Source organism: Pantherophis guttatus, chromosome 2 (genome assembly GCF_059756535.1).
Source record: "Pantherophis guttatus breed Tessera chromosome 2, ASM5975653v1, whole genome shotgun sequence".
Lineage (NCBI taxonomy): Eukaryota > Metazoa > Chordata > Lepidosauria > Squamata > Colubridae > Pantherophis > Pantherophis guttatus.
The window spans coordinates 196,751,543-197,039,900 of NC_142064.1; the positions used below are offsets into that span (position 1 = coordinate 196,751,543).

Genomic DNA, 288,358 nt, shown 5'->3' on the forward strand with positions numbered 1-288,358 from the left:
TCCAAACTGATCTAGGAAATCCTAATACTCAACTAGAATCTGGTATTCTGTAACTTAAATCCACTACTCCTTGTCAAGTGGTTAATGCCAATCTTACTCAGCAAATTTCCATAGCTGACAGCAGACTGAACTTGGCACTCTGCATCACAGTTAAAAAGATAGGAATACAAACCAACCTAGATCAAATACCTCAAAATTTCTTGCCATTCTATGCCAACAAAACCAGAGACAATATATAGCCTATATTTTTCTAATTCACAAACATCAGATACTCTTACTAATCACTACTGTAGAAGCAAAGGAAGTATTCTATACATTCACTGAGAAAGGAACTATTGCTACTATGTAAAAAGAATAATTTCTATATACAGGTAGTCTTGACGTATGATCATTTGTTTAGCACCCATTGTGGTTACCGCCCGTCTTTGGAATTCTAGCTGTCCCAGCAACTTTGTAGTTACGTTTGTGATCAGAATGCTTGCCAGCTGTTTCACACAACTGGATTGGATTGGAACTGGGTCTTTTTAATATAGTGGTTCTTCTTTCTATTGGCCATGTCCAGAAGATGTTGTTTACCACTGTTCAGCATCTAGATCATGAATATTCCGATTTATTTCCTCAAGTTGTTCAACATTCACATGAAACTATGGAGGCAAGCTCATATTAGGTCATCTGTGGCTTTGGAGTACACTGATCACACCCATCTCTACTATTGCTTACATACAATTCAAGAGAGATAAAGTGAATATTGCCCAAGTTCGAAAATAGGCTGGATGAAGGAGAACAAGCTGAAAATGAATCCAGATAGATAGAGACAAGCAGGATACTGGATTTGGAGATTAAAGTTTGGACTGTTTTGGATGATACTGTTTAAAATATTGGAGCACAGTTTGACCCTCAGCTGTCACTTGGTTTATAGGTGGTGATTTTGGCAAGATACTTACATCAAGCGCCAGCTATGTTTCTGACAGACTTCTCTAACCTAGAAATAAATGAACATTCAGGGCACAAGTCTAGAGTTCTGATCAATAAGACTTATTAAGAAAGAGGTTAGTTATATACAGGGATTCCAGTTGCCTTCAGATATTAAAGGCAATTCAAAACCATAAGCTTGGGGTTTTTTTCATCTACCTTTTCAACAAAGGAAGGAGGAATCATAGGGATGAAGATCTTCCAATCCAAAAGGCTCCTCAGTGCAAGAATCCTCATGTCACCCTGAACAAATCTTTTTTTGAAAAATTTCCTCTAATGGATATCCTGCGACTTCAGGAGGCAGAATGCTCCATGCTTAGTAATTCTCAGGAAATTCCTTGTTTCATTGGATTGCTCACTGTAAAGCTACTATCCGTTGGTTCTTGTCTTAAAATGGGTGTTTTGGAAAATAAATCCACATTCTTCCATGTGATTTCCCTTCATCTTTGGAAGACTACTATCATCTCTTCCCTAGGCTAAATATCTCAAGTACTGTATGCAGCTCTGGAAGATTCACATTAAAACAATGCGTTGTTTAATATACAAATATTTAAAAACACACAGCACCGAAGAATAGTTAACAAACCCCTCAACACAGCCAAGAAACAGGCTCAGTCTCACACCTGAGATCTCGGGGTTGGACTCAGAACCAGGTTTTCAAAACCTTACAAAAGGCCATCAGGGCAGGGGCCAATCTAATCTCAGGAGGGATGATAATTTAAAGGGCAGGCACTGTGGTCCTTTTTCAGGGGCCCACCAACCAACACTTCTTCACTGACAGAACCCACAACATGTATTCCCTGCTGGACCAGACAGATAGAAACAATAGGGAAGAGATGGTCTTGTAAATAAACCTAGCCCTTAGTCATGAAGGGCTTTCAAAGTAACTACCAGCACCTTGAATTGAACACTAAAGGAATGTGGTAATCAATGCAGCTTGTGAAGCTGTGGTGTCACACGTGCTGAAAAACTGGCACCATTAGTTGTCCATGCTGCCACATTCTGCATTAGCTGAAGTTTCCAAATGCTCTTTGGGACCTGACCTGTATAGATCATGTTGCAGTAGTCAAATTTTCATGAGGGCATAAGGGACTGTGATCCCTTACAATTACTTTTATTACTATTCGTAGAATTTAGCTTCCAAATCCATAATCATCTTCATTACTCTTTTGCATTCTTCGCAGTTTCTCAACATTTTTATATCGTGATGACCAAATCTGAACATATTTCCAGGTGTGGTGAGACCACTGCAACATAGAATAGTGTTACCACTTCCAGTGATCTTGACAACATACCTCCATTATTGCAGCCCAATACAGTATTGGCCTATGGCACATTGCTGGCTCAAGCGTAATCTGTGGCCAACCTAGACACCCAAATCATTCTCACAAGTACTATTGGCAAGCCAGGTACTCTCTATCTTGTCTCTCCTTAGAAGGCAAACCAACCCACACTTGGATATTGTTCACACAACAGCTGTTAGATTTAGCATGGAATTCACTGTCCTTGTCCCTTCCTGAGCTTGTGAGATTTGCTGAACACCCACATCTTTGTTATGCCCAATATTGACTACTGCTATATGTGAAAATTTTCTTGAAAAATACTCAGAAATTGCACTTGGTACATCACATAGCAGCTAAACTACAAATTGGTGCAAAGTACAGGGATTCTATGATGCCTGTCTTAAAAGTTCAACTGGGCACAATTTGCTATTGTCGGTGGCTAAGAATTCAATTATCCAAGGGACCCCATTACAAATCACTCTAAACCTGTTAACAACAGCAGCAGAGCTCTGCTTGAAGATGTTATCACTTTGAAAAGCTTGTCTTTCTCACAATGGGAGAGGAAAGGCTCTTGCTTTGTTCCCAGGCTGTAGAACTTACTTGCTTAGAAGCTGCTATTGGCCCTATTCTCTTAGCATTTAGCAAATCCACAAAGGCACATTTCTTGACCATTCTTTAAGATTAAACTTCTTATTTGATATTTTTTTAAACCTGCATTAATAAAACATTCTGTTTCTTTAAATATTGTAACTATCTTGACTGCTCAAGAAAACAAAAAAAATCAAATCAAATAATGATTTTTACTTCATTTAACAGTTTATGATTTTATTCTTTATAATTATGCTACTTCTAAATCAAAAAGTCTTACCTCCCAATCTGTTTTTTCTTTGATGTTAACAGCCATATTCTCATCAACTATTGGTCCTGATTCTTCTTTACACCTAGAGGTAGATCATATTTAACTACTGTATATAACTATACCTTTATATACATATGGAAAAATAAAATCAAGCTGTCAATTCAGGAATAACTAATGTTTAAGTGTACAAACAGGAAAAATGTGCACTGTACATGCAAAATACCTATAATCTTATGTTTTAGTAAGGGAATAAAGGAAATCTATTGATTCTTGTAATGAGAAGTTTCAGTGATATGCATAAATGCTGCCAAGCAAAAGCAAATCTGCACCAAATTACAATGACACTAAACTTACTGCACGCAGAATAACATGTATACAAATAGAGATAACATTTGCATGATTATGTCGTGTGTTATATACCTCATCCCCTAGAACAGGGGTCCCCAACCTCCAGGCTGCAGCCCACTACCGGCCCTTAGCCTATGCGCAACTGGGCTGAGTTTGTGTGCATGTGCACATGCCGGCCCACCACTCAAATGAATCAAGCTGCATATGCTTGCTCGCCCACTACTCACATGGCCCGGTTCCCCTCTTCCTCCCCCAGCCGGACCGCCAAGCTGCAAAAGTTGGGGAACCACTGCCCTAGAACACCTATGACCATAAATATAGAAAAAAGAGCAATCAAAATGTTAATACCGTACCTAAGTTTGCTTACAGGTGTGTGATCCTGTTCTCCTTGCAGCAAGTTTAGTTTCTGTACATGGCGTCTGCAATCAACCCCAGAGCCCTGGCCAAAAACCTAAATAGGGTGAAATCCCATTAAAATACTATTTAATTTTAACTCCCTTTAATTCTTGAACGCTTAACTGAACATTAAAGAATATAATTCTACCTGAGTACAACTGTGCCAAGCATGTTAGGAAGGAAAACAAGTCTTGTACTATATTTTGATACATGCGTATCTATATATTATTAAAAATCTTGTATCTGGTATCTTTAACTGGGTCAAATGGTGCATCATAGAGCAAAGCCTTTCCAACCCAGACACCTCAGACATGCTAACTTACAATGCCATGACTCCTAAGGGAATTAAACGTGGGGAAGTTGTGGTTGCTTTAGTGCTACTGAGTCCTGCTTCTTCAATGCTGTTCCTGCGCAATCATAGTCAACTGTGGGTGTGTCATTTTTCATTTTCAACATTCCCTGACAGCTTCCTGTAAATTCATGGAAAGGCCAGTCCATATATGCTCACACCACACTCCCTCACTCATTCTCCCGCCCAACAGCAGCCACTTACCTGCCTGCTGAGGGGGAGGGAAGAAGAATGGAAGAGATTATTTCCAGCACTTATTACCAGCTTTCCACAAGAAAACCCAGTGGAAAGCCAACAGGAAGTCACTCCTGCTCCCACTGATATATTTTGCCTATCCATAGTCATTCTGTTTCTCTGTTTAGATAAGAAAATATCTCTGAAATGTTGACATTAGAAAGCTTATATTACAAAGTTCACTTCATCATTTCATAGCTGGATAAAATATTAATTAGCCATTTTGCCATATTCACCATGTAATGTAAAAGCTTTGTTATGCTATGCTATGCTGTACTGTGTTGTATTGTATTGTATTATACTACAGCACACATAATTGAATGTATATCTTGCCTTTCTCCTTGAGCAAGTATATCTGTAGTTAACAATAATTAAATTATAAAATATTTAAAATGATGAACCTAGTATAAATCTTTCAGTACACATATCACATGATCTTATATTTGGGCCAGTAGTAACATAGCTGCCATATTTTGCACTCTTCATACTTTTCCATGTATTAATAGTATTCTCTGAAGATATGTGTATAAGAAAGAAAGAAAAGAGAAAGCATTGTTAAACTTTAATGCTCCCATTATATGACAATTTTCATAAAACCTTTTTTGCAAGATGACAAAGTTTTATTTAGTATTAGAAACCTAATACATGTAAAATCAGAAGTAACTTATGTGAACTTCAGTGAGACTTACCCACAGATAACTAGGTACAGAATTGAAGACTGATATTAAAGAAAAGTTCGATTGTCAAAAAGCTATCCCACTAATAGTATTAACTTTAACAAAGAAACATGAGTTGGGTTACATACCCTTAGAATTGACTGCTTTTCATCACATATTTTGCAATTCCATTTTTTGCTTTTTTTAACCTAAGAAAGAATTTTAAGTATATTAATAGTTACTCCAGTTACAGTTCAGATTGGGTTCAGAATTTCCAAAGACAAACTTTCATTGAATTTACATATGGACACAAAAAATGGTCTTTCCCCAAATAGCTCTAAATTTACAATCTAATGACTAAACCCTCAACCTGTAAAATATAATTCTACTGTGCACCATAATCTGTCTAAATTATGCAAATTAAGTATACTTATTTATCTGATATAATTTATCCTAACGTTAAAATTATGCCATGTGCAACAGAAATGTTGATGCAAAGAAAAGTTACATTTTAAGTTTTTGGCTAAAACTGTACCAACTCTGTTACTTTTTCTTACCGGTCATTGTATAATTTTTAATTGTTTTATGTTTTAAATATCTATGATTTCAGAGGGGATTTATTACATGTATTATTATTACTTTAAAAATTTCTCTCAACATACTATTCATATGTTTAACTTTTTCCACACTTTGAGATCCTTTTTAACAGTCAATATGTGTTAGAAATTTCCTAATTTTCTTCTTAGTTTGAAGTGTTCAGTGGAATTACAAAAACAGAATAAATTCAGAAATCTTCTCTATAATTTAAATCTGTTGTAAATATATAATGAAATGGGATCAGCACTCTTCTGTCCATAGTATTGTCACTACACAGCATAACTCAGCAGGCAGTTTCATCTGGTTGACTTTTTTGGAAGGGTCAGATTTAGATAACAATTGGATAAGAGACCACTAGGAAATCTCAGAAGGCACTGGCAAACCATTTCCATATTGTTAGGAAAATTGCATGGACCTGTCTGTGATTTCAATAACTCAGAGATTTCAACTTTTTAATAGGGTGTTATATATGCAATCTGGAAAATATGCTGTTATGAGAAAAGTCATTTTTCAATTAGTATCTCCAAGCGATTCAACCAAAGTTCTTTATATTATAGAAGTGAAAAATTGGTGTGGAGAATGAATTAAGAACATATGTTACATGGCAAATTAACTTGCTGTCTGAGAGACAATCACTAGATAAATCCAAGGTCATCCCTTATTCGTGTTCTGTTAATTGTGGATTAGGGGAATGGATGTTCAAGGCAACTGAAAGACCGCAGATTGGAAAAGGCTCAGTGAAACTAAAGCCTATTTGATTTTATGCATCAGGCTATTGCCAAACAAAAAAAATTCTCTAATTCCAGGTGCTTCTCATTATGAAGATCTGCCCCTTGTTCAAGAGCAGGGGTAAGCAATTATGCCCCCCTCTTCATGACCTGTGGACTTCAACTCCCAGAATTGCTGCCTCCCAGCATGGCTGGCTCAGGAATTCTGGGAGTTGAAGTACACTGATGGTAAAGGGACCATAGTTGCTCTCCCTTGCTCAAAAGCATCACAATCCTGAAAATTGATGCCCTTTCCCCCTACAATTCCTATAACCTCCCCCCACACACACACACACAACCTAGAGTATTATTTTTTCTTTTAGGAAATGAAATATTTCTGCTATTATAATAAACTGGTAGAATTTCATTTCCTTAGTTCGGTTCAAATTAAGCCTTCTATCCAATTCAGAGGTAGCCTTTTCTGTTTAAATTAAAAAAAAAAAAAAAGTATCCCGCGCTACAGCCAGTCCCTCCCGGTTTCTCACCTGCTGCACTTGGAAGATATTACAGGAACAGCACCTCAGCACCTGAAACTGCTGAGCCATCAAAAAAACAAGAGGGATTGTTGGGGGCTTTCGAGCGAAAACAAAACAAAGCCTCCTTCAGAGACCACACACCAGTCTACCAATATTGTGTCGTAAGCCAGCCTCTCCGCTTCCACTCCCGCCCGGACTTGCTTCGCTTCACTTCTCTCAGTGAAGGATTTAGGCGGGAAAAAGCGCGATGCATCACCCGCAGGCTCTTCCGCCTTGCACAAGCCGGCCCTTTTGTATTGGTTTAAACGCGCAGAGAGACTGTTTTGACGCGATCCCATTGGCTGAGAGCAACGGGGGTCTTCAAAGCCCCGATGAAACTCAAAGCGCTGTTGTGTCTGCGGAGGACAGATCCGATTTCTGTTTTTAGACTTAAGTGTTGAAAAGAAGTACCTGTCCGCACGCGTCCTCCGTAAAAGTGAAGCTTTCTTAAAAGTCAGATCTATTTATTTGGAAAAATGCGTGACTGATAAAAGAATATTTGTAGCTTAGGCTTGAAATGAGGAGTGCTTGCTGCTTGGGTCAGTTTCTTTCTTACCCTTCCCAATATGGGCACATCTTTTGACTCAATTCTTTGGGGAATCATCACGTTCTACAATTTGTTACATTCCTCAGCATAGAAATGTTTGCCAAATAGTTGTTAAGCATCTTGACATTAACAATCACACATTTGAGGGGGTCCTTGGTGCTCTCTGAGCTTGTTTTCTTGCAGACATTTCATTACCCAAACTAGGTAACATCAACAGTTATTATTATAAATTATTAGTATTATACAATACTAATTGTATAATATATAGTACAAACTAGTAACATCAGATGTTACTAGTTTGGGTAATGAAATGTCTACAAGAAAATAACCTGGGTCAGAGCACCAAGTACCCCTCAAGTGTGTGATTGCTAATGTCAAGATGTTTTAACAATTGTCCTGTAAACATTTCTATTCTGAAGAATGTAATAAATTGTAGAATGTTATTATCCCCCAAAGAATGAATAAAAGATGTGCTCTTATTGGGGTGTAGGATAAGAAACTGATGTCAGGATATTGCCTGTTGTACTGTATCATGAATAGGTAGTTACAGTTTTTGAGAGAGAATGGCTTGGGCAACCAGGTAACAGATTATGTGGTATTACAATTATTATCTCAGACATAAAGTATAACTATTAAGTAATGCTATTCATAGTGTTGGAATGTGGATTTGGGATGAGAGCAGAGTCACATAGCATCCTTGTTCCAATTCTTTGCAGGCAAAAATGATTGCAGGAGATGGCTATGAAGATCTAAAAGGAGTGACAAATCCGGACAAATCTTCCAAAGAAGTAGCAGCCCAACTCTTTTAATCTTGTGAAATATCAACAAAAAGTTTCTTAAAACATTGATTGATACATGGATGGGTGACATCAGGAGACTAGAATGAGAAGTTGACAAAAGTTTATCCTTATCTCAGATAATAACTGTATAAATGTCTATGCCAATGAATGGAGAAGTGTTAATGGGTCTCTTCCTTCTGAAAGGCACTTCTTTTGCAAATCTCAAAGCTGACCCATGACATTAAATAGAAAGTAAAGAGCTGAGTTGAGCTTTAGCCTAATTAAGTCATTATTTAAGTCTTTTTATTTTAAGTACTTAATAGAGCTTTTGCAATGTATTTGAAAAATGAAATGTGGAACAGAATAGCAGTTATCTTAAACAGATAATATGATAAACTAAAATGAAAACAAATCTATGACTTATTCGATTCATTTATTGAATATATACATGATTGATCAGACAAACGATGTAAAATTACATGTATGTTTCGTGTGTGTAAATATATATATATAATTAAAAGGTAATAAATTATGAAGAATTAGTAAAAGCTAATGTCATTATCTGCTTTCAGATACATGAATATGAAATTTGAGACTTAAATATACAGAATATGCCACAATCAGAATAACACTGGGTATTGCACCTATTGGTGTATTCCATAGATACATATGTTCAAGATTTTTAGACTTTTCTCCTTCTGAACAGCCAATGTGACAACACTAATGGCTGGTTCAGCAATTATCATGCATGGCATTTATACAATTTAAATTTAATTCATGCAACTAGTGTACACAGCATGTATACAAATATAAACAAATAATGCTTCTTGAGAGTGAATGCCTTCCCATAGGGAAGCTATCAATCCAAAATGGAACTCCAATTTTCTTCCAATCCACAAATGATTTTGTAGAGGATGGGTCCTGTATCTGAATATTTATACTACACCATCAGAACACAAGGTGATCTAAACTTCACCTATTAATATACATTACATATACAATTGCAATCTTTCCATTGTACTGCAATTCAAATGATGTACAACATTTGGGTTACCACATAGCAAGTAAGTTATGCATTTACATTTGCATTTCCTATGGAAGTATTTACAAACAAAAAAAATTATTTAGACCTATTTCAGATCACAGACAAAATCATGACTTACACAAGCTTTCTAATTATGCCAGCAATCAAAAGTAACAGACTGTAAGTTATGAGCTCAGGCTATGTACTATCTCAACTTATGAAGAAACAATAAAATGGTCTAAAGTCAAGACAGTTAAGTCTTTTGTATCTTGTGATCCTCAGGACTCCGCTCTATTCTCAATAGCTATTATACTCCTTTCTTTCGGGAAAATTAAAAATGAACATGGCACTGAAGAGTTAAAAAAGGGCTAAAAGATATTAGTAAATATCTGTCTTCAGAATTTTGAAAGTTATATACTGTACTGATTAATATTAATGAATCACTTGGGATAGAAACCAGCTGTCCCAAGACACTGGGGCATTTTGAATTGCAAGATGCCAAGAGTAAGAGAATACAACATATTTACATTTAACAGGTTACTCCACTGCATTTATCAATTTCTAGCAAGATTGATTTAGGCAGGGTGGAAATATCTACAGCATTTTGAATGTCTGTGTTCGGACACAGGGAAGCAGAGAAAAGATAGAAAGCAGGGCTGCACTTCTAAATAATTACCAAGAAACCCAAAGCAAAGGGAGATATAGCAGAGGTGTGCCTGAAATTAAGCTGCATTAAAGAAAGACAGAGGCACACATGCATAATTTACTGTAGTAATTTTAAGCCGAGAGGCTATTCAGTTCTATCCTTTCATGCTTTTAAGAATTTAATGTTACTTCGGCAAGCAAGTTATCCTCCAGGGAAGCTCATATATCAAAGAATCACTATGATAAACTCCTTATTTGGTTTCTTTAATTAATACATAGTTACTGATGTTGATTTAAAAAAAATGGAACCTGTCCATCCATTAGGTTCCTAGACCTCCTGCTTCTTGCCCAACCTTCGTCTTATTCCTCAAGTTCAGCCTGATACTGAGGAGAGTTCATAATCACTGGATGAACTGAATTGTCTTTCAATTTTCCTTTGCTCCTTGATTTTCTGTGTAACATCAGTTTTCTTCTCGAAGAAGTTTACTAAGACTGATTCTGTAAGGATAGAGGCCAAGATCTGTTCAAAGGAGATGGACCAGTCTGTATCAATGGTGCTGCCATTTCGTGCAGCTGAGCTGCCTGCCTCACAACCAACTAGAACTGTATCATCTGCAATATCTTCACACTGTAAGGAGCCTGTGCTAACCATAGAATATGAAGACATGGACATATCATCTTTAGTTTCATCATCTGAAAACAACTGTATGGGTGATCCTGGACCTTCACCTCCTCCATCTACAAAAATCTGATTTTCCTGTTGGTTTTTCTCAATTTGAATGTCCCCAGAAGCCTTGCCTTCTGGAGTAGCCTGAGAATATTGCTCTAGTATTGAACTCTGACTTTGATCAGAAGCTGGAGACTCTTTACTTACAGGGTCCTTTTTAACAGGCTGATTAGAGAACTTTTTGCCAACCTCTCCAATTTGTAGGAGAAGGCTAGCAACAGTGGCAATGGCATGGTATAGTTCTTGCTCCAAAGAATCTTCGCTGAACATGTTATATAGGGTCTTGCACAATTCTATAAACTGTTCCTTAAAAGAAAGAAAGACATGATAGCAGTTAATAAGATGAAAAATCTTCAAAAGGATAATGCAAAGTTAATGTCCACTTCTAATAGATGTTCTCTTAATCCTCCCAAGTTAACCTCCCAGCAATAGCATTGTAAATTCCCATTTGAGATATTCACATTGTAAAAATGTAGACAATTGTTACATAATGATCCAGACCAGAAACACCTAATAGCTGCAATGTATTTATAAGCATTGATACCGTATGACTGGGTCTTTAACTCTAAAATTTGTTGGTCAAATTCATCAACCAATGATAAAATATACAACATTTTCACTTTGTAAGGAAGTCATCTGGTTTAGACAATTAGAATGAAGATAAGTGTACATGTACATCAGAGTATATTATAGTGACTTTTAATTTTAAAATATACTTCCATCTTTAGATTGGGTGAGTTTAAAGCTGTTTTCCATAATCACAAGTTATGTACTTAGCTATCTGATATAATCATGTATAGAGTCTTTGTTTTGAATCTTTTATTTGTAATACTAAAAAACTAAACAAGATGTTAATTCAATTTTCTATTCTCACAGCTCTAGTATCTGGCATCCTTTCAATATATCTCTTCTATCCTTGTTTTGGTGATACTTATGTAAGAGTTAAAATAATCTTTAAATAAAGAAGCTACTTTTTTATTGTTTTGGTCATTTCATAATTTTACAGAATGCAAATGTTGAGTGCAAATCCTTATAAGGGTATGCTTTTTCAGTCCATTTTATAGGGAGGAAAGGAGCACAAGTAAGCAAAAAGAAAAGGAAGAGATTCAAGCTTCAAACTCCCACCACTTCTGTAATAAATTATCCTATAACAAATTATCCTTCAAAGGTAATATTATTCAAATATGGCATAGGTCAAATCACTTCAGTGTCTTCCTTAATCCTGATAACATGACAATTTTCCTTAAAGGGAATAATGACACCTCAAATGCTTACCTACCTACCTACATAACAACTCAATTAAAAAGTAAACTAAAGTAAACTAAACTTTTCAAACTTTCTAACTTAGTCTAACATTCTAAAAATCTCCTTCAAAGACATCATTTTAAATCCATAGATTCTCCAGCAACTTTCTACCTGACTCATTTTAGGGAGATCTTTGATTGTTTCTTTTCTGGCATCTTTCTCCTTGGCCCACATTCGCAAGTGGTATCTGTAATCATGAGGACTTGTGCCCCTCTCTGCAAGGAAGATTAATTCAATATAAATAATGCATATTATGAATTCTGGTAATGTCAGCATTGTCCAGAGATTTCTTTTAGAGCAGGACATCTTTAAGGAAACTACCAACAATAAGAACACTTCATTACCTTGATCTTTGGATTCCCCATCTCTTCCTGATTTATCTTCCTGAATATCTGTTTCTATAAAATCAAGGACATTAAGAATAATCGCTATTTTTATTAGAAGCAGGGCATTACAAACAGTACAAATAAATCTTTATCCTAATACTGCATCTAGACTGAAATAGATGTAATGACGATTCTGGATCAAAGTTAAGGAAAGACTACTATAGTTACTATAGAAAAAAAGTACAATAGGTTAAAAATAGGTGAGGTGTCTAACTCCAGTTCCTTTGCCCTGAATATGGCTTTTCCTTTTAAAAGCTGATTCTGCTTTTTTAAACTACAAAGGGAAAATTAATTTGACTGAATATTTGTCAGCAAAACACTTTCAATTTAGATTTTTTTTTTTAAAAAAAAAGGGGGGGGCAGCATTGCCGAACAAGAGTACTGTATTTTTCAGAGTATAAGACGCACTTACCTTTTTTGGTGAGGAAAAGAAGAAAAAGAAATCTCCCTCTGACTCTGAGCAATTTTGCCAGCTGAGAATCGGGGGGCCGATCCAATCAACTTGTGCTAATTAGCCTATGCTGAAGCTGAAAGGAGCTGTTTTTTCTTGCTGTTTGCTTGCAAAGAGGTAACTGCTGCAAGGCAGAGGCCAAAGGGTGGGGGCCAGTGGGTGGGCGTAGCTACATTCGGTGTATAAGACGTACCTAAATTTTCACCCCCTTTTAGGGGGGAAAAAGATGCCTATGGTAGGTCAAATGGATTACTTAATTTTTTTGTTATTGTTTTTATCATTTCATTTTTCAAATACATTGTGAAAAGAAATCAAACTATAGGAGAAGAAAAGTCAGGGGACTCTCACTTGCAGATACTGTTATTACAAAAACATCAGGTTTCCCCACCCCGAGACCCTTCAGTTCCTTGAATTCCCATACATAAGAATTCTCATACAAAAGAATTCTCTTATAATCCCGATATATCTGAAGCGTATTAAGATGGAGAAGACATCTCTGCATTTAAATACTTTTAATCCTGATATATTGGGGGTATAGGAAGATATGGAGATGAGTAAAAATGTAAGTTAAGTAAAATAAGCAGTAATCAGATATTTTAAAATTCAGATGTACTGGAAGGACAGATTTCAGATAAAATTACTAAAATACAAATAAAGGGTTTATTTAAAAAAAAATCAATGTGGTCACAAACTGATGCCCTATGTTAATGATATGCTTTAAATGGGATCAGGGAAGTCCTTTCTTACAAAGCACCTCTAAATACAATAAAAACAGACTTTAGTGTTATAAGACATTTGATTATCAGACTCAAAGCACAAAGCACAAATCATGATATATGGTATAGTTATCCCAGAAAGCCTGACTCTTTCTTTTTGAAAATGAAAGGTTGTATCAGATGATCCATAAAATATAATCAGTGTTTAATAAAAATATTACCAAGGTCTTCTAGAAGGAGAAACTATATCAGCCACATATTTGACTTGGTAAGGAAAAAAAAAAAAAAGACTGCAACATCACAGTGTGCAATGATCAGCAGGAAAAAAAATGGGAGTAAATCACAAAACCTAGTTTCAAATAAAAGCATCTCCTTCTAGAAAAAAAATCTCAATGCTTTCACTTGGAAGCATATGGAAACACTGCTCCTAATAAAAGGAAATAAAAGGAAGCAGGAGAAGGTCCCCTTCCCTGCGTTGCTCCTGGTCAGCATAAAAGAATCTGAAGTCTCCTCCACAACAGAGTCTTGAGCTTTGTGATGAAAAAAGAGAGTCATGCCCTACAACTCCTTAATTACAACAAATGGAGTCCAAATCTGAGATTAACAAGCAATTGGGGAATTTTCTAAAGTAAATCCGAATGTGTGGAACAAACTACGGAGTGGTTTTCATCGGGGTGTGTATGTGTTTAAAAAGCCTCCAATGGAAAGAAGGTGGGAGTAACAGGATTAGAATCATCATCACTGACATTCCGTGATCAAGCATAATAGAGGGCTCACGTCAGATGATCAGACAGAAATTCCTGTATTTTCAAATGAGATACTTCAACTTTTCTTTCAAGTGATGTTGCAGTTGATTCATGATGTCCCAGCCAAGATTGCAATGACTTGGGCATTAGACATTAAGTGGATTTTCTTTGCAATTTTCATTTATTCCTGCTTCTTTGGGTGTGGGATATTTTTGATTGCTAATGGGAATTTCAATCTCCTTGTAGCTTGCATTTGGTCTTGGAAAAGATCAATATTCCAATCTCTAAACCCAAGAACTCTCTCTGCCAATAACAGGTCCTTCTGACAGCCACAACACAAATGGTCACAGAGGTGCAAAGCCCAGTGGATAGATGGAAGGACACGGTCACATAGTAGATCTACCAGGCCAACTGGAGCTTGGCAGACTGCTGAACTCAAAACACCTCTTTCATGTTCTGTGAATGAATGCCTGGAAGGGAGTCTTCTATCATGATAGCCGGGAAAGGGCACTTTACTGGTCAACTACCTTGGATTCACTTGCCTCAGCAGTGGACTTCAGATGAGATGGAATCTCTGTTGTTGGGACATACATCAAAGAAGAGATGCAGGACCGTCTTTGTGAATAAATACAAGTATATGACATTTTATACTGAAAACATTTTTGTTTGTGCACAGTGGATTAGAAAAGGGAATATGATGACTAAGGAAATGAATGAAACACTATGGCTGATTGTTTAGCTGTAATATCTGTGGCTTGAAGAAATTCTAAAGCAATTTCATTTTATATTGAACAGGTCACTTTAGAACATCAATGGCAGCCCATCTTAGTTGTTCAGACTAACCTTGCAAATCACAACGTAGGAAGAGATCCAGTTCTGAGACAAAAGGAGATACTAGAGAGCAAAGAGAAGAGAGAAATAAAGAAGAAAGGCTTTGAGGACAGGGAGAAATTCAGGAGGAATGAGTGCGAGTCAAAATATAGAATAACAGAGAGAAACCAAGAAAGGAACAGGCTATAAAAGATTTGAGCAAGTACCTTGGGCTGTAAAAGGGGATAATTAGTCTGACCTATGTTTCATCTACAAATAACCACCATCCACCAAAATCCATGACAGAGGTTAAAACAGTTGTGGGATAATATTTTGATGGGAGAGGAAATAAGAAAATTCTGCTTGGCTTCAATATGTTTACATGCCCACTTTCCCTAACAGATAAAATCTCTCATTTTTACCTTCTGTAGCATTATTATCTGTGAAGTAGTTTGTAGCTTCCTGAGCAGACTCTGCTTCCTCTGAACTGAAAGCTATACAAAGAGAAAAAAAGTTAGTGGATGTATACTCTGTTTCCTTAGGAATTACTTAAGATAGCTCTATACACCTATCTCTGATTACAGTACTGGACTTCAGTTGATCACCTATATCCAATGGAATCTTTCCACTCAGAAAAGGCTCTGTGACCCAACAGAAGCTTTCACAAAAAAAAAAAAAAAAAAAAAAAAAAAAAAAAAGGAAGGAGGTGTTCTTAACTGATTCCCCTTTTCTTCTACAACTTTTCTGTCCACCCTTCAAATCTGTTCTGGGGGATTTGGGAGTTCTGAAACAGCACTGGAGAGACAAGTGAGTAGTAGGAAAAAGAGGAAATCTGTAGGAACAAAAGCTGCCTTTTCAGAATGGGAATGCTGTTTTATTTGTTATTTAAGGCAATTTTTTACTACACAAATTAAATAAAAACAAAGCAACCCTAACTAAGATTGACAGTTCTCCAGGGACTGTAATTTTAGGGTAATATAGAGCTGATGTTAGGCTTTACATGTCTTAACTTGGCTACAATGCTCAGACTGGCTGAAATATTTCAGAGACACAACATAGCATAACTCAATTAGAATATTGATTGCAAACTGGAATACAACTACACTGAACAATTGATTGCTTTCTGTACCATGAAGATGCAGCTTCCCTCTTGCATCCATTGTAGCTTCTGGTCTTTCCATATTTCAACTAATTCTTTGCACCTTATTTCCCACAGGGGATGAATTAGCTTTGGGAGTTCCTGTTAGAGTTGTGGAAAGTTTTGCAAGCATAAATGTATTGTTGCATCTGCTGATACTAAATCCCAACACACTGAAGGTGATGCAAAGCCACCAGGAAGTACCCAATATCTTAGAAAAACTGTGTCCTCCATATTCTGGTCAATTGGTATGAGTTGGTGGTGTTACTTCTCCAACAATTTTAATAGTGTGTTTCTCACCTATGTTACAATTGCTATTAGTAGAGCAATTGTAGCTGGAATTGGGGAAATCTAAGTGCCTTATCTCTTCCTCATTACAATAATGAGCTCAAGTGAGTCTTGTATATTCTTCTTTTTAACCCTCAGTTCCAAGTAGAACCCTAGCCACCTTACTTTCAATTAACCAGACTATCTTCAGGAGAAGTCAAGGCTGTAATACCTTAATATACCTACAATGTTTCCCCAAAAATAAGACCCTGACTTATTTTATTTTTTTTTTGAACCCTGAAATAAGCGGTTGGCCTTATTGCCATGCGCTCAAAAGCCTGATTGGGCTTATTATCAGGGGATGTCTTATTTTGGGGAAAACAGGGTAATATAAATGATATATCTATCATCAGTGCACCAATCAGAGAAGCCAGGCTATCCCAAAGAATTATAACTGGAGTAACAGCCTAACAGGGTAAAAGATGATATTACAGAGAATATCTGAGATTTTTAATGACAAAGATGAATCCATTTGCCTGTCAAAGTACACTGCTTCCCTTGAATTTGATGAAGAAAAGAACTCTGATGAATCTCAGTAGCTTTGTATGGGATGTCAGGATTATGTGAAATCATGGCACAAATGCCACCAGGTGAAACATAGATCCACTAATAAGCCCTCTGAAAATAGTCATTCAAGTTTAAGTGAGATCAGTGGGAACCATCCACACCTAATATAGACAAGTCCTTCTTGATGACTATATTGGCCAAAAAACTACTGGAAGGACAAGGAGAATTAACAGGGTCCTTCTTCCAAAAAAAAGAGCCCTGGTTGCACAGCAGACTAAAGCACTGTTATTAACATCAGCTGCCTGCAATTACTGCAAGTTCAAATCTCACCAGGCTCAAGGTTGACTCAGCCTTCCATCCTTTCTAAGGTAGGTAAAATGAGGACCCGGATTGTGGGGGCAATAAGCTGACTTTGTATAAATATACAAAAGTATGAAGGCTATTGCTTAACGCATTGTAAGCCGCCCTGAGTCTCCGGAGAAGGGCAGCATATAAATCAAATTTAAAAAAAAAAACTTTTATAGAAAAAACAAGGCAGTTATTATGTCAAAGCTAAGCATTAATCATGAATTGTACTAGAAAATGGGTTAGTTCAGCTATTACACAGTCAGAACTGAAGAAGCTTCTTGGATGAGAAGCAAAATGTCTTCAAGGAAAAACAAAATCCGGTTGCCTTTTGAAAAAGCACTTTTGAAGCAGTTAGTAAATAAGGATTACTAATACTTCAGCTGAATTTAAAGCAAAATTTCTTCTATTTAAATTTCAATAATCTCAGTCTACTTTTCTTCCCTCAACTCAGATATATACTCAGGAGCTAAATGGAGTCTGTGAAGAGAAGAGCATGTTAGGAAGTGCTCATGTCAACTGCTTGTGTTACCATTGTATTTTACATGGTGATCAGGGCTTCAACACTAGCACTACACTCCAGTCCTCGGAATACTTCCATAATTTTAATAGGTCTACACACCCAAAAGAGAGGCATTGTCTATATTTCAGTAGGAAGTGGTTTGACCCCCATCTTCCTTTCTGTAGAAAAAGATATGACATAAATGGAAACAAACCCAACAGCCAAAGCACTTAATCAAAACGTACAAATTATTCTGCAAAGCTATTAAAATTAGGCAGGGATGAAAAAGCTCACAGAAAATTAAAGCTAGAAAGTCCTATGTCTTATGAATATATTAATGAGCACGTTCACTAATAACCACATCATCAATTAATTCATACAAATTAAGTCAATTAAGATTTACAAGGCAAATATATATAATTAAAAACTGTCTTGGGGCTACATATTCATTAAATTCTGTACATAGAATAATTCTGTCTTCTTCTTTTATGGTAATGGGCCAATCCTAACTAAGATTATTGTGTGAAGAAACAACTCACTTAGGCCCATCTCTTAACAAAGCATATAAAGAAATCATTGCCATTTCTGCCAATGGGCTTTTTCTTCATTAATTTGAGCATGGATAGAGAAATTAAAGCCTCTCTACCTATGTACACCAAATCTCTGCATACGTATACTAAAATTAGTAATATTATTTATACTTGCAAGAAAAAGTATGTGAACCCCTTGGGATTACATGGAGTTTTGCATGAATTGGTCATAAAATGTGCTCTGAACTTCATCTAAGTCACAATAGAAAAACACAGTCTGCTTAAAATAATACTACACAAACATTAGATGTTGCCATGGTTTAATTGAACATAACATGTAAACATTCACAGTGCAGGGAGGAAAAAGTATGTGAACCTTTGGACTTAATAACTGGTTGACCCTCCTTTGGCAGCAATAACCTCAACCAAACGTTTCCTATAGTTGCAGATCAGACCTGCACAACGATCTGGAGTAATTTTGGACCACTCCTCTTCACAAAACTGTTTCAGTGTAGCAATATTCTTGGGATGTCTGGTGTGAATTGCTCTCTTAAGGTCATGCCACAGCATTTCAATCGGGTTGAGGTCAGGACTCTGACTGGGCCACTCCAGAAGGCATATTTTGTGCTGTTGAAGCCATTTTTTTGTTGAATTACTTGTATGCTTTGGGTCATTGTCCTGTTGCATCACCCATCCTCTGCGGAGCTTCAGTTGCCGGACAGATGGTCGTACGTTTTCCTGCAAAATGTCTTGATAAACTCTGGAATTCATTTTCCATCAATGACAACAATCCGTCCAGGCCCTGAGACAGCAAAGCAGCCCCAAACCATGATGCTCCCTCCGCCATGTTTTACAGTGGGGATGAGGTTTTGATGTTGGTGTGCTGTGCCTTTTTTTCTCCACACATAGTGTTGTGTGTTCTTCCCAAACAACTCAATTTTGGTTTTTATCTGTCCACAGTATATTTTGCCAGTAGTGCTGTGGAACATCCAGGTGCTCTTTTGCAAACTTCAAACGTGCTGCAATATTTTTTTTTGGACAGCAATGGCTTCCTCCGTGGTGTCCTCCCATGTACTCCATTCTTGTTTAATGTTTTCCTTATTGTAGATGTGTCAACAAAAATGTTAGCATGTGCCAGAGATTTCTGTCTTTAGCTGACACTCTAGGATTCTTCTTTACCTCATGAAGCATTCTGCGCTGTGCTCTTGCAGTCATTTTACAGGACGACCACGCCTAGGGAGAGTAGCAACAGTGCTAAACTTTCTCCATTTGTAGACAGTCTGTCTTACCATGGACACATTAACATCAAGGCTTTTGGAGATACTTTTGTAACCCTTTCCAGCTTCATGCAAGTCGACAATTCTTGATCGTAGGTCTTCTGAGAGCTCTTTTCTGCGAGGCATGGTTCACATCAGACAGTGCTTCTTGAAACCAGTAAACCCAAAACAGGTGTGTGTTTTTAAAGGGCAGGACAGCTGTCAGCAACACATCCAATATCATCACACTGATTGGAGTCAAGGTTGGCTCACTCCTGGCTCCAATTAGCTCTTGGAGAAGTCATTAGGCTAGAGGCTCACATACTTTTTCCTCCCTGCACTGTGAATGTTTACATGTTATGTTCAATTAAACCATGGCAACATCTAATGCTTGTGTAGTATTATTTTAAGCAGACTGTGTTTTTCTATTGTTGTGACTTAGATGAAGTTCAGAGCACATTTTATGACCAATTCATGCAAAACTCCATGTAATTCCAAGGGATTCACATACTTTTTCTTGCAACTGTATGTTCTTAAGGGTAAATTATTGTAATCACTTATTTGTATTATCAGTCTAGTAAATTTAATAGAACAGCCTTAAGAAATGTGTAATCCTTCCATAATTTTAATAGGTCTACACACCCAAAAGAGAGGCATTGTCTACACTCCCACCAACAAAAGTGTAAAAGAAGTGTATCACCTGGAGGCAAATGTAGTTTGTAAAGGAGTTTCAGCTTCTCAGTCAGATCACCATGATACATTCCACCTGTTGGGATCAGAAAAATACCTAGATTTTAGAAGTATTCATAGATAGCCTTTTTTTCTGATGGACTTTTATGATGTGGAAGTTTAGCTGATAAAGTTTTTCCTATTCCTATGATGAGGTTAAAACTTGTTTTTATTCTTTTTCTCTCAACATGATTGATTTTCATTTATTTATTTACATCGATATATTTATATGCCACCTCTTCTAGCAATTCTAGATGGCTTATAGTCTATGACACAGGTGTCAAACTTGCGGCATCATGTTGCTGTCACATAATGTTTTGTGACGTTTTTCCTTTTGGAGAGCTGGGTGGGCATGGCTTGCACATGATGCATCCTGCCCGTGGGCCACCAGTTTGACACCCCTGGTCTATGAAATTAAAACATCCATAAAATAACCATTAAAAAACCTCACAGTAAATAACATTGCGAGTAGTATTAATAAAAACCATTTGGATACCCAAGAACTGTCTTCGCCATGTTTCCTAGAGAACAAAAGAGCAGAGACCCATCTGATCTCAGGGGGACACACTGCTCTAGAGAGCAATAGTAGGAATGGCATCCTATGGATTCCAACCTGGGTTCTTTTAGATTGATACCCAGACCATTCTCTCTCTGGTAGACCATTTAGAGCAAGCAAATTCTACTTGGAGAAGATGCTTCCATAATATGGACCCAAGCTATATATGGTTTTACAGGTAGTCCTCAACTTTCAGCCACTTGTTTAACAACTGTTTGACGTTACCATGGCTCAGAAGAGATGCTTTATGGTCTGTAAAGCACTTCCAGCCATTATAAAACATTGCCCCCCTTCCCCCCACGGTCATATGTTTGTGACCTGGGTGCTTAGAAATCTGTTCACACTTACAACCTGTTGCCAAGCACCCTGTGAACATGTGATTGCCATTTGCAATCTTCTTTGCTAGTTCCGCAGAAAGTCAGTGGGGAAGTTGACAGGAAAGGTTGCAAGCTGCTGCCACTTGCTAAATGATTTCCTTTCCGTTCCCCACATACATATAAGATTTTAGAACTAACTGTAAAAAAATAAATAGTTCCTCATGGGAAATACTTATTTTGCCCATCTTGGCTGTTGTAAGCCATTAAAAAGATAAGTTACTTCATGACTTTAGAAAGTAGACTACGGGGGACTAAAAATTCTAAGCAGAAGAGGAAAAAATATAACCATATTCTTGATTTCAGTTAACACTGGGAGTCACAAAATGACACAAAACATTATAATATTGGAAACATTAAAGAAGATAGTTGAAGAATGGAGCCAGAAATTAATAAGTACAGTATCAACACTGTTAGTTAATGATGTCTGCTTCTATGGATAAACTATGTCCAAAAGATGTTAATGAAGGAATGACACATCTGACAAGACAGAAAAACTATGCAAAGTGGAACTGCAAATCACTGGCCAATAAAATGATTTTGAAAATGACTCTTTACTGGATGTACAATTGAAACTGGGCAAAACTTTAAAAATTTAAAGGGAAATACAAATGATAAACCAAGAGAATGGTCTAAAAAATGTTTTCTTATTGGAATTACAAAAGAGGCTTGTTAAAGCCTTGAAGAAATCTGTGTGATGGGATCAAGAAGAATTAAAAAGAAATCAAATTCTACAACAATATTGATTGATTAAATATTATGGCTGCTAGAAGCAAAAGAAAAGAATATGAAGTTATTTTATTTGATCAATGGTAAAATAAAACATTTTTTGCTAAGTTCTGACAACTCATTATGGAGTTTTTGCTGATATCAGGATTGAAAAAATAATGTTTAATAGATTTGCTTATAAGTAGTAATCATATTCAATCAATAAGTATTCTAACTATAAACATAAAGGAAATTTGGTTGTGGGATACCAGTTTGTCCAAAGACATTGAGCTTATATTGAATAATGGAATAATTTGAGTTTCGAATCAGACCCTAACCCTCATCCTACTCCTGAGCTACAGATATTTGCCACTATTCCATGCTTCTGTCAATCAAATACAAATATTTTACAAACAACTTAAAGCTGTAAATAGCTTTGGTTGGATTTCTGAGTAGAAGACGAAATGGTCAGGAAGACTATTATTTTTATCCACCCTGTGGGGAAGATGAATCACTCTAATAATAATAATAATATGTTTTGATTCAACTTTCTTCAGAAATTGTCACAGAATTTTGCAGTTTTGTTTGGGGTTGTTTGGGGCTACTGTATTTGAACTAGGTGACCACTGGGTGGCAATAAAGAATAACAGTTGTCTGTATCTCCCTGTATTTTATAAAGGACTACAGCCACTGATAAAGACAGCCTTAGCCTCAGTCCCAGCTCAAAGACCTTTTTCACTTGAAATCCAAATAGCTGCACCACTCTATTGTTGTGTTACTTTTCACCAATGATTTAACATATAAGACTAGATACTTACTCATGCCTGTTGCAAACTCTTTAAAATTAATAAGGGAATCTTTGTTTTCATCCAGAAGTCGAAACATTCTTTCTGCAAGCACCGGTGTGTGCAGTCCACAAGACCAAGGCGTAAGGGAAGCAAACAAATCTTTGAACTGCTCAAGGTTGATGCGGTACTGCTCTAAGTAGGGTAGGCTCTGGTCTCGTTGAGCAGCTGAAGTACGATTTCCCCAGTAACAGCTCATTAAGTGCTTTGCCTATAAACAAAATGAATGATTTATCAGATCTGCAAACTGCCTTTATTTTGTACAGAGTAACATACAGACGCTCCCTCTTCCTATTTGCCTAAAACAAAGCTGTGAGAGAGGCTGGGCTGAGAGAGAGTGAGTGATGCTTTTTTTTTTTTTTAATCTATCAGCCTTGAAGACATAATTTAAAGGATTAGATATGGCTTTTAATCAGTTCTGAAACATGCAAGAAAATGAAAAGGATAATTATAAAGAATCCAATCAATTTGCAAACAGAACAAAGCAAGAAATGTTCAATAATGCAGGACAGTTTGGGAATAAACAGGATTTTCTGGAAGTTCTAAAGCCTTTGAAACAGCACAGTTACCTGAAAAGTTGGTTCTAACACTGTAATGAACACTCTACTATTTTTCTTTGTTTAACTGTGATCATTTTAAAGGCCTTGGTTGAAAGCACAATAGTATTCAACCTCTGTGTTTGGAAAATTAGGAATTCATGTTTGCTAGGTAAGAAAGACTATTAAGGGACATTGCTACTGGTAATTCTAAACAAAACCCAGATAGAATCCAAGGCAAAATATTTTGTTCCCAGCTACTCAGAACTTGCATCTTTGATTGGAGATTGGTTGAAATACTGCTCTTTTTCCCAAAGAAAAACTAAATAAATCTTTTAAGGGATCTTATTTTGTTAGGGTGATTTAGCTTTTTGTTTTGTTTTTGTTTTATTACATTCATTACATTACATCTTGTAATGCTAAACAAATACATAACAAAAAGCTGAATCAGCCTAACAAAATAAGATCCCTTTTAATTTTGTTGGATTTCCCTCTGTTTTCTCAACCAAAAAAATAAAGTCAAAGTGTCTGAACATAAAAGTCTTTTTAATACACCACCAGCTTGGATCTTGGCATCTCTGTAGTTTAAAGGAGTTTTCATAAGCATGCTTTATCTCTACTTGCAGCAATAATAAAAAGGCTAATGTTTTGTCAAGGTCTCCCACCTTAAATACTACATAAAGATCTTCTAATTCTTGCATAGAAAAGCCAATGTCTCCAGATACAGCTCGGACCTGCAAAATCACAGAAGCAAATACATCTTAGTTCTGTCAGCTGGGAATCTGGAAAGGATAGATTTAGTAAAAGGAGGAATTCATATTTTTAAAAGCATGGCAAAGTAACTTTTGAAAAGGAAGTAGCATCTAATGATTTTGAACAGAATGTTGTCGTCTGTATTCGTGAGGGACCGATCTGTAAGATCAGAAGATTCTAAAAACTGAATAACAAATAAAAAGAACAATTCTATTCTCTTGAACTGAGTCAATAAGCACAAAAAGATAGTCAAAAGTATTATATGTACTGAATTTCCTGCACTCAGTGCATTATCATTGGGAGCAGGAACAGGAAATGGGTCGATTTTTTCTTCCACTCAGCTTTTTTCTCAATGTGCTCACTATCAAACTTCTACAAGGGCATTAGAGACAACTGCTTGACATCTGATGCTATCTGGAGGGAAGGAATATCACAAACAACAGACAAAAACAGTAGCAAGAAAATGTGAAAGCCACTCTTCCCTTGAGATTCCCAGATAGAGCAATTTCAGAGAATTGAAAGGTCACTATTTCCAGCTACATTTTCAGTAGGAGAAAACATGACAGAAAATTAGCTAGTATGGGTCTATGGTAAATCTGCCAAGGTATTTTCATAAAGAAAGCTGGAATGTTTTCAAATCAGCCGGTTACGGGATAAAAATTAAAAAAGAAATCACAATGTTGCTTATGAGAAAAACAGCAACTCCCAGTTGGTTGATACAGAAATTACCCTACTAACAAATTATTAAATTGCGAACTTTTGTTGATACAAATAAATCTGTCTGCACTCATAAGTCAGGAGAAGGCAGGAAAGAGTGCGTTTATAGTACATTGGAATGCATATTTGGTATGCTTGAAAACATATGTGGCACACAGGAATAAATATGTGGTGTGCTGGAAACTAATCCTTCTCCTGACTTCCAGAATATTTTAGATTGGAGTTATAGAAGCTGTCAGGTTTTACTGTTATGCTGCCCCTTATCTACGGCAAGAACTGCACTAGCATGTTTTTATTCTTATTGGATTTGAGAACAAAACGGACTTAATGAATAGGCTCTCTGAATGTAACCTATTAGTAAGTAGGGAATTTTCTGGACCAGTATCAGAATCAACTAAAATGCCATACGTATAAAGCTTTCTATTTTTCCAGAACAATTAATTATAGAATTATGCCAAATATTGTGGCTGTGAAATCTTCAGTTTAATACCAGTCTTAAGGGAGACTTCTAATCAATATTCAAATTAGCAACATACCATGACATACCATTATACTACCATACTACACATCTAGCTGTAGAAAATAAAGAATAACATGGCAAATAGTTAGTTTATCGAATTTACTTCTTGGTATTATTTATCTTAACCTAGCCTCAAAACAGGGGTGAAATCCAGCAGGTTCTGGAGAACCGGGCTAACCCCAGAGTGGGGTAGGAATGGAGATTTTGCAGTATCCTTCCCCTGGAGTGGGGTGGGAATGGAGATTTTGCAGTATCCTTTCTCTGCCATGCCCACCAAGCCACACCACACCCACCAAGCCACACCCACAGAACTGGTTGTAAAAATATTTGGATTTCACCACTGCCTCAAAGATTCCAAACAGGAGAAACAAAATCAGTCAACTTAATACAAGTTTATAAAAATATGGATACAACTTACCACACTTCTCTTTGCAGTGTCTTCTAAAGAATGGATTACCTTCAATCTTTGTTTAAAACGCATCTGTTCAATGTCATCCGCTTTCAAATGGCTGAATTTCTGCAGTGGAAATGAAAACTGGGGTTTATAACTAAATCCACAGAAAATACTATATGTTTGGGGAAAAAAAGATCTACACTCATTTTATGGAATACTTTTACTTAGCAGTTATTTAACTGATGATGAAGCAATGCTTGCAGAAGCGATCGTGGCCAATCATAGCTCCATAGCCATGTTTGGAAGTTGGGAAAATTTAGCCCATAGATTTATACTGCAAAAATAAGCCAAGGCACTAGACTAGACAGTTACAAAGAGGCAGAGCTTTCAATATCTCCTTGCTACCCCCTAGTGCTCATCTGGAAGTCAGATTTGGAAGTTCTAATAGAAAGTAAAGAGGGAAAAGATATGGTATGTTAGCCAATGGTAACAGCAGTAAGAACCATCTGAAAACATAGGATTGGTTTTAGGGAACCAAAACCAAAACCAATTAAAAGAAAAATGGGTTAAGAAAGGAATTACTACAGCTAAATGATTTATCCATTGCATTCTTCATAAAACAGTTGACCCCCATACCTTGAATTTGTAAATGCTTATATTAAAGACATATATCTGATTAATAGAAACTACAAGGTCAGTATATAATTCATTTGCAAATATTAAAGTAAAAATATAAGATTTGTGTTATCTTTTGACCTCATAGGCTGTTCTTATAAGTTCAAAAACATCAATTTCCACTGGTGGATCATCTCCACTTGTCAATAAAGCATGGAGGTGAGGAATAGGTGGGAAAATACTCTGCCGATTAACCACATTATCCAAATACCTACAAAAAAACAAACAAACAGAATTTTGGATTAGTGCATAATCTGAAGATTATGGTCAGGAAAGTCTATATAATTTATTTAATAAAATAAATGTCTGAGTCATCTTTCATGAAAAGCTGAATTGATTTTAAAACAAATAATTAAGATGATATTTATGATTCAATATATTTGATTCATTCATATATTATAATTAAATTACATATTAATAATAATGTAATGCTATATTAAGCTACCTTTTTAAGGACATATTTTTTGATCCGGCCCTCTTTCTCAGCCTGTAGCTGAAGCTACCTAATGTTGTATTTATCTGCTCTAACCCATAAAATATTGTTATCATTTTCTCCTGACACAAGCAGAATTGTGCATGATTTGTGACACCTTGGTGGTAATTGCAGTAATGACATAGTGAAGCCTGAAATCAATCTAGTTCCTGTTAGCCACTGTTGGCTCCTGCAGACATGGCACATTCCCCAGTTGGTGGAATTTGGTGGTTGGTGACTTTTTCCTGCTGGCTATTTTGATTTGAGCAGTAGGAGATATTGGGCACAACACATTGTTTATGCATTATGTGGGCTTCTTATTTACATATGTAATGATATTAAAATATTTGCCTGGCAGCCACTTTGCACAATGGAGCGGTGCTGTCTAATAAAGGGTATAATTTTAAGATGGAAAGTCTGCTCCCCCCCCCACTTAATTCTGAAACTAAAAACAAAGCTACCTGCCCAAGACAGTCATGGCTTCACCTTCGTCACAGCAATTTAACAGCTTGTCCATGTTGGCATCCAGGATGGACAGGGATACCTGCAAGATGACCTTTATGCCTTCGTAGAAGAAACAGTCAACAATGACCACTGCACTTTCAAAAGGCATGACACTAAGGAAAAGTGTGAGGAACCAAGATAGTGATATGCTGGAAATGACTCCTAAATCTTGCATCTTCTCAGACAGCTGAGGAAGGCAATCTCTTGTTAGTTCTTCAAAGATGCCTTGGTCTACTAGTGCACCTGAAGAGGCAACAGAGACAGAAGTGTTATCTGTGATATAATGAGAGTAAGAGTGTGAAACAAGGTTCTATTACAAATACTGATCTGTCCAAACCAAATAAATAAAATCTGGGGTACTTTATAATGAGCGCATATATGCACAGTCAGTACTTGGATTTGCAAACTGGGTTTACTATATATTACTTATCTTCAAGGAAGTGATTAACATCAGGTACAAAATCCTACTGCGAAGTTTGAATTGCAGCAGTTTTTTCGCTAAGTGAAAACTATCTCGTGCAATAGAATCACAGAGAGATAATGTAAAGATCTCATCTGACTGCTTCAGATTCTTTTGTGCCAATTAATCTCAGCTTTCAAAGTGACTTACCAACCACTCTAGTGTTGTAGTAATCTGGCAGCATTCTCTCACACAGGGCTACAAGGAGCCAGAAAGCTTCTTCTTCATTACAATACAGAAGCAGTACTGATGTCACTATGTTCATGGCCTGACAAATATGAAGACAAACATGCACATACATAACCATTAATATTGGATAGAGAGCATATTTAAAAAGCATATTTATTTGCTTTCCGATTTGTCAGGTCCCTCAGAAATAAATTATAAATGAAGAGGGCATTGTATAGCTCAGAATCATATCCTTGGCTCTATACAACTACTTTAAGAAAGTAGGTACGTCTGGAAACCTTAGTGTTAAATATTAAGCACAAGATAGAAACCTTTGTTATATAATAAATATTTTAATGTATTTTGCAGTTTATAAATGCCACACCCAGTTTTAGATGTAAAATCTAAAGCAACCTTATTTCAACCATAACAGTTTAGAAATTAATCATTACTAATGCAAGCTTTTTTATCTTAAAAGTTTAAGTTATGTAACATCAATCTGTTAATAATCTTGTCAAGATTGTATAAACACCACTGTGCCCAAATATTATGTAAAATTTTATAATAAAGAAACAAGAGATAATAAAACATCCTCCTGAAATTTCCCTGGGGAAATGAAAGAGGAATAGAGAGATTCTTATACGCCCTTATATAATCTCACTTATCCTTTCTCTTCCTCTTTCTTTTCCTCCAGAACCTTTTCAGGGTAGACTCCCTTTTTCTCAAGAAGCACATGAAGATGGAAGGAGTCTACAAAACAGAAGCTGGGGAATCACACAGCCCAGAGTTTGCTCAACCATGCCCAAATAGTGGTCTCGGAAAGCAATAATATATTCCTACCCATGAAAGAAGGGAGAGGCTGAGCTTCATATCAAACTATGGTCAAGATGTGAGAAGGAGTGCCATCAAACTACTAGGTAATCTAAAAATATCGCTCCCTTACCTGGCAGTATCCAATTGTAGGATTCCGAAAAGCATATGCTGTTAGTACCCTTCTAAGTGCAGCAATTCCTAGTTCATTCTGAAAGGCAGGGTGCTCCGGCATTGAACGATGCAGGTCTCTTTCAATTTCTTCAGTGGCAAGGCTATACTTTCCCATAGATTGTTTCACCAAATCACTGTAATATCCAGGGTGAGTGGCCATCTCATTCCAGGCCCCTGTATTGACACACAAACATTATTTTCCTTTCCTACTGCACTCAAGATGTGGTTCAGGCTGAGGCTTCTACAAAGAAAACATTCCTGCAGGTTATCAAGTCTTTTACAGCTAGTTTACACTGAGGACTAAATGCATGATGTTAATAAGAATGATATATTTAGAAAAGATATTTTAAAGAATAGTACTTTTTTTGCATTCCATTTTAGCAAACTTAAAGAAAAATATTTTGAGGGGAAAAAAAGCCTCACAATTGTCTGAAGCAACTAGCTTAGAACTAAGAAATGCTAGCTCTGGGAACATTAATTGCTGACTTTTCAGGTCACCTGCAGTTTGGGGAGCAATTTCATTTTAACAGCAGTAGTATTATGCAACTGTGTAGCAGGGGAAAATATTTTCTCCTTAAGTCAGGAATCTATTGTGCACATTTAGCAAGAATGTCACCTGAAAACAGAAGCCACAGTTCTCCACGAAGACTCTCTGGAATTCCTTTCTGCACCAGCTCACGAGTCTTGGCTGTCCGGTACATACACATGCCCCTCCCATATTCAAAAAAATGAATGTTCCAAGATTCTTCTTTCATTGTCTCCTTTGCCTGAAGAGGAAAGGATAGAGGGGAACAGACCATTGTTATGGATGTTGAGGAGAGGTATGATAATTTGGGTGTGATGGTCATTATGAAATGCTGTGACTTAACAAATATATATTTGCATCACAAATATATAATCACAAGGTCGTCAGAATTTTATAACGGTGCAAATACATAATGGTGGCATATGCACGACAGCGCATTCTGACATCATTATGATTTGCTGCAGACACCGCAAGCCGCTGGAAACTTCTGTAGCGCCAAGTATTTTTCTTCTTCCCTTCCAGTGCAGCATTTTCACTCTATCAGTAATTTATAAACATTGATCTCTAATAGTAACTTACAAAAATACTGAAACAGAAATACATGAAATGTGATATCAAAAAGTTTTCCTCTGAATTGATTAAAAAGGAATTAGAGTGCAAAATAGTAGCATGGTTCTTGAACTGTATTATCTAGATTGGCATACTGTAAAATGAATTTGATCTCAATCTATAACTGTGTCAGAACATAGATTAACACTCTATTCCATCTCAGAGGTTAACTTTCGTAGATGTTTAAAATATGGTTGCAAACGTGTCTTAATGAACACATTACTAACAGCTAGTTTGTTTAAGATCCTGGATTAGAAACTAAGAGAGCATGAGTTCTAATCTTCCCTTAGCTATAGAAGACGGCTGAGTGACCTTGGGGAGTCACGCTCTCTCAGCCCAATTCACCTCACAGGCTTGGGGAAAATATGAGAAAGGAGCTGCTACCTTTAGGTGTACAAAAAAGAAGCAGCTTATAAATCTAATGAATTCTTTAATACAAAGTAGCATAATTAACTGAATTTAATTCATCTGTAATACAAAACAATACATCATATCCTAGATTAAAAATAAACATAGTTTTCAAAGGAAAACAAACACCAAGAATCAACTGTTCCTTGTAGCTTTTACACTATTCGATGGACTGGTTTTAAACAAAAATCCCTTAAAAGATATTTTTATATGAACAGTTAGTGTTAATAGATTTGGTCTTGTACAAACTTTCTTTAGGGTTCAAATGCATAGCCATGTTTCTTCTTACTGATATCTGTATTTGTATTTGTATTTGTCAAATTTGTATAGCCGCCATCTCACACAAAATGGCATACAATAAAACCCACTATTAAAACTTTCTGCAAAACCAATTAAAACAGTAAACATAGATTAAAAACAAAACCACAAGCAGAAGAATATCACTATCACGCAAGGTCCCTAACACCAAGGAATCCACAGGCCTAGTGAAAAAAACACTTCTTTTAAGGGCTTTCCAGAAGGGACCAAGGGTTGGGGCTAACCTCCTCTCACAAGGAATGGTGTTCCAAAGGGTAGGTGCAATGGCAGAAAAGGCTTGTCTTCTAGGTCCCATTGCATGTGATTCTTTCACAGATGGGATCCACAGCAGGCCTCTCCTGCCAGACGTAATATGACAGGCAGATCACAAAGGGACAATTCCTCAAATTGGCCCCACACTGTATCAAGTAGGGGTGCAAAAGTCCAAACTGGCAACATGAATTGGATTTGAAAGCAATCTGGCAATCAATGTAGAGATATAAAATGTGACCTCTTTAGGGCGTACAGAACGGCCTGTTCCACATTTTACACTGGTTGAAGCTTCCAGATACTCTTAGAGCAGCTCCATGTGGAATGCATTAGAACAGTCCATAAGAGAAGTGACTAAGACATGAGTAACTGTGAGCAGGAGCATCAGGATCCATGAATGAGTGTAACTGGTACAGAACCCAAAGTTGTGCAAACCCCCTCCTAGAAATGACTATCTTCTCCTTGACCCTCAGTTTGCAAGTCGGGTATATCTGGGGCAGTGCCACTCAATCTAGTATCCAAGATGGTAAAGTTTAGGGAGGCCCTAAAAAACAAAGCCACTCAGTCTTGCCAGGATTCATTTAAAGCCTGTTGCTCCCCATTCAGACCTCACAGCCTTCAAGCATTGGGACAGGACATCTACAGCATTGCCTAATTCATCAGGAGTGGAAAGATATAATTGAATATCAGCACGCTGATGAATTTCAGTCCCTGATGATGGATGATCTCCCATAACAGTCACATGTAGATGACAGAAGCAGAGAGAGCACTGAACCTGGCAGTATTGTACATAGTACAGGATCTCTCACTTTGGATCAATACTGACTGGTATTGGCCCGAGGAAGGAAGAAAACCAACACAATACTGTGCCACCCATTCCCAATCCCCAGAGCTGATTCAGAAGGATACCATGCTTGATGGTATTGAAAGCCAATAAGAGATCAAATATAGCCAAGATCGATGCACTACCCTCATCCTGCACCCGCCACAGATCATCCAAAAGAGCAGCCAATGCCATTTCTGTTATATCCAGAATTGAAGCCTAACTGAAAAGGATTCAGATAATCCATTTCATCTACAGTCCACTGAAGCTGCTGTATGACCATCTTCTCCATAATCTTACCTCAAAAAGGAAGGTTTGGACATTGGACAAAAATTGTCCGGTATGGTGGGATCCAACAACGGTTTCTTGAGAAAGGGGCAAAGCAACACCTCCCTTAGAGAAGGAACCACCCCATCTCCCAAGGATGAATTAATCACCACCAGTGCCATAGGGGCTCAATAACTTCTTCCTCACATGATCTATCAACACTGGCCTCTCCCACCAACCCCTCTAAATTGGCCGAGTGTAATCCCCATTTCATACATCCCAATTCCCTTCCTAGGTCTCACTAAGGGAGGGCAACTCATCTAGCCATGTAGCATCACCATCAAACAATATCACAAAACTGCGACTAGGCAACATGACAAACCCCTATTGGGCACCTTCAGTGCTGGTATAAAAAGCAAGCTTATTGCCAGGGCCCACACCAGACTAACCAACAGCTGGGTTGCCCTCCATAGAGGACAGATTTGTGGTAAGCACTTTCCAGCAAGCTTCCTTCCAAATAGCTCCAGCAAGCTCCCTTTAGAAATGCCAGACAGTGGGAGCCAGGGAAACGTATTATTCCATCTTTTCAAAGCCAATAACACAAGGAGGAAGACATTTTCAAGATACATACTGTATTTCTTGGAGTATAAGACGCACCGGAGTATAAGACAGACCTACCTTTTTTGGTGAGGAAAAGAAGAAAAAGAAATCTCCCTCTGTCTCTGAGCAATTTTGCCTCATTGCAGCAAACAGCCTGCTTTACTTTCATTTTCGTTTTCAGCATAGCTCGATTAGCACAAAGAAAAAAAAAATCTGCTCCAGCAATTTACTTGTTTGCAGCAAGCAGCAGAGCCCTGCGCAAAACAGCTGAGAGCAAATCAGCTGAGAGTCGGGAGGCCGATCTAATCAACTTGTGCTAATTAGGCTGTGCTGAACCTGAAAGGAGCTGTTTTTTCTTGCTGTTTGCTTGCAAGGAGGTAACTGCTGCAAGGCAGAGGCCAAAGGGTGGGGGCAGTGGGTGGGCGGGGCTACATTTGATATATAAGACGTACCTAAATTTCACCCGCTTTTAGGGGGAAAAAAGTGCATCTTATACTCCGAAAAATACGATATATGGTTTTAGAAAATTAAGTTGAAGTTGCATTAACTCATTTATGTTTTTCACATTTAGATGAATACGTTTGAAATATTTTCCCATCTAAAAATATACCACTTAATACCGTAAGAATTTAATTTTATGAGTTGTTATAATTAAAAGGGTTTTAATTATACTATACACACTGCATTTTCTGAATTGATAAAAAAAAAAAATCCTTAGTATACCCATTTTATTCCAGAGGATTCCTCTGAATTGGTCCCAAACAATTTCAACAGTCCTTGAGATGCTGTGGGTACCTCATCTGTGCAAAAGTTCACAGGCTGATTGTTGAGAGGAGAAGCAGGACTGTCTGCAGGAGGACTGTTAGGAGACATTTCCTAAAAAAGAAATGTACAACTCAAAACCTGTGGAAATACAAGCAAGTTCAACAGCAGTCTGAAAGCTACTTGGACTTCTAGTGCAATCAATAATGTTCTAGGAAGACATCCATTATGGCTACAATACATTATTGATGCATTTCCATTAATGCCTTCGCCCTCATTTAAATCATCTAAGATATTCATAGATTATGGAATAAGATCATCATGTATATTACAGAGCAACAATTCTTTATTCATGATATATGTACCCATTAGGAAGCCATGGTTAACCCTGGAACTCCTACAAAATATAGTAACATAAAGCTCATATTTGCAATGTGTTTGTAATTACATGTGTACCTGACAAATGCAAGGTTTAAATCAACATCTAACAACCAGTGGGGGAAAAATAATTGATAGGCTTATTAATTCCCTGTCACTGTCATTCTAACGTAGAATAACAATTAATTATCAATCCAGTATTTTACATGGAAAATAATTATTTAAGAAACTGCTATCAGTAGGAAATTAATCTAAAATTTCAGCTAGCTTTTCTACTGCTAGCAAAAGTCTGCTGCTGTAGATGACCAGGCTGAGCCCGAGGGAGGGGACAAACGCATCATCAGTCATGAGTCCCTTTGCGCCCACAAGAGATTTAAGTCCAGCCCATTTTTATTTTCTTTCTATTCTTAACTCTCGCTAATTTCTCTTGACTGTTAGTAGTTCAGGTTCTTACAAAGAGCTTAAGCTTACAATAAAGCTTTATACATATTTGAACTGCCTGGATCTTCTGATTTTCCTGGTGCTGATAGCTGCTTTGCTTTCTTTCATAATTAATAAACAGCAACACTTCTGAGATATTGGATAGTAAGGGACGCTTCACTAACATATGGCTACCTTGCTTCCTCTCAAGACTCGTCACAGCTATTAGTTATCTGCACATGTAAGTATATATGCATGGGTAATACTTCTGATAAAGCAAAGTGATCATTCCTTTGAATGTTTTGTAGAATGCACTGAACAGGCTCAGGGCAAGTAATGTGTGATTCTGGATAAATAAAAGTGAGCTGAGAGTAGCAACCTCCTGCTTAAATAGCAGCAATGTATAAGTAACATATTCCTCCCATAGGCAGGTTATCCTATATGAGACCATATTATGTGCAAATAGATTAATGTGTTCATCCAAGCAATCCAATATTGTTAAGATATTAAAATTTAGTAGCTGGAGCAGTGGAGTTGTGCAGTGAGACAGAACATACAGTTGTGGTTAATTGGTTGGAGAATGATGGCTGCATGAGGCAATCTGTGCTGTGATTGGTTACTGTGGGTGTGGAGAGTTTCCCTTTTTTTTTTCTGTGTGCTCTGTAATTTACCTTATGATGCTGTTTGCCTGACTATCTAGTTTGTTGTATATATTGATATAAAATGTATTTATCTGTATAAAACTATAAATTCATGTCAGCATCTCTGATTTCATTTGTACACCGGCTGCACAATTCCCTGACAAATATTATTTATTCTGTCAGGTATCATTGAGGTCTCAAACTGATAGATCCCAGTTGCACCCTCACTCTTTTAATGAGAGATACTAGCACTAAACTAGAGTCCCTCTGCTCTGGTTTATGTGGCCACCCAAGCAGTTAAATAAGTACCCTATCCACCTTTCATTGATGTTTCTTTTTATTCAAGGTTTATTTATTAAGCATTATTGGCTTTTCAATGTTAAAAAAATAATTTCAGATTGGTACCACAACATTGGAAGCTCACTAATGATCAAAAACTTGGCTGCAGAAGGATGAACAGAATGGCCAAAGCAAGCTGGGAAAAACGAAATGGTAAATGAATGAAATTTTTTTGCAAGGCAGCCACTTGAGACAGCAGAAGAAATCCAGATATGAAGGCGTCCTTGACTTCGGATCATGACAAACAGATCTAAACAGGATTAGAAATCCTTTCTCTAAATAGCCAGTCAGTGCCTTAGTGACAGTCAAACCTGATCCACTGTTCACAAATTCACACATAAAATTAAGGCAATTCTAAATACAACATCAAGGGAGCAATGGAATGGAATGTCAATCAGAATGAAATGACTACATATGCTCTAATCTCGAGCTACTTCCCTCCCCCAGCTACTTTAGATAGAGATCTCAGTGGTTTTCCTTCTTGTTCTGGGAACTCAAGTCAATGCTATCTAATCAGTTCGAAGGCCTTGTCAAGAATAGAAATAACAGTCAACTGCCAGAATTTTATAAATATTTATAGAAGATCGTTTCAAGGCTCATTGCTGGCACTGTACCTCAGAGGCATGGTCACCAATACTCTTCTTTTGTCCTATGTCACTGCATGTTTGCTTTGAAGGAGTCCTCTGTAGGAAGTCAGAAATTCTCTGTACCAGGAAGTCTCGGTCCTTCAGGTTGGCAAAGAGGAAGGTCATTTTGCTTCGAGTGCTGATAGAAAGTGGGCTAGGCAAAATGCTGGAGCTGTCAGCTTTCTCAACAATTGTAACCTACATAGAGGGATAAATGGGGTATATCAAGGTATGGATCTTGTTTCTGTCACCCCAGAGAATTACTTATTTAACCAATGGACTAATATACTGAAGTTCAAAACCAAAATCCTACTATCTTCAAGGAAATCCTTCAAAATTATACCAGTAACTAATTATCAAAAACAACTTCTCACCTCCCTAAGTGGTATTATGAGATGACATGCCTCTTCTGCCTTGCTAGCAAAACAGATATAGTTATTGGACACAAACATCTGACCGAGAATGTGGATTTTATTGAATGGGGTCCACAAAGTGCAGTCTGTGTGCCCATCAAGCCGTTCATCCTTGGGCAATCGAAAAGTAGCACGGTACCATTCATTTTTGGCTCTGGCATCCAGATCCCTAAAGAAAATGAAATATATATGTACACATGCCGATGGGGTAATTACTGAGAAATCCATTAGAATTGTCTTTTTCTAACATGTCCTGTTCAGATGTGTTGGACTTTACCTTCAATCATGCGCAATCCTTTTTCAATATAGTTTCAAATTAAGAACAGAGGTATTGTCATATTGGACCAATGATTGCCAAAAATCCCTAGTACAGATCCAGGTAGTCCTCAACTTACAACTGGTTGTATAATGACCACTTGCAGTTACAATGGCCTCAGAACAGGTGCTTTTTGGCCATCGTAAAATGTCATGTCAGACTCCCCCCGTCACAGGACATTTCAGATGCTTGGTAACCAGTTTGCATTTATGACTAGATGCCAAATGCCCTGCGACCATGTGATCACTATTTGCAATCTTCACTCCCTGCCCCACCATGCCTGGGAGCCTTCTCCATGGTGTTCTATTTAATGACCCATGTAGTTGCTTAATGACCGGAACTGGGAGAGCCAGAATTGCAATCATTGAGAGAAATGGTCGTGTGGCATCTCACTTAACAACCACTTCACTCAATGACCAAGATTTTCAGGCATTATTGTAATCGTAAATGTAGGACTACCTGTACATGCTTTTCAGTATAAGTATGGAACTATAATAAAAAATATCCTTTAAAGAAAGAACAATAGCACTGTGAAGATAATATGTCAATTGAAAGATCTGGCTAATATTATAGGACATTTGGTCAGAGAAAGAAAAAGGGCACTGCTTAGGGCAACATAAATATTTAGATGCGATAAAAAAAGAAATAAGAATAGTTCAATATATAGGGTATAAGTGGGCCTAATAACAGAAGTCACTACATTCTGGGAGAGTAGTCATCTGGAAGGACAACCATTTTTGTTTTCCACAGAATTTGTCTTTATAAATTCAAGAGCATATAGCCTGTTCTGTCAATTTTTCCTTTTAGGTTGAATTGTCTTTCTTTGGAGTAAATGCATTAGCTGCAGCATGATTAGACACAGCTACTTTTTCCAGGACTCAACTCAGAGAAAACTAGTTTTGCAAGTTGGCAACAAGAAGCTGTATGTAATACTGCCTAAATAAACGAAAGATTAATCTTTCTCTGGCCCCAGAAAATCTCAAGTAGAAAAACAAATTAAAAATTATCCAAAAAAACTGTAATTATCTTGGCATGTATATATGAGAGTCAGACTCTTAAAAGTTGTGAAGTCCTAGCTTTTCTCTCAGGCATTAGTGCCAGATTATTAATGGATCCTGAAATGTGCGTTTTAGTATTGTGACCTATTTCTGTGGTGACTTGATTATTATTATTATTATTATTATTATTATTATTATTATTATTATGGTTATGGTTATGGTTATGGTTATGGTTATTGTAATTATTTTTGTTTAATTTAGATTAGCTTTATAACATTAGTCTGTTGCATTATCTGTTTGCTGGCCAGTTACTTGTTTAAGATGGTCAGCTATGTAAATTATCTAAATAAAGAGAACTGGAAAAAAACCCAGTGGCTTAATTATGGAGGTTCCATATGGGGATTTCCACCCATGACTCCATAGTTAGAAATATAAGAAAATTTAGTTGGAACAACAGAAAGAGCAATCCTATTTTCTAGAAATCAATTCCATATCTACAACAAAATCGAAGATTTTATTCAAATTCACCAGGATGGTGAAAGGCATTCTCTCTGTACAAAGGAAATAATTGGTTTCTTTCTTTTGGGAAAACAGTTTGTTTTTGTTCTTAGTTATGGAAACATTTGAGGCTGTTTCTATTTGGACTGAAGCCAATCAGAGTGGCCTACACCTTGTCTAAAGGTGTCCTAAAATCTTTGAAGACAAACAAACATACATGCTTACCTCTTGAGTGCTGAGATATTCTTGAGTGGCTTGCTGGGTTTGGGAAGCAGCATGTCCTCCGTGAAACTTTTATTATCAAATAGTTGACGCATGGCAATGTTAGCCAACTGTTCCATTAATTTGAAGGTTTCATTGATGTTGAGGAACATAGAAAAGTAGAGTTCACTGTCTCTGGTACTCACTTTGATGCACTCAGGAAACAGAAGGGTAGCATTCTTCTCTAGCTGTGTTATATCTACCCACTGCACTATAAGGGTCACTGCGGAAACAAATAAACCCAATTCATCAATTACTCTCACAGAGAATTACATGGGAAATATTTTAAAATTATTTATAGATGTTTTAGCAATATTAATGTGAAATAGCCAACTGCCCATTGCTGAACTCTAATAAAGCAATAAGATCAAAAAGATGCATATTTCAGATCCACTCCACTCTATTGGAGAGATATGGGAATTGTGCAATTTACTGTTAGAGCAGTGTGAGTGTTAGTTGCAGTCCCCTAATCAAAAAGCAGGTTGAAAGAGGCAATGCTATCAGATTTAACAAATGTTTGAAACATTAAACAATAAGAGACACCTCATTGACAGGTTACCTTCTTTGCCCAAAAGGAAGGAATAGAAGCAAAGGTGATTAACAGTGAGATACAGCCAGCCCTGTCTTGGGACGCGCCCTTTCCAATAACTGCAAGAGTAGTAATTGACAAGTTTCTCTACTTCAGGCATTCCAAACTGCTTCCGCATCTTCAGTTCTGCTTCCTTAAATTTGCCAGGATCTTCTTCCCCCTGTGGCTGTCGATTCTTATTCTCTTCAGCAATAATTCCCTGAAGGAAAAAGTGACAAGTAAAAATGGATGCTTTTTCATTTGTTGCACTAATTAACCGTTAAACACAAATATTCCTCTGGAAATTGCACTTCTATTGTGCATGCACAATTTCCCAATGGTCAAAACTCCATATTCAATGCGCCAAAAACTATGTTAGCATATTGATGATTGTTAATAACATTATTGTGGCTTCAGACTGTTTATCCACCTGCCTGAATCATATATGAATTACATATATTTCTGTTATATGTCCCATAGATTGTACAGAAACATCTCAAATGCTTCCCTAACTATAAAGAAAGCAGTGCAGGAAGTAAGGGAGCACAAAAGAAGATAACATTTACTGTTATAACATTTACTTTTTTCCGTGAACACACTGGCACACATTAAAAAATGAAATTCTGTTGCCTGCTCTCAAAAGAATCTATCTATCTATCTATCTATCTATCTATCTATCTATCTATCTATCTATCTACCTACCTACCTACCTACCTACCTACCTGTCCGTCCGTCCATCCATCCATCCATCCATCCATCCATCCATCCATCCATCCATCCATCCATCCATCCACCCACCCACCCACCCACCCAGACATATACAGTTGTGCTCATAAGTTTACATACCCTGGCAGAATTTATGATTTCTTGGCCATTTTTCAGAGAATATGAATGATAACATGCAAATTTTTCTGTTACTCATGGTTAGTGTTTGGCTGAAGCCATTTATTATCAAACAAATATGTTTACTCATTTTCAATCATAATACAACAGAAACTACCCAAATGACCCTGATTACAAGTTTATATACCCCAGTTCTTAATACCGTGTATTGCCCCCTTTAACATCAATAACAGCTTGAAGACTTTTGTGGTATGTGTGGATGAGGCTCTTTATCTTCTCAGTTGGTAAAGCTGCCCATTCTTCCTGGCAAAAAGCCTCCAGGTCCTGTAAATTCTTGGGCTGTCTTGCATGAACTGCACGTTTGAGATCTCCCCAGAGTGGCTAAATGATATTGAGGTCAGGAGACTGAGATGGCCACTCCAGAATCTTCACTTTATTCTGCTGTAGCCAATGACAGTTCAACTTGGCCTTATGTTTAGGATCATTGCCATGTTGGAATGTCCAAGTACGTCCCATGTGCAGCTTCCAGGCTGATGAATGCAAATTGTCCTCCAGTATCTTTTGATAACATACTGCATTCATTTCTGACCAAATTTCCTGTGCCTTTGTAGCTCACACATTCCCAAAACCTCAGCGATCCACCTCCGTGTTTTACAGTAGGAATGGTGTACTTTTCATCATAGGCCTTGTTGATTCCTCTCCAAATGTAGCTTTTATGATTGTGGCCAAAAAGTTCAATTTTGGTCTCATCACTCCAAATGACTTTGTGCCAGAAGGTTTGAGGCTTGTCTCTGTGCTATTTGGTGTATTGCAAGTGGGATACTTTGTGGCATTTGCATAGTAATAGCTTTCTTCTGGCGACTTGACCATGCAGCCCATCTTTCTTCAAGTGCTTCCCTATTGTACATCTTGCAACAGCCACACCACATGTTTTTAGAGAATCCTGTATTTCACCTGAAGTTATTTGTGGGTTTTTCTTTGCATCCCGAACAATTTTCCAGCAGTTGTGGCTGAAAGTTTAGTTGGTCTACCTGACCGTGGTTTGGTTTCAACAGAACCACTCATTTTCCACTTCTTGATTAGAGTTTGAACACTGCTGATTGGCATTCTCAATTCCTTGGATATCTTTATATCCCTTTCCTGTTTTATACAGTTCAACTACCTTTTCCCACAGATCCTTTGACAATTATTTTGCTTTCCCCATAACTCAGAATCCAGAAATGTCAGTGCAGCACTGGATGAAGGTTGCAATGGTCTGTCAGAAGGCCAGAAACTCATTGACCTTTTCTATACGCACACTAATTACATGCAAACAGATCACAGATGAGGATGGTTACCTTTAATAGCCATTCACACATCTTTGTGTCAACCTGTGTGCATGTTATCAGGCCACAATCACCAGGGTATGTAAATTTTTGATCAGGGTCATTTGGGTAGTTTCTGTTGTCATTATAATTGAAAAAGAATAAACACAGTTGATTGATAATAAATGGCTTCAGCCAAACACTAACCATGAGTGAAAGGAAGGTTTTTGTGTTATCATTCATATTCTCTGAAAAATGGCCAGGAAATCATAAATTCTGCCAGGCTATGTAAACTTATGAGCACAACTGTATATACACATATACATACATACATACATATTTATATAACAGAACGATTTGCTCCATTCCCAAGTACCCCATAGGCGACCAAACACTTTTCGCCTGGACAGAGAAATGACAGAGACTCAAAGCTTCGTGTGCTTGCAAAGGGAACTGTTTGAAATGGAGCGATTAGCTGTTTCAAAGCGCCCCCTTTGCAAGCAGACAAAGCTTCATCTCTCTCTGGGCGAAAAGTGTTTGGGCAGCTACCACCAGGTCCACCCTCTTTGTCCCACTGTCTGACTGACTGCAGCCTCAATCGGGGCAAAGGTCTCGGCGTGCCCCAGCCTCCACCCGCCCTGCCAGGAGGGCGAAGTGCCCCCGTGAAGCCAGCAACAGCATGGGCAGTCGTTTGGTGGCCAGCATGGTGTCCGCTGCAGCTGAGAAGTGTCCCTGCAGCAGCTGGGCCAACAGGCAGGGTGGGTGGAGGCGGGGGCATGCTGAGAGCTTGATCCGTTGCAGCCATGGGCAAGCAGACAGTGGAATGGAGAGGGCGGGGCCAGCGGTAGGTCCTCTCCCACTCCTGTCAGGCCCACACTTGCTGCCTCCTGCACTTAAAAAAGACCTGCCTGAAAATAAACCCAAATGCTTATTTTCAAACTCAAAAGAAAATAACATTGGGTCTTATTTTCGGAGAAACATGGTAGTGGAAAAAAAAGAAATGGAAAAGAGTAAGAATACAGGCAGAAGGAAGAAATCAACAAAACTCTCAAAGATTTTTCTCTCCTAATGAGGGTCGACATACGCTATAGCACTTTAATTACACAGTGAAATATTAAAGCAGTTAACTAGAAGCTTCAGGCAAAGTGATACAGTAATAAGCAAGGTGATCCTTGAAAAATCCCTATTCAATATGTACTATACTATGAATATCTGTCCCACTGAGTTTTACATGGAGGTTTAAAATCTATAGCTCTCTATAGTTTGTCTTTCATTTATTAAGGAATGTGACAAGAACAGCTCTTACATGTATTTTACCCTTGACAAAGGTAGTGATATCTTCTTCACTGTCAAAGATTGCAAGAGTCTGAAGCAAATTATTCTCTAGCCATTCCCAATGGCTTGTAATTTCCTGACGGTTTGAGCCTAGACAGAGAGTAAGAACAACCAGAGAAGATATAAACAAAGCTTTCCTATAATAAAAGTGACACATATATAAAAGGATGAAAATGTTTATATTAAACAGTCATTTGTCAAGTCATCTTCTTTTAAATTTCTATTCGGATCAGGAGTTATTGTCCCTCGTTTAATTAAAGAGTCCTAAATTAAAGGACTGAGTTTCCATGCCAAACACCCCTAATATATGAGTGGTTGAAACTAGGCAAAACAGGAAATATTCATCAGTTTGTGTATAAAAACTCTTTGCTTGCCTGGTTAGGTATCAGAACTTACCACAAGCCACTGCCCAATATATCTGAGAATCCTGTGTTTGATGCAAGATCCTATAAGGAGCAACTCTAGCACTGGAGTCCAAAACTACATCCAAAGTTCCCACGAGCAGTCCTAACACAATGAAAATGCAGAAAAGAATATTATGGACATTATCTAACTAAAAGAAAATGCAATGTAATCATTTATATTGAACATAAAATTTTAAAAGACAGTAAATTATAAATTTGAAAATATGTTGACCCAACTCTAATTGGATGTTCCAATGATGAGAAAAAAACCAGCCTGAAACAGTTACTGTTGGCAATTTACATCTTTCATTTTTAAATGAAATAATATCAGTGGGGATGGATAGATTTCCCCTTGTTGCGATTGTGGTTCTGATATGCAAACTGTTAAACATATTGTGCAAGATTGCCCTGACGTGAGTGTTTGGTTCCCTAGAAGATTTGCATGAAGCAAAGCCAGAGGAAATCGCCTACATAGCTGAATTGAACATCCAGTTATGAGCCCACTGCTGTACCCCTGTAGAAGTTTTTTAAAAAATTATGTGGGTTATGTGTATATGTTTACTTCTCTTCTATCATGTTCTCATCATATGCTAAATAAATAAAGGAAATTATTTGCTTTCGTCTAGCATGACCATGAGAGATGGTGCAATCCACTTCCTTTGATATGTTCAAGCTGAAACTAGACCAGTGTTTTTCAAACTTGGCAACTGTAAGATGCATGGACTTAAACTTTCAGAATTGGAAGTGCAGCAGAGGTGGGTTTCAGCAGGTTCTGACCATTTTAAAGCTTGAAAAACACTGGTCTAGACAATCATCTGCCAAGGTCTTTTTAACTTTGGAATCCTGCATTGAGCAAGATATTGGGCTCAATAGCTTAAATGGCCTTTCCAATATTTTGACTCTATGCTATTAGGAAAAAAAATTGAGGGTACACTGAGTTTTAAAGAATAATTATTCAAAATTCTGAGAAAATGTTCACATAGCTGACAATAAATTTTGCTCTGCTATGAAGACAATTTTCTAGCAGGTAATATTTGTACGTTACTAAAACCTGATGGAAGAAACTCCCAAAGCAGGGATGGGGAGCTTCTGGATCATGAGCCAAACACAGCTTATAAGAACTCCTCTGTAACTGAACTCTATTTACTACAGCAATTTGATTTTTAGAAAATATTCAACCAGAACCTTTCTAAAACTTATAAACCAAATGGGGAACAACGTTCAAATGCAGCAGTACAGCTTCCTCGCTACCCCATATGTTGACTGGAGTTGTGATTTATAATTCAGTTCAATGATTGCCATAAAATAATGTCAGTCTTACCAGATAGGAAACACAAGATAAACTAATTGTAAAACTACTTTAAGAGAATCTTGCATATCTTAAAAGTAAAATGCTCCTGCCATCATCTTTACAACTTGACAACTTAGGGAGGCTCCTTCTGAGCTTCTTGCTCCATCCATTATGGGCTCTGCTGTCTCTTATCTGACCTTTTTTAAATAAGGAATTATTTGCCTCTCTCCCAAGGTCTTTCTCACATACGATTATAGACAATGATTTCCACTAATCTACAGTGACAAGAGATATACAAGTCACTAATAAACAAGAATAATCAAGGATTATTTGGAGATTAGAAGACATTGATTGCATAGATAATACCAAATGATATGTTAAATGTATGTTAATAAAGCTCCATCTCCAATTTGAATTCAAACAAACTCTTTTGTATTTGCCACATGCAATTTCTACACTCAATTGCTGATGACCAATTAAATGTATGCTTAATTCAACTCATCAACCGAAGTTTAGTATAATGTATGACCCATTCAGAGAGGATTTTCAGTGATCCCAAAAGAAAATGGATGTTTTTTTCATTTTCAAATACATTAAATCCACAGCTGAGCATCTTCCAGAAGGTCCCTATTTAGGTGACCTAGTGGTGAAGACGCTTGCCTCCGACTCAAAAGGTTAAGAGTTGAATCCTAGGTAGCAGCACATGTTTCTCTCCTAGGGTGCAAAGAAAAAATATCTGCTGCAAATTCCAAACTCGCCACAAGCATTAGGAAGGACAGTTCATGTCTCTGAGATTAGAATAGAGAAAAGGGAATTTCCAGTAACTGCTGAAAACATTTATTCAATGGTAGGGTCATTTACTAATGAAGCAAATAAAGTAGTAAACTATTTACAAAATGGTAAAACAAAGCAGTTGTGAAACAAATAAAACATCTGTAAACAAGTCGTACATGTAATCTATTCAATTACTGTGCTGTATTCATCTGGAGTTTTTCAAATGAAATTGAGATTTAATAAATTAATCACTAAAAACTGTAAGATATCCTGAAAATAACCTCTTATGGCACAATAAAATTAACATACATTATCATCACGTAAGTTTTTTTGGATAACTAATGGCATCAACATGATTACATTACAAAACCAGTATTTGCTGCCTTGGCTTCTATTTCCAGTGTTACTGTATTTTTTGCTCCATAAGACACACTCCCCCCCCCCCAAATGGTGGACGGTGCCAGTCCTTTGGTGAATAGCAGCTGGGGTCTTTTTACAGTGCTGAACCCCACCTCTTCTGTCTTTGTCATTGCCTGCCTCTTCTGTCTCTGTGGTCCTCTCAGGCTCCACCCGATTTTTTCCCCCTTTGTTTTCCTCCGGTAAACCTAGGTGCGTCTTATGGTCAGGTGCGTCTTATAGAGCGAAAAATATGGTATTTTTTGAAAAAGAGCTTATGTGAAGAGACTTGTAACCACAATACTTATTGCTTCATAACAGAAAACTTAAATATTCAGTGGATTGTTTTCTCTACCCAAATGGATTCAATTAAGTACACATAGAAGAACTGTTTTACTACAGCACTATTATCGGTATGAGTATGATTCAGTATATCTTGATACAAGTTTTTAGAGATACTTTTTGTATACACTGCATAACAGTACATCCTAGGGACAGAATATTTCCATGACACTTTCCAATGGTATATTAAACCAGATTAGTCAAAGATTTGTCTAAATTTTAGTTGCCCTAGGATAATTTAACAAATGGCAATATTCCAATATACACCTCTAAATGGCTGTCATGGTAGCATGTTAGTCATTTTGAAAGAAATTTAATAGCAAGAGTGCTTTTACAGCCCTCTCTAAGCGGTTTACAGAGTCAGCATATTGCCCCCAACAATCTGGGTCCTCATTTTACTCACCTCAGAAGGATGGAAGGCTGAGTCAACGATGAGCCTGATGAGATTTGATCTGCCAAATTGCAGGCAGCCAGCAGCCAGCAGGCAGCAGAAGTAGCCTGCAGTACTGCATTCTAACCACTGTGCCATGGTTTGCATGGGTTTGGATGTTTGTATGTGTGCCTTTGAATCAGTGTGGGCTCAACTACCTGGTCAAGTCACTGCAGTTTTCTTGCAAAATTTCCCAAAAGTGGTTTGCCATTGCCTCCTTCCTAGGGCTGAAAGAGTCACCCAAGATTATACAGCTGACTTTGTGCCAAAGCCAGGACTAGAACTCCTGGGTTTCTAGCCTGGTGTTTTAACCACTGTATCAAACTGGCTGACATTTTAGTATCAGATAAGTGACATACCAATTCTCCTTTTATGTGTTGGTTCTTTTTTTAAACTACCTTGGAAATTTATTCAAGACAATAAAACTTGCAAGACTACTCCTGGTCTCTGAACAATATCCTCCCCCCACCCCCAGGGCTGCACTGTTCTGACCTTGTTTGCCTTCAAGGAATTTACCGTGAAGTAGGGCCTCTAGGCACCTACATTACTAATACAGTTAAATATTGTGAAATTATTTGCCCCCACCTGATCCATAGGCTACTGGAATTTTGTTTTAATTCTTATACAGTTTTAACCCTTATTAGCACTTAAGAACTGTAGATGAGTCAAGTAACGGCTGTCATTATAAAAATCAAAATTAAAATTACAAAATACAAAATTACAAGCTCTCTCTATTAGACTTATTAGTTCATTGCTGCAAATATTTTTTGCAACATATTTACAAAAATATGAAATCTAAACTTAAAATGTAGACATATTTATTTTATTAACATCCCACATCTTCTACACAAGTTTAAGCTGGCATGTATAGTTTTCCTCATCCTATTTCTCTCCACAACAACCCTGTGAGTTAGGTTGAGTTAAGAAAGAGTGATCAGCAAAGTCACCCACAGAATTCCCATGTTGAGGGTGGACTAAATTTCTGAAGGAAAAAAAAACTATCTTGTTTAAAGTTATCTACATTGTATCTGTGACTTTCTAGTTTTATATATTGTTACAGAAATATAGAAAACTGATGGCAGGAAAAGACCTGGTGATCGGAGTTGGCTTTTTGAATTTTTGGTTTATATGTTTGTTATGTAGTTTGTTTGTTTTGTCTGTCCGTCCGTCCGTCCATCCATCCCTGATTATCTATATCATATTTGTGAATTTCTAGTGCCAAGGAATTCATTTTAGCTATAGACAGTGTGTGCTATTCAGAAATTTCCTGTTTTTTTTACTGCTTCTTCTTTTTCGCCCACAACCACGCATCTCTCAAACAAAATGCATTTGAAAAGTTAGACTGAAGTAAAAAAAAACAAAACACACTGGATAAGTATTGTTGATTAGCGGTGGTAGGAATTATCAATATGGAAGCCCTTTGAGCTAATGAAAATAGAATCTTTTGAAATGGGTATCTATAACAAATCTAAATAACACTTCTGCAATTCAAGGTTTCTGTTTTAAAAAGAAAACCGTAACTTTTAGATTGAATATGACCTTATTATCTCTGAAAATAAGATCTTCAGCAACCCCAGATATTCCAATTTCTAAGTGACATACAACATCCTTTTTTCCATGAACTGCTGAAGCCTGAAAGATAAGGCCACCAGAACAGCTCCCCTATATATTTTCGGGTAGATGCCTGGTACAGCATAACCTAAGGAACCCAACAGAATAGAATATCAGCCTTTGAAAGAAAGGCCTGATGGACATTCTGAAAAGAAGAGGATGCCAATCACTATAAAGACTTGATGGCACATAATTAATCCTTCAAGCCTGTCAAAGGAGACTGGACTATGGACTATGGACTATGGACTATGGACTAGGACTAGACTAGAATTCTTTATTGGCCAAGTGTGAATGGACACACAAGGAATTTGTCTTGGTGCGTATGCTCTTGGAGTACATAAAAGATACTTCATCAAGAATCATAAGGTACAACACTTAATGACAGTCATAGGGTACGAATAAGCAATCAAATCATATTAGGAAACAGTCAATCAATAGATCGTAAGGATACCAGCAACAAGATTACAGTCATAAGTGGAAGGAGATGGGTGGTTTGCGGGTTAACACATTTTTTTCTCCAGCCAGAAGCATCTCCAGAAAACCGACTGGAGGGTGGGAGAGATCTTGCCAATCAAAGGCCTCTCTGGAACCGCTGGAGGCTGCTGCTCCGAGTTAGGCTTAAACCATTTATGTGCAGATGGGGGGAGGGAGGGCGAGACCACCTACTCAGAGGATGCCAAGGCCCCCTTGCTCAAGGCGTTTTCCCTGAACCTAGGCCCCGGCCCTTCCGCACGTCGCCTCCTACGCTCAGGGCCACGGCCATACGGGCAGCGGTGGCAGCCGCGGCCACTCCCTCCCTCCCTCCCTGCAGGCCGACTCCACTCACCCGTCAGGCCGCCCCCCTTGCCGTGGCCCCGCCGCCGCTGCTGGAGGAAGAAAGGGTTGGCCCGCTCGGTGATCCAGAGCGCGTTAGCCAGCAGCACCTCCTCGGGGCTGAGCCACATGGTGATGGCGTTGCTGCTGCTACGGCCGCGCTGGCCCAGCCACCGCCACCGCCCGGCCTGGCTCCCCTCTCGGAACCTGCGCTCGGGCCAGCGCTCACAGGTGGTCACGGGGCCGTTTACGCTGCCGTCAGGACGAGCAAGTTCGGCGGCGTCTGTCGGCGGCACCCCCTAGCGGTGCGGCTGGCACAGGGCAGCCCAGGAGGCCGGCCATTCGCTCTCCCACCCACCACCCAGCCCCCCCTCCCCTTCGCTCGGGTTAGTTTATTGCGGCCAAACAAACGCCAACATTGGGGGCCGTATTTATCAGACGGTTATTTTTCTTTCTTTTCTTTTTTTTTGAAAAATATTTTTATTGTTTACATATATATGGGCGGTATAGAAATAAAATTATTATTATTGTTGTTGTTGTTGTTGTTGTTGTTGTTATTATTATTATTATTATTATTATCATCATCATCATTATCATTATTATTTGAACATATATATGAAATAACCGTTATCACACGGTTATTTTTCTTGAGAGCGACCCGGATCTTTGCGTTTGCTTAGCACTAGAACCGAACTAAAACGAAAATCAGGCTGGCTTTTGTTGAGGGGAAGGTGGGCTATGATGTCTGAGGTTGTTACATAACGCGCTGTATATAATATTTTATACTCTCTCCCTCCCCCCTCCCTCCCTCCCTCCCTCTCTCTCTCTCTCTCTCTCTCTCTCTCTATATATATATATATATATATATATATAATCTATATCTAATCTCTATCTATCTATAATCTATATCTCTCTATATCTAATCTATATCTCTCTATCTATCTATCTCTCTATCTATAATCTCTATCTCTCTATATCTAATCTATATCTCTCTATCTCTCTATCTATCTATCAACTATATTATATAGTTATATAAGATCATATAATGTGCTAATCTGTGGGTTTCCTGTCCATGGTTACCTGATTAAGCCACTGCTGTTTAGGTTCTAGGGCTGTGCAATGGTCGCAAATTGCACAGGAGAATTCTTCAGGACTTTACTCCTTGCTCTTCATAAAGCAGCCCTAACCATTTCAAGCTTCTGGATAAACCTAGTAAAGAAAGTTTGTGTTTAAAGAGTTGCACTCTGGAGTCAATAATGGTGCTAGATAACTTCCCAACCATGGCTGATATATTTAATTGGTTGCACCCCTGCCTGGTGAACAGCCCTCTGATTTCAGTGATACTTCAGTGACACTCACGGTTTGCCAGTTGCTTTCCGCACCTTTCCCAAAGTAATCTGGATTCTTTTAGTCTGGTTTCAGACTGAGGCACAGAACTGTGAGAGCATTAGTGGCACTTACTGATGATCTCTGGTGGGCTCAGGATCAGTGCAACCATTCTGGCCTTCCTTAATCTTTCAGCAGCCTTCAATTCTATCAGACAGTGAGTAATAGGTCACCTCAAGAAATGCCACTTGTCACTGAGTCACTGCTTTCTGAACTAGTCACAATTTTCAAATCATCTTCAAAGGCCACCCAATGCATGCTGCAGGAATCCAGTTGCCAGGTCCCCAGGGTACGTATCACTGAAATCAGATGGTATTCTTCTGGACTGTCTTAGGATGTTGGGGGAAGCATGGTGCTTTGGTGGCTCACTTCTTTGATCCAGGGCCAGTTCCAGTAGGTGTTAGTGGAAGACAAAGAGTAAACTCCTACATGAGGTCTTTCATTGGTACGGGGTGCAGCATAAATCATCCATTGATGATAATTAGGTATACATATTTGTCCCCAACCAAGTGATGATGTCAAAATTGTATCCCAACAGATAGAGGTTATATGAGTCTAGATGGGTTTATTTAACCATACCAAGATTAAGTTGTTGTTAGTTTTGTATCTTCCAGTTCTTGGGATAGGAGATTTTCCATCCGTAGATCTTGGAAAAGATAACTTCCTTTGTAGTTTGCCTTCTTGATTTTTACTAAAACATATTAATTGCCACAGATCACTTATATCCATTTGGCATTTTTATGCTCAGTGTTCTGTGTAGATAGAAGCCATAAATCTTAAGCTTGGGCTCTAGCAACATTCTTTTTTTCCCCCTTTTCTCCCATCTAACTCTTTTCCCTCAAGAAATTTAATATGGTTTCCCCAGAAGATAATGAAAGGCAGAATACTGTGCAACATAAAATTAATATGAATAGAATGCAGTGTTAGAGCACCGCTCTCTGATTTTTCTAGAATTGGTTCCTTGGAGACATAAAATTACCATCCTTATTTCCTAAACTAGTCTCCTCCTTTTTTGATGCCTTAATCTTGGAGTGTGTCTGTCATTTTGAATTTCCAAGTGGGATAAGGTGGGGAGAAGAGGGAAAAGACATAAACATATGACCAGCCAGCTTGCAACTCACAGACATGCTGGGTCCTGTATCCAAAAATAATCCTACAGGTTATGCATTGGGATTTAGCAAGCAATGCAGTTCTCCCAAACACAGCTTCCATTGAACAAGACTGTCTTTAAACAGCTTTTTATTGAAATGTATTACATTAGCAAACTCTAACATAAAGGTATACACCATTAATGGTTCAGCATATACCACACAGCTACAATACAGTAATCTACTGACATCAAAATATGCAGACTATGATTTTTTTGTGGCTGCCAGGCTACAGTTTATCACACAAGTCTGAAATTTTCGATTGTCAAGAGGGTGGCACACTGCTTGCACATGCCAAGGTTAAACTCAAGGCAAATAGTCCTTTTCACTTTGCCAGCCTCTAGTAGCTTTCTGGATCGTTCAACTTCTTCACTGTTCTCATCAATATAACTCACAATATGGCAATAAATTATTCAATTACATAAGCCCTGTCATTGTATTTTACACACTCAGCATTTGGTATTTTAATAACTTTCACTTGTCAAATCCACTTGCTCCAATATCCTTCTCAACATTCTTTTTTACTTTTTTTGTTTTGTGCATAGTTAATGTTGACCTGTATTTGGAAATCCTGAGCAGACATAACACCGTTAAGTACATAGCTATCTGCAGAATCTTATTTGGGAAAAGAGCTAGGACTTAAGATGTTACATACGCTCGAATCATGGTTCAGCGCAATCACTGAAATGGGTCTGACATTTTAAACCAATCCTTTGTATATTTGTAACAGAATGCCCGTTTCTTATTTAAAGCCACAAATCTTAAAAGCATTTGAATGCATAGCCCTTAAATGGCACAGAAAGGGCATCTTCCTGATAAACCATTTCTTTTGCTGCAAGCTGCTCAATAACTGAGATACTTCTAGCTTTTGTGCACTTCTGAAAGATGTTTTTTCCCTGACATAAGGCTTAGTGTGAAACTTTAATCATTTCAGTGACAAATGTGCAGATGTAGAGGAAACAGGAGTGCAGTGAAACAAAGGCTTCATTCTGATGGCTGCGCATCACAAAATAAAAAATAAAAATAAAAATCCCACAAGTGCTGATTTTCCACAACCACAGAGAAATTGCCTATTTATCCTCCATGTTTTCCTGGCAAATCTCAGTGTGGTTTCAGTTATTAACAGCAGGGAAGAATTCAATTTTTGCAGCTCTCTTTCATCACCACAGATATACACCAGGACAAAGGGTACCAATTGAACTACAAGGCCTAGGTGAAACTAATAAAGGCACAGAAGCCGATGGATACAAAAGCTGGCAAACCTTCTTCTATAGTGCCTGGGTAATACCAGATTGAGGTTAATTCTTCCTGGAACAAATAACATTATACTAACCACCACTACTACCATCATAACTATAGCAAAATCGTTTTTCCCCCCAGTCCTTGGCTGTAACTAAGACAAGAAGTTTATTTGGAAAGGGAAATAGGACAATCAAAGCCATTCAAATTGCAATTTGCTTCACTGCTGGAAAAATGGCCACTCGTTTCACCAAGCTACAGAGCTACATAAGTGACAGCTATTGTATATGTGCTTTTAGTTGATGCAGATCAGCCTCGCTAACTTATTAGCAAATGTGATAGCTGGGCGTTTTAAGGTTTTTTTTTCACCCTCTCCCTGGAGCCACCAGCAGTGCTCAAATTACAGTGGGGGAAGTGAGGACTGTATTTTATCTGCTGTTTTGGGAAGAGCTGCAAAGAAAACCCCTGATTCCATAAAATTGGTGAAGTCAAAAGCTGGGGTTTTAGATTTCATGCAGACCCTTGTCCTCTCCCTCTATAATTTAAGCACTGATTTTCAATGCAATTAAAACATGCAGTTTTAGAAATCTATTTATTTGAAAGATCACATATTTATTAGTTAGCCATTGCTAAAATTCAATTATGGATAACACCAGCAATTCCAAGGAGATAAATCATTCAACTCTTAAAACTAATGTAGGCATCCGGGAAACATTAGGACTACATCAATTAAGTGCATTAAGAACATCCTCTTGAAATTATATTCCCTTCGATTCTATCACTTGGATGCACAAAAGTCGAGAGCTACAAGCAGACTAATCAAGCATAAGTGAACAAACACAGAAAGAATCAAGAGAAAGGAAGACAATTCAAGTAAATATACAAAAAGGTATTTTCACAAAGCTTTCATTAATATGATTCAGCACCTCAGAATGCCTGACGTCTATAAGGGAAAAAAAGGGGCAATCAGAACATGAGCAAACAAGCCAACATCTTCAAAACGGTCACACATACAAGCGTTTACATAGCACCATTCATGCAAAAAGCTTGCCAGTCTTCATAAATATGAATGAAGTCTCACACAATTCTTGTGAGGTAGGTATTATAACTATATTACATATGAGTAAATAAAAGCACTGAATATAAATTTAGAACAACTGATGGAATAAAGTATTTTCTGTTTAGATCCAACCCAGGGCATGTAAGTCACACCTTAGGGTTTATTTCCTCATATTCTGGACAGTGGGAAAAGTGAACCAGAACTCCTCTTCCAGCAAATCCATTAATATGTCTAGAACAGCTCATGAGAGGATTTTGCTAATTTTCAGCCCATATCTGGACTTACACACTACTGGCTTATTGCCGATAAGCTTTGAGTTCCTCTGCAATTGAAGATGAAATATAAACGAACCTATCTAGTACTATCTTTTTAAGTGAAGAAATATAATTTTCTCCAATAATTGCATCTGGATAAACTTATTACATTGAACTTATTAATACATTGAACTAAAATAACCAAGCAGCATGATTGAGGTTGCAGTCTGTGGGCATGAGTCTTCTAAAATTGAGGATAATGCAAACATACGTGGGGATAGACCTCAGAGCAGCAAGTCCTCCTGAACTATGTGGATATGTAAACTTACGGATCAATGCATATCTGCTCCCTTGTCTTTCCCACTGTTATCTTGGTTTCCTGCCTAGCCCCAGATATAATAGCCCTCATAAGTGAATACAGTTCTCTCTGAGACTCGTTTTGCTCACTTTAACTTCATGTGCAAGTCTGCAGCAGCAATTTCTGCAGCTAAGTTGCTTCTGTACAACTACAATGCACATTTAAGACTATACGCATCAAGTATAAAAAGAATTGAAAGAATGCACAAAATCCTTTCCACTCATCCCTGGAAATAGCAGGACAGTAGACATACATTGCTAATGTTTCATTGCAACTGTTCAGCTTCTGAATGGACACCAAAACACGCCGTTGCCTTGTCAACGTAAGGTTTTGTATCAATATCTGTAGCCATTTCACTTAGCATAATAGTCCCTAATAAAAATATCTTCAAGGCCATGGATAATATGGATTGATGTAGTGAAAGAACAAGGGGAAAAGTTAATAAGCAAGAAGGCAAAATAAAGACAAAGCTATAGTTCAATTGACAAAGAGTAGCATTGCACTGTCAAGATACACTCTTTCTATTGAGATGTTATAAACCTGATTTGCTTTTTAATTAAATCATATATAAGAATAAATGAACAGCTGTTAAAAGTATTACTATTCCCCATCCACACCAACTTCCAGTTGGATTAGTTTGAGACGCTGTAGATTCTAATGCCACTCTCTGTACATTGTCTGGTTGGGGAAACCTGTGTTAAACCACTGGGAAATAATTGGGACACAGCAGATTTGACCTGTCCTTCCCTACTAGAGATCACTGTAAACAACTGACAATAATGGAACATCATGATGCTTCTTCAGGCCTTTGTCTAGCTCCAGAAATTCAAATGAATGCAGTGTTGACTGCTTCCCAAGACACTAATTACAACACAGTTAACTTGATCACAGCGTAGACACTGTAACTACTCCCATTTATTGCTCTCTGACAAGTGCAGTTGCAGCCCTTTTCCCCCTCTTAAGCTTCCTTCCAACGCATTTTCTCCCACCCTTCCTATAACAGAAATCCTGCTTTATGCTTCTCATGCTTACAATAAGATGGAAGTTGTATTGACTCTTTCAACATGCCAGCCCTGGGAAACTCTACTTCCTACACTTTCTCCCACTCTCACAAATTCTATATCGTTTGGATAGAAACTGAATGATAAATAACAGCTGTGAGGAACAGTATTAATACAGGTGTATGCAAGGCAAGGGAGAATAGTATAAATTGGAACATGTATCGAGAGACAAGGAAAAATTAAGTAGCAGGTTTAATTAGAAAAATCCGTAAACGGAACACATTGTAACGTGACTAATCGAAAATGAGCTCATGGAAATTTAGTAAAGATTTCAATTAAAACAGTTCAGGTGGCTAGATATATGCATGAAGATTGTACATTTTTAACATTCACTGAATTATATAATGAATCATCTTTGTTAGACTGTACCACCATTCTCTTTTTGATATAAAGCTAACTAGGTTGATGACTAGGAAAGCAATAGAGATTGCTAATTAAATCCTTAGCATTTTCTGCACAGTATGTCAGAATACTTTTGGGGAAAGCATGACAATAAAATAACATAAGCAGATATTCTGTAGTGTGGATATAGCCATAGTTTGCTATGCCACTTGGCTTGAAACTTTTAAGCTTTCATTTTACTATATAAAAACACATGGCTGTGGAACAACTGGTTTACTGAACAACATTTTCCTTTGCTTTTGGGGCCAACAATCTATTTCTAAATAGAGAAAAATTGATTCCTCTACATTTTTGAACATTTTAATTAGGAGCAATTTATGAAGGCCATGCTATATCGCATTTATTCAATATGAATTAATCATGTAGTAATCTTACTTTATTTCAATTTTCTACCATATACTTAGGAGGGACACATGGAGAATTCCAGCAAAGTAAGCTAGACAGATTGATGCCCCTCCAGATGGTTCAGCTTTGACGTCCATCAGTACCAGGGCAAATAAGAAGATGTCATGGGAATTGCAGTTTCAAATATCTAGTACTCAGAATGTATTTTTATTCTATATAAATATTTGGGATGTGCAGTTAATATTTTTTTTTACATTCCTCAGAAGCTGTCATCATTTTATATTGATGATATTCTCTTCAGGTTATTAAATTACAATGATTTGAATCACCCTTCTGGAAATTAACATATGAAATGAGCTTTCTTACTAAAAGTCCCTTTCTGATACTGTAAAAAAGCTATGTGGAAGGCCTGAAATACCCACAAGAAAAGGCATATACCCTTCTTCTTGGCCATCCATATAAAATGGAAAAGGACCGTCAGAGAGATGCCCAGGAAAATCACGAGACACAGGATGGGTATCATTGGGCCTAAAGGCATGGTCCTTCAGAATAAGCATTCCATTTTGGGAATGCCCTCTGAGCAACATCTATTGAGTGTCCAGCTCAGGGGTGGGTTCTACTTACCTTTACTACTGGTTCGCAATGGAAGCGTGCACGCTTCTGTGCATGCACAGAAGCTTCTGCGCATGCGCAGATCGTCCATTATGATGTCCAGGAGGGTGGGTGGAGCCTCCCACCACTTTTACTACCAGTTCGCAAGAACTGGACAGAACCGGGAGCAACCCACCATTGGTCCAGCTGGAGGAGGAGGGGTGGTGTTAACATTGCCAGGGAAAGCACATGGATGGTGGAGAGCAGAGGAGTAGGCCTCAGGCAATGGGTATTCTTGGGGCTGCCAATTGTGTAGTTTGGGAACATTGTGAAATTCAGACTATTATATTAGTATAACTAAGTGTTACATTTACTGCAATATTTTCTGAAAGAGCCCACGTAGTTATCACAACAGCATAATGTCTAACAGTTAACCAATCTTTTTGAATCCCTTTCTTCAATTTCTAATAGCATAACCTAGGGGTAAAAAGTAGTTATGCCCAAATGTCCATAAAATGCTTTCCCAAAATTTGAAGCTGGGCTAAGGACTCTTGTTCACTTGATTAGACAAGTGTATTGCACTGCCTGTAAAACAAAACACATAACAGCTTTTTTGTTACAGTGATAAAATTCCTTCAGGAAACAACACTTTATGTGTCACATATAATAGATCCCCCCCCCCTTCATCCTACTCTCTCCCACACCATCTTTTAGCTAAGGCTACATATTGTATTTTGCATTTCTGTGTTATTGTAGCATTTTATTTATATAGTTTTATCAATTTAATACTGTATGCCAACCAGAGTTACCCTGTGATAAGATGGCCAATAAATTTAATAAATAAATAAATACATCAAATCTCAGGATATGAAAACATCTGTATTATAAATCTTGACCAAAATGAGTTGACAGGCAACTAGAATTATTAACGATTTCATGTCTTAATCTTAGAACTTTCAGTTCCAGATAATGCTGCTTTTAATGACTTGGGCAACAATCAAAGTATTAGTGATTGGAAAACTAGCTACAACTCATAGTTATAGCTTACCTATCTGCAAAAGAAACCAGGCAGAATTAGAGTTTAGTGGTAAAGCAAAGGTCTTTGCATGAAAATTCTGTCCCTAGTATTTCCAGTTTCAGAAGATCTAAGGACTCTTATGCTCCAAGATCCCAGCATGCCATTGCCAATGAAAATAGAGATGAGATTGTGTTTTGGTATTATCCGGTATACGTCAGGTAAAAGTTCGATTTATGGAGTAAAGTGCACACATACACAACTGGGGATCAGGAGATTAGATGGTAGCCCAAACCATAATTGCCCTAATTATCCATATAGAATGATTCCAGCACAAAAGTTAAATCCTATATCCTACATGGGATATAGAAAACTTCCATATCTGTTAAAACACATTTTTTGAATTTACAATTCATATAGTGAAATGACCTCCCCCTCTTTAAAAAATTCTGCCTTGTCCCAATCAAAAATATATTAGTTATACCTAAATCTCCTTAATGGTTGAGTTTAATGGAATTGAAATGGGAAAAATTCTGGATTCCTCTTTTCTTAAAGTTCCTTATATGTGTTTGTTTCCAAAGATATATATGTATTTTCAGGGATGAGTCAACTGTGTGGAGCTATTCCAATACGAGACATTTTAATTAGCCCACCAATCTTATTAAAGTTTCAATGACTATTAAAGATTTTAATGTTCTCAGTATCATAATAATTCAGGTCAGGTCTCCACTTGGTCAACATTGGGTTAAAAATAAATTTAGCTAGATTATGTTTAAAACATAAGGTATGCCAATGATGTTGGTAATCAATAATTGTAGATTTATAATTAATATGAAAGGTACTGAATTTTTTTTAGAATTATCACAACTGCAGCTATGCACTACACACTTTTCCAAAAGAGAGCACTTCACATAAGATAACACTGTCTCTTATTGATAGATAAATATAACTACAGGATACTGGCAGTCTGAAAAGAAAAAAAATGCAGGGTTTTTCTGTCTTGTCTATTCAAGTAATATCACAATGGTCTTACACCTGTCCTCAATACTATTAACCCCCACCCTAACCATTTAAATTTTAATTCATAATATGTCAAAACTGTGCTTCTAAAAGAATTTTGTTGCGAGGGTTTTTTTTTTTTTTTATGGCTAATGGAGTATATTGAAACTTATCTGGCACATACATGTACATATACGTCCACACTGCCAGTGCTAAATCCTTAAAATTCTATATATCAACCAGTCAAGAATGATCAGCTCTATAGAATGACCCTCCTAACAACACTGGCTAAGCATTCCACCTAGCAAAGAGTCCAGAGCTAATTTCACATTTTTTGCATTGAAGTTTCAGCATGACTACATTCCAGGGCAGAAGTGATTATTTTCAAAGCCCAACCCTTGTAGGAAAAAAACCCCAATAATGTCTCTTCATTTACAGCTTCAGCTGTCTAAGCGACAAGTCACGCACATAACATACCTTACCTTTCAATTAGTTTCAGGTTTTTTTTTCATCAATCAAGCTTCATATAGAATCAAGCTTGTTTTCACATAATGTATCATTTTTATATCTATAGAGCTCAAATTTGCAATGGGGAAAAATGACATTTGTCACTTATTTTACAGAGCTTCCTTAGCAGGAAAAACTAACTAAGGAACCCCATAACATAGTTCAGATCTGGTTTTTGTTTTTTTGCTGAAGCAGCATTTTGGCTGCTTTAAAAACATGATTGTTTTTGTCCTTTTACCTGTCCGTTTTTGCATCAGAATACTTTTTTTTTTACCGTGTCTCACCATTCTAATCAAAACTGATTTCCTCCAGCATTTAATGCCCCAGCTGCCTGTCTTCCTCACGTGCTTCATAATAGTGATCTCCTCAGGAACAGAATTAGCTTCAGAAAAGTGTTGCTTTGCGAATACAGTTACCTCAAGTAAAAACATGTAGGAAGGAAGCTTCCAGATTTTTTTTTTTTTAGTATATAACACCAATATTGTTGGCTTCTTAAAAATCTGAGTGAAAAAAGAACACGTATCTTAAAAATCAAGCAATAATATATATTTTTGATTCCTGGATTCTTCTTAAGAAGTCTTAATCATGTCGCGCTCAAAGATTGGGTTTATAAATCTCAACGGAATCTTTGAAAGTCAGTAAAAGGCTGTAAAAATGTCACTTTCTGTGTCTGTTGTTCCGTTCTCACCAAGCAACATCTGACCATATTTAGCCACAATAGGATGTGAAAAAAAATCCTCCAAATCCAGGAAAATGTCATAGGTTGCTATGCTGCTGTTGTGATATCTTGTTTTGTTAAACCGCAACATCAACTACTAATATATATGTATATATATATATATATATTGTAGATCCCTTTGGAATGGAAGTATTCAATGTGAGATTAAGGACAAAATTAAAAGTAACTGGAGTACTTTGGGCAGTTAGCCTATCAGCTCCTGCATCAGGCAAGTAAGCTGGCAAACACGGTAATTTATTGGTTTGGAAAATAAGAGAACTATCACGTGCCTACTCAAGAGACAGGACTGTTGTACAAAATTAAAACGGAGTAGGGCAAAATCTCTAGCATACTGACACCATCACGTTGGCACTGCTAATGGCAATTTGTCAACTCGGCAACCTCCAACAGCCGACCTTGTGCACATACTTCATCTGTTCAGAGACGTCATCCTCAGATATTGCCTCAGCTGAGCTTCACCTTTGCAGCCTGGCAGCCAGGCACAAGTTCTGGAAAAAGGCAGCTCTTCTTCAGACAAAGGACATCCATGGAAGGAGTACACAACAATAGGAATGAGAAACGGAAAAGGGAAAGGGAAAGAGAGCAAAGCAAGAAGAATGCAGATTCCCTTTCAGGTCTTGTTCTCATCGTAGATGTCCAAGACAGGCTCGATCGAAGAGAAATCATTCTCGTAGACGAGGCTCCGAGGGGAGAGAGAATTACGGTGGAAAAAATGGCCACCTACAAAAGAAGCAACAATAAAAACGGTCAGAAACAAGGAGAGAAATAAAAAGGAATGTGATTAACAATGTGTTGCCAATGTTTTGTTTTTATTCCATGTAAATTCATCCTGGAATTATGCTGTATTTAATATTATTCGATACAAGAACTGGCGGAAAATCAGAAAAACATTCAAACTACATTTGGATATATTCACTGGGAAACACTGGAAAATAAAGCTTATAAGAAGTCTTAAAATATTCTCAGTTAAATATAACTTTAAAAACAAATATGTTTATCACATCATATGAAACCGTTTTGGATTGATCAAAGTGAATAAGAAATTTCTTAGATCACAACAAACATTAGTGTTAGATAGAAATATTTGTTTCATGTCAATTTTTCAAGAAATAATTAAAATAATTAAAATGGTATATAAAGGAATCATACAATCCAAAATACCATTTTAGTTACAAAATTTATTCCCCAGATACTTCCTTTTTTCTTCTATTCTACAAGTAGCGACTTAATTCTTCTTGAGGCCTGGGATAAACACTTCTGTAGCTCATTCAGAGCACTTCTAAGCAATATCTGTTACATCCTGCTAATAAATTATTCCCTTCCCAATTGGCTTCCAAATTAAAGAGAAAACCCCAAAGTAAAGTTCAGTTGAAAAGCAACAACATTCCAGGCAAAGATTTAATTTTACCAGAGTTTCTGCTCTAAAATCTGCTTGGTGAGGGTCTCTGCGTTAACATCTTTTTTCACTGCTATAAATAATTCCTTATGTTTCAAAAGGCTGGCTTAATTTTACCACCCTCACAGTATATACAAATGTGATCCTGCTAATGGTCAACCAATTAATATTTTATATCTAATTAGCAAATAATATTTTGGATTAATATCAAATAAAATATTGAATTGGATGCTATCAGAGAATATTTTGGCCACCGAGCAACTTAGATTCAGCTCTATTCCCAGCAATAGACAAACACACAATTTTACATCACTTAGCTAAGACTATACTCCACCCAAGAACATCTTTTATGTTAACTTTATAACTTTATAAAGTTACCACCACATGACAGTCTCTGGGAGAAACACAACACTTGCTGCCAAATGACAAAAGGTTTTTAATTGGAAGGATCAAATTTATTTTCTTCCTTACGAATGAGAAAAAAAAATCTTGCTTTATATACCAATTGTCTGGTATTGATCTGGTTTTATTAATCTAAGTAAGGACGGCAGCCAGAAAAGGAGCCACCAGTCAGCATTAGCTTTAATTAATTTGGGCAGACTTGAAGACTTTCCAGGATTCAGTTGCTATGCAAGCTCTTAGTTTCCGGAATTGAACTGGGGACCTATTCTGAGAAAGGAAGGATGGTGCCCTCTTCTGGTTTTGATAAAAAGACTTTTTTATATTATCAAAGCGCTTTTAAAAAGTACAAACGTATTAGATTGCAGTGATTGGGTGACATAGAAACCAGTTACCATGAATATTTTCTCATGCTTAAGCTAAAAAATTCAGTCTTTGATTTTCCTTCAGTATTATGCTTCCTACAGGCATAATATTATGCTTAAAGGCTTATGTTTTTAACTGAAAAAATGAATCTATGAAAAGCGGATGGATGGATGGATTTATATTGTCTGTATAGAATTAGAAATCAGATTCCGCAATCTTGGGGGAAATGAATAAAAGAATGAATGAATTTATTTACTTATTTATCCTGTCTATATAGAACTAAAATAATTTGCTCCAAAATCATTTGTGCAATCTTCATTACAGATCAAGCTACTCTTTTGATATTAAAAATAAAGATTTACAATGCCATACTTCAGTTCTAATTTGAAGTGAATTGTTAAATTTAACATGAGTTTGGACCAGTGGTGGGTTTCAATTTTTTTTACTACCAGTTCGGTGGGTGTGGCATGGCTTAGTGGGTGTGGCATGGCTTGGTGGGCGTGGCAGGGGAAGAATACTGTAAAATCTCCATTCCCTCCCCAATCCAGGGGAAGGTTACTGCAAAATCCCCATTTCCTCCTGATCAGCTGGGACTTGGGAGGCAGAGAATAGATGGGGGCGGGGCCAGTCAGAATTTTTACTACCGGTTCTCCAAACTACTCAAAATTTCTGTTACCGGTTCTCCAGAACTGGTCAGAACCTGCTGAAACCCACCTCTGGTTTGGACGTACTATACAACTGATGTTGGTTCTGTTCACTTGGTCAAATGACACATCAACTACTTTTCTGCAAAAATTCTCTCGTTCTCTTGCACTGGCAGAATATAGTTTGCTAATGTTATAGATAAACCAAACAGCCATTTACCCTGTTGACTTCTGTAATGAAAGCTGAGAATTTTTAATTCCTGATTTTTCCTCCCTTGAACTTTGAAAAATCATGGAGGATAAATGAAAGAAATTTGAAGTCTTATTCTTCCAAAATCTGAGGAAGACGATAGTACTTAACATTTTTAAAATACTGTCACAAGAAATTATTCAATGCCTACTCTCTGTCATCTGATAGGGCATGACACAAAATAATAGGTGGCAGATTCCATTTGAACAATTCAACAATCTAACTAGAGATTGTTATTGTTACTGGATGCGTTGACTGGGGAGCCATCTATCAGCAATGTTTTAATTGGATTCCTACAGTGATCTTTCAATTTGCTTTCTATGCCATGCATTTCTCAATTTCATTTATTCGTTTCCCCTGTATACTATTTAAATAAACCATGACTTGTGACCCCTTAGTCTTTAGGTCATTGTACCTGCACCTTGGTGTAGCACTAGTCCTTTAAAATATTTCCCCATATTCTCAGTATTTTACTGTGGTCCTAAAAAAGCTTTTTATTTAATTATAGGCAAAGCTGGAGAAAACAAATTTCTACTGCAATCAACTCTCAGATCGCCTGAACTGATTTCAGGGGATCATTTTTCACTGCCAAGAAAGCACCATTATGGGCAAAATTGCATCCTAGCCAAAGCTGTATCCTGGTATTATGATGGATTATAATCCTATTTATGTAGAGCAGCATGAAAAATGTTTTCATTAAATCTTATAGGAACGCCTTTATAACTTTGCTGCTATAAATACGCTTATTATGTTTTAAACTATCACCCTTATCTGGGAATTGCTCTCTTCACAGCAACTTCAATTAACAAAATATACTAAATAGCTTAGTAAGGGAAAAATTGTTTACATATTCTTTAACACAATGATGTAACATAAGACCATCACATGAGACACTCATGAGGCTTAATCATTTTGCCTGTTTCTTTAAAATGTTCTTAGCTTATTTATTGGACATCGCAGCCTCACTTAATAGTTTAAAATGTATAAAGAATGAGATGGCTACTATTTCCAAGCAGCTGTTCTGAGATATTTATATATAAGCAGTATGCAATTTGAACCTTCGTCAAATTCTTTTTATGATCCAAGTGCCAAAATATATCACATTACATTGCAAAACACTATTTACTTTTTTCTACAAAATCTATCAACCATTAACTTCCATAAAGTTTTATTTTTGCATCTTAGACATTCTATACCAGATCATTTGAATACCAATAGCCGATTTCTTGAGATTAGATATCCAACTCTATCAGAGGGCAGTAACAGTGACCAATTGATTTACATCATCTGCATTTAATATGCCCGTTTGCCATTTTTGGAGGAGAGGGATCTTGTCAATCACACTAAATCAAGAGTTTCAAATGGTGTGTTATGATTAATTTTGGAAGGTTCCCTTTGGAGGATTTGCAGATAAAGGTGGAGCTGGATACCATGTTCTTACTCTACCTGAACAAGGTAGTCATGTGTTTTATTCACATATTGATTGTGAATCAATATAATTATTGTAGGCCCTGTATTTTCAGGAAATATTAAGCCTGCTACTGTCTATTTCACTCACTTCAACCACCTTTTCTTCCCCCACTTCCCTTTTTTACCCTCTCCCCATTATAGGCTCTGACAGTGTTACCCAGTCAGGTTGCTTTTACTTTTTCCTACCCTTGTTTTTCCTCCATTGGCTTAAACTGCAGGATTCAAGTTCTGAAAGTGATTATGGTAATAGAAAGAGAAAAGAACTAAGATGGAAGTTCAGGACTTTGGGATTTTATTCTATTGTGTCAGTGCCACAAGACTGTGGTCAAGGGCCACAGATACAGTAATCTAGAACTCTTGGTTGCTTCTTGCTTGTTGTGGGAGAGAAGAAATGAGATAGAAGGTGGCAATGGGCAGAATGGGTAATAATGGCAGTGGTTGGCAGATTTCAGAAATCTGGAATGTGCACTCTAGACAGATGCTGCTGTAGCTAGGCCTTGTTTACTGACTACCTCGTTCAATGATTGTTCAAAGTTACAATGGTGTTGAAAAAAATGACTTTATGACCAATGCCTACATTTATGACTTTTAGTATCCTGCAATGACATGATTGCCATTATGGTTACATGTTGTCCTGTGCCTGCTCTGTTGTTTTTCTCTCCCCACTGCCAAAGCCATTTGAAATGCAGAGAGACTGGAGAGGAAGGGATTATGAAAGAATTAGCAGGCATACAATGGGGAATACAGTAGGCCAGGAGTGTCAAACTCAAGGCCCGGGGGCCAGATCTGGTCTACGAGGTGCTTAGATCTGGCCTGTTTTCATCCTGGAAACAGCGAAGGACTGGCCCGCGGGCAGTCCTCATGAGCTCCATTTTCACTGGCAGAGGGTTGCAGGAGGCTGTCCCAGCTGAAAATGGAGCTTGGGAGCCTGTTTTCACTGGCAGAGCACTTGAGCCACCACAGACGCCCCTGACATAAGTGACACTGAGCTGGCTATGCCCACCCTAGTCACGCCCCCTGGCCCCCCAAAGTCAAACACAACCCTGATGCGGCTCTCAATGGAATCAAGTTTGACACCCCTGCACTAGGCTGTTTGGGTAGCAACTCAGGGCTGCCACACCAGAGCATTGTACCCATTATTTCTTACTCTTGAAATACTTTTCTTTCCAACAAATGTAAATACAACCATTACTTCCCTTCTTGCTAATTATCCCAGAGCTAGGATGAGCTTCCAAAGAGGGGGAGGAGGAGTTGGGGAATGAAAGCACTGTTGCAGTCACATGATTTCCCAATTAGCAACCACTTCACTTAATGACAAAACCGCAGGTCCCAATGAGGACTACTGTATTGTGAATAAACAAAATGATGAGCTATAAAATAGAATAGTCAGGCAGAACAGGAGCAAGTTCTGACAGGGCTTCAGTTTTGCATCTGTGCAGCTCTGATAGCTTGCACACAGAACTGCCTTGTGTAAAAATTTAATACACCTGAACAGAGTTTAATTCTTCAAGTAGCTATTGATATATTACATTATTATGATCAATATTATCAATATTCTGAAGGGGTCTGACTAATTTATTATTTTAGAAATTCATGGCATCATGAAAATTAAATTATGCAAATATGTCTATTTGAGTATTATCACAAGGCTCTTTGGAAGCATAACAGTACATTGAGATAAGCATTTGAATTCTGAATGAGCTAATGCATTGAATAAGATAATAAAAAATGATACGGTAGTATGAAATGTGGGACTTTCCCCTCTCTTCGAATTCTGAGTGTTTGCTATCACAGCTTCTATAGAACTCTTAGCAGTGTTAAGACCAAACTTAGTGCTTTCTTAATCATACCCATCAGAACAGAAGAATGAAGCAGTATGTTCTGTATCACTTAAACATTAACAGCCTTAATGAAGATGATGCAATTGCTATCAATAAGGCAGTACCACAAATGCATGGCATGGACCAATTAACATTGGTTGTAGTCACATATATTACTAACAGCCATAACATACCTTGTGCCTTAAACACTTCAAACTAGGTGTGTATTTAAAGGTCTATTATAACATGCTCAGAGAAGTTAAGCAGATATCTTGGCGATTTTCAACATAAGCTTTCTCTATAAATCATTGAGCGATCTTAAATTATATTTAACATGACTAATATTACATTTAATATTAAATTTAGTAAGACTAACCTTCCTAACATACTTGTTGCAAGAAATCTAGGAAACGTGAAAATTATAGCCACATTAAGAATAGCTATATAAATGTTTTTCTATTATAAATTTTTATATAGAATTCTTTCTAAATTTCCCCTATATAAATTTTTCAACTTTTCAAAACCAAAATCCCTTCTTCCCTCTTTGATATTTTTCTCAATAATTTGCAAGGACTATTTGAAATATTTGTATTAGTTAAATTTCAAGACACTTTATTGTTAATTATAAAGGTTTCCCTTACCTGAATGCTTTTTGACAACTGATAATATTTTTTAACATATGCTTTGGCTGCTTTTCGAAGTTGAAGAAGTATCTTAATGTCTCATCTAATCTTTCTTGGAAAATAATTAAATCCTATTATTAATTAGTTTTTTAAAAAGAAAAATGCACAGTAATGTTTCAATAAATGAAATAAAGTGCTATATTTGAAGAATTGCATAAATTATTATGAATCTTCCAATTCATGCCTTGGTGTCTGCCTAGTTCATTGGTCACTGATCTTGGATTTTGGCTGGAGATCAGTGCTCTACAACTGTACATTAATGAGGATGCTACACTGGTGAATCAATTGAAGGTCTGAAGAAGCAACTACTGGTACTTGTTCCTGTGCTGAATGACCGAGAACTGTCTACATTTCAGAAATTTAGTATCTTGGATACAGACTTCCAACATTAGTTAAAAGACAATAACTGGAGAGGTTCTCTTATGAAATTAGATTTCACACTATATTTGGAGAGTCCAAATGCTAGAAAGATTCAATATAAGCTATTTAGAGAAGCATTCAATATATAGAAATTTCAGAGAAGGAACAATTATATGGTATATATCAAAGCATAAAGACCAAATAGCACTAAATGAGACCACTGTAAGAAAGCACATAAGAGGCAACTAAAGATAAATAGCTTGTTGAAATGGGTGGCTACAAAATTTTGAAAAGATGTCATTTTGGAGTTTAGTAATATAGTATTTAAGGGCACATTTGTACTAGACCACCAGCCCCCCCCCCCCCGTTTTCTATGGTAGAGGAGTTATATATGTTATATATGTTTTTTGTTTGCAACAGTTTTTAAACGGATTTACATTTAAATGGATTTACATAGAGCTAGTGCTGTATTATGTAATTTCTAGTAGCATGTTCTTAGAAAAATGTGTGCATGGTTCACTTTAGTAGAATCAGCCCAAAAGATTTCCAAGGTAAGAAAACAGACATCTTTCACTGCAATGTGGTTAAATAATAAACAAAAGTCAATTTTGGGCTAATTTTTTCAAAAAATTTATTGATCTTTTTCTTAGTACAAAGCTTTAGCATTAGTAAATTATGCAAACAAAATGTACCAACAGATTCTTGTTACATTATCAAAAAATGATAATAGAAATAAGTGCTTTCTTCCTGGCAGCAGCTGATTAGATTGTATCTTCAATACCATTCAGCTCTGTAAGAAAGTAAGAACAAACATATAATATTAGTAATAATAATGTACTGTTAGAAAACTGTAAAAATTTCAAAAAGAGTTACAGAATACAGAGTACAGAGTATTCTGAGGCAACAAACAGTACTTTCAAGTCAATGGGAAGGAAGACAAACCTATTCTATTCTGTAAAGATAAACCTACAGACATTAGGAATTAGAAATAAAAAGCAGCTTCAGAAGATAATAATACAAAATGAATTTTATTTATCACTTTTTTTATTCGACATATTGGTAATTTCCCCCAAAGTATGAATTATGTTAATCAAACCATCCTAGGAAGAGTGAACGTAGGGTAGATGGTTCCCCCATTTCTATGTTGTGTCATCATATCAAAATACAGTTTCCTATGTCTATGAAATTGAAGATGGCGATATAAAAATCATCTATACCCTATTTTGAATATGTCATTGTAAGATCATAAAATCTTGGTGAAATTAAATATTATTTTGCAACTTTTTATTGGTTACAAGGAAGTATTATGTGAAACTGATACACTTCTAACTGGGTAAGATCAAATGATGTATTCGTATTAGTGGAAATGTTTTAATCAAGGAAAATGATACGAGAGATACAATTGTTTCTTTAGCAAAACTGAAAGGTATATGGGAAGTTGCATTATTCATTTCTAATTTAATGTAAGTTAATACTTATTGCCATACAATTAATATTGAAGTTGTTTATTATAAAAACAAAAATATAATGATAAAACTACTATAAATAGAATTCATCGCAATTGTAGACAGAAAGTCATCCATGATATTTGCTAAGGTAAAACCTATGACAGACAGCCTCACATAAATTGGGAAGGAGTTATTCTAGAGAGCAGGTGCTACTACAGAAAAGACTGTTTAAAGTTACTAAAGTAACTTTAGACTGAAAAACCCAGAGAAGACCTTTTTAAAGGATTTTAGTGGTCATCCAACTATAATGATAGAGGCAATTTGCAAGATAACATTGCCAAATACCGTTGGTTTTTAAATAATAATAGAAAACCAGTAAACCTGGTTCAGTAATTTGCAAAGAGATATAGTAGTACTTGTCAAAATAATTATATTGCATGATCACCAAATTTAGTAATTAGTGGCTGAAACTTAAAAGTAAAAATGTACTGGCCTAGATAAATCGATTCCGATTTCTTACCAGAAATTTTACTGGACTATTTCTAAGACTACCTAATGAAAAAGTTCTCACTATTTAAAAAGTGATGGTTTGTAAAGGAAAACTTGAGAAAAAACATTTCTCATTCTCTGTTCATGTATTTTATAAATACAGAGATGCTCTGTGAACAAGCCTTTGATTAATTGGAAACTAGACTTCTGTAAGTAGATTGTGAACAGTATCAGGGGAAAGATATACCTGTTGGTGTATGTCCCATTGGAATAAAAGTGCTGAATAAAATGTTGTCCTTGCTGTTTTTTCATATTTTCTATAGATTTTCTGATAGATTATTTCTTTTGTTAGTATAATGATAAATAAAACTGTTATCTTCCCATGGAGCAAAAGAGGCACTCATATGTTTTCTCTCTCCCAGACTGTTGTATTTACAACTTATCCTTGATGCTAAACAGGATAATACTGAACAGTTTGCTCTGAACGAAAACTGAAGCATATTTGTATACCCAGCTTAAATGGTAGGAAAATACTATTTGGCTTAATATGCCAATTTACCTACATCTTCTACTTGATGCTTCTTTGCAAATCTGCCATGCACATAAATGCAACAATTTGTACAATTACTTACTCATTAGCATTTAAGCTTGCAGTGGCTTTGATGATCATGTAGCAGAGTGTCAAGGCACTTAGGAGGCCAAAGCTGGCAATAATAAACCATTCTTCTGTTGACAAAGGAAAGGGAGGAAATCACTCGTGGAAGGCATATGTCGATGAAAACACAGCCCTCAAAGATCAGAAGCAGAAGATAAACATTCTAGTCATGAAGCACCGGGAAGTGAAGCTCCAGAGGAAAGCAGAAGTTTAGCAATGGAAGATACTGGGTGGAGAAGGGCAGCCAAAAAGTTATGGGGAAAAGTGAAAAAAGTAGGCAGTATACTTGTAGACTGGTTAGCAGACCCAAACAATTAGTTATAAATGACTTGCTTAAATCAAATGCAAAGTTGAGAAAGCAGAAGCAAAAGTTTTACTGCAATTAAAGATTGACAAAATTGATAATTTCCAAATAAGTATTTAGGAGCATACACACATGATATGGAACCTGTAACTGTTGTCTTTTTACTTTTTAAAGGCGCAATTTCATGTAGAAGCAATAATAATGCACAAAATAAACCATAATTTTAGTCTAATGAATGCAACTTTAAGAAATACTATCTGTATAACATTTTTAACCGGGTGGTAACATGGTTGGCTGACCATTAAAAAGCAAAACCTGAAAGCTTTCAGATAGAAATAAAATGCTTCATGTTTTTAATTATTGTCATCTCTATGTCTGCTTGGCCAGGGGAGCAAACAATACTGAAACAGGTTACTATGGTTGCTTTTAAACATGTGTTTTGATGAACTGCTTTTGACCACTGAAATTTGACCTACATTTTAAAATACAAATTTATTCCATTTCTACATATATATTTTTTAAAAATCAGAAAATGGTGCATTATTTTCTAAGCATAATATAAACATGCAAAATATTTTTAAAAATGGACATAACTTGACTCTTCAATCTGAACTTAGCCCTGTCTATGATTATAGAACTGAAACTGTAGGAAGAATAAGTCTGAACTTTCAAGCTAGATATTGACTTTGCAAAAATGAAATGAAAAGACAAAAATTATAACGCCATAAGTAAAGCTTTCCAGCACCACATACTGTATCATATTTTTACAGAAATCTTCTATGACAAAGATTTTTGTAACCAGTTTTGCAGGAAATATGGAAACATAAGTAGAAGCAATACTTCCCTTCTCAAATTACTTAGTTTCAACAAGTGAAATACATCCAATTAATAAAATACTACAGCTGTTAAATTTGTATATAATTTGAGCAGGTCTCCAGGTTGATATGACTTTTTGAATCAGACTGAATTGGAGACTTTAATCAAAACTGATCTCTACACTTGTGTAAAATATGTCAAAACTCACAAAGTTGTCTAGCAAGAACTACAAGGATCTTTAATGTATACTACATTTTCCTTGAAAACTACACTATTAATCGGTAAAATGAAACAGAAACCATGTGTTACTGCTAAGCTCATAAGGCTCATAAAATATTTTGAACTTTCAGAATGGATGATCTTACTAAATAGTTGCCATAAAGGAAAAGGCTTAGGGGGAAAAAGCATCAATTTTTCAGATGGCAAAATATTACTTCTATTATCATTAATTTATTAACCTGTTGAGCATAAAAAAGTAACTTAGAGAAAAAATTATGTACAGGGGATAAATGGGTCCTGAGTATGAAATCACCCTACCATGCAAAACACTTTTTTGCAAAAAGCAAACTAGCAATGCTTTGAAAACATCAGCTCACATCAAGTTAGTACAAATTCAAAGAAAGAACTCAGAGCCTATAGCAAGGGTGAAATGTAAAATTTGTTACTACCGGTTCTGTGGGCGTGGCTTGGTGGTGGTGGTGTAATGTGACTGGGTGGGCGTGGCCAACTTTTTTTTTTTAACTTTTCAAAGCATTTTTTCTGCAAATGCAAAAAAATGCCTTGAAAAGCCTCTGCTGATCAGACAACACAGCTGGGATCGTCAGAGCCTTTTCAAAGCATTTTTTAAAAAGCCTCTCTGACGATCCCAGCTGAGTTGTCTGATCGTCAGATATTTTTTTAAAAGCCTATCTGACAATTAGGCAACTCAGCTGGGATCGTCAGAGAGGCCTTTAAAGCATTTTTTCTGCAACCTCTTCAGCGGAAGAGGTGGTTTAAAAAATGCTTTGAAAAGGCTCTGACGATCCCAGCTGAACCGCGCAATCAGCAGAGGCTTTTTAAAAAACTTTTAAAAGCATTTTTTCGGCGGAAAAAGTTGTAGAAAAAATGCTTTTAAAAGTAAAAAAAAGCCTCTGATGATTGTGTGGCTCAGCTGGGCATGGGGGGCACAGGGATTTTTGCTACCAGTTCTCCGAACCACCCGCTGCCATCGCTACCAGATTGGGCGATCCGGTCCGAACCAGGAACATTTAACCCCTGGCCTATAGATAATATTTTGTCAATTCTGTTGTTTATTTTTCCTTATAGATCTCAAGGATGTCAACAGATCACATGGAATATTCAATCCTTATCCCTTTCAGATATTTAAATAGTCCAAAATGTGACTGATCTCAAGTTACGGTATACAATAAATGCCTTTTTGTAGGAATGATATGTTCCCCCATCTTATTCAATTCCCCAAGTCATACTTTCCACCGGATGTGATTATTTCAGGGCTTGTGAGTTGGCCACAGTATGGTCCAAAAGTGTACAACTGTTTTCCCCTAACAAAATCCGAAGTAGATTTTGACAATATGCCTCTTGTCCCAGTCACTGGTCAATGATTTAGTAGAGTACACACACTCGATCTATTAATTTGAATATGTAGGCAATTAGGACTTTCAAATGACTCATTCCTTTGCTGCCATTTTCTCCATTCTAACATCTGCTGGGCTTATTGCAGTAACATTGGGCCTGGTGGCTCAGCAGACTAAAAGCATTGTAATTAACACCAGCTGTCTGCAATTACTGTAAGTTCGAATCTCACCAGGCTCAAGGTTGACTCAGCCTTCCATCCTTCTAAGGTAGGTAAAATGAGGACCCAGTTTGTGGGGGCAATAAGCTGACTTTGTATAAATATACAAAAGTATGAAGGCTATTGCTTAACGCATTGTAAGCTGCCCTGAGTCTCTGGAGAAGGGCGGCATATAAATCAAATTAAAAAAAAAACATAAAATGTATTGGATTTAAAGGGCTTCAAAGAGTTTGTAATAATTTAGCACCTGTTGTTCAATAACTAATCACATTTTGTTGAATAAGTGGCTTTTCAGTGTATAATCAACACTGAACTGACAAAGCCAAGACAGGGCATCTAATGATTGTCTAGCTTTAACAGTGTAACAAGGAGGTTTATTTAGATTAAAGATAATGATACAAATATTAGAAAAACTGACTACCTGGCAGTTAAATTAAAACACAGGTAAAGCTTAGGTCACTCTTTTCCATTTGCAGAATCAAAATACAGATCAGAAATTAAATCTTAAGTAGAATGATTGAATCACTATCTAAACCTAGTAAAGAATGACCTCAGATCATCAAAAAGAAATGGATAAAGGAGGTCAGTGCCTTCTTTATCAGCGCCACTGGGAGTTTGGGAATAATGGAGCTCAAGGCATTGACTAATTGGACTGCCAGCATAACAGGTAGTCAGTTTTTCTAATTACTTGTATCACTGCCTTTAAATAAACCTTGTTACATTGTTAAAGCTACACAATCATCAAAGATAAATCTTTTTCTATTTGAATGTATTAATTGATCATTCACTTCAACATTAAAGAGGAATGGTGCCAGCACCTTTTCTTCTGATCAGCCATTCTACTAAATTTATGGATGGTTGGTTGTATTTGCCTCCAAGCTCTATACTAAAATGGCAGTTATGACTACATTTTTGGATGTTTTATATTAGTTCAAAATGCTCTGTCAAACTGTACAACTTTCAAAGTAACATGTGATGATTAACAGGCAAGATATGCTGCCAAGAGATCAAAAACTGTATGCATGATTTGGCATAGGAGTGAGATTGGCTAAAAGCTCTTTGGACCTGAAGAGCCTTTGCCCAGTTTCAACAATGTTGCAACACTGATGTCTCCATGTCTTGCATATTTGTTTCAGATGCTTCTGAAACATTCTGGCAACTATTTTATGATGCCCAATCTAAGATATTTGCTCAATTTGCAGATAATTAAGGCCAGAAAAGTTCGTGGAATTTGCTACTTCTATCACTTAAAATGCTCATTTGATTCATAATTCTTGCCATTTTTCTGTATTCTATTTGGAGAGTTGCCATTTAGGGGCAAGTGGTGGTGTGTCAATTCATTTGGCTGTTATGCTATGATGTTGTTCCATCTTTTGGGGGTGTTTGTTCATCTTTCTAATTGTACCCCAAACTTTCTTCTTGTTGGTTATATCCATATTCTCAATTCCCATCAAATGCTAAATCATTTTTAATCAGCATGGCTGTAAGTTATCTCCTAGAGAAGTACTATCTTCTGGTATCATATACTTTGAAATCATTATCATCTATAATGGGGTGAGCATAATGTAAGATCATGAGAATAACGGTGCTGCAGCCTCCTGAGAGCTAAAGTTTAATATTTTTCTGGGCCAGATCTTAGATCTATTATTGCTATGTCAAGACCAGTGGTGAAATATTTTCAGTTCTTTTTGAAACTAAACTGATATTGAGAAGTTCAAAAACTTTCGAGTCTTTATTGGATGAATCTAAACAGCAATAAAAATTCATATTGAGAATGGGGAACTGGGTCTAAAACACGTTACTGTTAACTGATGAAATATTACTGCTGACAAATTCAGATCATAGTGTTATCATACTGCTGACACAGATACCTCTGCAATAGTGGCGAATATCTGTAGCTTGTGTGTAGGATGAGGGTAAAGGTTTGTTCTCTGAGCTTGTGGGTTGGTTTCCGAATGTTTTGTTACCAGACTAGATAACATCTTCAGCAGAGTTTAGGGTATGTCAGTGTCAATATTCTGTTTATAAGGGCTTCAGGTGTGGCTGTATCAAGTGAGGGTCTTGTGACAAGACACACTGATGACTCATAGCTGACCCATCACAAGACTGTCACAACACCTCACTTGACACACCCACACCTGAAGTCCTTATAAACAGAACACTGACACTGACATCCCCTAAACTCCACTGAAGATGTTAGTTAGCTGGTAACGAAATGTTCAGAAACCAACCCACAAGCTGGGAGAACGAACCTTTATCCTCACAGATACATCCGCTATGTGAGTAATTCTTGATTCTCAACTGTTGCTCAATTTACAAGTGGCAACTGTAGTGAGGAGAATTTTCCCTCAATTATGCCTGTTATGCAATAGCGTCCCTTTCTGTCTGTGACAGATATCACATTTGGCTTCATTTTATCTTGACTATTGCAATCCACTGTATATAGGCATACCCTTGAAAATGGTCTTAAAGTTGCAATTAGTACAAAATGTGGTAACTAAATTGCTAATTGGTACAAGATACAGAGATCATATACTGAAAGGTCATTTGCTTCCTGAGCACCTTCTAAGAAGCTGATATTGACTTCTATTAATAACCTATTGGTCAGTAACATCGAGGCCAGGTCCTTCTGAAGAAGCCCTGCAGCCAGAGGCTTGAATTTCTAAAACAGGGGCAAAGATTTTTCTTTTTTTGCATTGTTCTCAATCTACATTCTATTGGGATACCTGGATACCAGTTTCTTGGCACTTAGGAATTCTGTAAATATGAACCTCTTCTGCCATACTTCTATATAATTGATTTAACTATACTTTTAATGCTAATTTTAACTTATTTTCATAAATTTTTATGTTCTGCTTTTTACTTTTAAAATTTTGGTAGCCAATTTGACCTTTTACCAGTAGAGAAAGTTGAGGTAAAACTATGTAATAAATAATATGCTTTATCTCCGTTTGCTTTGATTATTCCCCAAGGTCACTTCCCTCAGTTTATCTTTCTCTTCCCCCCCACCCCACCCCATGTTGTTCAGCATTCATCAAATAAACTTTATATCATCTGGTGCTCATGTGGATCCTAGACCTATAAATAAGTATGGGGCTTGAACTTGAATTTTCCAGTACACTAATCTCCCATTTTTAACTCTAAAACATTAAAAGATATGGTGCAGAAAGCCTGGAAAGCACCACCATTTGCATCAAAGTTATCTTCACAAATTGTTTAGTCTTTCAAAGCCCAAGGTAGCAAAACAAGACATGCCAGATAAAATTGAACTTCAGATTCCATCAGGCCTAGCAAATAAGGCCAACGGTGGGGCATGATTCACTCCAACATCATTTTGAAAGTGACACCCTGCTTTCTCTTGATTTAAGCAATATGTCCTCCTTAATAGTATGCAACAATTGTTGATTATTATATTTTGTCAGAAATATTTTTAAATTCAACATTTTGAGGTTGGTCTTCTTCAGATTTACTGTAACTTTGATCACAATAAAATTTCGTATTTTCCTTAATTTGGTAAACTCTATAAAATTATGTGTATTATGTTGAAGAGAAACAAGTCTAAAGCAATATATGATCAGTGATTCTAATATTAAAGGCAAATTTTACTTACTAGTTACAGCAATGTTGATCTCGCCTGTCCTTGGAGTCAGCTCTCCATCCTGCGGAAATTGTGATACACCAGAAGTACGTAGGGGCTCAAGTGTGAGCGAGCTGTCACTGTTAAGGTCACCAAGAACTGATCCCCTGTTACCTAGCTGGCCTCTGGTTAGTCTTTCCATGTCAAAGGCCATATTGTCAGCACATGGTACATTTGTCTGAAAATAAGTATTGCCATATTAATGTATACCATTTTTATACTGTTAGCAAAATTATACATTCATGAGATAGCATCATGACATTTGAAACATAAATACCAACACCAAAGCAAATCCAAGCAAATCCCATCCATTAAGAACTTGGTTCAAAATATTATCAAATTGAGCACCTCCCCCCAATGTTTTATTCCCAGCTATGTGCATGTGTTTCTTCATTATATAATCTATTAATTAAACTATTTTATAGCTCACAAACCCGGTAGTATATAAACAAAATAACCAATGAAGTAGGTGGCATTGCATTCCCTTCAAGTTTATTCAGAATCTCCCACTCCCCAAAAAGAGATAGACATCTTCCAAGTGGAGTTATGCTTTAATTTGGTGATGTCATAAAGTTACAAAGGAAAGAAATTCAGCCCATATTTTTTAATCAGCCTAATATAAATATTTTTCATGGGTGCATTAATGAAGGTTGCCTTGATTTCTACCACCAACAAACCCAGAAATAATAAATAGATCTTTAAACTTAGTAAGGAAATTGGATTAAAATCTGCTTTTTAATGGATTAATCTAGTTAAAATATCTTTTAATAGGACAAATTTGCTTTGTGAAATAGGTATGTCACAGAAGACAGCAATTACTTATGGGTTACTTTATGTCAAGATAATCAAGTTTTATTTTGACTTTTTCATGACTAAGGGTTTTGGCAGAAAATGTCAAGCTGTAACTAATAAAAACAATCCTGAATAATGAAAGGTTTTTTTGAGTTATTAGTTTCAAATGAACTGTTGGGATAGCATGGTTGTCTCATGCAATCAACTAACGCATCTTGGAACTTGTCTCTTGTTAGATGAATTTGTGATTTGAGGTATTTTAGAATGCATACTTCAACAGTATTAACTGTTTCTGTAAAGCTTCAACTCACCACAATTCCCAAGGCCTTCAAAATATTCAGTTTACACATAGGACAGGTACAGTGCTCACTTAGCCATGGGTCTACACAGGTTTTATGAAAAACATGCCTAAAAATAAATGGGAATAATTGTAAACCATCAATATATGGCAGAGGTTTTAATATTATTGATTAGCATCCTGAATAATTTGCCTGGGAGTTTTAATAAACTGACATTTGTACTTTTAACTATATTACCATTTCCTTAGTATATACATTATAATTGAAACTTATGCATTGCATATTTCAAATATATTTTTTGCTTCTATTGTTATTTTTCCTGAAAGAAAAAAGTAAACATGAAGAAAGAAATGAGCTAATATCTGGCTGTATAAGGCTTATTAATGAAAAATATCTCACAGCTGTATATACAAGTTGCTCCTATTATACTGCCCAGAGTATGTATGGTAATATATAAAAATTCATTTGGCTCTTATATTTTTTCTGCCTTATCTTTAGGCAATAATCCCATTATTAGATTGCCTCATTCAATTTCTTTCTTTCTTACTCTCTCACTCAAACTTAGCAGTGAGGAACCACGTGACATAAATTTAGAAAAAGTACAAGATGCTTTTTCCTGGAGCTTTATCTACAATAATTCTGTAGATATCTATTTGCATTATTTTTGGAAATGATTTTAAGATTGTTATTAAGCAATTGGCAACACTGAAGTGCAGTATTTTAATCATTTAAATGCCATCTCACAATGGCAATTGTGATCCAATCAGAAGGTACCATGGAGTTTCACTTAAAGAAAAACTGTGTATCTATGGCACACCAGTTGTTGAAGACATTGCATATATCCTTTGGGATTGCAAACTATATTCTGCAGAAAGGACCGTTTACTTAGATTCTTATTTAAAAACTAAAAAAAAAAAAAAGCCTGGGGCACCCACAAGAAATGGTCTTACATTTTGCAGGAAACGAACCTGTATATCATTAGAAAGAATTCTTTAATTTAACGAAAATAAAGCCAAAGGCCAAGAAAAGAAACTAGTGCAAACGGATTTAAAATATCCTGTTCGCATTTAATCTATTAGCAGTTAAAAGTCAGCCATCTAAACGCAAGACTGTATTAGTAAAGTATATTTGCTATTGTAAACTATTGCAGCTTTTGGGGTACACAGGACTATTTTTGCATGACTTATATGGGAAAATTAGCTCCTTTTACTCTTTATTATTTTATTATTATTTATTTAAATGTATTGGCTGCCTAACTCTAGTGGACTGTGGGTGGTGTACCAAAGTAGAACCCCCCCCATAAAAATAACTACTCTAAATATTAATAAATATTAATATTAATATAAGATAGAAGGAAGAACTACCTAAGAATGAAAAAGAAATGTAAAAAACAAATTATTATTATTATCTGGATAATAATAATAATTTTATTATCTGGATAAAATAGTAAATCTTTTACTAAATGTTTTGCATGTTTTGACAAGTCCCTATAAAGTTGAAAGCTCAAGCCTAACAGTAAATTGAGACTGGAATAACAATGGAAGGAATGATATATGAAAGATGACCTCAAACTTGAACAGGATATATATAAAGAGCTGTACTAATAAAGGAGAGTATTTGTAGCTCAGGTTTGAAATGGGGGGGGGGATCCTTGGTGTTCTCTGAGTTTGCTTGTTTTCTTGCAGAAGTTTCATTACCCAAACTAGGTAACATCATCAGTGCACTGATGAAAATAGTCATGCTCATCAGAAAGAAAATCATAATTAAGGCCCCCTAAGCCCAGGATTTCTAATGACAGGAGTTGCAAAACAATTTTAAAATGCAATTAATTTATTTTGAAGAATAAACCAAACATCAAGAGACACTATTGGCTTACTTGCATGGTAGAATGCGTACAACATCGTTTTGCTTATAGCTTTCAATACAAACAGCGCAGTGATCAAAGTCTGGATCTGTTTCCTAAAATGAACAGAGTGAAAATTCCAGTAAGATCTATCTACAGCAGAATACTTTTAGCAAGCAGCCAAAGGGCTAGAATAGTTTTAGCCCTATGTTTATTTACTTACAAGATTTCTATCCCACCTTTCTTCCAGAAGCTCAAGGGAGCTTATTTTAGAATCTCTCATTTTTATCCCTGTGTCAGATTTTGCCAGGCATAATTACAAAGTGTTTAGAAACCCAGTTTCACATACAGTAGCAGAAGAAGTTTCATAGCCTTTAACATGGCTAGGTTAGAGTCTTTACTGCAAGTATGAAAAAAGTCTTACACATGCAGAAAATCTGTTTAAGGGAGAACATAGCATCAAGCTCTGTATGCATAAATCAGCCTCAAGGTTTAAATCTGAGACCTTTTTCTTCCTCCTTTTTGAAACCTGAGCATCAGCAACTACACATTTCAGGTTTACATATCAGTTTTGTTTTGCCTGAAATTGCTGAGTCCTGCCTACTTCAGTTTTTCCATCCTGAGAGCCAGAATACAACATGCAGAGATCATAAAAATAAATCATACAATGATGAATTTATTTAATGCAACCTGAATTAACTGTCATCTTAATATTAAAAGGAAGTATTTCTCACACAAAACTGAAACATTAGTTGCAGACCCCTTATGAAAGTTCCAGTGATGCAACTACTGCAGTGGTAAAAAGGAACACATGTCCTTAAAAGCTGGGTTGTTCAAATAAATATCTTCCTGTTGCCCAATTCTGTATAACCTTAAATGTCTTTTCTGAGTTGCAAAATTTATCAGTAGGACTGTACAAATATTAGGACTCAAGAAAGGGTTTCCCATTTAACATATAAACAAACTGCTTGGTTTATATGTTAAATGGGAAACTCTTTCTTTGACAAACTAACAGCTATGTACTGCCCACATCAATCTGGCAATCATGTTTCTAAACCATGATCATTTTATGATTTTAGAACCTTTATTTTAGTTTATAATCTTCAATTGTGGCATACATAATGTGTATACTTTTTCCACTTAATATAAGAACAAAGCTCCTTTGTTCTTATATTATATTAAATACTATAAAATTAGCAATCTCAGTGTTGCAAATAGACAACAACGATTTCATACTCTGAATCTTGGTTGTTAATACTGATGAATGGCAGATACATTCTATCTACCAACAATAAGCATATCTGCTGCTGCATTATAATCTTGATGTCTTTTTATCGTGGATTTACCTCTCTGTTAAGAGAATTCTAAAACATGCATTAGCACATTTTTGCTATTAAATTTTCTCTTTATAAAGGGGCTATAGGACAATAAAGTTTGTGACAATTCAACAACAAAATCTAGAACTGATTTGCATACACAGAGAAGCCTTTTTTATTTATTTTTCCAGAAAAATCGCATTGGATCAAAACCTGATTGGTATATTTCCTGATAATCTCTTGGCAATCTTGTACATGATACATAAAGCATTGAGGCATTATAAAAGGCAATCAGTAAATAAAAATAATGAATGTTAATAAAGTATAAAACAGTAAGTCAATATCAATTACATAAAAATTATTTCAAAATTAGTTTAATCATGTATGATTTTTGTGCCCCCTTTCCTTCAGGAATGCAAGGGGTTATACAAGGCACTTGGTGAACTTCCATGGCTGAGGATAAACTTGAACCTGACTCTCTCAAATGCCAGGCTAATGCCTTAATCACTATACAACTTTGCTCCCACAAATCAGCAAGAGCAAATGGGGTTATGAAAACTAAAAATAATCTTTCTGGCTGTAAAGGACGCAACTAAGGCAATAGGCTAGGAAAAATATACATATGTATATTTATATACATAAATATACATATACATAGAGGAGATGTACTGACAATAGCCCTGTGAATAATTACTGAAAACAAAAAACGGACCAATCACTGTAGTGAGGTAAATAAATTGGAAAGAAAAAGACATAGCCAAAGGCTAATGACAGATTTTCTAATAAAGTAACAGAGTGATACCTTATCACCTTTCTTTACAGTTCTTGCTGTTAGTTTACCAACAGCTTTTTTGGCAGCATCTCCAAGACGACGCTTTGAAAAAAAGAGAAACAACAGAGTGATTAAGTATTACAAAAATTGCACTTCTTACATTTGCTTTGATGCTTAGTCTAGATGGTACTTTACAATATTTCACTTATTCTACCTATCCATCCACATGCAGAGACACAATCTGGGGGATCTGGGAATAGTATATGCACAAGGATATTTTGGTAATTAAAATCTGTTTAACCAAAAACATGAATCTCCTATTTTATGTAATCCAAATTATAAGAAATGTAGACTGCGGTCTGCAACATAGTCCCCAATATGCTATTTAAATACTAGTCCAAGGGAAAGTCCAGTTAGTCTACTACTATAGATAATGAAGAATCATGTAATATACTTGAAACAAAAAAGTTGAAAAAGTTGGGAGGAGAATGAGCATTTGTTGTTATTTAGCTTGTGATATAAACAGTTCCTTGCTTCATTTAGGTCTAATCTTTCTGTGAAGAACTTTTCAACCTGTCAAATCTTTCTCTAAAATCTTTCCCTTAAAAAAAATTAAACCCTTTTATCCCAGTTTTACTAATATTTAAATTTTAGTATTTGCACTGTTGTATCTAGCTTATTACTGGGATTTTTTTTTATGCCATGTCAATCTGGTCCTAGTTAGTTATGGTTTACATGTATTCCATATAAGTAGTATTTTTAAATCTGTGAACCTCAGCTGAAGGAATTATTTTGTGTGACCATTACATGCATTGTGTTTGTGTGCATCAGCTACATGCAACCAGAGCAGTAACAACTGTTTTCTCCTTTAAAACAGCTAAACATTTTCAACTGTTCTTTAGCTGTTGCTATTTCTTCATGAAAGTTTAATAAGACAAGCTTTTTAAACCACATAAAATTTTCATTAAGTTTCTTCAACCTTCATAAAATACTGGAGAAAGAAAAGGTCTTAAGTTTTTAACCTACAGAATAGCTATTTGATATGGATATCTCAAATGCAGAATGCTGTCTATATGGGATCACTGCATTCCAAGTGCTTACATGCTACATTTTTCAAATGGCAAAGAGATGAGAATGGGCGTTGGTTCTTACCTGATACGCCTTTTCTCTGACTGTCGGGCACGGCAGTCAGGATGGGTGGAGACCTGGTTGAGTCGCTATTGGACCGGGTCTGCTGAAAAAACCAGGAAGTCCCTCCTCCTGACTGTGGCTGTCAGTTTGAGACGAGGGAGTATAAGCAGGAAGACGTGTCTAGGGAAAGAGAACAAACAGAGTTAGGAGAACCCGCCCCCTCCCAAATAAGCTCGTGCCGGGACCGGCCTCCACAATAAGGGTGGGGCTGACTGCCGTGCCCGACAGTCAGAGAAGAGGCATATCAGGTAAGAACCAACACCCATTCTCCTCCAGTCGGGCACGGCAGTCAGGATGGGACATACCAGAGCCAGGTGTCCGGACGGGAGGGAGGAGGCCGATCCCGAGATTAGGAGGCTGCGTGGACCCCTTGAAGGACTCTCTGGCCAAAGGCTGCATCCGTCAATGCAAACTTGTCCAAGCGATAGTAGCGGACAAAGGGAGAAGGCGATGTCCAGGCTGCCGCCCGACAAATCTCTTCGATGGAGGCTCTGGTGGACCACGCCGCCGAAGTGGCTGCGCTCTTCGTCGAATGGGCTGTTATATTGCGAGGTACCAGAAGATCAGAGGCTTCATACGCCGCCGAAATGCACGCTCGGATCCATCGCCCCAAGGTGGTAGAAGAAACTTTCAATCCCAGAGAAGCTGGTAAAAAGGATATGAAAAGGGCGTCCCAGCGTCGGAAGGTCGCCGTGCGGGAAATATAGATCTTCACAGCGCGGCGGATGTCAAGGGTATGCCATCGCCTTTCAAGGGGATGACGAGGATCAGGACAGAAGTTAGGGAACACCACTTCTTGGGCTCGGTGGAAAATCGTATTTACTTTCGGGATGAAAGAGGGGTCCAATCTTAGGACCACCTGATCCTGGTGGAAGATACAGAGCTCCTTATGAATGGACAGCGCCGCCATTTCAGAAATCCGGCGTGCGGAGGTAACCGCCACGAGGAAGGCCACTTTGAAAGAGAGGTATTTCAAGGAAACGTCCCTTAAGGGCTCAAAGGGCAGGTCAGTAAGAGCCCGGAGAACCTTAGGCAAATCCCAAGAAGGGTAGCGATGGACTGCAGGCGGACGGATATTGGTAGCGCCGCGCAGAAACTGGCGAATCAGTGGGTTCCGAGACATTGGGTCCGTAGAGGAGCTGGACAAGACTGTGGACAGGGCGGCCACCTGGCGCCGAAGCGTGTTAGGCGAAAGGCCGGAGACAAACCCATCCTGCAGGAACTCAATGACCAGAAGAACTGAGGCTGATGTAGGAGAGATAAGCCGTCGTTTACACCAAAGAGAGAAGGCTCGCCAGGTAGCGTCATAAATTCGTGTGGTCGACGCCCGCCCTGAGGCCTGGATAGTCGAAATGGCGCCTGCCGAAAGGGGAAGCCTGCTCATAAACTCCCGCTCAATCGCCACGCGGTGAAATGGTACCAGTGCGGATCCGGATGCTCCAGTTGTCCCTGGATGAGGACCATCTGATCGTCCGGTATCCGCCAGGGGGGCATCACCGACAGAGATCTGAGATCTGTGAACCAAGGGTGCCGGTTCCAAGATGGGGCAATGAGAATCATCTCCGCTCGCTCCTGCAGTAGTTTCCGTACCACTCTGGGTACCAGGTTGACCAGTGGGAAGGCATATAGAAGCTGATTGGTCGGCCAAGGACTCCGTAGGGCATCCACCGCCTCTGCCCCGGGACAAGGGAACCTGGTGAAGAACCGTGGCAGCTGGTGATTGGTAGCACTGGCGAATAGGTCCACTGTTGGACTCCCGAAGTGGCGGACTACCTCCTGAAACAGAAATGGACCATTCTGCGTCGTCGATCGGAGACCGACTGAGAGAGTCGGCTGTGCGATTTAGAACTCTGGAGATGTGAGCTGCTTGAATTGATGCCAAGTGATTCTCTGCCCAGAGGCCCAAACGCCTCGCTTCTCATCAGGGACCTGGAACGAGTCCCCCCGAGACGGTTCACATGCGCTTTGGCCGTTACATTGTCGGTTAGAATTAAGACATCTCGATGCACTACCTGAGGCTCGAAGGCCTTTAGAGCGAAGAAGATGGCCCGCAGTTCTAGCACATTGATGTTCATCCGCTGCTCGTGTGCTGTCCATTGGCCCTGAGCTAGGAGAGGACCCAGATGAGCACCCCAGCCCGACAAGCTGGCATCTGTTGTCAGTTGTAGACGGTACGGTTCTCGAAACTTGGTCCCCTTTAGCAGAGCATCTGATGTCCACCAGGACAGAGACCGGATCACCGAAGGGGGAAGGACCAGTCTCGTGGATGAGGTGTCCCTGTGTGAGCGTTGAAAGGGTAGCAGTAGCCATTGTAAGTCCCTGCTGTGTAAACGGGCCCAAGGGACTATCCCAAAGGTAGAAACCATCTTGCCAAGAAGGCGAGACAAGGCCAGCAAGGAAGAAGACCCTTGGTTCTGTACCCGGCCAGCAAACTCTCTGAGGCTGTCAATTCGGTCAGGAGATAAAAACACCTCCGATGACAAGGTATCAATTACTGCCCCCAGGTGAAGAATCCGGGTAGAAGGGGTTAAATGGCTCTTAGCCAAATTGACCGAGAACCCATGATTCTGGAGAATCTGAAGGGTCCTAGTTAGGTCAGACTGTGCTTGGTGCAAAGATCTTGATAAGATCAAAACATCATCTAGATAAAAGGACACTCTAATTGGAAGTGTGGCTACATAACCCATAAGGGCCGCCATTATTTTGGTAAAGGTCCTTGGGGCCGAGGATAAACCAAAGGGAAGGGCACAATACTGGTAATGTTTGTTGTTATAACAAAATCTGAGGAATTTACGGTGTTCGGGAAGGATGGGAACGTGGAGGTAGGCCTCAGTTAAGTCCACGGAAGATAAAAAATCCCCTTCCCGAATTGAAAGCAAAATGGTTTGTAGGGAATGCATCTTGAACCGGCGGTAGGTTCAAGGACTTCAAATCAAGGATAGGACGCCAGTCCCCTGAAGACTTTTGTACTAAAAAGAGCCTAGAGTAAAACCCTAGGCCAAATTCGGTGGGGGACACTGGTTCGACGGCTCTTATAGCTAACAAGTGATGGATAGCCGTCTCCACTTGGGACCTCTTGGTGGCATTAAGGGAAACTGGACAACGAATAAACCTATTAGGGGGAACTAGATAAAAATTCCAGGGAAAGGCCGAATTTAATGGTATTCTTTACCCACTCATCAGAGACAGTATCCTCCCAAGCCTGGGAGAAAAGGGTTAGACGACCCCCAAGCTGTTTGGGTGAAGAACTGCTAGCGAGACCGTCGAAAGGGACGGCCCCTACCACCCCTCTGGCCTCTTCTGGGGGGATATCGAGGGCCTTGTCTGACCTGATTATCGTGATGGAAGTTCCCACGCTGTTGGAAGGGACGCTGGGAACTCTGCTGGAAATAGCCGGAGTCAGATCCTCGAAAGGATTGCATCTGAAAGGAGCCCGACGAACGACCATCTGACCTGCGGGAAATGGCTGGCAATATCTTCCGGTGATCTCTGGTCTCAATTAAGAGGGGCTCCAGAGCAGGCCCAAAAAGCTTGTCACTCGAATATGGCGATGAAGCCAGGCGCCACTTACTACGAACATCGGCTTGCCAATAGTTCAACCAAAGGAGACGCCGAGAAGTGACTGCGGAGCCAATGGCCTTGGCAGAAAATCTGGCTGCAGACAGAGTGGCGTCCGCAGAGTACTCCACCGCTGCCAATATTTTGTTAATATTTTGGTGTGTTCTCACCTCAGCTGAAGGGATACGTCCCTGTAACTGCTTCAACCAGAGGATCGACGCCCGGTTAAAAAACGATGCAGCAGAGGGAGCCTGTACTGACCAGGCTGCGGCCTGGTGGCCTTTGATGAGGGTACGTTCCGCCTTTCTCTCCTCTGGGCGCAGGGACTCCTCTGCGGGACCCGAAGTAGGTGAAGGTGAAGATAATGCCGCCACCGGTGCGTCCACTGAGGGAATCTGCAAAAGAGAAGCATACTCCGCCGCCAAATTATATAAGCGCCTATCCAGGCTATTAGGGATTGGCCCTGTACTAGGATTCTTCCATTGCCTCTGCAAGACGTCCGCAAACAATTTAGGGGCTGGAACTATCTCGGTTTGAACCGTAGGCACGTCAAATAAGGAAGAAGAAGATGCAGAAGTCCCCGGTTGAGGTTGGTCTGAGGCTGCTGGAATGCCAAGCCCCGTGGTGATCTGAGCTTTATGTAACAAGGAGCGGAACATTTGAGGGCGGAACAACCCTACAAACGAGGGCTGATCAGGCTCTAAGCCCTCATCATCAGACAAATTCTGGTCAATGATGGCCTGTTCTTCCTCGCCCGACAGGGAGCCTTGGCTGTCCCTGGAAGGAGAAATTGCCCAGGGAGGGGCCTGAGAAGAGGCTTGCAAGGGCTGAGAATTAACCGAAGGAGCCTGGCGACTCAAATACTCCGAAACTTTTGAGGATGCCCTCTCCTGTAACCCCTGGGCAATACCTTGTCTAATGGAGTCAGCTATCAACTGAGCTAAGGCCGGGGTAATATCCAGCTTTTGGCTTTGAGAGGGCTAGATTTCAGGCTCCCCTGAACCTCTGGAAACCGGTTCAGGGTGGTGAACTGCCTGAGAAGGATTGACCACCGGAATGTCAGCAGGAAAGACGGTAGCTGTATCAAGGACCCAAGATTCATCCGTGACCGAAATATCTGGAGAGAGAGGAGGTACTGGAGAGGCTTGGGATAAGGCCTCATTCCTGGCAGGAGCAGGTGGAGGCTCCGGAATTGAGGAGGCCTCCGGAAGACCTTTGGAGGAGGAAGCAGCCTTATTGCATGCTTTTTCAATAGCCTTATGTCTTCTTTGCTCATCTTTAGACATAGGAACCTCTTGGGAGCTATGAGTTTTAGGCTTCTTAGCCTGAGAGGTAGAAGCATGCCCTCCCTCAGAATCTAGCTGGTGCTGAGGGCGTTTACCCTTTTTTCCCTTGCCAGAACTGATGGCGTCCGCCATCTTAGGTGGTTCTATAAAATGGCCACCGGAACAAACAGTTAAATAGGCCTGAGGATCTCCCACACAATGGTGGCTGAAACTGAGTCCAATAGGCCCATGGGTCTCCAAGGAGAAGTACTCACTGCACAGGCACCACGAAGCTGAAAAAACTGGGAAATATACTTGCAAAGTGCTAGCCAGCCGGTCGAAGCACTTTGAAATAGTGCGGGATCACCAACGCACTAAAAATAGTCAGCCGCTATCTCAATGAGCCGTCGCTCCGCTCTCCAGAGGCTCCTCCGCTGTTGGTGGCTTTCTTTTTTCTTTTCTTTTCTTTTCTTTTTTTTTAAATTAAAGTGCAAGCCAGCCGGCAAGACACTAGAAATGGCGCGGAAAGACGTCACGCTAACAACAAAGCAGCCGGGCACTCTAAAGCCGATCCTCGTGCTCCCGTCGGTTGCAAGGCAGGTTGAGGCCGACGCAACGGAGCGAACTCATGCGCGTGGGCTGAGGAATCACCAGCCGGTGATATCAACTCAGATCGATCCTCAGCGGAGCTAGGCAGCTACCACGCTGGAAACAGGAAGCAAGCCTCGCTACGGCTGTCTGCTTAGTAATTCTCTGCCTTTAGTTGTTTTTTTTAAATTGCCTGACAAAGCTGACAGACTCTCCCTAGACACGACTGGTCCTGATTCGACCGAGTCGAAAAACTGACAGCCACAGTCAGGAGGAGGGACTTCCTGGTTTTTTCAGCAGACCCGGTCCAATAGCGACTCAACCAGGTCTCCACCCATCCTGACTGCCGTGCCCGACTGGAAGAGAAAATCATGATAAAAAGTTTGAAAATAGAAATAATTAAACACTATGAACATAGTTATTTTAAAGTCAGACAAATTGACTTTATCCCTATTGGAATGTGTAATATAAATAAGATGAAAAACAGTATAATACCTGACTTTCCATACTTTCCCATTAACATTATCAAAGCATGAACATTTGAATACACCGGCAAAATCTACTACTGTAATGCTCTCTACATGGGGCTCCCCTTGAAAAGCACCCGGAGGCTGGTCCAGAACGTAGCCACGCAGGTGATTATGGGCGCAGCTCGTTACGCCCATGTAACACCTTTCCCACGCGAGCTGCACTGGCTCCCGGTGGTCTTCCGGGTGCGATTCAAGGTGTTAGTTATCACCTTTAAAGTGCTCCATGGCTTAGGACCTGGGTACCTATGAGACCGTCTTTTGCCACCAATAGCCTTCCACCGACCAGTTCGTTCTCACAGGGAGGGACTACTCAGGGTACCGTCAGTCAAATTATGTCGACTGGCGACTCCCAGGGGGAGGGCCTTCTCTGTGAGGGCTCCAATCCTTTGGAATGAACTGCCCCCAGAGATACGGAATATCCCTGATCTCCGTGCTTTCCGCCGTGCCCTCAAGACCCTGATGTTCCAACAGGCGGGACTAAACATATGAACATGTGAATCATTTTTAAATGTTATCTAATTCTGGGTTTTTATTTAATTGACCAAACTAAGTAATAATTTTAATTAGCAATTTTATGATGTTTGTGTGTCTATATTTTTCTTGACTGTACACCGCTTTGAGTCCTACGGGAGAAAGGCGGTATAGAAATATAATAAATAAATAAATAAATAAAATCTACAGAGTATTTTGTATCATACAATGACCAGAATTTTTTTTTTAAAATGTCTTTCTAAAGCATTCTATTTTTAAAATCTCTGCATACAAATATACATATTTGTAACAATACTATTTAAAAGGGGTTGGAACAATATTCAAGTTTTAGCCTGAAGAAGCAGTACAGTATTATTTGATACTTCCTTTCAGAAGTATTTCCATAATTTATTGCTATCATGGGATAGCAATAAATCAGTTAAACTGTATTTATTGAAACTTTGTATCACTGCTATTGTTATTAGCAGATGTAAATTTAACATATTGTGCACCCTTGCTTAGAGGTGTAATTCTTGTTAATTTAACTATATTCTCTTTTTAAACACCCTTTCCCATTTCAATAAAACTTTTCTGAAAATATTACCAGTTTGTTTCTTTAATATTCCCTTTTAAGGATACACTTCTTGTAGCTAACCCATCAAGCCAGTAAATCCTGTCAGAAAAGTGATTATTTTAAGATAGTGATTATTTTTAGGTAATTACACACTCAAATTACACACATGTTGTAATTGGAGAGGAGATACCAAAGACATAAGCTGTGAAGTTCATGATATATGAAACTCATATACTACCGGTTTCCCCATTTGCTTTAATTAATATCTGAAGGATTTCTAACTTCATGAATTCTGATGTAGGAAGTTAGGTGTTATTTATTTGTTTAATTTATTTATTTATTCGCTACCTGTTATGGGGCTACTCTAGACGTCTTATAAAAATAAAAAGGAGGAAATGAAAAGTGTGACCAAAAGTAAGATAATAGAATAATAAAATAAATGAAAAATAACGAGAAATATAATTATATGATTATAGGCTGCTTTGTATACAAAACAAGGGAACTTCAATAACCAATATTCAAACTACAAATCCATCTTAGTTTCTGATGGAGACAATGAGAATTACAAAGGATTTTCTAATATTATTAGTGTAGCAGGATTTTTGAACATGGACAAAGTCTACTGCTTTTCCACAGGGGATACTTTTGCTGATAATTGACCGAACAAACAGTATTTTATTTCACAAGAGAGCCTGGGTCTTCCGCATGGGAGCCCTAAAATTCTCTTATCTAATGTGAAAGCCAGGAAGATATCCAGTTCAAGGACATAGAATGAAGCAGAAGAGAGAATATATCTGCAATGATTGCTAGGAAATAAGAGAAGGTAGGTAAAACTTATTTTGGTGCTAATTACTGGCAGAACCTCTGGATTAGACAAGTAACACCAAAGGAGACTTTCTCCACATAACGGAGAGATGCTCTATAGCCTATATTCATTGTGGTATGACTGCCAGCTAGAAAGTATCTTCCCCAACTTCCCTCCTGTGAAGGGAACCAGGGGGGCAAATTGCAGTCCCCAGAATCCCCTATTCCTTCAGGACTGCAGAATTTCTTATCTTGGCTTAAAATTCCCCTCCTGCCACAGCAGTTAATTGTTATAAAGAATGCTTCAATATTTATATTTAGGCAACTAATAATGATATTGTATCCCACAAACAGTTTAAATGATAAAGCACTTTTTCTCAACCAATAGCCTGAATTAAAAAAAAAAATTCTCCAGAACTCTAAAGAATAAGTGTAGTTCACATAGAGCAGTGTTTCCCAAACTTGACCCTTTGAAGATGTATGGACTTCAACTCCCAGAATTCCTCAACCAGGCATACTGGTTGGGGAATTCTGAGAATTGAAGTCCATGCATCTTAAAATAGCCAAGTTTGGGAAACACTGACATAGAGTAAACCAATTATATATCACTATTGTTTCTTTCTTTCCCTGCTTCTTTCTTTCCAATCTGCTAATCAATTTCCCATTATTCTCAGCTACCAAAGCCTACAGAGAGTCCTCAACTTATTACCATAATTGGGACCAGAATTTCCATTGCTAAACAAGGTGTGAGTCACATCTGATTTTATGACCTTTTTTTTGCCAAGGTTGTTAAGCAAATCACTGCAATTGTTAAGTGAATCATGTGGTTGTTAAGCGCATCTGACTTCCCCATTGACTTTGCTTGTTGGAAACAGGCTGGGAAGGTTGCCAATGGGGATTACATTATCCTGGGATGCTGTTGTATAAATAGATGCTGATTGCCAAGTGCCCAAATTTTGATCACGTGACCATGAGGATGCTGTGACTGTTGTAAGTGTGAGGACTGGCCATAAGTCACTTTTTTTCAATGCCATTGTAACTTTGAACAGTCGCTAAATGATTGCTTGTAAATTGAGGATTACCTGTATACTAGATTAAATATTAATGGCAAACAAGGGAAACATATCCATTGTGTATGGAGGGAATTGGCTAAGAGACCAAAAACATATATTTTGTGGAAAAATGAAATACCCATTTGGCCTATGCTAATGTAAACAGTTAATGTGTATTAATGTGTACTCAGTATAACATGAATACTAATTATTGAAAAAAAATCAACTTTTGTGTTTTGTTTGTGTGTGTAGAGAGAGAGAGATCATGAATATATATTTATGTGCACATATGAAAAGTAGTAATTACATTCTAGAATGGAGCTTTCAGAACTAAAAGAGTTAGCTCACTCCTCTTCCTACCCATTTCAACATACTCATACTCTTAGTCCAATATGTTTGTGCAGTGTATTTTTAGTTCTATCAGTCATTTTATCTGAAATGCCTCAAAGTTGTAGCTGACACTGTAGAAATTTAATAGAGAAAAGCTGCATATACAATGGCAGATCAGTGCTTGTATATAAACATGTTTTATTATCTCTTGCAAAACTGAATGGGTGCAGCTAACTATTTTTCTTAGAATTCCAAGTTTAGACCTAGCTAATATTTGGAGACCACAAGGAAATCTTTTCAGCTGGAGTGAGAAGTAAAAAACCAAAAGAAGACCTGAGGAAACCTATGAAAACCACTTTTATATTGTTATGAAGAAAACTGCAGGGATAGTTTTATATCACAGAATTTGTTTGATGTTTGACTTGAGTTTTTAAAGTTCGACTCTAACTAAAGCAGCCATTCTAGATTCTCAGGTATCAGTGATCAAGCTCGTTTCAATCGGAGATATTCACATTCAAATTAATTACAAGTACTTTAACATAGAACTGTTCTGTATTTAATAACGATTCTCTGTTTGTCCTTATCCCTTAAAAACATCAGCTTAAAGTCCCGCTCAAACTTCCTTACAATTTAATGGGCAAATATAGGAACTTCCACTTTGAAAGTAGACTAGATGCTTTTCATAAAGAATATTTTATTGTTTTATATGCAGGATGGAGAGATACTTTTCATGAGTATGGTAATGCTATTCTTTTAAAAACCCTTTAAAAGTAGCCCATTCAGAGTGAAAGTTTTTTTTGCTGAACAACAATAATATTTAGTTACTGTGACTGAGTGCGCATCTTATATAATATTCTTACATTAACTTAATTGCAACTCCCAGGATTAATTTCATTCTTTTTACCAGAAACTAAGTTTTTTTTATGACATTAAAAACAGAATGGAAAAAATAGCTCATCTAAGCAGGAGACCTTTTAAACTTAATACATTTCCTACCACAAAAGTATTATTTTTGTTTTATAAATTAAAAAAAACTAAACATTCAGCAAAGCTCCTTTTGCATTCTTAGTATACATTTTTTTATCAAGGCATTAACATAATTCTTTATGATTAAAATGATTACCTGGTTTCGATCACGTGCACTGGTATATCTGATCTTCTGAATGAAATAAAATATTAGCCATGCTGAAGAAATTATCATCAAAACTATAAATGATACGGATACAAAGACAAGGGAACTTCGATTAACATTTTTGCTTGGATGGCGTGTTCCCACGGCTATTGCAATTAGGACCGACATATTTTTTTCTAAGTAATTCAAGATTTCTTTAACTTTCATTTCAGTGATCATGACCGTAACAATGTCTCCAGTTCCTACAATAAACAAATAAATATACAGGAGAAACCATTTGAGTGATATGTTAATATACATTATGAATTTTTCCAACTATACATAATGCTATTAGAAACAAGAACTCTTATTAAATTTAGGATCTTTAAAACATCTATAATTAGTAACATAAGAAACTAGGAAATAACCAAAATATTCTAAATAATATTCATATATGTCACAAGTATCTCCTTACTATAATTTGATTTCATAATGATATACGGTATATCTTAACTGCTAATTATAATACCAGGAAAAGATGAAAATTAAAAAAAAATTCATCTTCTCAGTTCTAAATTCACCATTCTTTAATCCCAGCATCTTCAGGAAATAAAAATGATTAATGTCTTCCATTTCTTTCTCCAAAACATGGAGTTTACTCCAATGTAAGGCAGCACCAAAAAGAACAAATTAAATTAAAATTTGAAAATGCAAGAATTTCAAAATATTGGCTTTATGAATTTTTATGTGAATGAGACTCAGAAATTCAGGAAAACTATAAAACTGGGACAGTTAGCAGAAAAGAACTTTCATTATAGATCAAACTCTTCTTTACTGAAAAGGCTCAATGAAATAATACTTATAAATTATATACATTTATTGTAATTTATTAGTTTGTGAAGAGCCATAACAAAAATTCTCTTAAAAGCCAGAATTCAAGGTCATCTGATAGTACTGACTGGAAAAAGGTTGAAGGCCAACAATAGCAGTAATTATTAACTAAGATATTTAATTATTACAAAATAAACTGACAATATAACCACAGTTAAACTTTCACTTCAAATCTACTCCATCAAGGTAAAACTGGGAGGAATGGGGACCAGGGCTACCTTGGGCATTACTTGGCTCAGAATGACAGCCAGTAACATTTATTTATATAATTAATCACAACCTGTAGTTTTAATTAAATAAACCTTTTTAAAAGCTCCAAATAATAGATGAAATGGCCTGAGCTGAAAAGAAGGTCTGATATCTTAGCTCTTACCTTGATGAGTCATGGTAACAGGCTCATTGCCAGATACATTGTTGTAAATTACCACAGCTGAAGCATTATGTGAAGCTGCTCGCAGAATTTTTTGTTTAAATGTACAATTTCCTCGCTGTAATAGAGCAATCCACTGCTTTGTATTTGGAGGAACTTGAAACCGTGTTCGTGGATCACATCCTAAACGATCTGGAACTAAAAATATAGAATCCTGGTTTTAATTTAATTATACAATTTAAACAAAAGTCCTATAAATATACATTGATCAAGATATTTTCTAATTAACAAACCACATCAATTAGCATAATTTACAAAAGTCAAGGAGAACGGGAGCCTGCCTTACCTCTGGGGGAGAATGTTCGAAAGGGTAGAGGCAGCAGCAGAGAAGGCTCTCTTGCTGGACCCCATCAGTTAAAATTCTTTAACTGGCAGTGGCAACAACATACCCTCCTCCCTGCCTGACCGGATGGGTCAGGCTGATGTAAAAATGGTTCCACATGTAACCTGGGCCCATACCATCTAGAGCTTTAAGGTCATAATCAATACCTTGAATTCGATCTGGCAACAAACTGGCATCCAATGCAGGCCTTAAAGCAGAGGTATTACATACACTATCTCTGGGTGTCCTAGTGGTTGTGTGGTTGCATTCTCATGTGCAACAGTCCAAATGGAAGATGTCCAGGGTGTGAGTGATAAAAAGAAGAGCTCCCTATCCAGGAAAGGGTATAACTGGTGCACAATACAAAGTTGAGCAAAGATCTTTGTATTCATGATTGACACCTGCACTCGGAGCAAGAGCTGTGAGTCTATGGCTTAACTGGGTAAGTCCGTTCCCTGAGCATCTCCACAGGGCTTGCGTCAAGCTTGGCATCCAACTGGGAATGGATCTGGGCGATTTATCTTCCAGATGCAAAGAAAATTCCTTCCTTGAATACAAACGCATCCAGAGACAGTTGGAAAAATCTTCCAAAACAACCACAGAAGCTTGGGAAAGGGCCACGATTGCTTTAATGATTAAAAAGAGGTTCTTTCTACAATAGTATTGGATTGGATGAAAGTTCATGAGAAAATCATGGCTAAATTGAAAAATTGGGGAAAAAAATACCAGAAGGCAATGACATGAAAGTCAACTTTCTGCATAGATATCTCTGTGTAATCCACAGGAAAGCAAATTTAACCTGAAAGCAGATATACAGTACATACATCATAGTATTTTAACTAGTTCATAAAAATGGCAGAATTATTGCAATCTTCTACAACCTTCCAACTTCAGCTGAACCTTTATGTAAAACATTCCATATCATTAAATCTCTGATCTTGAGTTTGATTTGAATACTAATGAAAGATTGCATTAGCTCTTATTGAATGCAACACTGTTGTTTTTCATGTTAAGACCAATTTTCCAAGTTTAAGATTTTCCTAATTAATGGGTTTCATTGAATGTATTATTATAAGGGTTCTTGTTTGTGTTCTTTATTGTGACACCGTTTTAATATCATATTTATAGTGCAATGTTTCGGCCACTTGCTTATTATTATATTAAATCAGCAACAGAGTTTGTTGGTCTACAATTTAAAGAAACACAAGCTAATATTTTCTTGAAAATATATTTTGTATTCTGAAGTTAGTAATAAAGGAAATGGAAAAGCGAAAAAGAAGGAAAAATGCACTTATCATAATGATTTCAAGGTTGTAAACTAGTTTATTAAATTCAAAAAGACAAGATGAAGGACAGATTGAATGCCAAAAAACTAATGCAACATCAAACCCGCAGCATCTGATATTATACCGTGGTATACTCTTGGGATATAAACTGCATGATTTTATTCATTTATACTATTTGAACTTCTGTTATTTGTGGCCTTAACTGATAAACTATCTTTAGGTTTTCTAGTCTGCAATAATCCTTTTCCTCTACCATCTTACATTTGAAATCCTCAATACTGGAGTTAGCATTCATCTATTCACTGAATAAAAGGAAATCAGAAAGAAAAAGTTAATAGTGACAAAAGAAATCATAATATTCCATTATGTGAGGGCTTGGAGGAGAGTGAGCATTGCAATGGTCCAGTTCTGTTTTATTGTTAGGTTGGATTTTTTATCCCCCGATTTGAAGTTTGCTACTTTTGATTGCATGAAATCTATTAATGACTTTCACTGTAATGACACAAACAGAGGGAGCTCCAGAGTTTGGGAATAGATATCATCATGGAGAGGCAAATGATCTGTGCCTAATATCTCTTATCTTCTACCAGCAGAACTTTAGCCTAATATACATTTTATGAATCTTGGGACTACCAGGTCAGGTTTCATGCTAGAATAAAAGTCAGGATAATTACCATGTCATCTTCTTCTACTCATCTTTTTATTAGACATGCAACAAACATTAAGAAAAACAAAGCATAAATTGAGGTATGTTACTTAACTCTTAAATACTTAAAAATTACCCCAACATCAAATTACAGGTATTCTTTGACTTACGACCACAATTGAGCCCATCATTTTTGTTGCTAAACAAGGCAGTTGTTAAGCAAGTTTTGCCCCATTTTATAATCTGTTTTGCCACAATTGTTAAGTGATTCATGTGGTTGTTAAGTGATTCTGGTTTCCCCCATTGACTTTGCTTGTAAAAAGCCAGCTGGGAAAGATACAAATGGTGATTGCACGACTATGGGACAGTGCAGCTGTCACAAATACAGGCCAGTTGCTAAGCACCTAAATTTTGATCATGTGACCATGGGTATGTTGCAACAGTTGTTAAGTGCCTTGGTGGCGCAGCAGACTAAAGTGCTGTTAAGTAGCACCAGCTGCCTGCATTTACTGCAAGTTCGAATCTCACCAGGCTCAAGGTTGACTCAGCCTTCCATCCTTTCGAGGTAGGTAAAATGAGGATCCGGATTGTGGGGGCAATAAGCTGACTTTGTATTAAAAAAAACACTGCTTTTGGGGGGGGGGGCAAAGCCCTACTAAGCAGGTATATACAAAAGTATGAAGGCTATTGCTTAACGCATTGTAAGCCACCCTGAGTCTCGGGAGAAGGGCGGCATATAAATCAAACCAATAAATAAATAAATAAATAAACAAACAAACAAACAAACAAACAAACTTGTACAATCCCATAACAATTATTTAAGCAATCACTAGGGTATCCAAAGCATATTTCAATAGTTACTGGAAATAAGGAATACTACTATACACCTAAAGTGCCTGATTTATCAATCAGCATTTTAAGGGACATAGACAACTATGTCAGCAAATTTAATTATCAATAGTTTTCCATTACCATCTGTCATCTACGATCAGTTATTCAGAATCCATTTGTAACATATATTTTTCCCAAGCTAGAGATTCTGGATATCCAAGTTGGAAAGTCTCCATGGTATAATGAAAAGCAATTTAAGAGTAATTTCAAACTTCTACAAATCACCTATTTAAAAAGATATAATCTGATGTCATTTATATCATTTTACAGAAAAGCTCAATATATACTTTTTTTTTTGTTTTCCCATCAGATGCTGATTCTGTCACTTGGCCTATTTACTTCCTAAGTCTTTCTGCACAGCTATTCCTCTTAAGACCCTTAACTTTTGGAAAGATCACTCTTCTACTATCTTTCTACATGTAATCCTTGATTTATGATAGCCGTTTTAACAATCATCCAAAGTTATGATGGACTGTGCTTTATTGCCCATAAAGTCCTTCCAGCTGTCATAAAATGTTGCATCATCCATCCCCCCCCCGCAGTTACATGATTGCAATATGGGTGCTTGGCAACCAGTTCTCACAACCAGTTACAAAGTGCCCCATAATTGTACAATCTCTGCTAGCTTCCTCAGAAAGTCAGTGGGGAAGCCGGGAGGAAAGGTTGGTGCTGCCTATCAAGAGGATTCCCTCTTATCTCTGGGGACTAATTGAAAGACCTGCCTGCTGAGTGGAGCTGAACAATTTTGGCACTGTGCAGAAACAGAGCACAGATTCTGAAGATCTGACCTCTATTCCCACAGTCCACCTGAGCGGTAAATGCTGGAGAGTCGTAAGTGAAGGACTGGTCATAAGTCACTTTTTTTCAGTGCTATCGTAAATTGGAATGGTCACCAAACGACTGGACGCAATTTGGGCTACCTGTGATATATCTTTCCTTGAAGCTGTACCTACTATCTCTTGCAGTGACAAAGACATTTCATGAAAACAAATATCAGAATTTTTTTTAAAATGAACTTTCCAGTGATACGTATGGCTATGAAAGTTGGGAAAAAGCAAGAGAAATGTGATACTTTATTAAGAACTTTTTAAATTATGGATTTAGAGCTGATTATTAAGAGTGTTATGCCAGACATGCAGACAATGTATTGTAATAGGAAACAGCAAGGGACTATATGTCCCTTTAGAAAGGGAAAGCATAGTCAGACAACAGGACTCCTGGAGTAGAGTTTGCAATCAAAACTGCTTTGCTGAAGAGGATCTCTATTCCATTCACTTGAATGTATTATGAACTTTCTGCTTTCCTCTCAGCAAATCCACCTCATCAACATTGTCACTGTCTATAAACCAACTCTCATGAGAGCAAACAAGAATAAGGAATGTTTCTATGAACCATGAATCCGGACCAGATTATTCAAACTCAATGGCTATGACAATTCTGCAACTGTCATCATTCTCAGTGACTTCAATACCAGGGTACAAACAAACAGCCACAACTGGGATAGAGTCCTTGGGCGGCATGGGGTGGGGAAACTAAACAGTAATAGTCTGCTGTTTCTAAGCACGTATGCTGAGCACAACCTGTGCATCATTAACACAATATTCAGATTTGCAAACAAATGCACACTTAGCTGGATGTATCTGAGTCCTACCCACTGGCACTTATATCATAATACATCAACATATTAAAGACACCTCACTTCAGTCATGCTAAGCACTGAGTGCAGGACAGATCAGAGGCTGGTCCAGTGAGTCCTCAACCTGCACACAACCTTTATGCTATATGCAATCAAGGATTGTAAGAACACCATTCAACACTGGCAGACAGCAAGGATAAGTCCAATGTTTTCAAGATATACTTAATGAAAGACCCTCCAGCAATTTACCTTTTGAAGGAACCTGTTCTGAAAAGTGGATGTAGTTTAAGGATGTCATCACACAGACTGCAACAACTGTTCTTAGACTGAAAACAGAGAGCACCAAGACTGGCTTGATGAAAATCACCATTTCAATAGCCCTCCAGACCAAGAACAAGGCCTATACAGACTGACAAATTGATCCATTATTAGTCTGTAAGACAGGTAAATTTGAAGTGCTATTCACGGTAAAGGCAGAACTATGAGAAATGCAGGATGAGTAGTGACAAATAAAGGCTAAGTAAATGGAACACTATAGCAAACATACATGTCACTAGAGAGTTCTTCAACGTCATAAAGATTCCCCCTTGCAGTTTGATGGGTGAAGCCTGCTCAAATACCAGGAAGGACTAAGGAACTAGAAGGAGTACAAAACTGTCAGACTGAGCACTTTTCCAATCTATAGGCAGACTTTTCCAATCTATAGGTAGCCCACAAGATTACAATTGGGACTGGAATCTGAGTAAAACAATCATCAAGTGAGACAGATGTCATATGACTTCTTTCTTCAATGACCGTAATCCTGGCAATTCTGGTTGCAATCATTAAGTGGATGACATCCCGGTTAAGAAGTGTAGGGGAGACCCTGGGAGGTTTGCTCTGGCGCTGAAAATCTTCCCTACAAATAGAGAGACACTCATGTGTGGTTTATATTGAACCTCCCGCAACTGCCTTAGGCAGCCCATCAGCTATCAATAAATGAAAATGACATTAAGACTGTTAATAAATTGCAAAAATAAAGATTTTAATATATGAATTCAAAATTAGAAGTTATAAACAAAAGAATTATTTTAAATTCTTTAAAAAAAACAACCTTTGGGATACAACTACTGATACAGAGATTTTTTTAAAAAAAATACTACCATACTCTTTGCTTGCTTGCTTGATTTTAAAAAAATCATATCGTAACATGGTCTGCTACATATATATGAACATTACATAAACTAAAACAATCATGAGCAACAGACTATGATAGGAAAGTACTTACTGTCCCAGTTCCCTCCAAGCTGAGACATTTCCTAAATATTGTACAATTATCAATGGAATTAGGTTATTACTAATTTTTAAAGTACTAAAATATATGTATTTCCCCCTGGGGTTGATCAGAATAGTGGTCTGTTTGGGGCAGAACAGCACACACCTATTACATTTTCTCCCATGGAAAAATAGCAGCCATAAGAAGATTCATTATTAAATCATACATCACGCTGAGCTATGGTTTGCTTTAACTATTAGTTTACTAAACAGAGTTATTACTAATAATGAGTCACGTGTATATGTTGCATTTGTAAGTTTATGATTGATTCTCCACCACTTTATGGTTGCTTCTGCTTTAAGATGAGAAATCTGCTGGATCATTTCAATGATTTATCTAGCATTCTAGATATCATTGACCAACTAAATTTTATTTAGTAAGTTCATATAAAAAGAAAGGTGGAAGCCTTTTTCATTTCGCTCTTTAGCAGTTGGTAGTTATTATTGTGATTCAGAAAAAGTAAACCTCCAAGACTCCTGGCCACCATCACTCTAAACCTCTATGAAATAATCCTGTTCCCTTTTAAATCCTCAATTAATTGACAATGCAATCAAACATTTACCTTTGTAAAGAATTTAAGATCTGTCTGTCCCTACATTTAAATAGATGACTTAAATTCTAAGACTGAGAGGGACAAAAAAGTAATATTTGTCATATTTTTTCATACCATGTATGACTTAATATGACTCATCAGAGATTTATATAAGGACTATATTGGTAGCTTTATGTTCACTTCCCTACCCATTAATTCAAAGCATGACATTTATCTTTTTAAAATACCAACTATATACTGAGTTGACATTTTCACTGAATTTCCCATTGTGACTCTATGATTAGTCCTGATCAGTGAGACTGATCAGTCATTATCAGCACACTTCCCATTAACGTATATGGAACCTCTAGGGTTTCTGCTGCCAATGTGCATCATTTGGCATGTGCTTATATTAAATTGCATTTGCCATTTTTAAACCCATTCACTTTAAGCCTTTATGGAATTGTCAGAGGCCTAGATAAAGAACAAAAACAAAGCAGAAATAATTGAGGAACCCACAAACAAAACATTATTTCATCTCATGAAGCCAACAAGCCATAGTTTCAAATTACAGTTTACTGCCCTAGAATAAATTCTCACTTATTCACAGGCCCCATTAGCACATTATCCTGCCAAAATCCCATGCCACTTTATGGTATAAACAACTAAGGATGCTATCCATTCTACAGTAGCAAATATACCAGCAACAAAACAGTCAATTTGTCGTCCCCCCCACTCCACAGACTTCCCATTCCCTCCTCACACAACTCTTTTCTGGAGACTTGAAAGGTTCTCTAGAGCAGATTTAGCACACAGAATATAGAACCATAGGGCTGGATGGGACTCAGAAGTCTTTTAATCCAATCCCCTGCTCAAGGCAACAGACCTTATACCATCCCGGTCAAATGGTTGTCCATTCTATTTTTTTAAAACCTTCAGTGATGGATCACTCACAACTCCAGGAGACAAGCTTTTTGTTCTCATCAGAAAATTTCTCCTTACTTCAAGGTCTCTTTTAACAAATGCCCACCCATTTACTTCTTATCCTGCTCTCTGGTGCTTTGAAGAATAGGTCAATCCTCACTTCTCTGAGGCAGCCCCTCTAGTACTGGAAGAGAGTTATCATCCCCTTCCCCCAACCTTTCTTTGGTTGGCTAGACATTCTCTCAATCTTTAATCACACAATTTAGCCTCCAGATCCTTTATCATCTTTGTTCCTCTTTTCTGCACTCTTTCTAGGGTCTCAGACCTCAGTACAAGAGAGAAGCTGGCTGCTTTGTACAAGGGGATGTTTGCTTATGTGCAGTGAGTGTCACAAGAGAGTGTAAAGACTTTGCCATCATGACCTACTTCAGAAGAGACTGCACTGAAGCATAATTCCAGTTCTCTTTCCTGTTACACTGGATTGGAGAAAGACTACTGATTTTGTCACAACTCCATTAACTGAAAATTCTCTGTTCCCCTTCCTGCCCCCCCCCCATTTGATGTCTCTTGATAATTATCATATTCCAAATGGTCTAGATTTACCATATCATAGAAATCTTCTGAAGATCATGGCAAATAAAATTTAAGAATACACAACAGCATTTCTTTGCACCATACATTAGCATTTCAAAACATTCTCTAGCTATTTCAGTTTTGACACATGAAAACTTTACTTTTCTTTGCAATTAACAGAAAAAGTATTGTGTACAGCTGTTTTATGAAGCAATAATTGATTTACATGATATGGTATTTTAAGACACTTTGAATACTGAATCCAAAAGTGCCCCAAATGCATATTTCCAGCCAATTTAAAATACAAAAAATAATATACCTAATATTGAAAAAAAAAACCCAAAGACTCAAAAGAATAGGAAATGAAACTGAAGTTCAAGGCAATTAAGATTTTGCTACCTATATCAAATGTGTGTATATTTATGTTTGTGTGTAAATAAAATCACCAGGCTAGAAAGGTAAGCCAGTTTTGTCTAGTGGTTGTGGCACCAGGCTAGAAAACGAAAGTCCATGAGTTCTAGTCTTGCCATAGCCATGAAAACCAGCTGGGTGACCTTGGGTGAGACATTCTCTTTCAGCCAACTCATCTCACAGGATACTGTTGTGAGGAAAATAGGAGGACAAAGGTATATCGGATATGTTCATCATATTAAGTTATTTGTAAAAATAATAAGGAGCCTGGATAGCTCAACAGACAGAGCTCTGTAATTTAACACCAGCTGTCTGCAATTAAAGTAAGATCGAATCCTGCCAGGCTCAAGGTTGACTCAGCCTTCCATCCTTTCTAAGGTAGGTAAATTGAGGACCCAGTTTGTGGAGGCAATAAGCTGACTTATTGTATAAATATACAAAAGGATGAAGGCTATTGCTTAACGCATTGTAAGCTGCCCTGAGTCTCCGGAGAAGGGCGGCATATAAATCAAATAAAAAAAATAAAAAAAATAAAGACAGGATACAAATAAATAAATGTAAATATAAACTTATTTTTCAAATTAGCTCTGAAACAACACACAGTAGAACTTTATGGCACTTTCTCATCCTTCAAGGAAAAAAATTACCAATACACGCAAATACTTACACTTTCAAAACATAGATTCTACAATACATTTTTACTTTGGTTTCTCACATTTTCCTTCAACTCATATTAGAAGAAAGAATAAACAACTTCTAAATAAATATGTCAACTTATATTTTTTTCTTGTGTATAAGGATTCTTAAGCATTTTTACAAGCAAGCTAAATAAAATTCCAGGATAATTGAAAGTAATTTAATCATTACTATTTCTAGAGGCAGTCAAGAAATATATGGATGTGTTGAATACTATACAAAGTTTGTGTTATTGAAAACATTATTTTTACGTATTTGATTTATATCCTACTCTTCTTTTCAAACAAGTTGGCCCAATTGTATTGTCAAAAATGACAATACAAGTTTGAAATTCTAAATACAGTTGATATTTTATTTAGATCAACTGATGAAAGATTCTATGCACACCACTCATCCCTACATACATTTTAATGCTATGCTCTTCAAAATCATGACATTCAGCAGCAACTTTTTTCAACAGCCAATTTGATTCTATGGTTTTATTTTTTTAAAAGAAGCTTACCTAAAAATGCTCTTCAATGACCTTGAATACTCACTAAAATTCATTCCATACTTTCTATGAAAACAAATCAAGATTTTTCTAAGAAGCAATTTAATAGGAAGCTATTATTTATTCCTTTGGTTGATAACATTACCAATAAAATGCACCATTGTAAGCCTTCATTGTTTATTTATTGACTTTTATCCCGCCCTTTATTACTTTATAAGTAACTCTAGGCAGCAAACATACCTAATACTCCTTCCTCCTCCTATTTTCTCCACAGTAACACTGTGAGGTAGATTGGACTGAGTGAGTGACTGGTCGAAAGTCACCCAACCAGCTTTCATGCCTAAAATGTGACTAGAACTCACAGTCTCCTGATTTCTAGGCCAGCACCTTAACCATTACACCAAACTGGCTCTCAAGAATCATGATTTTCATGATTCATGCTTTTATGATCCCAACACAACTATGGTATAGGGGGTTGGACTAGAAGATCTCCAAGGTCCCTTCCAACTCCTGTCCTGTCCTGTCCAGATCTATTCTTATGATACACTATTCCTTGTATTTATTAAACATTTATATGGTCGCTGAATTCACACACAGGTGACTCTGGTGGCTTACAGCATTAAACACCACAACATATAAACTATAAATGTGGCTTTATATGTACATTTCTATTAATTTTATACATAATGTACACATAGATATTATCCAAATTTACCTTAGTCAGATTCAAAATACTTCAGCTTCATTATAGTAGATTACTTAAATAAGGATATGTAAAAATGCATCCTGAACTCTTGGATTCTGGAATGAAAAGAGACTTCTGCACATACTTTTAATCAAAAGGAACTGCTCTGAACTGCAGCACATAGTAACATAGCACATAGAAGGAAAAGCTACAAAAAAGACTTACCTCCATTGATTGGCAAAGGTGCCAGAAGTAGGCCTTTGACACCTATTTTGGGGGAAGTTTGTCCATAGCGTGCACGTTCAAGTGTTATTGAAGCAGATGTTGAACGATCGGGATTCAACACAGTGACATTTATGAGAGCTGTATAATATATTAGATTGGTATTATCTGCACTAGCTCGGAGAGGGTAACAGTTAAACAGGACCAAAATGGGCACAGAGAACAAGTAGCTCCAGTAAGGCAAAATCCACTTCAGAATCATTTTCAGCTCTTAAAAAAAATCGCTATTTTATTGTTAAAAATCCTTCTGGACGAGATGCTCGTGTTTATTACAGGCACCTAGTCATATCAATCTGCTCCACAATCAAAAGAAGCCAAAAAGTAATCTCGTATATCTCTCCATCCAGTCACCCCACTTCAATACTGTTCGAAAAGACTTAAAATGGTGGGAGAGTGAAGGAAAAAAAAAATTTGCCACGGTTAGAAAAAAAAAAAAGAGGAAACAAATCACATCCAATAAACCCGGAGCTGTTCTAATCTAAGCGATACGCCTGAGGCTATGCAGCCAGTTTATTCACGGGCAGAGAGGAGAAATATTCGTATCCCGCCGTTTGGAGCCAAGGCCAAGCAGTCTTTCCCTTTGGGTGGCCCAAAAGAGCTCCCCCCCCCCACCTCCGGCCTGCCTGGGCGCCTCTCTTGGGGCTTCCCCAGAATCGCAGTCCCGTCAAGCCCGGGGCAAAGAAGCGCAGCCGATGGCAACAGCTCCTCGGACAGAGCTTTGTTTTTTTCTGGGAAGGGGAAAACGGGCGGCGGGAGAGAGAAGCAGGAGAAGAACACGGAGGGAAGGACGGGGGCCACTAGGCTTTAGCGACGCCGTTCTGCTCGAAGAACGACGGTCGTCGATGAGGCCGCCGCCGCCGCCGCCGCCACCTCCTCCAGGTTGCTGCAATCACCGAGCGGGAGGCCGTTGAACGTCGCTTTCTCGATCGCCCCGGAGGCTTCGCAGCCGCCGGTCAACCTCAGGCTTCTGACTGGGTCCCGAGGCGGAGCCCTTCCACGCACGTAGCCTCCACAGACCTTTCCCAACGGCAGGCGAGCGTCCGCAACGGAGGAAGGAGCGGGACTTCCATGAAGCCCTCAGCCCCACTGCTCCGGACCCGGCCCTTTGTTCGTCCCGGGCGCCCCGAAGCTACAGGCAGCTTATTAGCGCGCGCGGCCCCACCCACCCACCAACCAAAGCAACCGTCGGCCTCTCCTTTCCCTCTCAAACCGACAGCGCTCCTCCGCGCTCGCCAACACACTTTCTTACGGCCGAACCGCCAGCCGCTGACTGTTTGGTTGGGGTGTCGCGCCCGCTGCGCAGGCGCACTGCGCCAACCCGACTCTTCACCTCCCCCTTCGATGAGGAAGTGGGATTGAAGTCACGCCCCCTCCCCCCACCACCCCGAAGGGGAGAGAGGCGGGGGAGGGAGAGACCCCGAAGGGTTCAGGAGGAGGAGGAGGAGGAAGAGTTGGGAGATGCTGCGCGGGAGCTTCTGTAAGAAAGCGAGGTAGCGTAGCCTACCGATGTAGACAGGTTATTACTTTTGGTGACCCCTGTAATGTTGGTGATGACTGCGGCCGGATGGAGGATGCAGTCCAAGAATGTATGGAAGTATACATTGCCCTTCTCTCTTTCTCTCTCTCCCTCCCTCCCTCCCTCCCTCTCTCTCTGTCCCCCCCCCCTCACCGCAGCTAATTCTCCTGGCTGAAGTGCAGGTACTCCTCGACTTATGACTACAATAGAGACCAAAATTTCTGTTGTTAAGTGAGACATTTGTTAAGAGAACTTTGCCCCATTGTACCACCTTTCTTGCCTCGGAATGGAATGGAACAGAATTCTTTATTGGCCAGGTGTGATTGGACACCCAAGGAATTTATCTTTGGTGGTATGCTCTCTGTACCTAAAAAGACAAGATACACTCGTCAAGAATCACAAGGCACAACACCCAGTGACAATCATATGGTACAATATTCAATCGAATCATACTAGGAAATAATCAATATTTCCTAGTATGATTCAGTAATCAATATGATTCAATAATCAATAAGTGAATCACAGCAGTTGATAAGTTAGTAAGTGTCTATGGAGATTCTCAGTCTTCCCGGTCATGGTTGTCCCAAAGGTGGTTTTTCAAGAGGCAACTGGACTTTCTGGATTTTCTTTGAAGATGTTTCACTTCTCATCCAAGAACCTTCTTCAACTCTAGGAATCTAAGAATCAGAGCTGAAGAAGCTTCTTGGATGATAAGTGAAACGTCTTCAAAGAAAAACCAGAAAGTCCAGTTACCTCCTGAAAAACCACCTTTGGGACCGGTTGTTAAGTGGATCTGGCTTCCCCATTGACTTTGCTCATCAGAAAATCCCCAAAATTGATCTCATGACTCTGGGACACCAACCATCATAAATATGAGTCAGTTGCCAAGCATCTGAATTTTGATCATATGATTATGGGGATGCTGCAAAGGTTGTAACTCTGAAAAATGGTCATAAGTCACTTTTTTCAGTGCCATTGTAACTTTGAACTGTCACTAAATGAACTGTTGTAAATCGAGGACTACCTGTAATTCCTTGCCTTAGATGAGTCCTTGACACAATGCAGTTTTAAACCAAGCAGACAGCAACAATAACTTTTTTAGGATTTGTAGGCATCACAACTTTCCCCTTGTGATTAATGACCATTTCTATAAACTGTTGGTAAAAAAGATTATTCTTTAGGTATGTATTTTTTGATTCTGACTGAGGAGGTGAGGGCTCTCATGGTAGCAAATACTGCTTCAACCCTAGGTATTAATGTCTTTTTTGGCTCTTACATTTTTAGTCCTTGAGAAAGGCAGAATAAATGCTGGGAGGAGTGGGGGAAGCAGTAAATATATAACTTTTTGCACATTGTATGGCTCATTGAGCAAATCATGGCTGTTTCTTACATATATTCTATTGTGGTGTTGGTATGTACAGTATTCATATTGTATGAATGGACGACACTTGAAGTACTGTATACCTGTTTTCAGCGTTCTTTGAAGAACATAAATATTTCCTGAGTCCTGGTGGCAAGCGGAAGGCTCCAACATTATAAGCGATGATTAATCTTCAGTAGCTTGCTTAAATCTTCCTTTCAGAGAGTTGTTGCAATTGTGATACACTTTATTGCTAGTGTGAGGCAGCTAAACGAAAATCATATTGTATTGATTTAATTTTCCCTTAATGAAGGCCACATTTCTCTTCCCTGTGAAGCTTTACAGTGTGACATTTCATAGTAGATATTGACCCTGCACAGCCCACTAAAAATAGGCAGTTTGTGGCTGCATAAATTCTCAGAAATGATGTTCATGTAAAACACTGTAGAAATATCAGTAAAATTCAGGAACTATTTCTGAGCCAGTAGTCAAACATTCTGCTTTCACAGCATATCCTTCTCACAACTTGGGACATACTGGGTGACAACTCAATAATTCCACTTTCTAAGCATTTTTTGAAACTTGTCATAATTCCTTTCACTAAAAAAGGGGCAGCACAATGACATATGTTTCCAAGGAATGTAACTGTTTCGCCATAACTAGATTGTAGACAGTTGCTTCATTTTATGGGGACTTTGTCTGATGCTTTTTAAGACAAATGTGGAGTGCTAGGAATGTTCGCTGGCTTGAGTTGACTAAATATATAAAAAAGGCAAGATAAAAATACAAATAATAATTCATCATGGCTATTAAAGTCTGTTCATACCTGCATTTCTGGATTCTTTTTTTGTGGGAATCTCAAGTTTGCATTTTTATATGAAAATTAAAACAGACTTGTTAATTTACAAATAAACCTCTCCACTTACATGAACTTCCCTGACCATATCTGAACTCAATATTGGTTTGTAAAATAAAATGTTTTTTATTTTATTTTATTTTAATTTAATTTAATTTTTATTTAAGAGCCATAGCACTTCATAGTGCCTGAACTATACAACATTTTCCACCAGTTTTAAATAAGCCACATAACCCAATGCACAAATCCAGTAATTTTCACACTCATTTCAGAAGAAGTAAGCTTTAAGACACCTCTTTCTTGCTGCTATACTGGACAGAATATTCCATTAAAATTGAAATTAAAAAGCCGGGCAAAAGAACATTGAAAGGATACAGTCTAGTTTTTGTTCATAACTGGAAGTTTTTAAATTTAAAATTAATTTAAGTATGTAAGAACTATTTATCACAGTATTGTTTTCAGGGTGCATTCTTTTTAGAATATGTAGGAAACTCTTTTTGTTTCAAAGACCAGATTGGCTCTGGATTAATGTGTTAGTAGCCACATAACATCACCAGGTGGGCAGATATGTAACCCTTGATGTTCTTGTCTAGACAACAACACAGATATTCTCCTGAAAATACTCTGTCACCAACATCTATGGAAGTGATTTTAAAGCCTAATTTTAGAAAAAAATTGGGGTCCTCTTGATTCAAAGCCTCCACTATCTACCAATCATAGTTTTTAAGTACCTTCATTGACATCAATATATGATATTTTGAAGCAAGAGGCAAATGCTTTAAGAGATGTTGCAGTGTTAAAGAGGAGACAATTAGTTCTTCTAAGAGCGTTTCTCTTCTCTAATCTCTGGGGAATGACTGGGCCAAAGGCCTTGAGAGATGTTCTCCCCCAACAAAGGAGATGCAGATAGTATGACTGAGCAGATCCAGATTCTTGAATTTGCTCTACTCAGTAGAAGGAATTGCCTTGAAAATGTGTAATCAAGCTTTAAATCCCCTATACTGTCATCACACGGAGTATATTTTTTAAAATTTTATAGAGTTGGAGAAAAGCTCTTGTCTTTGAAATGTTTATTGTTCCCAGACCTGCAAAGGGAAATCCTTGCAATGAATCATGTGGGGTGAATGGAGATCTCCATAGTCTTAAATTTCCATGCCGGCCTGAAATAATGATAATCTGTCATCATGAAAAATGGACATTTAAAGCAATTGAAATATTTATGGATTTATGAAAAATAATTTTCCCTTTAGCATGCCAACATCTTTCACTGCTTTCTCTGGTCCCATTCCTTGACAATTGAATTTGCTCTTAGAAGGAATGGTTAGTTAGTTTGTGATTGGAACTGGGAGGAATGTGTCACCTTATTTTATTATTAATTTTTGCCATATAAAAATTTGCAAGATGCCCTAGATGTGGATGAAAGTATATGTATGCATAATTACTATCATAATTATATTTCCTTCCAAAAGAATCAAAACCTCAGATTAGTCTGCCAAGCCATCCTTTAGCAAGTTCTGATGAGCAGTTACAGAATGTCAAGCTGCATTTGTACAAAGTAAAGCATTTCCTTTTGATTAACTTTGGTTATTCAAAGATAAATGCTCGTGTAGAAAAACAAAAAAAAGCTATCATGAGGTCGGGGCGCCCATGTTTAAAACCTCAGTTATAAAACCTACTGTGTATCTTATGTTATTTCTCAATTCAACTTCACAAATAGAAATAAGTGTTATCGTTTGTCATGGAACCACCCCCAGACCCTTCTTCGAATGCAAGTTCAGAGGAGGAGGGTGAGTTTCAGTCTGTAGAGGAAGCACAAAACCAAATATTGATCAGGAATGGGGCTCAGAGAGTGGCCAGGAGGTTTTCATTGAGACTTCAGATCACCCGCAATCAGTGCGGAAATTCAAATTTTTTTACTAACGGTTCTGTGGGCGTGTCAGGGGAAGGATACTGCAAAATCCCCATTCCCTCCCCACTCCTGGGGGAAGGATATTGCAAAATCTCCATTCCCACCCCACTCTGGGACCAGCCAGAGGTGGTATTTGCCAGTTCTCCAAACTACTCAAAATTTCCGCTACTGGTTCTCCAGAACCTGCTGGATTTCATCCCTGCCCGCAATTGAACACAGAACCCCACTTTACTGTCTTGGAGCAGGCGAAACAACACTTATCAAAACTTAATACTCACTAAAACCTAGTCCTCAAGGAGCTTTTTTTTGGAAGACCAAGAGGGTAAGAACATGCAGGTCTTGGAGAAGGGTAGGGGCCACTATCTACAAGGAATACTATTTAGGTCACGCTATATCCAGCATTTAAGGAAAGTGACCTGAAGCCAGTGGTGGGTTTCAAATTTTTTTACTACCGGTTCTGTGGGTGTGGCTTGGTGGGCGTGGCATGGTGGGCATGGCAGGGGAAGGATACTATAAAATCTCCATTCTACAAAAATCCCCATTTCCTCTTGATCAGCTGGGACTTGGGAGGCAGAAAATAGATGGGGGTGGAGCCAGTCAGAATTTTTACTACTGGTTGTCCGAACTACTCAAAATTTCCGCTACTGGTTCTCCAGAACTGGTCAGAACCTGTTGAAACCTACCTCTGCCTGAAGCTGGATTCTGGAGCAGTTGTAGCTTCCAGGTAGTTTTCAAGAGCTATACCATCTTCAATACCTTCTTGTAATTCAACCGTGACCATGACATGAATGATTGTGCAAGGCCTCCTGATCCAGGAATGGTCATAACTGGTGTAGAAGATAAAATTGTGCAGCGTCCCTCTTCAACACAATTGCCATCTATTACAAACGGGGAGTGTGACCTATCCAGAACTAACAGTGATATATTTCTTACTTTAGATAGTCTACAAAACAAAATCAGTCAGTCATGCTGAGGCTTTAAGGCAATTTATCCCTTCCAGATCTTAGCAGCTCCAGGCCATGGGACAACATCTTCTCTATCTTAACCATGTACAGATCAAAATGTAGAACTGAGCATTATCAGCATATTAATAAATCCTGATCTTTGTCAATAAGTGATGTCCCTCGGTGGCTCCAGAAGCTTTATAACATTTTTATAACAGAGGACCCTAGGAGTCAACCAATCAACTACCTACTAGAACTGTTCTGACAGGAATTAGCAGAACCATTCTAAACAGTATTTCTCACTCTAAAATTCCAGAGATCCTAGAGGACACCATAACTGATGGTATCAAAGGCAGCTGAATGGCCAAGAAGGATGAAGAGGATTGCACTTCCTCTATCCTGGTCCAGCCACAAGTCATCAACATGAGGGATCAGTGTGATCTTGATACTGTATCCAGGCATGAAACTTCTCTCAGAAAGATGGTTTCTATGTCGAGTGATGCCTTCATGAATAAAGGATGCACAACTGCCTCTTTGAAGGTTAGTGATACCATTTGCCACAGCTATAAGCCATGTTTCTATCACCTCCTTGGAGGTATTCACCAACCAAAAAAATAAAACATTCTGGAGGTAAGGTCAGGCCTAGAATATATGATACTTGGAGCAGGTTTTTTTTTTTTTAAAGAGTAGAGATGTACTGGTTAAGGCATTAGGCTGGAAACAAGGAGACTGTGAGTTATAATCCTGCCTGAGACACAAAGCCAGTCTCTTCTTTCAACCTTAGGAAGGAGGAACTGGCAAGCTACTTTTGAAAAATGCTGCCAAGAAAGCTGCAGGGGACAGGTGCCAGGAGTCAAAACTGGCTTGACAGAACAATTCTTTTCCTCTGTCGCTGCTGCATTGATGCCAACCACCAATCAGCTGATTGGCACACATGCAGCAGCAACTCAAGTCCATACCCACTACTAACTGCTTCGTTATTCAGCAGCACTGCCCTTATTGCTTGTACCTGGAGCAGACTGCCCTCCTGCCGCCACTTAGTGCATCACTGGGCGGAGTTGATGTCTTCAGGGCTAAGATTCAAACCATCCTAGATAATCTCATAGGATGAGTCTTTCTTCACCTCAGTTTGAGCTACACAGTTAGTGTCTAACCTTGAATGGACCTAAGCAATATTTATTGGTTCGATTTATATGCTGCCCTTTTCCGGAGACTCAGGGAGGCTTACAATGCGTTAAGCAATAGCCTTCATACTGTTGTATATACCTGCTTAGTAGGGCTTTCGCCCCCCCCCCCCAAGCGGTGTTTTTTTTTATACAAAGTCAGTTTATTGCCCCCACAAACCGGGTCCTCAAAACTCTTTACAGCCATTCAGGAGACATCCTGGTGCATCCTTTCACCAAATGTTCAAGGTTACTTGAAAGAGAGATGCCAAATAGCATCTGAAAGTGTAAAAAGAGTAGAGAAGTATCGACATTTCACTGCTCTTACCTCCACAGAGCACTTGAATCGCCACTTGAATCTGAGCTCTTACAGTACTCTTGTTTCGTAAATTTATTTCACTGTCTTCTGCCATTGTCACGCTAGGTGTTCCTTTGCAGCATCTACCAGAACTTATCAGCAAACCAAGGAGCTCCTTTGAATCAGTGAACCAGAAGAAGCTACACAGGTGCATTCCTCTCCAAGGCTGTTGCTACCTCCTCATTCCAGCAAGTGTGCAAAGATTCAGCATAACTGCCTACCAAATTCTTGAGAAATTCACCAAGTATCTCTGGAAACCTAGAGCAACCACAGAGCATCTGAAAAGATTCTTTTCAGCTCCAGGACAGGCAGAGAAAGATTTAATCCTAACAAAAATGAATATTAATGTCTCCAAATTCAGGTCATGTTGCCTGTACTCCTGAGGGAAAAAGCAAATCTATGCTGCAAGTCTTATGAATTATTGGTGCTGGGAGTGATTGATTTATACAGTTGAGAGGCACTCAACTCCAAAATGACCCTGGCGTACACTTAAAAAAAAGGAAAAATTAAAAAAGCAGAGAAATTATAAGGATACAGAAGGCACATAATTTCTAACAACAAAAAAATCCTGTAGGAACTCAACCACCACTTTGCCCCGAGGCTTGGGAGACAGCCAAGTTTTCAGTCATTTTCTGAATGTCATCAGGATAGGAGCTGTCTAAGTCTCTCTGGGGAAATGCTATTCCAGATGCAGGTACCACAACAAAGAAGCACGTTTCCTAAGTCCTGATAAAGATTAAACAATTCAGTCAAAGGTACCTGAAGCACACCCACTTCTGCATGTACACATTTTTCTTTTTGGAAAATCTGAAGGCTAACATCCCATCAATTAGAAGGTATATATTTTGTACTGAGAAACATTCAGAAAGTATTCTTACTTTGTAATAGCAGCGAATATCTGTAGCTCGGGTATAGTATGAGGGTGAAGGTTCGTTTGCTTGTCGATTGGTTTCTGAACATTTAGTTACCAGGCTAGATAACATCTTCAGCAGAGTTTAGGTGAGTGTCAGCATCAGGGTTTGTGGGCTATTGTTATTCCTAGGGGTTAGAGAATTCTAGCTGTGATTTCTGACACCCCTTTTGTGTATGGTAAGGTTAGTTTTTGCGTGGTGGTTGGCTGTGAGGTGTGTTGTGGTTTGAGTGCTGTGTGTCGGAATATGACGTTTTTTGGATAGCCGTTACAGAGAAAGATGTTGAGCAGCCATTTCTCTTCCACTGTTCTTAGTGTCATGCCCCCATCAGAGCCTGAATCTGGGAGGATGAGCCGGAGCTGGAGCTGACGGAGATCAAGAGGGCAACTTCGTTGGCTTCGGAGGAATGTGGGGAGGATCAGGCCGAGGCAGCCCAGGGCCCCTCAGGCTTGGGACGGCTCGTTAGTAGGGAGGAACGGGGGCAGGATAACGAAGAAAGGGCAAGCAATGGACATGAGCAACGGAGCTCAGGCGATGAGCAAGGACCGCCCCCTCCTGATCCCTGAACACAGAGAGAAGGCGGGAACAGTGCAGGCTGACCCGACAACTCAGGAGGAGAGCGCCCCACCCCTCTTCACAAGGCACACCTGGGGACTGAGATTTAAGGAGATGCTTTGGGGAGGGGCATTTGTCGGTAACAAATGCTGAATTGGTAGAGTTTGGTGTGCCAGTACAGACATTTGGAATTTGCAGGACTGCTTGCTTCTTCCTTACTTGTAGACTCAGTGCCTTCTTCCTGTCTTTGTGGACTCAGTACCTTGCTCCTGACTTTGTGGACCCACTGTTTGTTCCTTGTTTTGTGGACTCATTTCCCTGTTCCTTTGTTTTGCTGGACTGGGCACAGCCAGAGTCTGCTGTGTGTGCGTGTGTGTGCACTTTGCTTGGGACAAGAACGTGGGAAGATTTGAGGGGAAATTTGGAACATTAAAGGGGGGTTTGAACTCTCAGCTGACAGTGTGTCCTTTGTGCCTTGTCCTGGGTCATCACACTTAGTGTTATGGTGCTGCAGTGTGACACTGGCCACACTATCACCCGCCATGCTCGTGAGTTCATCGAAGCCTGGCATTCCACAAGCAATTTCATCAACAGGAACATTGACCTACAACCAGCCTATAAACCCTTCAGAATCCAAATCAACCACACAGCCAACCAGAGAGAGCACCAACCCTCAACCAACCCACGTAACCCCTCCCACTATCAGTTCACTTCCCAATGACCCTGACCTGATGTAATCTCCTTCTCACAAGACCCATCGCAAGACCCATCACAAGGTTCACTGATTACTCACAATTGATCCATCACAATACTTGACACACCCACACCTGAAGCCCTTATAAACAGAAGAACAGTGACATCCCTAAACTTCACTGAAGATGTTACCTAGTCTGGTAATGAAACGTTCAGAAACCAACCCACAAGCTTGGAGAACAAACCTTCACCCTCAATATTCTTACTCTTTATTTACTCTTTATTGGGAAAATGTGACAATCCTAGACCAGGCCAAATCCAAAAATGCCAGGGAATTTCTAGAAGCTTGGCACTCTGACAAATCAGCCATCAGTAGACAAAGAGCCTTGGTAGTACAGTGGTCTAAAGCACCCTGTTATTAAGACCAGCTGCCTGCAATTACTGCAGGTTCGAATCTCGCCAGGCTCAAGGTTGACTCAGCCTTCCATCCTTTCTAAGGTAGGTAGATTGAGGACCCAGTTGTGGGGGCAATAAGCTGACTTTGTATAAATATACAAAAGGATGAAGGCTATTGCTTAGCACATTGTAAGCCGCCCTGAGTCTCCGGAGAAGGGCGGCATATAAATCAAATTTTAAAAAAAAATAGACATTAACAACATAGCTAGACTATGCAAAAGAGACAATCAACCAGCCCAAAAGACAAAAAGAACAAAAAGACTCCAGCACCTCTCCACCAGTAATCAGGACTCAGATCAGCATAGATTAACTCCAAGGTCAACTTCAGACCCACAGTCAAGTAAGCAATACCTCAATCAAGGAACTGCCAAAGAACTATTAGTAAATAGCTCAAGACAATCCCCAAGACAGGCCCCACCTGCACAAGCAGGCAAGACACCAGAATATAAACTGACAGCAAACAGCACTCTTTATTAGCATTGATAATGTTACCTAGTTTGGGTAATGAAACGTCTGCAAGAAAACAAGCAAGCTCAGAGAATACCAAGGATCCCTCATTTCAATCCTGACCTACAAATATTCTCCTTTATTGGTTCGCTTTATTCCAAATAAGGAAGATAAATGCCATTTTCTTGGATCCAGTTTCTTCTGTGAATCCTTGTTGAAACTGCTGCTTCTCTCCTGCTTATCCTGATTTTATATGGTATATATTTAAAATGTGCTATCCAAGCATTTGCCTTCAAGATCTTTTTTGGGACTCACATAAGGGCACATTCTCTGTGCCTCATGTTTAGGACTGTTTTCATTCATGAAACATGAATGCATCAAAATTTCTGATGTTGCAATGTTGGGATATTTGGTAGATATAAAAATGGTTTTCACCATGATTTGCTCAATACAACTGCGGCTGAATGGTCATAAACTATGGCTCATAATCACATTGGGCTTACAGTAGGTGATTGAACAAACTAGGCCACTAAATTAGGCTGTACTTGCCTAAATGCAGAAACATTTTTAAAAATGAGTTTCAGTCCTTGCCTAATTATGAATTATGCGTAGCTCATTTTAACCAGGTGGTTCATCACTGTAGACAATCTCATTCATAGTGAAGCCATATTGACTCAGTGAAGTTTACTTACAAATATGTAATTTATTTATTTATTATTTATTAATTCAATTTGTATGCCGCCCCTCTCCAAAGACTCAGGACGGCATTTATTATTGTAATCTGAAGCAATCTTGTGGTACATACAAGCTCACTTATGAAGTCTCTTAATGACATGGGCCTACAAGCCTGCAGCTTGATATTTGAAACAGCTAACTGGCTATAAATATGCTTCAAAAAACAGAATGCGTCCTTTCAGGCCTTAAACCATGTGGGTTATAAGGCTCCAGAAATTTTCCTTCTTTACCTCTACCCGAGCTGCACTTCTCCATTTGGAATTGGTGCACAATTTGGGAATCCTGCTTAAAGACAAGGTGGCCCCTATGACTAGGGAAGTCTTTGCACAGGTTCATCTTATATACATGTGGACCTCGAGTTACAACAGTTCATTTAGTGACCGTTCAAAGTTACAACAGCACTGAAAAATGACTATTTTTCAGTTATGATCTTTGCAGCTTCCCTATGACCATGTGATCAAAATTGAGATGCTTGGCCACTGATTTATATTTATGACCGCTGCTGTGTCCCAGGATCATGTGATCTTTTCAGAAGAAAAGTCACATTCACTTAGGGCCTCGGGAAGGCCAGATTCGCTTAGTAACCAGGTTACTAACTTATCCACTGCTGTGGTTCACTTAACAACTGTGGCAAGGAAGGTCGTAAAATGGGGCAAAACTCACTTAACAACAGAAATGTTGGGCTCAATTGTGGTCGTAAGTCAAGGACTACCTATAATTGTTTCTGTTTTGGATTAAAAGGCTTTGTTTACAGTGTGTCGGTAAGAATCTGGAATCCACAGCTACTGTAGTCCAGAATGCAGGAGCAAGGGCAATTTCTGTGAGATGCAGTGGATCACAGTAGGCTCCCGGGTGTGATTAAAGTTGCTGGTTATCACCTATACTGTAAATCCTACATATGGGGATTAATATTGGACCAACCCATTTGCAGAACCATCTGTCCTCCATTGTCTCTGCCCAATCCATCAAGTCTAGCAGGGAGTTTCAGATCCCTTCCATTAAACTACCCTAAATCATCTCTCATGTCCTGTGGAACTGTATCTCCATAAAGATCCAGATAGCCAGATAGTTTTTGTAATGCTTTAAAAAGCTGGCAAGCTTTTACTAGTGATTTGTTCTTTTTGATGTTTTTTTTAAACATTAGACTCCACTTTATATTTTGTGATTTTAATCTTTGTGCATGTCCAGTCACTATTGTTAAATAATAGAAATAATTTAAATAAATAATACATAAAATTATTACTCTTCGGTTGGCTTCCCACATTGGGTTAAGTCAGTTTTTAAACCGTGGTTTAAATCAAAAGTGAAATCAAAATCAAGCTAATTTGTGGTTTATTAAAATGTAAAGCCAGTTTTTAATTACACTTACCCCGCTAGCAATACAGCGAGCAAATTAAAATGTGTTTAGAACAGGCTATAGCTGATGTCTAGACAGGTTTCAAAACAGAACAAATATATATATAGTAAGAAGTAAGACAATTACAAAAGTTATTTCTCAGCTTGGTTTGTTCAGGCTCCTTAGAAATAGAATAACAGAGTTGGAAGGGACCTTGGAGGTCTTCTAGTCCAACCCCCTGCCCAGGCAGGAAACCCTACACCACTTCAGACAAATGGTTATCCAACATCTTCTTAAAAATTTCCAGTGTTGGAGCATTCACAACTTCTGCAGGCAAGTTGTTCCACTTATTAATTGTTCTAACTGTCAGGAAATTTCTCCTTAGTTCTAAGTTGCTTCTCTCCTTGATTAGTTTCCATCCATTGCTTCTTGTTCTACCTCAGACGCTTTGAAGAATAGTTTGACTCCCTCTTCTTTGTGGCAACCCTACAAAGGGGTTGCCACAAATACCTGTTTCAGGTATTTGAAATTATTTGTGCAAACCCCCCCCTTTGCTTTTCTTTCACATCCTCAAGTAACAACTAATTTCCTTCTCTCCCAATACAAAAAACCTACATTTCATGATGTCCTCTAATTTTTAACCCAGTTAAAACACAAATGGGTTTGCTTTCCTTGATACTTATCCATGCACCGGCAGCTTTCTAATTCATATATAAAAGGGAAATATTGGTACTTCTAGTTGATTTTGGGTGAAATCCTGTAAATGAAGACTTTATTTTTTATTAATAATTTGGATTGCCTAGTGAAAACATACTTAGGCAAAGCTGGCTTGCTGCATCTCTGGGGGAAAGTGTAGATTGAGTTGAATATGTGCTTCAGAATGCATAAATAGATGTCAGAATTCTGGCCAAGGGAAGCTAAAAGTATAGGATACATCAGCTTTCTGGAAGTAGCTTTGCAAGATTGCCCATAAGGACATCATGGCACTACATCTCTAAAATCATTCTATTGTTGCAGAGTTCTTGTTATAACTCTGAAGAATTATTGTTGAGAAAAACACATATGGAAGTAAATACAGAACATTCTTAAGCTGGTCTTTGTGTTCTATTAAAATAAAAGTTTTAGATTCTGGATTGGCGTTTCATAAGAAAAAAGTTCTTTTAATTCCGAGGTCTTGGATAGTCTCAAGCCTAATATAGGTAGTACTTGATTTATGACCACAAGTGAGTCCAAAATTTCTGTTGTTAAGTGAGACAGTTAAGTGAAGTTTGCCTCATTTTTGCCACAGTTGTTAAGTGAATCACTGCAGTTGTTCAGTTAGTAGTATAGTTCTTAAGTGAATCTGGCTTCCCCACTGACTTTGCTCGTCGGGTCACAAAAGGTGATCATGTGACCCTGGGACTGCAACTGTCATAAGCATGAACCAGCTGCCAAGTATCTGAATTTTGATCACGTGATCTTGGGGATGCTGCAACGGTCGTGTGAAAAACGGTCATAAGTCACTTCTTTTTCAGTGTTGTTGAACATTGAACTGTCATTAAATGAACTGTTGTTAAGTCGAGGACAACTTGTATGAGAAAGTGTTTCTTGTATATTTTATATTAGAACTTGAGGCAAGAAGAGAAATTCTTGTCAAAAGAGTTTTTGAAATCCTAAATAATAGTTTATAAATATGTTCATTATTTACTCCAAGATGAATTTGGAGGCAGCAAAAATAATTTTTGATTTTTGCCTGTTCATATTTTTGTCAGGTCAAGGATCATTTATACATTTCAGCTGAATAAAAACCATTATCCCGATCAGAGAATAATAAAAATATTTTGGAAAGCTAAATTGATCTAGACCATTTTAAAGGATTTTTTGTCATCTAAAGTGAGGTTGGAGAATTCACTAGTGATGCTTGGTTCCACATACCATCCCCTTTCTATAAAATAAATGAATATTACCATTATACTTTATTTGTTGAATGTTTGGATTTTTTTTTTTGGTCAGAGAAGAGTTTTACATAATTCAGCATTTTCTTTTTGTAACATTTTAGCTCTAGAGTCTATACAGACTAAAAGTTTAAGTATTTGCCTGTGCAGTCCTCTCTCTCAAAATGATGTGAATCTGTTCAAAGAAAATGCAGAATATAGAAATGCCACAGCAACTTTTAGCGACTCAATACCAATAAATTAAAAGCATGAAGCTGTCCTTCATAGGAGAAACAGAGGCTGTTTCTGAGAATTAACATCAGCACAGCTGCATGTCAAATAAGAGGTAAGTTACAAACCAATTATCCTATGCCATCTCATCCCTCTAAAAGATATGGTACTTCTGCAAAATGACTCAGCCAACCAACAAGGTCATGGTTTCAAAATATATAAAAGCCTGGAAAAAAATGAAGATGTGCATCTGGAAGATAATATATACCGTACTTTAAAAGTACACTTTTAAGCATGCGTACATGCACACACGCGCCCAAAGAGAAAGAGGGAAACAGAAGACACTTGTGTATATGTATACAATGTAAACAATTGAGAATTTGAACAGAATTATAACTGCAACAAAAATAACAAATGTAAAGAAAAGATGAATTCTATCTTACTTTTGGTAATCTCTGCATACTTTCATTTTTATAATTGTGTTTTAATGAGCTACTATTCTGAGACAAGTCCTGCTTGGGAGTCAATGTATCTGCACCTAACTGTATGTTGAACTATAAACTGGATAAAGCAAAGTTAGATTAATCAACTGCATCGGGGAAGATGTGGGATTTTTGTCCCTCTGGAGAATAAATAGATATGAATTACAGTTGTTTCTCAGTATTTGAGTGTTCTATATTGTTGTATTGAGATTTTTTCCCCATTTTTGACTTTATTACTATTGGAGGTCTGCAAACTGCTTAAAGTCAGACATAATTAGGGCACTATACAAGCCTAGTGAAATCATCATCTTCTCTTCTTCTTCCTTCCTCCTCCTCCTCCAATTACACTGGGTAGCTGAAAATTTCAAATGACTTAATCCAAAATAAATCACCATTTAAAATTAGGTGAAACAATGCCAATAACATAAGCTGCAAATGAATGCTGAAAAAAAGCATCTAGTTCAGTAATTTCAAAATATACCTTAATTATATACTTTGAAGAGACATCATATTCAGCTAATGAAGTAGTTGCAATATCATCTTTCTGCTTCCCGCTACTGACTGAAAGAGGAGATTAGATTCAAGTCATAACATTATGGGAGTGTTTTTGCATGCAAGTTATGAATTGGAAACACAGGAATCTTTATTTGTATGTGGATATTACAGTGTTTGAAATGAATCTGTTCTGTGATGCTGTCAGCTATTTAATTCAGTGGAAATTCAGCTAACAGGAAGGAATTCTGCAGTTCTTCAGTTAAGTCTTTCCCATTGTATCATTTATATGACATTTTAAATTCCATAAACTCTTTGATTGAAAGTATTGTTTAAATCAATCTTTCTGCACAGAATGACAACCTTTTGAATCTTCTGGAAATAATTAAGGTCACAATTATATTCTTCTATACATAAGAAATGTAATAAACAATATATCATTGAGTGCACTTGCACAAAATACAAAATGATGTAGAAAAAACATGGAGAAAAACAGTTACAAAAAAGTAAAAGCATAAAACTGCCTTATGGAAGATACATATATATATAGTAGATATATATATATATACACACACATACACACACACACACATATATATTACCTACAAAAATATGCCCAATATGGAAAATAAAAATAAGTAAAATTCAGTTTTTTAAACAGAAGCCTGGCCTGCAAGCAGAAATTATTTGACGTTGAAACACTATCAAGAGTGGCAGCAAGGACTGTCCAGGATTCAAAAAGAAAGTATACAGGCTGATCAAAACCCATTTTGTAATGCTTTCATTAATGTTCTTGTAATGTTTTCTCACAGCAATATCCTTCAGAACTGGAGCATGGATAGGAAGACTGGTAGATTATGTAAGACATAATGAATAAGCATATCAGATTGGATATATCCGCATTGTTCCTACAAATGTGAACACAAAATCTGTTCAACAAATGTGAAAACAAAAGTGTCCAAGCAACAGCTTCCAAACAGAAATAGGAAATTCAGCAGCGCTAAACTTTGTGTCTTTGATAGCAGGCAAGCACCTGCATATACTCAGGTATTTCCAAATTCTAGTATCAGAATAAATAATGCAAATTATACAAATCTAGATAAATTAATGTTTGAAATATTTATTCTGAGTGTAAAATTTGGATTTTTCTATCAGGAATAGGACATATTATTTTGGAAATCATACATAAATGAATAGAAACAGGAAATAAAAACCTACAAATAACAGGAGAGTATTACAATCTTGTCAGATTCCTTGCTGTATACTGCCATATTCTTCTCTATTATCTTAACCAAGAACTATATCTCGTGTTCTTAAGTAATATATAAATTTTACAAGGACAATACCAACTTTTTGGTACGATCATAGATCATATTAATTTTTTGATCCCTTAACAGAAGTTGCAATTAAAAAAAGCAAAGCCATCAAACCCAAAAGGGCAGATTGTTTAGATGACAAAGATCCAGTACAGAATACTTTTAAAAACTTCATAATTTGGACATATAAATGGATTGTGAGTTTTTAAAATTGCATTCTCTATTTTTAGACATATCTCTTATTGGTTATGCAATTTCTGCTTCTCGATGAAAGTGGTATAATTCACACCAGGCCTAGAATGTTATGTAAACTCAGACAGTTGTATTTTATTCAATAAATAATGGTTAAACAAACTAGTTTCTTGCAGTATGTGAAACTAATCAATGAAAATAAAATCCCCTTAAATTGCCAAATTTCCTAAGACACACACATTGTAGCAGTTTTCATATGTCTAAAACAGTGAAAGTATGGAAAATATTCAAGCTGGGAGACTACCTTGGTGTCTAATATAAATGAAATAAGTCTGTGTAAGACTTAAATATAGTTACGCTTTGTTTATTGGAATGTCTACATCAAGTGAAGGATTATCCAAGCTTGGGGATGCTGCTGCTTCACCATTGCCTACATTAATTTAATTTTTTTTTATTCCATCTCTCCTAATAGAGGGAAAAACAAGAGCAAAAACAAACAAAACTGCATATCAGGAAAATTGCTCAGCTAAGACACATCTATTTTTATCTGACCTGAAATAAAGCTCGTTATGGCAAACTATTTCAATGGAGGCTGAATACTGAGCAGTGATTGAAGCTCTCAAAACAGATCCCACAGAACTGCATCTGAGATCTCTTCCTTAAAAGATCATCGGAGCAAGAATTTTCGCTCATGTCAACGGCAAGAATAGTGTTTAGTTTGAAAGGCACAGCTCCATCTTCCTAACCAAGGAGTTCTCCATCTGTCCCAGAGGAATCATCCTCCTGGTTTCTTCTAGGACAAAAATATGTATTCTTAACTGAACGGTACACAAAGAGAAGAAGTTGTTGGATCTCTCAGCAAGGTGTCTCCATGACTGTCTTCCTCATTAGCATTGGTCTGAAAAGAATGAAGCATGAAGGAGGGAGGGGCTGGTGCCTTCAGTTGGTGGAGTGCAGCTGCCTTCCTCAGACTGTTCCGATAGTTCCCCGTATTCACTATTATAAAAAGTCTGACCTCGGAGCTCTGATTGATACAATGGCCGACCTCTTCCCCTTGGTTTGGACTGATCCACTATTGGGTCTATATTTTGGTTGGATCCTTTACTACTGTTGGAGAAAAAAAAGCCAGGAAGTCAGTTCCAACTTATTGACATAGTCTAACTTAAGCTTCCTCAAAAAGCTTCTGAGCGACAGAAAGATTAAAACAAGAACAAATCATTTTGCAGACGGGTTGGTCTGGAAGATGTATAAATTTAGGTAAGAAAAAGAGAGTTACAAAATAAGCAGATCTTTCTAAAGCCATGCCATAACAAGCCAAATCTACACTTGAATATTTTTACAGTTACATCAATGTCAGCTACAGCCTTAAGCAATATTCTCACAGCTTTTGTGACTACATTTTCATCTTTTTTGGTAGAATAACATTTATAACCTTTGTTTAAGTTCCACTCTTCAACAAATCAAAATTATTTCCATAAACATGCCATAACTTTTACCTCTAACTCCATGTATCCTGCGAGGTCTTCTTGTTTAGCCTTTTTCATTCACTATTCTTTTCATCAAAATTATTCTGCATTTTCTCTCTTTCTTTTTACTACATCTGTGCAATAATTTCCCATGTTATACCATACTTTTCATCCTTTTTTTTTTTTGGTAGCACTAATTCTGTTATATGCATGCTTTTTTTTTAACCTGCAATCTGTTTCACCAAACGGCCTTCTGCACATTTTCCATTATCATAACTCCATGCACTTCTGTGTCATTCTGTAATGTAGTTCTTTTCATGATTTTTTTATTTTATGGTTTTATGGTTTATGATTTTATTATTGGTTTTATTGTTGTGAGCCACCCAAAGTTATGTTTAAGATGGACAGACATACAAATCTTTTAAATAAAGAAACAAGCAGATTTCTATTCCTGGAAGCTTCCACCTCCATGGCCTTTATAATATCACTATTCACTGTTGGGCAGAGGTGGGCGTCACATACTGTAACAACTGGTTCACCCAGAACCGAAAATGTGAGCGTGCATGCGCCTTCCACGTATGCACGCGGCATTGAATAAACAGTGATTATATAGGACAGGATAGCGCCAGGGCAAGTGGGTGGGCTCAGCTGCTGGTCGGAAGTACCGGTTCGCCTGAACCTGTCCGAACCGGCAGCAGCCCACCTCTGCTGTTGGGAGATTAATGCAGTTTCTGGTATTTTTGACACAAGACTCAGTAGATTCATTTGGGAGAGCATGATAATGAAGTACCTGAATGCACCTTCTTTTCTGTGCCTGTTTTCTATCCTCTCAAACTCCTCTGATGCCAAAACCATCCCACTGTCTGTCTGATTATCCTGCAAGAAGTAGAAGCAATGGTTAAAAGGGAGGAGGGAATGCACAAAAACTACATACAGTAAGCAATTACCTGTTTCTTTTTGCACTTTTGCACATGTGCTAATGCAGTTCCCAATTTTTTTAAAAAATGTATATATTAGGGATCTGTTATATACTGGGAAATTAATTGCCTATATATGACTTTTTATATTGGTGCATACGCAAATGAGCACAAATTTCAGTGCAGACTTTATAGAGAAATAAACTGGAATGAATTTGTATTTAAAAAAACGGAAAAAGTGCAGTGTCTCCCAAATCTAGGGGGAAAAAAATGTATCCCTAGAAATGCCAATAGTTTCTGTACATGTGTCCAAACTGCAGAAATGGAAAAACAACTTGCTATAACATGGCAGAATAATTGCTGATGGAAATTGAGGAGTATTTGGGAAGGAGCAAATGATGAAAAGTGCACTGTAAACTTGTGATGCATGTCTCATCATTTTTTCATCATTGTGGATTGTATCACACACATACTGATGAACAGGAAGGAGGAGCAGCTTAAATCTTCCATTACCCATTGATGTTTCCTCCAAAGACAGTTTGATTTATTTTTATTTTATTTTATTTTATTTTATTTTTTCTAAGTAATGAAGGGTGGCAACAGATTACCGGAGAGAAATATACTGGAAAGAATAAATACCTTTCATACCTTTCTTATGAAAATGCCCTATCATTCTTCTATTCCCATTCTCTTGGCTAAGCCTGCAGGGGGAAAAAAAACTGAACCTTCCCAGGTTTTTCTTTAATTCTGTCTAAAAAGAACCATTTTTTTTTTTTTGCAGCTTTGGGATTACAAATTGGTGTGAAACCTCGTTGCCTCAGGGATTCCTGTATCTAGGTGAACACACATGTACACACATGCATATGGACATCTGCATGCACACACATTCATATATAGATATATCTCTGCATATGCATTGTCACTGACAGGCATCATAGATGCAAACGTTTTGCAATTGCCACCACTACCAATGCACTTAGATATTTTTGTGGTGCCAGAGAAGCATGTGCAGAATGGAAATGGTGAAGATGGATTCTACTGCATTATCCTCTGCATGTAGGTTATGTTCCCAACCAAGTGGCTGTCAAGTATGCCAGGGAAGATGGCATACCAGTTTGGTCTAGAGCAGTGGTTCTCAACCTGTGGGTCGCGACCCCTTTGGGGGTTGAACAACCCTTTCACAGGGGTCGCCTAAGACCATCGAAAAACACATATTTTCAATGTTTTTAGGAATAGTTTTATGGTTGGGGATCACCACAACATGAGGAACTGTTTTAAAGGGTCGTGGCGTTAGGAAGATTGAGAACCACTGGTCTAGAGGTTAAGGCACCAGGCTAGAAAGTGGGAGACTCTGAGTTCATGGCCATTAGCCATGAAAACTCACTGGGTGATTTGGGTCCAGCCCAACTAACTTACAGTGTCGTTGTGGGGAAGAGTCTACTGGGATGCTACTCACAAACTCACTCAACATGCTACTCACAAACCAGAAAGGAGTATTGGAAGATATGGGTCCTGAGGTTTTTACTTTGTCAGCACTGAAATCTTACTATATTCCGCTCTCTCTCACACCAAAATTGAACTTTTTAAAAATCCAAACAGTGCAATTGTGTCTAGTTGAATGTAATAGAGCTAGTTTATGCCTTTCTTCTTTATTTAGAAAGCTTCTTGGCTATCCACACAAGCTAGTTGCAATTTATGTGAGTGTTTTGCTATGGCAGAAAATGAAACATGCGCATATATCATTTGAGTAAATCTTTAGATTACTGTACTGAATAAATCTTTAGATTACTGTACGAATATCTGTCACAACAGATGGCAGCACCTAACTGATCTTGACTGACTCTGAGAAAGCTAAGCAGAGTCTGATCTTGGTTGTATTAGGATGGGAATCCACTAGGATATCCCAGGACTAAATTGGAAAGTTAAAACATCATCAAGGCCAGGAAGAATGCAATAGCAAGCTAATTTATTTATTTGATTTATATAGCTGCCCATCTCACATAATGTGACTCTGGGCATCTTACATAAAATAGATAAAACAAATAAAATACATAATGTAAAATTAAAACACATAGCCCCTGAGCTTCATAAAATAACTGTCAACAAATCCAGGAGACATGATTTATTGCAATTCAGTTTTTAGGACCTTGTGAAAATCCAACATGGTGGTGGTGGGGTAACCTAATCTCAGGTATAATGAGGTACCACAGGGCAGGTGCCCTAGCAGAAAAGGACATCCTCTTGAATCCTGCCAGATGACAGTCCATGCTTCTTCTATTGGACCAGATGGGATGACTAGAAATAGCTGGGAAAGAGGTGGCTCCATAAGTAGCCCAGTCTAAAGCTATCAAGGCTACCGTTTTGTATTGTTGAATATTTTTATGTATTCAAAAGGAGTCACTCAGTTTGAAGACATCTTTACTTTTGCAGAAAAATAAGTATAAATTAATAGGTTTTGCATTTCCTTTTGTTACCTTTAAAACTGTCTACTCACCGGATGTGCTTTATACATAGTTTGTGTCATAGGAAATTCTTCAAAAGTCTTTAATCTGGATGGACATCTTATTTGATTCCCGCCAGTCAAACAGCCAGGGAAAGATACACAATTATAATATCTAGGAGAGGAAAATCAGAGAAGATACAGAGTTCAGCTATGGGAGCCTTCATTTTATGCTCTTTCTTTGAATCAAACTGGGTTAATTACAAATACTAGCTCTGCAGCAAATTATCAACTTGGGCTGAAGGACTTCTTTCTCCAGATTGCATATTTAAGGTCTGTACCTGTACATTGTATAATTATTTTTGCAGCAATCCCCTTTTTATGAAGTATACAAACTTAATGTGCTTGGGATCAAGAAAGGAAGATCAACATGGAAGAATCCATGTTTAAACTTCCCAGCCTATCAGGGAAAGAACAAAAAAATTTGAGCACCAAAATGAATGGTAGAGAAGTTTTAAAACCTTCCTTCCTCCCATTGCTATTCTTGCATTTTGATTGCAGCCTCCAAGGCTGCTTTTCATTTTAAAATATAGGAATATAAGAATCTGCCTTAGTATTCCAACTCATACTATTTGTCCATCTAATGCTAAATTATCTAACTGTAATTGTACAGATAAAAGACATTTCAATCAATTGTCACCTAATACTGGATAGAGATGCCAAGGATTTTATGTGATACTTTTAGCATGCAAAGGATTATTTTACCTGTCGTGATCCCCCTTCTCTTATATTAGGACACTTTTATCCATCTTTTCAGCACACCTCAGGTGAACCTTCCTAATCTTCTAACAAACAGCATAGAAAATTAATATCTTGGCATTAGAAACATCTAATCCTTTGATTGGAAATAGTGACTTTCTTTTTCTGTGTCATAATACTTGTCACTTTGCAATTTCAATTGGCAATTTCCTTCTTAGTGCTTGAGGTAGCCACCTTTACTAATACAGAGAAACTATTCATTGTCCTACAGGAAGTAGGACATGCTAACTGTTGACTTATTACGAAAGCAGCCCTCCGCATATACATTATACAAATAAGCCTAACCCAAATAATTGTAGGGTGTATTTTAAATAAACAACTTAAAAAGCCTCATTGGAAAGGTTTTAGATGTGACTGATAATGTTGGGGAAAGTTTTATTAGTATGAGAAAAATGCAATACTTGTAAAATCTTTGTTCAAATATTGGCTGACTTTTGGCTACTTCTGACTTCCTATCATATTTTTCAAAAACCAGTACCTTGCTGGTTACATTACCTTGCTGCTACATTATGACAGTGTATCTTCATGTCAAATTCTTCTTCATCAGAATTCTGCTGGATGGATGAAGCCACCTGGGAGAAGCCATCATCTTCAGAACTCTGAGAGTCATTTAACGGGATATAATCTTTCCCCTCCTAATAGAATCCAGATAAATGTATATGAGCAATGATGATAGAAGAATTTACCAACACAATAATGGATATAAACACAATTTTGGTGTCTTCTTTGTATCTTTAATAAGACATAGTTGAAGAACTTCTAAAGAGTTGTCTGTGATGGTTTGGACATATACTGAGGAAAGTAATAAACAATAATTTATCTCATAAAAATGATATAACACATTAGTCTTTAAAATTTAACTATTTGCATAATTAGTTATCAGTTCCTTGGAATTTCATTTCTAGGAGCGGCCATAATATAAAATAACCAAATAAGCAATTCTAGAACGTATATATCAATTTCTAGTTTTCGTAACATTTGAAACTAAGGCATTCCATTCCAAATCAGTATTAATTACTGATGGAACAACTAAAATTAGTTGATAATTATTTTAGCTGTCAGATTGAAAATAATTTTTCAAGAATGTATTCACGAGGACCAATATGGTTTTTAAACTTAAAAGATGGTTAAAAGATAAAGTTAGAACTATATTGGATATTTTGGAATATTTAGAACAAGATATCAAAAAACATGCTACACTCATATTTTTAGATGTAGAGAAAATTCATATTTTCAGAAATTTAAGTAAACAAAAAGCCCAGTTCAAATTATTATAAAAGTCTTCTTATAATAATTTGAACTGGGCTTTTTGTTTACTTAAATTTCTGAAAATATGAATTTTGGAGAGAATTTTAGAAAATGAGTGAAATTGATTTACATTTCATGGGCAGCACAAATAATTGTTAATATGGATTTAACTTGTTTTACCTAGAATGTTATTTTTGTTTCAGGCGTTATTTGTTTTGACAACTGATGGTTCATTTAAACAATGGCAGAAGTACCCTGTATCCCCCCAAATAAGACATCCCCTGATAATAAGCCCAATCGGCCAAGCACTTATTTCAGGTTCAAAAAAATATAAGACAGGGTCTTATTTTTGGAGAAACATGGTATATATCTAAATTTGTATTGCTAGAGGACCCCTCCCCCCAAATAAGGTTTTTCAAAATGGAAAGGAAATAAGAGGATTGGTTCTACCAGATTTAAAATTATGCATTCAAATTGTGCTGCTGAGAAATAGTAGCTATTAAAGTTAGAAGCTGAGTTTGGGCTGAATGGATATATGTTATATGACAAAGCTAAGGTTAATGTAGATTTAAAAAAACCCTTATAGATTATTGCATAAAATAGAAAATATGCACTTATGACTTGTAATTTTGATGATTAGAAAAAAATGTATATAATAGAAAAAGATGAGAGGGTTTTTTTTGTAACCATAGAGCAGGGGTCCCCAAGCTATGCTGGCTGGAGAATTCTTGGAGTTGAAGTCCACAAGTCTTAAAGCTGCCAAGTTTGAAGACCTCTCTCACAGAGTAAGAGATAATTTTGTAATCATACTTGTATTTGCTGCAAAGGAAATTAGAACCTTTTTTCTGTTTCATTTTATCTTTTCTTTCTGCATGTTTGTCTTTCTCTTTTCTTTGTTTTCTTTATTCTTTAATATATTACTTTTTTGTTAACTTTTATTTTCCCTTTAAAACTTAATAAAATTTATATTAAAAAGTCATATATCAATTGGGAAGGGCTGGTGAAATCACAGTGGAGAGAGAAAGCATGTAAATTCTTTTGTGATATAAACAAGTCAGCCAATTTGATGATATACCCTGAAGTGGGATGGGAACATGGCAAGAATATCAAAAACTGGCACACAAAATCTGTGACTTGTAAATCCAGGGGGTTATCCCTAGAAAACATACTGCATGATCTGATGCAAATAAATAATGTGAGTGTATGAAGAATAGCAATGAAGAATAGCAATTTAGAATAGCAACGGATAGCAATCTAGAATACTTTAACATTATCAAAGAGAATACTAATAAATTGGGTGGGTTTTTAAAAACTGAAAACTGTCTAGTAAGTTTAAATAGCATTACTGTAGTATCGTTCAACATTTCTGATGCCAAATACAGCCTAATGCAGTTCTTATCCTCTGTCTGCTTCCAGCTGCACGTTCTGCAGTATATAATAAACAACTTTAATCCAAAACTAAATATTGACTATAGCCAAGATACAGTCAGTGCATTTTTTTGGTCATGATATTCTTGCACACAATTTACTAATACAAAGTCTAATTGTTTTCTGACTTTCTTAGCATGGAAGGAATCAACCTAAGAATACCACAAGTTTTTTATTTTGTGCCTTGCCTTGCCTTCTTTGCACAAATGATTTTAAACTATATGTATTTTAAATACATATATATGAATCAATGTAAAATACATATTTCTATGTCAGGTCTAGACTGAATAGGATATTTGTGGGATATAATAAGCTGCACTTGTTAACAGGAACAGAGCAAAGAAGATTCTTTATCAGAATGGCTGAAACATAAAGTAGTTTCTTCCAAGTTGATGATATTACATAGGTTGCAGCAATATAATAAACTATTTTTGCTTCTAGCTTTAAAAAAAATAATATACGGACAATGAAAACATTACATGTCTGTCCAATAACATTTAATTGAGAGCAATAACATTGCATTGAAAGCTATGCTACGTATTATGTAATGACATAGAGCCACTTTAAGAGGGAGATGGGAGGTCTCTAAATATTCATTCTCACAAACTGATAACCAACATAAATGCCAGATCACACTATGTTTACTCAGTAATAATAACATCTGCCTGCAAGCAAGAACAGGCAAGACCAAAAACAGAAAAAGTAATAGAAAATGAAGAAGCTGAGGTGCTCTGGGATTTTAGAATTCAAAGAGTTAGTCACCTGCAACATAATATCCCAGACTTAACAATTGTTGATAAGAAAAATAAAAAAAGTCTATATGGTGGATGTGGCAGTACTTGGAGACTGCAGAATAGAAGAAAAAGAACTGGAGAAAATTAACAAAATATGCAAAACCTGCAAATAGAAGCAGAATGATTGTGGCAAAAGAAAACAAAGGTACTGCCTTGGGAGCAATCCCAAAACAACTGGAGCACCAATTGAATACTATTGGCATTGACAAAATACAAAATACCATGAGTCAATTGCAAAAGGCAGTGTTACTTGCAATGATACTTTTAATATCATTGAACATCAACATCTCCCTATCCCCTGAGAAGGACTTGATAGATGGATAAAAATGCCAAATCCATTCTGAACATCTGGCTGATTGTGTGACAAAACCATAATGATAATTAACTCCAAATATTGCTGACTATTTCAGCTAAATCTTTGTGTTCTGATAATAATTGGAAACTGACCTGTTGAACATTTTCTTGAAGAAGATCTCCCAGGATCTCAACCAAATCAGAAAATGTTGGCCTTTCTTTGGGATCTCCATACCAACAATTCAGCATTATTCTGTAGCTGCAAAGAACCATTTTTTGCATAAGGTTAGTCAGGTACAGATGAAATGGAAAAGCTCTAATCTTGAGACCGGTTGTTACTACAAAGGAGATGTAAGCAGCTAGACTATAATTCACCTCAGTCTTCCATACAAGAAGCTCTGAAACCTCCTGCACATCTATAATTTGTTGATTTAGTATCTTCATTGTTGGCTATATATTGAAGTACTTTGACTCACATTTCTGCAGTAGCATATTCTGGAGCTCTCATCCTGGTGCCATCTTTTAGTCTTTGGCAAAATTCCTCATTGATTTGTACTCCAGGGTAAGGGGAGGCTCCTGAAAAGATGTAGTGGTATAAAGAGAAAGGGGAGGAAAAAAAATAATGGATGGATTCTTGCAGCTGTACCTATCTACTGTTTTGATTAAATGTAGTACAGTAAAATACAGGCATTTTTTTTCCTAATTACTCTGTAATGGAATCTATTTCACAATGACTGTTTTGTAGCTACTCAGAAGCCATTAAACAAGCTGAAACATCCTCTGTAAAAAGGGTAAGAATCACAAGATTTGTTTGCGGTTGTTCAATAACTACTCAAGACATTTTCAAGCCTTAATTTCTAAAGTTGGCATGATATGGGAATGTTACAAACATTCTCAGAATTAAAAGTAAAGTCCACTTCAAACTAAGTTTGACTCCTAATGACTTTATGGATTATCCATGTAATTTCCTTGGCAAGAATATCAAAATGGCTTGTCATTGTCTTCCAGGATGTTTTTTAATTTTAAAATCTAGCTTATAGTGCTGGCATCTCTTCTTGGTCTCTTGTCCAAACACTATCCAGGACTGATTCTGGTTAGATTTTTGAGCTCAGTTAAAATCAGGTAGATGTTGTCATTTTAATTATAGCTGAACCATAATTAAAACTGGTTTATTACTTTTGAGATAGCAGATCATTGACATATGCAGCATCCAGTCATAAGTTTTGTAATTATAAAATAAAGTGGCTGATGAATTTTATAATTAATCACTTAACTATAGGAAATACAGGTGGTAGGGGAAAAATCACAAAATATAGGGAATTTTGCAGTCTACTTTTAAAATTGTATGCTTAAAAAAACATAACTAATCCCATGAAGAGTCCAAATATTTAATACTTACCTAAAGAGAATATCTCCCACAATAGGACTCCAAAGGACCAGACATCACTCTGAGTAGTGTAAACTTTGTCAAAGATGCTTTCTGGAGCCATCCACTTCAGTGGAAGACGGGCCTATAGTACAGCAATAGCAAGGTACATAAATTACAGTGGAAGAAAAACAATATTTTTTAAAAAAACACAGGAAAGTCTCCAGAGATTCTATAATGGTGTTTGAAGATGGGCAGAAAATACAATAAATAAGAAATTTTCATTTTCAAATAACAGGAAGTTGCAATCTGGCATAATCCTATCTGCCTAGACACTGTAGCTGCATTTGCTGTGAATTCCAAAACAAGGTAGAAAAGTGAAATTTGGCTCACATTTAAATTCAAACTGTACAGATTACCAAAAAAAGGAAGTATTTCAAGATAACGTTTAAATATTATTTACTTGTTCTCTCAAAGCAGTTTTATAGACTATGGGTTTGCAAGAAAAAAAGTCCTATCTTCTACTTTTTTTAAAAAAAAAAGTTATATCAAGGGACCTTTATCAGTAAATGGAGATGGTGTCTGACTCAGAGATTGCTTGCAAGCCCTGCTAAAGGCTATTGAGTCTCTTAGTGACGGGAAGCAAGTAGCTTCCAGTTGATGCTGACTTCCAATTGACATCAACCCCAAACAGCATCTTAATAGCAAGGGATTGTCGTACGACAGCTCAAAAATACCTATAAGGGCTATAGATTGCCCAAAGCAGGCATATATTTCCATCTTGTGCACTGAACCTAATACTTAGTTTATATCAAGAAATTACACTAGATATAGCATTTGTCTGCTTTATTCCTTCAGGTACTGTACCTTTCTAGGAACAAACATTTCTTCTGCATTGGGATGCCCAAAGGTCATTAGTAAATAAATCCAAAATCCATAGAGGCAATATCTTCATTGGACTAATTAAATATCTACACAATAGTACTCATTCCACCATGAATTTTGGTGTCCCCCCTCATGTTTAACACAGCTATATTGATTTTTATACAATAACACTGAAAGATATTGACTGGCAACCAACTTCAGAAACCAGTTCCTTTTTATCCAAAGGACAACCCAGAACTCACACTGCCCTTCCTGACATAGTCAGGGTCCTTGTAGATATCCCGAGCCAGACCAAAGTCACAAATCTTCACCACATTGTTCTCTGACAATAAGATGTTCCGAGCTGCTAAGTCTCTATGGATACACTATAGGAAAATGCAGAAGAGGGCGGGGAGAAATCCAAAATAAATTAAATGTTAATACAAAATTTTCAAAAAGGACAGAAAAACTGGAAAAAAAGAAAAAAGAAAAATGCTTAATTCTCTCTAAGGCTTGTACTCTCAGTGAAAGACATAAGTAAAAGAAGCAAGAAATCCTTTCCAGAAAATACTGAACACCTTATGTTTTCTCTCATTTATTTGCAAAACTACAAATATGATTGTAAGAAAAAATGTAAGAAATGCTGGAGTCCCCTGCCTGGAAAAATGCATATGCAAAGATAAATAAACCTTGCTCTCAATAGCTTTACGCTGTCTTTGCTTGGCCAAGCAACTGAAACAAAATGACACAGGTGGGACATATAATAAAACTGTACTCTTGTTCAATGGTGTGGCAGCCGGCTAGCCAGCTGTGTGTTTCAAGGATGTTGCATTTTCCCCTGCTACTTATACATTCCAGAAGACAGCTGGACAAATGATAAAAAGTGCCCAAATGACTATTTCTATGGGGAGAGCAGTGTTTGCTGCTCCTGCATTAGGCATCCATGCTCTACCATGTAAACCAATAGACACACAGGAAAAAATGTCCTAACAGCTCACTTGGATGGGTTTCATTTCATTGCATGCGTACAAATGTATTTCCCAATTGCACATCAGTTCAGAAGGGGGAGCAATGTTGACTGCAATTTACTGATAGGTTCTGTCACCTCATTTTGTGGATTTTGACCGGCTCAAGGTTGACTCAGCCTTCCATCCTCCCATGGTCAGTAAAATGAGGACCCAGATTATTGGGGGCAATATGCTGATGTGTTTATTTATTTGTTTATTTATTTTTGTCAAGAACATATTTGGTAATAAGTATAAGCATGGATTGGATACATAAAATAGATACAAATAGAAGAAACATTAGGACAGGGACAGTAGGTACGCTGGTGCTCTTATGCACACCCCTTACAGACCATTTAGGAATGGGGTGAGGTCAACAGTAGACAGTCTTAGGTTAAAATTTTGGGGGTTTTGGGATGAAACCACAGAGTCAGGTAGTGTATTCCAGGCATTAAGCACTCTGTTGCTGAAGTCATATTTTCTGCAATCGAGTTTGGTGAGGTTTACCTAAAGTTTGTATCTATTGTGTGTTCGTGTATTGTTGTTGTTGAAGCTGAACTAGTCATTAACAGGTAGGACATTGTAGCAGATAATTTTATGAGCTACGCTTAGGTCATACTGAAGGCGGCATAGTTCTAAGTTTTCTAAGCCCAGAATTTCAAGTCTGGTGGCATAAGGTTTTCTGTTGTGAGCAGAGGAGTGGAGGACTCTTCTTGTGAAATATTTCTGGACACGTTCAATTGTATTAATGTCCGATATGCAGTGTGGGTTCCAGACAGATGAGCTGTATTCAAGAATTGGTCTAGCAAATGTTTTGTATGCTCTGGTTAGTAGTGTGATATTACCGGAGAAGAAGCTACGCAAGATTAGGTTTACAACTCTTAATGCCTTTTTGGCGATGTTGTTACAGTGGGCTTTGGCACTTAGATCATTAGATATCTAATGATCTGAGTACTCCAATATCCTTGACAGAGTGAAGGTCATCTACAAGGATGTGTCCACTCAGCATATATTTTGTGTTCTGGGTTTTTTTGCCAATGTGTAAGACAGAGCATTTGTTGGTTGAGATTTGGAGTTGCCAATTGTTTACCCATTCCGATATATAGCATTGCTCAGAGAGTGCTATAAAGCACTGTGATGCAGTATATAAATCTAAGTGCTTTTGCTATTGCTATGAGGCCCTACATGTGATCTGTGCAGTGGGTCGGAAAACAGTCTCTCTCCTTTATTGGATAACTCCTTCCCAATCTTTAAATCAGTGTTATTGAACAGATGGCTCAACACATAGTCAGGCCTTTTGTCAAAATTTGCACCCTACTTCAGACCTGTTCCTGTTCTCACCCCATAAGGGAAACAGATTTTCTTCCACAGACAGTGGAATCCTCTAACTGCTTTCCCTAATTTTTTCCAAAGCTTCTCTATATTTGTTTTCATCCTGCATCAATCTGTGGATTATTGATATTTCCCTCCAATAATAACTATCAAGAGAAGACGCATGTTGAGATGGATGGATGGACAGACAGACAGATAGATTGCTTACCTTTCTAGAGGCTAGAAACTCCATTCCACGGGCAACCTGAAAGCTGTAGCAGATCAGATCTTCCATTGTCAGAGGGCTTTGCCATAAATCATCCACTGTATAAAAGTGCAAGTAAGAAGGTTATATTCTGTAGGCTGGCAGTGAAAAAGAAAAGGTTACTTTCCCCAGGCAACAGGTTATGCTGTACCACTGCATTTGGAGGAGTGGGAGGATGTCCCACAGAAATCTTGCTAAGTAGAAAAAGGTAGTGGAATAAGTGGGATCAATTATTATTGTCCAGGAACAATGTTATTGTTGATTATTAGTTAGTTAAAACAAACTGGGTGGCTGACAACCAAAGGCATTACATGCAGGCAGTAAAAAAAAGCAAAACCAAATGAAAACCAAATGAAACTTAACATTATTAAAACTTTCATTACAACCAAATTATGTCCACACCACTCCTCTCATTCCTATCTCACCCTACCCCAACACTTTAAGGAAAAGCTAGGTGGTGTTGCTACAGAAAAGGCATACTTCCTAAGTAGTCACACTACTTAGTGGTGGTGACACTTCAGAGAAAGAGAAGGAACCTGGAGCATGCTCACTCTACCCAATTTAGTAGAACAAGTAGATACCCACATAGGAAGAGGTGGTTTTCCAGATAACCTGGCCTGATGCCATATAGGACTTTTGTCAAGTGTGAAAGACCAGGTCCACACATGAAGGTTCAATTAAACTGATTTATTGCTAAAAGCCTGAGCTGGATAAGGCTCAATGGCACTCAAAGGGAGTTGGACTGAGTTCTTTTGTGGCTATGTAAGAATTCTAGGCCGATCCCCCTTTTCATTCCACCCCCATTGTGCCATCCCTTCTCCTACAGTTTTAAAGGTGATAACCAGCACCTTGAAAGCAGAGTCAGTGCAACTGATGCAGCAATGGTATAGCATGGACAATCTGAGAGGTGCTCAATACTATGCAAGCGGCCACATTTCAGACCGATGCTAACTTCTGGGTGAACTTCAAGGGCAGCTCATATAAAGCACATTGCAGTAATCCAAACAAGAAATGACGAAGGCTTGTGGACCATGAGTGCTCCTGGTCCACAAAAGGGCACAACTGGCACATAAGATGAATCTGTACAATGAATTTTCCCACAAGCAGCAGCTGGAAGCCTAAGAGGATCCAGTTCTGTACAATTTAGTTCAAATGAAAACAACAAGAGTTTAAACATACATATAGCTGTATGCTGAGTAGCAAGTGCAATAGTGCGGAGAACATGGCCAACATGGCCAACCTTCACACAAGTTATAGGGCATCTCTTTATTAGAGATGCCCTATATCTATCCATTAATATCTATCCATTAATTGAAGTAAATCTTTTATCTGCCAAGAATTATCAATTTAATTATGAGAGATTTAACAGCAAATAAACATGAATTTTGTCAAAGAAATTGAGACTGAATTGAGTATGTCTTTTGGGGGGGAGCTTTCTGCATCTGTTTCCTGATTGAAAAAAGAAATACAGTTAACAAAATTGCTTGCCTGCAGGAAAACTGTGTGTTTCTTTTTGCCCAGGTGCTGTAAACGATTAAGCCATGGAATGATACTGATCTTTTGTAGAATCATATATCTTTGCCATGTGACCTTAGCTAAAATGGTAAATATTTCTGGAAAGTTTTATATATTTATGAAGTGACAGACAATGGTGTGCCCGGAAAGGCAGGAGATTGTTTTGATAAAAGAGAACTGTATTATTGTAATTACTATTCATATCAGTGAAATTTCTCAAAGATATATTTGAATAAAATTGCTTCAGCTATACAACTAGTAATAAATGTATTCATTAATAAAAACTATTATCAAAAACAGGACGAGCACAGAGGTTTTTTGTCAACATGCATATACTCTTATCCAAATAAAAGTATTTCTCTTCTCTCTTTCTCTCTCTCTCTCACACACACACAGACACACACACACACACATCCACAAGATATTTCTGAAATTGAATTTAACATATAAATCTTAAATTCATTCAGAGCTCAATATTCTGAATTAATCTGCCCCCCCCCCTTAATTCTGTCTCTTTCAAATACCTAAGAGATTGTTTCTGGGTGTGCTGCCACTGGAATTCTAAATCTTTCACCTCTGAATTTTGAAGACATATTTAATAAAAAATAAAGAGGGCTTTCAAGGAGATATTATCAAAATCTCTGGGGAAGCACATGCAGCCAGTGTCATGAAATCCTCACTCCTATTACAGGCATATCTTCATTCGTTTTCATTTGATGGCATATATTATATCATTACATAAAATGATCCCCTGAAAATTCTGGGTCTTTCTTGACTTTATTGTGACCTAATTCTTATGAAGAAGAACTTTAAATAATGACTCATTATTTCTCCCTATCCTATAAACTGCCAAGAACTCATACCACTGTTACCATTTACACTGATGGTGAATAGTCCAGTTCTTCAGGCTCTCCATGTAAAATATATAAAACATCCAGTATCTTGCTTGCCCATTTTTTTCCTAATAGCTAAGGTTAGGATAAATAGTAACCCACGTTGTTGTTGTTAGTTGCGAAGTCGTGTCTGACCCATCATGACCCCATGGACAATATTCCTCCAGGTCTTCCTGTCCTCTGGAGTCTATTTAAGCTCATGCCGACTGCATTAGTGACTCCATCTAGCCACCACGTTCTCTGTCGTCCCCTTCTTCTTTTGCCCTCAATCTTTCCCAGAATTAGGCTCTTCTCCAGTGAGTCCTTCCTTCTCAGTAGGTGGCCAAAGTATTTGAGTTTCATCTTCAGGATCTGGCCTTCTAAAGAGCAGTCAGGGTTGATCTCCTCTAGGACTGACCGGTTTGATCGCCTTGCAGTCCAAATCATGAAAAATAATGGTAACTATGTGGGTTACTTTTGCAGTACCGAAAGTAACCCACATAGTTACCATTATTTTACAAGATTTGTTAAGACCATGATTTAAGAAGTCCTGGAAATGAATTATAGTCCTCTGAAGGAAAAACAGTCAGACAAAATTTTTTACCTTCTTGTATGAAATGTGGTGATGATGCTGTCTGACTCTTGTTCATTAGAAGTCTATTCAAAATTGCACTGTCATGGGTGCACGACCGGCTTCTTTTGTCTGCTCGAACTGCTTCCACAATGGAACGAACTTGGATGCGCAGCCTTGGGGATTTTTCCTGGGAAGACAACCGGAAGACAAAAGTTAGCAATAGCAATAGGACTTAGATTTAGATACTGCTTCACAGTGCTTTATAGCTCCATCTAAGTGGTTTACAGAGTCAGCATATTGCCCCCCCAACAAACTGGGTCCTCATTTTACCGATCTCGGAACGATGGAAGGCTGAGGCAACCCTGAGCCAATGACAACTGAACTGCCAAACTGCAGGCAGTCAGCAGGCAGAAGTAGCCTGCAGTACTGCGTTCTATCCACTGAGCCACCATGGCTCATACTTATTAGGAGGCAAATTATACAGTGATTCAATCAATAGGGATATTTCTTCTCATATTAGATCAAACAGTCCAAACACACTAAACTTTACTGAGCAGATAGAAAGACAGAGTAAACATGGGAATAGCAGACATGCAAGTCACAACACAGATGAGCCAAACAGCTTATAAGGTGGGTGGTGAAAATAAGAAATCCCTATTTGTATCTTATAGAACTTCTAAATGCCATTCCTAAGCCCAGACAAATGGGAAGGGCTGGAGAAAGACCTAGTGGCCTATTCCAATTATATTATTATCAAGAAGGGGTATACTGCGGACTCCATTGGCAAATAATTTCGCTGGCAGGGTCCAGAAGAAAAACGTTTTCTGCTGTAACTCTCACCATTTGGAATATTGTACCTCTCAAAGTGAGATCTGCCTCCACCCTCTTGGCCTTCCGAAAGACCCTGAAAACCTCATCTGGCAACTGGCTTGGGGATGCCAATGGGGTCTCTTATTCTGAAGGTGGCTAGTAAAATAGGAAGATTCCTCCCACGGCCTATTTGCATATTGGTCTCTTTTATCTAACTTTTGATTAATTTTAATGTTTCTTAATATTGTATCTTTTAATGTCTTTACAGGTCTTACTGTTTTATATTATGTTTTCATAATGTTGTAAGCCACCCAGAGTTGCTTGACAGTGAAATCATATAAATTTGACAGACAGACAGACAGATGAAGTTTTGTGGGGAAAAATTCAGAGAAAAGTTTGACTATGATACCAAAGGTTGGAGTTCCAGGGAAGAAAGTATCAAATGTGCTACTGGGAAGACCAATGTGTTACAAGTAGTCTAGGCGATAATAAGACAGCAGCAGAAATCCCCTTGAAGAGCCTGAATGCTAATGAAGCCTACGATGAAAGGCACCATCTGTGCTGGAACAAAATGAACAAGGCTGTATGATTGGAATTGGAGTTTAAGAAGTATGAACCACGGGAAGCTGGATATCATCAAGAAAGAAATGGCTAGGATCAAAATAGGCATTCTTGCCATCAACTGGACTGGAAACAGCGATATTCAGCTAGATGAGTTGACGGTGTCCTATTCCAGAAATGACAACATCAGAAGGAATGGAGGAGCACTGATAACAAGCAAGAAAATCATCAAATAAGTTGAAAGCTTCCAAATAGTAAATTACAGTATAGTGGTGATTTGAATCAGAGCAAAGCTTCTGAATGTCACCATTTTCCAAATAAATGCACCTACAGATGCATCCAAAGAAGAAATAGAACAATTGTATGCTAACATTCGAAAAGATTACAGAAATGCTAAAAAAGATACATAGTATGTAGAATTACATTATGGAAATTTCAACCTCCAAATCTGAGAAAAAACAGAAATCGTTGACAGATTTCGTTTAGGAGAAAGGAATGCAGTAGGCGATCACTTGGCGAAGTCCTATCAAGAAAATCAGCTGAGGATCTCCGGTACATTGATTATTCAACCATTACACTATTTATACACATGCATTTCACCAAATGGATTGTATCACATCTAAATCAATTACACCTAATGCAGCCAATAATGGAAAAGGATATTGGCTAAGCTGGATTTTCTTAATGACCACATGATTTATTTAACCACTGCAATGACTTCCTTTACAGCCATCATAAAATGGTTGTAAAATTGAATCCCATCACGTGGTGGCCACCCTGACTTATTATGACCCAATTGTGATCATAAATTGAGGACTATCTGTACTGTGCACATCTTACAGTATCAAACAAGGAGATATTAGGCATCACCAAACCAGTGATATCACTGGAAGCTTTCCAAGCTAAGAGTACCTCATTTTATGTTGTTGGTTGGTTGATGCCTCATATTAGTCATGTCCTGCAATCAAATTGCTTAACTAAATCAGTTATGGTTAAAAAAAAATGAGGTGGCAAAGGATTGATATCATAAAAGAAGGAACATTAAACAAATTTGTAGAACATCAGGAAGAATGGAGAGTGCTAATCTATAAATCTGAAATTGGACGAGACTAAACAAATGAAGACAGATACAAAGGTCCATCTATTCCAGTCTCCCTTTTTGCAATGCTGACTTCTACATTGGCAGCCCACAAACTGAATACGAGGACAAGAGTCCCTTTCCATTGTTGTTCCCGTGCAACAGACATTTAAAGACAGACTGCTTCTGAACTTGATTGAGGAAGGGGAAAATTTAAAACAGTGGAGCAATAAATGGGGAAAAAATGGTGTATTCTTCTTGCTTCCACAAGCCTTCCTACTTTGCCCCGTCAGCTGATTTTCTCTTTGCCAGATTCCCAGATTATGAAAATCACAACTAGGGAAGGCAATTTGGAAGCAAAAGTTATGGTTTCACAATGGAGAAACATCATTATTATCATAATCATTATTTTTCCAACAGGGCAATGTCTTCAGTCACAAATTATATTTTACCATCTCATGTAGTTTCCCATTCAAATATCAAGCAACAGTGACAGACTTTGCTTACTTCCAATATCATTGCTAAATTTTCTTCAGAAGACCATCACATTCTCCAAAAATAGGGATTAGAAACAGTGCTAAGAAAACATCAGTTACATACCCTGTAAGGGCTGAATCCTTCCCGTTTGGTTCGCAAATAATTGGAGAGGTTTCCATATTTGCAGAATTCAACAATTACCATGAGGGGACCTGCGAAAGAAAAGCCAATGGAGAAAGGAAGAAAGGGAATTCCACAGAAATAGTCAATGTTGTTGGACTTTTGCTTCTCATCCAAGACGTTTCTTCAGTTCAACTTCTAAACCTGAAGAAACTTCTTGGATGAGAAGCATAACGTTTCAAAGGAAAAAAAACCAAGAAGGTCCAGTTGCCTTTCAGGAAAAACATCTTTGGAACATAGAAAAAGTTGTGAACTATAACTGTCTTTCGAGGGGTGGTCAGTTGGTTGAGTTAAATGTTACCAATAATAATAATTAGCAGCAACTCTGCAGTTTCAGTTTCAATGATTTATTTAAAATGTTTATATAGCCACCCATCTTATGGCAACTCCTGGTAGAACTTCATATCTAAAGGAATTGTTTTATTGTTGAATAGAGCAGTGGTTCCCAATCTTTGCAGCTTGGCTCTGCCTGGCACGCATGTGAGTGGCAGGCGCACATGTGCATGCACAGCTCCATTTGTGCGAGTGGCGTGTGCACGCTCTCCACTCATGCAAATGGAGCTTTGCGCATGAGCGGAAGGTGTTTGCGCATGCACACAAAGCTCCACTCGCCTAAGCAGCAGGCACTTGTGCTCATGTGCAAAACTCCACTTGTGCAAGCAGAGGACGCTTGAGCGGAGAGCGCTTGTGCTTGCCCACAAAGTTCCATTCACAGGACACAAGCGCCCACTGCTCATGTGAGTGGAGCTTCACACGTGCACGCTTTCCCATTTCTTCCAGCCCAGTTTTGAACAGGCCGCAGCCCTGTAGTCAACTGTGGCCCAGGGGTTGGAGACCTCTGGAATAGAGCACACACCCCTGCAAATCTGCATAAGTGCAATATTTGACATCAGAACTTGTGCTTAATCAAACAAAAGAATTTTGTAGCATTGCTTTTATTTTTCCCATTTGCCCCTCAGCACTGATGAAGCATATTTACCGTTAGGTTTGGTGCAAGCCCCCAGGAGATTTACCACGTTCAGATGGTTTCCTATGTGAATGAGGATCTTCAATTCTGACATGAGAGCCTTGTGCTCACTTGCAGTAGCTCCCTCTGAAACAAGTCTAGCTTCAGTTATTTGTATCAGTATTAGTCTTTCAATCATTCAAATTTATATTTAAGTTTCAGATGGAAGGATAAAAAACATCTACATTACATAGGGAGAACAATTCATTGTAAACAAAAGAACCCTCTCTTCATGCATCCTGTTTTTAAAGCAGGTCTTTGCAACTACATGCAACCTGTTGAATAAGGCCATTTATTTCTATGGATATTATTGTGCCAGCATAACAAAGCCTTTTTTCTTACAAATACTTTATTCTTACATCAGAACTGTAAATGCACGTACTTGGGACTAAGCCCCGCTTTATGAGTTGGGATTTGCTTCTGAAAATAGAGAAAAGAGCTCTGGAAATCCACTATAGCACTGAGATCTGGTAGTTATTTACTGCAGCACAAGTCAATAGAAATGTATGGTGGGGAAATATAAGTAGCGTACAGTGAGGACAAGATCTAATCTAACTAATAAAATTACTGACTTAAAATCTATTTTGATTGCTTTTCATAAGTACAGATGGACAACCTATAGTGACTACCATCAAGTAACTTTTTTTTTCTAACATCATCTCAGAGCCAAAGTGCTTATGCAGTGCAGCTTTTTGGCCCAATTAATTTGATTGTTGGAAAGTTACAGAGATACCATAGCTTCACCCACTTCTGATTCTGAATCTAGCCGCCATCTTTGCTAATCCTCCTAAATGGATTTTTCTCATGCATCAATGACTATTCACAGGAAAAAATATTTATATTCCCATTACATAATACTACTCTAATGATCAGTTCCTTAGACCTGAATGGGAGCATTACTACACTGAGACTGATGTGCATATCTGTGTTTCAAATTTATAGGAAAAAATAGGAACATTTACAAACTTCCATAAAAATTAATTAAGCATGCAAATTCATGATATTCTCAGTGTAAAACATATTTGTCCCTGGGCTATAAAATATTTTTTAAGAAAAGATTTACTGTAAATTTACTTACTTTTAAATTAAGTACCAAATGCATACAATATGGACTTGATCCACTATTGTCTCATTTTGATTTTTTGCTTTTAAGTTTGTTAATTGTGGTTTGGGTAGGACCAGTACAGTTTAAGGTTGTGAATGTGATTCTGAATTATAAGCCAATACTTTACAATCTATTATTATATGAAGCAACGTATAATTTTACTCTTTTATAAGGGAAGGAATGTGTCATCCTTGGATTTATAACCTTGGATTGATGATATACAGTCACTTGCTGCTTATGAACTGAATGTATATTAATGTAATGGAAAGATTGATCACTATTATTCTGAGGTTGATTGAGGTTTAATGCTGTGTTTTAAAACTGAGTTGTTTTCTATATATATAATAATAAAATTCAGAAGCATATTGCTTCAGCTTAAGACCATGATAAATATATTATGACAACTCAATACGGGGCAGCTGTAAATGGATGGATGGATAAATAAATTGAAATGATTACTTCAAAATCTAGTTCCATATCAATACTATTTATAAAGACATCAAATTTCACCTCAGATCTCTGTGACTCAGTAGCCATTTGCCATCATTTTAGCTCTAATTTCAAATCAAAGCAAAACTAATCAAAACAAGCATTTATTATGTCTGTGATATCAGTGATCAATTATAAATAAAAATTATATAAACTAACACATAAACACCTGTAAAAGTTTGATTTAATTTCTTATTTTTTAAAAAAATTGTATACAAGTGGTATTTTAACAGAACAGAAGCTCAAAGTAGAGCCTAAATTTCCCCACAGCTTGGAATTCTAACTATAAACCCCAGGACATTAAAATAATAATTAAAAAAAAAATCTTCTGATACACACTGAAGCAGATGGAATGAAAACGTCTTCCTGGATCATAAACTAGCAATGCTGGTAAACAGTACTCTGGTATTTTTTCCAACAGTCGCTGTACAAAAGGTGGCACTTGAACTTGAGCAAGACCTTAGTGTCCTACTGAAGCAGATACTGATACTACAAATACTGAATTGCAATACATTGTCAGGCCTGGAAGCCATCTTTTTCGTTGCATCTTCAGGCCTGCCACATTTACTACTGTGGGAAATTGGGAGGAGGGATTGTATGGAGCATGGGTGATATACAGTCATAATAACATTTCTTTCTCAGAAAGTCAAGGACATCTTGCCCTGCACCTGGAGGGTGGAACAGGAAGCATCTCCAGTTGGCTCGGTGTTTGGATTGGACCATGTGATGGACATGTGGGTGTTGGGTAGGGTCATGAACTTTCCTTTGGGTGGGGAAAACCTGGAAGCTTTCAGATTCGGGTTTTCCCAGATGTGCCCATGTGACATTTCTAATAAAATGTAACTTTGAGAAAACTCAAGCCTTGGAGTTTTCTTTCATTGGGGGTGTTAATTGGAACCCTGACATACATCTTATTTATTTTCAACGATTGAAAGATACAATCTTTGATCATGGAAGATGCATCAGCATTTTATGATCATCTCTAATTTAATATATAATATTCAGCTCCTAGCTCTTTCACGCAGGGACTAGGTAGTGTTACTTTAGTGCAGATTTTGGACTTGATTCTTTACATGACCTCTTTCAACTCTATGATGATTAGTAGTTAGTATTACCAATTTGTATTAGTAAATTTTGTAATAATAATAATAGCAGTAATGCAGGCAAACATGATGATTTTTTCACAAAGAAGCTCTCAAAACTCCCAGAAAAATTAGAAGTACCACAGCAAGAAGAAAAGTCTTGATAGTACAGTGGTCTAAGCACCCTATTATTAACACAGCTGCCTGCAATTTACTGCTGGTTCGAATCTCTCCAAGGCTCAAGGTTGACTCAGCCTTCCATCCTTTCTAAGGTAGGTGAAATGAGGACCCAGTTTGTGGGGGCAATAAGCTGACTTTGTATAAATATACAAAAAGTATGAAGGCTATTGCTTAATGCATTGTAAGCCGCCCTGAGTCTCCGGAGAAGGGCGGCATATAAATCAAATTAAAAAAAAAAAAAAGTAACTCTCTGCTGACTTTATCTACAGTAGCAATAACACTTTTCTAATTTCAGTGGAACAGCAACAATTTCTGTACAGTGGAGGGAGAATAGCTTTAAGACCAAACTCCAATTACTAAAAGGTCCTGATTCTGTTGTAATAGCTATTACTCAATGCTTAGCCCTTTGAAATATTTTCCTTGGTTTTCTCTACCCTAATTCACATTGAGGTTAGTTTTAGAATCCCCACAGAGAATTAAAATAAATAGAGATGTAAAAGCTGCAATTTAAAATGTTAAGTTGATTAGAAAAAGCTGTTAGTACTTTCAAGTGCCTTAAGCCTTTTTATAAAATAAGATTCTATCAATATTCCATTACAGTACTTAGGGCTGAAGACATTAATCAGTTGTATTAACAGCTAAGCTACAAATAAGATATTCTGTTCTATTAATTAAAATATTAAAATCTCTTGTCTCCAACCAATTTTCCTTCATGTTTCTTCTTTTTAGTTTTAACCTGCCAACAATTATTTCTGGTAGTTTTGGTTTTTATGGAATGGTAGTTTTTTATGAAATGTCCACTAAAATTCTTATTTGTTTTCTAGATTTCTAGATTTTTATCCTCATCTCACTGGAGACAGCCAAATATCTGCTTCAGTTGCTCAGGTTCAAGTGCCACCTTTAATCCAGTAAGATCAGATTTGTGACTTCTCTTGATCAAAGCACAGTTGAACATTCAAGAAATGATGAATGATTGTTAAAATCATGGGAAAATTGTCTTCCAGAGACAATTAGTAGCTTGATGGATATTTCCAGATAGAGCAGCAATATTCTCATATTTATAGAATCCATTTATTTTGCCTACCTTTCAGCATTTTAACTGCCACGGTTTCACAGCTGTTGCTTTTGTTAATTCCAAATGCAGAGGCTTCCATTACTTTCCCAAAAGCCCCATGGCCCAGGACTTTACCTGAAAAAAAAGTAAAAGGAGAATGCAAAGCAGGCTTTAAAAAAAATCTCAGAGTGCAATTGGAGGAATTTATATAACTATTCACAATGACTTGAATGAGACTCAAACAAAACAGGAAACCGAGACAACAAAGAAATAAAGGTATGAAAAGGAAGAGGAAATAATGGCATTTTCACCATCTACAGGTGGTGCTGCCTTTTCACAGTAAGGGTAAGGAGAGGAAGTGAGAAAGAGGCAGGGTCAACAAAGCAAAGGAAGGAAATTGCTAGCTGAAGCGGGATGTCATGTCTTGCTTTTGAAAAGAAAATACCAGAAAAGTGAGGGCATTAGACTGGAAAAGATGGCACTTCAATAACTGCTGTATCCACTCTCCATATACCTTTGAGTAGATCCACCCTGGCTGTATTCATACTGCAATCCAGAACACAGTGGATGTTGGATTGAGGCAACAAAAACTGTAGATCCTATGAGTTGCTGTTACAGTACAACTCAACTTGCGGTACATACCCTTATCAGCAGTCGGAATCCCCATGATTGCTAGAAAGTGTTTACAACTATTCCTCTCTCATCAGCAAACCCAATGTTTTTGTGTACCTAATCGAAGTCTCTCCCGAGGAAATTCCCATTTGTTGGAATCATAGGTCAGGTATTCACACTGTTCTTCCAAAGGAACTTCATTTGGATTCATGATAATGGAAAGGTAGCCTGTCTTGATATCAGCATGAGCAGGCTGCAACACAAGAGAAAGATTGTGAAAGACTAGATTGTGGTCATTTTGCAAAGGGCATGTGACATTGTTTAGTTTTCTTCAAATCCTGATCCTTGACACTGGCTCTGCTTGTCTTAGCAAAAAGAAAAATGGTTCTGACATCCAGTCACTCTATATAACATCTGCTAGAAACTGATTCATTGTGAGAAACTTTATTTCCCTATTAAGTGTGCTACACTTTATTTACAAAACAAACAAACAAACAAACAAACAAACAGCATGGGCAAATGACAGAGAAGGGGGTTCTATTTGGTTCTTTTCCACAGCAAGGCCAACATTATTCAATCATGGCTGCCAGCCATTTTTTCTCCTGATAAAAAGCAGATAATTTTTGCCTGAAGGAGAATAAAAGCATGACAGTACTGGAATGGGACTACAGAAATGGCTATCCTATGTTATCTTCCCCAACAAGATGCCTTTCAGATGTATCTGCTTTCATTCCCCATTATTTAATTTAATTCGTTTTTAATTCATTTTAAATTTTTGTATTTATGTGTTTTATCTCGTGGCTGTTCACCGCCCTGAGTCCTTCGGGAGAAGAGCGGTATAGAAATTTAATAAAATAAATAAAATAAATAAAAATTTAAATATTAGTAAAATATTTTTACTAGTAAAATATTCGTCTGATTTGAAGGTTGGAGCTGTTTATGATTCTGTTTGCTACTACACCAAATCAAACTTGTTAGATGAAGGATGGAAAAGAAGCCTTACTCTCTTGATATTACAGAAGATGAGGATCAAGAGAATCCAGAAGAAGATGGCAATAACCCCAGTTCCGATTAAGATTACGATTTCCACATTGGTCCTGTCATCTGAGCCTATAGGTGAGGAAGATCATGAACAAAAGAAATAGAAGAACAGTTATAAATAGGCATATTAACAAATCAAGGATATTCATAGAGAAAGCCAACACACAGAAAGAGCCAAAGAGGAATTGTTGGGAATTTTCTATATTTTCTTTTGATTGGGCTAGTTAGGAATAACTTTTTAGGATATAAAAGATGGAGAATAAAATTTGTTTTACTGCCCCAGTATGGCAAAAGGCCTTCCTTCCTTCCAAATTGTTTAGCTTTCTTCTGCTGCTGCTTTATTTCCAAATACACCAATCTCTCTATAAAATCAGAGGACTGAAATTAGTAATAGTACCTTCTACCGAAACACTGGCAGAGGAATTCACACAACCTTTGGCATTGCAGACACTGCATAGATAAAGACCAGCATCTTCTTCTCTCACCCTTTGGATACTGAGCCTCTGATTGAAATCTGCCAAGTCAATCCCTGAAACACGGAGGAAAAGAAAGGTATTCAGTTATGAATAATAAACCAACACCAGTCCTTTTTTATCTTCATTCCTAAATTTATATACTATTTCAAGCAGCTGATTCTAAGCACCAGTGCCCATCATTGGACCATTCTTTCTTTCTTTCTTTCTTTATCAAGCTTATATAGCTGCCAATCTCATGAATACGAGTTTGAGTGGCATACAATAAAAACTGAACAATTGAAACATAAGTATAAGTAAAACCACGGGAGGGTATCTTCAAGGTTCTACATGCAACATAGACATTTCATGGACTCCCTAAGACCAAATTAAGGTTAATTTATGAAAAATCAGTAGAGTTGAGGCCAATCTCACTTGGGGCGGGGGGGGGGATAAAGTTCCACAGGGCAGCTGTTTGCCTCCTATGTCCTGTCAGGTGTCCCTCCAGCTAAATCTGATGGGATGGGTAAATGTATCTAGGAGAGGGGGGTCCCTGATATGACTTGGTCCCATGCCATTCAGGTCTTTAAAGATCAAAACCAGCTCCTTGAACTGAACCTTAAGCAGATTGGCAACCAATGCATCTCTGGAGCAGAGGTGTAACATATGCAAGATGGAACCACACATAACTGCCTGCAATATCACATTTTGCACCAATTGAAGCTTTAAGGCTCCAGATATTCTTCAACGGAAGCCCCATGGAAAGTGCATTAAAATAGTCCAGTGTTTTCCTTCATTATCCAAAACTGCTAAACAGAAAATTCTTTTTACCCAATGTAAGTAAAATCTTTTAAGTCAATTTAAATATCCAATCTGTTGTGATTGGATAATAAGTTTTTGTGTCATTATGTCATACCTAAAGAAAAACCACTTTTACCCAGGTTTGGGAAACACTGCAATTGTCTGTTTGGGATGTAACCACAACATGAGTAACTGAGATAAAACCTTATTATCATTAGTAGTAATACCGTAGTATTAATAGCAATAGTATTATCCTTATAATTAGCACTTGGATGTTCCCATACTAAAGTAATATCTATAAAACACTAGTATCCATCCATTTGGATGTAGTCAGGAAACAATCTACATAGAAGATAGCATGCTTTTTCAAAATAATAGTAATATACATGTAATAAATCACATTTGTAATGTGAAAGTCAATTCTCAGAGGAAAACAAGCTGAAAAAACTGCCAAAGCAAGAATAAATGGAATCTGGATCTTGCATCCAAAAGAGGAGGTCTTTTTCAAACTTGGTGCAAATCTACCTTCTGTTTTGCTTAAGAATTTAATTTAGACCATGTACCCTGAAAGCAAATAGTTTATTTGGATTGCTGCCCATATTTCAAGCATGGGCATTAATGTGTTTGTAGGAAAGGGAAGGTTCAAAGAAACAGAAGGAATAAATTCTGAGTTGCCTGTTTGTTGCTTGGAGGTATACACAAACTCTTCATAATAATTTATAATTTTTTCTATATTTTCAGATTCTATGTACTAATTAAATAGTTCACTAATATGTGAACTATTTTGAGGATACACTGTAGCACCAGGTGTCTGTCTGCCCTTCCTTCCACCACCCACCCATCTTGAATTGTTTGAAATTTTCAAGCTTCTAGTCATAGCTGTGCAAGTATTCTATCCACGAATGTTCCATTCTTTAAACCCATAAAACTAACTAGCCATACCTGAGACCACTTCAACCAGCTTTTCATCTTTATACCAGTTGATGTTGGGAATGTGCACACTGTCCACCTTGCAGCGCATTTCTATAGAATCACTCACGTTCACCAGGATGTTTGACAGGTTCTGTTTCAACCTGGGCATCTCTAAAGCTGAAGCAATGATATTAAGAGAACAAAGATGAAATGCAAGAAATGTGAGACTAAAGAACAGGTACTCTGTACGGTGGGAGCTGTACAGCTGTCCTTGAAGACAGCATGTTACAAATAGTAGAAAATAAAAAAATGAATCTTGGCCATGGCAAATCAAAGGAAAGTTCGCTCTTAATCCATAAGAAAGATTGCATTTAACACATTGCTCTTGTGCGATTTCTAGTATATTATGTGATAAAATGAGGCCAATTAAAATAATTTTCAGGTGATCAAGATCGTAATTTGCTTTGAAAGCCAGTGGAAATATAGCCCTCCTGAACAGCATAGCAGGCTGGATTCTTCTAATAATCTGTATAGTATTTTTTTCTAAAAACTGGAATATCTGGCTCTAATTATCCATGCATCATTCCCCCAGCACTGTTTCAATCTCAATATGTCATTTTTCCTCTGCAAACACTTCTGTTATTGTTTTTTTGGTGACTGTAGTTTCTGGGCACAACTGGCTTATTTTGTTTCAATCTACTAGTAACATTATAATTGTTACCAATGCAAATGGCAAGAAAACAGAACCTGTTTTACAATATTTTCCCTTATGTCCTTTTTTTCAAATTTGCAGGCAGGAAATCCATGGTTGCTCTTTTTTCATTGCGCATCTACCCAACTTGCATAAATATTAAACATGATACAATATCGTTTCTAAAACTGCATTCCTGTTCAGTTAAAGTAAGCTATAAGAGCAACATGAATGGATAGAGGAAAATTAAAAGGCCTACTGCATGCCTAAATGTCTATTAGACAACTTTAAAGAAAAGCAACATAAAATGGCAATTTCTTCTTTTTCCCTTGCAATTACTGCCCTATAGATAACCTGTAGCATGTACACATGCTATAAATACAAATGTTGAAATACATGCTACATATTTCTCTCTCACACATGGGTAGCATCCAATAATGATAATATAACATTAGCTTTCTTTATAAACATGGCAAATATTGCACCGCTTTCACTGTTGGTGATTTCTTAATATATCTGTTGACTCACATCTTCTAAATGTATATTTTCTAAATGTATATTTTCACCAGGTTTTTCTCCTTCAGTTAGGATTGTTAACCAACTTTGAATTATGATTTTATGAAGCAAAAACTCTGGCTTATCACTAACATTATCAATGAAGTTATTGTGCTTTAGCTAAGCAGGTAAATGTGTTAACATTGTGCTAGTGTTAAAGTAAAATAAGTATCTGTCCACAATTCTATATAAAAACATAAGCACATGGGTGCATTTCTTCTTATGAAATAAGTTTTGAATAAGAAATGTAATAAGTCTATTACCAAGCAAGTCTCCTCAGAATAATCTGAATCCAAATGACTGTGCATTTTGGGAAATGGTGTAACTCTGAACATTTAAGATCACATCAATTCACAAAAGCACCAGACCTGCTTTGAAATAATGAGGGAGACATATTTTGTACTTGGACATTTTATTTGTCAGCCATTACTTTTTTCCTCAGCATATCTACTGCTATGAGGATTATTTCCATCAAAAAAATCCAATTCCATCTGCCTCAAGTCTCCAAGAATCATCTATGTTCCATAAAGAAGTACGCACAGAGAGAGATCTATACTCAAAGATTAACTTCTGGTCATTTCAATCCAGAATAAATCTAATTAGTTAGTATTCTTCACAGTGTTACCCTTGTTTTGCATTAGCCAAACATGCACGTTTCTGTGCATCTTTCAGCATAACAAGGTTTTCCCTATCAAATTGACTTTCTCAGTGGTCCTTACCATGTACAGAGATATATCTTTTGTGGCAGTGTTTTTCATTGTTTTCTCTGTTTTGCACTTCACATACATAGTCTCCTTCATCTTCTAGAGAGATACTTGGGATGGTGAGTGTCAAAGCAGCATAATTGGAGTTAGGTTTGAAATTCAATTCGCCCTGCAGCTTCATTGCATAATGGTGGACATTCTTGCAATCCAGGACTAGAGGGTTGCCCTCTTCATAATTTAATCTTGAGAGATTGAGCCGGTACCACTGCAGGTTTTCATAGGTATAGTTATCGGCATTGCAACTTAGTCTCACGTCTTGTCCCTCAATGGGCTCCTCAGAAGGCTCGGACTCGATTTCGAATCCATTTGGTATGGCTGCCAAGAAAGCAAGAAAACAAACATTCAACCACTAAAACAGATGTGGTTTTACAAATGCTAAAATGCCTGTTTCCAATTCTCATATAATACTACTGCCCTTATTTACTTTGGATAACGTGTTTTACAATTGTAGCATTTTACACATTTATTTTAACACAAATATCTCTGAAATTTGGGCCTCAAATATTCTGGTTGCACTGTGGCTTTGCTTTGTGTGTACACACTCACATACACACAATTGTGGAGTCCTTGGTGCTCTGTGAACTTGGTTGTTTGCTTGCAGACATTTCATTACTCAAGCAGGTAATATCATTAATGCTAGTAAGTGTAGGGTTTGCTTCTTATTTATATACAGTAGCTTGGTCTGCCTGTGTTGGTGGAGGTGTGATTTTCTCCTTGGTTATTAGGATATTGTTTTCTATTTAATTGTTTGTATGGCGTTAGACTGGGATGCGGTGGCTCAGTGGCTAAGACACTGAGCTTGTTGATCAAAAAGTCGGCAGTTCAGCGGTTTGAATCCCTAGTGCTGCGTAACAGGGTGAGGTCCTGTTACTTGTCCCAGCTTCTGCCAACTTAGCAGTTCGTAAGCACGTAAAAAATGAAAGTAGAAAAATAGGAACCACCTTTGATGGGAAGTAACAGCGTTCCGTGCGCCTTTGACGTTTAGTCATGCTGGCCTCATGACCATGGAGACGTCTTCGCACAGCGCTGGCTCTTCGGCTTTGAAATGGAGATGAGCACCGCCTTCTAGAGTCGGGAATGACTAGCACATATGTGCGAGGGGAACCTTTACCTTTACCTTATGGTGTTAATCCCACTTTATCTGGGTATTAGGGAACAAACTCCACACTCATTAGCATTGATGATTTTTGTCAGGTAATTAGATATTTATAACAAACAGCCAAGATCACAAAACTCTGCAGTTCAACTCTGAGCTATATATATTCTCATCTGTTGGAAAGGCAGAATTGAAATAAATGATCCATAAACAACTTTAATCCAGGCAATGATAAAAGAATTACTATGATTATATAACTACATCTTCACATTGAAATAATGTCAAGTTCTGTGTTATTAAAGGGAAATCAATTTACAGACATTATAGTACTGATAAATAGTTCAGATTAAAATCAAGTCCTACTATTTCATTGGCTAAATTCATATAACATGCTTATCTCAAATCCTAATTATCAAAACACAGTGATTATATTCACGTAATACTCCATGCCCAAATTTCAGTTACGGTTTAACATGATTGAATGCTCTGTTAACACAATGGTTAAATCGCACTCTGAAACAGAAACCATTAAACCACATTTTAGCTTAGCTTAATGGTTGTGCGAACTGCTGTCTATGGGGTCTCACATTTGTTCCATTAGTAAACAAAGATGTTTTCTTGAAGTCCTATAGATTCAGTGAGCAAAATTCAAAAGCTCAGCTTCTAAAACCGAAAGTTTGTTGATTCTATTCAATAGGCAGGGCACTAGGTGGTGCTACTGTACCAGAAACACTTGGGAATGGTAGTTTTTAAAGATATGCCAGCTTTTTAAAATAGATAATCTGAATGTGTATCAGTGGTGGGATTCAGCCAGTTCGTACCACTTCGGGAGAACCGGTTGTTAACTTTCTGAGCAGTTTGGCAAACTGGTTGTTGGAAGAAATTATTAGGGCAGAGAACCGGTTGTTAAATTACTTGAATCCCACCACTGATGTGTATGTGTGCTGATAGAAGGGCAAAACTTTTCTTTCTTTGCTCTAAAACATCTCTCAATTTGCTTCTCTACCTCACATGACTTTCAGCGTATAATGTCTTAAATATTTTGTCATAGATGTTTTCGTTCAAATAAAACACTTTAAAATACAAACTCAAACTGTGCAAACTCTAATATATAGATTTTTATCAAGTAAAATTTTCAAAAGTCTAAGTTTTAAAATAAAAAATTCAACAAATTTTGGTTCTGATAATGATTTGGACTAGCAAATAATAAATATATGTTTTAACACTCTGTATTGCTTAATTACAAAGACACAGTACCAAACATACTTTGACAAACAATTTCCATTCAGTGGTTTCAAAAAGATTAAGGAGTCTTTAAAATTCTTTAAATCCTTTAAATGTTATATAACAGGCTGTTTAAGTGAATTCTGTTTTTAAGATACTCACTTGTTACATAAAAGTATATCAATCGTTCATCACGGCCTACTTTGTTGGAGGCTACACACTTATACATGACAGAAACATTGGCTTCTTGGATGATTAAGTTGCTGATGGTCTGGGAAAAAAAGAAAAATAATATGAACAAATATAGATTTTTTTCAAAGTTTTTTTTTAATCCTGCCTCATTTTTATTTTTTATTTTATTTATTATTATATTTATATGCCACCCATTTCACTGTTGTAGTGACTATGGCGGCTTACAGCATGATAAAAAGATAAAACAAAACAATTTAAATTAAGAAAGATTAATAAAGGCTAAAAAACCAAGATGGGGTGCGGATCTCTCTATCTCATCAGCCACCCTCAGCCTAGTGCACCCCTATTGGGGCCCCAGGTTAACTAGCAAACCAGGTATAAAGGCTCTTCCTGAAGGCCAGGAGTTTATAAAAACTCAAAGGGGCATACATACTTAATATTCCTTCCTTTTCCTATTTTCCTCACCACAACAACTCGGTGAAGTGACTTGGGCTGAGAGAGAGTGACTGGCCCTAAGTCACCCAGTTGGCTATCATTACTTAAGGGGGGCTAGAACTCACCACTTTTTAGCTTGATCCCTTAAACCACTAGATCAGACTGTAACTCCCAAGTTTTTAACTTGGAAAGATATAGGACTTTCACCCATCCCTACACGTTTTTAAAGAAGATTACTATCCCAGTAGCTCTTCTTTCCTGTGGAAAATTGCATAATAAAAATCATTTAATGTCCCTGCCAGTTGTCCACACAATGTGCTGTTTCTTTTATCTCTGCATTCAGTTTCATTGGACGTCTGCTCAGTATGAATATTCTCCAACAATCTGCTGCTGCTGTGATGCTGCTGTTGCACTGTGATACCCTCCTCAATGAAACAGCAAAATCCATTCATAAACTTTTTCCTATTTACGGGGACTAGCATGGAAGAAGATTTAAGAGGGAGAGACATCCGAAAAATCACAGTCTTTTCTTCTTAAGGAAAGATCAAACACCATCACAGCAGGAGAAAGAACAGATGAAAATACGTGATGTCTGTTCTGGACTTCTGAAGTATATAGAGTGGTGAGCAGATTCAATATATAATATACAATAGGCAGAATGCTAATTTAAATTATAAATATAATGGTCCAGGACATATCAACAAACAGTAAATTCTGACATAGCCAACTACATTAATATTAAATCGGATAAATCCCCATTGGAGATTCAGGTGGATAGGCACATTGAACAATATCTTCTAGATACAAAAGTTGTATGAATACCCTAGCGCAGATAGGAGCCAGAGTTTCAATAAAAAAACAATTGTAATTAGTTAATAAGACAATGGAAGCTCACGATGGATGCATAACCTGGATAGCTGTAGATTATTCTGTACTTCTGAGATAAAACTGTTTTACAAATATGGCCGTATATTGTTGTTAACTTCTTCACATTATTAAAGAAATGTGAAAAGTTTTAAGTTCAGCTTTGCTTTCTTTTTCATTATGTCTGTCTACAACCGGAATATAGCGATTAGTGAATCAGAATTCCTGTTCAGCATTTCCACAACAACAAAATGATAGCTCTAAGTGAGAAACATCATATTTTTTCCTAGCATCATGCAGATATGAAAAAGTCCAGAGAATAGTCAGGAAATTCATGAAATTATTAAACCTAATGAAGTTTTGTTCCAAAAGGCATCTAGAGGAGAGATTTCTTGGAACAACTGTTGAGGGGAAAATATTGTTTTCTGAAGGAAAATAGTTTTATTGAAAATTTTATTGAAATTAAAATTTATTTAATGTATAATTGCTTTCCTGTTTTCAGCCTCCTATTAGTCCTTCAAAAACTAAACATAAATACACACTTTCATAAACAACACAAAAAAGCAAAACATTTGCCTGATTCATATGCTCATTCAGTATAGTCCGAATGACATTTTAATATATTTTGATCCTTCCAGAAAAGATAATACTGAATATTTAAAATTCTCAATAAATCTTTCCTAACTAATTCTGTAATGCATCAAAATTTATTTACTTCAGTAAATATTGGTAAGTGTAAGCAAAATTTATTTTGCTATTTTAGTTACCTTGTCTAATTCAACAATGGTAATGTCTTAAAGGGGCAGATGCCCATTATTTTATTTTAGTACTTCTTGCATTTATCACATTTTTATCAGTAATAAAACATATTAAAATGAATTACTTTTGAATAATAGAAAAAGAAAATAGTTTTGAAACTCACAAATTTGCAACATTTTTAAAAAATGGGTGGGGAAACATTGAGATTATTATTGCTACAGCCCACTAATTATTAATAATTTGTTAAATTTATATGGTTGCCCATCACAAATACATTACTCTGGGCAGCTAACATCATTTGAAAACAGAATAAAAGCAATGTAATAAAATTATTTGAAGGATAATCTATAAGCCAGAAGTTTACTCCCTTTCTTTCCATTCTTCCAAAGAAATATACCTTTCATTACATCACATTAATAAATATATCTTCCTGTATACCACAATATTAGCAATGGAATATAATGTTAAAATAAAACAATAAGACTGGAAAATCCACATACTGATAAAATTCTTCTGTTTGTCTGTTTGTAACCTTCAATTAGGCAAAAGAGAGCCTCATATGGGAAACAATTTTTAAAGCAAGGTACCTTAAGTGGACTTACTTAAAGAATGTGTTCCAAAATCCAGAAAGGACCCATTACTCCTGTGGAATTGAAATCTAAAGGAACTTCAAACCAATTGCATTCACAAACCTGTGACCATTGCATATCTGGTGTGCTGCCATGGTCAGCTGTGATCAGGTGATTGTGATTTCTAACCTTGTCAACATCCCACAAGTAAAGTCAGTGAGAAGCTAGCAGGAAGTCAAAAGTTGATCCTGGTCTTACCGTTCCCCCCCCCCCACCTGTGGTCATTCTGTTTAGGTAAGGAAACAGCTATGAAAGAATGACCCAACAAGTCATGGGTCATCTTGTTATAACTTAAAAACAACTGCAAACTAATTTTGACCAGATTGTTAAAAACTCTTATTCCTTTCTATTTTGTAAAAAAAAGAGAAAAACACAATTAAACAAGTCCTACCAAATTAAGAACCCCAAAGCAACTTCCCTCACAAAACCTAACACAAATGTTGGAAAACAGCTTAGATCAGTGATGGCTAATCTTTTTGCTGTCGCGTGCCAAAAGTGAGAGGAGCACGGGGGGGTGTCGTGTGTCTGCGTGCTCACACCCATAATTCAATGCGCCCCACCTCCCCATGCATGCGCACGCAACCCCCCACGCTCCTCCCGCTTTTGGCATGTGATGGCATGGTGGGCCCAGTAGGCCCGTTTTTCACCCTCCCCACGCTCCAGAGGCTTTCTTGGAGCCTGGGGAGGGCAAAAACGGCCTCCCCCCACCCCGGAGGCACTTCGGAGGCTGTAAATGGATTGTTTCCCAACTTCCAGTAGGCCCGGAAAGCCCGAAAATCAGCTGGCCGGTGTGCGCATGCACACTGGAGCTGAGCTAGGGTAACGCTTGCATGCCCACAGATATGGCTCTGCATGCCACCTGTGGCACACGTGCCATAGGTTTGTCATCATGGGTTTAGATCATCAGATAACATCTAGATAACATCTAGATATTGCTAGAGGTTAGGTGTAAACCTTTCCTTTCAATGCCATATAATATTTTTTAGATAGTGTTATGCCTCCAAAATCCTGATGTCTTGCTAAATTGCAAATGCATAGATCAGAATTTCAAGATATCTTCAAATCTTTATGCATCTGCTTCTTTTTTCACGTTCTGTTGGTATAGGATGGAAATGTAGATTATACAATGTGCCAGATAATCATTTTGGACACATAAAAATTGAGAAGAGAAATGTAGTAAATGACTAATCAAAGTAGTATTTCCAAATCTACTTCTTTCATTCTTCAGATAAACTTTGGAAAACTTGGCATAAATCAATTTGAGTTTTACTTGGCGTAATTCAAATCGAAGCAGAACAAGAACATGGTTCTTTCCTTCCTATCATCATTTCTCACCTTTTTGTGAGGAATTCCTGACTGTAGTACTTGAGCAGGAAGTAATCATGGAGGGACATATGAAAACAGGAAGTGACTTGAGGAAACTGGAAGCCATTTGTTTGTTCTTTTGCCTGCATCACTATCATGGGCACAGTTTGGTAGCTGACACTGTCACTTAGAATAGGAAACTAGTCACAGAAAGGCATGCATGATCCTGGCACTTTATTATATTTACCAGCATAGTGGAAAGAAACAACTTTTAAATGCTGGCTATCCCACAACTATGAGGTACATGCAGTGGTGGGATTCAAATAATTTAACAACTGGTTCTCTGCCCTAATGTTTCTTCCAACAACCAGTTTACCAAACTACTCAGAAAGTTAAAACCGGTTCTCCCGAAGTGGTGCAAACTGGCTGAATCCCACCACTGGGTACATGCATATCATTGATATGTGCTCAGATGGGTAAAATGTAACATGTCTCACGTATCTTCTTTAGTTGCCTCACAGAAAAATATTTTGGAAGTGGTACTTTAAAAGACCTGGATTTGGGAACTGTTTCACAAGAAAAATCTATCCTCAATGCCTTTTTAAAAAAATTAATGCACAGAGGTGTGGAAAGAGCAACAGAAAATTGGCAACTGAAGAAGAAAAATATTTTATTTTATGAGGATAAGCTGGAAGGAGTGACAAATTTAATGTTAATTGGAATTAGGATGGATCTTTACCAGTTTGATATATGTAATTGAAATAATGTTTTAATGTAGCTTTATATCTTTAAAGTGAGTCTAAAAATGTTTTTTCTTTGTACAGTATATAATGCTTGAGTAATTCCCAAAGCTTGCAAAATATTATTGAAGTATATTTGAAAGTATCTATGTTAAGAGGAAGTTGAAAAAGATACATTAAAATTTATTGATTTTATAAATATTCTTAAAGAAAAATTTAGAGTTTTAAAATGAATGTAAAAAAAGCTTTTTTTCATTAAAGTTGAAGAATCTGAAAGAGTATAGTGAATTTTACTAATAGCAATAACAATAGCATTTTGACTTATATACTGATCCATAGAGCTTTACAGCCCTTTCTGAGCAATTTACAATGTTAGCACATTGCCCCCAATAATCTGGGTTTTCATTTTACCAATCTTGGAAGGTTGAGTCAACCTTGAGCCAATCAGGATCGAACTCCTAGCAGTGGACAGATTTAGCCTGCAATACTGCATTCTAACCACTGCACCACCACAACTATATAAATGATGATAGTTTATAAAGTTTATAAAGATTAATAAGTGCAAGTAGAATATATATTATTTTCCATAATGAGCAAAAAAAGTAAAGATGGTTAAATTGATTGCTTTATTCAAAGAAATTAATATATCTAATTTTAATTTGAAAACCACTTCTGGATTTTGTGCTTGTGATGGAAAAATAAAATGTTGATTTTGGTTTTGCTGATTAAATAGGTTTGTTGTTATAGAAATAGCTAGTATATATAATTGCATAAAAGTAAAAAGTTGAGATTGTGATTTTATTATCTTCTACCGTGCTAAAGAGAATCGGAAGTCAATGTCTTTTTTTCTCTACCTTCTTCCCCACATTTTCTCTTTTCCCCTTTCCCCTTACCTTAGTTCCCATTTTTTTTATTTTCCTTTGTATTTTATATTCTGATAAAGTAATAAAATTTTGATACAAAAAAAGAAAAATAACATTTTGAAAGTGGCACTTTAAGAGACCTGGATTTGGGAATCGGTTTGCCAGAAAAATCTATCCTCAATGCCTTTTATAAAATTAATGCACAAAGGTGTTTACAGAGTAACAGAAAACTGGCAACTGAAGAATTTAACTAAAGAGTAGGTACTATTTTTCTGGCTCAACTTAGAAGAGATAAGCACGACTTGTGTGTAACATAAGGCACTGCCAATTTCAACAACCCTGGTACTAGATAATACCAATACTAGGTAATTAAATAGCAATACAGATTTTAAAGGGATGAAAAGACAAAGTCATTCTCCATATGAGTTTAACTCCTGTTAACACAATCATGTCATTTCATAATTAATTTACAATGTGGATGATTTTTTTTTTTGGTTGGATATTATTTCAACATAGCTCTTTTTAAATAACAGCAATTCCTGGCTTATCTTTAAATGGAACATTCAAATAAGGAAGTTTATGTGATTCCAAAGTACGTAATGGTTCTTTGGCTCTGGTGTGGGCACGTCTCTGTAGCTATTGGCTGCTCTGATGGCTGCCTGTCGATGTATGGACCCAGGGAAAACACATCTGAATAGAGTCACTGGCCCCTTACTTCCTCCTTCGTTCAAATGCATGCTTTCCTCAGCCCATGGGGCAAGTGTCTAAGTTTAGGAATAGGTGTAGTTTCTTTAAGAAGCACCTGACAAATACAGAGAAGGTGTTGACACCAAGTCTGAGACTCCTTTGCCTACTTTGGATAAAGTATTTTCAAAAGTATTAAGGATAACAACAATAACAATTTATTAAATTTATATGCAATCTGACTCCCAATGACTCTGGGCGGTTTACAAAGAAAAACATTTAAAAAATACAATAATAGACAAAAAAGATGAAGAGAGGATTGCAAGAATGACAAAAAAGAAGAAAAAAAAAACCGGATAAAAATAAAAAATGAATCGAACCCATTCAATCCAAAGAGGGCTTCATCACTGTCACCAAAGGCCTGAGCAAACGGCTAAATCTTCATAGGCCTTTAAAACAATAGCATGGAAGGAATCTTCTGGATCTCAGGGGAACCTCATGTCTTGCTAACAGAGACAACATGCTTGTGGAGTTCTGATAAATGGCATTATTTAACTGAAGGAACTGGGAATGCACCAATCCTGTCAGATCAAATTGACCAGGCAGATACTATGTGAAACAGGCAGTCCTTCAGTAAGCTATGCCATGTAAGGCTTCTTAGTAATGAACAGCACCTTGAATTGAACCAGGAAACAAATTGACAATGAGCACAGGGCATGAAGAAAAGGTGTTACATGGACATATTGAACTGTACCCATCACTGCCTGTGCCACCATATTCTGGACCAACTGAAGCTCCTAAATGGTTTTCAATGGCAAGCCTATGTAGAATGTGCTACAATAATCAAGCCATTAAGTGACCAGGGTATGAGTGATCTTTGCAAGGATCCCTCAGTCTAGGAAAGGCCCAATTAGTGCACCAGACAAAACTATACAAAAGCCTCCATGGGCACAGTTGCTACTACTTGCTAATTGAGGAGCTGTGAGTTAGAGAAAACCCCAGATTGTTTGCCATTCTTAAATGGGGAGCTGAGACTCTATTCAAGCTCAGAGATGGAATGTCCCCAGATCTGGGTAGCCCAAATGCACAACCATTTGGTCTTCATTGGATTGAGATGGATATGGTTCATCCCATCCAAATCAGCAAAGGTTTTAGGAACTCAATTTTCTCAATGTTGAAAGTTATAATTGGGTACCATCAGCCTTACATCAGCCCTACTGATACTATATATTTTTTCTTTTTTCTTTTACTTGCAACATTTTTCATACCTTTCCTTATCTTTTTGCTTTTTCTTTAGTTTATATTATTTCATATTTATCTTTTATTTCTTTGTAAATCTTTAATTAAAATTATATACATACTATCAGTATGAGATTTTTCAGTAGATAATTTCATGACATATTTTTTCCATTAATTGATAAGTTTGTTCAGTCAAAAGACTAAATAATTTTAGTTTTTCAAAGCAAACTTGCTCAATTCATTTCTCCTTCTCAATTCTTCTCCTTCAACTTTTCTTTGGATGTCACATTAGTCTGTTGAAAGACTTGTTGAATGAACTGTATATCAAAAACTGATAATATGGGAAAATCAATAAAGTTTGAATTTATGTTAAAAAACCAGCTAATACTCCATTTCATAAGTTTGAAGTGTTTTACCTCTTTCCAATGGAGATAGAAAACAGGGAAATGGCCTCACCTTGTTCCTTCCTTCCACAAACTCTGTCCAGGTGTCAATGCTTTCAATGGGGTTCACAGCATCCATCTGTGACACATCCTTCCAGTCCTTACACTCAGGCATCCGGTCCCTCTGATGGCGTTGTACAGCCCTTGGTCTGCTTCAGTTTACAGTTCATGTAGTACCCACAAAAGAGAAAGAAATGGAAAAAAATAAGAGACCCTAACAAGGAAACAATGCTTTACAGGGAAAGCAGATAAATTTAGCAAGACGGAACATGATTACATTTTGTATTCATGTACCTAAAAGGGGTATGATATTTTTTCCCTTCTGTAATGAAACCAGAATGTTGGGGACATCCACTAAAATTGATCAGTAGCAAGAAAGGAAGAATACAAATAGACCTTTATATAATGTATCATTTGTTATAAAATTTATCCGTATTTATTAAGATGGCTGTTAAGTCAGGCAGCTTTGATAGGAGAATGACAAATCTATGGGTGGTAGGACTGGCAGCTGTGAAGGATTTACAGAATCTTGATATCCAGAGACCCACAGATGCTACTCTTGGGAAAGTGCAAAAAAAGAAAACAACATACAAAGGAAGAAGATAACTACTGTATGCGGGCAGAGTCCTTGGATAATTTGAACATACCAAGAACATAATGGTTATATGAGTTCAGTAGAGATGATGAGCAGAAAACAACTTTTTTTGTACTTCAGTACACAGCAAGAATGAGAACCTGTTTTTAAAAACAGGAACTCATTATGAACTGGGATAAGCAGAAAAGTTGTGGCCTTGGAAGACAGTGCTCATAAATCACTAGCTCCTCTTCCTTTTGACAGAGCTACAAAGACTTCTGATGGGACTGGAAATGCCCTGATTTCCTTAACCAGTCACACTACATGGTTATGACATCGGTATTTTTTATAGATGCTCCACTTCCTTCTGGGTCAGTGGTACTTGCTATCACATTCCTTTCAACTGGAGAGGCCACTTTCTGTCTCAATAATAATAAATGTTTGCTGCCCATTGTCCTAACTGAAGGAAGAAGGGGACAGTTTGATTCCTGTGCGTTAACCATCTTGAGATAGAGATCCTATCATTGTCTTTGTTCCCAAAAACCTTCAAAAATGAATTTCGCTGTGTTGGGGTCTAGCATGTATTTTCAAACAATGCTTCTATGTAAAACAAAAATCCATTAACTGGACAACCAGGAAAAACCTTGGACAAAGCTAAAATATAAGAGAGTCATAAAGAACAGGACAAGCACTATAACATTGAGGCTGGAAGATAGCCATTACAAAGTTGCATTATCCATATATCTGCTTATGCTAAACTGACCAGAAAAAAAGGTGGTTAACCACTCTGCTTCTTGGCCTACACAAAGTAGGCTATGAGAAGTCATAAGATTTCAGGAATTTCTCTTAGCAACTTCCTGACTTTCTTGATATATTTGATTAATTCAATGTCAGTTCTTAGTATCTACCCAGTAAATCTCTAGGATGAACTGTCCCCAAGATGGCCCTTCAGGTTTCCTAATGTTTTTCCATCACCACTGTAATCAAGACCAACTACTTGCTGCTGGTCATCATCTTCTTTTTCTTCTCACTTCTTCTAGCAGTATGGACTTCTCAAACAGTCTGACATTTGGTTTCTGATTCCATATAGGGCTCACATACTGTGCTAAGCCATATGATGTTGGTTTGGGGTTTATCAAACTATGAGACCTCAGCCATTTATTTGCTTAATAAATCATAATCGAGCAAACTATGTCTTAATACAATGAACGTTTGTACCAAATAGTACTCTCTCAGCAAAATTTAATTTTTTAAAATCCAAAACTGTTTTCCTCCACGTAGCAATCTGTGGAGCTGTTGAGTTCCTAATATTATTCTATCTTTTAGAAATTACTTATTTTCACTCCTCTTCTTTACTTTAGAAAGTTATTTATTTTGTTTTCTTATAACTAATTCTGCTTTCTGCTTTAAACACACACATCTCTGTGTCCAAAACCATTTTTGAGTTGAGATTTTACATTCCACTTTGACAAGCAGCAACTGAATTTCCACTTACAAAAGCAGTGAAGACTTTCCATATGTATTTCTAGATATCTTTTTCCTTATATATTTAGATATTATCCAGCCCTTAATATTGCAATTAATCATTGTGGTATCTAAAACTTGCATACAAATGGAATCTTCTATAAGAGCCCAGATGAATCAATCTAACTAATTCTGATTCCAGCTTCCCACCATGGCCAACTAGAAGACCAAGAAGACCAACCACAGAACACAAGGAAATCAGTACTCTTTTGCTGTAATTTCCCAGCAACTGATATTAGTTTTGTTATGCAATAGGTTAAATTACAGTTCTGTGTGGTCCATTTAAGAGTTCCTCATGATTATTTATAATATCTGTATTATTGTGCTTTGCCAATTTGACTGAGAAAGAAATAGGCTTGATGAAGCAATAACAAGAACATTTTTCTTAAAAATGTCTTAAAGTCTCTGGAGAAAAACTCTTGATTTACACAAATTCTCTTGATTTACTATGGCTTGAAAATCAAATATGAAACTTTTTTTACTTACACTTTTTATTAAGCTTACTGGTTTTTGTTTTTTTGTTTTTTTTGTTATAACAAGGATATGGCTTATATGTTTATCAGAAGAGTGTTTTTCCTTTAAGTTAACAAACTTATTTCCAGCATCTGTCAATAATCAGTTTTGGAATTTAATAGTGTTAATAAATATGTACAAGCTTACTATAAAGTCTCTGCTAGACTTTATCATCTGGTATCATCAAACCACAAGGGAGATTACTTTAATTCTAAATATCACCTTCCATTTACTCATATAAAAGGTTTATCTCTTAATATTAATGGAATCTTTTAAGATACGTGAATTACAAATGGCATGAATAGATTGAGTTTCATTTATTATTTTGGTGAGTAACAAAGCTACTGAAATACACTTCTGAAAACTTTCCCATTAATCTTCCAAATCTGCTTTTAAAATCGAATACTAAAACAGAATCATTACTTTCTATTTACTGTAGTAATCTTCTATTAGATTTAGTAATCTTTAGTAATTTCTCCTTTTTTCTGTTACTTTGTACAAACAATCAAAAGACTGACTGTGTTTTCTCTAAACAGAAAATAACAGGGTCCTGCATTATTTTGGACAAGAAGAAAAGGTGCAATGGACTATATGGGGTGCTCACTTAGCTGCCAGCTGGCAACTCTGTAAACCTGCCACACCAACTTGGCAAAAGACCCGTTTGGTTTAAGAGCCTGCTAGGAGGTGTTAGATATTGCACTTGATCGGAGTTGCTAAATGACCCGAAGCACCTTGTCCTCTCTGCATCCAAATCCACAGCCCTAGAAATAGGATGTTCAAGGATGGAAGGAAAACTTAAAGCCTCCCTCTGTCAGCAGCACGCTTTCAGTTCCAATCAGAAATTTTTGTGGATAATTCACATTTTTTATCTTGCATGGCTCTGAGACATTTGGAAAGCACAAATCACACTTGTAAGAATATAGATTTAATCTATATTCAGCTACAGATTTTGAAACAAATTTCCATAAATATATCAGTCTATTATACATACACAAAGAGTCAAGTCTTTTCCATGTGAGTTCTAAACACAACAAGAGACCTGACCTAGCTCTTGGCTAATATTATGCCTTTACTAAACCAAGGACAGATTATAAGAGAATTCCACTATCACTATCCAAACACCTTTCATACAATAAAGGCAAATTGCACAAACCCTCAATTGCATCCGAATGGCTTACTGTCTAGAAAGTACAACCAAGTGATGCAACTGAAGTGGCTTCAACATGGTCGACTTAGCACATGTGCACTAGCCTGAATAGATCTGTCAAAATTTTCCACCTTGTGCTGTATTGAGAATTCAGTGTATATTTTAAAAAGAAAGACATTTACAGACTGTGCTGGGGAAACATTCGGCAAGGTGTCCAAGGCCTCCACTGCCATTGTATCTTTTCTGGAGCTGGAATGCCGTAGACGGTGCAGGTAAGTACATGCCGGTTTTTATGAGAATAAATGTTTGGTGAGGAAGCTTCTTTCTCAAGGATTTGTGGAGGAACTGAAATAATAATTGTAATAAAATATCAATATTATTTGCCATTTTGGGTGACTACTTATGCCTTTCTTTTCAATTCACATGTCAAAATCTCACCAGGCCAACTCTCCCTAATTTTGAATTGTTACTGCTCTTAGTCATCCATATTATTCTCTTGGGAGGAATTAACTCCCAGAAACTTTTAAATATGCTCTCACACTGCCCTGTAAAAAGGTAAAGTACCCTGGTAAATTCAAAATAAAACCATCAACAGAAATAAAAAGAATATAGATAAAAATAGTAAAGGAAGAAAGAAGATAAACCTGTTTGCAGCTTTCTTATAAAATTTTATTCTATCCACACAGAGAGGAAATGGCCTAGTACCAATCAACTCCTCCTATTCCAATCTTAGCATGTCATGCCTGTCCAATGTAATATGGCAAAAATAATACTGAATTATTACATTCAGAGATGAAGAAAGAGAAAAGCATATACTACAAGTAGTCCTTGATTTATAACTACAATTGAGTCCAAAATTTCTGTTGCTAAGTGAGAAATTTGTTAAGTGAATTTTGCTCCATTTTACAACCTTTCTTGTCACATTTGTTAAATGAATGTTGCAGTTGTTGAGTTAGTAACATGGTTGTTAAGTGAATCTGGCTTCCCCACTGACTTTGCCTGTTATTAGGTCATAAAAGTTGATCACATGACCCTAGGTCACTACAGCTGTCATGAGTCATTGGCAAGTATCTGAATTTTAATCACGTGACTATGGGGGTGCTGCAACAATTGTAATGGTGAAAAATGGTCATGTCACTTTTTTTCATTGTTGTAACTTTGAATGGTCACTAAATAAACATTTGTAAATCAAGGACTACTGTACAAATCCAAAGAAATCCAGGTAGTCCTCAACTTACAACCATTCATTTAGTGGCCATTCAAAGTTACAATGGCACTGAAAAAAATGACTTACAATTTTCGCAGCACCCCCCTCGTCATGTAATCAAAATTCAGGTGCTTCGCAACCAGGAAGCATGTACAATAGACCTAGAATCATGTGATCACTATTTGTGACCTTCCCACCCAGCTTTCAACAAGCAAAATCAATGGAGGAATTAGATTCATTTAATGACCATGCACCTAAGTCATGTTTGCTTAACAACCATGACAAATAAAACTGTAAAATCAGAAAAACACTTAACGACTACTTTGTTTAACAATGGAAATTCTGTTCCCAATTGTGGTCACATGTGAAGGATTACCTCCCTGTATATTGATGTACAGTCTAGACTACATATTATTTTATTATTTCAAGCCAGGGGTGAAATCTACTTACCTTCCTTACCAGTTCGGAAGTGCACGCACCACGTAAGTACGCTTGGTTTGTTCGCGCGCACACGTCTCATGTGTGCACAGACCTTCTGCGCATGCACAGAAGGTAAAGAACACATTACTTCCTGGTTAAAACCAGGAAGTAATGACACCCAGCTTTGCTCCGCCATCGCTACCGGATCACCGAATCACCCAGCACGATTGCTACTGGATCGCCTGATCCGGTCCGAACCGGGAGGATTTCACCCCTGTTGCAAGCTAATTCTGCTGACTGTCAGCAGTTCAGCAGTTTGAATCTCACCATCTCAAGGTTGACTCAGCCTTCCATTCTTCTGAGGTAGGTAAAATGAGGACCCAGATTGTTGGGTCAATAGGCTGACTCTGTAAACCGCTTTGAGAGAGTTATTAAGCAATAGCACTTAGACATAAGTCTAAGTGCTATTGCTATTACGATAGTAGAACTGGAGGCTTTTATCTCTTCATTTTTAAACTGGGATGTCTGATGCCCATAATAGCCTTTCCTCCATCACAAATGACACTAACAGGATCTTCATCTGTCCAGCCAGAATTCTGATCCACCCCAGACCTTGGATTCTATTTAAAAACCAAATGCCTAATTTGGTAGATTTGGGAAACTATTTTCATGGAATAAAACAAATTAGGAATATTAGCTATATGGCTGAAGACTTCTTCTCGTAAGTCATCTGATTCTTCCTCACCGTTAACTACCAGTTGAAGGTTAATGCTCTTCTCTAGTCCAGCCAATCCGTTCTTCAGGACCAGTGTATAAGATCCAGAGTTTTGCTCTGCAACATCCTTGATCTGGAGGGAATATTGAGATTGCCTGTTGGAAATTAACTTTCCATCCTTAAACCTGGGCGGAAGCAAAGAAAGAAGGTATGTATATAGCTTAAGCTTCTAAAAGGTAGCCATGGGGCTTCAGCCAATGAAATGAAGAATTTCTGAAAAATACCCTTTTCATTCATTTCCCCCTTAAGAAAAGCTTTCTCTGAAATCTGCTGAGAAGCACCATCCAAAGGGGGAAAAAAAGATATATGCACTGATTCATCATTGGTTTATTGCTATTTGGGGGGAGTGAGGGCAGGGGAACTACTCTGTTTCCCTGAAAATAAGACATCCCCTGATAATAAGCCCAATTGGGCTTTTGAGCGCATGCGCTAAAATAAGCCTCCCCCCGAAAATAAGCCCTCCCCGAAAATATTTAAATGGAGAGCTGGAAATCGGGTAAGATGACAAGAGGAGCCCCATCTTGCTCCACGCACACCAAAATAATAAGATCTCCCAGAAAATAAGGCCAAGCGCTTATTTTGGGGTTCAAAAAAAGATAAGACAGGGTCTTATTTTCAGGGAAACACAGTATTTATGGAGATTTCCCCAATTTGGCACCCTCCAGGCTAGTTAAGAATTTTGGAAGTTATGACCACATTTCAGATGCTTAGCAACAGACCCCATTTTCAGCCACTTGCAACCTCACTGGCCATGTGGTCGCAATTAGTAAACAGAGTTTATTTTTGGTTTTTGGCAAAATGTCCCATAATGAACAGTAAATTAGCTTAATGACAGCAGTTATTCACTTAATGATTGCCACAAAAAATACATATCTTAAATTCGTGTAAGCTGCCTTGAGTCGCCATGTGCGAATAGGGGGCAATATAAATTTTCTTAAACAAACAAACAAACAAACAAACACATTCAGGTAAGTTGAGGACTACCGGTAGTGGTTTTTCTCTTTTCTAATTCCCTCCTCTGCCCCTAAATCCAAAGAAGACGCTAAAAAGAATGTATTACCACTGGAACTCAGGCTGGGGATAGGCAACCACTTTTACTGGTAACTTCACAATTTCGTCTCCCACTGTTGCTTCTATCACTGGGCCCTTTTTCCTTTCCACATAGATAAATGGCTTCTCTGTAAAAAAACAAGATGGGTAAAGAAAAAGAAGAAGGGAAAAAAATTACAGTGTCAGAGTTGTTAAACACAGTAGCCGATGCAAGAGCAGAGATATCTAGAAAATTTATAATTTTATGGATGTAGACCCACACACTACATCTTTGCTTTTTTTCCAGACATAAAAAGGATACACCAATTTACATTTTATGCCACAAAAACAAAGTGCTACACTGGCTGATTTTTAAAAAAATATATACTAGTAATGCTAATGTGCTTATTTAAGAAGCTGCCCAGTTATTCAGATCAGGAGAAAATGACCTTCGAAGGATGCTCCCAGAGTATTGCCAGAAACTTTGTTATTGAGTAACTATATTTTTTGGACTATAAGACACACCAGAGTATAAGTTGCACCAAGATTTCAAAGAGGAAAACAAGGGAAAAAAAAAGGTTTTGGCCTCCATGCGTCCGGTTTTTGCTCGGCCTCCAGGAGCACTCTGTAGGCCTCCCAAACCCTCTGTGCATCCCGTTTTTGGCCTCCCGAACCCCCTACGCATCCTGTTTTTGCCCTCACTGGCCCCCAGAAGCACTCTGCAGACCTCCCAAACCCCTGCGTGTCCCGTTTTTGTGAAAAACAAGCCTGTTTTTGGTAAAAACTGGACGTGCGGGGTTTTGGGAGGCCAAAAATGGCTGTATTTGGTCGTATACTCTGAAAAGTACGGTATATAGAAAGGAGTCTTCTCCTGTCTGATTCTCAGGCAACAAAATGGTCTACCTAAGGAGGGCATTTGGTTCTTGCTCTCCTACTATTTAGGAGGATGGTTAATAGCTTATTTTGCTAAGATTTACTATTAATTAATTGACTGATAGATTTGAGTTTTGATTTTCCTGTTATGATTTGTATACTACATTTTAAGCTGTCTTACATACTGGAAAAAAACAAAAAAAAGTGACATCAATCTGAGAATTAATAAACAAATATTATTTCATCATAGAAGTTAATTGAATGCTTTATACTTCTTTTGCCAGAATATTCCTGTTCAAGCAAAGAAGCGTTTTTGAACAGGCATTTATGAATGATTAATCTTACAAATTTCCTACAATAGTGTGCACAATGTTCTTTGGGCCAAAGGTTATCTTCAGTTGTATATGGTATGCTGAGCAATGTGCCAGTCATAGATATTAACAGGAAAAATGGGGGTGGCCAAAAAAAGGCCATGTTACACTTAATAATTTAAATACATAAATAAATATACCATCTGCAGTTCTTGGACATCCAGATGTTTCCAAGACACATAAACTTTAACTTTCCTATTTTGGCTGCCCTGTTATCCAATATGAGTACTGTATACAGTATATGAAACTGATACTAAATTAAAACAGTTTAGCTTCAGTTTCATATATTGTATTCATATAAATCAAGAACATGGATGAAAAACAGCAGGAAGCTAATATACTCATTGCTTTTTGACATTACAAAGGGTACTTAATTATTCAAAAAGTCATTGCACTCAGCTGTTCTTTATAAAATAACATGCACGTACCTACCCTAGGACCATGGAGGGCAACTGAACAACTTCTTGATACATTAGATTCCAAATAATACATCCTTTACTGTAAGAGATGATCAGCCTGACCCCGAAGGAATGGTCAAATGTGTCATCAGTCATGAGTCCCCCCCTCTTTTTTTAATTTGATTTATATGCCGCCCTTCTCCGAAGACTCAGGGTGGCTTACAATGTGCTCAGCAATAGCCTTCATCCTTTTTGTATATTTATACAAAGTCAGCTTACTGCCCCCACAACTGGGTCCTCAATTTACCTACCTTAGAAAGGATGGAAGGCTGAGTCAACCTTGAGCCTTGGCGAGATTCGAACCTGCAGTAATTGCAGGCAGCTGGTCTTAATAACCAGCTTAATAACAGGGTGCCTTAGACCACTGTACTACCAAGGCTCTTCACACCCACAAGAGATCTAAGTCCAGCCCACCTTGAATTCCTTTCTATTCTTAACTCCCACTAATTTTCCTTGACTATTAGTCAAGTTTTCATGTAGAAAACTTAAGCTTACAATAAATATTTATACACATTTGAACTGCCTGGATGTCCTGATTTCCCTAGTGCTTAATATTTACTTGGCTACTAAAGACAAGAACAGCAATCCTGTACTGATGTTTCTTCTGGTAAGGTTATCTCATTAAATCTCACTTGGAGAACAACATATATGGCAACATACCACCTCAATTCCTTCCCAAGGCCACATTTTTCATTTTTTCTAGCCAAAGCATTAGATACTTGCTCAGAGGTTAACTGCCCTGCTGGGAATTATAGTCCTATCAGAGTTTTGATGTGTGCGAACAAGAATCTAAAAGAACCTAAAAGGTTTTCTTAGCTTGTGTTAGTGGTTTTTACCATGCACGATGACATCTATGCTCTCCTTCAAGTTCTGCTCCCCACTGCTAGCCTTGCATGTGTATTTTCCCAGGTCCTGTTGGCTCACATTTTGGATGATCAAGATGCTGGAGAGTTCAGTATGGGTCTGCTGGGACCGCCTCTCAGGCAGTTCTATGGCTTTCCGGTTCATCTGCCAGAAGAGATAGAGGGGAAGAGAAAACAGAGTTGATATTCGAAGAAATGAAATTCAGAGGCATAAAAACACAGCGTCTCTCTCCAAGCTTTCACTCTCATGATAATTAACACTACTATCTATAAAATATTTTCCCCAGGATGTCAAGGAAAACTAGGTCCTTATATGTCAACATTTTATGAGTTTTTGAAAAGTATTCTTTCAATCATGTGAAAAATTGCCCAACAGTAAGGATATAAAATTCTAGCACCTATTCTGTAAACCAATGAAGGAGAGTATCTGTAGCTCACAGTTGAAATGAGGGCTCCTTGGTGCTCTCTGAGCTCGCTTTTTTTTCTTGCACACGTTTCATTACTCTTAACTAGGTAATATCATCAATGCTAGCATCAGTGCTAGTTAGGGCCATGAAACATCTGCAAGAAAACAAGCAAGCTCAGAGAGCATCAAGGACCCCTCATTCTTAACCTCCCCCTATATAACAAAGAATTAAGAGGAAATAGGAGGAATATTGAAAAAGACAATGAGACACATTTGGAGGGAAGAGTCAAAGGTCAGCCAAGGTGCCCAAAGTAATTTGTCAGAGGGTGCTCTTGTCTTTTTTCCTATTCAGTCACCATCTTCAGTTGCTCTCAAAGAACACTGATACATGAACACCGACCCTCAAACCCTGGAGTCATTTCATGGCAAGTCCAGCCATATTCTAGGTATTGGCTCTTGCTCAAAGTCATTATCTAAACAGAAATCACAGTGAATATAGTAACCATGTGGACAGCATGGCTTTAGTGAAGTGAGTTCTTGGCCTGACCAATAAGACATTTAACTTGTCCTCAGTTGTGGCTGCACTTCACAACATGTATTAAAATGCTACAAACCAGCAGGATTCAACTGAAAATAGTAAAGGTAGATGAAGGTGCCGTTTAAGAACTCTTTAAAAAAATTAACCAACTTGTTCTTGTCTATTTAAAAAAAAATATTAGCATCAGAAGCTAAAATGATGTAGTTGGATAGCTGCACTTGGAGACAAAGTTATAGTCTATTTTAGTAAAAGATGCCCTCCTCCTGAAAGAGCAGATTCACCCATTGGGAGTGCTACTGGTTCATCACCTCAATGGATTTGCAGGTGGTGATTATGATGAATAGCATATTTCACAACATTATCCAAGCCCTGACTATTGTATCATGTTCTACATGGGGCTACTTTGAAAAAGAATTTGGGAGTAGAAATTGAATGCAAAACTAGACAATCTGTGGCCCATTGAGTCTTTGTTTCAGAGATACTTCCTTGACTATAAACAAAAAAACAGAATGAGCACATGTGGGCAAAAAAGCAGTGGGAGCAAGAGAAACTTTCGATTTCCTGCCAGCTTCCCCACTGAATTTCCCTATGGGAAGCTGGCAGGGAACATTGAAAACTCTTCCTTCCTTCCTTCCTTCCTTCCTTCCTTCCTTCCTTCCTTCCTTCCTTCCTTCCTTCCTTCCTTCCTTCCTTCCCTCCCTCCCTCCCTCCCTCCCTCCCTCCCTCCCTCCCTCCCCTCTATAGACCAATAACAAAAATAACATAGGACATATTAACTATAGAGGCTAAAAAGGAAAGAAAAACAAATGTTAATTCATACCTGTTTTGTGGGGTAATCCCACTGGAAATCAACTCCTGAATTAAATTCAGCCCATACTGTGCAGTTGATAACTAGTTTGTCTCCCACCAATAGCTCCATGGCCTTCCTTGGAAACAACTGAATATCATAAAGCTCGTTTCCTGGTAGAAAATGTAGTAAGAAAAAGACAGCTATTTGTTTAGTTCAATTTTTCCTTAGGAAACAGAATTTTTGCTTTAAGTGACTAAAATGGTACTATGTAAAGTAAAATTATACATTGCAGATTCATTGGCATTTTAGGCCCACTTACTTACATTTGATAAATTCTTTGCCATTGAACTGTATTCTCATGCAATTCTTGGAGTGAACATTTAAATTCTTGCCTAAAAACAATAATCTCTTTCTTATATAATCATCATCATCCTACAATTGTCCAAAAGTTGTAGTGGCCAAAACCAGAGAACGAATGCATTTTGGATGAGGAATATGCCTTGTAAAGTATGTTGCCATGAAAAACAGTGACAAGTACCATTGTATTAAAAATATGTATATATAATTTTATTTGCACCAATATTTTTCTTATTTCCCTTCAATTTTAATTTTAATTTCGTCTAATTCTGCAATAATTTCTGTCAGCAACAGTTGTTTACTCCTTAATGTATGCATGCTTTTTGTATTTAATAAATAACCCTCCATGTTAGTACAACTGTATTGTTTTTAGCAACATGCAAAAGTTAAAAATATGTGCTCTTATAGAAAAGTGACAGATGAATTATTGGGATATGGAGAAGTAATGGAGGTAGGGTGAAATTAAGAGTGTGAAGTTGTCAGTGCCTATGTTTACAAGCATGCATTTCATAATAGAGCACCATTACTCCAATCTTTATCAGATGGAAACAGATATATTTGGAGTTCTTTATGATTTTTCAGCATGAGAGACATATCTCTGCCCCAGAGGTTCTGGACTGGGATTAGGATTCATGCCTGATATTCCTTCCCTAAAACGATGACCTAGCCACAGCTTAAACCAGGGTTATAATAACACACCGTAAAGAAGTTCTTTATTAGTTGCAATTTTATATAACAGTTGCAGAACAAACAGTTCCAAAACTCACCTGCAATGTGGACAATGAAGAAACTAGATTTGAAGGGTTTCTTATCAATGAGAGTTTCACACTGAACAAACCAGGAATCCTTAATCAGGAGAGTGGGGACCAGCATTCCTCGTTTGTTGTCCCAGAGAATGTTCTTTCCATCGGGATAGATAACAGTTGTTGTCTAGAAATAACATTTTGGGAAGTCTGTTTAGAAATGGAGGGATAATTTCCACAACTTCTGCACCAAATGGTTTTTGCAGCCAGTTCTTGTTTTAGGGTTTGTCTTGTTGATGAAATAAAACATCATTTGAGTTTTGTTCATTCTTTGCTTTGCCGTTATGTCCACAGGCATAACGGCCCTTTGTGAATACTATCTACAGTAACTCTAATAAATCATTTATCAAGCAATTATTATCCCAATGAACCGGAATGTCTTCTATTAGAGAACAAAGCATTTTTTTAAAAAAAGAGAAAAATATTTAGTCTGATCTAAATATTATCAGCAGATAGCAGCAATTCCTGAGCAGGAGATTAAAAATGAAAGTACTACATGGCTTGTGAACTCATATCCTTGGCTTCGGGCAGGGTATTATTTAATATATTTGCCAATGAAAATAATTGGCTGAGAGCAAACCTGAGCTTGGTTTTAAGTTATAAGAAATAAGATCAAGAGCTGTAAGAAATAGCTCTTATAGCCTTCTAAAAACACTGCAATTTCTAAAAAACTGCCCTTCTTGAATTGCTGTGTCAGGCACTGTAGCCTTAGAAAAAAACAATACCAGTGAAATATTTTTGTTGCCTCCACAAATTTCTTCTCTTTTACTAAAAACCTCTGTGTTGTGGTTTTAGGCTTCTCCAGGAAGATCGTTAACATAGTAACGTAATCCACAGAAAATCCAAAGACAGCAATACAAAAGCAAACAAAGACCAAAAGAAAAAGAAAAAGAAACACACCATATCTGGGGAGAAATTTTTCAAAGGTCATAGTTTTAGAAGAGTCTAGAACTTTGCAAAGGTCATAGTTTAGCAGGTTTGCTTCTCCCCCTCTCTATTTATTTCCTGTAGTAATTTCCCCCCAGTTTTTGTTCGTGTTGGAAGGCTTGCCAATAAGGTAGGATCTTGAATCTTTCTGAAAAAAAAGAACACTGCTTACCAACAAAGTGATGTTAAGATCTGGAACTGATACCAGGCATGGGACACAGATATTTTCTTTCTTGTAGATAAGAAGAGTCTCCGGTTTATTAATGAATGGCTGTTCAAAATCTAAAAAAGAAAGAAGTGGAGAAAATGTAGAGGGTGGAGGGATTTGCAGCAAAAAAAAAAAAAAAACAACAACAAAAAAAAACAAAGAAAATGTGATGAGTTTCTAGAATCTATTTTGGTTTGTTAGTTAATTGCTGTAAGGAATGATACCAAGCTTGGAAAAATAAAAATAAAATAAAATAAACATATAAGCACTTTTATAAAACATGATCCAAACTTGGAATACGAGTGTTTAGATTTTATTCATATTTATGTTTGTGTTAGGCTCGGTATAATCTTAAATTCTATGTCTGTAATTACTGTATAGGGTTCAGGCTAGGTTAAGTTAGGTTAGTCATATCTCTATTGTACTGTCTCACATTTCATAGCCAAAGCATATAAAATCAAGTGAGATGGTAAGAGATTTCTCTATAGGCAACCGTGTTTGGACCAAAACAATTTTTATTCATATGGGGTTATGCTAATGCGTAGTGCTTGAATTAAAAACTCCAATGTTTATGGTATACAAGTTATCAGATGGTTCTCACAAACATGCCATCTCATGTGTCACCATCTCATTCTGGAAGTGGATTCAAGATTTACTTATACTTTAAATTAATTCTAATTCAAAATTAGAATTAAATCATATCTTTTCTACTATTGCTTTAATGCTAATAAACCAAAATCATGCCCCTCCCCCAAGATGAGGCTGGCCCCAACCTTGTTAGCCTTCTGAAAGATCCTCAAAACAGGATCCCATGTTTGAATGAAGCCTTTAGATGGTTATACAATAGTTATCAGATGCAATCCTGTATGCTTTCTCGACATGCTGCATCTTTTGTAGTTTTACCTTGGTTTTTATTATTAATTGAAATGGTGTTCTTAATTGTTTTTATGTACTTTATTAGGCATTCCCCCCTCCCCCAGAATCACTATGTAAGATGGATGTAATGTAGATAAATGGTAAAATCCCTACTGTGCCCAGTTAAAACATCAGGACAATAGAAAAAAACAGGCTTTTCTGAATAAAAACTTTAACAATTCAGAGTTTTGTTAATATCTGTGTGACATACAAGGGCTACAGAATAATTATCATTGCACAGAGATTTTAAAAAAGTACATTATATGCAGATATAGTAAAAGTATAAACAAACCTAGATACCTGACAATGGAAAAATATTTTCAATGAGTTGCTCTCTATAAAGGACCACCCACATAGGCAATACTAAATAAATAAGCAGTCCATTCATATTTGACTTTAAAGAGTCCCTTTTATAAATAAATAAATAATGAAGCATATATTGAAGATTTAATTTTTTAAAATTTATTTAAAATGGACATTCTTTCCGACAGCTTACAACATGAGTACGTATATTCCTTCTAGTTGATGGCTGGCTTGCAAGCAAAACCTCTATATTAAATGATTCAAGCTTACTTAGAGTAATAGCATTTTTATTTAGTCATTGACCAGTCACATGCAGCATACAAAGATACAACTAAAATAACCTTGAAAATTAAAAATAACACTATAAAACAAAAAATGGCAGAACTGCTAGAGGAAAAAAGGAAAATAACATTTGTCTTACAATATTATATAAATAAATTAATTTGGGCATATGAGATTTCTCCTCTAGTCCTTGGACTACAAATCAGGGTGTCATTTATCATTATTTCCGTAAACCTACACAGAGGATATTATCAGCAAATTGAATGGTTTTAAAGGCAGATAAAATCCAAGTATGTATTCTCATAGCTGTTTAAAACAAAATTTGGCTATGGAATATTTGCTGTTGGTCTGACAGTCTGATAGGAATGCAAACACGCCTCAACTTCTCAGTCTGATTAATCTTTTCCAAGAGGCTCATGTAATCTATAGAAATTGCAACACATTAAGATATGGCCTATGTCCCTTTCTGCCAGAGAGCTATAGTAACAATCATTCAGAATAGAAGCTCTACTCATCTTCAACAGCTCAAATGCATTCATTAAGTCTGGCTAGAAAGAGCTTTCAAGGAATAGGCTGAGCATACTCAAGACAAAATTCAATTTTGGTTGTAGTCATGGAATACAAGCCAAATGTGCCAGAACTGAACTCTAAACGCCAAACTGGAGGTCCTCCAGTGATGATCATGGCTTTTAGAAGATTACAACATAACATAACAGTAAAGAACCTGAATTAAGGAATAAAATAAAGAAAAGCAACTATGTTGTGGCTTTATAAAACCAAAGAAAGAAAAATGTTGTAATAAAATGGAATAAAATGATGGTCTGATTTTTATACAGTTGATGAATATATCCAGAGTAATAAAGATGTAGATGTATGTATGAAAGGGCTAAAATTTATGTCAAAATGTCAATAAATTATCCTTGTTGCTCTTGTGGCTGCTTATGAAAGTAGGACTTCACAAGCAGATGATAGTGCATATTAAATTCCAGTGAATGCTGACAATGGAAGAACCATTGATGATATTTGGAGAAAATTATACAAAATTTTGAATTAATGCTATCCAGCAGGTGTGGGTAGTAATCAACTAAGTGACATCAATAGATGGATGGGAATATGAGGAGGGAGCACTGGGTTGTTTGGAGACAGAAGAATGCATGAAAATGGTTGTTTGATGAACATCTGCTTAGAAAAAAGTTTAGTTGGAATATGCAGTGGTATAGGCATCACTGTCATGTGGAGTGTCGTTACTTTACTGCTGAATCAAGTTCTTTAAGCAGAAAGGAAGGAAGGAAGGAAGGAAGGAAGGAAGGAGGGAGGGAGGAAAACATCACTGCAGCTACTGCTTCACTCCCTCCCTCTTCCTCCTCCCTTTCTTACTGTGATTTTCACTGAGACCTGGCCGCTGTAGGAAACTGAAAAAGCCCCACCTTTGAAAGACTGAGAGGGAGAGGATGATGATGCCAAGGACTAATGAAGCATTGACTTCAGAATGGGCAGGTGAAATTCTGAGGAGTTAGGAGACAGAATACAGCAAGGATGTCTACCAAAAGGAACCTGTCTAGCACACAGCTCTACAGAAAACAGTGCAAAACTATCTTCACAACATTTTCTCTAGAGCAACTAGAATAGAAATTAATTGGCTTAGGTAGCAAAACCCTTGTAAGCAACAGAAAATTTGGGGGATTAGAGGAATAGTAGGCCAATCCCAGATCTGCAGAAAAGAAACTGTCCAAGGCCTCCTTTATCCTAAACCAACCTTCAAATTGCTCTGAAGTATTCATTCTTACATTTCTTTTTCAGAAGCTCATTATATCCCCGAGCCCTCAGCTTACTCTCTGATTACACTGACAAAGAGCAAAATGGATTTATAGACTAAGAAAACAAATTTACTTCATCATCCTACAATTGTGCAAGGTCAATTTAAGGCATCCCCCACCCCCCCCCCACCCCCAGGCAATGCAGTACATCAGCTTCTTTGTTGCTAAATGCTCCTGACTGGAGGTTTTGGATTTTATTCCATCTCTCCATTTTTATATAAATATTTCTCCAGGATGTATTTGAAGAGCAGCCACAGATGTTCATAGCAAAGACCAAGGGCAGATTAGATTAAGAGAGAACTAACATTTGTGAGGGGAAATTCCTGCCAAACTTCTAATGCCTCTGGCTATTGTTATTTTGAGTTTGTTATCGGAGAATGGTTTATTTTCACATACCAGCAACAGTTGCTCAGTGGGCAAACCACAAGAGCTCAGCATTAATTGGCCATATTAAATTTAGATTGGATTCTAAATACCCAAAGTCCGTGATCTACACTAATACCCAGATAACTCAAAAGCAGTAGCATTCTTTAAAAGTGAGCTCTTGTTTCTAAACATCGCGTTACCTCTATCCAAAGGAAGGGCAAGATGTTAGTAAGTGAGGCATGTAAAAGGGATCCCAAGATGTGCTTAAGGCGAAGGGAAAGAGATTCCATCTTGTGCATGGGAAGAAGTGGTAGTTAACATTATTAACGCCCAGAATGCTTTAAGGTGGTTCAAAATTTTGGGACTACCTATGAGGATATAGCTGGCAATATCTGATGGGGACTCCAAAATTAAAGTATCCATGAGGTAAATGGGTGGTCTAGAAACATGAAATACAAGCAATCCTTTGTAGTCTCTGAGCTTGGTTATTTTCTTACAACATTTCATTACCCAAACTAGGTAACATTATCAGTGCTAGTCAGTGATGATGTTACCTAGTTCGGATATTAAAATGTTTGCAAGAGGGCACCAAGGACTAAGTCCAGAGAGCATCAAGGACTCTTCATTTCAACCCTGAGCTACAAATATTCTCCTTTATTGGTAACATGAAATATAAACAACAAACAAATAATAATTTTTTCAATGTACTTTGCTCCAATTGTGCTCAGTTATACCTTAAAAGATTTGCTTCCTATAGTAGTAAGACTGTTGTTCTGCTATGTCCCATACAGGGGTGAAATGCTCCCGGTTCAGACCGGCTCGGGCAAGTAGGTAGCGATGGTGGCGGGCAGTTCGGAGAACCGGTAGCAAAAATCCCTGCCCCCACCCCACATGCCCAGCTGAGCTGCGTGATCATCAGAGCCTTTTTTTTCTTTTAAATGGCTCTGACGAGCCAAGCTCTGATGATCCCAGCTGAGTTGCCTGCTAATCAGGCAACTCATCTTGGATCGCCAGAGCCATGTAAAAGAAAAAAACTTATTTCCTTTTAAATGGCTCTGACGATCCAAGCTCTGACGACCCCAGCTGAGTTGCCTGCTAATCAGTAGCAAAAATCCCTCCCCCTCCCCTCCTCAGCTTGCTTAGCTGCTGGTCACAACACCTTGCTGTAATCCCTGCAATCCATTGCATCAGCAAGCAACTGAATCTCCCTGCCTGCTATCAAGCAGGCAGGGAGTTGTGGACTTCAACTCCCAGAATTCCTTAGCCAGCAAAGCAAAGCTGGCTAAGGAATTCTGGAAGTTGACGTCTACAAGTCTTAAAGTTGCCAAGGTCGGAGACCCCTGTTCTATTGGGTAAGTTTTTCCCCCCTTTGGGAGCTTTAAAAAAAATAGTTAATTGGGAGGTTTTTTAGTTGTTCTTTTTTTAGACTTAGCCATTTAAAGTTTAGGAAGTTTTAAATTTAGCTGCTTTTATATAAAAATAAAAATAAATTAAAATAAAATAATATTTGTGCAGCTTTCTGAGATTTAGTGTGTTCCTGTAGTGTTTCACTCTAACTACACAAACACACAAAATCTCACAAAGCTGTATGTGGAATTTTGTGTGTGTAAAGTGTGAAAGTTGGTTTTTTGGGCTTTTTGTGGCTGTGTGAGGTTCCTGCTTGTTGCAGGGGCCATTTTGGGTCTAGCACAGCTGCTTTTACATTGTGGGTGAGCCACTTGTGTTGTGTTGTGTTTTGTAGGTTAAAAAAGGGCAAAGAAGTGACATTGACTTGGCCACGCCCACCTTACCACCAAGCCATGCCCTCCCAGTCACCTTACCACCAAGCCCCGCCCACTAATTAAGCCCCGCCCACAGAACTGATAGCAAAAAAAATTAGATTTCACCCCTGGTCCCATACCATTGAAAGTAAACGTGCTAGTTGGCCTGAGCAGCATGAGAATCGATCATATATATATATGTGTGTGTGACTCCAAATATGTTTTATCACATAATGGCCTTGACATAGTTCCAGTGTGGCAATTCTACTTCCCTCCTAGAAATAGAGTGGCATTGTTGTACAATAACAAACACATATATGTGAATGATCAGTCATGTGACCACATGTTTTCTCCTCTAGAAACAAAAGAAAACCGGCATATGGAAGGGAAAGCCAGTTATAGAAGGAGGATTTCAAAGAGAGGAGTGACAGGAAGGAAAATCTTCCCTTTTTTTTCTATTATGAAATAACCCTTAACTCTTACAAAACAAAACTAGCATCTGAGCTCTATTACTACTTGGTCAGTAACTAATTAGTTACTGTAATTGGTAATGAATTAGACTTCATAGTTTACAAGAAACTCGGAGAGATAAATGCATAAGACATCACATTTGCTTCTGCCTTATTATGGACTCTTGTTATGATCACACAGAGTCTTCAGATGCATGCAGAGTTTGGACAGGATACTATAACTACATTATACATGAAATATATATCTGGTTGTTGATGCTTATCAATGCTGCTAGTCTGGATCCGAGAATGGAGAACCATACTGAATTATGTAACATACCATCTCGACTGTCTGCAAGAAGTACTCAGCAAAGGATATGGAAAAAAAATCAGTGAAATGAAAAATCTTTGGCAGATATTTTATTAGGATTAAATAACGATGTTTGTACTTTTCATCCTTAAAGTGTCACTTCTTATCATTGTATATATTCATCTTACTGATTTATTTTTCTGATACTTTCCAACATAGGCTGATTATTTGTGCAGTAACCCTTAGACAAGGATCTGGAGCAAACACAATCCTTTTAGTTAGTTTCCAAAGTCAAAGTGAAGTATCTTGGTATTTTTAACACTGTGTTATATTTGTCATTCCATCTGAATACAAACAGTGGTAGCTTGCATTATTTTACCATGTTTGATCAAACTAATATACAGTAGATACGAAAACAATTCTTTCTTCATATCAAATAAACAATGTGTTTTAGAGAACGATTATAAAAAAGTTGAGATAATAAATACAGATGTTTTTCTGCTAATCCTATTACGTACTAACAAGTACTAGTACTATATTAGCAAGAAAGTTATTACATACCGAGTCACATATTTCAGATAAAGAGGACTTGATCTGAAAGAGCTGTAGTGCACAATCTTTCTTAATTTTAAACTTAAATACTATTTGAATGATACCTAGTTGACTGGGCATGTTATCTTCTTTAAAAATGGATAAAATTACAACATTCTGGAAATCTTGAAAAAATCTATCATAAATTATTATTATTCAAAGCAATGTGTAAGGGGGAGGGCGAGAGAATCTTCTTAACATATCTAGCAATGCATGTTTTCATCTCTTTCTGTTTCCATTTTTATCAAAACAACTTATTACTCCATATCCAAAACAATTTGTTTAAATTAGCAGCCGGTAAGCTGGGCCACTACTGTATTTCTAGGGCATGATAGAACTGAAAGCTCCTGAATTCCAGGACATCAGAAACATCCACCCCAGGCACCAATGTAATTCAATCCCCCAGACGACAGGCTACCAGCTACAACAGTACCACACAAGAGGATGGATACTGATTTGTTTTTAAAGCCTTTTCCTCCTTCTGTACTCAGCCAAATTTAACTAGTTGTATGCAGATTACAGAGGGATATGGCACATAAATATTTAGAATGCACAGAGGAGGAATGCAGTTCTACATAGGTGCTATAAGGAAAGGAAAATTGTGTCCTCTTGCAACCTGGGATTGCGAGCAACTGTTCACCTTCCTTCAAATACTGCTTACAGCTATTTCAAAAATTTCAGAACTATCAACAGCATTTTTGTCTTTTTGCAATCAATTCCCATGGTCTTTTTTAATTGAAAGTATAGTTAAGTAGAAACTACCTTATAAACACAAATTGAAGATTCTGATAACTAGCTATATCAGGACCAATAATTAATTATCTGTTATCTTTTTAAGCCACCCAGCAAATGAAGTTCTCTGTAGAATGCACAATCAAATTGAGACACGACAAAGCTGTGACATTCTGATTAAGTGATCTTTGGTCAGAAAAATGTTGTATTGAATGGGGGGGGCATTCCCTCAATTCCCTTGGTCAATAGAGGCAGATGTGTTCTTCTACAAGCTTTGACAGGTGAGGCCTGTCAAAGTGAGGTGAGGCCCGTTGAAGACAAACGTACTATGATTCCTTCTCTGGTAACTTCCTCCTGTAGGAATCTAAGTGTGGCAGAGTGGGTATAATGCGGGTCTAGTAGCAGAGAAATTGAGCTTTAAGCTCTCATCCAACCGTAGAAACTCAGTGGGTGATTTGGGGTCAATCAGCTCAGCTTATTTCACAAGAATTATTTTCCATGTGGGAAAAAAACTGGAAGATGGAAGAAAATATATGCCATTTTAGTACCTACAGAAAAAAGTGGGATCTAAATCTATGAAATAAAGTTCTTTTCATTAAGCTTTCCTTGAAGAGAAAGTAAAAACTCTTATTAGCAAAAAACTTAATTGCCAAGTTTAACCATTATTGGGCTAGATGGTTCATATATTTCCAATATTAAAATAGTGCACAGGTTGCCAGTTTGTTTTCAGGCCTTTTCAGTATGTTTCCTATCTCATAAGTATACAACAGGGTATCTCATAAGGCTACACCCAAAGTGCTTTCCTTATCATAAGTGCCTTTCTTATCTGACTTATGCTACATAATTACAAATTATTCCTGAGCTGTGGAATGCCCTTCCTAAAGAGGTATGCCTGGCTTCTAATTTACTTTTTGAGACATTCCAGATATATTTTTTTCACCAGGGCATATGTATGTGTAAAAAAAAGAACCTCAGTAGATCTTCATAACTGAAGTTTAATGGAAAAGTTATTATCTTTTGTCATCACTATTAGATGTAAGCTTTATTGTATTACATTAACTTTTTCAATCATTTAGTATATATCCAGTGATTGCGAACCTTTTCAGCACTTGCGCAGAAACATAATGCACACGCTCATCGGGGCCATGCTCCGGAAAAGCCAAACTTCTGGGTTCTGGCATGCATGCGCACCCGACAATCAGCTGGCCAGCCATATGCACACACCTGTTTTCATGAAGGACAGCTGATCGTCGTGTGTGCATGCGCGCCAGAAAACCGGAAGACAAACAAGCAAGGCCGTGCATGCCGTGTGACATGGCTTCATATGCCACTTTGGGCACGTGTGCCATAGGTTCGCAATCATGGTGTTATACATTGCCCATGAACCTGTTTGAATAAAGTTGTTATTACAACCGAATAAAATGAAAATATATAAAATATATTTATATATATCCTGTTTCCCCGAAAATAAGACATCCCCTGATAATCGGGCTTTTGAGTGCATGTGCTAAAATAAGCCTCCCCCTGAAAATAAGCCCTCCCTGAAAATATTTAAACACAGAGCTGGAAATCAGGTAACACAGCAAAAGGAACCCCATCTTGTGCCACGCGCCCCAAAATAATAAGACCTCCCCAAAAATAAGGCCAAGCGCTTATTTCAGAGTTAAAAAAATATAAAACAGGGTCTTATTTGGCCGAGCAAGTCTTTTTCCCTTCTTACCTCTCACAAACACGTAGGTGCTGACAGCAGTGGTGCCTTCTATTTTGGCATTGATGTACTTGTAGTAACAGCGGTAGTAACCTGTGTCATTGGCCTGAGTCCCAGTCAGTGTCAAGGCTTTGCAATAGGGCTTTGTATCAGTGCCCTCACAATCTTCTTCCTTGACTGTTCGGATGCCGTTGACACTCACTACCACTGAGTCACTCTCCTTTCCTATTTGGACAGTGTCTTCTTGAATGCCAGGCCACAACCATTCCAAAGGATGTTGTCCTCTTTATTCAGCCAAAAGAAGAAGAAAATGTGGGTTAGATGGATTATCATGTTCCTGTCTATCACAAGCAGGGGTGCTATTCAGCAGGTTCTTGAGAACCGGTAGCGGAAATTTTGAGTAGTTCGGAGAACTGGCAAATACCATCTCTGGCTGGCCCCAGAGTGGGGTGGGAATGGAGATTTTGCAGTATCCTCCCCTGCCACGCCCACCAAGCCTCTCCCACAGAACCGGTAGTAAAAAATTGAATTCCACTACTGATGACAAGTCTTGTGTTCTAATATTCCCCTCTCCCATTCTTTCTGCCAGCAAAGTCACATTGGAAAGTTTTCTAAGCTTTAATAATGGCCTTTATGCTTCTTACATTTTCCTGTTGAAAAGAGGAGACTAGAACTACAATTTGCAGAATATTCTGGACAGAGGAAGAAAGGAAGGGAGGGAGGGAGGGAGGAAGGGAGGAAGGAAGGAAGGGAGTCCATCCAGTCAAGTCTCTGCAGGAGCCATGATGGTACAGTGGTTAGAATCCAGTATTGCAGGCTGAATCTGCCCACAGCCAGTAGTTCAATCCTGATAGGCTCAAGGTTTACTCAGCCTTCCATCCTTCCAAGGTTGGTAAAATGAGGACCCAGATTGCTGGGGGCAGTATGTTGGCTCTGTAAACCAATTAAAGATTGCTGTAAAGTCTAAGTGCAATTGCTATTCTATTGCTATTGTATAGAGACTATGCATGCTAGTTGGCAGCAAGGACTAAGGCAGACATAAGTGGTGGTAGTAAAAGAGTCAAGATGTCTAGATGTCTACCAATACTAGCTTTCCATTTATGAGGTTTATTTGTTTATTTATTTGTTTGTTTGCTAATCAGATTCCCCCATGTGTCATGTACCAGGCTTCAAAGCAATGTGATACTTTAATTCAAGCATTGAGGGATTTTCTTTCCATCTGTCTCTAAATTTTACAGCAGTTTTCCCCTACTCAGTGTCCTTCAGGTGTTTTGAAGCATAAGTCTCAAAACTTTTAACCAGCATGGTTAAAGTTATATTGAACAATACACATGAAGGATAATAAAGGGAGAATCAAAGCTATAAGGCATTGCAGTGCTTTGTAGACTTATCCATAGTTCAGCACACATATTACAAACTTTATAGGTCTATTTCCTAGTTGCCAGCTAGGAAAAAAATACAATTACAGTAGGTATTCAGGGGATGATCCTTAGGGAGGGAAGGAGAGGGAGAGAAGGGGGGAGGGAGACCAGTTTATTTATTTATGTATTTATTTATTTATTTATTATTAAAATTTATATGCCGCCCTTCTCCCGTAGGACTCAGGGCGGCTCACACAATAAAAACCACAACAATAAAATACTAAAAACCAATCCAAATTTAAAATCCCCAAAGTTAAAAGCCTCATAGTCGGTCAGGAAATTTGCTGAAAAAGCCATGTCTTCAGGCCAGCATGGAAAGTGCGGAGATCGGGAGCCATCTGGAGCTCGGTGGGTAATCCATTCCAGAGGGTCGGTGTAGCCACAGAGAACGCCCTCATCCTGGGGGTCACCAGTCGACATTGTCTGGCCGACGGCAGCCGGAGGAGGGCAGCTCTATGAGAACGCACTGCGCGGTGGGAGGCTGGTAGGAGGTGGTCCTGCAAATACCTCGGGCCCATGCCATGAAAGTCTTTATAGGTAAAGGCTCCTTGCTTTTTAATTTTGAATATTGACAATTGTTCAGTTTTTTATAAGCCAGAGTTGTCCTAAACTTTCATGCTTATAATATTTGGCTGCTGTCTATCTGTGAGAAGTAGGGAGAGGAGACTGGTCAAATTTCCTCTTCTCTCCAATGACAGCTACAAGCTGCCACTGCTGTCATATTATCAAATTGTAGATAGCAATAACTTGCACCTCTTTCGGAATATTTGCTGATTCGACTGATATTTGAACTTGCATAAAATGAGAGATGGGTAGCACCAGTTTCTTACACATTTCTGCTGTCAGTTTCTGGAACTTTTTAATCATGAGCATACTGAAAATGCACATAAGATTTTAAAAGGTATTTTCATAAATACTTTAACCCAGCTTTAGAATGTTATGAAATTATCTTCATCTGAAGTGCTTTGAGGATCCAAGCCCTATTTGCATCATATTAAATATTTTAATAAATAAAACCCTATTTTTCACAGGGTCAACCAGATGCCACACCAGTGTCAACAAGAAATGTATTGGTGCCTCAGCTTATGTCTCCTGTCAATCCACAGTGACACCATTTTAATTTGGCACATTACATAACCCCAAGCTCTTTTGTTAAACTATGTATATCATATAAACATGGAAAAATGTTTTAATTAAACAAACCATGGTTCAGTTTATGATGGATAAAAATATCATGTAAGATCAGCTACTGAAAGGCTGTTTTCATTTCTGGAAGCAGACTGTGCTGATCCTGATAGTTGATGGACTACTTCTTCATAAATCCTCCTTTAATACAATTGAAATCAAGGTCCATCACTATGCCTTATGCCAGAGAGCTCTATAGTGAGCTACATGCAATCACCAAAGTCTTTGTTGTACCACTTCAAGAATTGTAATTTTTAAATTAATTGATTGATTGTATTTCAGTGCCCATAGGTGAAACCAGAGCATAGAAAAGAATTCTGTGCAATTATGGTGTAGTGATTTTTTTTTAATGTGGTAGTATAATCAATGACGGAATAACAGAGTTGGAAGGGATCTTTGAGGTCTTTTAGTCACCCTGGTCTATACCATTCTAGACATGTTTTGGGAGTAAATAGATGTTTATATGTGGCACTTCACAAAACATCAGCATGCACTGCACAAAAATCTCAGGATGCGGATACAAAAAATAGATGATAATTCTGTAGGTGTGTAGAGAATAGGGGATCTGAACTTTGTAGGAGGCAAGGGCTAACAGGCACAAATAATCTTGCAAAATTCTTTCTCAGCAAATTTAGAGTTTGGAAGCACAACATAATCATATTTTAATCTTGTTGTCTTGATATGAATGTATCAGGTTATTATCTCTGGATAAACTGGATCAAAACAAAGGGAGTGGCTATACTCTTTGGGAAGATTTAGAGAACAGATCTCTTTACTTTGGCAATAGCAACTTTTCATATAAGATTCCAGTTTGGAAATTAGAAACTTTCCTATGTCCTCTGAGACTTGTCATCTAAATTATCACTTAATGCGATTTGGACTAAAAATATGTTCATATAACTGCTTTCTCATTTTTGGGGGAAATATGAAATAAAAGGCATTATTCACTCAGAGGGATAAGAAATGTTTTTTTTCCCCTTTTGTTGATGTCCATCAGAACTTCCTAGTACAATGCAATTGCATGAGGACTATGAAGTAACTAAATATGCATACACTTGAATGAATGCTGGTTTTACAACTTGTCTAACGTAGGAACTAATCAGTGTTAGTGTTAGTACAGTGTTAGTACTATGCCCATATTGCACAAGAAATCTCTTACTCAACAATTTGTACTCAACAATTTGTAATTAAAAAAAACCAGAGCAAGTATGCATGTAGTTCTTGCTAATAAACAGGTCATGACAATGCTGACAACCTCTTAAATTCAGATAAGTATATATTAGATGCAAAAATCTGGCAGGTCAGTGTGCTATGCATTTTATTGATCCAGGTTTTCTCAAGTGGAAGGCCAATCCAAATAGTATCTTCATTTTAAGTTGCTATAATGAACTACAAAATGTTATTCTTTGTTTTATACAAAATGCCAAATTAGTCTGAAACATGAATACACATATTCCCTTCCTTTCTCCTACATATATAACTTTCCCTGTTATTCTATCATTATGCTTTGAATCTATGCAGTGTTCAAAAGAGTTATTTGCACAGATATTTCAATAAAATTAACATTGTCTATATCTCCTTGCTGCCTCAGTTTTGCAGCCAGATATGGCAATCCAAATTACAAATCTATTTCGGGTAGTCCTAATGAATCAATTTACATTCAGTCTTTTCAGCAATGCTAAAGATAACAAGAGGTCTCCAACATTTCAAATGCCTATGAATACTCTTTGAGGAAAAAATGACCATATCACACACAGATGAAGCCGCATGAAAAACATTCTTATTTGACTCTTACCTGCAAGTAATATTTAAGGTCTCCTTAGCATTGATGATATATTCCTCTTCGGTGATGCTGAGAATGGGTGGTGTCATAGAATAGCCACTAACCAGATCTAGGGAGAGAAATAAAAATGAAGTTCATGATACTATCTAATAGATTATCCAATAATGTACTCTAACATTAGTATTTAATGTTAGTAAATATGAATACATCACTGATTCATTAGTATCGCCCCTATCATACGCATGTCATGGAATGACTTTGTTTGACCAGGCCTTACGCCTCAGCTTCTGAGTCCAGGCAGAATAGGCCAGATGCTGCCACATGTCATGAAAAACTTTTTATGTAGAAATTTTATAAAATACAAGAGGCATCAGCTTCACTGAATAAAACACCCACAAATTGTGCACATTTAGTGGTGGTGGGGGTTTGCACACAAATATACACAGTGTAAAGGGGGGATGGATATAATTACAAATGGCAGGCACTTGGAATGTTTGATGACTAAAGAATCTTTTATGCACAAAAATCAAAAGACACACTGACTCTCACAATGGAAGAATGGATGGTAAAGATGATGGATTGTTTTAATTAAACGGAAGAATTTATCTAGTTTGGTTTCTATTTGGAAACCACTTCTGGAGTTTTTGCTTGAAATTTAAAAAAATGAAACTTTGAGTCTAGGTTTTGATTATTAGAATGGTTTTTTCGTTATAGAAATAGCCTGAAGTGTTTAGAAATGTAAAAGAAAAGATTGAGGTTATAATTTGTTTGGATTCTACTACATTGAAAAAGTTGGAAGTCACTACTTTTTTTATTTTATTCTCTTTGCACCCTTCTTTCTTCTTTTATCTTTTTAACTATTCTGATAATGGCAGAAATCTTGCCTCAATATGATCCCACAGTGCCAGTTCTCATATCAGGGATCCTATATTTTTAAGTGTGAATAGTGTGGATTTGACTTAATGTATTTTGTAATTGCAGTCGCTGTGGTTAGTAAACCATAGTTTGACTTATTGTCAATAGCTATAGTCAACTTATTGACTATACCTATATGCCTATGGATCTGACTAATTTTGGCTTGTTTAACAGTTACGGTTAAAAATTTCCCAGTTATCATGTGTGAACACAGCTATATTCTTCTCTCATCAATGGAAAGGTGAATAAGCCTTTTTCTCAAACACTGTTATTATAAATATGGTCTGTCAGCCCCTGTAATACTGTACCCCACATTTATTTATGCATCTTATGAACCTAGAATGCTCTTCATAAATTAATTCTTTTAGACCTTTGGCAAATGGAATCAAAGAAGAAAATGGGTCACCTAATTCTGCTCTTTGCCTCTGACTGCCTCATGTTGTTAGAGAAAGTATGGAGAGAGGCTATAATCATGGTTTCCTGACCATGGTTACAATTCTCTATGCAATCAAAGGTCTCTATGAAGACATCTGCATTTTTACAGAAAACAAACTGCTCATATTTAAAGACAATTAATCTGCCAATCTGTGCTGAACTCTAAAGACCAGATTACAAAATACCACTTGAGCAGAAGATAAGAGTCCTGTCTTTATATACAAGGGTATTGTGGTTTCTGTGTTAGAAAACACATAAGGCACTAAAAAAAATCCTTCTTTCCAGCAAGGAAAATTCCTGAGAATGAAACAGCCTGATATTAAAAGTTCTGGGAGATCTAAAGTTCTAAATGAGGATAAAATAATATAATATTTATAAATATTATAAATAATTTTTCAATTACACCATGGCCAAAAGAACTTTAAATATTTGCACTTCTTGGCCAGAGTATGTTTGCATGTATAAAAATAGGAGTTGACGGAACAGCAACATCAAAGAAAAATACAGTTCCTGTCTCTACCCAAAATCAAAATGAATTGCAATCTGGAAAAATAGGTAAGAAATTTCTGAGAAGTAAAATAAAGTATATTTATTTATTTGGAAACTAGAATCCCATAGATTGGTGAGAAATGTGTCAGTATCATCTAAGTTGTAAGAATGCTTTGTCCCAAATGTAACTCTAAAAGCTCTTTTAAAAAAATCTTCCCCAATGGTAGTAAAAGCAAAGCTATTTAACAGATAACAGTAACAGAGTTGGAAGAGACCTTGGAGGTCATGTAGTCCAATCCCATGCTCATGCAGGAGACCTATACTAGGGATTTGAACCACCAAACTGCTGACCTTTCTGATCGACAAGCTCAGTGTCTTAGCCACTGAGCCACCTAGTTTGATTAATATATTTCTTTAGATACACCCTCAGTCTCATATGCCTATTCTGACTGACCTACTCATCTCTCAACAAAGTTTTTCTTGTAGTAAGTGTTTGAGTATTGCAGTAATAGTGATAGTAGTAGCAGCAGCTATAACAATATGAAATGGTAGGAAAGAGGCAGACACTTCCTGGATTATTACAGTGTTGACTAGCTTTTTAAAAAAATCTTTTGTTCAAGGCATTTAGAATCAAGTCTGAAGTTGACTTCCCAAAAGAAACAAACTAACTCTGTTAAAGGAGGTAGAAATACTTGAGATACATTAAAGCAAATACTAGGCCATATGCAGATTGCTGTAGTTTAGGTACTTGATTGGTAATTGACTAGGACCCATAGAGAGCAAATACCAGTTGAAATATTTGAGCTTAGATTGTCACAAGGCATGCCAAAACTCTAGGGGAACTAAAGAGTGATATAAAAACGAATGACACTGTTATTAAAGCTACATGGATCCCAGTCTGTCCGTTACGGTAAGAGAAGAGAGTAAGCTGCTTGTGGTGCAATGTAAAATGTAAATGTAATAACAAATATAAATCTGTCACAAAAATTCCTTTTTCCCGCCTAGTTGTGTTTAATACTATTAAATTTGGAACACAGGAAGTTGTGATGTGGAGATATTCTCAGAAGCCTATCTGACTTAAAATGTCAAACAAGCATGCTATAAAAAGTGTTAATATTAATAATTTTCAGCAGATTTACCTATAGCATAGGAAAGACCAGTTTGATTTCCTGTAGCATAGCGCTGCATACAACCAGGCAGTTGACAGCTAACAAGGACTGTTAAGCAGAAGTCTCCTTTTGATTAGACATTGATTACATCATGGGAAGATTTAAACCATTTTTTCTTCCCATGTAGGAGCTTCCAATGGGTCCATCTGAAAACTATTGATATGTTGTGAGGTGAATTAACTTTTGAATTAAAAAAATGAAGAGAATATCCAGATGATATTGTGTAATCTCCCTGCCTCCTTTGCAGAATGTTGTAAGTGAATCCAGATGTTGTCTTTATAACTCTCCTGAACTTTCCCACCTTTTTCTTTCATCTTTTTTCTTTCCATAAATATTCCGAGGAAAAGATGAAGCACTTGCATAATGTATTTACCTGGAAGCAGCCTAAATCTATTGTTTCCTGTCAGCAGATGCATGGTTTATTCTTTTGATCCTCATTAAAAATGACCACAAACCTGAGCATTTAGACATTTTCAGAAAATACCTCTACTGACATATGTTCGGGAAAGCAGAAATTCTGGACAAAGAATTTTATAACTATCTGGACCAAACACAAAGGCTGAATCCATGGATCAAAAGACACCTAAAGCCTAACAGATGCTGATTACATCTCTCAGTATCCATCAGCACTAGCAATGCTGACTCTGGCTGCTGGAAAGTGGAGTGCAATAACATCTGGAAAGCCATACTTTGCCGAAACCTATAAGTTATTATTTGTACTGTAATTGCAACTATAAAAGGAATGCTATCACTTGCTAGGAAGAGGAAGGCTACTGAATGAAATTCATTGCCCTCCTCTCCTCTTCATTCTTTTAGAGGAAGAATATCAGGGAAAATCTTAGAACTAGCCTAGGCTAAGTTATAACTAAAGAAAGGTTTTTTTTCTCCTTGGCACAGTAATCTTTTAATGTTGATTTTTTTTTTTACAGTGTTTATCATGTAAACAGTCGAGAGTTGTTTCTGAGGGGACAGACTTAGGAACTGACTAATTAAGTAAATAAATGAAATGCACTTCAGAAAGAATTCATTTGCCAGCTGTAACATGCTGCCAGTGGTCAGTATAAGGCTGTTAAATTGTTATTTTTGTTTAAATACTGAAATCATTTTATAATTAATTTCATGAAACAGACAGGAACTGTAATCTGATGATAAATCTTGCAGTGCAATGTATAGATGTACATGTACAGCATGTGCATCCATATATACATATGCTCACAGACTCTTGCAGTGGAGATTAGATTACATTAGATTATGATCACAATGAAAAAAGAAAAGCACTATGTATATTTTATTTTATTTTTTAAACTCCAATTTAAAAAGATTATAAATTTCCCCCCTGCTTTTAAAGTTCCGCAGGATAAAAATATAGGGCGTTTTTAATTGTTAATTTCTATTTTTCATTGGTTGCATCAATAGTAAAAGCCCCACCCAAGCCAGTCTTCTAAAACTAGGAAAGGAAACTTTAATCACAATAATGTTGCTCTGTTGTTTACAGAGCAAAACGTTAGTTTCTGTATTCAGAAACTCTTCTGCCAAACAAGCTGAGGGTGAACACTCTTAATCCTTTTATGCATTTTAATAATCACACGTAAACTCTGAGAGTCCAACAAACTAGTTTTGTACATAGAGAATCCTTCCCTTAGTTCCTTATTGAGATAAAAATGCAAATAAGAGAAAAAGGCTATTTCAAACTCCCAGTAAAAGAGAGAGAGAGAGAGAGGGAGGGAGGGAGGGAGAGAGAGAGCGCACTATTCAAATGAAAGGGTTAAGCATCACTTTATCCTTTGGATGTCATACAAAAATGCGTTCTTAGCAATGAAAATAAATGAAAACATTTTTCAGAAATCCCTTGAAAATATAATATTTTTAAATCAAAGTATTTCCAATTCATTCTGAATACCACTCCGCACTCTTAATATCCTGCTCTGGAGATATTTTCTTCACTTTGGGACCAATTGTGATGTCTACAACACTCAGAGTTTTGAGTAGTCAATTATGCCAAAGTAAATGCTTAACCATGAACATTTCTGCCATTGCTGTCTTCGTAAAAGACATATTGTTACAGCAATGGTTGGAGAACAATATAAATTCTTAGAGAGGAAATGCGATATGGAAATTTGTAAACAAACTTCAATAGGGAATGAAGTAAGGATAATATTTACCGTGTTTCCCCGAAAATAAGACCCTGTCTTATATTTTGTTGAACCCTGAAATAAGCGCTTGGCCTTATTGACATGTGCTCAAAAGCCCGATTATCAGGGGATGTCTTATTTTGGGGAAAACAGGGTATTATAGCATTAGAGTTTGATTTTGCACTTCATTCAGAAGTTCAAGGTAGCTAGATAACACTCCATCCTTCGATTTCTCCCCATAACAACACTGTGAGGTAAGTTGGGCTAAGAGTAGACGGTTGGTCAAATGTTACCCAGTCAGCTTCTGTGGTGGAGGGTAAACTGGAAAACACCAGTCTTCCTGTTCTGAGTATGAGCCTCTAACCAATCAGGGTGGATTTGATTTAAATCGAGCTGATTTAAATCACAATTTAAATCATGATTTAAATCACTAGTAAAAAGGCTTGATTTAAATCAACTCGATTTAAATCATAATTTTTAAAGAGCAACTGTCATCTCTGCTACTCCTTTGACCCACTGTTGACTCACCGATAGTCCCAGTGTTGCACAATATACAGCCTCATGCTACATAACTAAGCTCCATTTCATGCTGAATAAACTAAATTATTTATGTATCTTAAATAGAAAACTATCTTATGCTAGATCTTTACCCCAAAAGTTTTTTATTAAAATAAATTTGATAAAAATAAAAAAAATCCGATTTAAATTAAAAAAATCTGATTTTTTTTATTTTTTAAAAAAGATCATTGATTTTTATCCACCCTGTAACCAATACTGCATCATACTGGCTGTCATGGTATCTCAGTATAATAAAACATTGTGAAAAATAATTTTGGGATGACTTGTTTCCTCTTATATAAGGCTGGATAAATGTCTTCCTTCCTGCACTGATCTATACAATTGACAGTCCCTTCTCCATATATTTTCCAGTTTTGCTGCAATGGCTTCTCTACTAATACACTTTAAGAGAAGAATTAGATCAGAATAACGAGATAACTGTTCACAACTTTCTTCTAACAGAACATATTTTGTTTTTCTATCCCGTTTAAAAAAAAATAGCTCAGAAAATGTGTTTGGAAAGGCAGCACAAAGGGTCAAATGAACAAATATCTATTTTCACTTTTTTCTCATTGGATGTGGCATTTAAAAGTGAGAACCAATTTTTGTTTTGTTTTCATTTTGGAGTACACTTCCCAAAACTAAATTTCCTTTTGATATCAAGCAGGTCCTGTGTCCTTGATCGACTTAGCTTCAAGCATTTATAGGACTGGCTGTGAAAGCTGTATCACCACTTCTTGCTTCCTTTAACTAAAGGCAGACCATGAAAAACAATGGATGCTGACTGAAATAAGTGTCCCTCCATTCTGTTCTGAGAGATAATGAGATAGGTTGCTGCAGAGATGCTTGTCAGATACGGAACTGGGTGTGGATACAAGGAAGGATGCAAAGTAACAAAGAAATATATTTATCTCCCTCTCTCCCTCTCCCTCTTCCCTCTCTCTGCTTTTATGACCTGTTAGTCAACAACACTATGATAGAATGTGCAGGTTTAGGTTCTAGGATTCCTGCAGATGTATCCTGTCTAATGCTTTCCAAAAGTACAACAGGAAAAGGAACAAACTCTCTATTGGAATACACCATGTGCCGCTTGGGTGGAGAAAGGGTAACAAAGAGGAAGGAGAACAGTGTAAACAAGGGTAGCATTGATGATTTAGCTTAGAACTCTCTCCTGTCATTTATTACTGTGTAGTTTCTTCCTTTACAACTGCAAAAGGGACCCCAGCATCTACTGTCCTTACCTAGCTGCAACAGCTAGAAGGAAAAGTGCCCGTTACATTTAAGTTCCTGACACAAGTTCATATAACCCTCTTTCCAATACAAACACATCTTCCAAATATTCAGCAAGTGAGTGATGAGCCTGGTCGGGAGGCTTTTATTTCCTGTCTTTCTCACGTGTGTGAATTCAAAGAAATCTTCCTGTTTGTTAAGACCCAGTTTTCCTTAGATGTTAACACCAATTAGTTTCAGCCAGAATAGACTCAAGTCAGAAATCACAGGAGTCTGTGGGGAATAAGTCAGGAAAATGACAGAGCTGTAGACGTAACCACATATTGCCACGTGAATCCAGGGTTTCTCAACCTCAGCCATATTAACTTCAACTTCCAACAAGCATCTAGAGTTCTGAGAGTTGAAGTCCATACATATTAAAATGGCCAAGGTTGAGAAACACTACGTAGACTGTAAACATGACTTTTGAAGAGTGAGAAGCAGTCGGCTCAAAACAGAGATGTGAAGGCTTGAAAACCTCTTGAAGGGAATTTAGTGTAGCATGGAGAAGAAAGTCCACGTTTTACTTCTCTATGTACAGTATGTATGTGTATATCCCTGAAAAATGCATGGCAAATTTAAAGTATTGCCAATAGTTATTGCATTTCTATCTCCCCAAAACGTCTTTTGGAGATAAAATCCAAAGTGTTGAACAATCTCAATATAAATATTTGTTAAGTGCATGCTTGCCATTCTTATTATAAAGTTATGGTAGTGGAGTGCCGGTTAATTTATATCACTAAACAATGTGCAGCTTATGCACCTTTGGTTTAGAGCAGCGGTTCTCAACCTGGGGGTCGCGACCCCTTTGGGGGTCGAATGGCCATTTCACAGGGGTCGCCAAAGCCCTCTCTCGCCCCCACCCCACGTCTTCACTCACCCTCACTCTCTGCTCTGTTGGATCGCCGGCCGTTTGCTTACCCCGCCCACTCCCAATCTATTGCTGCCTCCAGAGTCCCAGCTGACGGCTAGAGGAAAAAAAACTGTTTAAATTCTTGCCGCGGGGCTTCAAAGGGCCGCCCTATAGCCAGTGGTGGAGCCGAACCATTTGTTAAATTGCTGGCTTGCCCCGCCCCTCTGCACCACTATTTATTGCCAATAAATAGTGGTGGGGGAGGGGTGGGGGAGCCAGCAATTTAACAAAGGGTTTGGTGTTTTTTTGTAATTTTATTGGCCCACGGAGCTTCAGCAGAGGCTAATTAGCCCTTGATTAGATCGGCTCCTGACCCCCAGCTGATTTGCTCTCAGCTGTTTTGCTCCGGGCTCTGCTGCTTGCTTGGAAAGAGTGCAGATTTTTTCCCCCCTATCTATGCTGAAAAACGAAACTGAAACTGCTTTGCTGTTGCTGCAACTTGGAAAATTAGGCAGGCAGATTTCTTTTCTTTTTCCTCACCAAAAAAGGTAGGTGCAAACAACGGGAAATTTAGGGAAAAAGAGGAGATTTTAAAACACAAAAGAAAAAAAGCTCTATTTAACTAGGGAATTGTAATAATTGAGATACTATTAATTGTATATTGTGTTGAAAGCAGAAATGGTTAAGTTGTGGTTTGGAGGAATATATGAGGGAAATTATTTGGTTTATTATTATTGGTAAATATAATTAATTGATTTGTAAGAAATTGGATTGCATGGAAATAATTGGAATATTCATGTTCATATTGATTAATATACAAAAAAGGTAGTTATATAACTAATTGATTTATATTAAAATGTTGAATTTATATTAAACAACTGTAATATTACATAATTAACCAATGTGAGGATCGATATAAAAATAGATGACAATGGGAAGGGGTATAATATAGAATAGAAGGGAAAAATTGAATTTGATTAAGATTAGAGATGAGGATGAAGGGTAATATTGGTTTTTTTTAAAAAATAGATAAGGAATAAATATGGCAAAAAAGAAATATAGAAATTGTAAATTTAATTGAAATGACTAAACACTGTTTAAATTTATGAACCGGCCAAATACTCTGTTCAAAGAAAATACATTGTATCTTTGTATGTGTGTTTCTAATTATTGTTATTTATTCATATTTGTTCTCTTTTATTCTTTAAAGTTTAACAATTCATTCTTTATCTTAATATCTTTATATTTGTTTGGGGTTGGTTTTCTTCCCTTTCATCTTTTTTATTGTACAGCAATCTTTCTCCTCAAACCTACCACCTCTCTCTTTTCTTTCCTTCTTACTTTCTCTTCCTCACCCTCTTCTTCTTCTCCCTACTTCCTCTTCCTTTCTCCTTCTCCTCCTCTCTTCCTCCCTCTCTTACCCTCACTCCTACTCTAATTTCCCTTCCCTTCCTTCATCCCTCTCTATTGCTGTATCCTTTTATGCATATGGAGTACTCAGAGGGCTGAAAAAGTTATTTCTGACTGGTCCTCGCACTTTTGACCAGTCTTCGAACTTACGACTGTCCTCACATTTTACATTTTTGCCCTATCTTGTCACCATGGTGAAGAGAAGCAGTTGTGAAATGAGTGACACATTGTTAAGAATGCTGCACGGGCATAAATGTGAGGATGGTCATAAGTGCGAAGACCGGTCAAAAGTGCGAGGACCTGTCAGAAATGACTTTTTTCAGCCCTCTGGGTAGTCCCTATACACATAGCCATGGCCACCCGGTCACATGACCAGCTAGCCACGCCCACCCAGTCACATGACCTCCAAGCAATGCCCACAAAATAAGCCACGTCCACAAAACCGGTAGTAAAAAAATTTAGAACCCACCCCTAGTTGGGGGTCACCACAACATGAGGAACTGTATTAAAGGTTGAGAACCACTGGTTTAGAGCATCCAAGCTTCAAAGTAATGTCTTATAGGCACTGGATTTGGAGGTCAGATTAGCTTTAAAGTGATAGCAATATTGTAAATCAGACTTCCCCAATACAGGGCACTTCAAATCTTTGATTACAATCCCTCTTCTTCCACCCAACGAGGGCAGGTAGGGTGGATGGGAATAGTCTGGTAGATCTATGTTGTCAGTCTCAAGAAGGTTGTCTTAGGGTCAAGGTGCATGACCTTAGGAAGCTTTTTTACAAAGTTTTCTCCCACTCCTCCCCAAATTTGTGTGCAGCCCCATCCAAAAAGTTGTTAACAAATGATAGATCTCATGTGCAGAATAATCACTTTAACAATGTAGAAACTTTCTTTTTTTGTTTTTTGTTTAAATCAGTCTTAACTACTGGAGAAGACCCTGCAGGTTTTTTTTTATTAGATTTTTGGAAGTAGTTTGCCACTGTTTTTTTCCTAGGACACAGAGAGAGGATGACTGGCCCAAAATCACCAAGCTGGCTTTGTGTCTAGGAAGAACAAGAACATACTGGTTTCTAGCCTTCAGTCTTTAGCCATTACACTAAGATAACTCTTAAGTAGAATCTAGGAAATTAAAAATCATTGAGCTTATGATACACAATTAGTGTGTGTGAAACGTAGAATAAGCCATAGGTACAGTAAAGAATGAGATAATTTGTTTTTGTGATAATTTCTCAGTTAATGGGTACCAGGTACTCTTCAACATCATCATCAATGATTTGCACGAGGGGATGGGGAACTCATCAAATTTATAATGCCTTGGTAAGGCCACATTTGGAATACTGCATCCAGTTTTGGTTGCCATGATGTAAAAAAGATATTGAGATTCTAGAAAGAGCGCAGAGAAGGGCAACAAAGATGATTAGGGGACTGGAGGCTAAAACATATAAAGAACAGTTGCTGGAATTGGGTATGCCTAGTTGAATGAAAAGAAGGACTAGGGATGACATGATAGCAGTGTCCCGATATCCCAGGGGCTGCCACAAAGAAGAGGGAATCAAGCTATTCTCCAAAGCACCCGATCTCCAGAAGACCTCCAAGTCTCTTCCAACTCTGATATTCTAAATGTCTATAGGTAGTTCTCAACTTATGACTGTAACGGAACCCAGAATTTTCTTCTCTACATCATGCCAATAAGTTGAGACATCCACATGACCAAGTTTACTTTTTTGCAGTGATTGTTAAGTGAACACTACAGTCATAAAGTAAAAGGGGTCATACACTCTTTATCAGTGGAAACCATATATTCTGGCCATGTAGAAAATTAGTAAGTGCAGGGGGATGCCAGGGCATGCCTTAGTAAAAGTCACATTAGAATTTGTCAGAACAGCAAGAACTCTTTCTATTATATATGCTGCAATCAGATAACATATGTTGTACAATAAAGAATAAGTAGTGATTGAGAGCCTTTTTAATATAGTGGTTAAGACATCAGGCTAGACACCAGAAGACCATGAGTTCTAGTCCTTCCTTAGGCACAAAGCCAGCTGGATGACCTTGGGCCAGATGTTCTATCAGCCCTAGGAAGCAGGCAATGCAAGCACACACCACTTCTGAACTCTTGCCAAGAAACCTGCAGGAATTTGTCCAAGCAGTTGCCAGGAATCAAGATTGACTCAAAGGCACCCCTCTCCCCCAAAAAAGTAGAGATGACATCCCACTATATAGTAGTGATAGTCACTGCAGAGTATATGCTGAATCAGAACAACTGTTAATTGAAGAATGCTGGCAACAGGAATATTTAAATAGTGACAAACCATAGTTTGTAAAAGATCCCTTGCTTGCAATTTTCCCTTTAAGTAAACATAAAATGGAAGATCAAGGATAGGGAAAACAATACATAGGAAATACAGGTTTCTAGAAATAGAGTGTGAGCATCTGTGGAATTCTGCATAATTTTTTTTTGTTTTTTGAATATCCTATCGACTCAATTCTGTTGATTTTAATATCCTACTGCTGCCAGCTCTTACCTTGAAAAAACAAGTATAGCTGAAACTGCAGCATGATTTTTTAATTATGGTAATTCTTTCTTCATGTTAACTCTACTTGTTAGTTAGAATAATTAGAATCATATATGCACTTTATTGAAATCAGATAGGTACATGTGAATATTTCTCTCATATATTGGGATTTTTACTAGAGACACAGACTATGCATATCCAACAATAATGTTCAATAATAGAAATGGTTACCAGAATCTACTCTTAGGAGGGTAGAGTTGGGCTTAGTCAAATTTTACACAAGTCATAAGTCCAACCTGATGGGGTCAATTTCTCAAGAACTTTTTATAAATTAGTTTAAATATAAAAAGAAGGTTAAGAGGAACTGGAGGCATAAGAGAATGTACAAGGGAAACTTGCACTTCTACTCCCCGTCAAAGCTGAGCTCTTTCCATCCGATGTCTCGGTGGCAAAATTTGTGTAGGCCTGGAATGTTCTGGGGAGTGAGTAGGTGGTCATTAAGGAAAACATCAACTTAAGGTAGCAGCTCATGCCCCTAACAGCATTTAAAAGCTTGAAGGAAAGAGCTTTTGGAGACAACCTCCAAAAGGCACATGGACATGGAGGAGAAAAATAACATGGCAACCTGCAAGGTATTTGCTATATTTGTGTTTCTGCCTGATGAAGATGCCAACTATGCCTGCACCAAGTGCAAAGTTATTGTTATTGGAGGAGAAAGTAGAGGAGCAGGAAGCCCACTTGGCCACATTGAAGGAGGTAGGATAACAGCATGTAACTTAGAAGACCAAGAAAATTAGGAGATGTTCCCCCTCAGTGGAATTGTACAACCAGTAGAGGAAGCCTCACATATTTTTAGAGAAGAGATTTCACTCAGCATTCCATTAATAGCAAGGACAGAGATTGGATTGTCACAGAAGCAAGGAATCTAATGATTTCCTGGAAAAGGCATGTAATGGTGGTGGCTGACTCACTGCTGAGAGAAACAGACCTCCTGTTTACTCAGCCATATTGACCAGTATTTTGTTTCTCCTGTTTCATGTTGAAACAAATGGCACTGCTAGAAAAGATGGAAGAAATATATCTACAAATTACAAGGATATGTAGGAAGGCAAAAGAGTTCTTCCCCTTGAGAAGTAAGAAATGGCCTGCATCTCCACCAGGGCAAGTAAATCATGCAGATCAATTTTAAATGGTTGTCCACAATTTGTTTATTATAATGAATAAACCATATAAGAACACAGCTGGTTAGGCTTACAAAAATATTGATATAAAGTAAGTAATATGTCAGCGAGTAACAACTTTTTCATACTTTAGGATTAACCTTGTCACTGAAAACTTTAGGACTTCAAAAAAGTATACTGATCTAGTTCATATCTTTAGGGTTTGTATTTAAGATTTAGTAGATTGTGTGAATCCATTAATGATTAATGGTTAATCATTAATTAATGGTTAATTCATGAATGGTTAAACAAACCATTCATGAAGTGATTTGCATACTCAGTTTCACCCCTGCTCCAAATTCAAAGCAGATTACATTCAAGTATTGAATGGAAGTAGCAGCTGTTTTGTAAAGGAAGGAAGAATTTAAGAATCCCTTGAAACTCTAAGAATTGCAGTATAATTATGTGAAATGGAAAAGAGACTTGTTTAGTTTTTCAGCTCAGAACCCAAAGCTTATCAGGAATACGGCCTTCAGAGAAATTTCAGATTCTGGCTAGTCCCAATAAGACTACAACTGAAATTTTGAAAAGCATTTCTATTCATCACCACTAGCAAACAAAACATAAGTTATTTCATGATTTGATGTGGGATTTGCAAAGTTACATCAAACTTGAATATACTGAAGATCAAGAGGGTTGAAATTTATTATAATAATTAAAGATTACTGTGTATGGTCCAAAATACTGAGGAAAGACTTTATGACTGCACTTTTGTCCTCATTCCATTAATTTGATTTGTTGGAACTTGTGTGTAAGAAACAGGTTGCCATTTGCTGCTGAGCACTGCATCTTATTCAAGGAACTATTACATGTCATTATTCCAACAGAATACAAACCACCCTTAGTTATAAAAGGCTTAATTCAGCAGACAAAAGCTGATTTTCAAGGATGCATCCAAGGGTGATCAACCTGTTTCATAAATGTTCTTGAAAAAACTTTGTACCGTATTTAATAAGAATGTCTGTTATCTGATTATTTCACTTAATTTTTTGTATAACAGAGGATTCCCTGCAGATAAATCCAATAGTTATTTTGTACTCATCCAGGTTTCTAGCAGTCCACATGGATTTGGTTCAAACATTATCCTATGGCATGATTTACCGTATTTTTCGCTCCATAAGACATACTTTTTTGTCTCCCAAAAGTGAGTGGAAATGTCTGTGCGGCTTATGGAGCGAATATTGCTGAAGCCCCACCCACCCATCAGCCCCTACCCTTCAGCTGTTTTTGGCCTGTGTGCCCCGTTTTCGGCCTCCGTGTGCCCTGTTTTCGGCCTCCACATGCTCCTTTTTTGGCCTCTGAAAACGGGACGCCCGGAGGGCGAAAATGGGATGTGCAGAGGCCAAAAACAGGGCGCACGGAGGCCAAAAATGGGATGTATGGAGGCCAAAAACGGGATGCGCAGAGGCCAAAAACAGGAGTGCGTCTTATGGCCAGGTGCGTCTTATAGTGCAAAAAATATGGTAATCACGATTTGCTCAATAAATCACAATTGGCTTAGTCTAGGTCACATTTCAGCAAAAAAGAAGAAATCAAAGTTTGTGGAATTTGTATATCTTCTTTCTTGTAATGCAGGGGCCCCAAACCCCTGGGCCACAGACCTCATCTGCATATGTGGGGATCTAGGTAGCATGCAAAGCCATTCCCCACCACCCACCGATCCGTGGAAAAATTGGTTTCCCAGAACATGATCCCTGGAACAAAAAAGGTTGGGGGGCTGCTGATCTACTGTGCTTCATTTTTTATTATAAATTTCTCCTATAGGTTCTGTTCCAAGCTACACTCTTTTCCCTTATGGTATGGCAGAAACATCTCATTCTTTCCTAGGTTGGTGTCAGCCCTAGCTGCTTGACTTGAGTGCAACTCCACGTGCTTATTCCCAACAATTACTATAATCTATGGCCAATCACTCTCATGATTTCTTCTGCTGGCAGGATATGTCAGAGACAGAGTGAAGGAAAAGGCCCTGTTTCCTTGACATGTTCTGGCAAGAGGGTAGAGGGTAGACAAGCTCAGTCACAAAGTCTTCCTGGCTTCCAAATGTTTTTAAAAGCTTTTCTTCCAGCAGGAAATCTCTTCCACCTTACTTCCTTGCTCTCAGTATGCTTCAGCATTTTTTACATTTCCCTCCCTCCCAAATAATTTCTAGAATTGCTGATTAACAAGGTGTCCTTCCATCAAAGTACTTATACTTTGTCCTTCTCACTCAATGCCTTTCCAGTTCCCTAAAAATTGAAACCACTGGCTGATTTTTGCTCTAGTTAGAATAACTTGAATCTAACAATAATTTGTTCAAGGCTCCTCACTGGGGCTTGAATTTTCCTTGACATAGTCTATGGAGATGCTGGTGGTATCAGTAGCTAGTGTATTTTTATAGCTAATTTTCCTGTTACTGCTCCAGTTGTTTAAAGAAATAAACTTTGCCTTAGAACTATGAATTTCATAAGTAACTCCTCCTGTGTAACAGTATTCTGCTTGATTCTAAAATTGAATTTACACGTCACATTAAATTGCCATTTACTCAAAGAAACACATTATGTATTTGTTGCTCTGAATTTACACTGATAAGCAAAATTTTTCCAGATACTATACACCAGATTGTTTTCCTGTTTGCTGTTTCATCCAATTCTGGAATGTCTGAGTCAATCCATCTGCTCTTATAATGATTGAAGTAGGTGTAGCTGGATTATAATAGATGTCTCAGGCAGAATCACTTGATAGCAATAGGAACAGCACTTAGATTTATATAACGCTTCACAGTGCTTTACAGCCCCCTCTAAGCGTTTTTTTACAGAGTCAGAATATTGCCTCCAAACAATCTGGGTCCTCATTTTACGGATCTCGGAAAGATGGAAGGCTGAATCAACCTTGAGCCAGTGAGACTTGAACTTCCGAACTGTTGTCAGCAGAAGTAGCCTGCAGTACTGCGTTTTAATCATTGCGCCACCATGGCTCAGTGGTGATAAACCAGTGGAGAATGGGTAACACAAATTATTGTGAATACTCAGCAGAGAAAAAGGGTGAACACAGGGGAGAAGGAGCAGTTTTGGAGATGGGAATGAAATCCATTAAAAAAAATCAAACAAGGGAAATGGCATTTCCTTTCTCAATTCTCCCTTTTCCCTCATATTTGCCTCCAAAGTTGATCTCTGAGCACTTCCAGATATTAGTGAATAAGTTGGCAGACAACTCAACGTCTAGACAGCCCTTTGGGTTAGTTCCTTGTGTCAACAAGAACAGAGGTTATTGCTGACTAGTGATGTCAGCACCAGAAATGTCAGGACAAGGCCACAGTTTTTTCTTTCCTGCTTCTGAGCTTGTGTACTCTTCCGTTTCTGCTTTGCAGATGTAGTAACTGGAACTACACTGCAAACCTGCCTCCTGCCAAATCATTGGTTCAATGTTTTCCAGAGTTGCATTTGGTCCTTAACATTCACAGAGGCCAAGCTTTACACTGAAGAAGGAAAAAAAAGGAATAAAATGAACAGCCTAGTTAATGCAAAAAGCCAGTTTGGTGTGGTGGTTAAGGCATTAATCCTAATGCAGGCACATTACAAAAGAGTAATGTCACTGAGGAACAAAATGGAAGTGTAAATGCACGCTGAGGAAAATTTAAGATTTCCAAATAGGTGTGTTCTTGCACAGGGAAAAGGAAATGATCACCTTATAAATATTTTACTTATTTATCAGTCATACACAACACATAATTCTAGAAGACTAACAGGCAGTAGAATAGAAATACAATATATTAGAAGAAAATATGTCACAAAAAAACACCAAGATGGGCTTACTCAGCAGCCTGGCCTGGCGCTCAGGGAAAAAGCCAGATAGTTCATGCCATATGAAAGGATAGCAAGGTTGGGGTTCAAATCTGAGTGTGGGGGAAATGCTTCTGCAGGGGGTAAGTCAGGGGTGAAATGCTCCCGGTTCAGACCGGATCGCCCGATCCGGTAGGGATGGGGCGGGTGGTTCGGAGAACCGGTAGCAAAAATCCCTGCGGCCCCCCCCCATGCCCAGCTGAGCTGCACAATCATCAGAGGCTTTTTTTTTTACTTTTAAAAGCATTTTTTCTACAACCTCTTCCGACGAAAAAATGCTTTTAAAAGTAAAAAAAAAAAAAAGGCCTCTGATGATCGCGCAGCTCAGCTGGGATCGTCAGAGGCTTTTCAAAGCATTTTTAAAAAAGCCTCTCTGATGATCCCAGCTGAGTTTTCTGATCGGCAGAGGCTTTTCAAAGCATTAGAAAAAATGCTTTAAAAAGTTAAAAAAAAAAAAAAGTTGGCCACACCCACCCAGTCACATTACCCCCGCCACCACCAAGCCACGCCCACAGAACCGGTAGTAACAAATTTTACATTTCACCCCTGGGGTAAGTGCCTCCACAGAGAGGACATGCTTCCAGCTGTCCATTAGATGGCTTTAATACAGAGGACCTGAAGCATCCTCTTATGCGGAAATTATTGGACTATATAGAGAACCTTTAGGTGATATACTGCAGCATTTAATTGCAGTTCCATTTGTACATACATTTCACAACATATTGGCCAGAAAGAAGTGGAATCAGACCACCCAGCATTCTTTAATAGAGACGTTTACATAATTTCTTGCCTTTTTCCCATCTTATTTATTTGTTGCATCCAGAAAAATAATGCATTTTGAGACATGCAGCCTTGAAGCAGAGAATGCAGCAATACCTGATTGAAGTAAAGAAGGTCAGATCAGCAACCTCAAGACAATTGTTACATTCTGCATCTGAATATAATATAGTGAATGTAAGTCAGTGCAATTTCATTACAGGTAGTCCTCGACTTACAACAGTTCATTTAGTGACTGGTTCTAAGTTACAACAACATTTTTTGTAGTGAAAATTTTTCAAGGTTAAACTAATTGTATTATTATTTTGTGATTAATATTTATATGTTTATTATGATTATTGTATTTCTACTTAAAACTAATTGTGCCCAGACAACACACTGTTCAGAATAGATATAGAACTTTTTATGTTTACTTTAAAAAATGTATCAATAAAACATGTTTGAAAAAAAAAGTTACAATGGCATTGAAAAAAGTGACTTATGACCATTTTTCACACTTACGACCATTGCAGCATCCCCATGGTCATGTGATCAAAATTCAGAGGCTTGACAACCAACTCATATTTATGATGGTTGAAGCGTCCTGGTATTGATTGTATTCTGCAACCTTCTGACAAGCAAAGTCAATGGGGAAACCAGATTCACTTAACAACCGTGTTACTAAGTTAACAACTGCCGTGATTCACTTAATAAATGTGGCAAGAAAAGTCATAAAATGGGGCAAAACTCACTTAACAAATTTCTTACTTAGCAGCATAAATTTCGGGCTCAATTGGGTTTGTAACTTGAGGACTACATGTACTAGATGGCTGTTTTCTACATGACTTTTAAAATTACTGTTTTGCACTTGAATCATACTTAATAGTGCCAAAGTAAAAGTATAATAACTCAATATGAATATAAATAAGCATTAGAACTAAGATAAATTATATATTCAAAACATTTAACATTTACAAGATGTTTTTTGACATTTAATACCCTAAAATCAAATGCACGTACATTATATAGTATATAGCATATATATTGTAGAATATTTCATATATTTTGTTTTGTATATATAGTGTGTAACATTGTATACAGTATTTTGATATGCATGTGTTTGTGTATGTATTTGTACAGTGTGTGTGTGTGTGTGTGTGTGTGTGTGTATGTGTAAACAATATTTCATTAAATAAACTTTAGAAACATATAACATATAGGCTGATGTCTGGCAGATTGAATCTCGTCTTTCCTAGCCCAGTGCCAGCACCCATGCTGGGTGGAAAATTGGAGAGGTGTCTTAACTTATTATTAAGGGGAATTTTTTTTTTCTTTTGAGACATTTTGTAGGAAATAGATTGCTTTTTACCAACCTAAATTATATTTAATTTGGCTGAACGCTTTAAATTTTGCAGGTATTTTACATATTTTTCCAATTAAAAAATGCAATTTAACACGATACATGGGATGCTAGCCCAACGGTTCAGTTTGGATCTGTTTACATCTTACTTTCACACATTTTGATTATCTGTCAATCTCAGAAACAGAGGGGGGCACTGAACTTCCCCAAACTTGACATGGATTAATAGAAAGCAGCCCTGTAATTCATAGCCTTGAACAGTCAGATAGGTATGCTCACTTTAGGGCACAGTGTTGCATTTCGAGTATCTGGTCCTGACGTCAGGCATTCCTGGCATATTGTCAAGTATTATGAATAATGCTTTATGATTAGATTAGAGAAAACCTTGGGGGGTGGGAGCAACAGTGACTTCTGTCCTGAATATGTTTCTTTGCCACTGTCTAAGTGTCTAAGATGCTGAAGTCCTGTAAAGCCAAGCGCTTCCAATAGGAGTTGCCAACTTTGTGGCGCCCTCTAGGGTTTGACCCAGGGAACAGCATATGTTCCTTTCCCCCACATTCTCTTGGCCTGTTTATCTTTCTGCATTTCTTTCTGGCCCCTCCAGGAAACTCCCTCTCATCACACCCCTCCCCACTTCACTCCAGCCTCGTTTCCTGAGTTCTCTGGCCAGGTTTAGCCTTCATCACTGCTAGGCTATGTTTGCATTTCACTCTGTCAGCTTTCCTTTCCTCCAATGCCTTCCCCCTGTCCCTCCCCCACTCCATCCTCTCAAGAGTTGCCCTGAGCCAAAGTTAGCTTGTCAGGTAGCCACACATCCGGCCTGAAGCCGCCAGGTCAGCTAGAGCCACCCTCCAGATCTCCCCTCTTGGACTAGGATTGTCAGCAGCCTTTCCGTGTCTCAGGGGAGTTAGGTATGTGCTTTTAACTGTCGTGGGAGGGATACCCTTTACTCACTGGAAGCATTTCCTTTGGATCTGGCCTGCCAATAACTGCTAGACAAGGAATTTGCCCTCTCCTTTTCCATCCCTGTCAGTTTCTACAAGCAATCCTTTTGCCTGAGAGAAATTCAACAGGTGATGCATTCTTCTTTGGGGCACAGCCCTATTGGGATCTACGTCCAGTTTGGTTCAGACTAGACAAAGCCAATAAAGTCTTTGTTTAACAGAACAGAATAGAATAACAAGAGTTGTAAGGGACCTTGGAGGTCTTCAAGTCCAACCCCCAGCTCAAGCAGGAGTCCCTACCTATACTAGATGGCTCAGTGGCTAAGACACTGAGCTTGTCAATTAGAAAGGTCAGCAGTTCAGCGGTTCGAATCCCTAGTACGGGTCTCCTGTGTGAGCTGGGGGTTGGACTAGATGATCTCCAAGGTCCCTTCCAACTCTGTTACTGTTACCATTTCAGACAACTGGTTGTCCAATTCTTAAAAACCTCCAGTGTTGGAGCACCCACAACTTCTGGAGTTGGGTTTCTTCCCATCAGGAGTTGCACATTATCCCTCAATGATACAGGTGGTCCTAGTTTAACAACTGGTCATAAAACAACTGTCTGAAGTTATCCTGGTGATGAAATGAGTGTTTTTTGCCCAGTTAAGCACCCTTGGCTGCCATAAATGGTTGTGCCACCCACCCTACATGACCGCATGTTGAGCAGATCAATTTTACCATGGTTTCAGCACTCCACAATCACATTACCATGATTTATGATTTTTTTGGGTCAGCTTTGGGCAAAAAAATCACCCATTGAAACGAATGGATATGGTTACTCACAGCAGCATTCACTAAATAACTGCCACAAACGTATCTGGCTCGAAAATGACTTCTGGCCATGTGAGCATCTTGACTTACAACTGTAATGACTTAACAAACATAATTCCAAGCTCAATGATGGTAGTTAATGAAGGATTACCTCTAAAAACTTCCCCCCTTTCTCAGCTCTGTGATTCTTTAGGGATAGGTGGCCAAAACCATTTTCTTCTTTGAAATGGACTGTTTTCCAAATATACATGCTTTGGCTTTTTTTTTTTTTTTTTTTTTAGCCTAGTAAACTAATTGAGTGATCGACAAAAAAATTGTTTTGTACAACAATGACACTCTTTCTTGGAGTGAGAGGCCTTGTCACAGCCGCTCATGCCTTACTCACTTCCCATTTGGATTACTGCAATGTGCTTTACACAGGCTTGTCCTTGAAGAGCAGTTGGAAGCTAAAGCTGGTCCAGAAGACAGCAAAACATGCAGTGTTGGTGTTCCTACTGTGTTTCCCCAAAAATAAGGACCCTGTCTTATATTTTTTTAACCCCAAAATAAGCTCTTGGCCTTATTTTCAGGGAGGTCTTATTATTTTGGGGTGTGTTGAGCAAGATGGGGCTCCTCTTGCTGTCTTACCTGATTTCCAGCTCTGTCTCCCTAACCCTAACCAGAGCAAATGGCGGGGACCGGCTGCACACGGTTTAAATATTTTTGGGGAGGGCTTATTTTAGTGCATGTGCTCAAAAGCCCAATTGGGCTTATTATCAAGGGATGTCTTATTTTCAGGGAAACAGGGTAAATTTGCCCAAAATACATCTGGGTGTGGCACAAATTACATTGGCTTCCAGTTTCCTTCTGGGTGCTGGTTATCACCTTTAAAGCCCTACATTGCACAGGACTGGATCATTTGTGGGACTGAGAATATCCACATGTCCTACCAGATTAGATTAGCGTTGGCACACTCCAGATCCCTTCCCTAATATTTTGCCATCTAGTGGAACCTCAGAAGCATGCCTTTTCTGTGGCTGCAGCCTCCTATCCTTTTAGCCTTTTGGAAGGCCATCAAGACCTGGCTTTTTTCCCAGACACGAGGTTAGAATGAGGATATTGGGACTTGTTAGTGGGACATCCCAAGGGTATGATTGAGGTTATGATTTTTTGACTTTGTGGTTTATGATTTTATAATTATTGATTTTATTGTTTTAAATTATGTTTAAGATGGGCAGTTGTACAAGTCTTTTAAATAAATACTGGTAAATATATTTGGAAGAATAATCAGATATCACAGTAATAGAATAGAATAGAATAGAATAGAATAGAATAGAATAGAATAGAATAGAATAGAATAGAATAGAATAGAATAGAATAGAATAGAATTCTTTATTGGCCAAGTGTGATTGGACACACAAGGAATTTGTCTTCGGTGATATGCTCTCGGAGTACATAAAAGAAAAGATACATCATCAAGAATCATAAGGTACAACACTTAATTATAGTCATAGAGAAACAGTCAATATAAATCTTAAGGATACCAGCAACAAGGTTACAGTCATACAGTCATTAAGTGGGAGGAGATGGGTGATGAGAAGATTAATAGTAATGCAGACTTAATGACTAGTTTGACAGTGTTGAGGGAATTATTTGTAAGAAAACATAACTGAGACAGAAACAGAATCATTCATTTAATAGCTTCTGAAATTATTACAGGTAGTCCTTGACTTACAACAGTTCACTTAGTGACTGTTCAAAGTTACAACGGCACTGAAAAAAGTAACTTATGACCATTTTTCACACTTATGACCGTTGCAACTTCCCCATGGTCAAGTGATCAAAATTCAGATGTTTGACAACCGACTCATATTTATGACGGGTGAAGCGTCCTGATATCAGGTGATCACATTCTGCAACCTTCTGACAAGCAAAGTCAATGGGGAAGCCAGATTCACTTAACAACCATGTTACTAGTTTAACAACTGCAGGGATTCACTTAACAAATGTGGCAAGAATAGTCATAAAATGAGGCAAAACTCACTTAACAAATTTCTCACTTAGCAACATAAATTTCAGGCTCAACTATGGTCATAAGTCAAAGACTACCTGTACTGTATCCTTCTATACTTCTCTCCTTCAGCCTCCAGGCTGAAGGTCTCCTTCATAGCTTTTTCCTCGTGGATAAAATAGTAGAGACAAAAAGGATAGAAGATGACCTGATAGATACGGTATCTTGGATATCAAATAGCTCACAAAAAATTTGTGAGCCATAAGAAACCCGTAACAAACCTCCCCCACTGTGCTTAAAAATAAGTTAGCCAACATGCTACATGTGATTACCTTTGTAGTCTTACTAATCATCTGTATGCTAAAAAGAAATACCAATAAACATTTGTCTAATTGTTCCCAGAAAATCATCAATCTTCTAACCACTTCTTTTAAAAAGGACAAATCAACAGACCGTTATTTTCCTTTCCAAAACTATTAAAAAGATCATTCAAACTCTAGCAATACTAAACAAAAAACAGCACAATAACAAGAAAATGTTTATATATACTAATTGTTTCCATTTTTGGATAGCAGTTACTATTAAAGATCTAGCATTTAATAGTTGAGTAAGCTTGACACAATTCAAAAATCACATGAACTAGTTTTGTATATATGTTTACATCGTGGCAAAGGTACAATGCATAAATATGAATGTGTCCAGAAATTTCTATACTGTAGTGAATTTTGATGAATAAGACAGCATATTATAACAAGAAAAACCTGCATGTTTCCTTATTTGAAAGTTTCTAAATAACTTTTTCTAAGCATATAGCTCTACATATTGCAACATCTAACTCAAAAAAATATCCCCCTGGGATGTTGTATAGATTTTATTTACAATGAGGTAAGGGCAAGAAATAAAATCTGATTTATTGAATGAGCCACATTAATTGAATTCATCAGCATGCTAAATCAAAGCATACTGTTTATAAACTAAAGTCCTTGGATTCACAAACCTAAATCACATTTTGACTTAGAGTAAAATATGAACCCATTCATAAAAAAAAAAAAAAAAGAGCACGTAATGAGGCTATTCCCATATCTATCAGATGGAGATTATGAGAGGGTGAAAACAGGCAAAATAGCAGGAAGAAAAAAATGCAGTTGGAGAAGGTAACAATTTCCAAATTTTCAGAATGGCACAAAGAAATAGAACTATTTTCTCCTCTGAATGAAGTTTACTACATCTTGGGTCAACTAGAATAAAATGACTGAAAAATAATTAAACAGAAGTAGATTTTGCAAGAGTTTTAGAGTTGGATCGCTATCTTCAACTCATCACTCTGAACAGGTGACTGTAAGCCAGCCCAGAAGGGTCCATGGAGAATGGTCAAAAAAGTCAAAATGATGGCCACAATTGTGATTATGATTATTTTAATTCCCCCTTGTAGACACCCTCGGATCAGCAATTCCTTAACGTAACAAGCTAAAAAATAAATAAAATAAAATCCCTCTCTTCCAGATAGGTTGGACAAAATTCACATTCTATTTTCTGTTTCAAATAACATTTCTGTTCTCGCTCCTTTTGGTAATGCTTTCTTCATCTATATATGAGTCTCCGGAGAAAGGCGGCATATAAATTGAACTAATAAAATCAATAAATATTTATTTCCGAGTACGAAGTAAAGACTCACTTGATTCAAGTTGACTCCTAACAACTACATGAACATATCCTCCATTTTTTTTATAATGACACTATGGAAGGGGATCACCATTGCCTTCTTTTAAGAATGTTTTTTTCAGTCTCCCAGCTAGCCAACAATCCTGGCATTTGATGGAAATTCCCCCATTCACGAATTAATTAAGTATAACTCAACTTGAAGCTCACAAGTTGAAAAATCTCGTCTCAAGATAAGAGCTGCATAATACACATTCACAAACAATTGATTATATATATGGAACTTTGTTATACATTTATTGTATTGTAGGAAGAATAACTAGCAAGCATAGGCCTGGATGGCATAAAAAGCAGATGAGAAATATATAACGAACCAAATATATACTGTAAATCTGTGGTGTTGGTTTGATGTAAATGAGAAGTTATGGCTGCTACAGCATCTGCTTATCTGGCTGGAAGTAAGCCCTATGAACTCAATGAAGCTTATTTCTCAGTAGACCCAGGTAGCACTGCAAATTGTGAGACAGCTGTAACAGACCACAGATGCAGAAATTACATTGTTCCACAAGGTGTGCTTCTAGTATATAAGGCTTGGCAATTGTACAATGACACCAGCACACTTGTCATCATTTGTCTTCCATTGCTTTCCCCCATGGATGTTCAGTGAAAGCACTGAGAACAGGGGGCCTTGCATATCCCATAAATCACACAGAGCTTGGCAGTCCACATATCTTTGTTTTGCAATAGTTTTCCCAAACCTTCTACCCTCCAGAGAGTACCAAGTCAAAAAACACATCTGGAGGATACCAGGGTGGAGAAAGCTATTCTGTATCTTTTGGATTATCCAGGTTCCTCTTGATTTTCCCCTTAAGCAAAGAAAAGTGTAATTTCTATAAAATTTCTGATGTGCCAAAAGTTTTTGCACAAGCCAAGCAATTATTGAGTAGATCTTTGAAGTAATTCTTGGAATTTTTATTCCCAGTTTTAATCAGACAATATTCCCTAGGAAGTCACTGAATACAGAAAAATGAATTTAGTATTTAGCCCAGGAATAAAACTTCCTTCCTTCTTTCTGAGGCACACTTTATAGGACCCTGCTCTTTTTCTTTATGTCTACATCTCCGGAGACCAAGACTATCAGCTATTCTAGTAGTACAGCCACCATCTGCTAGATTGTCTTTATTCCTTCCTGCAGATGCTAAATGCTACAGTGGAAATGCGGAAAGCTTTCAACTATGAGCAAGGAAAACAGATTAGACATAGGGCTGAAATAAAGAGAAAGGGCACCGAACAGGCAGGAGTATCTTTCAAGGTGCATGGTCTGACTTAACAAACATTTATCTTCATACTTCCTTTTGGAGGTTATTTGCAGCAAACCCTCTCCCCCCAAAAAAGTCTGGCACATTATTAAATAATCAGGATGTAAATACAGGGTAACTCAGCAAAATCTGCCAGTGACATAAGCAACGAGCATTTATAGCAACAAATCAGTAGACCAAAAATGCTTATCTTTCCACAGAATTTCTCCCTGGATTCATGCTTCAGCCACTTTGGGACCAATTTGACATTAAAATACCAGCAAAAGAAACCTATTAATAATGGCTGAGAGCATTATGAAGGAAATGGGAGGATGATTAAAAAAAAATGGCACTCTTACCCAGACAGTATCCCATTTGAAAGCTCCCCTGCCCCAGCACTGAAGCCAAAATATGATGCTAATATCTAGTAGTTCTCTGGCTAAGAATTTGACAGGCAGAAATTTATGCTGCTTTATACTGCAACATCTCAGTGGCTCCTGAAGGTTTACAATATCATACAAAAACACCCATAGCAAAGGGAAGTATCAATTCAACCACTGTAGATGTCACCACAGTTAATACCCGTGGCCCTTCAGAACTATTACTTTTAATAAATTTCTAAAACCAACCTTGCCTTCTGAAGATCGCTTTCAAGAGACCTCGAGACCACAATGGAAAAACAACATCCTGGGCCTTGGCATCTTGCAATTCTGCTGGCTGAAAATATTTGTATGACTCATTTAGTTGTGCCATGAATTTGGGGGTTCATATTGTTTTAGTTCAATAGTGGGGAATAACTGTGTTATGTATTTGGTTTTTCTTTACATTTGTTTCTATTTATTTAACTCTTTCTTTAGAACTCTGGTTTTTACTTATTAGTCACCATGTCAAACGACTCATGACATGCCACCCTTAACTTCAGATTTTCTCATTTTGAAGCCCTCCAGAAGTATTGGGCTGCAATGACCAGATTTCCCATTCAGAATGGATATCCTCGATAAACTTAAGATACCCTAAGTGCACAAATGGGTGGTGTTAGCACAATATGTTACTAGATTAAGCCATTTTCTGGGTTTTCACAATACAGTATACTGGAACAGCGTAGCGAACAGGTTCGGATCATCACACATACTGAAGATAAAAAAACCTAGCCAATTTTACCATTAACCAAGCTTAGCAACCAAACATGCATTTATTTGGTTGACATATTATAAAACATATTATGTGATTAAAGTCACGTTGCCTGACCTATCTGTAGAATCTGTGAAGCATGCTGCTCCATAAGTAAACTCCAAATTAACATACGCACAGTGGATAACTTATTTAAAATATTTTTGTTTCTTCTCATATGCATTTGTAAATCAGTGTGGATCTTTGTAAACAGATTCATGCTGAACATGTTACAATTTTTAAAAAAAATGCTGCTTGGATACATAATTCTGCCTGACCTCCAGCCAAAAAACCTTCCGTCACAAGAAACCATGCCATTGTTAACTGCTAGTTTACTAATTTAAGTCAGTGGAAAACTTTGCCAGATCTGGACACCTGCCAAGAAGCTATATTTCAGGACTCTCCTCTTCTCTCCCCTATGAGCCCCTCCCTGCATCAGCTGACTCAGCCACCTACATCAGAGCTTCCCTGGAGAACGTCATCAGCTGACAGCCTTGATGGCTTTCCAATAAGAAGGCAAAATGAGTCACATGCATGTGAGCGAGCAAACCAAAGCCCTTGAATGTATGTGTCTTCTCCAATGAAAAATGCTATTTATTTGAGCTCTGCCTAAATGAGAAAACAGGGCGAAGATAGAGCCAGTCATGTGGCTCTCCTGTCCTATCCTACTATAATGAAAACTAACCCTTTGCCTGCCATAATACCTTACAGCACCCATCAGAAAGGGCTGTTATCAGGCTAGGACAGTTTCCGCCACTAGATTTCTCCTGCCTATCAGGAAAGCTAAATAAGGAACGTAGTTCAAGCGGCTGCAGGAAGAGGGGAAATGCAGGATATCCGGCCCAGCTGCCAATTTTTCCTTTCCCATGAACCACTGCTGACCTCCATCACCAAAGGCTCAGACATCATGCCTGGCATCACAGCTAGGCTTCTTTATTTAACTCTTCGGAGGATACCTATTAAAGAAAAGAACCTGTAGGTATGAAGCTTCATTCTATGAAATCTACAGTAGTGCACCTCCCTTGGCACACTCCCTTATACTGCAGTCAAGAATTTCAAGCAGCTTAACAATCTTACCCATGACTAAACAGTTAAAAAAAGTCCAATAAACATTACATAGAAATATTCAACATTCAGCAGCCTAAAAACCCATATAAGAGGAATCTCTCTCACTTCATTTCTCTCCCAAATGCCTGCTGAGATGGTCAGGTTCTGACTGTTTCCCTAAAACCTTGTAATATTGGAACAAGTCAGTCAGCAGACAAGGGGAGAGGGCAGCTAAAAAGGCCCCTTTAAGATTGGTAGGAACATTTGGAATCATGTTACAAAATGGCTGCTGGTAGTCATTAACTGGCAAGAATGGGAAATATAAATCGTTATGAAGCATTGCTTTACACTGTTTTACCTGCTACCCCTCTATCATACATCCTGGAAAATAACTGTACTATCCTTGCTTGGTTTAATAATAGCAATAGCACTTAGACTTATATATCGCTTCATAGTGCTTTATAGCCCTCTCTAATTGATTTACAAAGTAAGCATATTGCCCCCAACAATCTGGCTCCTCACTTTACCCACCTCGGAAGGGTGGAGGGCTGAGTCAACCTTGAGCCTGGTGTGATTTGAACTGCCGAATTGCTGGCAGCCGGCTATCAGCAGAAGTAGCCTACAGTAAGCAATATATAACAGCTGTCTTTTAGTATCAACTGTCAACAGTAAGGGCACCAGTGGTGAAGAAATATGCCATGGACAAGCACTTGATAGAGTAGCAATGAAGGCTTTGGAAAAGATATTCAGATGTCAGGAGGTGCCCATATCTACAAAGATCGGAATCACATCGGCAATTATTTCCTTGGTGATATTCTCTGCAGTGAAAGTTGGAAAGAATATTGATGCCAAATTATCATTATATTTATCAGTATATCATAATACATTACCTAGGCTTCTGTGTCACTCCAGCCACGACTCTCAGCATCTTACATATGCTTATTCCATGAACAGTGGACTGCAAATGCCCAATTTTTTTAAATAAAGCTTTTGGAGTACAGATTTGAATTCTGAGATATTTGTTAACATAAAGATGCTGGAACATTTGCAGAATTTCACACACCCATTAATTATTTTTACTGTGAGAAATCAGGTGAGATGAGGAACCTGGTTGGCTATCTCAACCATATTCTGTTAAATAAACCACAATTGCTAGTTTACATTACAATAAAACACAGAAAAGCTATTACCGGAATAATTCCTAGAGTAGGACAATGGCATGCATCAAACCACTTAATGGGACTCAGTTTCCAGAGTTTCAAACCAGAGTACTCCCAGTCCTTGTTGTTGAGTTGTTGTATGGGTTGTTGTGCTGCAAAGAATACATTATTGTTGAGCTACAGCATATATTTCAAACTTGGCAACTCTAAGATATGGACTTCAACTTTCAGAATTTCTCTTGGGAGGTGATAGTTTCAGTTTGAAGCTACATATATTATACATAACCTTATATATGAGAATACTGAATTGCTCCACAACTGGTTCATCCAGCAGCCCATTGTTTTATCAGATCATCAGCCAAAGACCATTTTTATCCGAGGTGGAGCCAGAGTTAATAATGGAAGTGAATGGCTATCTTGAATTAAATGATGAAGCACTTAAGAAAGTAAATCACACTCTTTCAGCAGCAATGCAATTTTGACCGTCTGGAAAATATAATCACAGGACTAACTTCAATGTCCTCCTTATTGGCACGATATAAGAAACAAAGTTCTAAGACATCCACAGATCATAAAAATTCTGGGATTAATTTTACTAACTGAGCAGCTGCAGAAGTTCTTCAATGCCACAAAGGAGAAACTAGGACTGTATCGCACTCCATTGGAATGCCTAGTACCAAGTCACAGGCTACAGCCAGGAAGAACTTCTATAGAGCACATTAAGTTAAGTATCCTTACTGAAGCAGGTGCCACAGCACGTGGGGATCTATCAAGGAAGAGGGAGGCAGCTATACATTCCATATGCCTCTGCATCGTATCAGTATGATCCAGTATGTCTGCTGCAAGGATTTGTCTGCCTCCCTCAACTACATTCTTAGAAGTGGTGGATTTGGATTTTACTTGGCCTATTGCCAAGGGATACTTTTAGAAGTTTTCTCATTATAAATGGAGATCTGATCCTAGAATTGAGCATGTCAATCAAGGGTTTACCAGAAAAATGAGTGTACCTTTAATCATGAGCCAGGTTGGCACAGTGGTTAAGAGCACAGTACTGCAGTCTACTTCTGCTGACTGCCGGCTGACTGCAATTTGGCTGTTCAAATCTCACCAGGCTCAAGGTTGACTCAGCCTTCCATCCTTCCGAGGTGGGTAAAATGAGGACCCAAACTGTTGGGGGCAATATGCTGACTCTGTAAACTGTTTAGAGAGGCTGTAAAGCATTGTAAAGCGGTATATAAGTCTAAGTGCTATTGCTATTGCTAGATTGGTTACTAAGAAAATGAATTCAAGTGATGACTGCAGATCGCATTATCAGATATCAATAGACTTTGCCAGATTGTTCAAATTAAAGAGCCATTTTAGAATAGATTTTGCCTAAGCGGATTGTTGGGAAAAAAAGAACAAGGAATCTTTTAAAATTACAAGACTCAGTATTTTTTTATAGAATATGTACCAATTAATATTTTTTACACTTCTCCATGGTGAGGTATGCTGCTTGGATTCTTTTCCAATATACAGTTTAATCTCATAATAAAATGAGGCAAATTAGAATGCTTTGGCAGGTAACTGAACAAGGCTACCCAACAAACTTCACAGATTGAAAACAGATTGGAAACTAAACCTTCCTAATCCAGGATAATAGCAATAGCACTAGACTTATATACTGCTTCACAGTGCTTTCCAGCCCTCTCTAAGTGGTTTACAGAATCAGTATATTGCCCCCAACAATTTGGGTCCTCATTTTATCCACCTCGGAAGGATGGAAGGCTGAGTCAACCTTGAACCAGTGAGAATCAAATGGTAGCTGGCAGTCAGCAGAAGTAGTCTGCAGTACTTCATTCTAACCACCATGGCTCCAACTTTAATCTCTCCCTCCCTCCCTCCCTCCTTCTCACTTTCTCTCCCTCTCCCTCCTTTTTCCCCACAGAACCCAAGGTGACTAATATGAGGAATTCAGTTATTTCATCCCAACAATTCTGTGGAGTTCACAGACATCAACAAGAACCAACCAAGCTAGTCCCACCAGTCCCCTCTCCTCCCCCCCAAGTGAGATCCCTGGAGAAATGGAAGTTAATTTGTATCTCTCTGATCTGAGTCTGTTTACTCCACCCAAATTATATTTGGGCTGCAGTCTAAGAAGTTACTTGGCTCCAGATATGTACCTCTAGTCCCTCATTTTACAGCCAGAGTTTTGGAATAAAAACCAATCTTCATCACTCTTCAAAGTAATGTACGGATCAGGCAAAAATAAACACCGAAACACTTCAATGCAGTTTGCGTTTCACAGAAGCCAACCTAACTAACAATAGCATGTAACTTATTGTCATTAACCAGAAATGATGCCACCACAGATTCATTATGCTTAAAGGTAAATGTATCCCTGCACATGCGTGCTAGTTGTTTCCAGCTCTAGGGGCGGTGCTCATCTCAGTTTCTAAGCCAAAGAGCCAGCGCTGTCTGAAGATGTCTCAGTGGTCATGTGGCCGGCATGACTAAACTCCGAAGGCTGTTACCTTCCCACCAAAGTGGTCCCTATTTTTTTACTTGCATTTTTACATGCTTCTGAACTGCTAGGTTGGCAGAAGCTGGGACAAGTAATGGGAGCTCACTCCGTCATGTGGAGCTAGGGATTCGAACCACTGAACTGCTGATCTTCTGATTGACAAGCTCAGTGTTTTAGCCACTGAGCCACCACATCCCTTCATTATGATTAGTTATAGGTATTTACAACCTTTGTTGAAAGGAAGTGAGGGTGCTGCGGAAGGGTGTGGTATGGCAGTGAAATGTCCATTTTTGCTAACTGGTTTGGTTGGCTCAGCATTGGAATATTTAGGAATCCATTACTGTAGAAATAAGCATAATCGATTGAATACATTTGACAAGCCTTCTTGACTTCACAGTCAATGATTGTACACTCAATAGCACATGTGAGTGATTCCTTTCATTTACTCCTGTGTCTTTTGGACTGTATCCCACCAAAAAAGTCTAATTTATTTCCAAGCACATGTGCTTTAGACTATATTGTGAAACTCTTGCTCATAATTTTGTTGCTTTAAAATATTTGTGACAACTGGAATGGAATCTTCAGAAATAAAACCTGTGAATGCTATAAATTGCAGTGAAGGCTGAATAGAGTAAGATAACAAATGAGTCTGATGCCAACATTTTTAACAATAACTTGTCAACAATTGTATTGTACAAGATAGTTCGATTCTATGCAGATTTGCCTGAAATTACATTTGATTCACATCCTATCATATGGAAGGATTTAAGTTTGAATTTTCAATTGCAGCTTTTCAACTAACATATAGTGTCTAGAAAAAGATTTTATCACAAACATATAGTGTCTAGAAAAGGTTTTTATCACATTTTATCACCATCTATATCATTCTTCTTGCACTGCCTAGACCAATAACATCACAGCCAGTACTAGAATTTAAGCCATCCATAAAAACAACTGAAAGATGGGCATAGGCCACAAATTGACAGCTAAAACAAATCTCAGTTCAAGTTCCAGAACTGTATTACAAATGACCAGGGAAAATGACTTTTAAATTGTGTAAAATATGATGCAGTGATTTTTAAAAAACCCATATTTTTAAAGAGAATTCCATCGGTGAAATACTTTTTTAATCAACACAGCATTTACCATAGACAGGACTTGGATTAGGACATTGACTTTTTTTTGTGCAAAGCTAGGCTAATGCAGGAAAGTACATACTGAACCAGCTAAAGTTGACTATAATCATACCTTATCCTTACAACCATTTTTATTAATTCAAGGAAGATTCTTGCACTGCATACAGTCTCATTAAAAAGGCTATCCATTGCATCTCATCAAGAATCAGCTGCACTGCATGTACTCTCATCAAATTGATCATTGCTCCCAGTTTCAGCTGGGTACCTGTAAATCATCTATTTTGCATTATGGAATGCAAAGATAGATCATATGGGATATGATCAGCATGACACTATGTTCAAATAACTAGATAATATTTTCAAGAAGTTTTGTATGGGCATTAACAAGCAAAAACCAAGAAAACCTGGTGGAATCCATAACCAAGAAACCATGGGGGAAAGCAGAAATCTTTGGTAGCAAACCTGAAGGTAAAAACCTAATTATTTCAACAAAATCCCCCAATTCCCACAAAAAAGTTCTTCTAAGAAATTCTGCTCAATGCTATCAAGTAACCAAGGGAAAGATAGCATTCCCTCAGTCCCTGTTCCAACAGAAATAATAGTTAACAAAGCTGTTTTAATGCACTAAGGCTGAAGCCTGATTTAAGTGATCTTAGATATTTATCTAAATTTTATTTATTCATTTATTCATTCTCCAACTTTTTATGAACACCCATTTACTAGAAGGAATTTTGGGTGTAAAACAAGAGTAAAACAATATTTTTTTAAAAAAAATAATTGAAACAAATAAAAACAACATTGAGGCTATCCACAATAAAATTTGCATCCATCAACCAACCACACTAGATCTTCCCTGCTTTTTTGAAGGCCAACAAGGTTGAGGTCCTCCATATCTCTGGGAGAGCCTGTTCCACGAGAGAGGCACCATGACAGAAAAAAACATATTTCTTTCATTACTTTTGAAATAGACTGTACGGAGAGCGGCTTGGTTTATACATTCTATTAAACCTTAAGGTCATTTAGTTGCTTTTGGCTTAGGGTGTTTGGCTTAGGGTGTTATGAGAACCCAACTATCATGGTATGTAAACATGATATACAGTTAAGTCCATTATTAAATACATGATAATTTCATTTAAAACTATGTCCTATGTAAGTAGCCAAAGCTTCTTCTTTTTTTTAACGATTTAACTCTGGGTGCATAACATCTATCAGCTCAAGGACAACATCAGGTTGTGTCCTGTTGAAAATAGCATGACAAAAGTCATTAGGGCTTGGATCCTTTGGGGAATGGTTTTTAAAAATGTTAATGGATGAAATGGGAGCCTTAAACATCTGCAGAAAGTCCTACTTTTCCCCTTAAAACCTCTCCAAACTTGTAAAAATTCAATAATAGACCAAAAAAAAAATTCTTTTGGCCTGCTCCCTTTGAATGACAAGGTCTCATATCTTGCACTCCTTTTCTAACTCCAATACCTCAATGCCTCATTAGTAAATTATTTTATTTGAATATGACAGCACGTACTCTGCACTCAAGAGCGCATGATATACATTCTTGTTGTATATCACCTGCCAATCTCTAAGAAATGTTGTCAGTCTTTGTTGTAACATTAATTAGAATGTATTTTAATATTGTAGATTAATCACTCCAACCCAGTGTACTGTATAACATCCATGGAATATGCATTAAGCTAGTATAAAAAAGGCAGCAGCATCTTCAGATAATACACCCTGGATTAAATTCCCATATGGCAGTGATCATAATATAGTATCATTGTGCTGCATTCCACAGACGTTTCAACTATTGCTCATTTAAGGATCCTGTTTTATATCACTTTTTTTTGATACAATAGCAATAAATAATAGGCTACAATCATGATGCTTCTAGAGCTGAGGCTATCAAAAATGATCTTACACTGCAAAAATTGATCTTACCACATATAAAGCTTCCTGCAGTAAGATTTTTCTGTGGTTTCTCTAGCTCTTTATGGCCTCTCAGCTGAACTCCAGCAAATCATGTATCAGTCTCCTACAAAAGCATTTTCCCCATGTCAGCAAATGCAGCCTACAGATTTATTTTATTGTTTATTCCTGCGCAGACAATCTATTCACTTTCAGGTTTGTCTGGCACTTTACAGGGCTCGATCCAACGTATGTTTATTCAGACGCAAGTACCATTTTGCTTTATTGATAAATGCTAAAAAAATCACGAGAAACAAGATAGGCATAAATTGTACCAACATGCATCTGAAACAGCTATTTCTACCCAATGCCCACCTACTTTTGTCCAGTTTTAAAATTAGTCAGAAACTATAGATATAAAAGTGAACCCTTCAGGAAACTGGACTGAAAATTTATTTTCCACAACATTTTTCTAATTTAGAGAATTCTACAGCCTATCACTGATTACTAAAGCCCAGTTATATTACCAATCATTGAACTTGGGAATGTTTGGAGTCCCATCCCCTAAGGAGGTACATCTGGCGGGACCCAGAAGAAGGGCCTTCTCCATGGTGGCTCCCTTCCTTTGGAACATCATCCCTACATAGACCAGCCCACACTTTGACACTCTTTCGCAAGGCACTGAAGACCTGATTTTATCAACAGGCCTAGAGAACCCAGAGTGGGATGGAGCCAATCAAGTGGCTTGTTTGACTAATTGCTGTCATGAGGTGGTGATGGATGATTATTTTTTGTTATTGTTGTATATTGGGTTTTTATTTTTTGTAAGCCGCCCAGTTAATGAGAGTGTGTGAGCGGCCATATAAAGAATAGGAATAGGAATAGGAATAGGAATAGGAATAGGAATAGGAATAGGAATAGGAATGGAATGGAATGGAATGGAATGGAATGGAATGGAATAGAATAGAATAGAATAGAATAGAATAGAATAGAATAGAATAGAATTCTTTATTGGCCAAGTGTGATTGGATACACAAGGAATTTGTCTTCGGTGCATAAGCTCTCGGAGTACATAAAAGATATGTGATAAATCATGATCATAGTCATCATAAATGCATTCATCATGAATCATAAGATATAACACTTAGTGATAGTCATAGGATACTAAATAAGCAATCAAAATCATACTAGAAAACTAAGTAACACAATATAAATCGTAACGATAAAAGCAACAAGGTTATAGTCATAAGTAGAAAGGAGATAGGTAATAGGAAGGATGAAAAGAATAATAGTAATACAGTCTTAGTAAATAGTTTGACAGTGTTGTGGGAATTAGTTGTTTTAGCGGAGTGATGGCATGCGGGAAAAAACTTTCCTATTTTTTTCTAAATAATGTTCTAAATAAATAAACAAACTTTGGAGAGCCAAGATATATCAGAGGCTTCTACAACTAAGTATGAAGAATGTGGGAGCAGCTGATCTTACATGGAGTATCTTTTATGTTAGGGGCTGCCAAATAAGATTTAATATTTCATGTTTTATGGTAATTTGTGTTTTTATTTTATTGGAAACAGCCTAGAATCCATGACATGTGACATATACATAATAAATAAGAGCAAAACTTCATCTAGTCCCTTGAGAAAGGAAATACGAATGGATCCCTTCCCTGCAAAACCTTTTAAATCCCGAACAAATTCTTTGGAAAGCCCACTGAATTAAATTAGAGCAGCAGCAATCATAAGCACCAGGCTGTACTTAAAAAACACATTACAGGTAGTCCTCAACCTACGACCACAATTGACCCCAAAATTTATGTTGTTACGTGAGACATTTGTTAAGTGAGTTTGCTCCGTTTTACGACCTTTCTTCCTACAAGAAAGGTCGTTAAGTGAATCACTGCAGTTCTTAAATTAGTAACACGTTTGTTAAGTGAATCTGGTTTCCCCATTAACTTTGCTTGCCAGAAGGTCACAAAAGGGGATCACGTGACTATGGGGCACTGCAACCGTCATAAATGTGAGTCAGTTGCCAATCATTCCAAATGTAAACCACGTGACCATGGGGATGCTGCAAAGGTCATAAGTGTGGAAAAAAAATGAGTCATTTTTTTGGGTGCCGTTGTAACTTTGAACGGTTGCTAAATGAACTGTTGTAAAGTCGAGGACTACCTGTACACATACACATAAGCCCAGAGACAAGATAACTTAGAACAGGTTCTCAGCAGAAGAGATTTCCTAAAGAACCCAGCACCTGTTCTTCTTATCATACATTGACAAAGCAAATAATCCTTCTAGCAAAAGGAAGGTTTTTTGGTTTTTTCAAAAATCACCTTTTCTAAGGAATTGGGGGGGGGGGCGGCGAGTGAGGGGGGGGAAGGACTTAACACCTGAGAGTGCCCTCTGCCGGTGGAATGAAGCATAGCTGTTCCATAACTTCGTCGGGGGGGGGGGGAGAAGATACGCGCACTGGAAGAAGCTAAATTAGCAGGCAGATGCTGCGCCCAGAACGGTGGAAAGCAACAAAAAGGGAAAGTCCATGAGGAACGGAGCATGGAAGGCAGCAAAGGCGACGAAGTGGGTGTCAGGATCCACAATGAGCGGCCGAACACATTATGGGGATATCCCGTGTAAAATGACAGCAGATAGAGGAGAGAGAGAGAGAGACCAGCGACGCGGGGCGATGGGTGCAAATGCTGCAAAGGACGAGAGGCGGGAGAGAAAAGGCAGGAAAAGCGGCAGCCTTGGGCGCCCTGAGAAGGCTAAAGGAGGACTGTCGGGGAAGCCCTGTCGGATTCGGATAGGGCTGACTGGAAGACAGTGGTCCGTCTCCCCCACCCCCAACGCCACTCCCCCCCACCACCGGTCCTTCTATCCAACTTCAGCCTCCCACCCGGTCTCCGTCCCTTCCCGCCACTTGCCGGCGCAAGCGTGCGCTCCGTCCATGGCGCGCCTGCGCTGCCTCACCTGCTTCCGAGACGACGCCGATCCAGAGGCAGAGGCAGAGCGCGCTCAGCCTCTCCATTCGCGGCGGCGGGGCGAAGGCCCGTCGGGGAGGGAAGGCGACGGGGCGAGACGGACCCATCTTTATTCGCCGGCCAGCTGCTGCTGGAAGGAGCGGACGGTTTTCGCCCGGCGCAAACGCCGCTCAGTCCGTCCGCCCGCCCCCAAGCAGAGCGGACGGGCTGTGGGAGGAGGAGGAGTGGGGTGGGGGGAGAACGGCTCGGCCCCGCTTCCCTTTCCTTTTCCTCCCCTTTGCTGTCGCTGCCAGCGAGCCCTCCTGCCTGGGCGGCTCAGCCAACTGAGGAATTCGGCCAGCGGCTTTGCCCCGGGAAGGTGCCGAGTCGGGTGTGAGGAGCGAGCAAAAGTGGAAGGAGAAAGAGGAAGGGAAGCGGGCAAAGCAAAGCAAAAAAAAAAAAAAAAAGGCGGGAAGGGCGCCGGAGGTGTTAATCGACGGCTGTGGGAGGCCGAGTGGGCGAAGAGCAGAAAGTGCGAGGCCGGGTGGAGGCGGCCACGGATGACGGGGTGGGGCTTGCTGGGGAGCGGAGCCGAGCTCGGGACAGAATGGGTTGAGGGGGGCGGGGGGGGAAGGAAAGGATGCTTCGAGGGGAGCGGACAAAGTGGCGCGGGATGTTGAGAGAGAGGAAATGAATCGTGTCGGGAGGAAAGGGGAATCGGGGTTCTTAGCGGGAGACGGAGGTAACGAAGCGGCTGAGGGGGGAGAAAGAGCAGATAGGTAGAACGGAGTAAATAGGTGCGCGAAACGCCGAGCCAAAAGAGCCGAAGCGAAGTGCAGATGAGAGTTCCCCACCAGCCCTGCTGATTCCCCAGACCTAAAAAAAAAAAAAAAAACACCTCCGAAAAAGACTTCTTAGGATCTTAGAATCTAAGATTGAAGTTCAGCAAATCGAACGTTTTCCTGACCTCGAACGTTGTTGAATTAAAAGCGGCTCTACTGTGGCTAAAACATTCGAAGGGGTAAATAACGGCCATAAGCATAAAACAAGATTGTCTTTATTATGAGTTGCCTTGAGTGTATCTATAAGTGGAAAGTACGGAGCTGTTCGTTTAATAATAATTTTTTTAAAAAATAAAACGATCCTTTTGGGCTCTGTTCCTTTACTCTTTCCTTTACTCCAAAGAGTTTGCATATAATTGGGAGAACTGGCGTGGGCTGATCTCGAGCTGAATCTCTCAGAATCTTTTTGGCTCACTGGATCACCCTCTCCAGAGAGTCGTGAACGATGTTACAGAGTTGAAGTTGATCATGTAAGCTTCTTGAAGGAAGGGGAGAGAAATTCATTGTAATATCAATATACCACAACTACTTTGCTATGCATTCCTGTATTTGCGAATTTGACCAAATTGAAATTGGAAATCCTATAAAATCATGCTGGTATGCATTTCATATTAATAAGTACATTCACATTCATTGCCAACGAGCAATACGGTTAACTAGAACTCTGGGGTCATGCACACTTTCCCAACATATTCAAAGCTTGGGAATACACTACTCTAAGGGCACAAACATGCATTTATACAAGTATATGAATGCACATACAGCACGTATCATTTGTACTGTATAAACATTTTAAGCACATGAGAGTCATTGACAAACCTCTTTAACTGCAAACAACAGTATCTGGAAGACCTGACCTATTTCCTCTCATGTTTGTTATTTTGTTTCCTTTTTGTTTCTTATTCAGCAAAGCCCACATTAAGAACTGCACAACAAGGTTCTCAAAAAGAAAAATAAATCAAATATTGATATCTTCTGCTATGTAGTTTTTTTGCTTCAAGTCACTGTTTTGCTGTGAAATGAGCAATAGGTTCAGTTGCCTTTTGCTCTAGCTAGCCCTAATTCATGGAGGTGTTGACAGCCTACAAAATGCTAGATTTACTTGCATTCTTATAGGATGAGTTCTTGTAGATAGCCTGCAGAGAAGATAATTGTTCTAAGTGCTTTGCTTTTTAAAGGCTGTACTCTTATTAAACTCTGCTTGATAGTCAGGCATGTTTCTTCCTATATAAGGATTGTAATTCTATCTTCAGAAAAAAATGCATGTCAAAAATGCAAGGGAATAAGAGCAGACAATATTTTTGCAGTGGTTGGCTACCAGCTATAATGTGTGTTTGTGGGTCTTCGAACCAATGGCTTGTGTGAACAAAAGTTGAGAGGAGATACATTTGGAACTGGGATATTATTCTCTACAGCTGACTTTTCACTTTGATAGGAAAGCAGAAAATGAGGACAATGCAGAAATTAAATTGCATTATTGACTTCTTTGTGTTAATACACCTGAATCTTTCCTTGCGTCTCAGAAATATTACTGAATCCTTTAATTTATAACATCTTACAGTACTTAAAGTACAGCACCTTTTCTCTGCCCCTTAGAAAGCAACCAAGTGTTGGAATTGTTCTGAAAATAGTAGTATACTTCAATTTTTTTTTCAATAAAAATGGCTTAAGGTTTTAATATTCACGTTTAAAAATGTATGTAAATACATAGCTTGCTTTGATGAAGTTTAGAACTAGTGTGTCACTAGATGTAAACACATGAATCTTGCAAGTTATTGGGGAAATGTGTCAAACTAAGTAAGAATGCATAGACTAAATTACTTGCCTTTTACATCTCATGTTTATATCTATCTTGGCAGGATTGGTTATAATTCAAACATCGCATAGTCTGCTTTTTAAAAGTACAGTAACATTTGAAGTGAAACTAAATACTCAAGTAACAGCTGATGTGTTTTAAAAATTATACATGCATGGATAATTTAACACTTTCATCCCTACAACTCTTCTACCCAAAATCCGATCAAATTGCTGAAAGTTGCCTGAAGATGAATGATGTCCAAATACAGGAAATAATATTTCAGGACAGAGGCAGATCTGAGCAGACTAGGATCTACTAGGCTGTCATCTCTATACCAGCTTTGACCTGATTTAAGTAATCTATTTGAGGGAAATGTGGAAGATGAAAAAAGGAAGTGGTGACTAGCGGAATAGATAAGCATAAAATAGCTCCACTGATTTTCCCACCAAACAATGCTTAGGAAGTGGCTGAGGTACAACTACTGTATCATTTTCTTCTGCAACACTCACATACAGAGTTTGATGCAACCTCACAGAGTTTGATGTAGCCTAAGATTGCAGCTCTAAGACTGGACAAACTGGTACTTCCAACATGGCTGAATTACAACTCCCAACATCCTTCCATCGCTGGAGCTGCTAGAAGGTGTTCAATAGCATTTGGAAAGCACTATCCAAAATTGCATTAAAGTCAGGGGTGAAATCCAGCAGGTTCTGACAGGTTCTGGAGAAACCAGTAGCAAAACTCTGAGTAGTTCGGAGAACCGGTAGTGGAAAATTTGAGTAGTTCAGCTGGCCCTGGAGTGGGGTGGGAATGGAGATTTTGCAGTATCCTTCCCCTGGAGTGGGGAGGGAATGGAGATTTTGCAGTATCTTTCCCCTACCATGCCCACCAAGCCACACAATGCCCACCAAGCCACGCCCACAGAACTGGTAGTAAAAAAATTTGAGTTTCACCACTGATTAAAGTCATTTGAATAATGGGAGTAGTAGATTGCATTATAGTCCTGACATTGTGTGCCTCCTTCCCAGTTATAATTGGAAAGAGACAGTAAATATTGCACCTAAGAAAGAACCAGCAGCTTACATTAGCTCTGCTTGGCAGACTTGTTAAATGCATGTACCAACGTAGCACATGCTTCCTTTTATTCCCTATTGTTTACATGTATGCTGTTCTAGAAGACACCAGAGCTCCTAACTGTTCTGGAACCATTCACAATGCAGACTGCCAGAGCAAGGATAGTATTCTGATGTAGCTAAAGAGCAAATTGGGTTATGGTAAAGGGAGGAAAGAAACAAGCAAACATAAAAATCAAAGAACAATATGCAAATTGTACTAATTTATCCATTTATAAAGTGAGAACTTTGAAGATATACAACATTACATAATTTCAAGATTAAAGTTGATTCAACGTGTAGGCAATCTGGGCATCTGCCTTTTCAGAACAGATAGTATCTTTCGAAGCGTACATAGTTTGGTAAATTAAGAGGATGGGTTGCGCTAGGGAAAAATGCAATTTTGTATCTTTACACAGAAATAGTGCTCAATATTTCCAATGGTATGTACTCAATTTCCTTCCCAAATTATTTTGAATATACATATTGTCCTATTTCTAAAATCAAACGGCAAGGAATGAATATTATAGGAAATTTTTGAGATTCTGGAGCAAAATTTTGGAAAAAAATACTGTGGAATTTAGTATACTGTAATCATAATCTTTACATAGCTGATTGACTCAATTAGGAAATTTCAATATTTTTGTTTAATTAAAATCATGTCCCATCATTTGGATTGCAATTAAAATGTTTAACAACTATTGCCTTAAAGCAGGGGTGTCAAACTCGTGGCCCGTGGGCCAGATAAGTCACATGCTGGCCATGCCCATCCCGGTTTAGCGAAGGGGGAAAAGTCATGATACATCATGTGATGACCCTTGCCATAGAGGAAGCATTCATGATAAAACATATTAATACATTATGTAAATGTATTAAGACTGCATACTTTTTCCTGAGATTAAATCAATAACTGAATGACAGAAACATTTTATCTACATTATCTAAATGTAGATAAAATAGAAAAATATGGGTCACCACCAGACGGATTTGTAACTGGCTGACGAACTGCACTCAATGTGTAGTCCTCAATGGAACTGCATCTACATGGAGGGAAGTATGCAGTGGAGTACCCCAGGGCTCTGTTTTAGGCCCAGTACTCTTCAACATCTTCATCAATGATTTGGACGAGGGGTTAGATGGGGAATTCATCAAATTTGCAGACGACACCCAAGCTAGCAGGAATAACCAACACTCCAGAAGATAGGCTCAAGATACAGAAGGATCTTGACAGACTTGAACATTGGGCGCTATCTAACAAACTGAAATTCAATGGTGAAAAAAGTAAGGTCCTACATTTAGGCAAGAAAAACCAAATGCACAGGTACAGTGTACAGTATGTGGTACTTTGCTCAATAGTGGTGACTGTGAGAGGGATCTTGGAGTCCTAATGGACAATCACTTAAATATGAGCCAGCAGTGTGCTGCAGCTGCCAAAAAAGCCAACACAGTTCTAGGCTGCATAAACAGAGGGATAGAATTAAGATCACGTGAAGTGTTAATATTACTTTATAATGACTTGGAATACTGCATTCAGTTTTGGTCTCCACGATATAAAAAAGATGTTGAGACTCTAGAAAGAGTGCAGCCAAAAAGATGATTAGGGGACTGGAAGCTAAAACATAAAGAACAGTTGCTGGAACTGGATATGTCTAGTCCCATGGTGGTGAACCTATGGCATGCGTGCCAGAGGTAGCACGCAACGCCCTTTCTGTGGGCATGCGAGCCGTCGCCCCAGTTCAGCTCCGCTGCACATGCACACACACCTCCCGCCAGCCAACTGGTCTTCGGGTCTCTGTCCCACATGCGCAGGGGGTGGGGCACTTGGGGGACATGCACGCATGTGTGGGGGCGGGGTGCATGCGAGGGGGACACACGTGCATTGCATTTGGGGGGTTTGGGCGCACTTTGGGCACTCGGTCTGGTAAAGTTAGCCATCACTGTTCTAGTCTGATGAAAAGGACTAAGGGTGACATGCTAGCAGTGTTCCAATATCTCAGGGGCTGCTACAAAGAAGAGGGAGTCAAGCTATTCTCCAAAGCAGGGGCAGGACAAGAAGCAATGGATGGAAACTAATCAATGAGAGAAGAACTTAGAACTAAGGAGAAATTTCCTGACAGTTACAACTATTAATCAGTGGGACAACTTGCCTCCAGAAGTTGTGAATGCTCCAACACTGGAAGTTTTAAAGAAGATATTGGATAACCATTTGTCTGAAGTGGTGTAGAGTTTCCTGCCTAAGCAGAGGGTTGGACTAGAAGACCTCCAAGGTCCCTTCAAACTCTGATATTCTATTCTATATAAAATATTTTTGTCATTCAGTTATTGCTTTATTCTCAGCAAAACGTATGCAGTCTTAATTGTTTAAGACTCTTATTAATTTTTTGAGAAGAGTTAAGAATAATTAAGGTGACAGTTTGCTAAACTCCATCTGAGTAAACCTTTATAATACGGTAGTTAGATATTTCCTAGCTTTAATTACTGAACTTGTACAAACTTTGTTTTCTGTCATTTTAATACAAGCATTGCATTAACTGCTTTTATTTTTTAAAAAATCACCCTTTTCTTTCCTGAAGCTCTATTATTTAAAACTACAATTTATATCCATCATTCCAATTTTACAAAGGAAGTATAGTTAAATTTCTGAGTCTTATTAAGTATAATACCTGTTACTATATACATACATAGATACTTACACTTATTAAGTGTAATAACTGTTCCTATATAAACTGTTCCTATATACATAAGAGCCATGGTGGTGCAGTGGTTAGAAGGCAGTATTGCAGGCATGAGTTCGATTCTGACCAGCTCAAGGTTGACTCAACCTTCCATCCTTCCAAGATCAGTCAAATGAGGACCCAGATTGTTGGGGGCAATATGCTGATGTTGAAAACTGTTTAGATGGGGTTGTAAAGCACTATGAAGTAGTATATAAATCCAAGTGCTATTGCTATTGCTGCTACATTTGCTCTAGAATTGTGCACTAGAAGATTCTCCAAATTCTTAAAGTTTGTGATACTAGGTGAAATTTTCTGTGGATCACACTCTTGAGGTTTTGAAGGAAGTTCTTAACTTCTTCCCAGGTTCATTACTCTTCCCATCTTGCTTCTTTAAAGTATAACTTTTGCTTTCATAGAATGTCACAAGGAATACCATGGCACACACTATCATCATCATCTTTGTAGACATAAATTTATCATGGCATAATCCATTCCAAGGCCTTCATGGCTGTAGCTCTGCCAAGTGCCAGTCTGCAGTGTATTACTTGATTGTTTGTTCCTTTACTGTTGATGATTGATCTTAAAAGGCAGAAGCTATCCTTCACTTCAGTATCTCCATTGTCAGTTGCAAGGCTGGTTGTTTTTAATTTGGTTTTCTTTATAATTGCCTTCACAAAACGCTTATGAAAATCTGGAAATCAAAATAATAGATACAGTATAGGGGAGTGGAAAGAGGATCAGATTATCAAGGAAATATACATGCAGGTAACCTGGATTTGCCTGCAGACTAAAGTTTGTAAGGAGATGATGTTAGTGAAAAATAACAAGAACAACAAAAAGGCATACTTTAGATGTATTCAATGTAAAACATTACTTGTTTAATGAAGACAACAACAGATAATAAGGAAAAGGCAAAACTACTCAATCAATCAATCAATCAGAATAGAGCTGGAAGGGACCTTGGAAGTTTTCTAGTCCAACCTGCTCAAGCAGGAGATCCTATACCATTTCAGGCAACTGGCTGTCCAGTCTCCAGACCCCCATGAATTCTGATTTCGGCTCAGTAATTTCTGAGAAGAGAATATGCATTCCATCAGGCAAACTGAAGAAGTCAGTTGAAGATGTTCTATCACATTTGATAGAAATATTGTCAGAAATGCCTGTTGATTCTGAATAAACTGACGTTTCCTGGGTAGATCAATCCTACCTTATGCTTCTACAGGAACTTGTGATGATTTGGCTATACTTCATTAATTTGGGAAATTGGGAGAAAGAAGTATCAGATGAGTGGAAGGAGTAAACTTCAAAAAGGGGAAAGAAGAATTTGGGAAATTGTAGATCAATCAAGCTAAAAGCAGTAACAGGGAATGTTGTAGAACAGATTATAAAGTGATAGATCTGAAAATAATGCAATAGTTACTGGAAGTTAGCATGATTTTATCAAAAGAATCTCATCATAATTTTTCTTAATAGAGAAGTTTAACTTTCCCTTTCTTGACTGTTTCTATTATAGGATATAGACAGGACAAATCATAGGATAAGGTCATATGAATGTTAGTTGTAAGGCAGGAAATACCTTTAGGGATAAAACCTAAGATTATAGGAAAATTTTCCAACAAGGCTTGAGTCTCAGATTTAAATTTAAAATCTTCATTTTATAAACATTTTGATAATAAAATGACCCTGATTATGGGAATTATATTACACCCTTCCCGAATCTGTCAATGTGCCCAAATGGAATAGTTAAACACTAAAAGCTTGTCAAAACAAGTATATTTTGAAAGTGTGTCTCAAATTAAATGGAGGGTGCAATAGAATTTCTCAGCCTCCTCAAATCTGGTGCTCTCTAGAGGTTTTAGATTACATAGGACTTCATTTCCTAGCTAGCATGCTCAAAGACTATGATGCCTTGCGATGATGGCTATTCTAATTCAATACACCAAAAGGACTCCAAGTCAAGGATATCTGGATATACAAATAGCGAATATTTCAACTTACTGATAATCCTTTTCCAATGGAGATTTCTTCCATCAGTCAGTCAAAACAGAACAACTAATGATCATTCAGCATTCTATTAGCACAACATGACCCATGCTTACCTTCCAAATAAAATAGATTCAGTCTCTCCCATGAATAATAGCATATTGTTGGCAGGCTTACCCTCCACCATAGTTGACCGTGTGGCTGAACAACCAATTTAACCATTTTGGGCATATGATTGAGTGTTCTGCCTTTTGTGATTCATTTAGCTGAGACAGTGATGGATTGAAATGGCTAGTTATTTCTACTGGAACTTGAGTTTTCATCTCTTTGTGTTGCCAAAACCATAAAATACTTTTCTGGAAGATAAATAGCTGTAAAAAGTCCTTTTGCTTTACTTTGGACAGGGATGAGGAATTGGTTAAGAGTGAGGAATTGCAAATAGGAAATGGAGTTTCATTTTACTTTAATTAAATATTCAAAATTGTCCTTTCTGATTCTCTATCAGTTTCTTCCAGATGTGTTGGATTAGAGTTGTATTCCAAAATGTCTAAAGGGCAAAAGCATCAATGTGAAGAAAACTGATAAAGCTGTTGGTTTTTCAGCATTTTCTGTTTTGCTTAATTGGTTGTTTAGCTGCTGCTTGGCATTGTAGAGAGACAATGTGTTTATATGTAAATGCTAAACATCTCTGAACCAATATGAGATCAACCACATTTTAATACTTCCCAGTCCATCAAAATGTCAGTGCATCTTAGAAGCTATTGTCCTACAGTTAATCAGGTTAGAATCTGACTCATACCTTCAAATAAATTAAGAATTACTTACAGGAAAGGAATAGCGATCACTTCAGAATGTCAGGTCCACTGATTAGATGGATGGATAATACATTTTTTAAAAGTCCTGGAGGATTACTTCTACACGCTGCCAAATAACTTGCGTGGATGCAGTCACCATCTTGACATGTGGAGTTTGGATTTCATTGATAACATTCTGGAGAATGATCTGCCCACAATCTGCCCTTAACTTTGGCAGCTTAAAGATGTGTGGACTTCAAGTGCCCAAGGCTGAGGAACACTGCTTTAGGTCTTCAAAGAAGCACCCATCAGCACTGTAATCAAGAACAGATTTACTTTTCCCTATATATTTTGATACAGATACTAACTGAGAAACTTCTTTGGTCTCTCAACCTCCCTATTTATCTATTTTTTAAAATAATTGTATAAAAATGGAAGAAAACAATTTTTTTAAATAACATTGATCAGTTTCAATATGAAGAGGTTAGCCTTACTGAAAATTGCTTATTGCTTAATGCACTGTAAGCCACCTTGAGTCTCCGGAGAAGGGCGGCATATAAATCAAATAAATAAATAAATAAATAAATAAATAAATAAATAAATAAATAAATAAATAAATATGCCTCAATTATCTTTGTTTTAAAATTACTGAAATTCCTGTTTTCAAGGAATATATAACTCAGTTATGAAGAATAACAGTGCACAATTCAAAAAATATTTCCTGTTCATCCTTTAAAAGCTGAGTCATGTTAATTTGATTGTGCGTCCTCTAGATCTAGTACATTCCAAAATAGGAAAGCTATATCTCGGCTCGCTTTTTAAAATCTTTCTAAAACAAAGAAACCATAATTCTGTGGTATTCTACTTCATCTCCTGAGTTGAAAACTTCCTAGTGTAACAAATGAACAGTACTTTTCACTGCATTTTCACCAATTTAAGTTTACTATTATTTAGAAAGGTGCATGAACCATGAACTGGTTTAATAAATAATAGTATTTGCAGTAGTTTGATTTATAAGAATGTTATGCTACTTTCTCTTTTATTGCTTCTACTGTCATGTTCTCCAATGGTATCAGAGCTCTCCAGGAGCTAACCACTGTTAAATTATAATCTGTCTTCCAGGCTTGTACTCACCTTAGAATCAGAACTATCTGTATGAAATGTTTTTACTTTATCATTTCCCCTTTTAATCATGAATATTTGCCTTCTTCCAGTTTAAAAGGACTTTTCCACCATTTTTCCTATTTGTTCTTTTTCTAAGTCCTTAATGCATTTCTTCATCCATCATTGTATGGGTTATGTTATTGCATTTAAAGAAGGAATCTGCTTGCACCAATCCAGTTGTCAGTGGAATTCAGCAATTTTGAAACAGAAGAGAGCAGCCTTAAAAAATCACGATGGAACTTTTAATGGAGTTACCATTTGTCTCTGGAAGTGTTCTTTACATTAAAATAGCCACTTTAGGAAGCAACATTGATTTTGCAGAGGAAAGGATGTTACTGTCAAGATGTTGTTTCACAAAATGTCCTATCTAAAAGAGCAAGTTTCTTTACTCTATATATCTTTCTAGTTTTGTTGAAAAAGACTTACAATGTTTACAATATAGCCATTTGTCACAGATTAAACAGTGTGCAGTCATGATTCCTACCAGATATTGTTAGGCTATGTACACATAATCCTCCAGATGCGACTGTAACGAAAGCTGCCCATTACAGTCACATGTCAGAAAAACCATTAAAGAAGCATCTCACTTAATGATCTCCCCATCCTGCTCTCCCCAATGAATTTTTTAATGAATGTGTAGGTCATGGGGTGAATGTGGAGCATGGGGTGCTTCAGGGGTGAGGGGAGTTCTTGGGGGCCTAGCAAAGACCCAGGCACACTTGCCCTGGCTCTCCCAAGCCTCCCCACATTATCCTCAAGACATCTCATGCTCCACTTCCTGCGCCTTGGGCCTCACAGGCCTTTTCCCACTCCCACTGGGTCCCACCAGGCCAAATAGCCTTCTAGTGTGCTAGAACAGATCACCATGTGGTGCAACTCTGAAAATGGCAGCAATATTTACAGCTACCTGAATGTAATTCAGCCGAGGGAAGCATGGCGACTGCTTCTAGAATCACGCCCTGCTGCTGAGGGACAAAACAACTCGTTCTGCTTCCTTAACTTGATCTGCACAGACTTTCAGAAACTTCTACCTGTAGATGATTTGAACTGGTGGGAGTCATCAAGAGACACAGAAAATTTTTTCTAGGTCAGGCTTTCAGTTGTGTAGACCAGAGGTTGTATTCAGCCGGTTCACACCGGTTCGGGTAAACTGGTAGCAGCAATTGCGGGTGAGGGTGAGGGTGAGGGTGAGGGTGAGGGTGAGGGTGAGAGTGAGGGTGGGGTGGGCCCATCCCACCCACCCACCCCACCCACCCTATCCACCCGCCCCAGCTCCAAGTTGTACTATTTAGGCATGTTTTCAAGGCCAGGCGCATGCGTGGAAGGCGCACGAGCAAAACGCATGCACGGACAGTCGGGTGCATGTGCGGACAGCACGTTCACGTGAAGTGAGCATGCATGCGACGAACCGGTGGTAAGTGAAACCCACCCCTGGTGTAGACTCAATTTCCATTGTTGTTAAGTAATTGCACTCATAAGCAGAATCTGTCTTTGTTAATCAATAAACATCATACACACTCCTTCATAAACAATTCATTTGTATTTTTAGATTAATTTTCATTCTTTTGCCATGTGTTCATATGAATAGACTTATGTTTAAACTATATATCCAAAACAAGCAGACTGTTTTCTAAAGCAGATACTCATCAATCACCATTGTCATTCATTTTTGGTCTCTACGGTCCAATAACATTTTCCGTGCCCTCACATCTTCTTCCATTCATGTCATCCAGAAGAATAATTTTTCCCATGGATGGTGTTCATTCAAAATGTTGCACAGTTTTTCCCCAAACTAATCTTTTCAGCTGTTATCACCACTCACTAGAATGTAACATGCAAGTATCATCAACCTATGGATTCAGTTATGCTTGACCTTTCCCCTTTCTATTTATTTCACAGATACAGAGTATAAAAACTATTCTTAGTTCATTTAATTGCAAAGTAGGCTTTTTAACCTACTTATTTATTTTACCATCATTAGAAACCACTCAAATCCTGGAGGAATCAGGTTGGTATACAGCAATAAACAAAGCACAATAAAAATACTTAATCGTAAAATCCCAATATTTACTCTTCTTAGGTTTCAAAGAACATTCTTCCATATACCATGGTCTTCACCAAATGGAGCCATAGAGACTTAACTTCACCATCAATTATGGCTTTAATCATTCTAGGTCAGGGATGTCCAACCTTGGTAACTTTTTTAAGACTTGTGGACCCATGCTAGCTGGGGAATTCTGGGAGTTGAAATCCACAGGTTCAAATCCTTAGTTCTGGTTTTGCATAACTGTAATTCACTTGACTTCTAGTAAACTATACATTTCTCAACAAATGGAGTTAAGGATCATTTTTACTTAGAAGACCAAGTTGAGGCAGGTCTGACAACTGTTTTCATTCTCAGATCATCTTCCTTGGTAGCCCATTTTTGCTTTCAGTTCTCAAGTTATTATATATGTTAACATGACTTTGGAGAAAAAAAATAGTTCATCAAAGATGTAGATGTGATGTTGAACTTCATTCCAAAACATGGAATCTGAGATTTGGTGAAGAGAAGAACCCTGGTTTATTGATCGTGGGGATCAGCTGAAAGAATTATCCTAATAAGATGGGAAGAGAGACAATAAGAGAGACCAGGTTCTGCCCATGTATGACAACACTGCACAAATGCCCCAAAGGATTGGATCTTGTGTTGCAACATTATAACATCAATTTTGTTACTGTGATGAAAGTGACTTGTTTCTGTGGATACCACTGGTCCTAAGCAGGTGGTATCCACAGGTGAAAGAAGGGACTAGATCCTAAAGAGTGTTCCAAGAGATGTGTTTTTGGTCAATTTGTTTTGAAATATCTTTATATGGTAGAAATGAGAAGATGGAGCAGTCTGTTTCTATATGGTATAGATTTAAAAACATGCCAATGGACTAACAGGGATCTTCTTTTCCCCTTTTCAAAACCTTTCATTCACATTTTAATGTATGTGTCTGTATGTCCTCACATACTTTCCAACTGTCTTGATCGGTTTGTTGAATTCACTAATAAAAAAAATCTTTTCTGATTAAAAAATACTGGGTGGTAGTTACCCCAGATCGGGATAACTTGATGTGGGTTGTGCATTGTGGATAACTTGATGTGGACAGTGCATTGTCCATTGTCACCTTAACAGCATTCTGAACAATATCTGGGTTCTCCACCTCAAATCATCATAAGTGTCACACAAAGGCTTGTTCATTGGCCCAAGTGCTGCAACACTGGAATCTTGTCATATAGGGAAACAAAACTCTTGCGTGAGTCAGAAATAGAGGAAAATGAGGCGTATTATAGTGTGCCATCAAACACAAACTCATTAAGGAAAGAAATATTTTATCAGCTGCTTATAAAATAGAGCTACAAAACACATGATCTTTTGGCCACTTAGCTGACAGCATTTTTTAAATTAATTAGAACACCAACATTTGGATTTACGACTGGGCTGATACATAATATTTATCCCAGGATTATATCTTGGATGATATAGTCTAGGCAACCGTCCCACTGGGAGCTGCCCAAACGGTGCTTTTCTTTTTCTCCTCTCTCATTATGAGAAGAGAAAACTTTCTCTCCTTCTCTCTTTTTCTCCTTGCTTAGCAGAGAGCTCTTGCCTTCTTCTCGTCTTCCCATTCCTTGCCTGTCAGGGACTCTTTGTAGAAGCCAGGTCTCCCAAGGTGCCTGCCAGCAAGGAGGCACAAGAGGTCTCAGAGTATGGTTTGCATGATCTGGCTGGAAGACCCCTTAACTGGATCTCCCCTCCGCAACCTATAAGTCTACAGTGGTGTTCAGTTTTTTGGTTCTGACTAAATCTTGTACAGATTCTTGTAGGACCTCATGTTTGAGAGCCCCAAACTGTGTTCTTAATCATGGAAGATACAGTACAGGTAGTCCTCCACTTACAACCACAGGAACTTCCTGTAGAACTTCCGTTGCTAAGTGATGTGGTCCAGAGGTGGGTTTCAGCAGGTTCTGACCAGTTCTGGAGAACCGGTAGTGGAAATTTTGGGTAGTTTGGAGAACCGATAGTAAAAATTCTGACTGGCTCCGCCCCCATCTATTCTCTGCCTCCCGAGTCCCAGATGATCGGGAGGAAATGGGGATTTTGCAGTATCCTTCCCCTGGATTGGGGATAGAATGGGGATTTTGCAGTATCCTTCCCCTGCCATGCCTGCCAAGCCATGCCCACCAGGCCATGCCATGCCACGGCCACCAAACCACACCCACAGAACCGGTAGTAAAAAATTTTGAAACCTACCACTGATGCAGTCTTATGTGAGCCATGCCTAATTTTATATCTTTTTTTTTTTTTTTTGCCATGGTGCTTAAGTCAACCATCATGGTGATTAAGTGAATCCGATTTCCCCCATTGAGTTTGCTTGTTAGAAGAACCCTAGAATGTCGTAAAAGGGAATCATGTGACCCTGGGAAGCTTCAACCATTGTTGATACATGCCAGTTGCCAAGTGCCTGGACTTAGATCACATGACCACAGGAATGCCGCAATGGTCTTATAAGTGTGAGGAACAGTTGTAAGTGACTTTGTTTTCGGTGCCATCTTAACTTTCAACGATCATTAAACAAATGGTTGTAAGTTGAGGACTATCAGCATTTTCAAGATTTGTTAAGACCTATTGCAGTAGATATTATTGTCCAGAGTGGAAAAGTTTATTTCATTTGTGGACTCATTTAACAATTAAACTGTTCTTCATGACAAATAATGTCTCCTTCCTGCCAACTAGCGGTTGCCTGGATTTTTGCAGCCCAGATCTGGTATCACCTAACTTCATTCAGATACCTCATTCAGACAATCGGTATTATAATGTGCGTGTGTAAGTAGGTGTTTCATTTGTTTTTGATCACAGTCAGTTTGACTCTTAAAAGCTTGTTATATATCTTTTATGGAAATTGACTGATGATATTCTATGAATTAATCCCACGCTGCAGAGACCAAAGGTGTGAAAATAATAGAGCCTTTTTACAAATACGTTTATTATTTAAGTAACAGGAATAGAGAAATGGCATTGAAAGATATTAAACACAGAAGGAAATAGTGACGTTCCATGTGAAAGAATGGTGATGGGAGTGGAAAGGAAACGTGGGAATCATGAGACCTTGGCTTCAGCTCCACATATTTATTTCATCCCCTGGGTGTGAGGAACACTTGATCCTCGGCAGTAATGGTGTGGTGGGGAGAGATTTGTATGATACCTGAAGAACAGAGACAGCACAAGTCACGACCGAGTTTGTCATCTGGCACTGCCGTTCTGTGCGTAACAGGCCTTGTGCCCACCAGTTACCACACTGCCACCTAATGGTAGGAAGTGAAACATGACATTATTTATACATAAGCTGACAGCAGGAGGAACTTCCATCACAAATAAATGACTAAAGTAAAATAACAGGAACTGTTCATTGTTTTACAATATCATGTGCTATATATAGTATATATATTCCCTTCTCACCTCTGTGGGTGGTATGTATCTTTCTCAATCTTGGATCCTCTACCAGACATCTGGGAGTTTGGGGGTTCTGTGCAGTATCTTAGCTGTTCCTAGCATTCTTTGGTTGTGTGCTATACATGTTGTCCCTGGGATCTGCTGGAGTCATTCTCCCAGTTTAGGAGCCACAGCCCTGAGTGCTCTACTATCACTTTGACTTTTACTTTCCACATCATGTCTAGTTCCTCCTCCAGGCCCTAGTACTTGTCCAACTTCTCATAGTCCTTCCTGATGTTGCTGTCTCCATATCTAACATCGCTGTTGCCACCAAAATGTCTGGTTGATTGGTCAGTACCTGCCTGACTATCTGGATTTGGAAGTCGCACAGGATGTTGGTCCTCTTAGTCTATACAATCTTCTGTGGAATTTCCCATTTTGTCTTGGGAGTTTCTATATCCCATACACTCTGCAGATGCTCCTGTACACAATGCCAGATATCTTGTTGTGCTGGTTAGTGCATGCCCTTCCTGCCTGCATCTTTCACCCTGTCTCTTAAGTGTTGGATTGTCTCTGAGGCCTCTATGCATAGTCTGCACCTTGGATTCTGGCTAGTGTGGTAGATCCCTTGGTATGGAAACCTTCATACATTGTGAGGTGCTTCCAGGTCTTCACATCAGCAGTCTCTATGTCCTCCTTTGTCCAGCTCACTATACCAGTAGAGTATCTGATGACTGGCAGGGCATCCATGTTAATGGTGTGGATCTTGTTCTTCTCATTGAACTGATTGTTCAGGGCCTGTCTTATCCTTTGGTGGGTTTTGGATGTTGTTGTCTTCCTTGCCTCCTCAATGTGATTGTGAGATACCAAGCTACTTGTAGCTGATCTGATCTGTATGTCTGCTATGTGGCCTGTTGGTAGTTCCACCTCATCAGTCTTAAATGCTTTCTCTCTCTCGACTACTATCCAACCATTATTTTCCAGTCTCAATGACATTCCAATCTCCTCACTGTAGATCTGTATCAGATGGATTGGCAAGTTGATGTCTCACTCACTCTTAGCACACAGCTTGATGTCACCCAGGTAGAAGAGGTGTCTGATGATAGTTCTTGAACTTGTATCCATATTCAGGGCTGAGGGGGGTTCAAGTCTATGAAGAACAGTAACGGGGACAGTGCATCACATTGGTGCCACGCTTGATGACCACTTGGGTGAGCTGTCTTGAATTGACTTCCAGTGTTGCCTTTTAAAATTATAAAGCTGGAAGTAATGAGAGTGTACCTGTATAGTTATTAAAATGTGGATGTAGTTTCCTTGTCGAGTTGCTATGCAATTTGTTTCATGTGTATTTGAAAGCTGTATTTGTGCTTGACTCTTAGAAGAATGCCATTATTGTTCCTGCATAGAAAAAGGGAAAAGAGTGTATAGAAAAGGTACAAGATGGTTAGTTTGTTAAGTGTGCTTGAAATGTGTTTGGGAGAATTATGTTTGAAAGTGTACAAGAGGTAATAGAATTAAAGAGGTACAGTGTAATGTAACTTTATGCAGATAATTGTTGTTGGCTGAGAATTCAAATAATTTACAGGAGTGTTAGACTGAATAAGGCAATAAGGAGTACCGATCTAAAAAATTAATGTATGAAATATCAAGACAGAAAATTAGATGACTGATCACAAGTTATACATGAATGGTGAATAACCAGAACAACCAGATATCTTTCTGTACTGTGGTAAAAAACACTCTAAAAATAGGAAAACGGAGAAATGTTGAGATGTGCAATACTGGTAGAATTATAATGAACAATATGTAGCCTATTGTCATGAATGAACATTTATCAAATGAAGTGTAAATGTCTATGTGTTAAGAGTATGCTTCTGTCCATTTTGCTATTTTGAGATGTTACGTGGAATTGACAGTTGAGTATATCAGGAAAAACATAAAAGTAAGTTGAAGGTAGCAAGAACGAGGTACATAAGAAGCTTGTGCAGAAACACAGGTGATGGGATCATCATAAAATGAGTAGTGAACTAATGTAAAGTGGGTGAATGATATGAAATTCTTATGGTTTGGTGGTCACGGAATAGTAAATGGGTTGAGAGAAAAAGGAAAGAAAGAAAGAAAGTAATGCTTGGATGGAGAGATTCAGATCATGAAATAGAGGGATATAAGAAGTTTAAGAGAGATCAATTGGTGTAGTAGACAGCAGACCAAAAACTGGAAGACTGTGAGCTTGGTGCTCTCTGAATTTGCTTGTTTTCTTTGAGCTAGGCGCACTCTCTTCAAATTGTCAACAATACTTTCGTTTCCTTTTAAAACATGTTTGATAAATATGATATAAAAATGGTTTGTTCATCTTGTCCATAATCTCAAAATCCTAGTTTGATTGGCTGCATTGTACACAATCTATCCAGTGTATATCGTTTGTTGCATTCTCCCACATTACTAACTTTGAAACAGAAGAACTGACTGGCATAACACTCTTGATCACCTGGGGACAACAAATTAATGCATGGACATTTTGACATGTGAGGGTTTTCTTTTAAATGCTTGTCAGCAATTCATTTCCTGGCTGTGTCCCTAGCAGGGGCTTCAATGTGCTTCCTCTCCTCCTGACCCGGGAGGCAACTGGGTCAAGGTACATCCAGTGAATCAAAGCAGGCCATCCTGAAAGTGGGAATCGGTCTTTTCAAACCTATCACCCACAGAGGTTGTGATACGGTTTAAAACATCCTTTAATCTCCGGCTCAAAGAACGGTTAATCCCAGGCATTGTGCAAGTTCAGCGAGAACCATTGAAGTAAAATCTTTTAAATGGTCTCAATCTTGCTTCAGGGATTTAACACTCATTTTTGGGGGGAGGGGTTGGGGAGAGAGATTGGTCCATTTTGCCATAATCGGCGTTTCTAATCACTGTGGTTTGGTCCATAGAAATTGATGCTAACTCTTATTGATCCTGGAGCAACGAGAGAGGATTGGGGTAACCCCCCCCAAAAAAAAGATGCAAGGAGAAATAGAAAGGCATAGAGATCATCAAGACAGGGAAGAGACGAAGGAGAGCAGAAGCAACAAATTGGAAGTTATGTGAGAATGGGATGAGGGGGAAACAGGGGAATGAGTTACCTGAAAGCTGTATATTTGCACATTGTCAGCATTCAAGAAAAGCTCGAGATCAGGTGACACAGCAACAGAATATACCCTAGGCATATTGTATACCTAGGGCCATGATGGTGAACTTATGCCTCGCATGCCAGAGGTGCCACGCAGAGTCCTCTCTGCTGGCATGCGCACTGTCACCCCAGGTCAGATCTCCGTGACGTTTCTTTCATGAGCTTCTGTTTCCCTGCAAACAATGAAACAGAAGCTCATGAAAGAAAAATATCTTACCTCTTGCTGCGCTGCCGGTGTTGGGATGCCCCGTCTCTCGACGGCCAGCTTGTCTTCGGGCCTCTGCTGTGCATGTGCGCATGTCTGCACATGCACACGTTTGTGCATGACTGCACATGCTTGCATGCATGTCCGTGCATGTGCACGCGCACACCTTTCACTTTGGGCATGCATGTGCATGCAGTTTGAGCACTCAGTGTCTAAAAGGTTCGCCATCACTGACCTAGGGTATATTGTATACCTAGGGTATATTGTATTTATGTCCAAAGACAGTTAGTTGGCTGTGGTAGTTAAGGCATCAGGCTAGAAACCAGAAGAAGCTGAGTACAAAGCCAGCTGAGCAACCTTGGGCCAAGCTCTGTCTTTCTCAGCCCTAGGCTATATATTAAACATCATTAGCAAAATTAGGCCAAATGCTAACTTTCCCTATTATGGGGTTCAAGCATACTTTCATTGCTATAGACTGGGAATTCCGTCAAAAGACTATAACAGTGTATTTAAGCTGAAAGGGAGGGAACGGAACCAAATGAATGGCAGGCAGGAAGAGATCAAACATATCTTAGCGTCTGGCTACTAGTCAATGAAAAAAAATGTCTTGAGGATGCTTTTCTCATTAAAAAAAACATCCATTGGGGTTCAATGTAAACCACCTGGATGGTGATGAGTGCATGTAATGATTCCACTGAAAGGAATTCTGTTTGCAGCTTTTCAATAGCCACTACACGGATCTCTAAAAAGAAGTAAACTACCTTTCCAGCCCGAATGACTTTATGCAGGGCCAAATGGAGGGTCACATGTAGACTTGCATTTGGGTACAAATGGCCACATGTGAACTACAGATCCTTGCGTGTATGGACAGACCTATAATTTTGGCCATAGGCAGGATATTGGAATAAACATATTGTGACAGTGCTGCAGTGCGAAGAGATGACAGAGACAGAAAAAAGTAGTGTAAGATTTGATTTGAATCTCCAAATTGATTACTTTTCCAAGTACAATCAGAAAAGCCAGTTTGGGGGTTGAATTGAATTAAATGCTTGAGAAGGAACTTGACAGTTTGATTGTACAAACTAATTCGGGAAATGGAGTCATTTAGATTTGAAATATGGTGTCAACACCTAGTAACCGTTTGGCTAGGGACAGAATAGATCTTATATCTGCATAATGCAGCTTACAATCCTGAGGAAGCTGCTTTGCACGCAAGAGTTAGAAGAAACCATCCAAGCATAACTGCTAACCCATATCCCTGAAGCAAAGGTGCAGCCAACAAACCTGCAAAAAAGGAATTTTTTTTTCCTTCCTGATCTAGAGAGATTAGCTGTTTCATACTGGTCAGCCAGCTTCTTCGTTCAGTCGAAAGACCTCACCCTTTCTTATGGCCTGGCCATGGACAAAACATCCCCAGGAACTTCATTTTTCCCCTCCCCACAGGAGATCTCAAACAAACAACCCTTTTTCTATTCTGTTTTCATTTCATCAATGGCCAGCAGGCTGTAAGAGAGCTGTTCCAGGATATCCGTGGAGAGGAGGAAAAAAAAAAAACTTAAATGGATTGAGCAAATTCCCTGGGTCCAGCACAAGCAATATTGGGTGTTGGATAAGAATATTTAAGAGCTAAAAATGGCTCCAAGCACTGGAATGCAGGGATAGGCCAAGATCCAGAGCCTCTGTTAACATTTCTAAAGCTGATTCTTGGAAGAGGAGTAACTAATATATGACCTGTGAAGATGATAAAATCAAATAAACACTCAGCAAGAAGATTATCCCCATACCAAGTGGAGCCTCTTGTTTCTAATGTAGTTGTCACTATAATTTTTTGCAAATTCTGTACATTGATGGGAATGATTGTCTATTGTGTGGGGGCTACAGCTTGAAAACCTCCTATGCAGTGGGAGAAGAACTGTTGGATTTCATTAGAGCTAAAGGTTATGCTTCAAAAGAGCTGAAAGTTCTGCTATTTTAATGTAGATCATTTCAGCTGTATCAAATGATTTCCTGATTCAAAAGGAAGAGAAACTTAACCTTTCTTTTAACCAAGTTGCTTCAGAAGTTCTGTGTTCCAGTTACTTAGGCTTTATTTCAGAGCTAGGTGGCTTCTGCAGCATGGAAATTAAGAAATCTCTTATCTATACAGACTATATTCTTTCTCTTTCCTGTTACCCAATTCCTAGTCTTGACTACAGGATCATGAATCTAACAGTGTAGCTTGCAATGTGTTGGCTATGAGCTTCCAGCTGGAACATTTCAGTGCCTTTCTGAGCCTTCTCCTTGCAGTGCCTCTGCCACCACAATCCAGTGTGCAAATTGTGACCTGCACAAGAATGCCATTGGGAAGTGCAACACCACTTGCAAGTAAAAATCAAAATCAAGGGCCATATGGCACAGTTATATTGAAAGAGATCATCCAAGGAACAGAAGGAAGCACAATATTTTGAATATACTGTATATTTTCACAAGACATCTATCAGTTTATGGCCATTCAATGAATCTAAAGGACATCACATTAATGGAAGTTGGATTGCAAGAATTATATCTACAAATTTAGCTGATGTTGAAACCGTGGTTACAATATTCAAAAGCCCCAAACACATCATAGTATTAAATAAAATGCTAAATGGATCCAATAACCAATCGGATATGGATATCATCCATTCCTTGTGATTAGGAATCATATATTAATTATATATTTAAAGCTATGTGCATATTATTTAAAACTTTCATACAGTGCTTGTGAGAATGGTACATTATATTGATTTTTTTTTGTACATAAGATTCATCAGCATTCTTAATTAATTAATTAATTAATTAATCAACTGCTTCAAACAAACCTTGATCTATTTATTACAATTATGCAATCCTTTGCGAGTTGTTTTAAAAATGGAAAAGTGACTTGTTCCTGAATAGCCTACATCTCTTGGTTCTCTTTCCCCAAAATCCTAGGCAGTTGCTGAGCTGGAATTTGCTCCTTGATTTACAACAGAGGTGGTATTCAGCAGGTTCTGACCAGTTCTGGAGAACTGGAAGTGGAAATTTTGAGTAGTTCGGAGAACTGGTAAATACTACCTCTGACTGGCCCCTCCCCCATCTATTCTCTGCCTCCTGAGTCCCAGCTGATCAGGAGGGAATGGGGATTTTGCAGTAACCTTCCCCTGGAGTGGGGAGGGAATGGAGATTTTACAATATCCTTCCCCTGCCACACCCACCAAGCCACACCCACAGAACCGGTAGTAAAAAATGTTGAATCCCACCACTGATTTACAACCATTTGTTTAGTGGCTGTTTGAAGTTTCAACCACATTGAAGAAAGTGACTTTTAACCGGTTTTCACACTTACAATCGTTGCAGCATCCCCATGGTCACATGATCAACATTCAGATGCTTGGCAATTGGCATCTATTCATGACAGTTGCACTGTCCCAGGATCATGGGATCATCATTTGTAACCTTCCCAGCTGGCTTCCGACAAGCAGAATCAATGGAGGAAGCCAGATTTGCTTAACAAGTGCTTAACAACTTTAGTGATTCATTTAACAACTGTAGCAGAAATGGTCATTAAATGGGGCGATGTTCCCTGAACAACTGCCTTGCTTAGCAATGGAAATTTTGGGCTCAATTGTGATCATAAATTGAGGACTAGCTGTACCTGGAATCCCAATTTATCTGAGAAGCATTATGTTTGGAGAAGCTGATATAGAATGTCAGCAGCAAATCTGATTGCTATGCATGTCAGTTTCTACCCTTCGGGAAGTAACCAGTAGAAATGGATGAATCAAAGTTTTTTAAAAAATGCAATTATTACAAGCACTGCCTAGTGTAAAACACCCATCACAGATTAGTTAGATGAAAAAGCTACAGTGATGGAGCCAGCAAGGAAGACGTGATAGCTTGAGTGTATCATTGAGTTTTGACAATGCATTATTGTCCAGCTAAAATACATTTTTTGCCCAATAAAAATAAATATTTAACTCATGTTTAAGATTGGATGAACCTAATGTAGCAGATTCCAATAAGAGTAACTTTAAAAAAAAAATCATTTGATGGTTGAATGTGATTAGGACACGATCTTTTGAGACTGGGTAACAGAATTTCATTTTTAATGTGTGCCAGTGTGTTCACAGAAACAAATGACACTAAAGGCTATCTAACTATTGTTATAGCTGTAGCTTTTATTCTACTGCTAGAAGCCAAAATATCTTTTAAAGAACTGGGAATAAGATATATACTGTAATTCTGTAGTGATCTGGAATATGAGAAGAAGCAGGGTGGGGAGGCATCCTTAGGCATCTACGAAATAACCTTCGATGGGAATAAGTCATTTATTATCTTACCCACAAAAATAAATATTGGAATCAGTTTCACCTCCTTGAGAGTGTAAGGCATTGATTTATTGTGGCAGTTCATAATAGTGTCTAGAATCTCTTTTCAACACAAGTTTGAAGAAGCATTTTTGCTCCCTGAGGCATAAGGTAGAATCTCTGCCAGGAGGCATAAACTAACCTCAACTCCTTGAAGCAGTCCAAAATCCTGTGGCCAACTGTGGTTTGCAATCTGGAAATCCAGATGTATCAACAGGGTCATACTCTCACTGTCTCTTTCTAGTACAGATCATCTGTCAGAATCATCAAGTCTGCCTAAATGCAAAAATACCCTTTTTGATCTAAGATCTCTGGGGGCTACAGAACTATCAACTTTTCCAGCAAACTGGCCTGCATATGGAAAGCAATTGAGAGATTATTAGCAAAATGAGGTTCCTGCACAGTGGTGGGATTCAAATTTTTTTACTACTGGTTCTGTGGGTGTGGCTTGGTGGGCGTGGCAGGGGAAGGATACTGTAAAATCTCCATTCTCTCCCAATCAGCTGGGACTCAGGAGGCAGAGAATAGATGGGGGCAGGGCCAATCAGAGGTGGTATTTACTGGTTTTCCGAACTACTCAAAATTTCTGCTACAGGTTCTTCAGAACTGGTCAGAACCTGCTGAATACCACCTCTGTTCCTACAGGACTTAAAAAGCAAATTGAAGAGGTTTGACATACTGCATACCTAATGGTGCAAACATATCCAGGAATCATATTCACTTCAGGCAAATTTTAGTAAATAATGTAGTAAATGCTAAGTCTGTGACACTGTAGGTCACAGACTTACACAGAGTTAGAAAGTCCATTTAGGCCATCAAAACTAAACTCTGCTCAATGCAGGAATCCGAATTCCAGCATCCCAGACAATTCAATAAAGAGAAGCCCACCATCTTTCTGGATAAATGGTTGCATGTCATTATATTAAATTTTATTTACAATACTCTACCCTGTCCCACCAACTGGAGGAAAACCCAGCTCTTTACAGTTTTCTGGAAGGCAAAAATGATAGGGACCTACTGGATCACTGGAGAAGCTGGAATATGTTTTAATTCCTATGTTCCACCTGATGGCAGTATTTAACACATCACTGGAGACTGGAAGAGGGCACAAACTCAAAGCAAATCCATTTTTGCTAGGGTTGACTTAGACTTGGAGTTGAAGATAAATGCTCTTACTTGTAAAAGGTTTTTTTTTACAACTTTCAATTGGACTTTGCCCTCCAGTAACTCAAATTCTAATATCTTTAATTTGTATTTAATTTGTATTTCTGTTGATAGTCTGTAACTGCATTTGTTTTCTTTGCAGCCACCTCAGATTTATCAATCAACAACTGTTCCAAGACAAGTTGGTTTTTAACCATACCATTATCAAACCAGATATTTCCCATCCTACATAAGTTCAGCAATGGCCAGGGATCATCAAGCTCACCATGGCTCAGAGTGGCGGCATTTAAACTACACATAGTGGAACTTAGATGGTATCGGGATATTGGCAACATCCGGGAAGTTCATTTGTCTGGATCTTCACAGCTGCAATCCAGGGGCAAATCTATCATGTTGTCTCCTCCCTGATTGTTAGGATGATGCCTCCTTCACGCCCAGCACGATTTGCTTTGGATCTATGCCAGGTTCACTCCAGCTGCCTGCCATTAAATGTCATTGCACATCATTGCTGCTTATACCACAGAGCTGTAAAGGGACCTGGGTCGCTTCTGGTTTCACCTTCCTATCTAAGGAAGAAAGTAAAGATCTTCATTTGATTTTAATTGTAATGCTTAGCACTGGAACGTCACATTTAAGTATTTGTGGGGGCATTTGAATGTGCAAAACAGCTACTGTATTTCACAGCACTGGATGAAGGATTATAGTAAAGATGCCCTTTGAGAACCTCTTGAACTCCAGTAGCTATTCATAGTGGTTTAGTGGTGGAGTTTGTGCTACATATGATATCTACTTTTTTTTCTTTTTTAAAAAAAGCAATTATATTGAAATGCTTCGTCTTGGTCTGTTTTTCTGCTGCAGAAAGTTTAAACCTGTGTGTGTTAGTAACACAAGCTAATCTTACTTCCTTTCCTAATGCCTTAAATGTTTCTAAATTATATATACACAGACATACACACGTCTGTGCATGCACACATAGGATTGCATATATTTATATATGTGTGTCTGTGTTTGTATTCATTCTAAACCACCCATTGGCTGTTTTAACACAACATAACTGATTATGAGTGGGGTTTGTGTATTGTTTGAACAGGAAAAACCCAGTCAGCTTTGTGGTTAAACAAAATGTCTTCCTTCCTAAACAATTCTGGATACTTCTGCATTAGATCAGTCAGATGGGTCATGCAAATAAACAAGGAAATACAGTTTTAACAGAGGAACATTTATTTATTTATTTATTATTTATTATCAAATTTATAGACCGCCCTTCTCCCGAAGGACTCAGGGCGGTGTGCAGCCAAAGTAAAAAACATAGATACAAACATTAAAAGCAATTTAAAAAGATATATATAAATTTGGCCCCAAAGTTAAAAAAACAATAACAAAACATATTGAAAACATTTAAAAAGCATTAAGCCAGCCCGGCTTGCTGAAAAAGGAAGATCTTCAGGGCACGGCGGAAGGCACCGAGGTCTTGAATTCTTCGTATCTCTGGGGGCAGTTGATTCCAGAGAGCATGTGCCCCCACAGAAAAGGCCCTCCCCCTGGGGGCCACCAGTCTACATTGCTTGGCCGATGGCACCCTGAGGAGGCCCTCTCTGTGGGAGCGCACCGGTCGGTGGGAGGTCGTTAGTGGCAGCAGACAGTCTCGAAGGTATCCAGGTCCTATGCCATGGAGTGCTTTAAAGGTGATGACCAACACCTTGAAGCGCCCACCCGAAAGACCACTGGGAGCCAGTGCAGCTCACGCAGGAGTGGTGTTATATGGGAGCACCATGCAGCTTCCGTCACTAGCTGCGTGGCCGCATTCTGGACCAGCTGAAGTCTCAGGGTGCTCTTCAACATTGCTCTCTTCTGGCTGCCATCATAGAGATGAGTGCCTAGATCTCCTCCGCAAAAACATGGTATCTCTGGGAACATCCTCTTTTCTGTCCCCCACCCTCCCCAGCGATCCTGGCTGGTGATCATGGTGAAAAAAGAGCAGGCGTGAGTGCGGGTGGGCACGATATCCCCTACTCTATGTAAAGGGGTTCTGCCTCTCTCAGGCCTCAGTGGTCAATTTTACATTTGTCCCTTTGCAGAGGCTGGACTTTTTCCAGAGGTTGCTTTTTGGGAGGGGGGGAGGGGTTTTTGCATCCTTGGCCATCTGCCACAAGCACACTGAATGTTTATCCAAGGATAGCAGCAGGTGAGGTTAATTCTTTCACGCAACACAAGCCTTGAGCCTCACAGTTTACAATTGTTACATCAGCACACTTGCCTGATCTTTTAAGTTAAACACAGTAGTGCGTTTTAATTTGGACAAATGGTCAATCCTGTGCATGTTTTTGCAAGAGACTCACATCCAGCAATTCTACTGGGCTGAGCGAATGCACGGAGAGCCTGGAAGGGTGCTATTTCACAAAAGTCTTTCTCTCTCCAAAGTCAGGGAGATGACCTTCTCAGGAAGGAAGAAAAATATCTGTCATTCAGTGCCAAGGCGCAACCCAACATTGGCCACCTTTGGCTTCTGTAAGATTAGATAATTGTATTTCCCTGAGGGGTAATGATATTGATAGGAAACAATTGAGCACTGAAAGATGAGGTACACAAAGCTTTTGAAGGTTTAGGAGATGAAGCCAATGATTTTGGGGAAGTGCCTTGGTTATGCAAACCCAGCTTGCGTCTATTATGGAGAAACGTCTGGTACCCATTTTTGTCTGCAGTTTTTTGGCTGAAAATTTCCTTCCTCCATACAATAAAACTGCTCTTGGTTTGCTGACAGCTATACAGCCGAGGCCAATCCCTGAAATTAACCTGAGAGGAAGTCTGCTTAATCCACTTTTGAACCTCAGCTCAAAAGGTTTTGGAAAATCTGCAAGTAGCTTGCAGTAAGAGGCATTATCCATTCAACTTTGGAGACAGGAGTTGCAATTTGAACTATTAAGAAATTTGAGATTGAAATTCAATGAAGTAAGACTTGGAACAAATGTCAAAAATAATAATAAAAAGTTTGTTTCAACAGATAGAGCTGTGGTGGCGCAGCAGTTAGTATGCAGTATTGCAGGCTAACTCTGCCCACTGCTAGGAGTTCGGCCCTGACCAGCTCAAGGTTGACTGGATCTTCCATCCTTCCAAGGTCGGTAAAAAGAGGACCCAGATTGTTGAGGGCAATATGCTGACTCTGCAAACAGTTTAGAGAGGGCTATAAAGCACTATGAAGCAGTATATAAGTCTGTGCTATTGCTATACTGTATAAAAAAAAAATAAGAAAAAGGTCAAAGAAATAATTGGTCCACTAAAGGGAAAAGATCGCAAGGAAGTGACAGGCAACAGGGAGAAAGCAGACCTGCTTAATTCTTTCTTTGCATCTGTCTTCACAGAAAAAGAAAAAAATAGCAATCTACTAGAAACAGAACCATAGAAGACAAACTAGGAATTCAAATTAAAATAGTAAGGAAATGGTAAGAGAACCCCTGTCCACTCTAGAGGAGTTCAAATCACCACAACGTGATGGATTACAACCCAGATTAAGAAGGATCTGGCAGATGTGATCTCAGAACCACTGAACTTTCAAAGATCCTGGAGCACCAAGGAACTACCAGAGGCCTGGAAAACAGCTGATGTGGTACCCATCTTCAAAAAAGAGGGGGGGGGGGGAACCACAGATCCAAGAAACTACAGATCAATCAGCCTGACATCAATACCTGGAAGTTCCTGGAAAAGATCAAATAACAGTTCTGTGAATACCTAGAAGCAAGCAAAGTTATAACCAGAAGCCAACGTAGGTTTGTCAAAAACAGATCATGCCAAACAAATCTTATTAGTGGACCAGCAAAATGCTGTGTACTAGTATACTTGGATTTCAGTAAGGCATTTGACAAAGTAGACCACAACCTACTTCTTGGTAAGCTAGAAAAATGTGGGATCATCACCACTAGATGGATTCATAACTGGCTGACAAACCACACTTAACATGTAGTCCTTAATGGAACTACATCTACATGGAGGGAAGTAAGCAGGTTCTGTCTGAGGCCAGTACTATTGAATATTTTCGTAAATGATTTAGATGAAGGAATAGAAGGGGAACTCATCACATGGTACTAAACTGGCAGGATCAGGCAATGCCCCAGAAGGTAGGCTCAAGATCCAGATGGATCTCAACACATTTGAACACTAGGCCCTATCTAACAAAATGAAATTCAATGTAGAGAAAAGATTTTATACTTAGGCCTGAAAAACCAAATGTACAATGAAACTTGGCTCAATAGCAGAACTGCGAGAGGGATCTAATCGACAATCACTTAAATATGAACCAGCAGTATGCTGCAGCAACCAAAAAAGCCAATGCACTCCTAGGTTGCATTAACACAGGGAAAGAATCAAGATCACGTGAAGTGTTAGTACCGCTTTATAAGGCCTTGGTAAGACCACATTTGGAATACTGCATCCAGTTTTGGTCACCCCAATACAGTATAAAAAAAGATGTTGAGACTCTGGAAAGAGTACAGAGAAGAGCAGCAAAGATAAGGGGACTGGAGGCTAAAACATATGAAGAACGGTTGCAGGAATTGGATATGTCTAATCTATTGAAAAGAAGGACTAGGGGCGCCATGAAAATAGTGTTTCAATATTTGAAGGGCTGCCATAAAGAAGGGGTTATCCTATTTTAGCACCTGAAGGTAGAACAAGAAGCAATGGATGGAAACTAATCAAGGAGAGAACCAACCAAGGAGAAATTTCCTGACAGTGAGAGCAATAAACCAGTGGAACAGCTTCAGAAGTTGTGGGTGCCCCATCGCTAGATGCTTTTAAAAAGAGATTGGACAGCCATTTGTCCAAAACGGCATTTGCTTGAGCAGGGGGTGGACCTCCAACTCTGTTCTAGCCTTATTCAAATTTCAGAAACATGATTTAATTCTCAAATTCAACACTTCTATCAAGTTTTCATCCAGATTTGCAAATGGATTTAGTTGTTCTTAACTTTACTGATTTACTTTTGGTTATAGGGATTAATTGTCCAAAGAAGGCAGTTTAGGGTAAAGGAAATCACCTATTTATAAGATTTTTGGTCTTCCAAAAGCAGGGCCTCAAATATGTGAAGCAGAGTTAATATAGCTTCCTCCCTAGAAGGCCAACTGAATGTCATTTTATAGGGAGTAACTGTTATTAGCTATTTGAGTTTGAAGGTTTGACTAAGTGAAACTATTAATCAACTTGCTCTATTTATATAATCAATGTCACAGAAAACACCCAACTGTTAGCTTCTGGATAGGTGTTCCTTTCTCTATGTGGCACAAGAGGCAAAAAGTCTCCCCTCAACAAATCCTACTAGACCACAAGAATATTAGTAGGTAAGAGAATTCATCCTCTCACAATCCTGGCCAAGTTCATTTTGGCAACACAGGAGAAAAAAGCAGCAGGTTTCCTGAGTTTCCCCTTTCAAGACGGTTAAACCTTTTTTTGAAATATTATCTCACCTAGTGCAAGGATTAGGGGCATGTCTGGAAAACATAATCTCAGAGGACTGGAAAAACATTAGACCCTCTAAATCAAAAATAATTCACTTTTTTTTTTTTGGTTTTAACCGATTTTGGCTCTCTGAGCGACCAAAGGGGCCCTGGAAGGGACACATTATTTTCTTTAAAAATTGTTCCTGTTTGCAATTGTTTGAACCTACAACTTTTTAAAAAATGTAAGTCCATTTGCTTGTAAAATGGATATCATGCTAAGGCTGACAGATATGAATCAAATAGGAGGAGGAAGATTATGTATGTTTGCTACCTTGAGTTATTTATAAAAAATAGTAAGGGTCAGATATATATATAGTTCCACTCTTGCTAAAATGTTCTATTAGCAGACACCACCCTCCGCTGGCAACTCCAGAGATTACACAAAAGCAGGGAGGAAAAAAATGAAAAGGAATTCTACTCGTGAATATTCTTTAATGACAATCTAGATAAAAAGCTACTGCACCAAATGATAGAAATATATAGTATGAAGTGAAAAATTCCAGAACAATTGTTTAATAATAGCGAAATGTTCATTTGACTTTATTTTAAAGAAAATATGTAATTGTACATAGTACTCTGTACTAATTGAATAGATGTCAGGACTAGCTTCTTATACATTCCTGGCAAACACTAAGCTATAGGTGAAGTTTTTTCACTAGCCTCAAAATTCCTTTCAACAGTGCAGAGCTGCATCTCCCATTTCCTAATGCAGCAACCCTGTCCTGCAATTTGCCATGATTATTACCAAAATCACTTTGTGCTGCTATTCTGATTCATATGTTGAAGAAGTACAAGCTGACATACTGCTTCTGGTTCAGTCCCCCATAAATTGACATTTTTTTCATGTCCATAAAACACACACATACAAAATGCTCCTTTAAAGTGATTTTTAAAGGGGCTTTTCTACCATTGTATTTTGAAATAAAATAAACACGTCTCATTTATTTATTTGCAACAAAATTGGGAAAATCTTCCTCTGCACTATAAGCAGAAGTACCTGCACTGAAGCAGGTACTTCAGCCTGGGGCTTGTGAATCTGGCTGGTTCCTTTAAAGATACATCATGATCTAATTCTTCAGCATCTTAGTCCTGCATCACAGAAAAGGTTTCTTTCAATCTCTTTGACTGACTGAAAATTTCCTCAGAATCTAAGACAAGATGTGATATTCTCATGCCTGCTGGTGTTATGTCTGTTGCACAACTTGTAGGTTCATGCTCTCTCTTTAAATTTAAGCTTCCTTTTGAGACCTATTTTTTTTTTGTTGTTGTTGTTCTTAACTCAGAATACAAATGAAAACTAACAGCACTTTTAAATGACTGAGTCTCACTGATAAGGAATTTTTTTCTTCAGGCAGTTAAAGTACAAACCTATATATGTGTACAAAACATGTTTATACTTGGAAAAAGTGGTAATAGGAAGTAGAAATTTATACCTATCATTTTCTTCTGATATATTAGAATTATAGTCAATATTTTTTGCTTGAGTATTTGCCAGGTTGAATCTTAAATGAATAGCAATGATCTTGTTAGATTAAAAATAAAGAAAACCCACCTTAGAAAAGACAGTAAGGGGCCACTTTAAATAAAAATGGTCAACCATCCTTCATTTTTCATTATGGTTGGCTGGATCTATATCACAAATATAAATGGTTTGAAATCTCAACGAACATTTACCAGTGGCAGTTATGAGGACAAAGGAACAGTATTGTAATAGCGCTAAGGCAGAAAGAAACGAAAGTACCACCACGTCCTGTGAAAACGTGAAGATTTCAGAGCCTGAGAGGGTGGCAGATCCTCATGGGCTCTGCATTCTTCTCGCCATGACTGAAGCCGGTACTGAAAAAAGGATAGAATTTGCTAGCCCGCAACTGGTGGAAAGTAAAGAGGAATGACATTTCCTCGGCGTTATAAAAAGTCAGCTTTTTGGCCTTGCAGTCCAACAACACCCCCACTTTCCTCAGCGAGCACTGGGGCTTCAAACGTATCCAGGGAGTCGCCGCAGCCCAATACTTGGAGTCGTTCCACAGTCTTATTGTCCAATAGCCATTATCTGGGCACAGCCGGACTCTTGCTGCCCGGTCCACATTGTCTGAAGCCACTCCTAATTCCCACTTGGTCTTGTTGCCCACCCAGACTTCCCAGTAATGCTGCCCACTTTCAAAGGACTCCATGGCCAACACGTTCACGCTCTGCAGGAAACGTCTGGGGCTCCTGGGTACTGCCTGTGGTGACTCCCTCTCTGTCACTGAAGTCAGATCTTTGGAGAGGAGGAGGTTGGGGTGGGCCGAGTCTGGATCCAGGGTCAGAACAGCAGGAGCTATGGGAACAATGCATAGAGTTAGGTGAGGCCTTTGCTGTCTGAGACCTCTGCCGTATCTCATTATCCCAAGCCTTCTTCAAACAGGGAAACACACCTGGGCTGATGGATTTCAGCATCTTTCTCCAAATTATGTACTGCAAGGGCCCATCACACAGCTCCGTGTACTTTTTTAGAGACGAAGTCAACGTTCCTAGTTGCACTGCTGGTCTGGAATGGAAAGAAACGTAGCTAAACTAGACAGAGTATAGCCATCACAACATTCCTCCATTATCAAGTAAATTGTCTCCAGCCTCAAAGCTTTCCAGTCAATTCACCTGGACGTTATGCAGTACTTTTATTGAGCACAAAGTGCTCAACACTTTTATGGAGCAAATTACCGTGTTCCCGATTTTATAAAGAAGTGGCAGTAAAACTGTTATAAAGTCATAGCTGTTTGCCGATTCCACATAACAGATGGAAGTAAGCTCAAATTAGGATGTAGAGGTGTTTTTAATTAAATCCACCAACCCTACCACTTCTTCTCCAAGATCAGGAAACTATACAACCCTTTATTGCCTTCTGAAAGCAAGTAGCTAAGGAAAGAGGCCTGGGCTCTTGCTTCTGATTCCAGCATAGGTAGTCCTCGACTTACAACAGTTTGTTTAGTGACTGTTCGAAGTTACAACAAGCACTGAAAATAGTGACTTATGACCATTTTTCAACTTACGATCATTGCAGGCATCCCCACGATCGCATGATCAAAATTCAATTCAGATTGGCAACTGACTTATATTTATGACAGATGCAGTTTCCCAGGGTCATGGGATTACCTTTCACGACCTTCTGACAAGCAAAGTCAAAGGAGAAAGCCAGATTCACTTAACAACCGTGTTACGAACTTAACAACTGCAGTGATTCACTTTACAACTATGTCAAGAAAGATCATAAAACGGGACAAAATTCACTTAAAAACTGTCTCTCTTACCAACAGAAAATTTGGAGCTCAATTGTGGTTGTAAATTGAGGACTACTTACACTACTAGGGAACCATGCAACTCATTGACCCCCGTAATTGCAGACGTTTGAAGAATGAAGCATCCTTGGAAACTGCCAAATTCCTACAATATCAGTTCAGCTTAAATCGGAGGGGAAGTTTCTGACCTGGGCATTGCGCAGTCTAAGGGGTTTGTAGACCCATAGTTTGGAGGGCCAGGAGAAAGTCCTAAGCATCATGCAAGAAACTAGTTTGCAGATAACAGAAAAGTACAGTGTACAAATGGACCTAATAAAAATATAAACCAAATGCTATTAACAAGTTAATTTTAAACTCTTGTTTCCACAGAAACCTCCAGCCCTTTTCTTACATGCAAAAATGTCCCCCTGGTACAGTGAAGGAGAAAGAGAATTGCACAAGCAATCTTTCCCTGTCCCAGTTAACACGAATAAAATGGATTCCACGTCTCAAATGTAATAATTAGAGCAATTTGGCAGCATCACAATAAAGCAGAACCACAAGATGCACACTGGGATCCAACAGGGCCTTGCAAAGTGAGAGATTTGTGTGTCTGTTTCCTGCCCACCTGGGTGAAGCTGGAAAGCTCTCTAGGATTGGCAAAATCAGATTAACTGAGCTCATATTGGATCTGATGTCCTGCAAATCTGGCAGGCTAGTCTTCGGTCCATCAGTTCTGAGGAACTACAAGTGGAGCTCACTCAAATAGCCCAACCATTTCCCAAAAGCTCCTCCTAGCACATCTGTATCCAGCATTCAGAGGATACATTCTTGATCTGTTCACTGGTTTCCTCTGAACTTTCAGTGCGTTGAATACTAAGGTGATGATATCCCAGTCTCCACCCTGCTGAAATTATCTCCTTATCCCCCAGCAGATGAGAAAAGAGGAAACTACAAAGGAGATTTTTTTTGTTTCTTTTCCGGACACATACCTGACAGGCACAGTTTCCACCTGCAAAAAGAAGCAGAGCAAATTAAGAAATAACTCACTCAATTTGTGTGGACTAGCATCAGTAGATCCTACAGTACAGTATTCTATCCTGAAGTTGGAGAGGAGGACAATTAAGTGAACATTAAACACAATTCCAAAGGGAAGCTAAATGCTAAAGGAATATATTCTGGAGATGGTAAATAAACATTTCACGACATGAATGAGGAGATGAGGCAGTTAAGCTTTCAGTCTCTCATTTTTCAAGACACATAATTTTGGGTGTCTTTCTAGGCTCTGGCTTGTGAAGGAAACCTGTAGTATGTCACCAGCAAAGCAGAAGAGCTTCATCCCTATCCGTACGTTATAACTTTAAATTACACTGGAAAACCAATTTGAAATACAAAGATGAGAAATAACAGTTTATTGTACTTTTGATGATTTAGGGAAAATGTGAAAAGGGGAATTATGGAATGTCGATGAAGATTCTCGGTCATCCAGGTAGAGTTGTCGGGAAATATTATCATGGCCACTTTTTCTCTTTTTTTATTTGAAATGTGTCACTGTTTATCCATGTAGCTTCTTCAGAAGTCCAGCTGCCCTGATGGAATGTTTGGTATGACTAAAGCGCTGAAAGTTGGCTGGCCATTGTGCTAAAAGTATTGTTTGATGGAAGTATATCATACAGGGAAGGAAACAGAGCACTAAGCAAATGATTCAAACTTATGCAGGCTGTATGACAAGAACGTAAGTCCTCTTGGTTGTTTAATGTAATCACAATTTCCTTATCACAATGCTTATGGTAACATTAGAGGGTACAGACATGAACAGATGCACTCCTTTGTATGCAGACAAAGTTGCTGACTGAGAAATCAAGAGATTTGTAGTGAATATTAAGGTTATATTACGGTGTAATAAGGAGTATGGATCTGTAAATTAATGCATCAAAGACTAAAGCACTTCCATTGAAGAGAGAGAGAGAGAGAGAAAAGAATGGCTGCATATTTTGCGCAAATGTAGAAAAAATAAACCACCCTAGAGCAAGTGCCTGAATTTGTTAGTTGATAGAACAGTTAACATATAGGGGACTGCATGGATGAATTTTAAATTGTGTAAATGGGGGCAGAAAAGTAAGGGATGATATGTGATCTATTGTGAGGAATGCATGTTAATCAAACCAAGCAGAAAAGGCTTTGCCAAAGAGCAAGCTTCTGCCTACTTTGTTATTTAAAAGTAAGAGTTAATTTGTCAGGAGAAAAATAAACATCCAAAGTTGCAGGCTAATTACATGTGCATGGTGAAACAAGAAGAGGCAGAATCAAGATTATTAGGTGTCAAATCCATGTGGACCGGATTAAAAAGTGAGTTTTACCAGGCCTGAAGAAGCAAGTTGAGATGGTTTGGCCATCTAGACAAAATGAATGATGACTGAATCATAAAACGAACATATGAAGGAACAGTGAACGGGAAAGCTGAGAAAATCACGAATACAGTTGATGAGACCCTCTGAGCGAGGATATAAGTTTAAAGAACAAAAAAGCAATGCGTGAATTGATTTATGGCAACAAGGGTGATTTGCAAAGGCAGGAAGGTATGGAAAACTATAGTGAACAGAGCTGGTATAAGTGACATTTAGCCATACAAATAGTCCTTGACTTAAGACCATAATGAGCAGGGTTGATTAAGGTCATAAGTCTTGCTGTCATAAAGCCCATGTGACTGACCCAATTTTATGACTTTTTTTGTGGTGGTTGCTAGGTGTATTTAATAAGGCAACTGTTCACTATGGGGCAGTTATGAGGGATGTGGCTGCTGGAACTGGGCTCTAAGTACCTCTGAGGAGAAATGTCAAAATTTTGAACATTGCTAAATGACTGGTCATAACTTGAGGATTAACTATATTTTCTTTTATTGTTTCTTTTTTGTATTTATATACCTTATTAGTTTTTACTCCTTTTCTGCCTTTTGCATGTTGCTTATCCTGAAAGGGAATATCATACAGGTAATCCTCGACTTACAACAGTTCATTTAGTGACCGTTCAAAGTTACAACCGCACTGAAAAAAGTGACTTCTGACCATTTTTCACAATTATGACCATGTCATGTAATCAAAAATCAGATGCTTGGCAACTGGTTCATATTTATGACAGCTGCAGTATCCTGGGGTCATTTGATCCCTTTTGCAACCTTCTGACAAGCAAAGTCAAGAAAGGCCGACAAAACACATTTAACAAATGTCTCACTTAGCAACAGAAATTTGGGGCACAATTGTGGTCGTAAGTCGAGGACTACCTGTACTAGGTAGGTAAAGAATGTTTATTTTATTTATTTAAAAATTATAATTCATCTTTTGGCTTGAGGATGAACTGCCAGCAAAGCAGGTTAATTTTACACTTAATTTTATAAATGTGTACATTTAGTAAAAGAAGTAGTTTGATGAAGGGAAAAAGAATGCCATGTTTTCTGATGCATTTTGTAAAGGGGTTTGTCATTAAAGCACATTTGTATCCCTCACATTTAGAGGAATGCATGTTAATAAGCCATTTGCTAAAGCTAAACAGGTCTTGTTTCTGAGGCCTGAATTGAAGGCTGTCTGGGAACTTCCCTAGATCCAGCTTGCTCACTAGGGGAAAAACAGGATAAATATAGATAGCTTTTCAGTAACCATTAACTGACTCCTTTCGTCACATTTTCCCCTGAACTTTTTTTTAGTGATTATTCAAGGAAGTGCTAGAAAGACAACATATTTTAAACTGGAATTGTGGTTTTTCCTTGAACAGCTTTGCTGGATAGAATCCAGAGCCAACATGGGTTCTTTGGGCACTATGAAACTCAAGGGCTTTGTATTGAGGAGTTCGCAGTACTTTCTCAAGGCAGACAATTTCCCATGCGATTTGTATCAGAGCCATTCCTTTAACAATCCTGCTACCGTAGCCATAGCAACTTACTGTAATGTAAAAAGATGACATAAAAACCATGGCTTATCATTCGTGTTACAGGAAATGGAAATGAAAAGAGCAAATGGTCTTCCCTACTGAGGAGCAGGAGGAGGAAGAAGAGAATGTCAGCTGAAGTTTACCTTGCCATCTTTGTCAAGACTGCAAGAAATGGGACAGGGAGGGAGGGAAGGAGAGAGGGAGGAATTCTCATTGCCACCCTGGGGAAAAGGAGGAAGGATTGGAAGACAGGTAGAGATAACAATACTAGATGTCATTAAAAAGCCAAACAGAAATTCACCTTCTCTCGCAGCATACTGCAAAATGTCAAGTCTAGTTACGGACAAGACATAAAACAAGCAATCAATAAAGGCAAACGTTTTCAGATTGTAAATTACAGTAGTGGCCAAAATTGTGGAAACCTTTTGGGAAAAGTGTATTTTTAAGGTTTGATGGCTAATAACACCACTTTTTGGGGGGGATTTTCAAGATTCATATTCCACTGCTGGAATGGCCTGGGAATAGCCCAAACCTTAACCCAATTGAAAATCTATGGAGCCGACTAAAGAAACTTGTTAGTCAGAAGTGACCCAGCAATAAAATCCAGTTAACAGAAGCAATCATCCAATCTTGGTTTCACATTATAACAGCTGCAGAACTAAAAGACTTGGTTCACTCCATGGGAAGACATTGTAAGGCCATAATTCATGCTAAAGGTTACCCAACTAAGTATTAACTGACATGATAATTTTTGTATATCTCATTTTTTCTACGTGTTTCACTTTTCTTCCTTATACTGTAACTGCTATTCTAATAGCAAATCCTTCATAGAAGTTATTGCATTACATTGTTTAATTATCTTTCCGTTGATATATAATTTTATGGTACTTCTCCAAAAAAAAGTGGTGTTATTAGCTAGTTTTAGAAAATACGCTTTTCCCAAAAGGTTTCCACAATTTTGGCCACTACTGTAATACATGGGAACTTCTTGGAGCCCATGTTTTTCTCACCCAGGTAGGAGATAACCCATTTCTCTGAATTGCCCCACACCCTCCTGGTCCATCACTTTCCCTGTACCTCAGTGTGTAGCATGAACAAGACTAAGGAAGAGTAAATTTGATCTGCACTCCAAGTCCTCTAAGTTCAACCCCCATCTCAAGTTAAGTGTAGGAAGTTTCACCTGCAGCCCTGATGAGATCTCAGAGTTGTCAAGTCTGCGCTGTATCTGCTCCATGCTCTTCTTCAACTCAGAAATCTCTTCTATTAATTGTAAAGAAACATTTTCCAGTCTGAGCATACACTTTTCTTCTTCTCTAGCCAGTTCCATCAGCATCCTTCCTTCCTCCTCTCGTAGGATCTGATGAAGATGTTGAAATGCTGCTTGGATCTCCGAGTTCAGTTTCCCAGATGTTTTCTGGAGAGAGGAAAAGATCACAAGAAATAGAAACAAGGTGTATGTCCGATATATTCAACCGCTATCTGTTTCAAAAGAAATTACCAATGTATCGTCACTTTGTTAAGATGAGAGCAAAGCATGCTTTTATTTTTAAAGCATTCCGCACAGCCACAGGGTGGCAGCTGTATCTATTCTACTATTTAATCTGGAATTGTCCTGTCTCACTTTTACAGAGAATACAGATGTTGCAGTTAATTCATCGCACCACAATTTTCTCAAGCTGTTCCTCGGTCTTCTTTCAAACAGACTTGAAGATTTTTCTCATTTAAAGGCAATTATGGTCCTATTCTTTTAGCATGGTCTGGCAGAACACTATCGAGTCTTTTCAGAGCTACTGCAACTTTAATTTGAAGCTTCTTTTTTGTGACTTATTTCTCTAATTGCTTCCTGTTCAGTGTAACTGCAAGATTACTTTGTTCCTTGATTGGTCTTTATGTGAATAGTTCCTTTTCCACGTGGAATAGTTATAATTACTTGACTCCCCTTGTTCATTTTCTCCTGTAACTTTTATTGAAAAATATTGCTATATTTACATTAAAAACAGTCCTATCACAACAGGATGTGACGCAAATGCATAATTAGCACTTATGCAGCAATTAATCAGTAATATTACATTAACAGCAAACAAGAGTCAGAAGCTGAAGGTATGGGTTTTTCAAAACACCTGGAGGACACCTGATTGAAGTGGGCCTTTTCTGCTAAATGCTCGCAAAAGATTTGCCTTTCACTTTCATTTGGGTTTTTAAAAATTCAGATGTATTAAAAGTGCATACACATAAACCCTTTACCATCTTTTGTAAGCTGGTAAGTGTTTTGTCTGCCCCTCTCCAGTGTCCTACAAACATGGCAGTCCAATACAGTGAAGGAAGAAGTCCTTGCCTCATTACATTATCATTGACCTCCTCTCTTTCCTGCCGTTCGATTTCATTGTACACAAAATTATAAAAACTAATTACATACTGCTTATATTCAGGGGCACCAAAATAAGCCCCAATGCTCATTTGTCTTGTATTATTTGATTTCTCTTTCTTTCTTTCTAACACTCCTCTAGTGTACATTGAATGTGAGGCTTTCTGTAGTGAGTCTCAATGGGCTCAAAATGATTAGAAGTTTGAATTCAAATTACTCCTTTTGAAGTGAACATTATTTGCTACTTACTGTCATTTCAAACTAGCAACTCTTATTAGACTACCAAAGCCTTTCAGAAATTGTCATCATATATTATATATATAATGAATGAAGAGCTAACAGAATGATTACAGAAACAGCTTTCATGAACTTAAATCTAATGCTTCGGAGATCTGCCTGCTTCCAACCTTTACCTTGGATAAATTTTGTTGAAGGTGGATTAGATGTACTGTTTTCTCTGATGAACTGGAAGACTGTTATTACTTATCATGTTCCTTCACCTTGATGACACTTTAAGGATAAATCATAGGCTTAAATTTTTTTAAAAAGCCCATTTAATGATTACCGTGGCTGTTCAGAAGAAGCTGCACAATATTTAATATTATTTCTGACAAGACGTCAAGAGGAAAACTAAGATGGCTTAGCAAATATATCTCCCACACCCAGATGTATGCATGTTTGTATTCCTTGATTATAAAAAAAAACAAAACCCTTAATGTTAGTCAAATTTCAATCCAGAAAGGACATTTTCAGGTGATATACATTTAATATTCTAATATATATCAGAATGAAGTACATGAGAAAAGCAGAGCGTTCTTTCATTCTAATTTTTAAATTATTAGTGATTGCTATATTATCAAGGCGGCCAATGTGGCACAGTCATTAAGACTTTGAACTGGGAAGATCCAAGTTCAAGTCTCATTCAGTCACAGAATTCACAATTCCTAGCCAGTCATCACTCACACGGTTGTGTTACAGATAAAATGGATACCCTACATATCTTGGTATAGAAGAAACCACAGGATAGAGATATTATAATAAACACAAAGCAAGCCAACCAATATTTAACATTCTGCCTAATTAACCGAGAATGCCCTCGCCCATGCCAACCTAGTTTTCTTGAGGGTAGGACATAAACAATTTGAGAAAGTTCACACAAACCAAAGTTTCATGCAAACCAAGGCAGTTCTTCTCCACCAACCTCAAGTTTAGGACTTTCTGTTGGCAATTTTTAACTGGACTTAAAACACAATGAATGGCAATGCTGCTAAAAAGGTAAGAGTAATGCGATCAGCAAACCACATGTCAGAAAGAATCACTCCTTAACCACAAATTCCAAGTGTTCTACATTTTAGTGGTTTCAAAGAGAAATAATCACAAGATGGAGAAAGTGGACAAATATGTCTTCTCCTGTAAAGAGCATACTAGCAGAGTGTAGACAATGACACCATGACCACCAGTGGTGAGTTTCAACCGGTGTTACCACCGGTTCGCTTTGCGCATGCGCCGTTTGGGCAATTTACAGAGTCAGCATATTTCCCCCATCAACCTGGGTCCTCATTTTAATGACCTTGGAAGGATGGAAGTCTGAGTTAATCTTGAGCCAGTCAGGATCGAACTCCTGGCAGTGCTGAGAAGAGCCAGCTGCAATACTGCACTTTAACCACTACGCCACTATGGCTCTACCAGTTTTTCCCCCCATTCATCTGTGCATGCACACGCACACGCATAATTACTTCAGGGAGATTTGAGAAAGTTTGCTCTGCTTTTATCCCAATATTATTAATAGCATCATTATCTCAGTGTTTGTTTTAGAGGCATTTCTTTGGCAAATGCATTTCAGCAGTACAATATTATTTTTTCTTTTAAGATGCCATCATAATCAAACATCTGTGTTATTTCGTATGCTATAGTTCGAAACTTTGACATGGAAGAGCCTTCTCCTTTGACCTTATTTTTTGTTATTTTGCTGGTTTTCTTCACAGAAATCACTCTGTGAAATATGACTTCTAAGCCTTATGGCACAGAGCAGAAAAAAGATTGGTTTAATGGGGTTAAGCTCTTTTTCCATCTGCGTACTCTCCCCAGTAATTCCTCCTTACTCTGTGCAAAACCCACAATTAGAGAGATTAATCTTTTATTCTGCTAAGAGGCCTCAGCAGTTCATTGATTATCTGGGAAGATGATTTAGTTTGCCTTGTGACAACGCAGAAGCAACTGTTCTTTATTGACTGCTCTATCTTATTTTGCCTGTAGTTTAAGAATAGTGTTAGGAGGAAAAAGTCACACAACACAAGGAATCCCAGCTTTGGTCCTATCGATTGGATAAGTCTTACAATGCAAACAATATGCTTATAATACAAACCCGTGATGGTGAACCTATGATACACGTGCCAGACATGGCACACAGAGCCCTCTCTGTGGGCACGCACGCAGTTGCCACAGCCCAGCTCCAATCGCCATTTCTCCATTGCATTTCAATCAATTCCAACTTCTTGCAAAATAGATCTCGTGAAGTTGGAATTGATTGGAACTTTTTTCACTCATGCACTTCACAATGGGGGAAGACGGGGTCTCGTCCTCCTCCTGAAGCCCATTACGATACGGAGCCGCAATGCGACCCTGTGTCGGCTCGGTAAATGCAATTGCTTTTCCTGCACAGCTGCCCGTGCTGGGATGCCACGCCTCCCCGCCGCTCAGCTGAGTGTGGGCGCGCTGCTCCTGGGCTTGTTGGCCTTCGAACGTCATTCCCACCACCCAGCACCAGTTCAGGGGATCCTTCAAGGGGACAGAGAAATAGAGAGAGGTAAAGAGAGAAATAGAGGGAGGTAAAGAAAGAGAAACGGGGGGGGGGGGGGAGAGAAAGAGAGAGGGCATGAAAGAGAGCGAGGGAAAGAGAGAGAGAGAAATGATATTACCAAAGTTTTTCTTTGTTATTGTTGCTAAACGTAGTATTTCAAAAGCAGGAAAAAAAATGAAGGGGCATAAAAGTGCATTTATCACGTTTTTCTTAGAACAATTGGCTGAACTCTGCATTTTTTTATCCTTATTTTAGGAAGTAAAACCTCATTATTCAGGTTAAATTGCCTTGTTGGCACTTTGTGATAAATAAGTGGGTTTTGGTTTGCAATTTGGGCACTCGGTCTCTAAAAGGTTCGCCATCACTGGCCTTCACTGTGGGTTGTTTTTCATCTTCCTTTTATATATTTTCTGCAATTAAGATTGTCTTGATTGTTCAATTTCAGTGCTTTCTGGCAGGGACAAAATACCCCACCTCTGCCAAACCCCAAATCTCCCACCCCTGACGTTATCTCTAGCATGTTAGCCATTTGCTTCTGACCCTAAACCGGTAATATTACCACCAAATATTTGGCATTTTTCTCATTCTTTTGCTTCATCTCCAGCAGTTTCTCACATTTCCTCTGGTAGGTCTGAAGGACCTTTTGGAGCTCCATCTGAAAGTGAATGAATGAATAAGTAAAGCCTTTATTCATCGGAATAACTTCCAATATTAATTTTGGAGTCAGTACAATAAAGATTTGCAGTTTGATCAAGATTTTTTCCCCAGCCTCGCCTATTCCATGAAGTTGCTTGTTAGAACTCAAATAGCACCTGAATCTCCCTTGATCTTCCTTAGCGAAAGGATAATATGAAAATAGTGAGCATGATGTTGTTTTCTTCTCTTTATGCATTTTTTTCCCAATCACTAACCTCTCCAAAGGCATCCAGAGGTGGGAAGGAATGATAAATCATGTACAGTGACATTGTGATACAAATCTTGTCATCTTCCTCTTTGCATCCAATGCCAGGACACAAGTACAGTATGAAAAGGGTGAGATATAAATATGGAAGCTCCCGCTTGGTGCTGACAATGGATGCAAACATGTAAGTTCCAGAGTTGGCACTGTGCTTATGAGCCTCTCTTTACTTGTTTTACCACTGTTCCCTAATCAGTAATTATTATCACCATATTTTTTATTCATTTATCAGAGACTTCTCTCTCTCTCTCTTGCTTTCTCCACCCACCCTATCTACGAGCTAAAGCAGGGTTCTGCAACTTCCAGAATCCCTCAGCCAGCAAAGCAAAGCTGGCTGAAGAATTCTGGGAGTTGAAGTCTATAAGTCTTAAAGTTGCCAAGGTTGCAGACCCGAGCTAAAGGACCATGCCTAAAAGGTTTTCAGACAAATTGTTGGCTGTGCTCTCATGTGCAGAATTGAACAAAGGTTTCCAATACTGTTTTCTTTCACTTGTGATCTCTTCTCCTATCTTTTTTCTTATGTAAAAAAAAAAAAATCAGTTAGAAAAATGGACTACCTTTTCACTGGCAGCCATTTCCTGGCTATAAGGAAACATCCTTACAAATCAATCTTGGTCAATCAGTTGGGAACTCAGATCTCTGAAACATAAGGACCTTAGTCCCAATCTCTTCCTCAGGAATTTTCCTCCTAACCTCTGTTTGTCCCAATGGCAGATAAGGATGCTAGACAAATTCTTGCTCTTTAGTATTGCACTGCAAAGAACAACACTGTGAGGTGAGGAGAACGAAATTAAGCAAAGGATTAAAACTTCAAATAAGTTAAAGATAGGACTAAAACAAAATGCAATGGAGAGGGAAAAGATAATCTTCTCTCTCAGCTCACTTCACCTCACAGGGTGTTCATCAAGTGGAAAATAGAAGGAGAAAGGACTATTAGGTATGTTCCCTGCCCTGGATTATTTATGAAAATAATAAAGGTGGAATTTATTTAAAATTTACTTTAAAATGGTAGATACCATCAGTTGCCAAAGTAAATTGAAAAGATCTTGGAGAGAATGGAATTAAAACAAAAATATAAAATATCTTGATCCAAAAGCTGAAGAAGCTTCTTGGATGAGAAGCGAAATGTCTTCAAAGAAAAATCAGAAAGTCCAGTTGCCTCTTGGAAAAAGCACCTTTGGGTCTTGATCCAAAAGTTATCTGACTTTTCTTCAGCAATTTCATGATTAAGTATTTGCTAGAAGATATGAGGTATGTTTGCACACCATGGAAAATTAAACTTCTTCAGAAATGTGTGATATGTCCACAATGTTTGATAACACCCATTTTCATGATTCCATCTGTAATGGATGTATCTTTCTTTTTATGTGAATAGAACTGGCTTGTCTTCTCCAAGCCAACCAAAATCAGAAGCCATGCAAACCAAGAACAATCCATGATGAGTTTGTAAAAGAGGAAGAAACCACAGTTCGTTTTATTCACTGTGATTCTGACAGATAAACCATAGACAAAACTAATCAAGTTCATCAATCATGTCCGTAAGAGGCATATTGGCTTAATTCAGGTTTTTTTGGGTGCCTTTGAGTCATTGTTGATTCCTGTGACTGCCTGAATTAGTCCTGCAGTTTTCTTGGCAAGATTTTTCAGATGTGACTTGCTTTTGCCTGCTTTCTAAAGTTGAAAGACAGCACAGTGACTGGCCCAAAGTCACCCTGCAGGCTTTGTGCCTAAGGCAGGACTAGAATTTATAATCTCCTGGTTTATAGCCAGATGCCCAAACTGGATCTCTACTGCAATGTGCCACATGCTAAACATGCTACTAGCCAAATGGCCAAGGAAAATTGTTTCTCACATGGTTACTTACTTCGGTTTTTCTTCTGTGCTCCTCAGAGGCAGATCTTCGAACTGTCTCCACTATATTAGATACAATGAAATTGGGATGAAAGGATCGGGAAGGAAACTTTTGCAGACACAGGGGGCAGGTGGCAATTCTGGGGCATCCATTCCAATATTTCTGGATGCACTCTTTACAAAAATGGTGCATGCATTCCAGCATGACAGGGTTCCTGAAGAGGTCATAGCATATGGAACAGGTCAATTCTTCTTGAATGCTCTGCTCCTGGCTCTTGCCAGCCATTTCTGCAAAAATATAAGAGAGGGTCTAAATTTCAATTCTTCCAGAACAAGAGTTTTACAAGTGGAACATACTGAGAAACGCATGATTAGTTTAGATACTTCCCCTAAACACATAAGCAGGCCTGCATATCTACACCCCCTTGTATAAAAGCTTCCGCCTGTAGGCAAATGTGAAGCGATCAGTAAAAGCATTTCTTCATATATAGAAAAGTAGCAAAAAGAAATGCAACACGTTTTGATTTTTTTTTTATAGGTAGCAGGGAAGTCTATTTTGAAATCCGATGCCCTTCCGGTGAATTCAATCTGAACCACAGTACAGGGGAATAAGGAAGGGCTACCAGATCTCAAAACCGCCAGTTTGGCAGGTTTTCTCCCTCCCCACCCTCTTTGCTGCCCTCCAGTGGCCATTTGGAGTTTTGCAGACCAGATTTGCTCGCTCCAAACAGAAATCACAACACTCCGAAAAGACAATCCGGAGTCGCAAGTTGCCTGTTAAGAAAAGAAAAACATGGCATCGCGGAGACCCAGTTCTCATCTCAACAGCCGCCTGCATAAAAGCAAGCTGCATAATAGTTTTTCTCGACCCGACCCCAAGAATAGTGCCAAGAACAGGAGGGGCGGAGCGATTCAAACAACAGCCCCAACACCTAAGGATCCCTAAAGAAAAGCAAATGCTGCTCCCAAAAGCCCCATGGAGCTATAAGGGCTGGGCGAAGGGATACCCGTTGCTGACACCCCACCCCGGCCCTTGCTCACTACGGGCCAAGACAACGACTGGGCTGCCACCCCTTCCTCAGCATCAACGCCCTGCGCCGTCGCCCCCCGTGTTTCACTAACCCACCACGTTGCGCCTTCGCCGAGGGACTAGGCTAAAATCCCCAATTTAAGACTCCAAACTGCACTCACCTTGCTTGAGCGGCGGCCCTTTGCGCCAATCGGGACAGTCCCTGACGGCCGATCTCGCTCTCTATTGGTCAACTCTTTTGTCGGGCCCCGGAGGCTGCTGATGTTGCCGCGAAAGCCTTCCGGGCGCTGCTCGCCTCTTCCGTCCTTCGGCGTTATTTGCTGCAAGGAGAAAGACGCGCTTTGAAGTTTTGCAGTGGCTGAACTCGGTAGCAGGGGCTTTTTTCTGTTGGCTGCAAAAGCCGAGGAAGTTTGCATTCAGGACTTAATTTTGTGAGCTCTTTAATTAGGGAGGAGCAACGGTGGAAGCCTGCAATTGGTCATTACCCAAACAAACAACTTTTATCTCTTGCGGAGTTGGCTAAATTGCGCAATTTAATACAGTATTATGCCGCACACCTTTACCCCACTTTCTTATGTAAGGGGCAAAACTCAAATGACAGCCCTGCAACCAATTGGGCCAATATTTTGAAAGGCCTCGGTAAATCCTCCCCTTTTTTCTGTTCTATTTCTCTATCGGTCCACTAAAGATGAGAATCAGATATAAATATGGCAAATAACAGTTTAGAAGGCTTGATTTTAAGCATTGAAGTAAACTTTTTGGGGGTTGCATAGCAGCTGACGTGTTTATCTCTTTTGGCCATCAAAATGATACTTTCCATGCTGCCTTCTTGGTTGCAAAGCTTTGAGCTGTTTCTGTAAATTTGCAATCTAAGCCAGCACAGGCTCAGCTGAGATAGGGTACATAGATCTGTTTTCTACTAGGTTGGCTAACTGGTTTTCCTTGGCAAGTTACAGGGATCATTAGATGTATAGGGATAGCAACAAAAGCATTTGGAAAGGGGGGAATCATCATCATTGTGCTTCCAGAACAATTGGGCAACAACAAAGTAGTCCTGCTAAAATGTCCCAAAAGTAGTTTTTCAAGAGGCAACTGAACTTTCTTGATTTGTTTTTGAAGACGTTTCGCTTCTTATCCAAGAAGCTTCTTCAGAATTGAAGAAGTCTTCAAAATAAAAACAAGAAAGTCCAGTTGCCTCTTGAAAAACCACCTTTGAGACAACCATGAACTGGATGACTGAGAATCTCCAAAGACATCCTGCTGAAATGGGATCTTGAAATGGCTTTAGTTCACCATTCACTTGAATCAACATATGCATCAGGTAACAGACAAGACTGTCTCTATTGCCCTATAGAACAATTGCCCTGTTTTTAGTGTACATCTTCAGGAATACAGAAGAATTTTGAAATATCATTGACTGATTGATGTGCCATCAAGTTGTTATTGACTCTTAGCAACCACATAGATATATTTTTGTACAGGATGATCTATCACTAACCTGGTCTTTCAGGTCTTCCAGTGATGCACTCATCACCCCTGAAACTCAGATTATCCACCTTGTTGTTGGTTGTCCTCTTTCCTTCACCTTTCCTAGCATTAGAATTTTCTGGAGAGAGCTGGATCTTTGAATAATGTGCCTGACAGAATAATTTGTGCCTGGTCATTGTGCCTTGAGTGACAGTTCAGGGACAATGATCCCAGAATTCTTGTTCTGTGATCCATCAGTTTGTTTTCTTGGCTATAGAATATCATATAATAACCCAAACATGGAACTGGCCCTTGAGCTATAGCTGCTTAACAAATTTAAGTCATTTTTAAAATTAAATTGATGTGCCGTCTATCTCGCCCAGAGGTGACTCTAGGCGGCTTACAACCAAATAAAAAACATTAAACATTAACATTAAAACTGACTTAAAAATTAAATGTGATATCCATATTTGAAGGTGGTTCTGAAGAGTTCTTGGAACCTAGCGTTAAGCTCCATAAGCAATTCCATCTTAGTTTATTTAGCTGTGATTTATGTCTGGAGGCCCCTGGGTAAAAGGCCATACAAGATGTCTCTACCTTGAACCTTTGTCATAAGTATTAGTCCTAGGCATAACTCTTGTGCACATGAAGTTTTGTAGCTCAGGGCAGACTTCAATAAGAACCTGCATTAGATCATAATTGAATGTGGGCCTGATAAATTCCTAGAGCTACCTAGTTACACTGTGGAGTATAATATTGCATTCCCATTCCACTAAATTGTCAGATTGGGATGTACAGTTTCATTAATTTCAACAATATTGTTTTTCAGTGTACTATAGAAGTGGGAAATATAAACCCCATTAAATTGCAAAGCAATATATTCCTCTCCTACTTTACTTTCTGAAGGTTTATTTGCAAACCTACATTGAAATACTGGTTTTAAGTTGTACCTCTCTTGAACTCTACAAGAGGGTGAAATGTGCTTTTTCTAATTTCCTTTACTAGGCAGAAGAAACAAGTATTGACAATTGTTCAAACCCTGTGAGACCAAGAATCTTTGTGGTACAGAGAGAAAAACTACCAAGTCCTAGGACCACAGAAAGTGTCTTTCATAAATAAATTTAAGAATGAAGTTATTGCTTTCTACTACTTAAAGCAGTGCAGGTAATAAGAAAATCATTTTGATTAGTATAATCTTGATTGTGGAAAAAGCAGATCCACAGATTTACTTAGGCAAAGAGGTCACTGATGCAAAGAGTTATAACTGGCTTTGCTTTGATGAGAACAACGATAAATAATTATTTAGCATTATGCTAATTAATAGAGGCAAGCCTCAATTCATACATTTTCCTCTTCTTTCACCTCTTTTGACAATGGTTGTATGAGCGCAGAATTGCTTGCTTTCTCATTTTTAAATTTCTAATTTATTAACACATTTTAAAATTTCAAATCTCATATCCAAGAGAGGCTGGTCTCTCTCACCTTAACCTATCTCATAAAATTGTTACAAAGTGCAAATGAACAAACCCCCATTTAGGATATCCTGGGCTTATAGAATTTAGGATATGGGAGTCAGACACTGCAGATTCACTTTAGCCCAAGATTACTGATAGTGGTTCTGTTTCAGTCAGCCTTTCAAACAGGATATGGTGTTGAAATTGATGTGGTCAGCTTGATGAATTAACCAGGGCTGGAAACTGGATACAGCAAGCACAGCATTGCCTGTTTTACTTGCTATAAATTGTTTTTTAAAAAAACTAGATGTTTGTAGCTTTTCCTCATAGGGAAATTGCTTTAGTTCCAGGATAACTTCATCTACTCTTCTTTGTGCATTTTCCTCACGTGCCTAATATTATTTTACAGAGATAATTGTCAGAACTGTGCAGAATACCCCAAATTATGTTTCATTGTAGATTTATATGAAAGCATTATTATTAGCTTTTTGGTAATTTTATTTTTTGTTCTCTCTTCCTAATGATTCCAAGCACGAATTATACCTTTGTTAGACCTACATACTGAGTTGATCATGATTCCAAGATTTGTCAATTATTGCTATTAACACACAAGTGAAATCTTAACATACAATATTTCATAGCTGCTAATACTAAAAGTCATTCTGGGAAAGTCTTGATATGAAGTGTGAACCGAGGGCATAGCTAATCATGCGTCCATGTCATATGCTGGTTGTTGATAGTTTGGAGAATGTACTGGTTTTCATTGGCCTGCAACTTAGGGTAGTGTTTTTTGTTTTTTGTTTGCTGGTAACTGGGTAGCTCTGCTCCTAATAGCCAGTGAATATGATTGCAAATATTGTCAGCCTCGTGAGGTAGTCCAGACAAGAAGCACACCAAGGAGTACTATCTCTATCTTTATTGTAAGGTTACACCAACAGAATTGGTGACATCTCTTCCCCCTCGCCTTTACAGACAAAGGAGGGTTCCTTCTGAGGTGTTTGCCATGCCTAAATTTCTTCTGTGAGCTCAGCTGCTGCCTCTTATCTGACCATTGTCTACTTTGTGGCTCTTCCTCCTTTCTCCCAAAGTCATTCCCACATATCATTACATATATGAGAGAAGGAGGAAAAATATGGCCTGGGCTGTAGTAAACCCACTCACATAATCCCCTTCCTCCCCCTGTTTTTTATTGATTAGTGTCGTGCAGAATGCTTAGATTCCATGTCTCTCCCATTAGACATATTAGACAGATTAACAGAGTTGGAAGGGACTTTATAGGTCATCTAGTCCAACACCCCCCCCCACAAGCAGGACACCCTACACCATTTCTGACAAATGGCAGTCCAATCTTTTCTTGAAAGTCTCAAGTGATGAAGCTCCCACAACTTCAGAAGGCAACTTCTGTTCCATTGGTTGATTGTTCTCACTGTCAGAAAGTTCCTCCTCATTTCTAGGTTGAATCTCTCCTTGGTCAGTTTCCATCCATTATTCCTTGTCTGGCCTTCAGGTGCTTTGGAAAACAGCTTGACCCCTTCCTTTCTGTGGCAGCCCCTCAAATATTGGAAGACTGCTATCATGCCTCCTCTGGTCCTTCTCTTCACTAGACTAGCCATGCCCAGTTCCTGTAACAGTTCTTCATATGTTTTAGCCTCCAGTCCCCTAATCATCCTCTGCATTCTTGCTCTCCTCTGCATTCACACAGAAGGATTCCAAACTTCTGATGTACACTAGAAGGTGATTGGGAATTACTTTTCAGCAGTGCAAAGTTACATGTTGTGGTTCCTACATGGCAGCCCATAATAGTCAATTATTATTCAATCAATAATATTGATTGAAATGCCTTTGTCATGTAAAGGGAACATAGCCAATAATTACTTTGGAAGCCAAGGGTCTCAAAACCGTGGTGAAGAAATTGATGAAACGTAAATGTATTTGGTACAGTGCAAGTCTTACATTCTCCCTAAGGTGGCAGTGTGGCAAATATAATTAGTTTGCAGGAATTTGAAATATGCTTTTTTAACTGGGGGGGGGGGGTAGGATTTGCCCTCCCAGCAACATCTCAAGCATGATTGTAAGAGCATACTACTCAGAGGGGGCCCATTTTTGTGCATTTTAGCGATTTACTTTTAAGCAAAGGTAAATGGGAGAGAGAATGTAAGCTGCAGAAAAAGCCAAATTCTACCCCTTCAACTTGCACCCATTTGTTTAGTGACCGTTCAAAGTTACAACGGCATTGAAAAAAGGGATTGATGACCATTTTTCACACTCATGACCGTTGCAGCATCCCTATGGTCACATGATAAAATTCAGAGGCTTGGCCACTGACTCATATTTATGACAGTTGCAATGTCCTGTCATGTGATCACCTTGTGTGACTGCAAAGCAAAGTCAATGGGGAAGTCGCATTCATTTGGCAACTTGTTACCAACTTAAGAGCTGCAGTGATTCACTTAACAGTTGCGGCAAGATAGATCGTAAAAGGGGAAAAAAATTCACTTAATTTTTTAGTTTAGCAACAGAAATGTTAGTCTCAGTTGTGGTCGTATGTGGAGGACTACCTGTAGAGATACTATAAATGAGCTGCCAAACTCCAGTTGACCATTAGATGGAAGCCAAGAGACACAGAAATCCTATAGCTTACTTTTGCTAGTCATTCAGGTTTCTGTAACCCAGAGGCAAGACCCCCCCTCCCCTGGCTCTGCTGTTTTTCACTTGGGGATAGAGAGAGGATTCACAGGTTCTCTGTCATCACTTCACATTTCTGCTGCAAAGATTAGGAAGCCATTGTAGTAAGATGTGTAAAATTAATACGGTCTCTTTGACTTGGGGGGTGGGGGAGGGAGTAGGTCAGGGATTTGCTTTTGGATATTGCTCTCACACTGGTCATGCTTTTTTCCTTCTAATCACTGGATGGCATCCATTGACACAAATTATCTTCAGGTATTTGCCTCTCTGTTAGGATTCCCCATCATTTCCCCCTTTGGAAAAGAATGGTATTAAGATATTCAGCTACATACATAAGACCATTAATGCTCCCAATCTATTTCTCACTTTCTTGCTGTGCATTCTGCCTGCTATGCACTATCTCAACACAAAAATGCAACCAGGAGTGAGCACAAGGTGTGATAAAAATGATGATGCAATTAAAACTTTTTATGGGTGCTGAGCATGCAATGCACGTAAAAAGCAGATGGAGTTGTAATCATATAGTTGCAGATGCCATTTTGACTTATTTGATCACACACTGCAGGATACTCTTGACTATTATAACATATCTCAGAGAAAAATCAGAGGGGAAAATAAGCATTTCAAAATGGCCAAAGTCTTCTTTTTAATTTATTTGGCTTTCTGAAGTAAAACAATTTTGTTTTTCAAGCAAATGTGTGAGGCTTTGATCACAAAAAATATTACATATTGGTTTATGACCATCATCCACCCACCCATCCATCCATCCATCCATCCATCCTACAGATTAAAAATAAAATAAGGAATCAGAATGGGGATAAGGATCAATGACAGATATGCAAAGAATTGAAATGGTCCAAAATGAAATGATATCAGAATGTAGCAGTCCCATTCTTCCTTTTTGTAGCATCCTGATTTCTACGTTTATTTTCTGCGAAGAGGTGATGTTGTTGAAGAACAGAATAGTATTGGGTATACTGTTGCATATTCTAACTTCCTACCCACCAGTGAAGACAGCATAATTCAGCATCAAAGATACTGCAGATGCTGCAAAACCATGATGGAACCAATGATCTTGACAACCAAATTTAGGATGGCAAAATTATTTGTAGACTTAAGGAAGCATGGGTGTTGTGGTTGAGTCAGCAGTGAGGACAATGGAATCTTTTCATGTAAAAAACTATTGCTCTTTTTTTTAAAAAAAAAGTCAAATTCTATACATTATATAAATGTATATATTCGCACACAAACCCAATTCATAACATTCAATTGTGGAGAGAACAATCCATCCCCATGGTGGTGATATGGATTAGGGATTGGCAGCAAGGTGTATGAGCTCAGTGATGGGTGCACTGTCGGAGAACCTGAAAGATCAGGTTGGGGACAGATTATCCTGAAGATGGTCTGTATATGTAATTGCCACTATATGGCACATAAGCAATAGTTAATTATGTGAATTAACTATTATTATCCAAATTATCTAAGATATTAGATAATATCTAATATTAGAAGATATATTAGGGGGAGAGCCTTCTCTGTGGGGGCACCTGCCATCTGGAACGAGCTCCCCCTGGAGATACGGAGGATCCAAGACTTACGCACTTTCTGCTGTGCCCTAAAAACGTTTTTATTCTAACAGGCTGGTCTGGCCTAACTCTCCCTTTTAAATTGGGTTTTAAATGTTTTACATAAATTGGATGTTTTTAAATTTGTTTTTGAGCCCAAATTATTTAATCTATTTTTAATAGCTTTTAACTTTTGTATGTTATTTGTATTTTTATCTTGGCTGTTCACCTCCCTGAGTCCTCTGGGAGTAGGGCAGTATACAAATATGATAAAATAAATAAATAAATAATAAATATTGATTAAAATACAATTTGGACAACTTCCTTTTTAAAAAATGGAATTAGTTCCTCTGTATTAATTGAATTGCCTTGACAAAATGTAATCTTTAAAAAGAACTTTCTCTCTGAAAAGAGAACTGGTTTAATGACAACTACCTTTTCTGGAAAAAGATCCATATTTTGCTTTTTTTTAAGTGAGCAACAAACTTTTAAAAATATACTGTTATCAAAGTGAGTGCTTCTAATAACTGCAAACCCATACTACAGTCTTAGACACTGGCATTGTTTCCTTTTCCCATTCTCAAATCCCTGTACACGTTTGACTTCAAATTTTTTGTGCTTCTGTGTGTTTCGCATATATTAATTTTTGTGTTTGCACTGAGTCAGTGGAATTGCTATTTCTCAGGTGGCTTCTTCTCTCTTTCCTTCCCAGGTAGAAGAATTCTGAGCAAATGTTGTGGCTTTGGATGGGCATTTGAAACTGTCTATCTTATTCAAATTAGGGAACAGATTCAAAGAGTAAATGTTTATTTTCTTTGAATGCTTGTGCTGGTTTTGTCCAGGTATATCCTATGCCAGGCATAGTTCCCAGAACAGAGTCCTTATGATTTATGAGGCTTATTCCAAAGGAAGTTTATGCAGAATTGCAGCCTTTAAATGAGTCGTTTATTTATCCTGTCATACCTAATTTAAGCCTCACTGAAATTGATGAGGCAGTTTTTCTATTTGTCCTGGAACAGGCTACAGACTGTGGTCAAATGCCACATGACATGTTTACTAAAGACACTGCAACAGCTACTAATTTCATTCAGGAAGTGGTAGAGGGCTTGGAGGCAATAGGGTGCCCTTTCAGAGTGCCCCTGAAGGAGAAAAAAAGTAATTCCTTCATAGGGTAAGGCAGTACTGTATATGTTTTGCACATTAAACATGATTTGCTTCACCTTGCTCTAGCTGCCACCATAACAAACCTAGCACCTCTTAATCATCGTGTTTAACTCCTGAGTAGGCTAAAATGGCATATTTATCCCATTTTTAATTGAGCTGCCCTTCTTTCAGACCGAATCTTTGCTAAGATTCAATTCAGTTCAGTTAGGAATGTCTTATTTGGCATGTGATGATATAAAAAATTAAAGTAGATCCTCTATGTCAGCCCTGGATCCATCTTTGGTGAGACTTTACGGGGCTGCCACAGTGGGAATAGGAGAGTAGTGAAGGGAGTAAATCAGTGGTGGATTGCTACCGGTTCACACCGGATTGGGCGAACTAGTAGCGGTGGGAGGCTCTGCCCACCTGCCCGGATGTTTCTGTGCATGCGCGAGCATGTGCACAGCCATGAACCTGTGGTAGCAACGGGTTTTGAAAGCTGCCCCTGGAGTAAATCATAACAACATTCTTTCACATGAGATCAAGGTCGAGCTGCTGGCACCTGGAAGGGAATGACCGAAGTTTGACGGCAGCAGAGACAGGGGAATGATTGGGCCATGTGATGTAAATGTCACTGGATAGGGCAGGGTGACAGTTTTAGTGTGGGTGGGGCAAAATGCGGGATTTCAGATTTGGGTTTTCCGCAGATGTGCCAATATGACTTCTCTAATAAAATCTTACTTTGATGGACTTTGTCTCGGAGTTCTGAATTACTGTGAGGAGTTTGTTGGAACGCTGACACCCTGTCTGTAGTCTGAATTTTGTTTTGTTGTTGAAATGCAGACTATATAATGTAGGATGCCTTCTCTTAAAATAGGTGATCTACAGTATTTTTTAATATCATGATATGCTTTTTTCCCCGCAAAAAGACTAATGGATAACCCATTAATATGACTTTCGGGCTTGCCGCTATTAATTCTGTGGCAAACAAAACACTTGTCAAAACAGTCTGAAAAACATCACTTCAATAAACCACTATAAAATTGTCACATTGAGCTAAGTAAGCCTTTGAGTGATCTGAATTGACGATCAAGCCATCGCTGTATGTAAGACACTTGTAAATAGCAAGTAAAGTCAGGAGAGTTCATTTTCCTCTAATACAGCCTTATTAGCTTTGAACATTTTGTTCAGACTCTTATTTTTCAAAGTGAGGCAGTATATACACACATTCACAATTTTGAGACTACAGACTGCAGACCTGGGTGGTAATTCAGAGTTAGCATAAAGCTCTGAATGATAGTTGCAGAAGCTGAGAAGAGAGAAAGATGATTAAAGCTACCTTTAAGAAAATGTTAAGGGCCCTGGTATTATAGAAATTAGTCGGATAAAATTGTGGAAAATAACTATGTGACGGTTGCTTTAAAAAATAAGGGCAGCCGCTACTAATGTGGGTTAGTGACAGTTGCAGTCTGTATTAGGAATAAATGACAAGTAATATGTTACCATGGGAACTATATACTCAGGAGCATTTGGGAATGTTTTGAGTAGGAAAAAAAGATATTTTTTTGGTAAGAAGCGTGATAGGAAGTTTAACCAAATGTAAGGAAATAGAGCCGAATCTGGGATTGTTGAACTTCACTATAGTTTTACTGATGTTATAGAAAAGATCTCATAGGTATTTGTAAATAAGTAACAGGTGTTACAAAAATCATTTTGAAAAATCTTTAAATAGGCTTGTGTGTTTTTATTTTGGCCAGGCATTTTAAAAACTCCACAGGAGTCCTGTGTATAACAGGCCTGTCTAGCAGCTGGGGATAAAAGCAGGGACAGGATTTAAAAACTCTTAACCTATCAGATTCCAAGACATTTTTTTAAAAAATGGACAAACAATTGGATCATGCGGATTCTCATTTGTTAGAAGGTGGCTTTGTCATTACAATTTATGTTTCACTCAACTATGTTTACAAAAATAACCCCCTAACAAGCAATATCTATCCAATTGCAGTTCGGGGCAACTTTACATAATTCAATCATTTTGTAACAGTAACAGTAACAGAGTTGGAAGGGACCTTGGAGGTCATCTAGTCCAACCCCCTGCTCATGCAGGAGACCTGTACTAGGGATTCAAACCGCCGAACTGCCGACCTTTATATTTCACTGACCTACAGGCTATTCAGGGGAACACTCAGCAGAGATATTTTCTTAAACCACATTTTTCGTAATTATAATTGGTTTGTTAATTGCAATCCAGACTTGCGACTATCTCAAGGAATAACTGGCTGTGAAATATGCCATGAGTTCTATGTTTGTTTTGAATCTCAACCAATAACTAAATATCAAAGGACTGTAGCAAATTTTATCCTCTGAACTAGTTCTAGGCCTCCTTTTAAGACTAAACCAAAATAAAAGATTTTGAAACCAGGCAGTTTTTGTTAAATGTCTTTTGTAGTTATGTGTGGGAAATATCTCTCTTCAGAAATACTGGTGTCACTGTCAATGGCACATAACAGAATAAGAGAACAAGTGATTACTTCCCTGAAGTATTTATAACCTAATTTTCAGCAGCATGAAAAGTAATAAAGGTCAGAACAAATCACAAAGAGTGAATGTAATATATAATTTGTCCGTTGGAGGTCTTCATCATTTTCTTTCTATTCAGAAATAATTTTAAATATATGTGCTTTTTCCCCCTTTGTGCATACCTCTCAAGTAAACCAATTTATATTCAAAACAGTAAATGACAAAATTTTGAAAGAAACAGCAGCATGAGGGGATCTTTTCAAACTCCATGGCTCTTAGTGTTATGAGTAAAAAAGCCACTGCATAAGTATTACAATTCCCCCTCTTCAACATCCTTTCCTAATTAAAAAAAACAACAACAATAACCCTGGCAACAGTAAAAAATAGTGGGCAAAGAGCTGAGAAAACACATGACCTTGGAAATGAAAAAAAATCACCAATAGATGAAATTCAGCATGAAGCAGGAAGATTATATGTTCAGAGAAGTGTCTGTACAAGGGCCCTTCACTTGCCAAAGAGCATGGAAAGGGGAGTGGATTTTTAGCTTCAGCCAAGTCCCAAGTTTTATTTTTATTTTTTAAAAAACATCTCATTAATCAGCTTAAAAACGTTGGAATGCCAGTGTGGAGCGAGAAAAGGTGCAGGAAAGGTCAACCCTAATGATCAGTCAACTGCTGTTATCAGCAGCTCTTCAGAAAGGCGACAAAATTAAGATATTAGCCCAGCAAAAAGGCAAATGAGTTATGTTTCTATTAACAAGAGTCGCTCCGGCAAAGGATGACAAAAACATCCTGGACAAAGAGAAGGAGATATTTTTTCATACAATACACAGTACAGTTGTGAAAATTGCTGCTGAAAATGTAGTGATAGCTACTATTATTGATGGATTTTAAAGGGGAATCACACAAGTGCATGATGATTATCATTGACCTTGGGTAAATGGGCTCCTGTCTTTAGACTGAATCACAATGAGTGGAAGGCAGCCGTCATGAGGAATGGAAAGAATGGGTGGTGGGTTTTATTTACCTGCCTTGCTTGCTCAGAGATCCAGGGTTGCATGATTTATGTACTTATTTATTAAATTTATTGGCTGCCCACCTTACCACAGGGTAATTCTGGGTGGCTTACAGTATTAAAAAGATAAAATCATACAAATAAAATACTACAAAATTACAAAATACAATATACAGCCCTAACTAAAAAATGGCATGGCATATAATAGTATATCCATGGTCTTTGGAATATCTTTAAAAGAGAACGGATGGGTGAAGATAAGTATTTTTCCTACTGGGTAATAGTTCACCTGCCACAACCAGAGAAGCATAATTCATTAAGGTCTTTTCAAACACTTGTTTCAAAATAAAATTCCTGATAATGTTGCTTCCTCATTTTCTGATCAATGTGAAAAATGTGTATGAGTACTAGAGCCAGTTTTGTCTAGTGATTAAGATACCAGGCCAGACACCAGGAGATCATGAGTTCTAATTCAGCATTAGCTATGAAAGCTAATTGAATGACCTTGGGCCAGCCACACACCCTCAGCCCAACTCACCTCACAGGGGAAAATAGGAGGAGGAAGGAGTATTACATATGTTTGCCAACTTGAGATAATAATAATAATAACAACAACAACAACAACAACAACAACAATAACAATAACAATAACAATAATAATAATAATAATAATAATAATAATAATAGGAGCAATACCCAAAGGGCTACCCCGCTATTTAGAAATTCTAAATTTGCCGGACTTTAACATTTTGACTCTACAAAAAACCACCTTACTTGGAACAGCTTACATCCTCCGACGATACCTTAACAGTTGCTAGGTCCTTGGTTAGGACTCGAACTGCTGAGCTATTAACCAGCCTCAAAGGCTGTGAATCTCACTAAAGATTAAATAATAATAATAATAATAATAATAATAATAATAATAATAATATCAATTAAACAAACAAACAAATAAATAAAGATTTAAGAAAAGCTAGGAGCCCAGTGATTCCATTTGTAATATTTTAATCATTC

At 38.0% G+C, this 288,358-nt stretch overlaps 5 protein-coding genes and 3 long non-coding RNA genes across 14 annotated transcripts in view; 2 read left to right on the forward strand and 6 right to left on the reverse strand.

The window, feature by feature from the left end:
* MRNIP (MRN complex interacting protein) overlaps positions 1-7,216 on the reverse strand; it is an 8,632-nt gene extending 1,416 nt beyond the window's left edge. Inside the window, exons 1-4 of the mRNA XM_034402745.3 lie at positions 6,947-7,216; positions 5,247-5,306; positions 3,816-3,913; positions 3,124-3,196 (exon numbers count right to left, since the gene is read on the reverse strand). Of these exons, the coding sequence (XP_034258636.1) occupies positions 3,124-3,196; positions 3,816-3,913; positions 5,247-5,306; positions 6,947-7,006 (291 nt within the window). The 5' untranslated portion in view covers positions 7,007-7,216. The remainder of the gene's footprint in view (positions 1-3,123; positions 3,197-3,815; positions 3,914-5,246; positions 5,307-6,946) is intronic.
* Positions 7,217-10,219: 3,003 nt separating this feature from the next.
* On the reverse strand, positions 10,220-48,988 carry TBC1D9B (TBC1 domain family member 9B). 2 transcript variants are annotated; one of them, XM_034402703.2, is made up of 22 exons: positions 48,689-48,988; positions 43,011-43,121; positions 42,586-42,704; positions 39,124-39,352; positions 38,529-38,787; positions 36,453-36,660; positions 36,067-36,276; positions 33,636-33,788; positions 29,729-29,879; positions 29,072-29,286; positions 28,111-28,228; positions 27,458-27,743; positions 26,606-26,735; positions 25,874-25,972; positions 24,131-24,199; positions 22,903-23,140; positions 20,418-20,483; positions 15,535-15,606; positions 15,146-15,196; positions 12,348-12,401; positions 12,115-12,218; positions 10,220-11,004 (listed from the first exon to the last, which is right to left on the reverse strand). In XM_034402703.2, exons 1-22 carry the CDS (start codon positions 48,804-48,806, stop codon positions 10,345-10,347), a joined length of 3,720 nt encoding a protein of 1,239 aa, XP_034258594.2. In that variant the 5' UTR covers positions 48,807-48,988; the 3' UTR covers positions 10,220-10,344. The 2 variants fall into 2 exon arrangements, with proteins under 2 accessions (XP_034258594.2, XP_034258601.2); XM_034402710.2 differs by lacking the exon at positions 15,146-15,196.
* LOC117655339 (uncharacterized) lies at positions 32,717-35,732 on the forward strand. The gene is made up of 3 exons (XR_015731665.1): positions 32,717-32,799; positions 34,615-34,713; positions 35,511-35,732. It is a non-coding gene; the product is annotated as an uncharacterized LOC117655339 (long non-coding RNA).
* Positions 48,989-67,773: 18,785 nt separating the features above from the next.
* On the reverse strand, positions 67,774-106,138 carry RNF130 (ring finger protein 130). The gene is made up of 9 exons (XM_034402640.3): positions 104,758-106,138; positions 94,069-94,263; positions 92,817-93,067; positions 81,361-81,432; positions 79,276-79,358; positions 77,412-77,508; positions 76,282-76,486; positions 69,737-69,830; positions 67,774-67,957 (listed from the first exon to the last, which is right to left on the reverse strand). Exons 1-9 carry the CDS (start codon positions 105,014-105,016, stop codon positions 67,942-67,944), a joined length of 1,272 nt encoding a protein of 423 aa, XP_034258531.1. The 5' UTR covers positions 105,017-106,138; the 3' UTR covers positions 67,774-67,941.
* Positions 106,139-106,203: 65 nt separating this feature from the next.
* Positions 106,204-123,265, forward strand: LOC148115475 (uncharacterized). Of its 2 annotated transcripts, XR_015732580.1 has the most exons (3): positions 106,236-106,400; positions 111,716-111,939; positions 123,152-123,265. It is a non-coding gene; the product is annotated as an uncharacterized LOC148115475 (long non-coding RNA). The 2 variants fall into 2 exon arrangements; XR_015732581.1 differs by lacking the exon at positions 123,152-123,265 and having other exon boundaries at positions 106,204-106,304; positions 111,716-111,938.
* Positions 109,600-111,177, reverse strand: LOC117655325 (uncharacterized). Its single transcript, XR_004588630.3, has 2 exons — positions 111,139-111,177; positions 109,600-109,706 (listed from the first exon to the last, which is right to left on the reverse strand). It is a non-coding gene; the product is annotated as an uncharacterized LOC117655325 (long non-coding RNA).
* Positions 122,793-229,635, reverse strand: FLT4 (fms related receptor tyrosine kinase 4). 2 transcript variants are annotated; one of them, XM_034402626.3, is made up of 30 exons: positions 229,066-229,635; positions 191,597-191,693; positions 187,208-187,479; positions 177,927-178,036; positions 176,792-176,954; positions 175,698-175,837; positions 173,907-174,078; positions 171,400-171,517; positions 170,310-170,464; positions 168,120-168,282; positions 164,193-164,328; positions 156,189-156,297; positions 153,662-154,021; positions 151,727-151,873; positions 149,929-150,060; positions 149,494-149,600; positions 148,608-148,743; positions 147,909-148,013; positions 143,942-144,055; positions 142,906-142,994; positions 139,887-140,043; positions 136,860-136,954; positions 134,579-134,701; positions 133,485-133,596; positions 132,562-132,661; positions 132,239-132,344; positions 128,817-128,956; positions 127,557-127,677; positions 124,936-125,021; positions 122,793-123,786 (listed from the first exon to the last, which is right to left on the reverse strand). In XM_034402626.3, the coding sequence occupies exons 1-30, from the start codon at positions 229,181-229,183 to the stop codon at positions 123,567-123,569; spliced, it is 4,203 nt and encodes a 1,400-aa protein (XP_034258517.2). In that variant the 5' UTR covers positions 229,184-229,635; the 3' UTR covers positions 122,793-123,566. The 2 variants fall into 2 exon arrangements, with proteins under 2 accessions (XP_034258517.2, XP_034258509.2); XM_034402618.3 differs by having other exon boundaries at positions 164,193-164,331.
* A 30,094-nt stretch (positions 229,636-259,729) lies between these two features.
* LOC117655273 (zinc-binding protein A33-like) lies at positions 259,730-275,942 on the reverse strand. Of its 4 annotated transcripts, none has more exons than XM_034402585.3 (7): positions 275,658-275,942; positions 274,480-274,754; positions 272,217-272,312; positions 267,673-267,906; positions 263,561-263,580; positions 261,732-261,844; positions 259,730-261,634 (listed from the first exon to the last, which is right to left on the reverse strand). In XM_034402585.3, exons 2-7 carry the CDS (start codon positions 274,750-274,752, stop codon positions 261,087-261,089), a joined length of 1,284 nt encoding a protein of 427 aa, XP_034258476.1. In that variant the 5' UTR covers positions 274,753-274,754; positions 275,658-275,942; the 3' UTR covers positions 259,730-261,086. The 4 variants fall into 4 exon arrangements, with proteins under 4 accessions (XP_034258476.1, XP_034258484.1, XP_034258494.1 ...); XM_034402593.3 differs by having other exon boundaries at positions 275,589-275,664; XM_034402603.3 differs by having other exon boundaries at positions 275,593-275,658.
* Positions 275,943-288,358: the final 12,416 nt, after the last annotated feature.

What these genes read in the sequence shown, in the direction of transcription:
- TBC1D9B (XM_034402703.2), bottom strand. Translation starts at nt 48,806, where the DNA reads ATGTGGCTCAGCCCCGAGGAGGTGCTGCTGGCTAACGCGCTCTGGATC. An exon ending in TCATAATACCACTTAGGGAG is followed by an intron (nt 36,277 to 36,452) that starts GTGAGAAGTTGT and finishes CCCTCTATGTAG; the next exon opens with GTTACAATTGTTGAGAAAGC. An exon ending in ATCTTTATGTAGTATTTAAG is followed by an intron (nt 23,141 to 24,130) that starts GTGGGAGACCTT and finishes TTTTGTTTATAG; the next exon opens with GCAAAGCACTTAATGAGCTG.
- RNF130 (XM_034402640.3), bottom strand. Translation starts at nt 105,016, where the DNA reads ATGATTCTGAAGTGGATTTTGCCTTACTGGAGCTACTTGTTCTCTGTG. An exon ending in GTGCACGTGATCGAAACCAG is followed by an intron (nt 81,433 to 92,816) that starts GTAATCATTTTA and finishes TTTTTTTCAAAG; the next exon opens with CGTCGTCTTGGAGATGCTGC. An exon ending in CTGTAAAGAAAGGTGATAAG is followed by an intron (nt 79,359 to 81,360) that starts GTATCACTCTGT and finishes TGTTCATTTTAG; the next exon opens with GAAACAGATCCAGACTTTGA.
- FLT4 (XM_034402618.3), bottom strand. Translation starts at nt 229,183, where the DNA reads ATGGGTCCGTCTCGCCCCGTCGCCTTCCCTCCCCGACGGGCCTTCGCC. An exon ending in CCCCAGCCTGAGTTCCAGTG is followed by an intron (nt 170,465 to 171,399) that starts GTAATACATTCT and finishes GCTTCCGCCCAG; the next exon opens with GTTTAAGGATGGAAAGTTAA. An exon ending in TCGGGAGAGACTTCGATTAG is followed by an intron (nt 148,014 to 148,607) that starts GTACACAAAAAC and finishes CTTTTTTTTCAG; the next exon opens with GTAAAGTCCTGGGCCATGGG.
- LOC117655273 (XM_034402585.3), bottom strand. Translation starts at nt 274,752, where the DNA reads ATGGCTGGCAAGAGCCAGGAGCAGAGCATTCAAGAAGAATTGACCTGT. An exon ending in GTGGAAACTGTGCCTGTCAG is followed by an intron (nt 261,845 to 263,560) that starts GTATGTGTCCGG and finishes TTTCCATTCCAG; the next exon opens with ACCAGCAGTGCAACTAGGAA. An exon ending in GCTGAAATCCATCAGCCCAG is followed by an intron (nt 261,635 to 261,731) that starts GTGTGTTTCCCT and finishes TTGTTCCCATAG; the next exon opens with CTCCTGCTGTTCTGACCCTG.